This window comes from Pelobates fuscus, chromosome 6 (assembly GCF_036172605.1).
Source record: "Pelobates fuscus isolate aPelFus1 chromosome 6, aPelFus1.pri, whole genome shotgun sequence".
Taxonomy (NCBI): Eukaryota; Metazoa; Chordata; class Amphibia; order Anura; family Pelobatidae; genus Pelobates; species Pelobates fuscus.
This window is the reverse complement of record NC_086322.1, coordinates 103657004-103940108: the sequence shown is the minus strand read 5'-3', so window position 1 is coordinate 103940108 and position 283105 is coordinate 103657004. Positions and strand designations below refer to the sequence as shown.

Below are 283105 nucleotides of genomic sequence, written 5' to 3'. Positions count from 1 at the left end.
ACAGGCGAAGCCCGTGACTCACACAGAGCTAGGCGACTCAGCCCCAGCCACGAAGGCCGACATTAAGGCCCTAGTAAGGGAGATACAAGCCATGTTCCAGGCTGACATGGCCCTGATAAGGGAGGAAACCTCCAAGCTCACAGGGAGGGTGAAGATGGCGGAAGACGATGTTAAAAGTATTGGGGTGGCCCAGGCTGCAACAGATGCGGCCCTAAGCTCACTACAACAGCAATGCAGCACCCTGACTACACAATTAGCCACTCTGGAAGACAAGGCAAAGGCACAGAATGTGAGGATCCGAGGGGTGCCTGACGCAGTCACTGACTCTGAATTACCCCACTACTGCCGGAGGCTGATAGCCACATTACTGCTACCTAAACAAGCTAAGCAAATAGGAGTGGATTCTTGTTTTCGGCTCCCTAAAGCGCCTAAAGCGCCCCTGGGGGCTCCCAGGGATGTTCTGATTAAACTTATCCGAGACTCTGATCGGGGGGCTCTCATGGGCGCCACGAAAAGCTCGCCCACTGTTCCCTTTGAAGGGGCTCAATTAACCTTCTTCAGAGACATTTCCAGGCATACCCTGACATGGAGAAGGTCTCTCAGACCAATTACACAACAACTTCGCGAACATACCATTACATATAGATGGGGACAGAACCGACTGATTGCTGAGAAAGCAGGCAAACTACACCTCTTGACACACAACTCAGAAGCACCGGCTTTCCTTCAGGCCCTCGGCCTACCAAAAGAGGCGGCCCCAACGGACAGGAGCCATTCTTGGACTGTCGCTAATATCAATCCATTTGTACCCAGAGGATCGAGATCGGGCACACCTGACTCACCCACCGGACGATACCATGGACTGCAGCCCCAGCTGCCGTGTATAACCCTACCAAACAATGTTTGATACTGTTTTTAATAAGTTTGTAATTTTATAATTTTGTTTTACCATTGTATTATTTTTCTGTGTGTTCCCACACATGTTATGTACTCGCAATCTCAGTTGCTACATGACCGCTACCAATAACTGGCTCTGTAAGCTGACTACCAGTTACCAAGCCCTGCTATTTACTCCCCCCCCTTGCCCCTTTCCCCGTCTACTTTAACGTGCTCCTTCCTGTAACAACGAGCTGATACCCGGGGGCACACCAATCAGCATGCCTAGCTGACATAACTACCTACTGATCACCACCATGTACATACTAGGTCTGCATACGACCTATGTCGACCTTCACCACTCACTATGCATCCTAAACGGTTTTCCTTAGATGCTCAGCTTATACCCTAAAAACCTTGCGGGCGCATAAGCATCCTACCAACAACCTCCAGGCCATAATTAATTATCTAGACAGCGCAGATATGAGGAATGTAAGCGAAAAATTACAAAAAATGGGTCTATAATATGCATGTGTTGCTGTTGTTGTTTCACGATGTGATATGTTATGGAAACCTTTATTGCACACGCTGTAACCTGTTGATCTTGATTACCCGCAAAAATAAATAATTAAAAAAATAAATAAATAAATAAAAACCAATAATCTAACACGAGAAAGTGTGTAATATGTAAAGTGTACCACTCATACTAAATATGCTGACAAATGCTGGTTACATTTCTGTTTGCACTAAATTAGCATCTCAATAAAAAAAGCATTTACAAAAAAAAATTGAACAAATTATCCCTTTTGTCAGGTTAATTGCTGTCAACTGCTTGCATCTAAGCAGGAAAAATACATTGCAATTAGTAATTAAGTAAACAAACTAAAAATAGCATAAACACTTTTCATTATTATTATTATTATTTTAAAAACAATTGCAATGTTCGTTTTAGTTTTACTCACCTCTAAGTCTCCAAATGTTTGGTCAGTAACTTTCAAAGGGAAAAGATACCCTGGTTAATGGCGTTTTAAGGAAATTTACTGAAAAGACCCATAATGATGAATATAAACCAGGCATCAAACATTTAATAATAGACCGCATTCTTCTCTAAACTTAAAAATTTCACAAACAAATTAGGGAATTTAGAATGGTCTTAATTAATCAGGAAATTGTGGACAATTGTCAGGTAAATTGTAAATTTTAAGGCAAAATAGTCAAAATGATAAATTTCACAACACTATTTACCCAACTTGATTATTTTGGCCTAAACTTTACAATTCCACTGCAATCTTAAAACAATGAGCCAGTTTAGTGAGTAACCCTGCTGAAGTATGCATTGTGCCTCCCAGTACTAGTGTAGTTTTTTTTTTTTTTTTAAAGTAGTATAATTTCAGGTCTTTCAAGCTGTCTGAGATCAATACATGGAAAATGTGGCCCACGCCCACTTGTAAGGGGAAAAAACATTCCAATTGTTTTTATCTCAGATGAAAGGGACACTCTGGGCACTATAACCACTTACTCGGAATGAAACAGTTATGGTGCGAGGAGTTCCCCGGGAAATACATTACCTCAAGGGGTTAAATCATTAACAAAATGTTTGACTTCAACGGGTTGAGTTAAGTGCGTGATTGCTCTGCCCATGCACATCCGCCATTGTTTTTAACACTATAGGGTCAGGAATACACGTTTGTGATCCTGACCCTATAGTGTTCCTTTAAGTAAAACTAAAGAGTTTGGAATATGGAGAAAAATACAGCATGAATATAAGGCTAAAACATATAAAATGCAAGTTGTGTTGATGTCCACAGTTTGCCTGCAGTGTCCTTTCTGGTGTTTCCCCCTACTCGGTATTAGATATGACTATGCAATAAATAATAGATACTACAGTAATACATTGAAGATACATGTGAAACCTTCTTAGTAATTGTAACGGATCCTTACAAGTCCATGATATCTGTGAAGCAAGCAAGGGAATTACAGTGTAAACCTCTATTCATTCCATTGTCTCCTGTTCGCATGATTACGTACGAATTCCGTGTGTAAAATATAGGTGGCCGCCATTTCGGGACTTTTACACGTGTTCGCGGCCATCTTGTGCACGACCAGCGGTGTTTGCCTGTAACCGCATGGAACTGAAAACGGATACACAAACAGGCGAACACCGCTGAGTCCTCCAGACCTCCGTAAATTCGTACTGGAACTACCGAACGTCCCACCATTCGGTAGTTATGCTTCACCATCTATGGGGATTGCAGCGACCACCGAGATTCATATGGATGACCAGGTTTTCGGGTCTTTTTACCGTACGAACGGAGACCGACCGCAAGGCCAAAACTCATGGAACTAATTTCGGCTAGTTGGTCTGTGCGGTCGGTCAAAACTTTGGAACGCTGTATCTTCCGAACTATACATCCGAATGGGATGATTTTTGGATATCTTGTTCCCCTGAAGGAGAGCTATCCAGCGCTACCGGATTTAAAGCTGTACCCCCTGTTTTGGGGGTACATCCAGAACTTGTGTAAAAATGTGGACATTTTAATTATGTTATGTAGTTATCTGAGGGGAGGAGACGTGGGGGTGTTACCATATGTATTATTGGTTGTTTTCATCCTCCCCCTGGGAGTGTCCTGTATGTATCTGTTCCTAATAAAAAGCAGGCTGGGTGATCCAGTCCTCAGTTCATCTTGACCCTTCAAAACGTAGCCTCGTCTCGTTCTTGGAAGGGGATTATTTGGGAAGATTACTCTGCTCCTGTTTACAGCTGAACCTGACTCTCTCTGGATATCGTGGATGGGATTATACCAGCTTTACTTCTCCACAGCAGCTTGCAGGGAAAAGGACGTCACCAGCGGCAGATACCCTCTCCATACCGGGGTAGCCGTTACAGTAATTAAGTAAGCAAACTAAAAATGGTCACAATAGGTAATGGTTGATAAAGCTTAATATTTCTGCTGAGCATATTATTTAATCAGAAACATGTTGAGGTAAGTATGTACCCATGTATGTGGATCAACCCTGAAGAGTCTCTCTAAATTCAGTGTTTGAGCGGGAGTTTGCAGTCATGACAACCATGTACGAGTGCAAAATCCCAAAAATGTTATTTAAAAAATGTTGAGCTCCACAATATATTTCATTATGATTTGGTGATTGCTGAGGATATTTAATGAAAAGAGGTAATTATATGCCTATGTATGTGTGCCTACCATGAAGAGCCTCTCTTTAAATTCAGTGTTTCAGTGTGTAAGAGTTTGTACTTATGGTCCCAGACACCCCTGTATGAATATAGTCCAGAGGTAGGCAACCTTTTATCAGCACTGTGCCAAAACAAGACCTGGAAATCCATTGGTGGGCTCATCCTACTTTTTTTTTTAAATTGTTTTATTACAATCTGTGTATGTTTCTCTATTCTGCTTGTGTTGTGTATGTGTGCTGCTGCTTTGTAGCTTTGTGGTTGTGCATACATAAGCTGTGTTATATAGATGTGTATGTGGGTAAGCAATTTGTAGTATTGTGTCTGGTACATAAATATTTAGGCTGTGTGGGGGGGAGTAGCTGTTTGTGGGATTGTGTATTTGGATGATACATGTGGGTATGTGGGCTGTCAGTTGTGTTGTGTTTGTTCGGACACCCCTATAAGGCAAGTTCCAGGAGAGATTCTCCGATATCCCCAGCCTATTTAAATCTGTTGTAGCCGTGCAAATGCACCTTGAGTGGCACACATGCCATAGATTGACCCCTAGTATAGACAAAAACATAATGAACTCCACACACTGTATAATTCACTATAATTTGGTGATTACACCAGGTCACAGAAAATAACTTGAATTTAATATTGGAGTCATCTGTTTCCTCTGTTCTCTTTGGTAGCTAGGAAATCCTGTGATAGCATACTGTGATATTGTCCACCTGTAAGGATTTCAAGGATTTAACATTCTTTTAACTTAGTTATTAAATTAAAGGCAATGTTCAAATATTTATGCGGCCTACAGACAAGCCCCAGATTACTTATTGCTGCCAAAATTGAAAATACAGAATGCAACCTATTTAAATAAATACATTAGTAAGGTTCTAGCTGTGACGGACCACCGTCACTAAGTACCATGCCCACTGCTTATTTGTGTGTTTTCCCCATGTATCTGTTATGTATTTAGTCTATTTTGCCTGTTCCCTGTTCTGGAGAGTTCATACAAACAGAACCTGTTCGTCTCCCGAACGGGGACCACCCTGAGTTCCTATTTGGAACGCTCATTAGAATGTTCTAAAACCGCAATGGAAATCATTAACAAATGCTCCCCTGGGTGGCCGCTGGTTTGTATAGCCGTACGCCAACCAGGGGAGGCATTCGTATCCCGAACGGGCCTGCCTGCACTGTCTCAGGTTCCTGTGTCGGGGTATTGCCCTACCTGCTCCTAACGGAGCTATAATCACTTCTTCCCCTACCCGGGAGTTGCAAGGCCAGGCTTGTAGCTGCCCGAGGGCACTCTACCCAGGGTTGCCTAAGTGCAGGTAGCCCCGAAGAGAGGAGCAAGCCCCAGTGGAATCCCTGGGGCTGTGAGTCAGCTTCACAGCCGCAGTGGTCCTGCAGGTCGCCTGGAGAAGGAACACCCATTCAAAGGAACACCAAGAGGAGAAGGAACACCCATTCAAATTGGGTTTGCGCTATTCTGCTGATGGGTCGGCAAGAGGGAGCAAAGACTTTGTACAATGGTTTCTCGGGCTCTGCATATCCGATAGCCCCGCTATTTGCAGGGCTCCCAGCTGGGACCAGGGCTATCTAGTGATGTATGTTTTATATGTGTGACCCCTTTCCTTCTCAGGTCGCGGAGCTCCTACGTTTTCCCCCCTGTATGTGAAATGTTTTAATGTGTGTAACTGTGTGTGCTGTTGGTATCTCCCAGGGCGGGAGATGGCTATCTGTAACCCAGTCCCCTCCTGCCAGGGACTAAGGGAAGTGTATTAAACTGAATAGAGACCCTCTGTGGTGATCTGTGCATAAAAGATTGTCAGAGTAGTACCTCGAGAACTAGGTTTTGTCCAGTTACTGGGAAGGGGGGGAAGGGTCAATTCCTGGGTCAGCTTGTTGCAGCTGGTGGAAAATGCAGCGAGGAAAGTCCTTGTAAGGACTGAGAGCTAGTTCCCCTATCGGTTCCCCTCAGTGCCGGCCTTAGGGCTTTAGGCGCCCTGTGCGAAAAATCTTCACCGCGCCCCTTCCTGGTCATAAAAAGTTTTTTAGAATAGTGCAAATTTGCAACTTTCCCAGGGAAAGCACTGGATTGGCTAAAGTTGGCAAAGAGGTGGGGCCAAACGCAGTTTTTGCCAATCTGTACCTCCTCATAGAGATGCATTGACTCAATGCATCTCTATTAGAAAATGTCAGCGTCTCCATGCAGAGCATGGAGACACTAAACGGCAGTGCTGCCTACTGTGCAGCACTGCCCCAGGAAGCACCTCCAGTGGCCACTTGGAGGTGTCCCTAGGGGGCAATGTAAATGGCAGTGTTTGCATGAAAATGCCTGAAGTAAATTATACTAACCAGAACAACTACATTAAAGCTGTAGTTGTTCTGCTGACTATAGTGTCCCATTAAAGGAACTGGCCGTTTATTGTTTCTAACAATTTAGTAGATGTACCCCCAAAGGAAAATATGTGCATGCAATTCTTTGTGCATGTTTTCTTTGTGGATGTGTGAAATCTGTTTGCAATAGCTGCAGATCTAGATTGATTTACCCTGCTTTGGGACACTTACCAAAGCAGGGCAATGTAGGTGCTGGTGCTAGTTTGTAAGTTCTTGTTCAAAACACCTTAGACTTGCAATATGTAGTTCTTCTGTAAAAGCAGACATGTGCATTGAGCATCTGCCCATTAAAAAAATAAATAAAAAAAATACACACACACTACATTAACCTGGACATTTACTGACAGTATACACATTGACTTGAGTCCTTCTCATACAAGAATATTGCACAAACTACCCCATATTAGGCTTCTCCCTCTTCCATAAACTTCACCTCTCTCCCTCTACCAAACCTCTTTTTTTTTCTCTCCCACACTCCTAGAAAGGTTTATCCTTCTAACCCCACGTGTCCATTTTTCTATCTTACTCCACCTCCTGTCCCTTTGGTTTTACCATGCTGTGCCTGCTGTCTGTCCCTGCCTTCACAGCAGACTTCTCCCTGCTTCCCACACTGCTTGTTCTGTGTGAGGAGGGGGCGGGGCTAAGGTGTCACACTGAGTACAGGGAGTGGAAGTGCTGCTCGGTCAGCATTGAATGAGTGAGTGTGGGTCCCTGCTGCCTGCCTGCTTACCATGCAGTAAGTACTGATTAGTTAAATTCTGTGGGCTGGCTGGGGAGATCTGATCTCCCCAGCCAGCCCATGAAAGCTGCAGACATTGAATTGTGTCGGCTGCCAGGGCGCCCCTGTTGCCATGGCGCCCTGTGCGACCGCACAGCTCGCACACCCCTAAGGCCGGCCCTGGACTTCCCCTATTCCAGCTAGGAAGTGGTCCCTGTAAAGGAGGTAACCGGTTGGGTTGCCAGAGTGGTCATTTACATTAGCTTTTAGATATTGTTAAATAACAAATTATTTTTACTAATTGCTTATTGATATAGCAAAGCAATTTGAAATTACTGCCGATCCCTGGATCAATGATACATAAAGATCATCGCAAAATAAGCTTGACCTCTGGACCAGCGGCTAGATGTGAGCACGTCTTATGGAACACTGCAAACTAATTAACCCGAAAGAAGGTTCATCGGTGGGCGTGGAGCTGTAACAAGGCTGGGCAATACAAGGGCAAATAAAAATATATTAGTGAAAAAACTCCCAGTATTTGTGGACAGTAACAATAGCAATAATATATCCAGCCCAATAGACCAAACCAAAAATAGTTTTATGTGCACTATACCAGACCTTAGGGTACACTTCAGGTTATGTAGAAGAATTTTCCTAATGGTCTGTCATTTGAAGTCATGACAGTAAAAGCACCTAAACCAATCCCCACATCGCGATGGATCACCAGCGATCAGGTAAGTACCTTTTTTGGGATCGGACGTACCTGGTATGTCTGCGGTCATTAACGACTGTTTTTTGTCGGACGTACCTGGTGCATCTGACGTCGGGAAGGGGTTAAAATTATTTTTCCAGAACTCTCTAAGGGTTAGCTCTGTTTTTCAGTTTACTTCAAAGCACCTATGGAACAGTGCTTTGGTTTAAAGCTTTTTGAAATGACTTGCTGGTCCATGGGCTGGATAAGAGAAGTTGTATTGGGGGGCAAAAACCTCACAGTAATATAATTGAACTCCTTTCATCAATTTGTCTTCCAATCCTGGAGGGTGAGCAGGAGAATTATCCATAAGAAGCATAGCCTTGACAGGTAAGTTTTTTCTTGTAGGTATTTTTTAACACTTGGCCCAGAACACACTCAATAAAAAATTGCCTGGTTACCCAAGCTTTGCTGTTAGCCCTCCACATCACCTGCAATTTGCTTTTCAGGACATGGATTTTCTTAAAAACCCTCGGGGTTCTCCGAGTGGTAGACTAGCAAAGGCTTTAATTTAAAACCCCCACTTGCATTCCCACAGAACAACAGGGTTAGCCTGTCCTTCATTGGCTTGTCTCCTGGCAATGATTTCTCCTCTTTTGTCATGTAGGTCCTATTTGGCATTTTCTTCCAAAACAGGCCTGTCTTATCACAGTTAAACACTTGTTGGGGAACAAATTCCTCAGCCTCTACATAGGCTTTAAATTCAACACCAATTTCTCAGCCCCGTCTTTGTTAGCACTGGAAGCTTCACCATGTCTCACCACACTGTGTATGCAACTTCTCTTTTTAAACTTTTCAAACCACCCTCTACTTGCCTCTACTTGACAGTTTTTGAGAGATTGAGTTTCAGAGGACATCCAGTCAGAGATGGAAGAAAAGCAAGCAGTGACACGTTGCAGGACGGCAGGGGAGAGGTCCGGGGAGGAGAGATATAGCTGGGTGTCATCAGCGTACAGGTGGTAGTGAAATCCAAAAGAGGTAATAAGTTTGCCAAGAGAGGCAGTATAAAGAGAAAATAGAAGGGGACCAAGGACGGAGCCTTGGGGGACTCCAACCTAGACAGGGCGAGGGGAGGAGGTATCATTAGAAAAGGACACACTGAATGAGCGTTGGGAGAGATAAGAGGAAAACCACGAGAGGACAGAGTCACAGAGACCAAGCGATTGAAGAGTTTGAAGAAGGAGAGCATGATCAACGGTGTCAAAGGCCGCTGAGAGGTCAAGAAGAATTAGTATGGAGTAGTGGCCTCTGGATTTAGCTGCGATTAGGTCGTTAGTAACTTTGATAAGGGCAGTCTCTGTAGAGTGGAGAGGGCGGAAGCCAGATTGAAGGGGGTCAAGGAGAGAGTTGGAATTGAGGAAATGAGACACACGGGTAAAGACAAGTCTTTCTAGAAGCTTTGAGGAAAAAGGGAGCAGGGATATGGGACGGTAGTTAGAGGGGGTGGACGGGTCGAGGGATGTTTTTTTTAGTATAGGTACTACAGTGGCATGTTTAAGGTCAGCAGGGACGATGCCAGAAGAGAGCGAGCAGTTGAAGATGTGTGTTAGAGAAGGCACGAGACAAGTGGAGAGAGATTGGATAAGGTGAGATCGGATAAGTCTCCGCAGACACTTCCTAAGTGTTGAATGTTAGCTGGGTGGTCGTCGTTCGTATGAACGAACACAAGGCGGCGGCTATCTTGGACGTACGAATGCCCAGCGGTGTTCGTCGACGATTTCATGGAACTGAAAACGGACACTATTTTCTCACGAACACCGCTGAAGCCGCCGACCTCCCTTCTTCTGTTCCTCCAGCATATGAACGCCGGCCCGTTCGATACTTTTCCTCACGAATGGAGTCACCTCAGATAGCTATCCCATGGATAGCAGTCAGCACTGTATTAAACTCAATTATCTCCAGGCACAGAAAACATACATTTTTACAAAACCTCAAAAATACCTTTAAACACACAAAATCTCCACAAAAGTTAGATCTCATGATAGCCCTGCTCTGGGTGACCAACATATCCAAAAATCACCCAGATCTGTTCAGGGGTTCAGGAATTTCCTGAAAGTCATAATTTGACCGATCGCACGCATGGTCCCATGCCCAAAAAAGTTCCAGAGAATCAGGGCTTGCGGTCGGTCTAGTTCGGTAGTTTAAAAAACAAACAAACTACCAAACATAGTCAATGTTCTTACCCTGGAACTTGTTCCCCTCATCCAGACAAACTATTCCACCAAACAGTGCCCTTCTAAGTTGTGTAGAACGGAACGCAGGCGATGATGGAAGTCCAGTGGTGTTCGGGAATTTCTGTGTCCGATTTTAGTTCCAGGAACTTGATGACCAAACACTGCTGCATGCGGTGGTCAATCATGCGAACAGCGGCCACCCAAACAGACAATTAGAACACTGTGGTTAGAATCATTACTAAGTGTTAATAGGGCTTAATAAGCTCCCGGGTGGTCTCTGGTTCGTGCGCCTGTTTGGTTCCCGAACAAAATATAAAATCCCACAAACCAAGTCTGTTCACATAGGTTTTTAAAGGGCCCACAGTCTTTTGGCAGGAGGCTGGCAAGCAGGCCCCTCCAAGAACCTGTGACAAAATAACTTACGTCACATATATATGTACCAATAGACCACCCAAGTGCAGCAATATACAATAAAAATAAAGGTTAATTACTTCCCTTATATTCTAGGCTGTAACAAAGGATTCCTCAAATCCTCACAAATAAATACAAAATACAAGATACACCTAGAAAAAAAACTTTCGTCACATGAATTCTTTTAAAAACTGAATGCAACTCTATTTGAAGACTGAATGCAACTCTATTTGAAGACTGAATTGAACTCTTTAAAGACTAAATTAATCTATTTGAAGATTGAATGCGACTCTATTTGAAGACTGAGTTGAACTCTATTTGGAGACTGAATGCGACTCTATTTGAAGACTGAGTTGAACTCTATTTGGAGACTGAATGCAACTCTATTTGAAACTCTACACTGAAATGGAGCTCTGCTGACTGAATGAGCTTTGCTGACTGAATTAAACTATTTGAAGACTGAATAGAGCTCTGCTGACTGGATGGTACTCTGCTATCTGAATGGAGCTTTTGCCTGCAGAATGGAGCGCTATTTGAAGAATGAATGGAGCTGTTTGCTGACTGAATTAAACTCTCTTTGAAGACTGAATGGAGCTGTTTGCTGACTGAATTGAACTCTATTTGAAGACTGAATTGAGATCTGCCGACGGAGTGGAGTTGTTTGCTGCAATAATGGAGATTTGCTGGCAGAATGGAGCTGTGCTGCGGACAGAATGGAACTCTGCTGACAGAATGGTATGGCGATGCGTCATACGAACGAGGTAGCAACGAGTTTAGCATCGAGATTACCATAGAGATGAATGCTGCGTGACCGCGTGATATGTTCGGGTACCGAGGACCGGTCGTGTACCAAGACATTTTTTACTACAAAATTTAGTTTGAATACCAAATTGTTCGTGAACAGGAACGTTCGCGTTCCAAGGTTACACTGTATTGCTTTAATTTATCATTGTAACAATGTAATCTTATTGCCAAATAAAACCTTTCTATTCTTTTTTTTTTTTTAGATTCATGAAAGTGCAAGCATGCAATACCATGAATGTCATTGCATAGTTGGGTAAGCAGCTCTAGTTATGCTTTTACAAAGTATTTTGTAAATAGAAAGATTGAGTGCCGTACAGAAAACACATGTAGACAGAAAAATAAATCAATAGGAGAAAAAAGAGGGAATCCCCAAATGGAAAAACAGCAATCCCGCAGTGGGATCCTTAGGGTACAGTATTTTTTTTTAGCTGTGGTGTACCCCTTTACAGGTCTGGATTCCTTTAGTAAAGGTATGAGAAACCAATCCCCTGATTTAAATCATTTGTTCTTGCTTGATTAGGCACCATCTTATGACTGTAGGGAGAACCAGCTGCTTATTATGCTACAGAAAAAAAATATATGAGGTATAGATAATCCATTCCTGCAAAAAGGTGCTGAATCTGTTTTTACATGTTTGATTTGGAATAACATATTTCTTTACTAGAAATCTAATTTCTCCTTTGGATTTAACCCCTTAAGGACAGCGGATGTTCTATGCCGTCCTTTTGAAGTGGTCCTAAACGCCGGCAGGCGGTATAGAACGTCCCCGCCATCCTTCGTACTTGCCGGGTCCCTTCCAATCCCACGCCGGCAGTCGCGATCCTGGGGTCTTCCCCCCCCCCGTCCCATAGTATTCTTTTCTTCCCCCTCCTCTGTCCCAGAGTGTTCTCCCCCACTTTCCTGTCCCATAGTGTTCTTTTTCTCTCCCCTCCCCTGTCCCATAGTGTTCTTTCCACCCCTCCCCTGTCCCATAGTGTTCTTTCCACCCCTCCCCTGTCCCATAGTGTTCTTTTCTCCCCCCTCCCATGTCCCATAGTGTTATTTTCTCCCACCTCCCTTGTCCCAGTGTTCTTTCCCCCCCGTTCCATAGTGTTCTTTCTCCCCCCTCTCCTGTCCCATAGTGTTCTTTCTCCCCCCTCTCCTGTCCCATAGTGTTATTTTCTCCGACTTCCCCTGTCCCATAGTGTTCTTTCCCCCATCCCCTGTCCCATAGTGTTCTTTCCCCATCCCCTGTCCCATAGTGTTCTTTCCCCCCTCTTCTGTCCCATAGTGTTCTTTTCCCTCTTCCTCTGTCCCATACTGTTCTTCTCCCCCGCTCCCCGTCCCATACTGTTCTTTCCACCTCCCCGTCCCATAGTGTTCTTTCCACCTCCCCGTCCCATAGTGTTCTCCCCCCCAGTCTCAAGTGCAGTATTCTTGACTTTTCATGTTATAATTACTATCTTTCATTGTGATATATAATCATCTGAATTGTTAATGCACGCATGTCTGTTAAACTATGCACTACAAAAATAAAAAATATTAAAAAATAATTACATTTTATTTATTTTTAAATTCATTTTCGCAAATTTGATCCATTTTCGGACGAAACAGGATAGGCCCATTTTCGGCTGAAATTTCAGTGCATCCCTACTTTTAATGCTCTTCTTCACCCTGTTGCTCCCCCTACTTCTACCACCTTGTCTGCCATAAACTTTGCATCTCACTTCACTGAGAAGATTTCTACAATTAGTCAAGAGATCTCTAATCTCTCTCCTTTCCCTACAAATACATCACCCAAGATAGTTGAGTACACCAGATTGACAGACTTTCTCAAATCCAACTCTCTGCTTGACCTCCTTCAGTCTGGATTCCGCACTCGTCACTTTGTGACCAAAGTATCCAACTATTTAATTGCTGCTAAATCTCGCGGCCATTACTCTATCCTGATCCTCCTTGTTCTCTCTTCTGCCTTTGATACTGTTGATCATCAACAGCTTCTTCTCATTTTCCATAATTTTGGTCTACAGGATACTGCTCTCTCCTGGTGCTCCAAATCCTGCCGCTTCCATCTAAAAAATATAGCGCGCATTCGTCCCTATTTAACGCTGGACGCGACTAAGGTGCTGGTCCATGCTGTTGTTCTCTCTCGCCTTGACTACTGCAATCCCCTTCTCAGTGGTCTTACATGTTCCCAGCTTGCACCATTGTATGATGCATGCGGCAGCAAGGCTCATTTTCCTGTCCGCTCGTACCTCCCACGACTCCCCTCTCTGTCAGTCCCTACATTGGCTTCCAGTAAGATATAGGGCTCAATTTAAGATTCTGGTGCTTTCTTACCAGTCCCTACATAGTGCTGCTCCAACCTACCTATCCTCCCTAATACACAAGTATGTCCCATCCAGCCCCTGGGCTCCGTACTCCCACATCTGATGCTCACCTCCAAGACTTCTCCAGGGCAGAACCTTTTCTGTGGAACTCCCTTTCCTTCTCCGTTAGACTTTCATCCGGTCTCCACTCCTTCAAAAAAATCATTGAAAACTCACTTCTTCACGAAAGCATATCAATTAAACTGTTAGCAGGTTTTCATCGCTTGTCCCCAATGACTCCTCTCCTGCAAATGTCAAAATTACCTACTAAGCCCTCAGTGTATACTTTTCTAACAACCTACTTCACACCTCTACTTCTACCTTTTGTGTCACTTTATCCCACTCCCTCTAGCATGTAAGCTCATTGAGTAGGACCCTCAACCCCTCTGTTCCTGTACGTCCACTTGTCTGGTTACAATTACGTACCTGTAAGTCCACCCACTGAACAGCGCTTTAAATTTATTTATTGATTATTTTTATTTTATTTATATATATATATATATATATATATATATATAAACGAAAAAATCAGAGCACTCAGAAAGGACTTCTTATTCAGTGTTTACTGTGATAAAATTTACATCAAATCAACAAATCGACGTTTCGACCCCTTAGGGTCTTTTTCAAGATCAAATAAAGTGTGTGAAAACAGCGTTTAAATAGCAAAACATTAATGAGCAACTCACCAATCTCGTGTGTGCGGCTACTCGAACCCGGAAGTGTTACACCCCATCATGTGACTCCTATGACGTGCGTGCGTGTGTGCGTCATGGTTGCTAAGAGATGGAGTATCAACTCCGTGAAAATGACTATGTGGTTGCTAAGCGATGGAATGCAAACTCAACGAGTGAACCGTGAGTATGCCGGAAAACCCGTGTGACAAAACGTAATGCAAGACAAATGACGAGATCCCTCCAGGGGATCATAACGTGTAAGATAAAAACAAATGAATATGAGAGCATATTCAAACGGAGAATTTCTAGTATGTCAAAAAGTATATCGGGTCTGGCCAGATGCCGTGAAGGCTAAACCACCTGTGACAAGTGATCTAAATATGTGTGTGAAAGAACGTAAATTTAAAAAACGATATACGGCCAAAGGCCACAATGACATACCCATAAAGCTAATCGTAATCGATGTCACAAACGTAAACCTTAGAATATTCAGAAAATATTATGGACATAAAGGAGATATACATCATACATTATAAACCAATCAGGTCAGAAATAATAGATAACTGAGAAACCAAGGTTATATATCAACAAATTCCGAAGGGCGAACTGTAGTTATCAAATAGCATTTATAAGAACATAGTGAATGAGATATATTCGTTTAGTCCCTTTGGGGTAACCGTGTCTAAACGGTGAATCCAATACGTTTCTCGTTGCAGTAGTAATTTTGATCTGTCTCCTCCTCTGGGGCTGGGTGGTACATGGTCAATGGCCATAAATTTTAGGGTAGGAAGTCTATGGTTCAATAGAAGGAAGTGTTTGGCAACGGGTTTGTCGGATTTTTGATCCCTAAAGGCAGTGGTAATAGTGGATCTATGGCCTCGGATCCTTTCACGAAGGGTCAAATCCGTCTTTCCAACGTAGGACAAACCACACGGACAGGTGATGAGGTATATAACATGGTCGGTCAAGCATGAGATGTAATGAATGATGGGAATTCGAGTGCCACTATGTGGATGAACAAATGAGCCACCTGTATTCATGTGGCTACACGTTACACATCCGCTGCAACGATAACAGCCTTTCTTGGTCGGTCCTGTAGATTTCTGATAGCATTTAATCGGGTCGCTTTTAACCAATAGGTCTCTCAGGTTTTTATTTCTCCTTAGACTGATGTTAGGTTTTTGAGAGAAAATTGGTGGTAAGTTTTTGTCGGAACCCAAGATGCCCCAATATTTGTGAATGGCTTTCTGGATATGTGGGGTACCAGTGTGTAGGGTGAGTGGTAGATACATCTTGGTTGGGATAGATGCATGACTTGCAGTCTCCATATGTTCCCTTGTCATGTGTCTTTTAGCTTTATCCAATGCTCTATCGAGAACTATACGACTGTACCCTCTAGTCAGAAATCTCGCGGTCATCTCTTGAAGTTGATGTGCCTGGTCATTTTCACGGAGTTGATACTCCATCTCTTAGCAACCATGACGCACACACGCACGCACGTCATAGGAGTCACATGATGGGGTGTAACACTTCCGGGTTCGAGTAGCCGCACACACGAGATTGGTGAGTTGCTCATTAATGTTTTGCTATTTAAACGCTGTTTTCACACACTTTATTTGATCTTGAAAAAGACCCTAAGGGGTCGAAACGTCGATTTGTTGATTTGATGTAAATTTTATCACAGTAAACACTGAATAAGAAGTCCTTTCTGAGTGCTCTGATTTTTTCGTTTATATATATTTTGGACGCCGGTAGCACCAAAGGCAAGAATCGTTCCAGTCACTTAAGGGTGAGTGCCCTATCCATATTTTTTCTATATTATTGTATGGTGCACGTCACACCATTTTGGGCACCCCCAAGTTTGATTCCTTATTACCTGTACAACTCGCTAAACAGTGCGTTTAGAAACACCCTCAAGACAGTTCATATGGAGGATTTCTTAACCAAAGCTGGGGTATTCGCTGACTCTGCAGAAACCCTCTCAATATCCGAGGATCAGGCTCAGGCTATTCTATGGTCTAAAACAGCCAAAGACCTTTCACATTCTACCACTATCAAGGATTTATACAATGACCTTATTAAGCTGAGAAGGAGGGAAGTCGACCTTGATTTACACGGTCTTTTTATATCTGATTACCACAGAGCAAAGAGGATCCCTCGTGGATTCAGGGTGAGAAACTCCCCAACCATTGGGAGACAAAATCCCGACTTTTGCCGTAAATGGATGAGCATTGCCAACAAATGCTCGTTGGATTGGATGGTGATAGTGGTAGAGGAAGTGGGGAAGGAACTCATAGGTGTGAAACAAACTATCCAAGAGGTTGAAAATACTAACGTAGAGCTTTTACATTCATCGGCTGCAACTGAACATATGCTCAAATTACAAGATGATATAAACAAATATAAAAATGATCTCATCCGTTTCAAGAGACAGAAACTGGACAAAGTTAATTATGACTACACGAGCCATCGAGTTTATGGATGGCTTAGTGGTAATCAAACACCGAATAGAGAACCTTTCCCCAGATACCGATATCGTATTAAAAAACCGACCTTTCAAACCATTGATATTAGCTCTGGAGAATCGGCATCTGATGCTGATAATCAAGAGGAAAGTACCACACAAGACAAACGTCCTTTTTTAGAGACTGGCATGCGACCCCACGAATCCCCAGGAACATCCAACACTCCGTACCAAGGAAGAAAAACAATTCAATCACCAGGAGGGGACAGAAGGGACACTCGAAGCACTGGATCAAAAGGAAAACCACCGCTGAGGAAGAGATGAAGCTTGTATTCAATTTATCATCGAAGAACCTAACAGAACACCATTTAGCAGTCCTTTCAAAGGGACTGACTTTTGTACCGGTTTCTAAACCAGCCTCACTACAAGTGGACATTGAACTTTACAAAATTCAACGTACTTTATCAAATTATGAAAGATGGAAGGAAAATCCGTTGATTCCAGAAACTACCACTACCACCACTACCACTCAACAACCCTTTAAAGTGAAATACAAGGGAGACATCAAGACTGCTAATACATCGATTAAGACCTTCATGCAATCAGTTAAGAAGGAATCTGAACAAGCATGTAAAAATCCCACAGATAACCGACAGAACCTAACTAGTTCCGAAAAGAAAGCCCTTCAAGATCTTACATCAGACCCGGACATCATCATCCGGCCGCGGATAAAGGGGGAGCCATTGTAGTGATGTCTTATTCCAAATATAGAGATGAGATACTTAATCAACTCTCAGATATAACTACATACCAAAAATTAACATACAACCCGGTCAAAAAGTTTCAGAACAGAATACAAACTACCATCAACACTGGAATACAGATGGGCTTTATTAATTTGAATTTGGCCAAATTTCTATCCGTTGAATACCCCAAACATCCGGTTCTATACACCTTACCCAAAATTCATAAAGACCCACTTAATCCACCAGGGAGACCGATAGTTTCGGCTCGAGACAGTCTACTTGAACCAATTGCCAAATACATAGATCATTATATTAAAACCTCAGTTACAGATCTTCCAACTTGTCTCCGAGACACTACCGATTTCTTGAACAATCTCAACAAAGTAACCGCTGTAGAAGAACAACATCTATTGGTTACATTAGATGTCAAAAATCTTTATACTATAATACCTCACAGTGAAGGCGTTCAAGCACTTCGACAAATTCTCTCCAACTCTTCTAAATACAATGGTCCTCCCATTGAATTCCTCATGGAGCTTTTACAGATAGCTCTCACCTGTAATTATTTCAAATTTGAAGATCACTTTTATTTACAACTGATGGGTACTTCAATGGGAGCAGCAATGGCACCATCATATGCCAATGCCTACATGTTCCTCTTCGAAACTCAACATATCTTGCAGAAATTTCATCAACAGATACTCGTATACCATCGATTTGTAGATGATATTTTCTTAATTTGGACAGGAACCATGGACAATTTAGAACAGATGATCAATGAGATCAATTCTTCAGAACTACCAGTGAAACTGACGCTCACCGTGCACACCCAGATCATCCAATTCTTGGATGTCTCGGTATACAAAGACATGAGGACTGGTAAATTGGGATATACTCTTTACCGCAAGGAGACCGCGAGGAACACGTTACTCCATTTCAACAGTTACCATCCAACAAAGTTGAAAGAGTCACTCCCAATATCCCAGTATATGCGAGTATTGAGATATAACAGCGATCTCACGAACCAGGCACATCAACTTCAAGAGATGACCGCGAGATTTCTGACTAGAGGGTACAGTCGTATAGTTCTCGATAGAGCATTGGATAAAGCTAAAAGACACATGACAAGGGAACATATGGAGACTGCAAGTCATGCATCTATCCCAACCAAGATGTATCTACCACTCACCCTACACACTGGTACCCCACATATCCAGAAAGCCATTCACAAATATTGGGGCATCTTGGGTTCCGACAAAAACTTACCACCAATTTTCTCTCAAAAACCTAACATCAGTCTAAGGAGAAATAAAAACCTGAGAGACCTATTGGTTAAAAGCGACCCGATTAAATGCTATCAGAAATCTACAGGACCGACCAAGAAAGGCTGTTATCGTTGCAGCGGATGTGTAACGTGTAGCCACATGAATACAGGTGGCTCATTTGTTCATCCACATAGTGGCACTCGAATTCCCATCATTCATTACATCTCATGCTTGACCGACCATGTTATATACCTCATCACCTGTCCGTGTGGTTTGTCCTACGTTGGAAAGACGGATTTGACCCTTCGTGAAAGGATCCGAGGCCATAGATCCACTATTACCACTGCCTTTAGGGATCAAAAATCCGACAAACCCGTTGCCAAACACTTCCTTCTATTGAACCATAGACTTCCTACCCTAAAATTTATGGCCATTGACCATGTACCACCCAGCCCCAGAGGAGGAGACAGATCAAAATTACTACTGCAACGAGAAACGTATTGGATTCACCGTTTAGACACGGTTACCCCAAAGGGACTAAACGAATATATCTCATTCACTATGTTCTTATAAATGCTATTTGATAACTACAGTTCGCCCTTCGGAATTTGTTGATATATAACCTTGGTTTCTCAGTTATCTATTATTTCTGACCTGATTGGTTTATAATGTATGATGTATATCTCCTTTATGTCCATAATATTTTCTGAATATTCTAAGGTTTACGTTTGTGACATCGATTACGATTAGCTTTATGGGTATGTCATTGTGGCCTTTGGCCGTATATCGTTTTTTAAATTTACGTTCTTTCACACACATATTTAGATCACTTGTCACAGGTGGTTTAGCCTTCACGGCATCTGGCCAGACCCGATATACTTTTTGACATACTAGAAATTCTCCGTTTGAATATGCTCTCATATTCATTTGTTTTTATCTTACACGTTATGATCCCCTGGAGGGATCTCGTCATTTGTCTTGCATTACGTTTTGTCACACGGGTTTTCCGGCATACTCACGGTTCACTCGTTGAGTTTGCATTCCATCGCTTAGCAACCACATAGTCATTTTCACGGAGTTGATACTCCATCTCTTAGCAACCATGACGCACACACGCACGCACGTCATAGGAGTCACATGATGGGGTGTAACACTTCCGGGTTCGAGTAGCCGCACACACGAGATTGGTGAGTTGCTCATTAATGTTTTGCTATTTAAACGCTGTTTTCACACACTTTATTTGATCTTGAAAAAGACCCTAAGGGGTCGAAACGTCGATTTGTTGATTTGATGTAAATTTTATCACAGTAAACACTGAATAAGAAGTCCTTTCTGAGTGCTCTGATTTTTTCGTTTATATATATTTTGGACGCCGGTAGCACCAAAGGCAAGAATCGTTCCAGTCACTTAAGGGTGAGTGCCCTATCCATATTTTTTCTATATATATATATATATATATATATAAAATTCTATTTGAAATTTAATACACTTAGAATGACATTATTTATATATATATATATATATATATATATATATATATATATATATATATATATATATATATATATGTAATTAGAATTTGAGGTAAAATAGAAATTTGAATGCACTCACTGTTTTTAGTCTTAAGAACCACAAAAATCTTTAGATAATATAGCCTCGGTGCTCCACAGTGGAACTATAATACATTCTTCAAATATTGGAAAGGAGTAGGCACTCGCAGAACTTTGTTATGAAAAAGTAAAACGTTTTTAATTGTACAGCATCAACGTTTTGGATCCACTCATGGTCCTTTCTCAAGACAAAATACAATCATCGCAATATCACTTATATACCAAATGCATGTGATTACTTAATAACCCAATCCCATCACCATGAAAGATGAAACCTGGAACCTGGAAGTGCCCGCAGGAAGTGAGTAACTGTCTCATCCCTCCCAAACTGGTGCACCCGTATATGAGACCCATGAACAACACAACTGTTGTAAAATAGTTCAAAATAGGTGTATGTGTGAAAAGTGAAAAAGACATACCTAGAAATGTGAATAATCCGTGAAATAAAGTGAAGTTGCCTTTATTCCATTATATAAATGGACAAAAGGCTACTATGAGATAGGGAGGCTAGACTTATTTAAAGGGAAGAAGATATTTTAGAGGGAATGAAAAATAACTCTTAATATAAAAATAGATAATAAAATGAAATGTCTCCATTGTTAAATGTAGCTTAGTATGGTTATCTACCCAATATATTTATTAGTAACTCCATCACACAGAGTGTCAATATCGAGTCATTGGCTATAGATAGTTATAAAGAGAAGAATAAATCACTGCTAGCTGACTAGGAAACGCATGTATTACTCATCTGTAAATCCTATATAACTAACATTATCATTGTAAATAAGATAATTCATATCTCTATAATTGGTCTCCAATGAGGACCAGTTTAGATAATGTAATACATTAAATTAAATAACTAAAAAAAATTGAAAATCATAAGTAACAATTAATAACCATCATGATAATTAACGTGTAGGCAAAAAAGATGAAAAGGAGATGTATTCATTGAGTCCATGTGCAGATATAGTGTTGAGAGTCTTTATCCAAAAGGTCTTGTGCTGTAAGAGCAGGCGAGCTCTATCGCTTCCTCTGGACAGTGGTGGTATTGTGTCAATACCAATAAACTTTAACGTGGTCAATGAATGTCCCACCTGCAAAAAATGCATTCCTTCCACTTCTTTTGCAGACTCTCTTTTCTTCGTGAATCTTTAAGTCATACCATTTAGACACCTTGGAAATTCTTTTTACAGTTCCTTAGTGGATCCTATGATTATGATGTCATCCCTGTAGTGAATATTATTTTAAATGACAGACAGACATCCCATGGAGGATATTAGGAAAATGAAAACAGTAATTCTGTGCAAATAAAAGCAAACTGGTTGTAAATCTGGTGCAACGGGAATTGAAAATAATGCATCTGTGAAACCGATCGCCATGTGCCATGTTCAAGCCTGTTTGGTGATTGTCTCTGATTATTGTGACATTACCAATTTACCATAGTACTACTCATAAATCAAGAGTTATTCAGACTTTTAATATGAAACACAGGAATTCCTGAGCAAGATAATCATTGTGACAATCTCTTTGTGTCCTCTAGGTAGTCAATACTGCTTCAAGTATACAAGCAGAGTATCCAGTTTCGACTTCCCGCTCCAGAATCTTTCACTCGACGATGACAATCGAGCTTGTGTTGGAACCACAAACAACCTTTGTGCATTAATTCGTTTTGTGACGTTATGGTCTTCTGTCAAACCTATTATCACTTCCACGCTAGTTAATATTCTAGAATAAGATTATTGATTATTTAATACAGTCTGTTAAATGTATGTTTCATGATGGTATTGAGTAATATGAAGATTGCAGTTTAAATAAAAATGACTACTTTGGATAAAGAGAAAAAACTTGGACAAATATTTTTGGTGCAACGTTCGAGACAGCCTGCCCCATTGATTATGGCAATTTGTATTATTTTAATGGCCAGAAAATAGTATGTTTAATTATTAAGTGTTCTTGCATGGCAAGACCACTTACTATTATCTCACATACATATTATAGCTAAATTTACCACCCTAACTCCTACTACAGTTTTTACACTACATACAGTAATATACTTTGTGGAACGTTTCGCCGAATGTCTCACAAAATATCGTCGTTTTTGTGGCAAAATTGGTCCCATAGGAATGAGTGGTGGAATGTTCGAAACTAGAGTGGGAACTGACAAAAGCTAGAGTGTGAGCTGAAAAATCAGGACATGATTTCTAAACTGCCACCACTCCCTCATTTTCAAGCCCACCTACACAAATCTTTTATCAAAACATTCAGCTATCCCTGCTGCCACTAAACATGTCCATGGCTAAGCCATCTGATAGTTTTCACAATATGACCATTTGTTTGCAACTCCCGCCGTCCATTGACATTCATTGAAACTCCACTCTAGCCACCTCAAATTTGAAGGGCAATTTCTAAACTGCGACTGTGCCTTCATTGCATCAAAATATAGGTCTGGGTCTTGTGATTCTCACAATATAAAGCTCTTCGCTGTAGGATTTATACGACCGTTTGAAGATGGCAACCGCCAATGAAGTGAGCAATTTGGAACAGTTTGTATTTAACCGCTCTTCTCTGTCCTTGCTGTAGAGTGAGTTGCCATAGGGACCCAGGTGTGTGAGCAGCCAGCAGAGTGTTCCGGAATACAGAGGCTGCTAGATGAAACACATTCTCTAAACTGCTGTCATTCGTACAGTTTTAATAACACAAAAGTGAGCACTATCACATTTAATAAATATATTTCCATGTTAGTCAATTCGTTATACCTGTAACAGAAAAACAGTAACATACAATATTACAAAAATACAGCTAATCAATGTTTCATAAAGTTACTCTGCCCAGTCCAACCTTTCCACAGTTACTCCAACCACTCCAACCACACAACAGTTACTCAAGCCACTCCACCCAGTTACTCCGCCCACTCCAGTTGCAGACTACAGGTGGAGGCAAGAACACTTCACACAATTTCCCCAGAAATTGTAGCTTTTCTAGTTACATTTGTAATTCCTTTAAAGATAAATTGTTTCTTCCCAGAGATAATATTATGTTAACCTATCCAAATAAGTTTTAAAAAAAAAAGTGTATTTGTGAAGTGTGAAATTTAGGATTAAATGTATAAATGTCCACATCTTTGTTCTGCAACTGGTCACCTCCATCTTTCAGTCAGTGTTTGTTATAAGGTCTGTCCTTTCAACTTTTCAACTTGGCAGTCAGTGTACAATTATACACAGCAGATGGGAATTGAAACAATCAGAAATATGAGTAAAGTTTCAGGTTCACTTCCATGTTTTTGCCAGTTTTGTGAGCATACACCATTTTATAATGTTTAAAACTGTTGCACCACCTTTTATATGTTGGTGACTTTTTCTATGTTTTCTAAGAAAGAAAATGTGCAGCTTTGCACCGCTTTTTATAGATCAGAAACAAGTTTGTTAAAAAACAAAAAAAAAAAAAAACACCACCACACCAAAAAATAGAATGGAAAAAATAAATGAAGGGCAAACTAAGGAAAAGCTCCAGAAAAAACTGCATAAAAAGCTAATGTAACACTTTTTATACATTAATAATAATAATGATAATAATAATAATAATAATAATAATAATAACATACATTTTTACATTTCTCCTCCTCATTTCCACTGTGTGCAATTGCTTTGCCTGTGCCGAATAGGATTGGGATGTCATTTGCCAAATATTTAATTAAAATTTAAAATAAAAATGTGCATCGCATGAAAAATAGTCACGCAGGTTATAGGTGATTTCCACAGTGTTGTAACTTCCTAAGACATGTTGGTTCCCCTTTAAACTGAAGAAAACCTATGTTGTGGTAAATGACAAACCTTTCCACCACAAGAGAGCCGGAGGGGCCAGAAGCTTGCTAATAATAGGGTTGTGTTTGCAGGAAAACTAGGCAGAACTTGTTCAACAAATCACACTTCAAAGGGTTTTACTAATGAAAGTTTAAATAAGTAATATTCATACGGCTCGGGCAGCAAGCACGCTTACAGTTAAAGGAACACTATAGTCACCTAAATTACTTTAGCTAAATAAAGCAGTTTTAGTGTATAGATCATTCCCCTGCAATTTCACTGCTCAATTCACTGTCATTTAGGAGTTAAATCACTTTGTTTCTGTTTATGCAGCCCTAGCCACACCTCCCCTGGCTTTGATTGACAGAGCCTGCATGGAAAAAAAAACTGGTTTAACTTTCAAACAGATGTAATTTACCTTAAATAATTGTATCTCAATCTCTAAATTGAACTTTAATCACATACAGGAGACTCTTGCAGGGTCTAGCAAGCTATTAACATAGCAGGGGATAAGAAAATATTAATGAAACAGAACTTGCAATAAAGAAAGCCTAAATAGGGCTCTCTTTACAGGAAGTGTTTATGGAAGGCTGTGCAAGTCACATGCAGGGAAGTGTGACTAGGTTTCATAAACAAAGGGATTTAACTCCTAAATGGCAGAGGATTGAGCAGTGAGGCTGCAGGGGCATGTTCTATACACCAAAACTGCTTCATTAAGCTAAAGTTGTTCAGGTGACTATAGTGTCCCTTTAAATTACTAAATGAAATGTTTCTTATTGAAAGGGAAACTGTAGCTACAAGGAAAACAATTTTAAATAGCATGCCCTGTGTTTTTAAGAATGGAATACCTTGAAGCAGACAGGAAACACCAAGTCAAAGGAAGTCCTCTGCCTGCTGCAGTACTATACATGCAAATACAACAGTACAGCGTAAAATGGGAGCACTGCAGGCTGGGAGAGAGAGTGCAAGAAAGATAAGTTTTATGGAGCAAATCTTGAGAAAAACAAAACTAATGGCCGGGGTGTGGAATTGAGGAAATTACCACATAGTTGCAGAGCCCTGTGCATGAAAAGAGAATTAACAACCTCCTACATATGCATTCTATTGCATTAGACATATAAAGCGTATTGATGGTGACACAGGAGATAGTAAAAAGTCAAGCCAAGTTAGGACAGTATTTGACTTTGGAGTGCAAGTCTTCTTTCAGATTGTAGAGCTTCTCCAGTGGACATGGTCCATAAAGCATGCGGTGTCTTCACAAGTTGCTGCGTAAATTTTTGGTAGTCACAGCACGGTTACTGGCTTTCCAGGGCTGGATTTGCTAAGAGGCAATGTAGATAGCTGCCCAATGCTGGATTAAGAGCCTAGTTGGCTCAGTGTTAATGATTATGATGGACCTAAATGGAGAACGAGACAGAAAACACTAAAACGGTCATAGCTCCCAAGTGTCTTGTATTTGGTGGAGGCGGTGCTAGAATGACATTTACTGAATGCATTTTACGCCTCACTGCACATGATAACAAGACGATTTTGCGCTGTTAGAGAGATATCAGCAGCAAAAACATTTGCACAGTGAACTGTCAGCTTTCCATTGCCTATTTTATAGCCAGTGCTTAAAAGTTTTGTTCAGACTGCATCCCTAAGTTCCCATTCACTATTCCCTCTGCACAACATTTTAGAGCAACATGTGTCTATATATATATATATATATATATATTATTATTTTTTTTTAAACTAGCATGTCTTAATGAAATATATATATGCTATTCTTAGAGATAAGACATTCTGAGTATAAAAGAATAAGCTTAAGCTACATCAGTGTGACATATCCAATCTGGGCTTTTCTGCTCCATTTCCCTTCACGCTTTGTTGCTGGGTACGCTGGGTTTCCTCCAGGCTGTCAGGAATGGGGCAGTGCCCCTGGTGTACGTACCCTCGGCCCCAGGCCTTAAAGGACCACTATAGTGCCAGGAAAACATACTTGTTTTCCTGGCACTATAGTGCCCTGAGGGAGCCCCCACCATCAGGGTCCCCCTCCCGCCGAGCTCTAGAGGGTGGAAGGGGTTAAACTTACCTCTTTCTCCAACGCCGGGCGGGGAGCTCTCCTGCTCCTCAGCTGGAGGCGCATGCGCGGCAAGAGCTACGCGCGCATTCAGCCAGTCTCATAGGAAAGCATTCACAATGCTTTCCTATGGACGCTGGCGTCTTCTCACTATGATTTTCACAGTGAGAAGCGCGGAAGCGCCTGTCAGTGGGACAGCCACTAGAGGCTGGATTAACCCTAATATAAACATAGCAGTTTCTCTGAAGTGGTCTGGGTGCCTATAGTGGTCCTTTAAGGATGGCCCTGAGTTCAAAGATCTTCCACTGACGAGTGGCAGGTTCTGGAGCCTGCTGGTTTGCCGATGCTCGAAAGACCACCTGGGCACATGGATGGCTGCTTGATGGTAGCTCCGGGTGGGCCCCAAGCTCAGGAGAGGGACAAATAGGAGATACGGAATCTGTTGGCGCTATATAAATGGCAATAATAATAATAATATCGCAGCATGTGACTTCTGAGCTGCTGGGGAAGTAAGCATGGCATATCGGTTGTAGATGCGGAGCCAGAAGGCCTGGCAGAGATCACAAAATATTTTTTCAAAGGCCTCCCTCCAAGCCTGGCCCTCCAGGTATGTCTGGTATCCCTGGGGCTCTGATGCGGTGGCCATTTTAGGTGCACCACGCGGCCTTCCCTCTAATCGGAGGCAGCTTCTGCAGATGAGCACGCAATCCCAGTTGGGACCAGGATAACCCCCGCTGGTCTGTGGGGGGTGACGGGGCTTTAAGTGGTTTGCTGCAAGTAGCGTTTTTTGAGCCAAGAGACCGGCCGCGTCTCCCAGGCACCGGGCCATCGGACTTGTTGGATCACAAGGTCGGACACAGTGTGCAGTTGATGTGGCCCCACCAACCATGCATAACAAGTGGCAGGTTGCTCATTGTCCATGAGTGGGTGAGGATCACAAATAGCACTGAGTAATGCAGTAATTGCTGTAATTTAGCTTGGTCCAGCAGGAGCTGTTACAAAATGCGTCCGGCTATCTTCAGTGCTGGGTCCTGCCCACCACATGTGAATATATTTTAGTAACAATGGCCTATTCCATGGAGCTGCAGCCTAATCAGCACCTATGTTAATCTGGCCCCTGTAGCTGTCTTCAGGCACCCGTTTACAAGGGATGCCTTGAGTGAGTAGAAATTAGCAATTTTTCCTTTTTCGATATATTTTCTTTTTTATTTTGCTATTTGGTGAATGCAATTTTATTTTTATTTGGAGAGTACTCCTGACTTTCTTGTGTCCTCCAAAGTATGGAGCATGCATGAAAAAAACTATTAATTTTTGGGGGAGGAAAGGGTGTCTGAAAATTCTGCAAGCACAGTTACATGAAATGTAAATCCAGCCCTGAGCATTCCTATATGCCCTTTTGAGAGGTAGGAGGAAAAGCAGCTATAATCTTATCTATCCAGGAAACAAGAATCATTCTACTCTTGACAACTTTTCTGTCTTATATTTAGTGTTCTTGTCATGTACTGTATCTGCAATTTTATATGCAATAATTATTTTTTTTTTTTTATAATTATCATTATTAAATATGTAAAAAAAGATCTAAAGATTAAGAAAAAAAATCGCAGCCAGGCTAACGTTAACCAAACCTACATACGTTGCACCTAACCCTTTTCTGAATTGATTTAACATTTATTGTACATTCCCAAACCCCAACCATTATTAAATATGTAAAAAATGATCGAAAGATTAAGAAAAAAATAGCAGCCATGCTAACGTTAACCAAACATTGCACCTAACCTTTTTCTGAATTGATTTAACATTTATTGTACATTCCCAAACCCCTTTGTTTTCATAAATATACTGTATTTTTCTCCTGAATTTCTGTGCACTGAAAATATATAATAAAAACTCTAAGTAAACATGTGTATAAACTTGGAATGTCTAATCAATTCATGCACATTGCTTTGTCATTTAAGTATCCATTACTCCTTTGGGCAATAACCACTTTAAAAGAGCCGTCAGCCTGTAAGATAGAAATTATGTTGACTGGTCTTAAACCTTGCTGATTAACAGTTTTGACAGTTGTCTGCTGTTGGGATCGCTGCAGGATGGCATTCAGCACTTGCCATTCAAACAAACCCTTCAGCAAGCCCATTGCTGTGCTGTTACTTGGCACCGAAAATGTAGATCAACTTTGAATGGTATTGTAACCTACGTGTTTTGACCCTAATGTAATGGGTCAGAGAAATGTAGATACATACCCAAGTTTTCCTCAGACTCATTATGTCACATATCAGGTTACATATCTCAGTTTCACTTTCCCGTAGCTTTAAAATTAGTACATTGGTTAAGAGACACATACATACAATAATCAGCCACAACATTAAAACCACCTGCCTAATATCATGTAGTTCCCCCTCATGCCACCAAAACAGCTCTGATGCTTTGAGGCAGTTAGGAAGCTTTTTAGTAGATGAAGTCCAAGACTTAGAAAAGGCTGTAAGCACAATCAAGAGCGCAGCACAAAGGCGTCAGACGAAGAATGGTCATGAAAGCCAAATGTCAGGACAGACGGCACAGGATCGTAGTCAGGAGTCAAGCAGTAGTCAAATACCAGAAAGCAAAAAGGACAGGCACTGAAGGTTTAAGCACAACAGGAGCACAGTATAACTGAGCAAAGAGTCTAGGGTTAGTGGAGTTTAAATAGGGAGAGAAGGTATGTCCACTTACTGTAGCTCTGCATTCATGTACACCCTCCATACTGGTCTCCGTCTGCTGTCCCTTTAAGAGGAATTTGCTTTGGCGCGCATGCGCCTTAGGATCCTCTTTGGTGCTTTGTCCCTCTGCCAAAAGTAAACAGAGAAGGCAGTACCCCATCTGCGTTGCAGTGTCTGGGATGGGCCAGCCAAGGCCCAAGGTAGAGATTGAGCTGCAATGCTGGACTGCGAGGCTGGGAAGCTGGGAAGTGGGGGGCCTGACAGAGACATGGATGCCACAAGACCTGTATGCTGTGGTATCTGGCACCAAGACATTAGCAGCAAGTTTTATAAGTTGCAAGCTGGGGATTGGATTTGTTGTTCCCGCACATCCCACAGATGCTCAATCGGATTGAGATCTGGGGAATTTGGAGGCCAAGGCAACACCTTGAACTCTTTGTCATGTTCCTCAAACCATTCCTGAACAATTTTTGCAATGTGTCCGGGTGCATTACCCTGCTAAAAAGAAGCCACTGCCACAATACCACAGCCATCAGCAGGTTTGTGTGGCAGTGGCAACAATCTCTAGGAAGTTGGTATCTTTCAATAGAACATCCACATGAAATGCCAGAACCCAATGTTTCCACCCAGAACATTGCACAGAGCATAACACTGCCTCCGCCAACCTGCCTTCTTCCCATACATAGTGCATCTTGAGGCCATGTCTTCCGCGGGTAAACAACGCAGATGCACCTGGATATCCACCTCATCTAAAAGAAAACGTGATTCATCAGATCAGAAAACGTTCTTCCATTGTTCCATGGTCCAGTGCTGACACTCACATCCCTATTGAAAGTTAGGACATGCAAACTGCAATTCACTGTGTGTTCTGACACGTTTTTATCATGGCCCGCATTAAGTTTTTCAGCAATTTGAGCTACAGTAGTTCTTCTGTGTGATCGCCCAGATGGACTATACTTCACTCCCCTCATGTATCAATGACCCTTGTGCGCCCATGACCCTGATGCCGGTGTCCTTCCTTGCATCACTTTTAGTAAATATTAACCATTGCATACTGGGAAAACCCCACTTGCCGTTTTGGAGATGCTCTGACCTAGTTTCTAGCCATCACTATTGGGCCATTGTCAAAGTCACTTAGATCTTTTTGCTTGACAATTGTTCCTGCTTAGAAACACATGAAAGTCAAGAACTGACTGTTCACTTCATGCATAATATATCCCACCCCTTGACAGCTGCCATTGTAATGATATCATCAATGTTATTCTTTTCACCTGTCAGTGGTTTGAATATTGTGGCTTATCAATGTGTGCAGTTTTGCCAAATGCTATTGCGTTGAAAAAAATTTGGGAAATAATGGTTGATTCCAGATCCATACAATTCAGACTTTAGTGAACAATCCTTATAAGCAAGCCGTAAGGTCAGTGGCGAAACAACAGGGTGCACCGAGTCCAACACGTTTCTTCCCACTTCAGGGACTTCCTCAGGGACCTTGCAGCAGTGTGGCAGGTATAAAATGAGATTGAACAATTTTGAAATCAGAGAAACACCTGAGAACAACAAGGAGTTTTGATACGCCCTGTTTTTACAGAAAAAGTGTGAGTGATCCATTTGGCACATATCACTATTATATATATATATACCAAACAGAGTTCACTATGTTACTTTTTATTTCCCTATAGTTGGATTGACCCATATTTTGGTTTCACAAATACCTATAAGCATGGTAATTGACCATTTTATTTATATACCTTTTCACCTCTACTGTCACATACACAGTATATCTGCATCGTGATATGTTTAAGTGCTAGCTATGCATCCCTTCCTTCGCATATGCGTTATGCTAAATTGTATTCAATTGAAAAATGCGAGTGTTAGGGTTAAACCCCTCAGTCAATGGCCGGTTTTCCAGTGTCTGCATCTAAGGAAACATACCTCCAGGTCTTAAGAGGTGATCTATTAAAGGGTGTCTGTTATCTCTTCTTAAAAATGGTGCAAAAGATGGGAAAATGTCACCCTGCAAACCAGTGAAAACAGCAGGTACATTCCATCCGTGACTCTTCCCCTTTTACATTTTTGAGCCAATTTTTAGAACAGAATACTTTGTTTTACAAGCATTGGGGGATATTTATCAGTGTCAATCTACAGAATGGGTCAATGAATCGTGTTTGTATTGGTAAATAGGTTATAAATAATAACTGTGTACCTCAAATGAACACAGAACTTCTTGACTTGTGCGGGTGTACAGCTGTGCCCTGGAATGCTCGGCTCCACGTGGTGTACCTGCTGTGGAGAATGGGGGGAATCACAATTACTGATGTAGTTAAAACCTGTAAGCTATGGATGAGATACATCACCCCGTAGCTTTTCTAATAAAGGTTGCTATTTGATCTTTGACATGAGAGAAAGTATATCACAGCAATAACACCTGCTTCTGTCAAGACAAACATTCTTCTGATGAAGACATATATGAAATCATAAAGGAACACTAAGTACTAAAAAAAAAAAGTTTTTTTTTTTTTTTATTAATTATTAGATTTATTCTTTAAATTACTGCCCCTCCCCCCCGCCCCCCCTTAAAAATAAATCAATTGCTATACAAACTATTTTAATTCCAGCACTGTGATGTTCTTCTGGCTGCAGCCCAGTCCTGCTCCAATTAAGACAACAATCCTGATGAGTGTGGTCCAATAAGATGCTTCACAGAGAAGCATTAAGCTTGCACAGCACAGGCACAGCAATTGTACCCAAACAATGCTTCTCTATGAGGGTCAGCGTTAACACCACTAATCACTTCATTAAGATAAACTAAATTTAATGCTTAGACTGTTCCTTTGAGAAAGGTCAAATGTATGTATAAAACTTCACAAACTATAAAACACCACATTAAGTTCAAATGGGCTGTCAAAACCTTCATTAAAGGAAAACTGTCATCATTATTTATTGTTAATAATAAGTGTAGAAAATAATTTTTCAACTGTTCACTTAATTCTGTGATGAAGATAGAATATATTCTAATATTATGTTTTGTAAGTTGTTTGTATTACTGTCTTTCTGTCTGATGTTTTCGGAGAGTTGTTCTCTATTGTTTGTACAAAAGACTGAGCAAGCTGATACATGTAGGTAAGGGTGTGGGGCACAATGCATCTTATCTGACTGTTTTCTGACTTACAGGTACGTGTTAGATCAACTTACATCAGAAAAACAAATCTAAAATTAAAAAAAAAAAACTGGAGAAAAAGTGCTCGATCTTTATATCCTTTGTATACAGGTTAATGTACATTAACCACAATATTTATCACCATAACAGTATTTGCCAAGCACAGAACATATTTAAGAATTATATCAGAAATTATGCTAAATCATATAGGCACTTGAAATTCCTTTTTAAAGGGACACTCTAAGCACCATAATTATTTCACCTTAATGTTGCACCTTGTACCCTAACCTGACAGTGTATAACAATGCCATTTCTTAGAAATAGCAATGTTTACATTTTGTTGAAAACATGCCACTAGTTGCTGGCTCCCAGAGCCACTTTCTCCATCATATTTTAGGAATTTTAAGGGGATTTACGTTTGGCTATACGTCATGCACCCTGTGAACAGGATGTCGTAATAAGTAACTCTTAGCTCTAAATTACAAAATAAAGTCATTGTAATACCATGCAACTCTATCAAAAAGTGACTGCTTTTGTAGTATGAGACCAGTAGATAGCTAAAATTCATTATTATTGTCATTAGCCCTTGAGATCCTGTTTAAACAGTGTAATTTGGTAATTCTGAGAAGAAGCTGTTCAACATTGCATCGTTCTCAAGCAGTGCTCTCTAGCTTCGTTCTCAAGCGGCAAAGTGGATATTACCTACTCAGCTAATATCTACCAAATATAGGGAACAGGGCCGTCTTTAAACCGGTCAAACGGGGCAGCTGCCCCGGGCCCAGTTACTCCTGGGGGGCTCAAAGCAGCTGCCCCATTTGCCCTCTATCCACAACAATCTTTTTTAGGATCACCGATCCTAAAATAAATTGTTGCGGGCAGCAGGCCTGCACACTAAGGGGGGCCACCGGTGAGCATTTATCAGCACCTCGCTTTCCGGCAGCATGGGAGGAAGTGACATCCTGTCACTTCCTCCACGATATCACTTCCTCCCAGCTAAAGCAAAGGTGCGCAGGAGGAAGCAGTGTGGAGGAGGCTAGGACGTAGGAAGCAAACCCCAACTCCCAGCCACCCCAGCCAGCACACTAGACCCCAGAGAAGCCTCCCTCCAGCAAAAAGGTAAGAATCTGGAGGGTGGATATCAAAGTGTAGAATGTACATGTGTGTCTGAGTGTGTGTGTCAGTATGTCTGTCAGTATCTGTGTGTGTGTGTGTGTGTGTGTCTGTGTGTCAGTATGTCTGTCAGTATCTGTGTGTGTGTATGTCTGTCTGTGTGTGTCAGTATGTCTGTTAGTGTATGTGTCTGTGTGTCAGTATGTCAGTCAGTTTGTCTTTCAGTGTATGTGTCTGAGTGTGTGTGTGTGTGTCAGTATGTCTGTCAGTGTATGTGAGTATGTGTATCTATATATGTCAGTATGTGTCCCTGTATCTGTATGTTGTCAGTGTGTGTAGGTGTATCTGTGTGTGTAGGTGTCATTGTTTATATCTGTGCATCTGTATATAGTCAGTGTGTGTATCTTTGTATCTGCATGTGTATCTACATGCGTGTCAGTTTTTGTATCTGTGTATCGGCATGTGTGTCAGGTTGTGTATATGTGTGGCTGTATCTGTGTCATTGTGTATCTATATGTAATCAGTGTGTATCTGCATGTGTGTATCTTTGTGTCTGTGTATCTTCATGAGTATCACGTTGTGTGTCTGTCTGCATGTATCTGTGTCAGGGTATGTGTCTGTATATCTGCATATGTATCAGTGGGTGTATCCAATTGTGTGTGTGGCAGTGTATGTGTATTCATCTCAGCATTCAAACACCAAAACTATGCAAATACACCCCTGTATTTAAACTTCAAAACTACATACAAACACACTCCTGCATTGAAATGTCAACACTACATACAAACACACCTCTGTGTTAAAATGAAATATAAATACACCTCTGCATTCTAAAACGAACACTACACATAAATGCATGCTTGCATTCAAACGCCAACACCACATACAAGCACATCCCTACATTCACACAAACAGACTCCATATAAAAACATGCTAACATTTAAACACACAGACACTGCTCAGTGCTAAATACAACCTTGCAAGCATGGGAAAATGGTAGAGCCCCAGTTGTCAAAGCATTGTTGTAGTTGCATGAGAGATGGGGGATCTACCTTTTGGCCACCCTTGCAATGGTGGGGCCAAAGAAAAAAATCTTGCACCAGGGCCCTCTATACTTTATATTTGAAGATTTAAATGTGTGGCTTATTGCTATTTCTATACTAGACTCTTATAGGATTCCACACCCAAATATTCTAGGGTGTCCCCTATAGGTGGAGACACTGCGTCAAATAGATATCCCTTCTGAGTCTGATTTACATCCCGTTACTCCCACTGTGTGGAGGCTTTGGTCTCATAAAATAAATCAGGTCCGGGGCGGAGCTTAACCATGAGCCCGCGCAGGCGCCATTCCACGTTGCTCCATTTGCAAAGCCGATAAAAAGCTTGTTTATTTTAGGTCTAAACCCCTCATCCACCCTACTCTTGGCTAAAACTCCACGCAGTAAGCACCGCAGAGGCGACCTATGCCATTCGTACACCCCGCTAAGGTGAAGCGTCAGCGTCGGGACAGTCAGAGCCTGGACTGGTCATAGCTGCTCAAAAGCTGTTTTATTTCACATCAAATATTTATATATGAAACAATTGTATTTGAATAAAATCTAAAAAAAGTGTAATAAATTAAGTAATTGTGTTATTTTCAAAGTTCTGAATGGCATTTTAATTGTGAATGTCATAATACTGTTAGCTTTTACTGCAATAAAATACACATATTGCTGTGATGTCCATGAGTGCAACGATGCCACCCATGTACAGGTTTCATGGTGTTTTGGAACATTACAGGGTCAAAAAAGAGTTTGCCCATTTCACAGTGTACACATTGATGGGTAAGTATTTGGTACGTAGGGAGAGCCAGATCATTAAGGTGTGCTATGCTGCCCTAATGTAATTAAAGCCCTCCTTTTATACGATGCCTTAGCACATCTTAATGTCGGGAAAGGTTTAATATGCAGGTATAAAAGTCCCCAGACAGTCCCCCAGGTTTTATCAGGTACACAGACCAGTGATGGCAAATCAGACATTGCTCAGCTGTCACAGTTATACATTTTGTAAAGATGACGTACTAAGGAAATAGCTCATGTCTTCAATGTATTGTTAGCAATATTTGCTATGATTCCTTCATCCCCCTAATTTAACATGAATAGAGGATTAAACAAAGGACAACAATCCTTGAAGTTTTGATGTGGTCTACTTTAAAGAGGAACTTTACTGAAGACCATGGAAGATCTCATTGATGTTTGACACAAAGGCAGGACCAACCCCCCCACCCCCAAAACTCCTATTTATTTATATTATAGTTTCTTTCCGTTTACATTTTCTTGTATTAAATAATGATCAATCATTAAAGTTCTGGAATTTCCATATATTGCTGAAACTTGTACAGAGAGACTTCTTTGTTGTTCGCTTTATTTTGCAAGCCTTACTGTATATTATATTATGCATTTGCCTTGAGACCTGCAAGTCTACCTATAACGGTCAATAAGACAGAGAACCTATGCCCCTTTGTTCGAGAATACCCCGTTCTTATGCAGATTTTTTTTTCACAATTAAACATTTTTTTTTATTATTTGTGTTTCACGTGTTTCAATTTGCGCCACCTGCTCGCCAGGGTACAGAATAAAGAAAAGAGGGGGTAACGCAGGAACATGTAAAAATAAAAAATAAAATACTTTTTACTGAATCAAACCAATAAAACTCTTATTCTTACCCCATAATTACATTTATTATGTAATGTTGATCAATGTTATTAAATTAATGAAGGAAAAACACTGGCGGCAGACATTTTTACCTTTTCCCCATAAATATTTCACTCCTTTTGGTATGTGTGCAAAGATTTTCTCTTAGCAGTATTGCAGTGATTTATAACACAGAGTTGCCAGGTCACCTAAGGTTACCCTGCATCTGGACAATTTGGAATGTTGTTCCCACAGATGATAGCGGAAGCTATGTAAGGTTTGGCTTTAAAGGTAAATGAAACATGAAAAACAAGCCTTTATACTTTATAGATGACCAGATCTTTTTCTGTTGCCATATGCCTCAGGCAAAACAAATTTGTAAGAAATGCTGGCAACAGTTCCCCTTCGCACGACATGAAGGAAGCTGCATGATTTCTTTTTACAAATTTAGGTGAAAATCTAATTATTAAAGTAGTAGGGAAAATAAGCAGTTAAAAGAGAATATTTTTATTCACCTGTCTGACTCTGCTGTCTTAAAAATTGTTATTTAAATTATCCCAGTCTTATTTATGAAGTCATTGGCCAACTCCCCACGACTCAATGTTTAGTGAAAAGACATCATAATGTGCTCCTATCTAAACACATAAAGCTTTTTAGCTTGTCCTCTTTTTTTTTATTTTACAAACATTGCAGATTTTGATAGAAGATGGCTTTTAAAAATGAACCTTATTACACCCCTGGCTGCTAGACAACCATTTCTGTTACCTCCTGGTTTGGTTAGCTTAGTGGAGCTAAGCTCAAGAGGCAGCAATTGCCCCGCACATTTGCCTTGCAAAGACTTCTCAGCTGCATTGGGAAGTCAATTATTGGACAGCCACATAAAGTCCCAATTGGGGAAGAAGTGGAGGGCTTGTAAAGGCTACAGTGAAGAGATCTGCAGCTCATTCATGCGGTTTTTAGATTTACTACAATGAAAAAACGCATTATTAAATATATGCATGTTGTCATTGGGGCATATCTACAAAAAGGTGATTTTGGTTTTGAGTATCTTTCCATTTAACAGATAAAAGGTTTAGTGAAAAATAGTTTCCATGTTAGCGGTGAAACCTCTCACCCTGGAACCAGAAAGTGGCTGAGATTTCGGTGGTATTTATGAGATACACACAGTGGGTTACAAAACTCATTAAAAAAAAAAAATAAAAGAGAAAACTCAGCAAGCTAATAGATTCTATTACTGCCCATAATAGGCTCATACATGTTTTTCAAGCTATCATGTTGTTTGTTTGTTTTTTAAGTAGCTGCAGTGCAGGCTCTGTGTGTGAAAACATGTGTGGCCAATGAGTTGTAAGACAAAATGACTAGTTTGGTATATGTGATAGTGGCTGATTCGGTGTGTTTCGTGAGTGTTGTTAATTAGTATTATGTGATCGTAACTATTTTTTTTTTTTGTACATATTTCTTTTATTATGGCATATGCGATACGGGGTACAGAATAGAAAGAGGAGGCATTGTGGGGTAACACGAGTTGACGATAACAAGATAGTGAACAATACACCTCTAAGAAAGACTGCCATATTTTTTGTTTTTTAGAAACGTCATATAAACAGATTAATACAGGCTTGGTTAATAAAATAAAAATAAAATAATAATAAAGGTACTTGTTGCTGAACAGTGCTAGATCAGCTACGCATGTAGTGCCATGACAGATGAAACAGTTGCGTTTTTTCCATTTAAAGATTTAAAGAGACAGGCTGAACCATAGATTGTTTAGTAAGGCCTAGAACACAACAGGCTAGCGATCATATGTTAGTAAGAGGTAGGTCATACAGGCTTAATACGATCATTAATGTACAGTAATCTAAGTGTTTTACACTGTACTGAGCATGCGACTTTCCTATCTTGAACATGAACTGGCTGACCAGGCAAAGGGGGTAGTCACATTAAGGGACGCTTCACTCATTTACAACTTATTCCAGCTGAAAACAATAAACGTGTTAGAGACAGTAACATCAGTACATGCTAGTTGAGAACTATTTCAAGATGTGTACACGGAATCTATAAACCACAGTGTCGCTATAGAGTGAACGCAAACTAATGTCGGCTGCATTTCCCTAGGTCGTTGTGCAGTCTAAGCTAACATGGCAGCTAGGAAGTCCCAGTAGTTCATTAAAATAGTTATACGGTTAAACTAAGGATCGTTGCATGTCCTATCTCAACATTTTAAACGTCCAACATAAAATAAAGTCTAAACGGAAAGGTCTGACATCAGTGAAGTATGCATGTTAGCAGTGGCAATCAGAGCATCGTCAGTCCCATTGTGTTCTAAGCTGGTAGTCGGGCACCGGGTATGCTTAAGTCCTCACTCGATGTCGTTGGCGTTCAGCCGACACCAGTGCTCTGGATCTCCTTGAAGCAGTTGTGGGGCGTTAGACGGCAGGGGCTGAAATCAGTGGCCCTCCGGTCCCGGGTTCTGGGGGTGCAGTCAATACCCATTGAGGGTTCTCTGGACGGCAATTTGATGCGGTGGCTTCCTGGGCGTGATGGGAGTCGTTGAGGTGGGTCATCAAGCTTGTATATGGCTGCTCTTGGAGTGGAGGATGTACTGTATGTGACATCTCTCGACGTGTGGTCGGTGCTGAGAGATCGTGAGGAAGGGAGGGCTTTTCCCCAGCCCCAGGCCTCTTGTGGGGTCGGCTTCTTCTTGCCACAGACTCGGGCGTCTATGTGAGCCGGGTCTTTCCCTTGGTGGGCGCCGTGGGTGGCCCTGATGTTTCGCCGCCAGCGGCGGCGGGCGGGCTTCCGACGTGGTGGCTGAAGCTGTGGAGGATGTCTCCGTGGGACCTCCGGCCCAGGTGGGGATTTAGTGGGTACAGTGGGTGTTGAGGGGCAAGCTTTACCCGGGGTCAGCCCACTCCTTCCCCTTCTCCTCACCGCCTTCATCTCCTCTCCATTTGGGGACCCGGTTAGGAGTCGTTCCAGTCGGGCCCAGAAGTTCTGGAATATCCGGTCCAGGTTGGTCGGCTGTGGCAGCATGAATGGAGGCTGGGATGCAGCCTCCGCCATCTTGCTGGGTCCGGCCTGTCCAGGGCCCCAGTCTGGGCAGTCAGCTGCAATCAGTGTCTCTTTACTCGCTGTGTTGGTGGGGACCGGGATAACCCCCTCCGGTCCATAGGGGGGGGAACGGGAGCCGGAACTGAGTTTGTCAATGCTTTGCGACGACGGGAGAGCGGCCGCCTCCCCCGTGTCCGCCTCGTGAGTAGGCCGCAACGGCTGGGTATTCGGGACTTTGGCGTACAGCCTCGGGAGAGGTGTCATTCTGCCGGTCTCGGTGCCCTGAGTCGATTATTGGCCAGTGTGGGTCAGGTCGCAGGTTCCGTATCGCGAATTTTAGGTCGTTTTGTGCGTGGCCGCTGGAGCTCCAGCAGCACACGTCTGCTCCCTTCTGCAGTCAGGCCCCGCCCCGTGATCGTAACTATTTAGGTGTGTTTATTAGGGTATACAGCAGGGGTCAACAACGTATGGCACATCACTCATGGCTGCAATTCAAATATGCTCTGGCCTATCGTGAATCCCACTGGGACTTCAGATATTTTCTAGTGCAAATCGAGCGGTGATTGCAGGTGGTGAAGGCCAATTCTCAATTTATGCATTGACAAACTTAGAGGAAGTGATCACAGAAAACTTCCTTTCAGCACTGTGAAGGTGGATCCGCACTGGAGTAGAGCAGCTATCACAGCTCCTGCTCTTAACCTGTACTATACTGGACCCCAGGGTAACCACCCACACAGCTAGACATACAGGGAGCTGAAGAAGAAGACTCCCCCTCACAGTGGCATAGCAAGGGGGGAGGGCAGTACTTTTTGGGGGGCAATGTCCCTGCTCCCTCCCATACTGACCCTCCTCCCACCCTCTGAGTAAGACCTGGCAGAGAGAGAGAGGGGAAGGCGGGCAGGAGGATGGGAAGTGAGGTCACTTCCTGTGCTCTCCTCCTGTTCTGCGGAGTGCTGGCAGAGTCAACAGGTATGTTTTTTCCTGCAAACTCACAGCACCCATGCCTGCACCCTCACCACTCTCCCCCTTCACAGACACCCTACTTTCCTGTTCAGATGCCTGCACTCCCCCTTTGCAGACCCCCTTCCTTCCAGCTCAGGTCCCCTCTCTTCCCCTTCACAGACCCCTCCCTCCCTGCTCAGGTCCTCTCACTCCCCCTGCTCAGGTCCCCGCTCTCCTCCTTCACAGACCCCTCACTCCCTGCTCAGATCCTCTCTCTCTCTCCCTTCACAGACCCCCTCCCTGCTCAGACCCCTCTCTCCCTCACCTGCTCAGACACCCTCTCCTCCCTCCCCTGCACAGGTCCCCTCCTTCTTCCCTGCACAGCCCCCTCCCTCCCTCCTTGCACTGTCACAGACCCCCTGCACCTTGCACAGACCCCCTCCCTCCCTGCACAGGCCCCTTCCCGACCTGCACAGGCCTCTCCCTGCACTCACAAATCCCTTCTCTCCTTGCACCAAAGTGCAAATAGAAAATATTTTCCCAAACAAAAGATTTTTTTTAATTCAATAAGTGCCAATATAATTGTCAGTTTCACCAATAACTATACATAGCCACTTTATTGGTGATACTGACAATTGTATTGCAACTTATTTAATTATTAAAATTGTGATGGAAAAGATTTTGTATTTGGGTCTACATAGGGGCAGCAAACTTGGGGATAGCCCCGGGAGGCGAAAACTCTATGTACGCCACTGCCCCCTCATATAAATAATATAAGCAGTATCTAACAGGCAAAACCCCAAGCAAACCCCTTCACACACACACACAATATGACATATCATTCACACACACACACAATTTCACAAACAGGCCCCATACACAACCCACAAACAGAGATATCATACACAATACCACAAACCACTTACGAAAGATACAAAGCAACTACAGCACCTAAAAATAACACGAGCAGAACATACACTCACCTCAATGCACAACAAAATTGGGCTGGCATACCAAGGGATTTCAACATCTTGTTTTGCCACAGTACTTCTAATAGGATGCCTACCTCTGGTATAGAGTATAGCTATAAAGCAGTATGTGTTTGTGCAATGAGTCCTATGCTATCGCTCTCTCTTTCACAGCCTCCCACACTATCCAGACATTTCTTAAAAGTTTAGACACATTTTGTCACACACTATATGCACATTTGTGATGAAGCTCCCAAACCGCTTCCTAGCTGCTTTCAGGGACCCTGGAATGCTTCATCCCATGTCACCGCTTGACTGGAGTCTGGAGTCTCTCAGGAACTCTTCTTCTTCCAGGCGGGTACCCTCTACCTTTGGCTCTTCTTCTCCTTCCCCACCAAGAGGTAGTCACACACCTGCCTATACTGTGATCAGCTACTGTCTTTTAAAAGGCACTCATGGCTCTCAGGCCTAGCTCTTGTTTTAACTTGTCCCAGGACACGGGGACCAAGCAGCCAGCCAACACGTTCAATGACTATTACTGGGAACCCTGAACAAATCAAGCAGGACATACAGTTCCAAAAGGAACTAATATACAATACTTTATTTTAAACTAGGACTAGCCTTTGGGGACAAGTCCTTAAACATGTGGTGACAAACATTTAAAATACAAATAAACAGAACATTTGGGAGCAAGCAATTATAATTAATACATGAACTATATAATACAAATAACATTTAAAAAAAACACTAAGAAGCAACAATATATACATTTAACCACTTATTTGGTTGCTCTCATTTGCATACCCACATTATGTAAATATTCACAGTCAGCAGAGGACACTGCAGAGTTATTAACTAACAATGCTTAGTCACAAGCCAGTTTTATGGGGTTTCTTTACATATGGAGATAAGGCTGGACCCACTGTGGTTAAAACCTAAGTACATAATTTCATGCAGGCTTATAGCAAACATTTCATGGGCTACAGCATTTTTACAAATGTTTTCCACAATGCCCATGTCCGTGTAATGCAAAGGACCACTATAGTGTCAGGAAAACAAACTAGTTTTCCTGACACTATATAATCCTTAGATTCCCCTCCACCCCTGGGCTGAAGGGGTTAAAACCCATTCAGCCACTTACCTTCATCCAGCACCAGGCTCCCTCGGCGCTGGTGACCTCTCCTCCCCCTCCGACGTCGGCTCCCGTGTGGAGCAGAATGCGCATGTGCGCATTAAAAAACACCCATAGGTAAGCATTTCTCAATGCTTTCCTATGGACGTTCTGCATGCTCAATGCGATCAGGAAGACAGCCACTAGAAGCTGGATTAACCCTGCAATGGAAATATAGCAGTTTCTTTGAAACTCCTGTGTCTACAGCTGCAGAGTTAAAACCTGGGAGACCTGGCACCCAGATCACTTCATTGAGCTGAAGTGGTCTGGGTGACTATAGTGGTCCTTTAACCCCTTAAGGACACATGACATGTGTGACATGTGATGATTCCCTTTTATTCCAGAAGTTTGGTCCTTAAGGGGTTAAACTAACATATATATATATCATTACACTGTTTTGGGAAATGTCCATGTTGTGAATTGGATTTATAACAGACATGTTTATTCATGGATTAATGTCTACAGCTGAATCTAATGTTACAAAATACATGTTCAGTTATTGGGATACAGGTGTCCGTTTCAATAAAAGGTTTCAGTTTGCATGTTGTATATTATTCCTAAAACAGTGAGACTTGTCAGGGTAATATATTTCCTCTTTCCTTCTTTCTAGAAAAGTAGGAACGGATTGTGTGCTTTACCTGCAGGGCAACATAACTCTTTCTAGGTCATGATTTAGCCAAATGTTCTGAAAGGAGAACACACCAAGTAGAATCTCTTCATTCAAAATTCTATGCTGGTTTTACTACCACTCTTAATACCAGTGACAGTTGCATAGATATTAGCTGTATCTATGGAGGGTCTTGCGGAATTCTCCATAGACCTCAATGCTTCTTAGACCTCTTGTGCATGTGCGAGAGTACAGTAGTGACAGAGGACCAGCCGGAAGAAGATGGCAGCATCCGCGAGGGACAGGCTTAGGTAAGTAAATCTCACCAAGATAGAGAAAAGTAGTAATGGTGTGGGAAAAAGCAGTGCCCAATTGGCTTCTACCAGCTAGATCTGCAGAGTTTGCAGGCATAACCCGACCAACAGACTCATATTTTTTTCACAAAGAGTTAAATATAAAAAGACCTGTCACCTCCGTCTCTTGCTTAGTTGGCGCAGTATCATCATTAACCTTTTGCCTTTCACATACAGAAGATGAAGGTGGATTTGCATTAATGACAATGGAAGCTGTTGCAACAAAAACATGTACACTTGCACTTGGTCAGTTAATGCGAATAGAAATATTGATGGTGGTGGTATTAAGTGACAGTAGCTAGCACTGCAACATTATACTAGACATATACAACATTGTCACACTAGGATGAATGAAGCAGGCTTATTCCATTTACAAAACACACTTCCCAAAAAAAGGATTTTCTTTCTACAAACAGTTAACAAGAAAACATTTTTAAAATTATATATTAAGAGCCACTGGCAGTAGCTGGATAAATATGGCAGCAAGCTAAACTTAGTGTCACACTAGAATGAATGACCCATTCCACTCCTACACAGGCACAGCAAGGGTAAAACACACAGTATCGCTTCTCGTCTCTCTCCATCAGTAGCTGCAATAAAAATGTCTGGTAGAATCCTTCTTGGAAGTATACATTATTTTACTGCTCCTCTTTCTTCCATTCTATTGGCCAGTTGTCATTTGATCTGTGACTACAATCAACATTTAGTGGCTGTCCCCCCGGCCATCAATCATCTGATTTTTCCCACCTCTTGATTGGCAGGGGAAAAAAAAACCACATGACTGAACAGGCATCATGTCCCTCATGGTAAACTAAGCGGCTTAGTTGTCTCTGCCAAGAACACAACAGCCTCTTCTCCATCCTCCCCCACCTCCACCCCACCTTTCTGTATTTTGTCGGATTAGCCCGAATTTGGCAGAATTACAGTTTAGCCCCAAATGATTATTTTACCATACAGCGCTACCAAAGTTTGACTTTATTATTAGCAACATGGCTCAGACTATCAACACTTGGGATGAAGACAGAAAAGACACATTAAACACTGCACTTTTATACATCACTGCTGCTTAAACTACTCCTCCACTATATTTATGGCCTATAACACTTCTCCTCTCATATTAATCCTCCCACAGAAATTCTCCAAGCTACTTAATATCTCAGGAATTTATTTCACATGACTAACCTACAATATCATCTATAAAGTTGCTAGCTAAACATACAACTAATCCCTGCACTCCGAGGACTATAATACCTGCAATCTATTCAGTGTGTTACTACTCGTTTTATTGGCTACATACCCAGTATGTCACTTGCACTCCACCTATCATTTTCTTTTTCAGATTGTATGCTTGCAGACCAGGTTTGGAAAAGGTATCCAATCATTTGGCTTCTGTCTGTTATATTAAGCACCATTTGCTCAATGTATCCAGATCTGCAAAATATGAAGGTACTATTTAAATAAGTCTAAATGATGATAAATGTGCATATCTCTGTGATTATTATTGCTTTGCATACACATGCAGCACCAGTAAGGTACCTCACTGATGATACCCCAATGTACAGCACTATGGAATGTGATGGCGCTATATAAATAATAAAATAATAATACCTTACAAGGTTGAAACGATCGTCTGGGGTTGCTGTATCTCTCGTGCAGAGGGAACTTGCTGGCATTTTGGATCTGGACTGCCCGTGCGGGTGGGACCAGTCTGATATGCTTCAGATATGTTCTCTCTGTAATGGCACAAGTTGAGCTAAAACCAGCTTGAGATCTGAGCGGGGCCCACTGAAGGACAGGCTAATTGAGCTGTTGTCCGTTCTCACCTCTCTTGCGCTTTATTTTGCTCACATGCAGCACCAGTGCACCACATCATCGAAGAGACAAGAGCACTCTATTGAATAATGCTCACACAGTTTGGTAATGACTGCTGAGACCCCGGATATGTAATCCCGACTCTCTGATTGACAAGGATTCTAGGTTCTTAGCTTTATCAACCTGTTGTGACAAATTCTACAGGAAGTGGAACCGAACTGAAAGAAAGCAGAGATGGCAAACTAGCACCATAACTAGTTCAATAAGCTAAAAATAATTATGCTGCCTAAAATGCCCCTTAAAGTCCTGACAAGCATGCACAGTTTCCCTAAATTATGAAAATGCTCTGGCCTTCTGTTAAGCGCTACATTTTTGACTCTCCAGCCATCGTTCTGTAGGGATAATATTTTTATATATATATACACACACACATACATACACACACACACATACAAATATACACACACACTCTCTCTCTCGAATTTAACCCCTTCAGGACCGCTGACGGTTCAGGACCGTCAGCGGTAAAACGTGCGTTTGGACCGCTGACGGTCCTGAACCGTCATAACGGTTTTGGGCTACTTACCTGATCGCCGTCGGTCCCACGGCGGCGATCAGCTCTCCTCCCGGTCCAGGGGGACTGCCTGTCTGCCCGGGCAGTCCCCCCTCGGCAGATCAGGACCCCACGGCCATGTGATCACTCGATCACATGACCGCAATAGGGGTCTTTGTATCTGCCTGCAGGGGGACTGTCTGTGCTGACAGGCAGTCTCCCTGCAAGTGAAAAATCAGAAATAAAGTTAAAAAAAAAAACAATCAGTGTAAAAAAAATTATAATATGTGTATATATATATATGATATATATACATGTATTATATCTATATATATAATATATGTATATGTATCATATATATAATGTCACACTAAGTGTATTTTTATATTTATATATACGTATATTAATATAAAAATACACTTATATTTAAATTACACACGAATATATACAATATATATAATAACTATATATATGGTATATATATATTATTATAAAATACAAATAATATGTTAATAAAAATAAATAACAAAAAATAAAAATAATTTTTAATAATTAAAAAAAAATTATATATATATATTCAATTTTATTCTAACAGTATTTTGATATTGATATATATATATTTATATCAAAATACACTTAGAATGTAATGATATATATATCTATGTATAAATAAATAAAAATAATACGAAATATACATATGTCCACATACAAAATTACATTAATAATTTCATAAATATACACGTAGACGTCAAATATATAAATATGTATATATATTAAAATTCTACGTGCATATTTATGTAATATTTTTACCTAATTAAGTAATTTTAATGATTGCAATTTGAGGGACCTGCCTGCCAACCCAGGCCAAAAGTCCAGATAATTTAATTTGCTAGCACTGTGCTTAACCCTGTAACTTTCTATGACACCCTAAATCCTGTACATGGGGGTACTGTTTTACTCGGGAGACTTCGCTGAACACAAATATTAGTGTTTCAAAACAGTAAAACATATCACAGCGATGATATTGTCAGTGAAAGTGAAGTTTTTTGCATTTTTCACACACAAACAGCTCTTTCACTGAGGATATTATTGCTGTGATATATTTTACTGTTCTGATACACTAATATTTGTGTTCAGCGAAGTCTCCTGAGTATAACAGTACCCCACATGTAGAGGTTTTATAGTGTTTGTGAAAGTTACAGGGTCAAATATAAGGCTTGATTTTTTTTATTGAAATTTGTCAGATTGGTTAGGTTGCCTTTGACAGCGTATGGTAGCCAAGGAATGAGAATTAGCCCCATGATGGCATACCATTTACAAAAGAAGACAACCCAAGGTATTGCAAATGGGGTATGTTCAGCCTTTTTTAGTAGCCACTTAGTCACAAACACCGGCCAAAGTTAGCGGTTTTTGCATTTTTAACACACAAACAAATATAAATGCTAACTTTGGCCAGTGTTTGTGACTAGGTGGCTACTAAAAAAGACTGGACATACCCCATTTTAAATACCCTGGGTTGTCTACTTTAAAAAATATGTACATGTTAGGTGTGTTTCGGGGATTTATGACAGATAACGGTGTAACAATGTCACTATTGATACATTTAAAATATATATATATTGAAACAGCAATTTCCTACTTGTATTTATAGGCCTATAACTTGCAAAAAAAAGCAATAAAGCATGTAAACACTGGGTGTTTTTAAACTCGGGACAAAATTTTGAATCTATTTAGCAGTTTTTTTCATTAGCTTTTGTAGATAAGTAAAAGATTTTTCAAGTAAAAGTCCAAAAACATGTTTTTTTTTTTTTTTTTCACCATATTTCATTATTTTTTTTAAATACAATATATGACATAATATAAATACTGGTATGTAAAGAAAGCCCTTCTTGTCTTGAAAAAAACAATATATAACTTGTATGGGAACCGTAAATGAGAGAGCGGAAAATTACAGCTAAACACAAACACCACAAAAGTGTTAAAACTGCTCTGGTCCTTAACGTACAAACATCGCAAAAACAGGCCGGTCCTGAAGGGGTTAAAAGCATACTATTAAAAAACGAAAACAGTTATGTATAGATATGTGCTTTGTTTAATAAAGCTGGTACATGATTCTTCAGCATATTTTAATAAAGACAGGCGTCTTTGATTAATGGGTTTCCTTATCTTTACTAGTAATGTCTGTCACCGGAGGCTACATTTAATCAAGATGTGATGCTATGTAATGGCGGCCTCTGAACTTTAAAATGACGGTCTTAAGAAAAAGTAACTTAAGAAGTGATTCGTCACAAATAATTAATTTAAACCTAAAAAGCTAATTAGCTAAAAAGAAAGACTTACATATTCAGATAGTGAGCTGGTTTATCTTAAAATGCAAAAAGAACAATGGGGAAACATATGCACCGGTTAAAGAGGTAGTAATGCATGGCTTTTTTTTTTTTTTTTTGTAAATATATTTTTATTGAAGAGTTTTTATTCAATAGAGAACAGAGAGAAAAGAATACAAAAATAAATGGAACCAAAATTACAAGATAGGTCCCAAAAACCTAAGTTAAAGAATAGCGAGACATGCAGGTCTCAAGCAAAGTGGGCAAACAAAAGAGCATTAATGACCCTATTCAAAATGTAGATCTCAAATGGAAAGTGAAGAGAATGAAATGTACAGATACGCAAAACAGTGACTAACATACATCAATAATCATACAAGATATTATTTTCGTCAAAGGTTAGCTCGTTTGAGCAGTGTCCTCATCAACCTATTGTTCCTGTAACATTTTGTATTTGTCTAATTTATGTTACATTTCCCCCTTAAATATTGTATAGTGCTGTGGAATAAGTTTGCGCTATAAAAATGCGAATAATAATAATCAATGATAGAGTATATTTTCCAGATATTTGCTCCATTGTACATAGTACTAAAAACTATTTTAGCAATCCTTCCTATGCACTCCTCCCCTCTTGCTGAAATCTCCATTTTAATATTTCAGAAGTGTAACAGTAAACAGAATAGCACTGAGAAAACTTTTCAGTATATATTTTTGACTGCAGTTTTGAGTAACATTATCACAATTTGTCGCGGCATATCATATAAGAGGAGCTGCACAATATTCTAAAATAACAGATAGGATATCATTACTACCAGACAGTATCCAATTACGATTTTGATGCTCTGCGGTACCGAAAGAAGAAAGTTATGACAGCAACAAAAAGGGAAAAAAGAATAGAATGCAGAAGGAGAAAGATCCCCAACGCCCTATGTGCCCACCATCACTCCACCCAGCTTCCCCCTCATCTTCAACTTTGTATCACCTATGAACATCTAAGCGTAATGCCAATATTTGCTAACTTTAGGACAAATAGCACTAGATAAATTAATATCGGCACTCTTGGCTCCAGTTTTCCCTAATCTAATTTAAATCTCACAGGAAAGATGACACAAGATATGTATTGTAACACCTTTTATGTGCTCCTATGGATGCAGCACAGGCCGTGGCATGTCAGACTGGGCAGAGATGCAGGTCCGAATGCATGATGTCCCATGTTGCAGCAGATATGGTAGCATCATGTAAAATCATTATCAGGTGCAGATGTGCTGACACATTTACTTAATCTATGGAATTCTGCGAGTATTATATATCTTTTCAAAACTTTTCAGTTTTTCATAAACTAACATTACTAAGACTGAGGATCTACGTAATGGTGACACAAGCTTTGAAAAATGATGGCAGTAAGTACATCAGGAAACTTGATGATACGGGTAAACCTACCTTGAACTCTGCCCATTGAAACTTCCTTGCATATTGATACTAATCTTTAGCTGCCTAACCTGGATCTATGACAATCTAACCTTTTATTTTCCTTATCTTTTACCTCAGACATTTCCTCTTACCACTAGGGGTTACAAGTACCTTGAGGCTACTACTGATGTATCCTTATTTCAAAGAATTAGTCCAGCTCTTCTGCCACTTTGCACTTATCAATGAAGTTCCAGGAAAAGTGTGCCCAGTTAATTGTGGATTTATATTACCGGTAAGTACTTTCTTTTGTCACATTTTGCTAACAAGAACACTGAGCTTCATTACAGTAACACCACCACTAGGAATTTATAAACCAGCTTAGGCCTCGGTCAGACTGTTATGTTATCTTCTTTCAACCATTGCGCATAGCATAAGGAGGTTTAAACTAAAGTAAAAGAATTATACCACAATATATAGGTAAAGTCTGTCAAAATATGAAGAATGTGAAAAAAAAAACTCCACTTTTGTTTTAGTGTTTGTGAGGTAACACTTTGAACAAAAAGGTGGAGGAATATAAAATAATTACTATAGAACACACAGGGTATGAAGTAGCGTCAAAACAAAATACAATATGATACAACCAGATAACAGGATAAAATGTGAAAAGAAAAAAAAATCTTGAATATGTTAAACCTGATATATATAGGAGAGAAAGAAAAAATATTTATGGTGTAATATAGTTAAAAACTAATAATAAGCAGTGAGAGGAGGTGAGAGAGCAGTCAGAAAATGGAAAATTATTCCAAGCTTGTCTTCTCCACAGGGGTGTGTCAGCTGGGATATGTCTTCAATGCGCAGCCATCTTGATAAGTATGGAATAAAGAAAACAGCAAAACAGTGCAATATGGTATGTTAAATTAAAAAAAAAAAAAAAAAAAAATAAGTTATTTAATGGGCCACATTAAAAGGGAAATCTCTACCAGAGAAGGATGTCCAACCTGTGTGTGTGCAGGCAGCAAAAAGATAAAAAAAAAATAATATATGAATCTAATTCGACAGTATAAAAAAAACACATTCTGAAACATTCCTTCAGAACGTTTTATATTGTCTATTTTTATATACACACACACACACGTTTATAATTTTTTACATACCATATTGCACCATTTTGCTGTTTTCTCTATTCCATACATATCAATGTGGATGAGAACCGAATATATATCTCAGTTAATACACCCCTGTAGGGGAGACAAGAATTGATGTTTTGGGGGGTAAGTACAGGATGCACGGCAATTCGGTTTCTCCAAGCAGCTGAGATGTAAATCTGAGCCTGTTTGCAACAAAAATTGTAAGCAATGATTACATATTTTTCAGTTACCGTGGCTGCTATGTTTTCTTGCTGCAATCATTTTACACGTTTGCAGTAATTAGCTTTTCACTCCTTTTCTCATTAAACTACTGTTAAGCATCATACCCCTTTTAAGTTATGGGGGAGTTGCTGCTGCAGGATTTACCAAGCTGAGAACAGTATCATGCAAAAAGAGTCATGTTACAACATTGTGACGCTGTGAAACATGACTTTATAGTGGTTTGGGAGTAGGTATGGACATGTTATCTTGTCTACCAAACTTGTACCTGTTCGTTCCTGCACTATACATTAAATACATTTCAAATAACTTTTTTAATATGAAAATAATTAAACCTAATAAAGTGACTTAGCGAGAACAGCTTTTGGGAGCCACAAGGCAAAAGTGGCACCTAAGTCTTAAAAATATGCCTTCCATTATTTTATTTTTTAAAATTCTTTATTTTTTCAGTGCATTTGATAACAGTAATGCAATTTGACCAAGCAGAGGTAAACAGAAATCAGTGTTAGCATTATGTCACAGGTGCTTGGTTTTTGCGAGCATCACACTCTTTTTTTTCTCGAAACAATCATAACATGACCACATGTCAGTGGTGCATGTTTGTGGGTATACATGTGAGGGTTGTAGTACTGAACATGCGGCTTGGATTACTGTGCTCAGTGCGACATAAGGTTGGGGGGGCCTGTGTGACCCGAGTGTGTCAGGAGGGTTTGATTCGGTCAAACCGGGTGCTTCATGACGCCAGTTATTGTGGGCGATGTGCCAGACTATTATAGATGTCGAAGCGTGTGCCGGGACCTAAGTTGTGAGCTAGCTACATATGGTATGCGCATAGAGTGGGTGCTCCTAACCAAGGGAGCTGCGGGGAGGGGTGGTGAGTGAGCTCGTGGCGTACCGTCCCTCTGGTGTGCTGTTGTATGTGTGGAAGGGCTGGTGTACCATCTCCCAGGGGAGCTATCTTCTGTTGGGTTTACTCAGTAATGTGCCGCTATATCTATGGGCATATGTATGTAGTGTTGACAAATAGGAGGAGAAGGCATAAAGCGAACTTATTGGAGAAAAAATAAAAAATAAAATAAAACTTTTGTTGACTCAATAGATCATAGGAAGAACTTGGTGAGAGAACAGTTCCAGGGGACGTTAAAGCCTCTGCCGGCTTTTGCGGTTCAGGTCCCGTGAAAGTTCGAGGTGGCTGCTCTTGGGGTAAATGGTCCGGATCCCAGGTTGTCGTGCCGGTCGCGGCTGGTTGAGCTGGTGTCTGCGGTGTGAGGCCCAGGGTTGTCAAGATAGCAGGGATTTCTTCTTGGGATCGTATTAAATGGGTGGTCCCGTTCCTGTTTACTTGTAAGGTGCCCAGGGGTCCCCATTTATAGGATATTCCGGCGGTACGTAGTTGAGATGTCAGGGGAGTCATGGTCCTGCGCCACTGCAGTGTAGCTTTAGATAAGTCTTGGTAAAACGAGAGGTGGGAGTTCTCAAATTGTACCGGAGCTTTTCCCCGCAGGATAGACATAATGCGGTTCCGGTCTGCGTATGATACGCATTTCACAATGACGTCCCGTGGCGTTGCATTGGTACTTTGTGGGCTCCTGGCAATTCGGTAGACCCCACCTAGAGTCAACTTCTTAGCGGTCCCCAGTGGCAGTATGGCTGTCAGTAGCCTCCGTATATAATGGGGAAATTCCTCAGCTGTTATCTCTGCGGGTATTCCGCGGATTTTAACGTGGGTACGGCGGTGGCGGTCCTCCAGTGCTGTCAGTTGCATGAACATAGAGTGCTGTGTTCCTTGGAGCTGGCGGACCGTGTCGCCAAGCGTAGTAATCACCGTTTGTACCTCAATTATAGTGCCTTCTGTGGCCTGTACCCTGGTGGCGACTGCTTGGATCTCCCTTTGTGCTAAGGCCCTGTCTGCTGCTATCATGCTGTGCAGGTCTGTTAATAAGGCCTTGAGGTCGTCCTTTGTGGCTGGTGCTGATCCCCCTGTGAGCGCCTGGGAGGGCTGTGTCATAGCCTTAGGTGTCTGATTGGGCCCTGTGCTCTGGGCCTCCAGTGAGTGCTGGGATGAGGCTGCGTCTGGGTGTTCCCCTGTCTGGCTTACTTTGCCCTGTTGGGGTTTTTGGAGCATAGCTCCGATGTCCCTACCTTCAGGCTTCTGTGATCGTCGGCCCATGGTACAATCTGGAGGTGGAGAAGGTGAGTTTCGGGTGTACCCGGGTGTGTTGTATGCCAGAGGGCCGCCCAGGAGTGTCTCCAGGGAGAAGCGTGGCGGCTGCAGGTAGGCCGCAGCCTTGCGTTTCGGCGTGGGTCGCCCTGTAGGATACCGGAACGGCATCAATCGGTGCAGCGTTTCACCCTGGGCGGGATGGTGAGGTGCCCGGTACCGGGTGATGTCAGGGTTTGACGGTATGTCCTGGTTTAGTTAGTGTGTGTCGGGAGCCGACAGATATGGCGTCCGTCTCGTCCCGCTAGCAAGCTCCGCCCCCCAAAAATATGCCTTCCATTACACATAATTTAATATATCCGCAAAAGATTGTGTTTGAAAACAAATTATGTGAAATTGAGTTATGTGTATTATATGTCTGACCCATGACCAATGAGGTGACATTTGCTAATGTTGTGGAGCACACACAACACCAATCACCTTCCCAATTACATTCAATGTTATAACTATGTTACTTATAACTGGTTAATTTTAAAATATGTTTAAAATCTGTTCTCCTTTTGCATTATTCGCATACACAGGGAACTAGGTAGAACTGAGTAGGACATTGCAAATTTTAAGGGACACTATAACACCCAGGGCACTTCATTTCAGTGAGCCTGCTGTGTGGCTGCACTGTTTCCTGAGAGGGTCAATACCTGCCTGGAAGGTGCCGGTGGTCCCAGGTAATGTAGGAGAAAAGGTCCCAAGTTCTGAGGACCAGTCACGGCCTGTTCCAATTACAATTGTCTCTTCTACAGGGGTCCACACCAACACTAAGACGTACTCTCCATCGAGAGACTGCACCTGATTCTACAGAAGAAGACTTCAAGCTGAAGCCCAGTGGTGTATTTAGCAAGTCTATCAGAAGTTAACGAGGGCATCACTAAAGGATCTGCTAGAAGCTAGGTGGTTGTGGTTCTGTCACATGGTGCAAAGAGTGTTTGAGCAACATCTCCACTCATTTATGAGTGAAATGAAATCTCAAGACGTCTAAAGCATGGATAATGCAGAAGTGGGTCTCTATAATATACATCCACTCTTGGGAAGCAATGAGAAGCTGCAGGGGTTGGGCAGTTTAGTGCAGTACTCACAGCCTGCCATTAAAGTGTCAGTTTGGATGAATAATGAAGATGTTCATTTTTGTAAAATGCAAGCTATAGGAGAAGGGCTGAGCTATAGGTTTTGGAAGATACATGCATTTTGTCAATCACTCTACATGATTTAACATATACTGGGGGGGAGAGGAAGGCAGCACCAATATAACCTTTGTTTCATAACCGCTACAATGAACTGATTGCAGAGGCTGTAGGCACCATACCTCCCAAAATTGCCGCTGGGAGAATCAGGACAGGACGCAGGTCTTGCATCACTGGCAATGCCCATATTGGGCAGAACTGCCCAGAATTTGGTGGGTCCAATCACTTGAGGGGTCATGTGAGCCTGGCGTCAAACGTGCCACGCTCCCAGCCAGCCCCCTGAATCAAGGACCATGCAGGGAACACTGCTAAAGTGCTCTCTAAATGGTCCTAGTGCCCACTGCACAGCATGAGCGCTTCTAAACATGAGCTCACACTGTGCTACTCAATTACTATTACCTAGAGGCCCTGGATGTGGGACACCAGGTAACAAAAGTGAGATGCATCTGCCAAAAGCCAGTTGGGAAGCATGAAGTACCCCTGGGTAAACCCTAAATTAGCTCCTTATTACTGTACAACCTTTTTCTTAATTTTGTATTGCTCTCTTAATGAGTCATGTACTAGCTGGAATATAATTGCATACATAAATGCAGCTATTTATTTCTGACTCTGTAAATTCCTCAAGGCGTGCATACTTTTTGAACATGTAAAAACATCCTGGTATGGGTGGAACACATAAAGTCATGACATTCGCCTGGCACCAGCCACCTGGAGAATGCATTCTCATCCACAACACAACTGTGAAAACGGGTTTACAGTATTTAGCCCTCTGAATGACAGACAGACAGACAACCAACAATTTGTAAAATCCCTTAGACAAATGTGAAACATGCAGAAATGAAACATGGAATCACCAAATGCAGTGCAAGAACAATTTTAAACATTTTAAACAATGTACTATTGTACGGAGGGTGATTTTCCCCCTCCAATTTCACTCAAAACTACAATAATCCATTTGACTTTTCTGCTATTTTTTAAAATTGACTTGCATTTGCACATTTGTACATAAAAAATTTGCTTTTCTGATTTTCATTTTACTGCGTTTTTTGTATTTCTGTAGAATATATCTAAATATGTAATCTAGACGATGATTAAATTGACTGATAATTCATTATTACAAAAATTCCTTTCCAGCCTAGTGCTATATATGAAGGATACATAGCTACATCATCAAGACTGGCAACAAGGCAGCAATATGTTGGAAATATTGTGGAAACGTGGTGAATCTAGAATTTGGAAAGAAGACTTGTAATATGGGATAGACATGTGCAATTTGTTTCGGTCCGAATGCAAATTCGGACGAATTTCAGGCAATTCGGGTACTTCCGAATGTCCGAATAGCTGAATTGCCGAAGTGTTGAAGTTCCGAAGTTGCCGAAGTGTCAAAGTGCCGAAGTTCCAAAGCACAGTATTACCTAAGTACTAATATACTTACCCAGTGGAAGAATGAAGAATGTTACACTGTATTCAAGTTTAAATAAAAAGTATACAAACATAGCCAGGATTCAGCTGTAAGCATTTCCAAGACTTACAACAATCAAGTAACACACATTCATATAAAATGTAAGTTACTTAGCCAGTCAATGGAATGACAGGAATGAATACGTAGATAACTCCCTAAAACATGTTCCCCCCCTCCCGAGCCCCCTAACGTGGGGCATCGGGCTATGTCTGGCCGGTGAGCCGTCCTAAGGAAGATGCTGTTGGACGGGGGAATCCTGGGGGTAGGAAGGGAGACTGATCACCTCCAAGTACACGGTAGAGACTTCTGCAGAGCCACCGGTATGTTCCGGCCCCTTTGATTGACCCGTCCACGTGTCTGTGACTGCTTCCCGGGAGGACATCAAAGACAGGTAATATCTTGCCCGGTGTCTCGTTACTCACTTGTTTACCTGCAATTTTAGTCTATCTGTTGCCTGGGTGTGTTTGAATTGTGTTTGAATTGTTTGCCTGTTTCCCCATTTTGAGATAAAGGGGGGGTGGACCTGCAGGGGATTTGCCTGGGGTTCTGTCTTGCTTGTTTTCCCCTTTTTGGGATAAAGGGGGGTGGACCTGAGGGGACTTGCCTGGGTCTTCAGTGTGTCTGTCTATCTGTTTGTATTTTACCCCTTTTGGGATAAAGGGGGGTTGACCCGTGGATGTGTTCCTGGGGGGTCTTCTGTTGCCTGTTTTACCTCTTTTAGGAACCACGGTGCTGTGGTTGTAAGGAAAAAGAGGGGTTGACCCGTGGATGTGTTCCTGGGGGGTCTTCTTTGCCTGTTTACTTCTTTTAGGAGCCTCGTGGCTGTGGCTGTAAGGAAAAAGAAGTTTGTGGAACTGTGGGATCTGTGTAGAATCATAGTTTCCTGTGATCCAAGTTTGTGTCACTTTGATAGCCTAGCTAGCTTCACTGTGCGCGTTCGGACTATCCAGCTCTAGTTGAGTTGGGGACGTCCTGACCCGGACCATCCAGCTCTAGTTGAGTTGGGGACGTCCTGACCCGGACCCTTCGGCTCTAGTTGAGCTGAAGGTCCACTGATTATTTAATCGTGGTAGGAGACTTAGCCTTGTGGCAGGGGACTTTGTTTCCTGGGGGAATTCAGGCAGGTATTGCTTGTTTTTCGCATCACGTGGTAGTGAGACTTATAAAGTGGGTTTTATAGGGGCACTACGGGAATGAGGATAGACGTGGCCACATTCTTGTGGACTGCAGAGTAGAGGGAGGCTGGAAAGGATTTCGGACCGGTGTTAGCTGTTATCCTTGGCCGCTGGTAGTGAGACTTATGAAAGTCGTTCTCCGAGCGGGGACACTACGAGGTTGAGAAAGGTGACTTTGGAGTAAGCACATGTAGAAGGAAAGGGATTACTGTTGATTTCATTTGAACTGTGATGCATGCACTGTATTTCAACTGTACTGTTGTTTGTTTAATGTGGAGTCATTTAAACTCCTGTGTCTGTCCCTAAGGATTTTTTTCCTTACTCTTTACCTTTTCTATACTTCCTATATTATTATTCTATCCTCTTCTATTTCTATTGTGAGAGAAGTGATTGGTCACACACTTCTCACCTCCAATTAGTGACTAGTCTACGTTTTGGAAAGACGCACTGGGGGGGGACCCACCCCTCTCGAGTGTCAGTCCACCATTGTAGACACTGTTTAAAACCTTTCCCCCCTATATCTGGGACGCCTGTATAGGAGGGGAATGGAACAGGGTTAGAAAAGCCCAATAAGGGCTGGCTAGCGCGTGTGATCTAGTTGAAGATAGAGATTGCTAAAGTGTGTAAAATTGCTGTGCCTTCATGTGGTAGATTACTGACAGAGAAGAAAGCAAGCTTACTGGTACAGAGTAGCAATGCTATTCAGCAGGAAGGTAGGGTTGAGGAAGAACTAGATCACAAAGGGTTAAGAATGTATGTATATTATAATAATTGTTTTTGTATTTTGTGTTAGCCATTACCCTGGTAGAGGGTGGGGGTTTTGTATTGAGTTTCACTGAAGAGTATTAAATGTTGTGTTTTTGTGTCTCTTTGCTTGCAATAATTGTAACGTAACTGTCCTTCCAGCGCTGACATGGTTAAAAAAACTTCATGCTGGCTCTCTCCTTGCCTTCTGTGAGACGCGAGGGGGGAGAGGGAGGGGTGACATTCCTGGTTTTTCAGTTCAGCGTTCAGTAAAATTATTCAGAAACTAATAAGATTTAGCAATGGAACAAAGTATTTTCTCCAAGACTGTTGTATAAGATAAGGAGTCAGGGATGTAGCTCAATGTTTATTACGAAGGCTAGGAAAGTGAATCTGATGCAGGAATAGAGAATTATTTGGACGAGTTAAAAATGTAAAGGCAAGTGTGATTTGTTGCATTGCTATGCAATGTGGATAGAGGGAATATGCAAAGTTGTTAAGCTAGATTGTGAAGAGGAAAAGTGATTAATGGCTGTAGGTATATTGTTTGCATTCCGTGAGTTTATTTATTTATTTTATTTATTTATTTATTTTCCGCCCGTGTATTGTGTCATGCTCATCCTATCTTAAAGACATGCTGTCTTCCTTAATTCCCATATATTATGAACAAAAAGGTTACGGTTACTAGGATTATCCTGCTATTAGTTTCCCTGTGTCAGGAAGGTGTCTGTGACAAGTATTGGTTAATATGTAGATAGAATATATATGTCTATCGTTTCATGTATAAGTAACAAGTGTGTTTTAGCTTTGTGTACAAAGATTGATAACATGCTGAAAGAAGGGTTATCTTAAAGAACATTTACTAAAAGAAAGTTCTAATAAACCAAGATTTCTTGAACAAATGAATAAGCCAAGTTTAAAGACTGACTAACATAATTTTTGTTGTAAGCCCAGATATTTTATTATTGCATATGCGTAGGAATTGAGACTTTGGGCATTATAGTATATTAATTCTAGATCTGTTACTAGCAGCAAGTGCTTAGCCTTATGCCTATCCCACGCATGCTTAAAACACTTCTACTGAGTTAACCTCTACCACTCCAGTTGGAAGGCTATTCCATGCATCCACTACCCTCTCAGTAATGTAATACTTCCTGATATTATTTTTAAACCTTGGTCCCTCTATTTTTGAGACTATGTCCTCTTGTTATGGTAGTTTTACTTCTTTTAAATATAGTCTCCACTTTTACTGTGTTGTTTCCCTTTATGTATTTAAAAATGCTTTTATCATATTTCCCCTGTCTCGTCTTTTCACCAAGCTATACCTGTCAAGATCCTTTAACCTTTCCTGGTGAATTTTACCCTGCAATCCATGAACCAGTTTAGTAGCCCTTCTTTGAACTCTCTCTAAGGTATCCATATCCTTCTGAAGAATATGGTCTCCAGTACTGTATCCAGTACTCTAAGTGAGGTCCCACCAGTGTTCTGTACAATGGCATGAGCATTTCCCTCTTCCTACTGCTAATACCTCTCCCTATGCAACCAAGCATTCTGCTAGCATTCCCTGCTGCTCTATTACATTGTACATTGTCATTAACAGCCAGAAACTGGAGTACAAGAAATGTGAATTAATGTATAGCCATTTATAAGCTTAACAAAATCTCCATTATCTTTTCCATTTATTTTGCAGAAGGCAATGTTATTTGTCTATTTTGTATGTTTTAAAAATACATTATCAGTAAAGAGTAGAATAAATTTTATCCCATTTACGAGACATAAAATTGTGATAATGTATATTTGTGATATAAGTAGAAATTACATTTTGAGATGTTAGATTATAAATTATTAAATTAAGAACGAGAGTCAGGGATAGCGTCTGTCTCCGCGGGCACAAGACCCCGTGTGGAGAAGTGGTGGGCAAGCCATCATGGGCCACCCATGGGAGTGAAACGTTCGAGGCTTGTGGAGACAAGATGAGCATGTTAGCCTTTTATTATTTTTCTCTAGGGAAAGCATAGGGCCAGTTAATAGTTGTTGTACATGGGCTATTTGCAGCCTCCATTGCATTTCTACCTAGTCTTGATTTCTGATGTATCCTCCATTGCTACATCACCTGTCTGCTCCCTTACCTGCCCACCCCCGCTTATTCCTCCCACCGATCCCTCCCCTTCATCTGCAGTCCCCCACTTTCCCCTACTGCCCCTCCCTCTACTCCACCTTCTCCTCCTCCTACTCCTCCTTCCTGCTCTTACTCCTCCCCCTCTTCCTACTCCTCCCTCTACTCCACTTTCTCCTCCTACCCCTTCCTCTACTCCACCTTCTCCTCTCTCCTCCTACTTCTCCTCTTCTCCTCCTCCTACTCCTCCCTCTACTCCACCTTCTCCTCTCTCCTCCTACTTCCCCTCTACTCCTCCTTCTTCTTCCTACTCCTCCCTCTACTCCACTTTCTCCTCCTACTCCTCCCTCTACTCCACCTTCTCCTCTCTCCTCCTACTTCCCCTCTACTCCTCCTCCTACTCCCCCCTCTACTCCACCTTCTCCTCTCTCCTCCTACTTCTCCTCTTCTCCTCCTCCTACTCCTCCCTCTACTCCACCTTCTCCTCTCTCCTCCTACTTCCCCTCTACTCCTCCTTCTTCTTCCTACTCCTCCCCCTACTCCACTTTCTCCTCCTACTCCTCCCTCTACTCCACCTTCTCCTCTCTCCTCCTACTTCCCCTCTACTCCTCCTCCTACTCCTCCCTCTACTCCACTTTCTCCTTCCACTCCACCTTCTCCTCTCTCCTCCTACTTCTCCTCTACTCCTCCTTCTCCTCCTCCTACTCCACCTTCTTCCCTCTCACTCTATCCGCTACTCATTCTTCCATCTCCCCACCACCATATCTGTATCCTTTATATGCTTCCTCCCTTCTTATTCCTTACCAATTTCCTCCACTCATAGACGACTCTGCCTCTACCTGACAACATTATATTTTGAAGAAAAGTTGCTCTGGCCACTCTTCCGCCACTTCCCAGGGGGGAATACCACACTAACGAAAAATTAAAATTATTCAGACATGAAAGAACTGTTTTGGGCACTCTCAAAGAAATAGTGCGGTCCTGACCCAGATTCCCATGGAAGTAAGACACCTGTAAGGGAGGTGGCTGTCCCTCATGTTTTTTCTACACCAAGTCCCCAGAAATCTCATGAAAGGAACCTGACTCATTAGAACAAAACATGAACATTCAATTTACAGATCTCTACAGAGGGGGGTCAGCAAGAGAACTGTGAATAGAAAGACAAATACCCCCCCAATCTCACACAGAAATAGGTGAGGAAACCTCTTCTACTGCTCCTCATGGTTGCTTTGAACAGATGAAAGAAGAAACAAGACACCTTTCAACAGAGCATGCAGTAGCTTTACCAGATCCTGACTCCACTCTGTTTGCGGATAAAGAGGAAAGGTACCATACTGGATTTGCTGTTGCTACAGAAGATCAGGTACGTCAAGCACCTTCACTTTCCTCACTCACATCTGCTCAAGACGCTGAATTGACAGCCTTCTCAGTGGCATACAAAATGCCTGAAGGAAGACATGCCAATATCTACACTGACTCAAGACATGCCCTGGGTGCAGCACATTATTTTGGATCAATCTGGAAGATAAGAAGCACCACTCAGCTGCCCAAAAGCTGCCAACCAAGCCACAAGTGCACCAAGGGAAGTGGACGGAAGGGTGTCCGCTAAAGAAACTTCTATACTCACCATGTAGATCCTACCCACAGATTTCAAGCTTCTGAAAGAATGACAAGCAGCTGCTGACCCTGAAGAAATACAAAGCTGGAAAAACAGAAAGGGGCAACCCTTGAAGACGGGCTGTACTCCAACGCTCTTAAGCTCTGTTTACCCAAAAACATGTACTGGGCAGTGAGCCCATGGAACTTTATACCTATCCAAGACCCTCATGAACTCTTTGATCTCTAAAATACCCCTAAGCACCTAGCTAACTCTCAATATCCCTTTCAAGAATCCAGGTGACAAAGAGCTACTGGGTCAAATATGCACTAGTTATCATAGACATTTTGTCAGGATGGCCAGAAGCCTAGCCGGTCATCAATGTGACATCCAAGACCATATACCCAGTAATGCATTGTGAAAGTTGCAGAGATCACTCAGTGGATTCATTGTTCCAGATTCAAGACTCTCTCTGCAACATGAGAAGTGACATTTGTTGATTTTGACACACTTTTGACTCTAAAGAAAAAAAAAAAAAAAAAAAATGACTTGTTAAATAAAAAGATACCAGCAAGTAGGTGTTTGATGGCCATAATAATGCCTGACCACCTGCCATCGATGGAAAGCCGAGGACCCCAAAAGGAGACCTCGTGAAGCTAAAAAGATCCAAACGCCAAGCTCCCTCAGGATTATTTGCCCATCCTGAGTTTGTGGTGATATTAATATTGACTAAATGATCCGAGTCCACCTACGCTGATGTAGCGTGGGACAGGTTTAATACTACAATGCATAAGCAAATGCGCCCTAGCCAAGGTTATTATGTCCATACACATAATACATGACAAGGTACTCTTGACACACCACATTCATGCTTCAGAACATAAAGAGGAGCACCCCTCTAAAGGGAAAGTTTGATTGATATATATATATATTGATGCCATAGGTGTGCCAAGGGGGGTACCAGATGATTTTGCAGTAAAAGGAAAGTTTGAGTCCATTTTCCCAACCGTCACTGCTAATAATAATAATAATATTTTGATTTGCATTTATTATATCTATTGCAACCAACAACGTTTACCTGTCACCATGACTACTTGTGCCTATATTCCAGATAACACAAGTCCATATGGTAATGTAAGCTTGTCTATTTATGATGTCCCTCTGAAGAACTAAGAAGACTTTAAGAACCGTTACTTCATAGGGTTTCTGTGCCTTGGGTTAACACGTCTTCCTGATACTAACTTAATAAAGTTTTTATCTCTTAGAATATTAACATTTCATAGGGGGGACTGATGTAGAATTATTAAAAATCTTTATTGAACTTGTATTGAATTATTGTACTAACTCCATTTTAACTGCATACTGTGAATCCTCCATTTTGTCCTCCTAACCTGACTTCTTCAATCCTCCATTTTGTCCTCATAACCTAACTTGTTCATTTTAAAACTACATTACATGACAGAATTTCCCAGCACATCTAATACAATAGACAAAGACTGTATTCTCTATAAAGACATGATTAACTCAGGAACTGCTGACTTTACTGACTTTCCCCTAACTTTCAACATAGTATAATTTGAAGGCCACGAGAACACAGTAGTAATGAAATGTTCTATTCATAAGAGACCTTGCACCTGGACATGAGGCCCGATATCACTGACTGTGTAAAATGACGCTCAAGCCCCCCTTTCCACCGAGTAAACCTCATGCTGGGAAAGATGGCGCCTGAGCCTTCTGTCCACACCCTTGTCCAGAACAATACCACCTCCCGGTGGGAGGACACCTAGCTGGTCACTCAAATCCCTGAGCCAATTAATAATATTGATGGGTGGACACTGATATAGTCACATAACGTTTAATCCAATTAATGATGTTTATTTGTTATTATCTGATATTCAATGATGATGTCATTTTGCTTTTAAAAAGATCTACACAACTGTTTTCCAACCAGATTGTATTAAATTTTCTGAAGTGCTTTTAACCTGAACTCCATGTGTCAGTGTGAGCTTACTTCTGCGTATACGCAATTTAATCATCTCAGATTTGGACAGGAACAGATAGACTTTGAACATTTTGGTTTACTTTCAAAAAGTACCATAACAGACCTAATGTCCTCCCCCCTGGCCCCTACCCCTGAGCAGTGGGTGGGGGCCCTAAATACCAATAAGGGCCTGTGATGGCCTAGTAATCCAGCAAAAATGGCGTTCACCATGCAGGCATGCCCACTGATGGCTTCAGAACCCAGAAGCGGCAGTTGGACAAGATTGGCAGGACAGAGTAGGGATCTAATATTAAGTTCCTTGGGTACATTTTTAGTTCTCACCTGGACTCCACCTACATGTAAGACATGATCACGTAACCCGAGCAGCCTATAAAACCCCAACACGCACCCCATCACTTATTTGGCTTTTGTACAATTTACGGTGAGTCATGGCGTTACTTGCTCCTGTCCCATCCTAGTGGTTTTCTTTCTGACTCTGCTTCTCCAAATTCTAGGACCTCATGACTTCGCTTTTGCCTCACCCCTTGCCAGATACATTTGTTCTAATAAGACTTCGGTGCTACTGTGAACCTATCAGAATCCTGTCACCACCACTATGGTTTGTAAGGGTATACTGTTCCCTACATGTGAGTTCCATCATACTGGCCATAACCCAGACCAATTACCAATTTCTTTGGAGACAGATTGAAGTATTATATGAAATCTATTTTAATATAAACTTAAAAAGAAATACTACATAACCTGCACCTGGACTCTCTTGATTTTACTTTATCCCTATACTTGATCATAATGGAATGGAACCTTTGCTGAAAAAGCAATATTGGATGATCTGGTGGGCAGAGCTAGAACACTTTATTGGGGAGTGAGGTGATGGCTTATGAGATTTCTGAGGACACAGATTACATCATGTGTATACGTATTACACCTTAAGCAATTAATTTACTAATTGTACATAAATGCATTAGCATAAAAGAAAACGTTGCTATTTTTTTTTTTTTTTGCATTTGCAGTTTTACTTCAACAGAATGATCAGAATATTGCAAACAGCAATTAAACAAAACAAAGTGGTTTTTTTTTTTTTTTTACTAAATAATGGTAATGTCAAATTATGAGATAACATTTTTCCCCCCCCAATTTATTGCATGTCCATTGAAGGCCTTAAACGAGCCTCACCTTTCTAACCTGACCTTACTGATACCTAGGGCTACTCTACACAGCATCAGACAAGCTGATTGATTGTTTTACCCACTAAAGTCTATGTTGTGCTTCCGTCACCAAATCTTTTGTGTACATTAGCAAGCTTTCATCTATTTTTGCTTCCAGCATTATTAACAGACTTGCAAACGGAACAATGGCTGTTTGGAACACTATATACCGCTGTTAGACTGGAAAATTTAGTATTTTTAAACAATCTAATGAATAAGGTTTTGAACACTTGTAGATTTCAGGAAGAAACTCTGTTAGCATGGCATTTTACTCTCCATCAAAAGCAAAAGTAGTAGGATCAGAAATTACTACAAAATTGTCAAAATATAATATCATTTTCTACCAAAAGGTAGAGAGAGAAAGGCTAGATAGGACCTCAGAGTGGCCGAACATTAAGGGTTACTTTAATCCTTTTTAAAATAAACAATTTTTTAAAATTCAGAATCTGGGTCTGATATACTGGATATGAGATAATCTAAACTTGTTGTCAATGATGTAGCCCAGTCAGGAACACTGTAAACAGAACTGGAGCAACTCAAGGTCAATAGCGTTGCAGAGCCATGAACAGAAATCAGGAACAGTAGCAAATGCACTTACAGGCTATGAGAAACCACAAAAGGGCAATGGTCCATAGATTACACACGTTTATATTGGCCCAGGCACTTGTGTCAGTTTTGCATGCATTTGGACACCAAGAAATAACCTTGTGAAAATTACACTGCATCTAAACTGATGCGTCCATGGTTTCTGAATTGACACAACAGTGTCAATATTGGAACAAGAGGGAGGGCCTTACAGCCGATCGAGACAGATGTACATGGCTGGAGCTTCTCAGAGAAAGCCTATAACCATAGCCTTTTAACCATCAAAATCATACTTTTTTTAATCAGAAACCCTGCTATACATCTTGAGGAACTCATGAATTTGGGCTTAACTTAATAATCGAAGAGTTTGCCAAGGTACGGTCTCCCAGTCACCTAGTAGCAAATACCTTGCAAAGGTTCTACAGAGTATCCCCTGGACGGTACAGAAGGAGACAGGGCCGGTGCTTGGATTTTTAGGTACATAGGCGAAGATGCATTTTTCCTCCCCCCCCCCCCCCAAAAAAACATCTTCACCTATGTGCCTCTTAACCAGCCCCTCTCCCCTCCCTGACCATTAATGGTCCCTTCCCTGTCCTTTAGTGTTCTTCTCCCCTACCCCCTCTTTTCCCTGTCTCTTGGTGTTTCTCTCCCATTCCCTCCCTGTCCCTTGGTGCACCCCACACCCCTTTAGTGGTCACACTCCCCTTCCTGGTGTGTCAGTGTGTACAGAGTGTAGCGGAGCGGAGCGCGGTACAGGAGCTTCAGTTTTCTGTACCCGGCCAAACTGACAGGGAGTGCTCTCTCTGTGAGCACCTCCTGTCAGTCTGGCCAGGTACAGGAAACAGAAGCTCCTGTACCGCGCTCCGCTACACTCTGTACACACTGACAGTCACACACTCAATGACAAACACACAGACGTCACTGACAGACACAGACTCATTGATCTGACACACACTCATTCATTGACACTGACAGACCCACACTGATTGATACTCATTGACAGACACACTGATAGTCACACACAGACTCAATGACAAACATACTCTCACTGATTTGACAGACACACACTCATACACTGACACACACACTCATCATACACTGACAGACACACTCATACACTCACATGCACACACACAGATGCACTCACACACACGCTGTCACTCACAGACGCACACACTCTGTCACTCACAGACACATACTGTCACTCAAAGACACACACTCTGTCACTCACAGACGCACACGCTGTCACTCACAGACGCACACGCTGTCACTCACAGACGCACACGCTGTCACTCACAGACGCACACGCTGTCACTCACAGACGCACACACTGTCACTCACAGACGCACACACTGTCACTCACAGACACACACACTGTCACTCACAGACACACACTCTGTCACTCACAGACACACACTCTGTCACTCACAGACACATACACTCACACACACAGACACATACACTCACACACACAGACACATACACTCACACACACACACACACAGACTCACACACACACAGACACACACACTCACACACAGACACATACACTCACACACATACACTCACACACACACAGGCACATACACTCACACACACACAGACACTCACACACACACTCACACACATACATTCACTAATTATTTTATAAATAAATATTTTCCACCCAGCCTCCCTACCTGGAGAGCTGGTGTGGATGATGAATCCTTCCCTGGGGTCCAGTGGGGCTGCTGGGCGGCGTGCGGCTGTGCTGAGATCAGACGCGGCGAGGGAGCTCTAACCTCTCTGCTCTGCTCCCTCGCGCGCTGCCTGTCTGCTGATACCGCGGGAGCCGTCATATTCCGGCTCCCGCGGTATCAGCAGACAGCGCGTGAGGGAGCAGAGCAGAGAGGTTAGAGCTCCCTCGCCGCGTCTGATCTCAGCACAGCCGCACACAGCACCGGGGGCCGAGATGGTGGCCCGGCAGGAGGGAGAGCTTCCCTCCTGCCGGTCACTGAAATCTTGCGCCCCCAGAGCCCGTGCGCCCTAAGGCGGCCGCCTGTGCCGCCTTATGGACGCGCCGGCCCTGGAAGGAGATGAGATGTGAACCGAAGTTTAAGCCAGCACATCTTCACCGCCTAACAGTTTTCAACCTAGCAGTCTCTTCCCTATGTGGCAATTCAGAGAGGCCCAAATCCCCATGCATAGCTCACACCATTTGAAGGTTCCCATTCTGCAACGCTGAGTCTATGTGACTGGAAGGTCTCAAACCTATGAACTGAATGCTGGACATTGTTGGATCTGTGAATAGATTGTGCTGTATTGTATCAAAGATTGGGGCTGGTAGAGTGATTACCCACGATTATCTGGACTCCTCGGTCAGCTGCGGCCATTTTTAGTGGCTCCAGAGTGACAGATGTGTTGTATACAGCCCAAAAATGAGCTCTGCTATAGCCCGATAAATAGGTATTTCAAGGGGAAGGGGCCTGGCAGCCAAGATGACCGGACGTGTGCTCTGAGAGCTCCGGCACCAAATAATGCAGAAACGCTCATTTTAAACGACCCAACAAAGCCTATAGCACACGAGGTCCAGAAAACGAAAAGGCACCGTATACAGAGCAGAATGATGCGAATTCCGAGCCGAAACGCCACGGGTATACCTGTACCGGCCACGCAGCCTGAACTGGAGCGGGACCTGAAGCCAGGGAGTGGCGGCCGACCTTCCGGCACGGTACCTGTTCACAAGCATGAGAAAATCAAGACCCTGCTACCCCCCCTCTGGACTGGTGGGGGATATCCCGGTCCACGCTGGGGACATCCACCCCAGCAACGCTGCCCAATAAAACGACAAAGTCTACAGCAAAATGGGACTCACGCGGTTCAAACAAGATGGCGGCACAAACGCGGCCAGCGACAAAGCACACACGGTATAAGCCTCCCAAGCACACAATAGAGTTCTTTAATAAACTCTGTACTTACCTCTGGACGAAGTTCCGCAACCAAGAACAGTCCTTCCAGCTAGCGAGGAGAGAAGCGGTGACCTGGATTAGACTGTCAATCAGAAGACAGATGGGCAGAAACTCCCCACGAACCTCCAGAGAGGGGTCCCGGGGGCAACGCCGGAAATCAGCATGGCGGGAACCAAAGCTATGCCCCCCGGGTGCCAACACATGCACCAACACACACCAGGGCGAGATCCACATGCAAGCCCGACCCACTCACCACCTGGCGGTCCCAGAAACCTCAGAAAGAAGCTCACTGGGGCCTCAAGCCTACCCGCAAACACAGCCCACCAGCCCAACATCCAGGGCCGGCATCGGCTGAACAAATCAAACTAAACCAGGGATTGGCCGCTACCCTGAAAACCAGAAAGCAGACAGGACATGACATGTGCACAGACGTTATTCGGCATGTGCAAAATTATAAATAAAACACAGACACCGCTTATTCTGTTGGAGTACAACGTCCACAGCTTTATTAATTATAAAATATTTAAATTAACAATTTAGGGTCATTGTCAACAGTAATAACTCTGTTTCTCTCGATCCCCAATACCCCTGACAATGACCCTACCAAAACAATACAAACATAACAATTGATACATAACGAATTATACCTGGCCTACCAAAGAGGCCCCCAACATTTGTTTACCTGCAGGAGTGTACCCAGACACCCCTACACCCCTAGGTTCGTCGCCACCGACGGGCTAGAACCTACCAAACACTTTAACTTCCGGCCTACTCCAGCCTAGACCTTGGCATAACACTTTCATAACCCACGAATAGCCAGTTTACCCAAGCCCTATTTCCCGCCGCTGTGACCAAACGGGAACTACCACAAAAACATAAAACAAAGGGAGGGTGGGAGGGACAATTCACAGGTAAGGGCAGCTCAGATTAGAATGGCCTCAACCTAAAATGGCCGCTATTTAAACTACCACTCTCCTCCCCACACTAGCTAGGCCCCACCCCCTGACCTCCAGTTCACCTGCCAACTTTCTGGCCCTGTCAAGGCCCACTGCCCCCCTGCGTTGCTCCGTGGGCTACATTAACCTCACCACAACGACTACAAATAGTATGCGTTTTTGTTTCCTATCCCTTGTTATTTCTTTTACACTACTGTTACTTACGAGGACACTCGCTCCCAGTGGACTCCTACACAGAATAAAGGGACTCTACAAAGATCTCTAAAATTTCCACTCAACTACTGTTTACTGTACCTAATGCTCTGAGCTAAACGTGTCTATCCCTACTTAAGCTGAGATCCAATAACTACATTAATAGCAGATAAGCATAGCTAAGTAATTCATACCTCACATGCCTAGCTAATGCCTAATATAGAAAGACGCAATGATGATCAGTATTAGCCCTTGGTATTGCGGCAAGTTATCGTGACTGTTTCTCCAGTTATTAGTCAACTTGTGTTTGTTTATGTTAAGTGTATCTTTTGGCCTATAAAGCCACTGACGCAGCCAAATTTTATCTCCCCGTGCCCTAAGCGTAATTAACGGGCAAATTGAGACCTTAACAGAATATACATAGAGTTAAGCTTGTTCAGATAAATATAAAAATGAGCCAAAAATCATGCCACTGTTTATCCTGCATGCAACTGTATAAACACGCTGTTGTGGCGTTCTGACAAAAATATGTACCAACCTGCACAATAAAAAAAAAATAAAGAATAAAAAATAATGAAAAATAGGTATTTCAAATGCCTAATGTTACAATGTGATGTAAGTACATGTCTGCTCACACTAGGGAGATCCAGATATCTGACATTTTTATTGGCCCAAGACTGACCATTGATCTGTATGGAGTGCTCAAAGTGAGCACTGAATACAGACCTTTAAATTCATTTAACCCCTTAAGGACAAATGACATGTGTGACATGTCATGATTCCCTTTTATTCCAGAAGTTTGGTCCTTGAGGGGTTAAATCACCATGGCTTTATAAAACAATTGTAAAAAAATAAATGTATGTGAAGTCAATATTTATCAAGGTTTTAGTATACTTATCAATAAAGTGCAAAGAAGGTACTGAACACACTAAATGTTTATTTAAAGATTTTCAGGAAGCCGAACATTTGCCATACATAATAAAGGTACTGCCAAACAATGCTAAACATGTATAACTAATTAGGCAATATGTATTTCTTAGTGACAGATTCTGTTCAAAGGCTTACCTGTGCAGGAGGCACTATTTTAATGTCAATATTGGTTTAGCACTATGCTTTTTAATTGTCTAGGAGAAATGCAGTTGGCGTGTACTGTACTAGTACAAAAAGAAAAGTCCTGCGCTCACTCCCATCACTCCTGGGATGGCAGCAATGACTACAGTACACATCAGCTAATACATATAGTAAAAACCAAAGAAAAAAAGTTATCTGCGCTCTCTCCTTAATCCCTATGTATATTTAAACAAATGGAGGTCATTTAGTTACTCCAATGGCCACTGGAGGGAATGCCCGCCTGCCAACGTCAAGGCAGACCCTAGACGGGTCCTATTCTGACCATTTACCTTGCTTCCTTGAGCTTCTGGCAAAAATACTATGCATTGTAACAAAAAAATTTTTTTAAAAAAATGGATGTACTCCCACTCCCTCCCCCTCCCTCTTCTTTTCTGTAACCCTCCCCCCTTTTCACCTTATTATATTTTACAAAACAATAAAAAGTTTGAATAATTTTTTTTTTTTTTAAAAGAGTGTGTGCCAATGAGTGTGTCTCTCAGTGAGTCTATGCCAGTATATGTGTATCAGTGAGTGTGTGTTTCTGTTAGAATGTTTATGTCTGTCAGTGAAAGTGTGTTTTGGTTAAACAGTGGGTGTGCCAATAAGAGCATATATGAGTTAGTGAGAGTGTGTGCTTAAAAGGGTGAAAATGTTTAATTTAAAAAATAGTTTTACTCAATTCACGGGATTTGTAGTAATATGCATATATGTGTATATATGTACAGTGCATCCCACTAATATTGGCATCCTTGATAAATATGTGCCAGGCTATGAAAAATTGTCTTTATTAGTTCCCCTTTTGTTAAAAAAAAATACACAAATGTACTCTGATCTCATGGATATCAAACAATAGCAAACACAACAAATTTATAAAATAAATATTTTTGGTAAATATATGTGTGGCACAATTATTGGCACCCTTATGAATTCTTATGAGAAAAATATATTCCGATTGATATTTTATTTTTTTTAGTACATCTAGGTGACTAGGAACAGGAAATTGTTCAACCATGACTTCTTGTTTTACATGGGACATGGGCTAAATTCCCTTAGTCATTCATCGCAATAGGAAAGACTAAGGAATATATCTGCGAGGGTGTTGAGCTTCACAAAATGGGGAGTAGCTAAAAGAAAATAGCAACATCATTGAAAATGCTCATTTCCCCCATCAGGGTAATAATTAAGACCTTCAAGTCAACTGGAAATGTCATGAATCAACCTGGAAGATGACATGTGCCTTTATTGTCTCAACACACTGTGAAAAGGATGATTTCAGAGGCCAAAAAATCTCCAAGGATCACAGCTGGAGAATTACATCTTTGGGTCAGTAAGTCTCCAAAACTACAATCCAACATCACCTACATCCCCACAAGTTATTTGGAAGGGTTTCAAGAAAAAAGCCTCTACTGTCATAAAAAAAAAAAAAAAAAAGAAAGCATTTTCAGTTTGCCAAACATTACTAGAGCTTCAAATGCGATTGGATTCTATGATCAGATTAAACCAAAATATTGCTTGTTGGTAATAAACACCAGACGTCGGTTTGGCGCACACGGAGAGGTAGCCATATGGAAAAGTACTTCACACCCACGGTTAAACATCATGGAGGCTCTTTAATGTTTCGGTGCTGTTTGTCTGCCAGAGGACCTGGACATTTTGTTGGAATACATGGCATCATGGCCTGTATCAACAGATATGAAATTAATACCAGACTGTCTCTGCCAGAAAGCTTATAATGGGCCGTGGTTGGATCTTCCAGCAGGTCAATGGTCCAAAACATATATCAACATCAACACAAAAAAAGGTTTACTGACCACAATGTCCTGGCACGGTAATCCCAGTCTCCTGAAGTGAACCCCCTATAGAAAACCTGTGGGTGAACTGAAGAGGAGAGTCCACCAGCCTTGACCTAGAAATCTGAAGGATCTCGAGAGATTTTGTATAGAGGAATGGTCTCAGATCCCTTGACATGGAGCATTTTTACAAAAGAGCAAAAGGTTAAACAATAAAGAAAAATTTTCACAGCCTTCTTTGCTCATATTTACCAAGGGTGTCAATATTAGTGGAGGACACTGTATGTGCATTCACACAGTATATATGCATGTGCATGTATCTAAAATAAGCGTATATTAACATCTTAGTGACCAGACCACTTTTCAATTTTCTTACCATTTAGAACAAGGGCTGTTTTTACATTTCTGCGGTGTTTGTGTTTAGCTGTAATTTTCCGATTACTCATTTACTGTACCCACACATATTATATACCGTTGTTCTCGCCATTAAATGGTCTTTCTAAAGATACCATAATCTTCATCCTATCATATAATTTACTATAAAATAAAATTATAAAATATGATTACTTTTTTTTTTTTTAAACTAACTTTTTCTAACTTTGACCCACAAAATCTGTTACACATCTACAACTGCCAAAAAAACACCGGTGCTAAATAGTTTCTAAATTTTGTTTAGAAATACCCAATATTAACATGTTCTTAGCTTTTTTTTTAAAGTTATAGGGCAATAAGTACAAGTAGCACTTTGCTATTGCCAAACAATTAAAAAAAAAACAAAAAAAACTTACAAAAGTTAAATTGTAACACTTATATCTGTCAGGAATCCCTGAATAACCGTTCACATGTATATATTTTTTTAAAAGAAGACAACCTAAGGTATTGAACTTGTGGTATTTTGACTCTTACCCATGTACAGGTTTTAGGGTGTCATGGAAAGTTACAGGGTTAAATACAGTGCTAGCAAATTGAATTCCCTGGACTTTCGGCCTGGGTTTTCAGGCAAGTCCCTCAAATTGCCATCAATTTCTCTGAAACTGCTATGTTTACAGCTGCAGGGTTAAAACCTGGGGGACCTTGCATCCAGACCACTTCATTGAGCTGAAGTTGTCTGGGTGACTATAGTGGTCCTTTAATTCATAAAGGTGTCAATTTATATTGAAATCTTCACTTTTTGTGAAATGAAAAAAGAGGACACACTCTTCATACACAAAACCTATAGGGTTACCTTTAAAGGAACACTATAGGATCAGAAATACAAACTTGTATTCCTGACCCGTAGTGTTAAAAACACTATTTTGGTGGCTGCCCTCTCCCTTAAATAAGTAGAAAATGTACCTTTTTTCCAGTGCCACTCTGATCTGCTGAATTGACGATATCAGCCAAACCAATGCAAAGGAAAGATGGGGCAGGGGGCGGAGTCAAATGCCACACTGGCCAATCATCATCTCCTCATTGAGATGCTTTGAATCAATGCATCTCTAGGAGGAAAGTTCAGTGTCTCCATGTAGAGGGTGGAGACACTGAATGCCAGTGCTGTTTAGTAGCCATCTGAAGAGTGCCCACTAGAGGTGTCCCTGGGCTGTAAAGTAAACACTGCATTTTCTCTGAAAAGACAGTGTTTACAGCAAAAAGCCTGCAGAGACTGACTACACTTACCAAACTAACTACATTAAGCTGCAGTTGTTTTGGTGACTATAGTGTCCCTTTAAATAGCTTGGTGTGGAGAGATAAGTACCTGGAGCCTTGGCCAGTATCCTCAGTATTCCAGTTAGCACTAACAGCAGACCTGCAGGGACAGTTGTAGAGGGTGTAAAACTCAGAGTTGTCCCATTTACTCCAGTGTCTTAGGGAGAAGCTGGACAGGAAGTGGATCCCCACTAGTAACCTCTCACATAGGAAGTACCTTGCAGGAGGAGTATGGGATTCATACTGTGTAACAGTGCCTGCAGTTTATCATCAATCTAACTGGTCTACAGAAGACATAGCAGGGTGAGTACTTTGCAAACAACCCTTCAAACTCCAGCACTCAAAGCCTAAATAACTAAATGTAACCACACTCTAACCCTAAACAGCTTTTATACCACAACTTTAACCCCTCTCAATTTGTTAATCTTCTTAATACTGAACACATGTAATCTGACTGACATACACTTGCTTCACCCTAAAAACTTATAATATTATCTGCAATGCTGTGTGCATTTAAACAGTTGTGTTGCATGCGCTCACTTACTATACTCTCATATTCAAACAAAATACATTAAAGGGAAACTCCAGTGCCAGGCACTGGAGGGTCCCTCTCCCTCCCACCCACCAATCCCAGTTACTGAAGGGGTGAAAACCCCTTCAGTCACTTACCTGAGGCAGCGGCGATGTCCCTCGCCGCTGTCTCCTCCTCCGCACCCCTCCTCCTCCTACTGCCTCCGTCGGCCGGCTGGCGAGACTGATCCCGCCCACCGGCCGAGGAGACCTAATGCGCATGCGCGGCAATTCCGCGCATGCGCATTAGGTCTCCCCATAGGAAAGCATTGAAAACGAATTTCAATGCTTTCCTATGGGGATTTGAGCGACGCTGGGGGTCCTCACACAGCGTGAGGACGTCCAGCGACGCTCTAGCACAGGTTTCCTGTGCTATGGACCAGGAAGAGACCTCTAGTGGCTGTCTAGTAGACAGCCACTAGAGGTGGAGTTAACCCTGCAAGGTAATTATTGCAGTTTATAAAAAACTGCAATAATTACACTTACAGGGTTAGGAGTAGTGGGAGTTGGCACCCAGACCACTCCAATGAGCAGAAGTGGTCTGGGTGCCTACAGTGTCCCTTTAAAAGCAGAGCAGAAATACACACCTATATATATTTATACATATGCAGTTGTCAAATATAAGTGTTTGTTTGTTTAGACTAGCAAACCCAGTTAATACATTCATCATCATTATTATTATTATCTTACTTTATCTGCTTTATTGGGGAACCGGGCACCCAGCAGCAGTGGGAACATGTGGCATATGTGGGGGTGGCACTGAAATTTAAGGCCACAGTATGGACATCTCTGCCCAGCGGCCTTTGAATACCTCTCTGTAATGGGCCCCTTTCAGATCATGAGTTTCTCCACAGCCGATTGTATAGTTAAACAAGTTGCATGGGGAGGAAGAGGAGGCACATAGAGAAGTTGGAAAACCTATCTCCTCAGACTCCCATCAGCCTCAGCCAGCCTGCTCCCACATTCTGCTGCGAACTTCCAGCCACCTAAAGAAATAGAAGGTTGGCTAAAAACATGTTAACTGCGACTTGTATATGTGTGCATATCTGTGTCAATGTCATGGGTGTGCGTATGTATGTGGCAAGATACACTTTCCAGCATTCAAACACCAACACTGCACATAAATACATCCAAACATTTAAACACTGTGATGGATCGCCTTGCACCCCGACCAGGTACCTCCGTCAATCGCTGCTTCCTAGTACTGACGAGTACCATAAGCACTTCGCTGGAGCAGCATAACCACCGCAGACCCCACAAACCACCGCAGCTTGGTTGGGGTCTCGCCATCTTCCACCCACTCTGGACCCAAGACCAGGATCCAGCTTCCAGTAGGTAGACCTCTCTTCGTCCAGAGAGCAGGAGCAAGAACAGCTCTTACAAGAGCTGAGTGATTATACTCTGGTGAGTATAGTGATTATAGCAATCCCAGGGGGTAGGTAGTTCTCCAATCCCCCAAACATGAGCCAAGACTTCATGAAGGGTAGAATAAGTCTGAAGCTTTATTGATGCCACACTGGCTTTTATACAATTTTCCCAACAAGGTTGACGCCCAGGTGGACCTTGTGGGGCACAGGGACACAATAGGTACAGCCAATAAAAACAGTGTAACAATGACCGACACTCCCACATACAGTAAACAATCCCTCCCCTCTGCCTGTGATACAATTAAGGTAGTTGATGCATTAACTTAGTTATCCCCAGGCAGAAAAAACACACATTTTTATAAAGTACCATAAGTATCCCAAAACATAACATATCCCCATCTTACATCCCCTGATAGCTCTGATCTTGGTGAACAACATATCCAAAAATTACCCAGATCAGATCAGGTGTTCAGACATTTTATGGAAGTCATATTTTTGCTCAGGCGAACCAAGGATTTCATGCCCAAAACAGTTCCATAGATTTGCGGCTAATGGTCGCTGAAGGACTGACCGGGAAACCGCAAGGTTTTCATGCTGAAAATAGTTCCAGGGCATTCGCGGCTAAGTCCCTCAGAAGTCTATTTATTGTTTTAGTCCATGCGAACAAGTTGGCCGCCACCACGTGTTCAAATGTCGAATGGCGGCAACTTTGACTGTTCGGGAGTTCAAAGAACCAATGTTTAAAGTCCCAAAAGGCACAATTAGGGTCTCTCAGGCAAAATAAATTAAAGGGGCCATAGTCAAATGGCAAAAGACTGGCAAAGTTGCTTTCGTCACACAACAAACTCCTACAAGTATTAAAGCAGCTCTGTCACACACTTATCAAAAATTAGTATTTCATAAAGATTGAATCTTTATTAAATATTCAGATTGACTGTGTCTCAGTAATTTTCCTCATTTCGATAAAGGGCAGAGCTACCTTTTGCCAAGCTTGTCATTTTTCCCAGCCATCACCAGTGACAGCTGTAGGGGGGAAAATATATTTTTATGGAGAATCCTGCAGGATCCTCCACAGACCTTAGTGCTGCACTCACACACGCATGATGTCAACTCTTGGCAGCCAAAGCGCCTGGAGGACCAGACTGAAGAGGATTGTGACAACTGTGGGGGACAGGTGAGGTAAGTAAATCTTACGAACACAGGGGCATTTTATTGATGGCATTTTGAATGCACAGAGATACCGTGCCGATATCCTGAGGCCCATTGTTGTGCCATTCATCCACGACCATCACCTCATATTGCAGCATGATAATGCACGTCCCCATGTTGCAAAGATCTGTACACAATTCCTGGAAGATTAAAACATCCCAGTTCTTGCATGGCTAGCAAACTCACCAGACATGTCACCCATTGAGCATGTTTGGGATGCTCTGGATCGGCCTATACGACAGCGTGTTCCAGGTCCTGCCAATATCCAGCAACTTCGCACAGCCATTGAAGAGGAGTGGACCAACATTCCACAGGCCACAATTAACAACCTGATCAACTCTATGCGAAGGAGATGTGTTGCACTGGGTGAGGCATTCTATTCAGCATTTTAATATGCCACACCTGTCCCCACATCTGCCACCATTAGTTGTTTTATGTCCTGAAAAGAGATTTAATATCTCCATTAGCTGAGGAGTTTAGTGAAGTCTTTATTTGGAGACCAGGCATATAAGCTGCCAGGGGCTGAGTCATGGCCTCCTAAGAGGAGGTGTATCTGCCATCAGATGTGGCCACCATTTTAATATCAGCATAGAAAATCTCCTATATTTTGGGTGCACAAAGAGAATAGGTGCTTGGAATAGGTGCTTCCTATAATATCCACAATCAGGTGATGGTGAATACAGTAATATCAGCACCCAAATCCGTGAAATATTCCTCTTATTCTTGGTTATGTGCAGAAGCTCCAATGAAAAAAATGAGTTAAAAAAAATTTACAGAGTGAAGTTAGTTTTAAAAAAAATATGCCAATGTTGCTTATACTGAGAAATGTTTCTTGTCATCAATCTACCAGGGACACATTTAGAAGCTTCCAAGTTAGAGGATTATGTGTTCTAGGGCTATTCCTGAGGAAAAAAAAAAACTATTTTTCTAACTCCATCAGTTGTTGTTCCCCAGCATATGGGAAGTTCTCTTGATTACATCTCCCTTAGATGTTACCCTGTTTTTTAAGCACTCTCAGCATGGGCAAAGTGTTGGATTTGGAGCAATGAGAGGGAGTATTCTGTCTGTTTCTATAGTGATTGTTATACCACATTTGCCATTTTCTCTTTTTTAGAATTAAGATTGTTGATATATTTTATTATTTAGACCATGAGGAACCACCTACAGAGGAACTTTGATTGGAGGACTGCGGCGATTGCCGCATATGCACTATGTGTCCGCATAACGATTGATTTGGACAGAAGTCATCAGACTTTATGACATCACTATAGATATATCAGGCTTCAATGACTAGCTTCTCACAGCACTGGATTACAAATAAGTTTATTTGCATTTTAAAGGGACTCTCCAGTGCCAGGAAAACAATTCATTTTCCTGGCACTGCAGGTCACCTCTCCCTCCCACCTCCCATCCCCGATTGCTGAAGGGGTGAAAACCCCTTCAGTCACTTACCAGAGGCAGCGACATGTCCCACGTCGCTGCTTCTTCCTCCACCGCCGCTCCTCCCCTCCTCCCCCTCCTCAGCCGCGCATGCGCATTAGACCTCTCCATAGGAAAGCATTGGAAATGCTTTTCAATGCTTTCCTATGGGGATTTTAGTGACGCTGGAGGTCCTCACATAGCGTGAGGACGTCCAGCGACGCTATAGCACAGATAATCTGTGCTATGATCCCGGAAGTGCCCTCTAGTGGCTGTCTAGTGTAAACACCCACTAGGGTAGGACTTAACCCTGCAAAGTAATTATTGCAGTTTATAAAAACTGCAATAATTACAGTTGCAGGGTTAAGGTTAGTGGGAGTTGGCACCCAGACCACTCCAATGGGCAGAAGTAGTCTGGGTGCCTGGAGTGTTCCTTTAGTTTAAAAAAATTGAGTCCGCTAAATCTAACTGGATTTAGGATATAATGCTTTTATAATAATATATTGATATAAAAAGAAAACTAAATGGCAAAACAATTTTTTTCCATTATATTTATTTGTTTTTATTTGTTCTTCATATAACTTTCGGGTATTTTTGGCATATATGATTCTTAATTTCTTATGTTGCTATTGTACAATGGAGGACAAAAAAGTTTTTGTTTTTTAAAAATGTTCCTACCTTATATATTGCTAAGTATTCATATTATCTGCATAATATTGATTAGATTCTATGCACATTTAAAAACTATTTAACCCTCCACCATTTCTAGCATGAACAAAATAATGAATTAGCATACATTAAAACTGTGTAAAGACATCTGCAATTTATGCACAAAATACCTGTTTTTTCATAGTTTTATGTATGTGCTACGTAAGCATTCCAAATTTTGAATAAATTCTATGGTCACGGTATTATTTTTTTAAATTGAAAGAACTTTATCATTTATAATGCCTTCTCCAGACATCAGTTAATTTTTACCATTATTTTTTTCCGGAGTGTATGCTCTCTAATAATCTGACTAATTGTGCCGGAGTGCATCACTATTGATCTATTTTGTATAAATTGTAATACATTATTTGTCCCATAAATTGTACACTTCTGTTTTATGTGTCGGCAACTTCATAATAATACTAATAATAATAATAAAAATGTAATGGTTATTTGGGCTGTTAAACAGCTCATTGTCCAATCCATTAATTTACTTTAATGACAGGTTAAGCGTTATGTAACCTACTAGTATATGTTTACAATGGGCCAATAACATACCATCAGCGTTGTTTGATGTAAGAGCTATAATGTACAATAATATGCTCTTGTAGTCACTCCCTATACTTTGTGCATCCTGTCCTGGCTTTTAATGTGAACTTGGAACGTTGCGTTGTGTCTTGGAACACGGAGAGGGTTACATTCAGCAGGGGGCTCCAGAGAGCATGTTTAGCTCCAGGATCTGACAGACTCGGGGAGGGAGGGGCAGTAGTAGTAAATCAAACATTTATTACCCACCTGTAAATTCCTGGGGAAGTCACTGGGGGCTGAGGCAGGAATGACACAGGCACCAGGCTAGTTCCTAATGTATTCTCCATGTGGACATGGAGAGCTAACAGCCCCAAAGAAAGTCTCTCTGAGGATTATTTACTCTATCTGTTGCTGGATCCTTCCCTGCTCAGAGCTTGCTGTAGTTACCAGACCTCCCACACTCTGCACATGTGAAATGGATCTGTAGACAGCAGTAGTCTCCAGCCACCCAGCAAACTTCCCCTCCCTCCAGCCTGGGCAGGTGATGGCACAGGGCATGGATAAACTCCTGCAGATTGCCCCCCATTCCCTGGCTGTGGTGCTCAGCAACTCGGGTGCCTCAGAGAGGCTGCTCCTCAGTGAGGACAAACTGCAGAGGCACCATGTCGGTTATGAGATCTTTGCAGACTTCAAAGCTGAGAATATGCAGCATTTCTGGAACAAGAAGGTCACAGATGCCATATCAGAGACCTTGTTTCTGGGCTGGATCGATGAACATGTCTTGCTGATCCAGGGCAAGGAGGAGCACCTAGGGGTTCTGAGGGAAGGCTGGGTCAGAAGGTCTCTGAGACCACCACCTGGATTTGACATCAAGTACTTGGGTAAGTCCCTTACTGGTACCAGCAATGCCAGCCTCTGTGCCCATTCAGCCTGCCATTTTCCTAACTGTCTGCTGGGGTGAAATCGTTTCATGCATTTATTTTTTTTATGCTTTCCTTTTTTGTTTTGTTGTTTATTTAAGAATGTGAGTGGTTTGAAACCCAGCAGCTCATTCTGCTCCAGAAGTATCACGTGATTGATGTGCAATGTTACTGTGTGCTGTGGTGTCATTAGCTGGATTGCCATCCACCCTGGCATATGCAGGGTTAATAAAAAGTGAATTAAAATTGCACTGGAATCTATACATAGTTGGATGTATAGAATTGCTATGGAAGCATGTTCAATGTTTTGAGTAAGTTTATCTATTGACCTCTTCTGTTTTGTTTGTGTTTACTTTTTTATAAGTTGCTTGACCAAGGCCGATATTACTTGTCATTATTTTACAAACAAAAAGAAAGGCAATGGAGTTAGGGAATGAATGGACTCTCATTCCCACTTAGTAGACATTCCGGTGACTCCATGCCCCTTGGTGTGTATTCACTGGGTGGGGGGTAGGTATGCTATATTATAATACACTGCTATCTAATGTGTGGAATTATGGAAAGATTTGTCCTATTCATTTAATAACTAATTATATATTTAACACCTTTTTAAATAGCTTCTCAAAGAAATTTGCAATTATGAAAGTGCAGAGAGTTGTTTGAAATATGATAGTATGTGCAATGCAAGGTTCTTGTTTCAAATTTCAAACAGAGGGACCTTCATTGTTCTTGGTTTTGGCAGTAGTATAGCTGTTATCTGTCAGTGAATAATAGGTTAATGACAGCAAGGTACTTGTTTTATAGAGACAGCATTGTTTGGTCTGTATTGAATTGTCACACTGCAAATTACGTGCTGAGTAAATGCTTCGTTTTGAGCTTGTACCAAAAGGCAATTAATTATTAGTAGCTATGAGATTTTATTTATTTAGTCATTCACGTTTTACTATTGTTGTATTTTTTTCTTTATTGTTGGTGACTCTATGTACAGTATAAAATAGTGCAATTACAGTTTATTGTCCCCAGTCATGACATGTACCTACTATGTGTTGGTAACAAAACGTAAAATTAAAGAATCAACTCAAATGTGAAAATTATTGATATATATATTTCATGAGTCCATATGAGTAAAATGTATTGGTAGAAATGATAGATGTGCATTATAAAATATATTGCTTTAATTGAGTGTAAGAGTCAGAACTCTGTAAAGGAAAAAAAAATCCTTTTAAAATGTGCAGAAACCAAAATGGAATGTATTACAGAATAATATGGCCATCCGTGAAAACAATAATTTGAAACAAACAGGATTATTTGTGAAACCAATTTGAAATTTACCAAAAAATTGCAAATTTAAAGGGACACTCCACTTCCTAAAATAACACCAGTTTAGTAGATATGCCCCAACTAAAACACACTTTTAATTGTGCATTTTTATTTTCATTGGGGCATGTCTAAATGGTCTGAAGCCGTAGTAAGATCTCTCCTTCTAACCAAGCCTAGACTTCCTGTTGCTGTCCAATCAATTGCTGCCTCTTGAATTTAGCTCCACTGTACTAACATAACTAGGAAGTAACAGGACCGGTTGTCTGACAGCCTGAGCATGTATCCAGCTGAATTTGTAAAATTGTGAATTTTCTATTGAAATCTACACTTTTTGTAAAATGAAAAGAAAGGCCAAACTCTTAACACAGCAAACTGAAGTGCTTTAGGGTTCCAGAATGTCCCTTAAGGTAAAAATAGCTGAAGTGGAGATTTGAAGAATTTTTCCAATTCCCATATTTTTGCCTAATATTTGCATTTCCCTGGTGAATTCTCAAACTTAACATTTGGTGAATAACCGTTTAAATATATGTATGTGAGGGCGGAGCCGAACTGCCAAGGAAAGCGGTCGCAGGGACCTTGAGCTCCGGACATAGCACAACGAAAAACGGATTAAACTCCACCAAAACTAACCACTGACCCCCATAAGACTGCAGAGGACACCCCAAGACAATATGGGCAAGAAAAATAAAAAGCCGGGGCCAGACAAGCCTACCTCCGGGCTGACGATCGGCGATATGTGGAGACAAGCACGAGGCACGACGGAGCCTACCATGGCGGCCCTCCACGGCGGCTGTTCCGATTTTTCGGATGATCTCTCCGGAGACGCCGATGACGACTACCTCACAGCCCCAGCCATGCCACAGAAGCCAAGGCCTCATAAGATGGGAACTGACGCTGAACTGGTAACCACAGGGGTTATGAAAGCTCTACTGGCGGATCTCCAAAAGAATATCTTGACAGATGTACATGCCCTCAGGGGAGAACTACAGGGCCTTACAGGCCGCATCAGCACACTGGAGGCATCCTCACAAAGCCACCAACAGGACCTAGTGTCCTTACAAAAGGCGGTACAGGACTTACAGGGGCAGAACCAGCTATATGAACGCCGCTTCGCGGCTCAAGAGGACGCCAGGAGAAGGCTAAACTTGAAAATTAGGGGGCTCCCAGACGAGATATTGGAATCCAAACTGCCGCACGTCATACAGCGCATAATTGTGGCTATATTGCCCCGCGAACAGTCTGAAGCCATCACCCCTGCAGACCTGTTTCGGATCCCTAAATCCCCCAGGGCACCGCCTTCAGCCACATGAGACACCATAATCACATTCCGTACTGGAAGAGACAAATCAATGATTCTCATGGCCCTCCGGGGCAAATCCCTACTGCAGTTCGAAAGCAGGGGACTGACCTTCTTTGCTGATCTTTCAAACGACACCCTAGCATGGCGCAGGTCGCTTAAACCACTCACCTCTCTACTCCAACAAAATGGAATCAGCTACAGATGGCGGAACCCCCGGACTCTCAGTGTACAGCACGGAAAGGACTCCCATCTGATCCACAATATCCAAGAAGCATCAGACCTCCTACGGACTCTGGACATCCCACAGGACTCGCTCACCCAGGAACGACTCCTTCACGCGACCACATCGGAGCATAATTGGGACCCGGCAAAAATCAACCCGTTTGTCCCCAGAGGCTCAACTCCTGTATCCTACGCTGCGGTCACCACCTAATACCCGCATCATACCAAGGACTATACAATCCTGAGAAGCTGCTGGAAAGAAACCCCATCAGATGTCCCTGTGACGCCTACAAGGCATCCCGATCTATCCCTGGACTTGGCATGTATAAACTTGACTTACCAGGTGGTGCCCCCCATGGGGCACAACGGGGACGTGACCCCTCCTGGCCTCACGAGACCCGTAGACAGACTCATCCATACATGAAGGGCTGTTTAGTGGTGTTACCACCCCCCTAACACCTACCAGCGGTGACGAGATATACCCCACTTAAGCACACTCATCACACAAACGACCGGTCATGGACGCACAACATTCGAGGAGCTGCCGGGGGACACAAATATTGACGCTACCGCACAACTGACCACACACACATGCCAGATCGCCCAACATATGCACCTCCACACACCTCTAGACACAAACCTGCCTTGCAGCACTGGGGTACTGACCAATAGAGACAGACCTTTGCTATCTATATTCGTTTTAGTACTCGTTTTAACCTAAGGTGGGGGTTAATTTACTGGGATTTGAGAAGTTACATGCCTCTTTGTGAGACCACTATATAACCTTCCTATTTTATCAGAAAGGAAGCATACTCTTTTCTGGTGATTTTCTACTTTTACCATGACAGACCTTACCTGACAGCAGGAGGGCCTGCAAACTAATTTTACCTAACCTCCCACACTGTATAGTACAGTACAGCACAATTAAGTTCTCTGTTCAATGTCTGAGAGCTGCGACTGACCTGCCTACACATATAACCGTAGGGAAACCCCACTTTATTCTCCAGTACTGTTTGATTTATGTATGTTTGTTTTTTTTGTGACGTCTGAACCTGCTTTTGTTTATACGTTTCAAGTTGAATTTACCAAACATGTGCAATTCAGTTATGTCCCCCATCACGGAACTGCCAAGATATGTACCCAGGTTCCACGCTTAGAATACTCACCCATCCACTGACACACCCTGCATAAGCATGTTCCACTACTTTAACATTATGCAGAAATAGCCGGTTAAGTCTTGCTAGCAAGATATGTTTTTCTTATATCAGCTAAAGCGCATAGAGACCCTAGCAGGTTCTCGATATCTGTTAGCAATGTTATGCCTAGCGGTTTCTTTTTTATTTGTAACTCATGCAAACAAGTTGTGCCTCAGATAATTCAGCTGATGACAAAAGCACCTAACCAAGTCAGTCTGTAAACCTGATTCAGGACCTCGTCTGCCTTACCTTATAACAGACGTGTTGGATTAACCATAGTTGAAATTTCTTTATATCATAAAATGTGCAATGTTCTGACATGCCAAACAACTGTCTTTAAATGTTGAATTACGAACCGGCAATAGCTGTTGTGGCATTGCTTGTCTCTTTGTATATTTCGTGCACGACAAAATAAAGAATTTAAAAAATATATATATATGTATGTGATTTGATTTATACTTAACAATAGGGATTCCTGGTGACCTACCCAGCTTGTACTTGTTTTTTCCTGTAGTTTCTCAACATTACAGACACAGGGTGCAGTTACATGACATCAGATCTCAGCACCATTATTCTCTAATAGATGAGTGCAGCTGTGGGGTCTCCTGCATCTTCCACTATTTAAGTATTCTTGCATAGCAAGACCACTTAATGTTATCTCACATATATATTATTATTATAATTATTAAGTGTTCTTGCCTAGCAAGACCACTTAATGTTATCTCACATATATATTATTATAGCCAAATTTGCCACCCTAACTCCTCCCACAGTTTTTACACTACATTGACAAAAATATACCAAAACGTGCAGATTGTTCCCGATCGGATTGCTATTACTTTGTGGAACGTTTCTCCGAATGGTTCTCGGAATATCGTCGTTCTTGTGGCGAAATTTGTCCCATAGGAATGAATGGCAAAGCTAGAGTGGGAGCTCGCAAAAGCTGAAAAATCAGGACATGATTTCTAAACTGCCACCACTCCCTCATTTTCAGGCCCACCTACACAAATCTTATATCAAAACGTTCAGCTATCCCTGCTGCCACTAAAAATGTCCACAGCTAAGCCATAGTCCTGATAGTTTTCCTAATATGACCATTTGTTTACAACTCACGCCATCCATTGACATTCATTGAGACTCCACTCTGCAAAGCTCACATATAAAGGGCAACTTCTAAACTGCGACTGTGCCTTCATTGTTAATATCTCACAGACATACTATACATCAAAATGTAGGCCTGGGTCTTGTGATTCTCACAATATAAAGCTCTTCGCTGTAGGATTTATAGTTTTTTAAAATACGACCGTTTGAAGATGGCAACCGCCAAAATACTCTGACCTGTGCCAGGCTGCAGCAGCAAGTGATGTCATAGACAAACCCTTTTGTACACCTGCTAATGTTTTTATAAATGTATGTTTTAATGTAACTGTGCAACAACGTTGCAATTAAATGTGCTATATAAATGATAACAGTTACTCCGCCCACTCCAGTTGTAGACTACTGATGGAGGCAAGAACACTTCACACAATTTCCCCAGAAATTGTAGCTTTTCTAGTTCTTATTATTCTTATTATAGCCAAATTTGCCACCCTAACTCCTCCCACAGTTTTTACACTACATAGACAAAAATTTACCAAAACGTGAAGATTGTTCCCGATCGGATTGCTATTACTTTGTGGAACGTTTCGCCGAATGGTTCACGGAATATCGTCGTTCTTGTGGCGAAATTTGTCCCATAGGAATGAATGGCAAAGCTAGAGTGGGAGCTGGCAAAAGCTGAAAAATCAGGACATGATTTCTAAACTGCCACCACTCCCTCATTTTCAGGACCACCTACACAAATCTTATATCAAAACGTTCAGCTATCCCTGCTGCCACTAAAAATGTCCACAGCTAAGACATAGTCCTTATAGTTTTCACAACATGACCATTTGTTTGCAACTCACGCAGTCCATTGACATTCATTGAAACTCCACTCTGCAAAGCTCACATTTGAAGGGCAATTTCTAAACTGCGACTGTGCCTTCATTGTTAATATCTCAGAGACATACTATACATCAAAATGTAGGTCTGTGTCTTGTGATTCTCACACTATAAAGCTCTTCACTGTAGGATTTATAGTTTTTAGAATACGACCGTTTGAAGATGGCAACCGCCAAAATACTTTGGCCTGTGCCAGTCTGGAGCAGCAAGTGATGTCTTAGACAGGGCCTTTTGTTCACCTGCTAATGTTTTTATAAATGTATGTTTTAATGTACCTGTGAAGCACCTTGGGCAACAACATTGCAATTAAATGTGCTATATAAATAAATAATAGTTACTCCGCCCACTCCAGTTGTAGACTACTGGTGGAGGCAAGAACACTTCACACAATTTCTCCAGAAATTGTAGCTTTCTAGTTTGAAATAAAATGCTAGTTAGAGCATGAGCTGCTGGGCTCAGTGCATGCCCTGTTATTTGTTTTTTACACCCCATGCAGAATAAGGCCACCATCAAATTTGTTTTCAAAAGAAGAGTTGCAGATGTTAGGGCTGGTAGTCTATGGAACCTAAATTCACAGAAAATCTGTGTACTTTTAACATTTCAATGTGACTGCTGGTAACCTGACTCTGTATGTAAATGCAGTACACACGCTAATTCGTAATAGGAAGTTCAACTTTTTACGTGTTAATTAGAGGTGGATAGACAATCGTAGAATATGAGGATTTGCAAAATGTATGTCTAATTTGCCAAGTTGGGATAAACAATTTCAAGTTCAGCCAAACACAAGATTATATCCAACTCTATTTCAGCCTAAATTTCAAAATTTTCCTATCCATTTATGACCACTTCCAGTTCATGGATATTGTAGATATTTCTGTAAATATAATACTTAATATCAAAATATGTATTTATATTTTGTATGCTATTACAGTTCATGTATTTGAAACATCAGTTTACAATATGTGTTTTATTTGTAAACTGGTGTTTTATTTCCTGTGTCCTGGGAAGTAAATCCTTTACTTTATAAATCATTTGTCTGTCTTCTAAAGGGAATGATTTATCCAACTATCCAGCACAAATGATTTGCTTAATCAGGGTAAACTTGCCCATTTGTTTCTGCATTTGTATCTGTCCGGATTAGGCAATAACACGTTAAATGTTGTGAATTTCAAATTTATAGCGTAATTTGAGTTTTTCTCCAACACTGCAATGGTTTGGACTATCACTAGAAAAAAAGTGTGTTTTCAAAATTAGTATCTTTTATTCTTTTTTTTTTTTTTTTCTTTTTCAAGTAAGGTTTAGGTGATAAATTTCTCTAATGTGCTTGTAATGTGTATGACATATTCTTTGTTTGTGAATCATTGTGTTGTGGTGATAACGTGTTTAGATTATATTTTATTAAATCTTGACTTGTATAGAAAAAACCCTCCCATTGTCTAATAAAGGACCCTCCCTATCTTTAAGAGTGACATAATCTATGTAACAGATCCTGACATGCTGGAGCAACTAACTAGCCTTTCATGTTAATTTTTCTTTTGGTAAAAGTGCTACACTTCAGCATTCCAAATGATTAATTTATTAGCAATCCTTAGTAGAATCTACAAAGTATGTCATGCATAACCCAGTGGTAAAATATCAGATTTGTAGTTTCCTAGGTCTCTACACCATGCATTCAACAATGGATATTTGGAAATGCTGGTGCTTTGACCAGCCCCTCCTACAATAAATCACTCCGCATGGACAGTTTAATAGGTTCTGTACAAGCTTTCTGTATTTATCATCTCTAAAAGCTGGCCGTGTTTTCGTATGATTTTACTCCCACTTAGAATCTGTACTTGATGGTTCCATTGTGCAGAATAAATTTAAAACAACATAGAAAAAATACAAATTTTTGCTATAGTGTGGAATATTGTATACTATTTCTCCCAGATATATGTGAGAATGAGAAAAATCTCAAAGTATACTTTATCGTAAAATATTTTATAAGCAACAAATGGGGGGGGGGGGGGAGAATATCACCAACTTACCTCTGCTAAGTGAAGTAGAGTGAATTATCCAACTCATTTTGCAAATCTGTGCAGTGTTCCTATAATTCCTTAGTTTTGAAATTGGTTCTCCGCATGGAGATTTGGTTAGGAAGCTTGATGAAAGATGAGATAGGAATTATAGGAAGTGTAATCTGATTTACTTGCACAAACTTGTTTCTCAGCTTCATGTGTGTAACACCCAACGTATCCTGCTATGTGGAAATGCTGATGCTATGAGCAGGGGGCCGGTGGGACGGTTCAAAGCCTGCGGAGTCACCAACCCCTTCCCCCTAAAGTATTGATTATTCCGAGGGGTACTTTTAACTTATTTACATTGGTTACCCATGTATAGATAATTGAACATCTCTACAACTACATGGAGCAGTTAAGGAGCCTTCAATGCACCTACCTTTCACCTTCATTCTCTTTGTCCTATCTCTTTGGTTGTCAAGGAGGAAATTTGTTATCACTTCCAGCCTAAGGGCTACAGGAATTACCTTCTTTATTTTGTTTCATTTATTTACTGTAATCAATTTTTCTGTTACCCTTTCCTGTGCACCTTTTTTCTTCAGTAGGTTTGAAAAAGAATTGAGGCGAGTAAGGAGTAACAAATAAGGATATGATATCTGAATGATGCCTGTATACAGATAGACATTTAGTAGCACCATCTAGAAGGGAAGGAATGAAGTGTGATGAGGCATCTACATGACACGAGTATCATCATCTTAAAGGCGGTACTGGACTCCAGAGTGACAAAGAATGACACGTTGGGCACTGTAACTAAAACTGCTCAATTAGGAGGAGATAGTGCTGCAAATAAAGAGCAGATGCTGGATGAGCATTGGGAGAAATAAGAAAAAAATGAAAAATACCATGATTGTGCGGGATTTGAAAAGGTGTGTGTGTGTGTGTGGTCCAGAAAGGTCAAGTAGAATGAGCAGGATTAGCTGGAATAACTGTGATTAAAGCATTGGTCATTTTTGTTAAAACAACTTAAGCAGAGTGCAAATCTTTTTATTGCAAAAGGTAAAAAAGAGAGTGAGAGTTGAGAAAATTAGTGAGGCAGGTGTGTACATGCCACTCAAGAAGCTTAGAGGCAATTTTTTTTTTTTTTGCTTGAGCTGTGACCTTTTCATATAGCAGCCCATGGTGTGGTATGTATACATTGTTGGGCAGGGTGATAGTGCTCCTTCGAAAGCATGATAGGTTACAATGAAGGAAATCTCAACATACAATGAGTAATTATCAAGATATAAGTATGTAGCTGTGTACAGGTTACATCGGGACAAGAAATGTGTATTACATTAAGAGTATTTTCAACAGAGAAATATCAGTCATAACTTGAAGGTACTTTTGAAGGCTGACATCCTTATAGGGCACACTGTGGGACTAGCATTGTGTATAATAGTAACCTTGAAATTATTTCTCTAGTTCATATTACATTCTCGAGCTGTTTGGGAGTTGTAGTCCAACAGCATATGGACAGACACCCTGCGATGACATCGCAGGATAACTGCATCGGAAATTAGATATATTATACCATAAGATCATTATTTGCAAGCTTTAAAGGAACACTATAGGCTCACAAACACAAATGTGTATTGTGTTTGATCCTATAGGTATAAAAACACTATTTAAACCACTCCTTACCCCCCCCCCCCTTCACCCACCTCCCCCTTAAATAACTAGAAAGCTCACATTTCCAGCGTTGTGTGGGTGCGCTGGTCTCGCCCCCACCTTGACTTCTTGGCTGACATCATCAGAATTGACTATCTAAGGCAATTTAATGCTTTCCAATAGGAAAGCATTGAATTGGCTGAGACTGTCAATTGTGGTGATCTCCGCCAAGGAGGTGGGCAGGAGTCGAAGCATCAATGCATCTCTATGAGAGACGCTGAACGTCAGTGCTGCAGAGAGCCCTTGGAAGCTCTCTGAGTGACTGCCACTGGTGGTATTCTTAGGCAGCAATGTAAACACTGCATTTTCTCTGACAAGATGGTGCTTGCATTAAAAATCCTGCAGGGGTGACTAGACTCACCAAAATAACTACATTAAGATGCAGTTGTTCTTGTGACTATAATATCCCTTTAATTGTGATATTATTATATATTGTGATATTAATAAGGTATTTTAATATAATTTTAGGATAGAAACCTTGCATTTTATATTGTATTTCTTTTTAAACAAATGTTACACTGCTACAGGAACACAGTGGATATATAAATATTTTACATATTTGTGTAATTTAGAGAAAGTGTTGTTATTTTGTATAGACATTCCGTCCATATTTATAGTGTCATTTCATGATGTGATTGTAAATTAAGTGCTTAGTCTATATTTACTCATTGATAACGCCTGTGGCTAGTTATGTAAATAAATATGGTTGTTCTGGTTTCTCCAGTCGTAGATGCAGGTTAAAAAGATTGATGGCATTACAGTCCAGTTGTAGAGCACTTACAGGCTGTAAATATGTAGTAAAGAAGTTGCAAAGCATTATTGAGAACTCTATAGTTGATATATCGTTGACTTAGAATTGTGGATGGATATTTAAGTATTGTGTCAAGGGCCGGACTGGCCCACCAGGATACCGGGAAATTTTCCGGTGGGCCGCAGGAACCTGGGGCCGGGCAGACAGCCCAAATCATTAGGCTAATGTCTTTTTAAGAATTTCCCCCTCGGACTGTTCCAGCCCGTGTCAGTCCAAGGGGAGTGAAGAGGGAGGAACTGGGGGCTGGTGCGGCCATAATCAGGCTGCTGGCGGCTAGTGAGTGAGCATGTGTGTGTGTGTGTATGTGTGCCTGCTAGTGAGTGAGCTTTTGTGTGTGTGTGTGTGTGTGTGTGTGTGTGCCTGCTAGTGAGTGAGCTTCTGTGTGTGTGCCTGCTAGTGAGTGAGCGTGTGTGTGTGTGTGCCTGCTAGTGAGTGAGCGTGTGTGTGTGTGCCTGCTAGTGAGTGAGCGTGTGTGTGTGGCTGCTAGTGAGTGAGCTTGTGTGTGTGGCTGCTAGTGAGCATGTGTGTGTGTGTGTGTGTGTGTGTGTGCCTGCTTGCATGTGTGGCTGCTAGTGAGTGAGCTTGTGTGTGTGTGTCAGTGGGCTTGTCCGTTGGAAGCATGTGTGTGTGTCAGTGAGCATGTGTGTGTGACAGTGAGCTTGCATGTCAGAGTTTGTCTGTACTAAATTTGTGTGTGTACCAATAAGCTTGTTTGTGTGTCAGTGAGATTGTGTTATTCTGAGGCAAACAGCATGCAGAGCTACAGCTTCAGACTTGAATACAAGTAAGATTTTGCTATATTTAGGGAGGCATGAGGAGCCCAGGGGGGTTAGATGGTGGTTTTAACACTATAGGGTCAGGAATACATGTTTGTCTTCCTGACCCTATAGTGTTCCTTTAATGTTTTCTATCCCTAATAGGTTTGTCATTGCTTTTCTTTAACAAAAACAAAACAAAAAAACAACTCCGTAGGGAATGGGTTACATCTATCTTTTTTAATTCAATGTTCCAATATATTTCTGCTTCCTATTTAACCTGAATATAGCCTTTCCCACCCTTCAGCCAGAAGAATCATAATGGATACCAGTATGGACCTGCATGTGTTGGTCAATAGTAGCAGACATGTAATAAACATGTGATCTAATTGCTTTTGTTGTAACTGCGTTCTTTTCCTGTTCAAAGAAGAAACCCGTTCATATTTAATGGGGAATGGCATAGTTAATTTTAAAAACTAAAATTGTAATGTGGTATACTTTGTTATCCTTTTGCAGTGAGATATACAATTTTTATTTATCTCCTGCACCACTACACTGTAGTACCTTTTAAGGAGAATGAGGTACCTTCTTTCAAATAACAAGTAAACCCCTATGAATCTGAACGGCTTTTGTTTGCATTGTGGTTGGAGGTATTTAATTCCTATTAATATTTCAGTGTGGAGTGGCAGTTCTGTGGGGTGTGGGGGAGCTCCCCCTAAGAAGCCATGGTTATTTATGTCTGTCAACAGGGGCTAATTGATCACATCTACTATGTCCCCAAATGTCTGATGTCATGTTCTGTGTATGATTGTGTATCTGCATTGTTAGATATATCTATATGTGGCTGTAGTAGGTATATGTGAATGAATCTGGCCATATTTGTCATATGCATGCTTATAAGTGGGCATATCTGGTTTGTGTGGACGAATGTGCCTTTTTTTTTTTTTTTTTTTTAGTCTACCTGTACCTCCATCAGTGAACCTCCTGAAGTCAGGTTTTGGATCTGCAGTGTGCCCCTGTTTGCCGGTGCAGTGTTATTGTGATTCCATTGATGAATATAACCAGATATGCCAAAACTGTGTCTAAACACATCCTTTTTATGGCACTGGTGCCTGCTACTTGTATTGCTCAGCCTTTTCAAAATCTATGTTTTGATATGTGTATAGTATAAACACCGAAGTCTAGAAGAATCATATCTGCTTTATATATACTGTGTGTGCGTGAACACCTTAATTTGGAATTTGTATTATTAAGTAATACATTTTTGTCTTTAGAAATCAAGCAGACTGATCTAGTTTACCGATTCTGTGTCAGGATTACAAGTTGATCCAGCACGCAGTACTGTGTCAAACCTAGGAAGAAGGATAAAGTATAACGGGACCTTAGAATGGCGGGACTTAATGTCTCCAAGAATAGTCAAAATACTTGCCGAGGTCAGGAACACAGAATGAGACACAACGATGAGGGACAGCAAAAGTCAAGGATACCAGAATTCTGGGAAGTCAAAAAGAAGCCAAAGTCAAATACCAGAAAATCAAGATCAGGAACGCACTCTCGGATTACCATCAAGATGAAACCACGACAGGGCAATGAGCAAAAGGAGAATTGGGTTTAAATACCCCATCTGTGGATCCGATTTGCTGTAACTTGCTTTGACCCCAAAAGCAATTACCAGTTTTCCATCTCCGTGCTTGCTGCTCAGCACAAACCCTCCTGTGGATTTGAGTGGTCATGACCCCAAAAGTAATTACCAGGTGTCCATGTGCATGATTTCTGCTCGGCACACCCTTTCCTGTCAGGACAGTAAATGCCATTAACCACATTTTAATGTGCGGATGAATACATGACATTCTGGATGTCCTGACTATGGCAGAATGAACCAGTAGAGAGGGAAAAAAACACTGTACTTAAAGCATTTCACAAAGAGTTGACAGTCTGAGTGTTTATTCTTAGATAGCCAGTGGATTGGCATCTTAGGACCTTTGTAACCGCAATATGGTTCCTTTCAGGATTGCCTAGATACATTATAACCTGTTTACATTCACTCTTAGCTTTTATCTCCCTTCCTTTTTAATAGTTATTTTATCTTTTAAAACTTTGTTCGGTATTTTTTTTAATTTTTTAAATTCTTTATTTTTGTAGTGCATAAGCTTTTAACAGTCGGTTGTGAGGTACCCCAAAGGCAGCTAAGTGAAATTCTATGCTGGGCGCACAGTGTGTAAACATGCTAGATCTTAACAATATTCTTTAACAGTAATTTAAGTAAAAAATAATAAAGGGTCTCATGGCCAAATCTTGCTTGGTTCAGTGAATAGCCTCGCTGTGCTATCTGGCCAAATGGGTATAATGCTGTGTAGAAGCTAACTAGGCATTAGGGTATGAGCCACTGGGGGTTAATTTAAGCTAGAGTAACTTGCGTTCATGTGCTGATATTAATAGGGGGATTTGCATAAGACAGGTTATTATAGGCTTAGGTCTATGGCAAGATGGGCCAAACTGCAAGTTATGCATGGGGGAGAAGCCACATGTAAATTAAATGTGCCTGAAACAACAAGGTATCAGCTAGTCAGATGTGTGACTAACCTGGGTGAACTTGGATGAGTAGCTGACTACATGTGTTTGTTTAGTGAGGCTTTTGCAGTAAAAGAACCAAAGTTAGGTAATAGTCCCCAGAAAGTCCCCACAGGGTAATAAACTAAACATGAGCAGATAGGGGTTTCAACTTGCGGTGCTCTCCCTGTGATCCCTGTTGGGTCCGAGAGTTCATTCAGCCGATGCCTTCCAAAGGGGCTCTGCAGTCCCGCAGCTCTGAGGTCTGCTGCTGGCGCAATGAGCGGGCAAATAGCGAGATTTGACAGTCCTCTGGTCGCAGGATCCGGGAACCTGGTGCAGCCACTGCAGGGCCTCTGGTGTCTTGATCTTAAATCCGACATGGTCTGTGTCGGGTCTAGGGCTGGAGGGTTGTGTGTTAGGCTCCTGATGGCGTGCCCTCCGCATTGCGGCCGTGTCGTTCCTCCACAGTGGGAAGAGAGGGGAGAGTGCATAGTAGCGATGTGGCTTATTACTCTGCTTCCAGCAGTTGCGGCCCGGGGGGTGAGTCTCTGTTATGGTTTCAAGCGACTCACCAGTGGGCGAGGATTGGGGCGCCGCTGCTTGCGCCACGATCTTTGTTTCGCTGCGTAGGGGCCCCTTCTGTGTGGCTCGTTTGTGGTGGTTTATCTGGGCCGTGTATAAGGGTGGCCTGGCGGTGGGTTAGATCTTAGCGTGGACTGCGTTGTTTGCTGGTGTTGGGCCCTTGGTGTCTCTAGAGGCCTCTTCTCCCGCTGCGGTCTCCCTTCCTATGGAATAGCCTGCCTACCGCCATCAGACTCTCCCCTAGTCTTGCATCTTTTAAGAAGTGCCTTAAAACCCATCTCTTTAGGAAAGCTTATGGCCTGAGCAGGGTCCTCTTCAACCTATTTTTCCCGTAATTGTAGTTAAATCCCCTCTCATAATATTGTAAAGCGCTATGGAATCTGTTGGCGCTATATAAATGGCAATAATAATAATTAGTGAAGCCAAAGTGTTAGCATTTGGGGAAAAAAATACCCGAACATGGAGGAAATGTGATAAATGTTATGAGTGTAATACCCTCAGAAGTGCAATCATAGCAGCATTGGAACACTGGAGACGAGGCCAGTAAGATCATAGCAGCATTGGAACGCTGGAGACGAGGCGAGCAAGATCATAGCAGCATTGGAACGCTGGAGACGAGGCGAGCAAGATCATAGCAGCATTGGAACGCTGGAGACGAGGCGAGCAAGATCATAGCAGCATTGGAACGCTGGAGACGAGGCGAGCAAGATCATAGCAGCATTGGAACGCTGGAGACGAGGCGAGTAAGATCATAGCAGCATTGGAACACGAGACGAGGCGAGTAAGATCATAGCAGCATTGGAACGCTGGAGACGAGGCGAGTAAGATCAAAGCAGCATTGGAACGATGGAGACGAGGCGAGCAAGATCATAGCAGCATTGGAACGCTGGAGACGAGGCGAGCAAGATCATAGCAGCATTGGAACGATGGAGACGAGGCGAGCAAGATCATAGCAGCATTGGAACGCTGGAGACGAGGCGAGCAAGATCATAGCAGCATTGGAACGCTGGAGACGAGGCGAGCAAGATCATAGCAGCATTGGAATGCTGGAGACGAGGCGAGTAAGATCAAAGCAGCATTGGAACGCTCGAGACGAGGCGAGTAAGATCAAAGCAGCATTGGAACGCTGGAGACGAGGCGAGTAAGATCAAAGCAGCATTGGAACGATGGAGACGAGGCGAGCAAGATCATAGCAGCATTGGAACGATGGAGACGAGGCGAGCAAGATCATAGCAGCATTGGAACGATGGAGACGAGGCGAGCAAGATCATAGCAGCATTGGAACGATGGAGACGAGGCGAGCAAGATCATAGCAGCATTGGAACGATGGAGACGAGGCGAGCAAGATCATAGCAGCATTGGAACGATGGAGACGAGGCGAGCAAGATCATAGCAGCATTGGAACGATGGAGACGAGGCGAGCAAGATCATAGCAGCTCCTACAGAAAATAGTTGAATGATATTGCACGCAGGAACATTGATTATAAGTTAGAAAAATGCCAAACTGGAGCACCATATAGAGGGGTCCTTAAACCCCAAAATACAACTGTGTATTCATGGATTATATAGGGTTCTCAAAATAAGCAGCACATGAGAGGTTTATTTAGGTCACCAAAGACAAAATGACATACAACATTTTAGTCAACAGGCCCTAATCGTGTGTGTGTATATAATAAAATCCGATTAAGGCTTGTTGGACGAAACTTTGTATGCGGTTTTGACCCTCGTGATCTAAATAAACCTATTCAGTAAAGCCTTAAGTTACTACAACTTATTACAGTTGCTATGCATCATCCCACACTGGACCTTTTGTGTTAATCAGAATTATTATTTTTTTTCAACTCTATCAATTCGTTCCTAATTTACAATTTGCAATAAAAGATGTATTCCTAGCACTAAAAGTAACCCCCTAACCCTGCAGCGTTGTAAAGGGTTGAACAATCCTTTATTCACTTATCCGACTCAATACAGAAGGACTCTGAGCTGTGTCGCTCTCCGCCTCCTCCGATGTCAGCCTCTGAGGGTCCTAACGTGTATATGCAGCGAGCAAAGCTCTCGTATCAGGCTTTCCCAACAGGAAAATTGCCACAATGCTTTCCTGTGGAGGGAGACAGGGGTTCTGACGCTGGATGTCCTGATGCAAAACATGAGGATGTCCAGCGTCGTTCCGTAAAAATTCCAGGAAGTGCCTCTAGTGGTTGTCTGGTAGACGGCCACTAGAGGTAGTCTTTGTACTGCAATGTGGACAGTAACATTGCACTCAGACCACTTCAATGAGATGAAGTGATCCAAGTGCCTAGTGTCCCTCTATATACCTTCATATATATCAATATTCACATCAAAGTGAAAACATTTGTTCTGTTGCCTTTTGCTTTCTTAAGCTGTGTGTATTCATAATCAATATATGTCAGGTATAGATCTTTTTATGACATTATTTTGCGACTAGTATAACTGCCTCTGCTTCCTCTGTTTTCACACTACATGGGAGAGGGCTTTGTTCTTGATATATTTAAACATGGAATTATTGGTTAAGGAGGTTTACCTAAACACTGGACTTCATCTGAAAGCACACTGGTAGACATTCAGAGGTCATGTGAAAGTTAATTCATAACTTTGTGGTGCCATTCTTCTGAGATGAGATTGCTGCTAAAACAAACACACTTCTTACTTAAAAGGCAGATTTAATTCATTAACCGTTTGAATGCCATTTATGAGTATAATGCATGTCATGCAATGCGTTGGACTCGACTCTGGCACTCTGATAGTTCATTCATTAAGTCAAGAGAAAATCACGAAAACAAAAGAAGGACTCCAATATCGATTACAAAATTAAATGTAGAATGTTCCTGACCCTTTTACATGCGTGCAGCTACCAGAGAGGTTCCATTCCTCAGAATCACATAGTTAAACTAACCAGGAAAAATAGTGTCTTCGTAAAAGAAAATGCGCTCACCAGTAAGTACAATAAAAATGTGTATTTTAATAGTTTGTAATGATGTATAGAACAAAGAGGCAGACCAACCCCTATTAAATTGCTTAGTCTGTTTTCTGACTTGTCCCCCTGTATGCAATATATGTCATCATGGGTTTGGATTAAAAACTCAAAGGGACACTCCGAGCACCATAGCTACAACAGGGTGCTGCAGAGCAGGAAAGTTAATGGAAGTTCAAAAGCATGCTGTAGTGGTTATACTACTTTAATTTGCAGCAGGTGTCCCCATTACACCAGTCACGTTTCACTAACTAATCTCTCTAAGTTCATTTTAATTTGTTAGAAGTGTCAGGGCACCTTCTTAACTTCAGGGCTTAAACTGTTCCATAATAGATTATCCCTGAAGCTGGGGCAGCCTGCTAAATGGCTGATCCTTCTTCATATTGCAGCATGGAGAGGAACAAAGTTGGGAGGAACCCAATATCTGGGTTAAACTATTGGCAGAGTACTTTCTATAATTCTTCTACAGTAGCTTTAAATTGCAAATGAAGATCAGTAAGTCCTACCGTGCCTATTTGTAAATATTAGGTGCAGCATGGGTAGAAGTAGAAAATTAAAGATCCTTCCTCAAATGCTTTAGATTCTTTATCAACTTTACAGTTCTTTTTGTCTTCTTAATACCTATGGGTATAGTACTGCCATCTTCTTTATGCATGTTCTAAGGAGAATATTGTGCATGCTTTAAACCTATAAATATACATTGACATGTCCAAAGAAAAAATAGCCTAAGCAGGGTGATTACCTAAATTGGGAATTCAAAGTGATTGTGACATTTTTGGATAAAAACAGTTGAGCTTTAATTTTTTTTCCAGGTTACCTATGTTTTTAACTCTGCTATTTTGACTTAAATTGAAATTCAATGTGAATTTCCGACCATTCAGTCTAATGGATAATCCTGTATGAGATGTATGAAGAAGATAAATTAACATTCTAAACTGCTGCGATGACATCGGTTGGTAAAAGATGTGTTTTGTTGTAGCGCCTAAAAGGGTGATGATAGCTTGATGTTTATACAGCTAGAAATAAATGGTGGTTTGGATGAGAAAGTAAAACTAAATGCAAATGATAAACATTGTTGACAGACCGTTTCCATTGAAGGACCAAGGTGTGAGGTACTAGGAAAATATAGTGCGTAAAAAAAAAACTTTAACCGCTAAATTTACTGTGGGATCTGTTGTAGAGATGTCAGTCAACAGGTAGTAACAAAAAAAAAACAGCAGACATAATGACAAATGACCTGCAAAAGGTTCAGCACAGAATGATAAACATATTAAATTGGGCTCAAATAGATTTAAGTCTCATTTTTACTTAACTCTCATTCTGGAAAAAATATTAAATATAGTTAAAGATTGGATACATAATAATTTTTTTTTTTGCTAATCAGAGAGGTTTTTTTTGTGTCTTCATATTAGCTTATGTAAACTGCGGAAAATATTCTACACCTCAGTTTGCCTGAAGTATTTACTTTAAGTAGTAGGGCTTTTTATATATTAATAGGCACCATTTCTGGGCATGTGCTTATGCCACTACCACTTTTCTGGGCATGTGTTTATGCCACTTGCACTGCCAAAACCTGGTGCTCTTGTCAACCAGGGAGTGTGATACAAAGCTCAGCCCCAAATTAAGAGACCTCAGCTAAAATGTACCTCCTTCTCAAAATGCTAAATAATTCCTCTCGTTACTTTAGTGTGAATTTTGTTTTTGGTTTTTATTTCATGAGAATATTTTTCAATTACAATTTGATTATGGATGACCATAATCGTGACGAAGCCGGAATTGGAGTCCTGTCGATTGCCACTCAAAACCCATACTGTAAACCAAACCCTAATCCGTTGTGAGAGCTTCAGATTTCACAGTATTTATACCTATTATAAATGACTAACTATAAGCTGCGCACCTTTTGTATGACAAGTTTTAATGTTGTCATAGTAACTGGAAAGATTGGCAGTAAAACAAATACATACTCAGATTTCTACATCAGTTGAGCATCAATCAATGCAAAGTCAACAGAAGTCAATTGCTGTCAACGTTCATTCCCTATTTAAGATTAAGGTTGGCTCTTACGATGCTTTTGTTGCAATAATAGTTTATCTCATAATAATAGTTTATCTTTGCAATAATACCAGATTTTAGATCTGATCAGTTCTATGTTATTTTACATTCAGTTTTGATTACATTTCATATTAATATGGTTCCCCCCCTTAGGTTTTCTGTTCATGTAGACCTTTCACTCACTGTGTCTAGTGAGGTGTCCGCTACACCTCCTTTTAAGAATGCAGAAGGCCAAAAGATTGTATGTATGGTTGTTGTGTTTCTCAAGCCCGGCAATTCAGTTCTGGACTACCTATATGGGTAAATGCAGTCTAGAATACATGATGAATAGATTTTTTTTTTGTGTGTGTGTATATATGTATGCATGTATGTATATATATATGTATGTATGTATGTATGTGTATATATAAAAATTTCAGTGTATTCATACATTACATTTTGGCATGTGTAAGAGAACATTTTTTTTGGATGGTTTTCAGTTTTCACTGTCTTATGACTTTGACAAATCAAAATCCATACAATTAAAATATATTTAAAATATCAGTTTTTGGGAACCAATTCCAAGCAATTCTATAAACTCCTAAAAGGATTAATCTATGCAATATTGTGTTTTTAAAATGTGATTTTCCAGGCACAAAAACAGCAGCCCCTTTGCTGCCCCTGAGATAATGCAAGTGTTTATGCATGGGCTGTGAGCACAGGCAGTGGTTATTTCTATAGCTTCAAGTCTTTAAAGGAATACTGTAGGTACTATAACATCTTCATGTTATTGAAGTTGATATAGAGCCTGCCCCCCTTCCCTCTCCCTCTCCCTCCAACCTTATTTCACTAATTAGAAGGCTTGGAAGCACGACTTCAAGTCATGCCTCCAAGACTTCTGGGTATAAGAATCTTACTTCCTGGGGCTCATATTGTACCATACTGTGACATCACACGTGCATGCACAGTGCCGTCACGATCTGCCTTTGGGAATCATTGGTTCTCTTTGGCAGAATCCTAGGACAATGTGCAGCGCTCGCCTCCAGGATGACCTCACTCGAGAAGGAGTATGCAGTAGATCCGAGAGAGAATCGTCACTGGAGAAAAGGTGAGTAATTTGTTATATTTAAGTTTATTTTACTTTTGTTTTTGTTTTTTTAATACTTGGGGGGAGAGATGGGGATGAGGGGGTGGCTAAACTAAACAGTCACATCAGGACTGCAGCATTAGGAATACAGATATGTTTTCCCAATGCTACAGTGTTCCTTTAATTGCAATCTAAATATGAAAAAAAATTACTGTAGAGATTGCACACCTTAGTTACTACAATAAGTTGTGGTGATTGTTATTGTGCTTGTAGGGGCGCTTCCACAGGTGAAGGTGATCTCAGGTCAGTAGTATTCATCAAATCCACCCAGGAGATCGTGTTGTTTTGTAGGAGGGTGGGTTATTTCATTCCCAGTCGGGATAGTAATGCAGTTGAAGAAGTGAAATAGTTGTGCATTGAAACAAAGCATAGCATTGCTCTTACCCAGCTCCTGAAGAGTTTACCATAGATTACAGCTGTCATGATTGCTCAGGGTCACTACACAGGTATGCTGGCTAAACACAGAGTGCATTGTATAACTGTCACCTTATTTCTTACAGAATCTAGAGGCTTTTCATTTTCTGGTTTTCTGTATTTTCAATCCAGGGGAAAGATGCCTTAAACCAAGATTCATTGGCAGGTGTTTCCTGAGAAAATATCTTTGTTTCTATAGTGTGTTTCTCAGTTTTTACCCCATTAAATAATGAAATTAATTACACTGGTTTTTCTAAGCTCATCTTTTCCGTCCATCATTCCACAACTTTTATTTTCCAGAACACCTCTTCACTAAAGCCTGGATCCCTTTTCTTACTTCACCTCTGCCATATCCTTAAATATTTTCCTATGGGTTGCTCCCAAAGACTGCAGTTCCTCTTTCCTATAATGCCCTCTATATTTCCATGAGACATCATATACGTCTACTTCTCACTAAAACAGTACAACCACCCACTTTCATTGTGTTTTCAGGGGTTTAATTTACTTAACTAGGATTATTTGGATTTTGGCAAGAGTATTCCATATTTTAGGCCATTTTAAAGCCCAATTGGAAGCATTCTCTATTTTTATAACACCGCTATTTCGGTTTAAATTTTCATTGTTTGTTAATTCTCTATATTATTATTATTTTTCATTTTATGAAAACTGTAAAGTGGAAAAGCTCATGAAGGAACTATATGATATATTGTTGTTGTTACACTTTGGAATGCTGTATTATTTAGATTCCGGTAGTATTTATTTTTTTAAAAAGTAACGTATTCTCAAATGCTTGTATTGTGATATAAATACTAATAAAAGTTTCCATGCTATAGTTGTTCATTATATATATATATATATATATATATATATATATATATATATATATATATACACATATACATATATCTGTGTGTGTATAGCGCTGCAGACCTTGTTGGCGCTTTATAAATAAACTCCTTTGCTTCCCCCTTTGTACAAGCAAAATCAACATTTCAGAGATTATACCCTATTAAAATATGCTGAACACGTATGTTAGTACTGTACAATTATTAAAAAGCATGTTCTCCAAATAATATTTAAAAACAACCCTGGGCAGTTAAAGTAACACTCCTGGCACATACCCTTTTCATTCCATTTGGGGAATGAGGAGTTACTGACTGCCAAAGACTGTCAATCAGTGGCACCCAGTGCAAGGTTTCATGATCGAAGCCTCAGACTTAAACAGAAGTAGCTGGACTGGTCTGATGGACATAAGCCTGAACACTTTGGGTTAAATCATTCTTTAACAGTTTAACCCCAGATGGTAAGCTGACGCTCAAGACATCCATGACACCATAATGATGATCATGTTGTGATGGTGCATGTAGTGTCCTTTTAATTAGAAATGCAGTTTCATACTGAAACATAATGTTTCAGGTCAATGGTGGCCATTATCAAGGGAATTTGAAAACTGAAATACACAATTAAGGCCAAAATAGCAGAATCTCGAACTGCAAGTATTACTATTTTTTTGGCCTAGATTTTGCAATTCAGCTTTCAATTTACTGATCTGCAAAAATAAAAACATTAAGTATTTGTAAACCCTTATGATGGTTTTATTTATAAACCTCTTATGACACGTTATTGTAATAAACATATCTTCAAAACTGCTCATCCATTAAAAAAAAACCAAAGTTTGTTGCAGTGCCTCGAACCATTACTAATCTGGAATGATGTTATTTTTCATTGCGGTGGTTTCAAATGAACGCAGCGTTCTTATCCACATCCCCTTAAAGTGTAAATGTGAATGCTATTGAGAAGAACTCCCCTTTGGATCTCACATTGCTATTTACAAAGAAATTCTTCAATAGTAGACGCCTGATTTCACACAGGAATGAAGGGGGGACTATAGAACTTGGAAAGCTACTCTTGACACAGCGTAGATAAACTTTGCAACTTCAAATCAATCTTCTTCTAAACATCCTTTTACATGGTCAAGTTTAGGTAAGTAATGATTGTTTTTGTTTAATGTTGGACGGTAACTACCACTGTAACTATTGAGGCAGAAACCCTTGAACTGCTGAAACTTCAATCCATACAAACTGTGGCATGGGTATCTAAGTCAGCTTTACAAATGACATATATTTACAGCAAAAGACACTTAACCCCTTGATTGTGAGTCTTTGCCTTTTTGTACATTCATTGCTTGAGTCTATTCTTTTGGATGTTGGAAAGAATGTGGTGTGTGCCGTCAGCTGGGCGAAGAAGGCGATTATAGTTTGGGGTATTATTAGTGTGCGGATCAAACAAGGAGGCCAGAAGGTTTAAACCTAGGAAGAGTTGGATCTTTTTGGACCAAAAAAGAACAAATTATTGTGGAACGTATTACACACCTAGATGTAGTTTTTATTTATTTCAACTTTTTCTGTTTATTTTTAAAATGATAGCAGAATATAATCGCAGAAACTTGGTATGTTCCTCATAAAAGGGGCAAGGGTCTATTTTTGTCACTAATCAGAGCAATTATGGAATGTTTGTTACATGATTGTTCACCTCGACTTTTCCTTTTTTTGCATTACGTGCAACCACACACGTGTGTGTGTGTGTGTGTGTGTGTGTGTGTGTGTGTGTGTACTTATAAGGTCCAAAAATGACTAAAATGTTCAGCCCATGGTTAGTTTGCAAAGTATGTTTATTGAGGTTTCCTGCAAAGATCCAAGATGCAGTCTGAAACATAACTGACTCTGCTCATTTATTTATACAGCTTAGATTTATTTATACAGCTTAGATTTATTTATACATTGCCTAGATTTGCTTACATCGGTGCTTCATCATGTTTGGCTCCCTACATAACTTTCTTTAAAGGGACACTATAGTCACCCAGACCACTTCAGCTCAATGAAATGGTCTGGGTGCCAGGTCCCCCAGGTTTTAACCCTTGAGATGTAAAAATAGCAATTTCAGAGAAACTGCTATGTTTACACTGCAGGGTTAATTCAACCTCTAGTCGCTGTCTTCCTGACAGCCGCTAGAGGCACTTCTGCAACGTTGAATGCGAAATTTGCATCCAGCGTGCAGAACGTCCATAGGAAAGCATTGAGAAATGCTTTCCTATGGACTGTTTGAATGCATGCACGGCACTTGCCTCGCATGTGCATTCCGCTCCACTCGTGAGCCGATGTCGGCGGGGGACGAGAAGTCACCAACGCCGAGGGAGCCCGGCGCTGGATTAAAGTAAGTAACTGAAGGGGTTCTAACCCCTTCAGCGCCAAGGGAGGGGGACCCTGAGGGAGGGGCGGTCCTATGGATGCTGTAGTGTCAGGAAAACAAGTTTTTTTTTTCTCCTAACACTATAGTGATCCTTTAATACTGACTTTTTAAAACTGTGGACGTTTATGTATTTTTTTTTTTTATTTTTTTTAGATTTGTCTTCAGTGCTGCGGAATATGTTGGCACTTTAGAAATACCAGTAATACATGAATACATAAAGGGACACTAGATAAAACAAAACTGTGTGTGTGTGTGCGTGCACGCGCACTCACATCTGCACAAGTTATAGGTATTTAAAAAGCTATCCAGGAGTTGCTTTGTCAAAACTAGTTATTACTCCACTAATCTTGTTAAGCAGATCCTCATAATATGCACTAGGTTGACACATGTCTTCTGTTCTTAGTCTGCTACACGCCCTTTACACACCTCATTTATCACCTTACCCCATTATATTGTAAGCTGTCAATGCCTACTGTATTTGTCTGTTTCTGTCTGTCGAGCTGTGGTTTGATATTATATATGTTACACATCAGATGTTGCTGAGGGATTTGACCATGACATGTGATAAAAAACAAGATTTAAAATAAAAGTGGTAGCCGGATTTGGGATAAGAAAATAGGTAGGAGGTAGTTTTATAAACCAAGGTCAATAAATTGGCATAAACAGGACACGGAAGCAACCAGTAAAGGTTAGGCAAATAGTTTGTGCTAATCGCTAGATAAACACATGCAAGAGGCAGACTGCATCACAGCACCTGCATATAGGTTTACATTTTAAATGCTGGCACCTCCAGCAAAACTATGGGAACCTGCACTATTTGGCTCATTGTAAATTCATTGTTTATGATTAATTTAACATTTATCAATGTGTGCCTGTGGAAGCAATCCTTAAACACAGTCTTCTGGTTTATGTCTTTTATTATGTTTAATTAACAAATTAAAGTCCTTTTATAAGGAATACTCCAGGCACCATAAAAACCTAATCTCAATGAAATTATTCTGGTTCCAGGATGTCCCATAAGTTGTTAAGCCGTTTACAAACCTGTTAATCTTAAAAGTTATGAAGATGGCGCCTGTCCTCTCGTCCCCTTTCCTTCCAGAGAGGGTCCAAATCTTAAATCAGGAAGCCACTCATTGAGATGAAGTTGTCCTGAATGTTCCTTTAACTGATTTCAGCTGTCACCTTACATTCATTTTTATTTGACTGACTTAGTGTATGGCTTTGTAAGACAATTTGTACTTTTTACAAAAAATAAGTCTACCCCTTTTATAAAGCATTTTTTTAAACATTGCATAGAAGCTACAATGTGTAATTCTTATTTTTGTATTGACTTGTTTGTGTTACTTTAGAAATAATCAAAGTATCAGTTGAAATAATTTTGTGTTTAGGAACAATATCAAATTCTCTTTCACGTACTCATTTCTTAAATCAGCATACAAGAATATAAAAAATATTATTATATGTTTAAAATGTAAAGGGACACTCCAAGCACCTGGACATTTTTCAAGCATGTTAATGACAATTTACCTTGCTTTATCAAGATTGTCTTGTCAGATTATAAAAAAATAATAATAATAATAATAATAATGAAAATACTGTAAATTCTGCGTGCAAATCTTCCAAAATTGTCCCACCTTTAGTTTAACTTTTTAGCAGGAAATGGACTGCTGAATGGTGCAGAATGTCCAGGAATGGTAATGGTGTGTGCAGGTACACTGGTAAAGCTTGCATTGCAGCCAGTGGAACTTCCCCCGGTGCTACTCAGAACACAACAAAGCTTTTATTAGGAAGTTATTGTGTACATGTGTGCTTGTTTGGTCGTAGAACTTGTTTGCATCACAACCATTTTTTTTTTCTTTTTGCACATTTTCTATGTCCGGTCAAGCGTTAAAAATTCAGACATGCCAAGTTTGAAATCATGAGAGGGTTATGGGGGTGACTTACGTACGATGTACTTACCCTAAAAGGATGACAGCCAGCCGGGTGGCTACCCATATACTGAATGCTGCTGAAGTGCTTGTTTAAATGTTCTGAATTAAATACACACTCAATGAATGTTGTTATCAGTCCCGCCCACATAGGGTGACCTAGTCCCACTGTCAAGATATTGGGGGGGGGGGGGGGGAGCGGGCTGTGTGCAGATAACGTAACATCATTAGATTGTTTGACTTGACACATCAGAGTACTGGGTGTCCCTTCCAGGCCTTTAAAATGTAGTGACAAAACCAGTATTAAATAAAACCACAACAGAAATGGGTTATGTGGTTTAGAAACACAATGTCTTAAAGTCTATTTAAAATGCTGAACGGTTGTCTATATTCCTAAGGGCTTGATCTCTGGTCAGTTTTTCCATGTTTCAGTTGGGCCAGCGCCGTTTGTAAAGGTTAAAGGGTCAGGAACACAAACGTATTCCTGACCCTATAGTGCTAAACCCACCATTTAGGTGGCTTGCCCTCCCTTAGCCCCCCTTTAAAAGTTTAAAACTCACCTTATTTCCAGCGCTGCCCCCTTTGTGACATCATCAAAATGGCCAATTTTTAGCCAATCCAATGCTTTCCCATAGGGAATCAATGCATCTCTGAGGAAAATTCAGCGTCTCCATGCAGAGCATGGGGATGCTGAACGGCGGGGCTACCTACTGTGCAGCCCTGAGCCGGGATGCACCTCCAGTGGCCATCTAAGGAGTGGCCACTTGGAGGTGTCCCTTGGGGGCAATGTAAACACTGCCTTTTCTCCGAAAATCTCTCAAAAAAAAAAATTATCCGAAAAGGCAGTGTTTACATGAAAATGCCTGAAGGGAGCTCTCTCTGGGATTTAAAGCACTCCAATGGCTAGATATCAGCTTACGGGCAGGGCTCTCTCTACCTCTTGTATTTGTCTGTGTATATTGTACGTTTCTCCACTAATTGTACAGCGCTGCGGAATCTGTGTGCGCTTTATAAATAGCAGTAATAATAATTATACTCACCAGCAAAAACTACATTAAGCTGTAGTTGTTCTGGTGACTATAGTGTCCCTTTAACATTTTTTTGTGACTTTTGAAGTCCTCTTAATGAAACGTTTTTCGTTATACCTGGAGGCCTTGTTAGTTTGTTCTGGGCCAGTGCAGTGAAAGTCAGAAACTGTTTAATCTGTTTTACCAGTTCTTTTATACTACTTCATTAGAACATAGCTGAACCAGTCTAACTGGATCCACACTGATAAAATCATAGATAGCAGCAAAAGGTAAAGGTTCCATGTTCTGGGATTTGGACCAAAACTATTTTTGAGAATTAAAGCAAGACATTTGATTTTGTAAGATTAAACACAGGGCTATTGTATGTCCTGCAAGTAGCAGTGACTGCTTCATTATACAGCTCAATGTATGTTCTGAGTCTACAACAAATAGATCCTTTTATTGCTGTCTTCATTGACAACACAAAGCAACCAACGGGCAGAGAATGAGATGTAAAGCAAACACACAAATCTGTTGATCCACTGAATTTGTACACATAGGGTTCTCACAGAAGGGTGAACTATATGGAGTAAAAAAATAATAATTTTCATGGAAAACAATTTGATCCACAAATTATTTTAGTTTCCCCCTTTTGCTCTGTATACTTCAAACTTTGTACCATTAGAGACCAAATGCTGTCAGCATATTTCTGTGAATGGAATGACCGTATTCCACAAAATACACATGCTTTTTTCCAAGTAGTTGGAATTTTGGGGAGTAAGATGTAGAACAAGGTTGTTTTTTTTTTTAACTAACTGCATTATTTTCAATGACAAAAATAAAATTCTTAAAGGGACACTATAGTCACCAGAATCCCTACAGCTTAGTGTAGTAGCTCTGGTGTCTATAGCCTGTCCCTGCAGTTTTTCCAATTTAAAAACTGCCTTTTCAGAGAAAAGGCAGTGTTTACATTGCTGCCTAGTAACACCTCTAGTGACAGTCACTCAGATTGCTACTAAAGGTCCTTCTCAGTCCAGTGCTGCACAGTATGCAGCACCTACACACACTGCATGTTGGCCCTGAATGTTCCCCTTAGATATGCAATTATTCAATGCATCTCTATGAAGAGATGCTGATTGCCACGCATGTGCATGGAGGTGAAGCCAGACAAAGCAGGACAGGTACAGCATGGGGAAAAAAGTTTGTAAAACGCCTTTCCCATGCAATCGGAGGGGAGCCTGTCACCTAAACATACACACAGACCGACAGAAACAAACTCAGTCACACACACTCAATGGAATACACATATTCAGAAACACACATACTCACTGACAGAGACACACACACACACACACACACACACATTCTCTCCCACACTCACAAATTATTAATTGATATTCTAATTTAAGTACACCCAGGCTCCCTAACTTTGGTAAAGCTGGAGAGGATCCTTTCCCTTGAGTCTAGTGTGGCTGCTGAAATCTTAACGTTCTTCTTACTTTGCACTGTTATGCGCCATTTAGTGATGTTGGGCCTGGAGGGATGTCATATTCCTGCACCTGACATCACAACAGGGGCAGAGTAGGAAAATTTCAGCTTCCTCACCACCCGGCGCTCTACTCTCGCTCAGCCCAGGTGCCAGGACAAAATTCTTAGTTACCACAGCGACCTGATCTCTGGGATTTGAAGAGACCTGCTGTAGTATCTTTGTAAATCTTTGGTTATCAGTCACTTTGTAACCTCAGATGCTCTCTCAATGATATACATGTACACGTCATCCAGTGTTGCAATGTCATTACTTCCTGGCGAAAATGTCAAATTGTGCAGCAATGCATGAATAGCTGTATGATTTATTTAATTAGTTATTTATTGTGGTACAATTATAAGAATGAATAGAGTGTGAACACGTGGTGACAGTGCAGAGCAACATTTAACTGGTATAAGATGGAAGACACGGAGATGCCATCTCATCTAACACCGACAAAAGGAACAGTGATACAGAGCTAGCAAATGGTCCCTAGATTCCTTCCACTAGCCAATGATGAGAGCCATAATACCAGGGGAGAATTGCTTGTGACATGGGGCCTCTGTCGATTTATTTTTACCCCAGGACTTTGTGATGGAGAATGCAGCAAAGGCAGACAGGCACAAAGAAGATGGGATAATTGAAAGACAGTGAGAGGCAGACACACATGAGGGCCAGTGAGTTAAAATAGTTGGGGGGAAAATAGTTGGACATAGAGGAGAGGGGAAACAGATAAACAAACCAGTTTGTTCACATTTGGAGTGTGTAAAAATTTCTGTGTTTGTAAGAGTTTCTGTGTGTGAGAGGTGTTTTTGTTTTCCTTGCCTTGTGTCTGTGAGTGTATGAAAGTATTTGTAGGCATGTGCTAGTCTTGAAAGTGTTTTTGAGTGTCTGCAATAATTTCTGGGTATATTTGTAAGAGGGTAAGTATTCCAGAATGTGCTGGAGATAGTGTATGTATGTGGAGCAAATGTAAGAATGTCAATGAAAGTATGTGTCTAAGGGTGTCTGTGTAAAAATTTGAGAATCTGTTCTAAGTGTTTGTTCTTTTATCATTATTTGGAAAAAAAAATATCTGTAATTTGTATCTGAAATTTATCAATTTTATTTACAATTTTCACCAGTTTTGATTGAGAAAACCATTCATGTTGACAGACTGCAGTGTGCTCATTTTGGCAATTCATCCAATTTTACATGGAACTTATAGTACATGGCTTTTTATCTTCATCATATTTTGTGCATAATAAAAATGCTATTTAAATAAACAACATTAGTCTTATAGCATGTTAATCTCATGTTTTGGTGTGTACACTACTAACTATGGAAGTCAATCATACCCTGCAATTGGTATTCCCTGACCGTTTGGGTATCGGCTAACCGATAGTCGGTCCATACCGGCGAGGTCTCACGCCCGCCATGTGGATGACTCCCAGAGCCTGTATCAGACCATGTATCTTAGACCAACCAGGGTGATTCATTACAAGCAGCTTACTCTTCAAGCCCAGCACGCTTACACCTCAAGCCTAGTGACCCCACACCAGCATAACCCTTTACTACACACACTAGGCATATTTACAGTTAAGCCTCTAAATGTTTAGCATAATCACTAGCGATAGCTCCACAACCAACATGCAGATATTTTTAGGCGACTGCCAATCTACCTCCTAAGCAACACCTTACATTATAGCATTAACCATATCTTATCCTGCTCTGTCTAATTGTGTAACTCATCTTTCCTGTTCAGCAACATAGAACATCACCTAGAGAAGCGACATTATTATATACAAAAGTGTGCTATACCCACTAATGCCTAACTACTGTCATGCTATGTTGAAAAATGCTTACCTTAGCTGTTGTGGCATTGTAAGCCAGATGTGAATTTTCTATGCACAAATAAAATAAAGAATTTAAAAAAAATAATAAATAAATAAACAACATTTTAATGAAAACCAATAAACTCTTCATCTTACAACTTCCAGACAAAGGCCTTAATGACATTATTCATGGCATAGTTGAGTCAGCTGGGTTTGCCCTGGCTGAGTCTGAGCACGTACGTTATGATACCTAGAGTGTTCCTTTAATTATTCAAAATGGTAACACACATTACCCACTTTAGTTACCAGAGACAATCTGTTTTTATACTTCATTAATGACAAAATGTACAACAATAGCTTTGCTATCATGATAAAACTAAAACATTTAAAAGGATCACTATAGTGTTAGGAAAACAAACTCGTTTTCCTGACACTGTCATCCTTAGGACCCCCCCACACCCTCAGGGTGTCCCTCCCTTGGCGCTGAAGGGGTTAAAACCCCTTGAGCCACTTACCTTAATCCAGCGCCGGGCTACCTCAGCGCTGGTGACTTCTCCTTCCCCGCCGACGCCAGCTCCCGGGTGGAGCCACATGCGCTGAAAGAGCCGAACGCGCGTTCAAACAGTCCATAGGAAAGCATTTCTCAATGGACGTTCTGCACGCTGGATGCGATTTTCAGTAAGGCAGCCACTAGAGCCTGGATTAACCCTGCAATGTAAACATAGCAGTTTCTCTGAAACTGCTTTGTTTACATATGAAAGGTTAAAACCTGGGGGACCTGGTATCCAGACCACTTCATTGAGCTGAAGCGCTCTGGGTGACTATAGTGTCCCTTTAATGTGATATAAACACATGACAGTTGCTTGTTAATTTGTAGCCTGTAGATAATTAACATTTCCATTTCCTTTGAGTAATGTACTCACAAGCTAACAAATAGCTCCCTCTTGTGAGATATTTCAAGTATGCAACACAAGAAAACTGCTTTGCCATAGCTCAAATGCTAAAGGAGAAAGTATTTGTGATTTCTAAGAAGAGATGCTGAAATCTCCTAGCATTAATTTTGGTAACGTACAATTTCTTTTTTTTTTTTTTTTTTTTTTAAAGTTTTTTTTAATTCTTTATTTTTGTTGTGCATGTAGTTACAAAAAAGGCATCATAGTACAATTGTATGGCATAGCATTTATAATGCACATTTTTAATAATTATAGCAAGAGAAAGATAAAGTGCTTTGCTTTAAAAACCCAAATAAAAGAACCAGGTTAATTAAATGCACTGAGTAGCTTAGAAATAACAGAATGGACCACCGGATAGGATTGTTATAAAATTGCTAAATGCGGTAAGGAAAACAAGCCAGTTGATTGGATAACTCAAGACAAGGTGCTACAGCTATTAAAGAAAATGAATGTAAATAAAGCTGCGGGGCTTGACGGTATTCACCCACGAGTACTTAAGGAGCCAAGTGGGGAAATAAGTGAACCTTTGTATTGAATTTTTCAAGATTTCTTTGTTTCAGGTATTGTACCGGAGAATTTGAGGAAGGCAGATGTCGTTCCTATATGGAAATAATAGTCATGTGAGCTTAACTTCTGTGACTGGGAAAATATTTGAAGGGCTATTAAGGGATAATATTCAGGAATTCATTGGGAAGAACTTTGTTATTAGCAATAATCAGCATGGTTTTGTGAAACATAGGTCATGTCAAACTAACCTAATTCCATTCTACGAAGAAGTAAGTAGAAGTATAGATCAGGGAGTTGCAGTGGATGGGATCTACTTGGATTTTGCCAAGGCATTTGATATGGTTTCTCACAATAGGTTAGTCTTCAAACTAAAAGAAATTGGTCTAGATGAATATTATTGTTCTTGGGTAGAACATTGGCTTAAGGATAGACAAGTTGTCATTAATGGTACAATTTCAGGCTGGACAAAAGTGGTAAGTGGTGTCCTTCAGGGTTCTGTTTTGGGACCGCTTCTATTTAACCTTATTTATAAATGATCTTGAAATAGGCATTAAAAGCCATGTATCAGTGTTTGCAGATGACACAAAACTTTGTAAAGTAATACAATGTGAACAATTATTGCTTTGCTGCAGAGGGATTAGGATAGATTGGGGGACTGGGCATTAAAATGGCAGTAGACATTTAACGTAGAGAAATGCAAAGTTATGCACTTTGGGTCCAAGAATGCACAAGCAACATACACCCTAAATGGTAGTTAATTAGGGATAACCACACACGAGAAGGATTTGGGTATTGTTATAGAAAACAAATTAGGCAGCAATATGCAATGTCAATCTGCAGTTGCAAAGGCCAGTAAGGTTTTGTCATGTATAAATAGGGGCATAAATTCTCGGGAGGAAAATACAATTTTGCCTCTTTATAAATCGCTGGTAAGACCACACCTTGAATATGCTGTGCAATTTTGGGAACCTGTTCTAAAAAAGGATATCATGGCACTAGAAAAAGTGCAGAGACGAGCTATAAATGGAATGGGGCATTTTAGTTACAAAGAAAGGTTAAAAAACATTTAATCTCGGGGCGCAGCCTAATCCTCGGAGCTGCACAGACGTGAGTACAGCAAGCTCCTGCTAAATTGGCGAAATCCGAGGCAAAATCGGCGGCTATAGAGCCCATAGACTCACCGGGGTGCACTACCCACACTAGGAGTGCACCACTGAACAGAATGATTCCCAAAAGACGCCCGTCGGAACCGGGCAACAGGAACCCCAAGTGTGGCCTACTAGAGAAGGAGCTGGGGGGAGGTGGCCGATCTCCCCGCAACCGGACCCAACAAGCGACACTGAGGGCCTCCTATCCCCCCCTCTGGACCGGTGGGGATTATCCATGTGCCTAACGGAAGCCCAGCTCCCACCGTACCTCAACTGCACATCGTGCACAGCAGCAACGAAGCGGAGCCCAGACCACACAAGATGGCGGAGGCCCCTTCACAGACCGCGCTAGCCCCCAGCCAAATAGATGAGACACACTTTGACTCCAGGCTGGAGGCAATATTTCAAGCCTTTTGGGACAAGCTGCAGGCATGCTCAACCATCAACCAGCCTACACAGGGGCCGAAGAGAGGCACAAAGGGCAGAAAACCTACTCTAGCAGCTCAAAGAGTAAATATGGCACCACTACAGAGGCCTGCACAACGGGCGGCACTCAAGCCTGCACAGAAGCGCTGTGGCGAAACCAGCTTCGCCACTGTGAACTGGAGAGGCCTGGTTGCTAGCCTCCTGCCCGCTGACTATGGCCCCTGGACATGTTGCACTTTAAAAACTATATTTGGGCATGTAATAATTTATATTGCTGCTACTGGCCCTTTAAAATCAGCGATGGACATTTTGGGACTACTGTCCCTTTAAGACTGTGAAGCATATTCTATTGTACTGCCTGTATATTGTATATGTATTCATGTGTTAAGTTTAACCTGGGTGATATGTATGCAGCATTCATCTGATTGTTCGGTAGAATCACTCCATTCATTATATTGAGTGAAACTACCGAACAACCAGACCACCCAGGAATAAGTGTGCCTCCAATTACCGTTTGCAACAATGTTGCAAACAGGTAATTGGCAATCCATGTAATGTATTCTTTGTCCTCTGGGTGGCCGCCATTCGGGAAACAAACACGTGGCGGCGGCCATCTTAAACTACCGAACAGCGGTGTGTTGCCGTCGAGTGTCTGGAACTGAAATCGGACACTTGACTAGGCAAACACCGCTGAGACCTCCATACTCCCAGAAATTCGTATAGAAACTACCGAATGACCCGCCGTTCGGTAGAAAGAAACATACGAACTAGGGGATTCATGCGAATCCCCCTTAGTCTCTATAACCCAAGTTGTCTGTTTCATTCACTTGTTTGTGACCGACCGCAGGGCCAAAATGCATGGAACTGTTTTCGGATACTTTACCCATGCGGTCGGTCAAATCTTTGGAACCTCATATCTCCCGAACCATTCATCCGAATGACCTGATTCTTGAATATGTTGTCCCCCTGAATAAGGGCTATCAGGGGATACCTGTTTTGGAGGTGTAGCATATGTATTTGGGGTACATCCAGGATTTTGGGAAAAAGGTGTACGGTATAATTATGTTAAGTGCTAATCTAAGGGGAGGAAATGTGTGGGAGGTACATCCATGTGATTGGTTAAATTCATCCTCCCCCTGGGAGTGTCCTGTATGTACTTGGTTGTAATAAAAGCCAGACTGGGTGTCCCAGTCCAGAGTTCTTGCTTAACCCTCAAAGCGATGTGTCGTCTCGGTCTTTGGGGGAATGGGATTGTATGCTGACTGCCAAGAGTGTAAGCCGATGTCTGCTTTTCTTGTTCAGTTGTTCCAGTGTTCGTGTGGTTCCAGTCGGGAGAATGGTGTTTGCAGTAGCTGCCTGTGCATCTGGAAAGGGGATTATCGCCTAAACTGGGTTTTATCCTCTTGTAAGTGAAACGGTCCGTTACAAGCGCAATCCTGAGAAGCAGCTGAAGAGAGAACAGAGAGAGGGACTGCAGAGCACATCCCAACACAGGAGACACCGTCATATATCACGCAGCTGCCTACTTGGACCCCGGTCAGACTGTCACCCACGGGGAAGCATCACAGACGTCCATCCCAGGGCTACAATAAAGGCCTCCAGATTGGGCATCGGCTAGAAACATGTGGACTGGCATGCCAGGCTTCTTACATTCCTTGCCCACGTACATGCCATGAGAACTATACATTTGATCAACTGTAGGTTTGCTTACTAGCTAACTTCTCATTTCATGCACTGCTCTATGTTAAACTCCTGAATCTACTACCTAATCTAAGACCACTAGGCAGAGGCACTCTTGAATATTTTGATAAAGTATACAATCCTGTTGACACCTATTAGTCTTCTTAACTCAGTTAAGCATGTTTATTTTCTATTACTCTCCTTCACCTACAGAGGCAACGTATCTTATGTCAGAGCACACACTTTAAGCAAGCCCCACTGAAGCATTAATCTCCTTGTTTATTGCAGCACTGTCATACAATTGCCTATCAAGTGAAGTCTATACTGTAGTTGTAGTATCAGGCTTGCATATACTTCCACTCATACGCCTCCTACCTAGATAAGTACCATAATCTGCTAGTACGTATAAAAAATATGCATGATTCCTACGTTGTTCCTAATGTAATGCATGACCATACGCTTGAGGATTGCTGTTGGGGCACCCCGAGCATGTCTGTATTGATGCTATGCACAAAAAAAAAATCTCTTAAGTTTGGAAAAACGGCACCTCAGAGGGGATTTGATAACATTATACAAATATATTCGGAGCCAGTACAAACCATAATCTGGAAATCTATCCATTAACAGGGCTATACATAGGACACAAGGTCACACATTTAGGCTGGAAGAAAGGAGATTTCATCTAAGGCAAAGAAAAGGTTTTTTTACAGTAAGAGCAATAAGGATGTGAAATTATCTGCCTGAAGAGGTGGTTTTGTCAGTCTATATAGATGTTTAAACTGCAATTGGATAAATACTTTCAAAAACATAACATACAGGGATACAATTTCTAATTAGTGGGGTAATAGCTGCTTGATCCAAGGAGACATCTGACTGCTATTTTGGGGTCAAGAAGGAATTTTTTCCTAGTCTGTTGGAAAATTGGAAATGCTTCAGACTGGGTTTTTTGCCTTCATTTGGATCAACAGCAAAAACATATATGTGAGGAAGGCTGGACTTGATGGATACAAGTCTCTTTTCAACTATGTAACTAGTTTAGGCTTTAGCAGCGTAACTGGCGTATAGGAGATGTTGCATAATAGGTGTATATTATGTAAGAATAAACAAGTTGGAGCATCATGTCTACGATGCAGACAGCACAATGCTATGGATCAAGCTAAAACATTCTAGACATGCATGCAACATGGTGGTGAGCGAAGAGTATAATGTTTACAGGTTAATATACAGGCTGGATGACTGCTGACCAGCAAATATCCCACCCCACAGGTGAATGACAACCATAAAGCTCAGTAGTAAATATCCCACTGTGTATGCTGCCAGGAAGTAAAAAAACATGCAAGTATCAGACAGAGTATCGAGTCCCACAAGACGGCATGGCTTAGAGTAATTCCCCGAAGAGTCCCCATGGTAGTTAGAGTAAGAGAAAGGTTCAGAACACAAAATAATCCACAGAAGTAAAGGAAACACAATTGCAAGTGATAACACCTTGCAACGGAAAAGATGAGAAGCCAGGAGCCCTTTACAACTCGGTCCGTCTGAGCCTATGCCCTTGATGGGCAGAGCACCGTCCTGCAATAGGGGAAAGCACGTCAGGATCTTAGGCTCAGATGTAAACTGGCAGGTCAAAGTAGATGTCAGGATTGGGGTTCCCCACGGATTTTCCTGCCTCTGTGCGTCCTTGTTCTGGAGCGATACTGCATGGTATCGCCCGCCGTCTTTAGTGTAAGTGTGAGGAAGAGGTGAGTCTGCTCACTGCCTCTCTGACACTCTGTTAATATCTCCTCCATGTTGGGACAGACGCGTTGTGCCATCTGCCCTCTAGGTTTGGGAATTTCAGTAGTCCAGCAGTGTGTAGGAGATCGGGCACATCTCCAGCATGGTGTGCACTAGGCCGCATTTTCCATGGTGGGGCTAACAAACCCTCTGTGCAACGCCAACCTCCTCCCCGATTTTCAGAAAGGTAAGGCATCGTGAACTTCTCTCATTCTGTCCCAGATCGAGTATTTGAGTGCAGTTGAAAGCTGTAATTGTTGGGCTTGTGTGCATCTAGCCTCCATGACAGTCAGGCCCCGCCCCCCAACTTCTCATTTTTTTAAAAATCAATTTGTTGTTTATACAGAGTGTTTGTGCATTTTCTGTATATTTTATCCACCTTATAATGCATGTAGAGGTAATGCAAAATAAATCAATGTACAGCTGCTCTACGGGAACTCTCATGAAAAGCTATTAGAACCTCTAAACATATCATGGGACTTGTACATGTATCATGCTGTTGCTGTAATGAATTAGATCAAACAGGATGCTGAAAGACATGTCAGCGACCTCCTTGTACCATGATCTAAGCATTGATTATAGGTCCTCATGGTACATGCAGACGCAGTGTCCATTTAATGGAACATTGATCATATCACATCATTTAGAACTTATTTACTCACACAATAGGAAGAAAATACATATTAATTTAGAAAATAACTTTTTCCGAACGTCTACTAGAAAAGTATTAGAAGGAGAGAAGGGAGTGATCATGAGATTTTATCTGCAGAAGTTCCTGTGAGGGTAAAATCTAACTTCTTTCACCCAGCTGATGTTACAGAATATGTGCCGAATATAATGTATAGAAATGGTGCTGCAACAAAACTTGTAATATTCTTTTAACTTGGGTCTCCAAATTGTTGAAAACACTAATCAGTAAAATGGATCACTAATTATAAGTACGTAACCAATTGTTATTTTGAGAAAGTGCGTTGTAAAGCACCAAATGCAATATACCTTAATGCTAAGATAACGTTATTCTTATTAAAAATATAATCACCAGCCGGTTAGGGCCTTGTGATTGCCACTAACCCAATCACCACTTTATAGGCTGAAAGGGATTAGGGTGTCTGCAAGCCTTCTAGCAAACCGATTACAGGTGCCAAGTACAGAATACACCCCTTTCCTGAGCATATGTTCTCAAACCACTGACCACACTTGGTCCTCGCTGTTATTAAGGCACCCACTTATTCACCTTCCTTGAATATAGTTAATTATGAAGAAGTGGGTGGATTTTCTTTAAAGGACAACTGTCACCATAATTAAAAACTGTGCAGAGTGAGCTAATTTGGCGCACATGCCTAGCAGGAGGTCTCTGCTTTCCCATGGGCACTGAGTCGGTTCACTCAGCACATCCGAATTCCGATTTGGTTCGCCAGAGGGCGACCACCTCTAATCCTAATTGCTATTTTGTATTCTTTTCTGCTCTTTTCTTCTTTCCTACTTTTATTTTCTCCCCCTTTTCATTGAAAGTGGGACGGGAACTTGCAATGCTGGCATTGTGGGGGGAAATGTATGTTGATTAAGATGTATGACACAATTTCTCATGCTAATCATGAGATTAATCTTCCATAATGTCAAGGGGCTAAATGACCCATTTAAACACCATGCGTTATACAGGGAAATTAAAGAACTAAAAGGTGACATTCTATGCCTTCAGGAGACACACTTCAGGAAGGACGACCCATGTAGGTTTCAAATTAAACAGTTTCCACACCAGTACCATGCTACCTCAAACACTAAAGCTAGAGGGGTACCCATTTTGGTCAGGAACCAATTAATGTTTTCTCTTATCAAGACACAGGCCGACCCGGAGGGTAGATACATCTACATCAAGCATGTCAAACTCAAAGTGTGGCACAGGCCACATAAACAAGGTTTAAGTTTAGATGGGACATACTCACAGACAGACACACACACATACTCTCAGACAGACACACACACACATACTCACAGACACACACACACATACTCAGACAGACACACACATACTCACAGACAGACACACACACATACTCACAGACAGACACACACACATACTCACAGACAGACACACACACATACTCACAGACAGACACACACACATACTCACAGACAGACACACACACATACTCACAGACAGACACACACACATACTCACAGACAGACACACACACATACTCACAGACAGACACACACACTCACAGACAGACACACACACATACTCACAGACAGACACACACACATACTCACAGACAGACACACACACATACTCACAGACAGACACACACACATACTCACAGACACACTCACAGACACACACACATACTCACTGACAGCCACACACATATACTCACAGACACACACTGACAGACAGACACTCACTGACAGACACACTGACACACACATACTTGCTGACACACACTCGCTGACAGACACACACATACTTGCTGACACACACACACACTCACTGACACACACATACTTGCTGACCGACACACACACACACACATACTTGCTGACAGACTCACACATACTTGCTGACACACACATACTTTTCATTATTGCTTCTTACCTTATGGAGCCGATGTGGGGCATCTCCCTTGGGTCCTTCCTGCTCCCGCGCGCGGTTTAGTGATGCCGGGTGCAGGAATATGACATCATATTCCGGCGCCCCGGCTTCACTTCAGACAGCGCGAGGAGCTGGAGCAGTGAGGAGCTGGAACACTGAGCTCCCTTGCGGCCCTCCTCTCCGGTCGGGTAAAGGATGGTCCTTGTGGGCCACGAGTTTGACATGCTTGATCTACATGGTGGCTAACATCAATGATGTTGTAGTCACTATTGCCAATATATACTCACCGACCAACGACCACCAGAGAGAATTCTTAGGGAAAGTACTTGTGAAATAAGACCACATACAACAGGGTTTTTTAATATTGTGCAGCGACTTCAACTGCACTCTAGATCCCAAGTTTGATACCTCAAACCCTAAAACTCCTCTGAGGGACCAAGTTCTTTCTAATAAAGCAAAGCATACAAGTGCTCTTTTTAACTCTAGTAATCTTTATGATGCCTGGAGGGCGCTACACCCATCTGATAGGGCATACACATTCTTCTCCCTAGTCCAAATTGTTACACTAGAATTCCGGGGACCCCACTTGCTCCAGATAGAAGATTGCACAATTGGGGGCTTTGGGTGGTCTGATTATGCACCGGTGATCATCTCAAAGGCAGACTGCTTACATTTTAAGGGAAAACCTGCGTGGCGACTAAATGAGTCGCTCATACAAAAAGGATTTTGCAAAATCTTTGAATGAAAGCCTCACACAGTGTTTCATAGACGACACCCCAGAAATCTTCACCGACCCCCTATGGCAGGCACACAAAGCGGCGGCGAGAGGTCTCTGTATTAAGCAAGCATCCCACCTCAAAAAACAATCCCAAAACCAGATGCTGGAATGGACCCAGCGATGGCAGGAATTAAATAGTACGAAACAAATCAACCCAACTAAACAAACTAAACACAAAATCGTACAAATTCAAGCAAAAATCTCTAAAACGCAAAAGCTAAAATTAATTGCCTACCTATTCCATCTCACCATAATAGTGAGGAGGAGGACAAAAAAAAATCTATAACCTGTAAAAAAATAAAATGAAAAATATATACTTAAATTGTACTTAGAAGTCTTTTTTCTTATTAATGGGGCACTGTCTTCTTTCTTATTAATGGGGCACTGTCACCCCCATAAAGTAGATATTACAAGCAGAGAATTGTCACTTGAAATCTACACATTTTGCTAAATTTCAGGACAAAAGAATACATTTGTAGAATAAAGCAGCACTGACTGTCCCCCACTACCCCTCCCCCACTCCTGCTTGCAAACTGAGAATTTCATAAAGATAGAAATACCAACCCAGTCAAGAGATACATTGAGACTACTTTGCCTCTGAATTTTTTTTATCCTTGATACTTCTAGAGGGTGGTATCTCCACCTAATCTCTAGAAGTGTCAATGCAAAGAACTGGCTCGGTCTATGGAGGATCCCACAGTCCTGCGGGTTTCTCCATGGATCTCAATGCTGTAAACTTGCGCATGCCCTCAAGAGACAGGTTTAGGTAATTAAATCTCACCTTTCCCTGCCCTAGTGACCGTGCCACATTAAAATAAAAGGCCCTATTGCAAAACAATAAGTTGCAAAAATAAAAACCCAAGCCGGAAAAAAAAAAAATCAATCTTCACCCATGGAGGGCTCACCGCAGAATGAGCATTCCTAGTGGGAAAGCCCTTTTACAGGCTTTCCATATTATGGCAGCTATCGCAAAGCACAAAGTGCTATGACAGCCAAGTCTCACTTTTCTCTATAACTTTTATAGCACCATCATATTCCATGGTACTTTACATGTTTATAAATGGTGTGTGTAACAGCAAGCGATGGACAAGGAGAACTATGTGACTTCAAGAAAGATGTGACTAGGAAAGTTATGCATACGTTGTGTGGGAGATAGGGCCTAGATAAATCCACTTAATTCCATAAAGGGATGGTTTTTACCCCATTGGGGTGTTTCACAAGAATCATGAATTACCTTTCTGTTTGTATATTCTATATCTATTCCCTAATAGCCCATTTTGTTGAAATGTGAAACACATTTCTGGTAATTGGGGGCAAAACATACAGAATATTTTTGCATGCCATATCGGTGACCAATAAATGGCTTAAAATATTATATATTACAGGTTGTATCACTATTGCTTTTTGCTATTTATGTCAGTACAAAGCTCACATGCAGAAAGAAAAATGTCTCCTCTGCACATAGTGTGTGTCATCTGCAAAGAAAATGCTCATAGTTTGTTTTCAAGATCAGGCATGTTAAAAGCTTCCTCGTATCTTGCAAGACATAACAATGTAAGTCTGACAAACATTTGTTACAGCAACAGGCGAAAACCCAAATCTAGTCTGAAACAATTTAACCAATTCTAGATGAAATTTGCAAGTTTTAAAGGAACCTCCAATTGACTTTAGAATCCAAAATGGTACCTACTAACAAAACCTGTTTTAAAAAAAAAGGGAAATATAATTTAATGTAGAACTTGTTCTTAACCGATCACTTTTGGGATATATTATAATGTATGTATATTACATACATGCATTCATTATGATATATCCCGCTAGTGATCAGTTGTAGTATATATATATATATATATCTCTATCAGATAATCATAATCAGAATTGTTAATAAGTCCTGCGCTCAAACTCCCACTACAAGGCATCAGCAATGACCAGAGTACAGATCAACCCCAATACATACTATAAAAAAAATCAAAGAAGAGTTATTTGCACACTATCCCAAATCCTAATTGCATATTTAAATAACTGTAGGTTTTTAGTGTCACTCCAGTAGCCACTTAGGTGTAAGCTCACCTGCCACGTCAAGGCAAATCTCTTAGGTGAGTCCTACGCTAACTTGACGTGGCAGGTGAGCTTAGACTTAAATGGCCATTGGAGTGATAGTCATAACTTCCAGATATTTAAATGTGCATAGGGATTTGGGATAGTGCACAAGTAACTATTTTCTTTGGTTTTTAAAGAGTTAGTAATTGTCTTGACAGACATCTATTTTTTTCTTTTTTTTTTTAAACAGAAGCTCATTCAATCAATAACTTTGTATTCTCGGTTCTTCAAATATTTGCTTTGATAGACACAGCAAGCTAAAGTTTCCAATCTATTGTTTTGTTTTGAGTCGTTTGCAAAAATTTCTAATCCAGTAATGGAAAGCCTTTTGTTAATGATTTGAAAAAGGAAAAAAAAAGGTAAGAAAATACAGGTGAGGAAAGATTTCAGAATTAGTTTTGTTTTTGTCATGACTTCATTTTATGACATCACTTTGACCAGGGATCACGTTCTGGGGAAAAAAGGGAAAAAAGCATGGGAACTTACCCAAGATTTCCACCTCCCACACTCGAAAAATATATTTTATTCTCATATGCATGTACAGACATTCAGGGCCAAATAATCTGGGCCCTGATTTGCACTATTCTGTCTGGATTTTAGCCGTCCAGCAGTGTTTGGCCCGGCTGAAATCCTAAATTACAAGATCTGGACATTGTTAAATATCAAGAACAGATTTTAAAGTCTGAATGGGCCAGTATGCAGCAGAATGGTTTTGCCGCATTCGGTACGGGACCATTCAGGCTAAAGTTAATCACCCTGATAAGGTGACGGACTGGTGTATTTCAGGGACTGGTGTGGTTTGCGTGCCATAGGTTGCCAACCTCTGGCCTAACACGTTCCTGCTGGGGGAAAAAGTACAGGAACAACGTTTCCACCAGTTCCTCTAGGACTCGAGCTCTGACTTTGACTTAATAAATTGTCAGACATCCCTAAAAATGCTTTAGTATAAACTGCTTCAGGGATTTCTGGCTAGGGACATTGCTGAAAATACATGTCAGGTGCCTTTAGGCACAAAATTCTAAGGCGTCACTTGAATGCCAAACTAAGGCAGAAATCGGATTAGATTGAGCACTTTGGCAAATATTGGTATAAACTTTTGCTGATATTGCCGCTAGAGCGGGTAGCATTGTCGTGGGTTACCACAGCAACGCTCTGCGTTGCACAATCGGCTCTCGAGTTAGAGAGACCTGCTGGAAACAGAAGATAGAATGCGCTGGTTTCCAGCCGCCCCCTCTTCAACGTAAGTTGCACACGGGGCAGATGCCCTCCACCCTCCTTTCCCCCGTCTCACCCGTTAGTACAGCACTAGCAGAATATCAGTACCAGTTATCGGCTATCTGCCCAAAAGGCCACTGATAATACATATTGGCCCTTAAAAATGTATATTGATCGATCCCTATTATTAACTGGACATTGTAGGCCTAAAAACATCTAAAAGCATATATTCATATTTGACAACTGCATGTGTATAAATGTATGTACGCATAATTCTACTGGGCATGTATTGTTTGGATCTGTGAGTATATTGAGTGTATGTACTGTTTTCCAGACAGCCACTACAGTCGCTTCCTGGCTTCTAACCGAGTTTAACTCAATGAAACCATGCTGGAGGTCCTCACACTTTGCATGAAAACAAACCGCTTCTTCAAAATCTCCACAGGAAAGCATTGATTTAATGCTTTCTTATTGAGAAGCTCTAATACTCCATTGGTACTCTCCGTGCATGCGTATTAGGTCCTCCATCTGCGTGATGTTGCGGGAGGAGGTGACTGGGTGCATTGTGTGTATCGGTGTGTCTGTGTAGTCCACCCATTGTACATCGCTACGGAATGTGATGGCGCTATATAAATAATATAATAATAAATAATATGTGCATACATCTCCGCAATTGAATGACAAAGCTACACACAAATACAACCCTAAATTCAAACGTCAACACTACATACAAATACACCTCTGTATTAAAATACCAACAATATATTTACACACACCTACATTCAAAAACACTACACACAAACACAAACCTCCATTTAAACACACTCCTTCATTTACTCACACATACTCTATACAAAAAACGCTTACATTCAAACACACTGCTCAGTGTTATAAATACAACCCTGCACGGATGGGTAAATGGTAGATCCCCAGCTGACAGAGTATTGTAGGAGTTGTATGACATATGGGTATATATCTTTTGGCCACCCCTGCAATAGGCACACAAATATTCTTGCACCAGGACCATCTCTATGTTCCGCCACTGCAGGGAAAACATCCGGCTTATCCTTCAAGAGAAGCCAGATGTGGTGTAAGCATGCGGGAGACTCCGGTAATTTGTCAAATTGTTCTTAAACAGCTTGACTACTTGCATATGGAAGGCACCAGGAGTGGTCCGTAGCATCCCTTTAGTGTGGGTATTTTATTTTTTTCTTCATTTTCCTGTACATTACCACTAGAGGTCAGGCTTTGCTAAGATGTAACATTAGTATAAAAATGTCTGTATGTTGGATGTTCTCGCCTTATTATAGTTAAACATAAGATATGTTTGTAATAAACTGGGCAAATAGCATTTAAAAATATTTATTTTTCTATGTACTTATACATTCATTCAACATATAATATTTTACAGTAATGACTTTTTTGTATACAGGTTTGTATACAAAAAGAAATGTAAAAAAAATGCCAATGCACACTAAAATTGGATAAAGTAAATTGTATGTAGTAAATACTATACACAAAGTAAGTAACTGGAAGGAAAAAGATCAATACCTAATAATCACAGTTGAACTTTAACACTAAGGGAGGGAGTCACAGGCAGTCGAGCAAATCGGACAAAAAATTAGAAATCATAATAGTAAAAAAACAGATGAAACATACACAATCTTGTAGCTGGTGTACTCATGGACCCCAGATGTTTTTCGCTTACTTGCTATTAAGCAATGGATAAACTTAATTGATAACTTTGGTATGCTGTCGTATAATACAACTATATTATTGTACCAGTTACCTTAATTTATTATATTTCTATCAACTGAAACACTGATGGAGATCTACAGACAACTATCAACCAAATGCGTTACAAAATCTCCATATTGGTGTATAAGACCTAAGATTTATAAGAATATATGAATTACAAACATTCTTAATATCTCTACAATGTACAGTCAGACTTCCCCTTGTAACCAGTTTTAAAAAGACACTAGTTACATTAATTTTATAATTTTAAAGGTATTTAGTGTGTAACTTGCAGCAATGCCAATTATTTATATTAACATGATTTCTGTTGAATCAATTTTACTCTTAGGCCCTTGGTTTTGCTATTACCAGGGAATATCCCACATCGATGTCAGGTGGGGAGAATATCCCTATATAGCCTAGATAGGCTTGCAAAAGTCCGGCTTTTGCTATGTACATGCAGTCGTAAAATACGAAAAATGTTAACAGGGAATCTATTAGAAATTGAATTAAATTGAGGAACAAAATGTAGTCCTTGTCAAGCAATATTATACCCTATGTGACGGTAGTAATCTGTATCACCATCCAGTATTCCCTATTTCCCAATAGCAGAATAACAACAACAATCCACAGGGTAAAATAACTCTGGTATCGCCAAATAATCCACACATGAGCCAAAGCTTAATGCTGGAACAAGACTGATTTACTAGAAGCAACAGGCATTCAATTTATACAATACAAGCTCCTCCTCTGGGCCAGGCTAGATAATTGAGTTTCAGCAACATACTAAACTCAATTATCTACTGGCCAGAAACATTAACAATTTTCCACATTTTTCAAAATATATTTTCTACATGTCATAGAAATATATAAAACCACATCCCTGAGTAGCTGACGATAATAGGAGTAACATATCCAAATTGCCCGAAAATCCGTTTGGTAGTTTTCGTGTCGCATCGTGTGGAAGTTTGACCGGCTCGCCATGTGGTTGTATCAGAGTTAGAGTTCCATGAAATTGGTAGCAAGAGCCAATCTCCGTTTGTGCGGAATTACACGAAAACTACCACAGTTATACAGCATCTGGTTCCATATGAATGCTCCCCTCATTCGGTTGATTGAAACTCCCGAACGCCAGTTTGATACTGTAAGTGGAAATCGGTCAGACGGGACTTCTATAGACACCGGGTGTTCGTGTGTTTGTCATGCTGAAAATGGTTCCAGGCAATCCACGAGTAAGTCCCGCTGACCACGTTCGGGAGATCTAAGATGGCCGCCATCCTTTGTTCTCGCCACGTGTTGGTATGCCGAATGGCGGCCACCTAGAAGCACTCAATTACCTTGCAGTTTTCGTGGTTACTTGGTGTTCTAAGTTCTGATTGCTACCCAGGGTGGTCTCCGTTCGGTAGAACGAATAAATGTCCCGAACACAGAAATAACAACGAATACTTTACAGTCACTTAACTAGCAGGGAGAGGAAATAACCGAATGGGTACAGGTAAATACAAGGAAATCCTATATACCCTACATTGCTAAGATCTCTCCTTCATCTTCTGAATACACTTTGTGATTTGTATATGAATAAAGAGAAGGTTGAACATCTACAGATATGTGTCAGTATCCTATCCTGACAACCAGGAACATGTTTCATTTTCTTCTGTTATTAATTCATGCAATACCTGTTTATCGTCACTAGTGGCCTTCCTTACCACTAACCTTGCAAGTCACCTTATCATCCTCACCTGCCTGGACTAATGAAAGGGCTTCCTAAGGCTACACCCGGCTCACAACAGGGCCTTTACATTGAGAGAGAGAAGTTGTGCTCTGCTCCTGGCTCTTACTGAGATTTGTTATAACCTGATAAAGACCTGTTCCTAACTCAACTGAATCCTGACCTCCTTCTCCAACCTTACTTACCTGCAACCATCTTGATTCATCCAATTCTACCCTGCTTTGTTTCGAAACTGGACTTTGAATTCATATTGTTTTTCCTCCCATCCTGCCTGGATATTATGGACATTATTATTTGCAAGTGTCCACAAACACCCTGAATCTACAGTTATGTTTATAATCCAAAGAGGATGATCACCTCAATTACTTTGCTTCAACCTGTTATAATTTATCCCTTTCTATTCCTGTTTAGTTTTTACTAAGTGTATTCCTATTTCCTGTATTCCTGTTTTGGGGCATATTGCCGAAACGTATATTATTTCACCTTCTACTTACTCACCTGTAATTCTGTTTTTTCCCTTTATCTTTATTATTCCTTTTCTCTGTTTATCTTGTAATTCATATTGTTTCCTTTGCCTGAACCATGCCTAAAGAATCAAATAAACAACCTGAAATAAACCCAGGCATAAGTCTCCTGTCTGACCTGCGCAGAATCACGACAAAATGTTTGTGTTATTACTATAAATGTTTAGGAAGTTCTATTGGAAATGTTGTGATGATCAACAATTGCAGCACCATTTCTAGGTTGTAACCAAGCCAAAATCAACAGGATAGGCCTGGGGCTGGATGTGCAGCACTAGGAACAAGTTAATCCCGGTCCTGCATGCCATGAAAGAAACAGACTGTGTCTTTATATTGCTGAGGAGTATATTTTGATAAGAGAAGGAACGTACCCCATCTTAAATACCCTGAGGATGGCCATCATGTTGATGCAAATTTGTTTGTGTTCCAAATCGTCTAAGCAGTTGAGTACTGTTTTAAGATGTTATGGGGTTCAAAAACTAATGAATACATGACAAATCACGTTTCATTAATTATTTTTCTGGCCAGTGTTAAAAAGAAAAAGCGTACACACCTTGACTTTCTGGAAAGAGGGCTTAAAATAATCCTCAGGCGTTCTTCAGTACTGTATGAAAGTACATTAATTACTGCGCTTCAACGTTTAAAATTGTCATCAAAACATTTTACAGCTGCCTTCAAACAAGCAATTTCACGTGTTTGAGAATAATTGATTTCACGGCGTGTCCTCAGAAAACATTTACATGCATTAGTTTTACTTTTGAAATGCAAACTCTAGTTTAAGCACGCTAATGTTGTCAAGATCACCTAATACCAACCCACCCATGAGACAACCACAAAGTTAGGGTCATCGTTAACATATCATAATGAACTGTAGGATTCCTCAAAGATGTATGGGAATGTTTAAAATTATCACGCAAAGTTTACAAAATAAAGGAAATAATCTGATGCAAAATGTAACACACAATTATCAAAAGTCACTGTGTAAAATAGCCACGGACAGTCATTTGTAAATCTGCAGATCTATTCCATTAAGTTTTATAAAATCACTGATCATAAATAGATCCATTTCACCCTTAACTCTATGTAAGGAAGGGTACAGTTATTTAAGATATGGGAGTTCTCACAGTGAGTGAGCTTTGTACAATGTAGTTCAGTGTTTAGCATTAAAAATTCTAAATCTGGACTGCACTATCACTGACATAAAATTAAAGCGTTGGATATAGAACTATATTATGACATACACAGCGAGATCTAAGTTTGGAGAGACAGGAGGAAGCAGGCACCTACTCACCTACTTAAGCATGTACAAATTATGTTGTAGAACCCACAGAATACTTGTCCAGCCACAATAGGCGTGTAATGTTTTATTATCCATTGCCATACACTCACGAGAATATATGCTTTTGTGCAAAAATTAAATAAAATACAAATTTAAAGAAAAAAAAAGTTTTCCATAGAGTAGCCCTGTAAGGTATATGTCTTGACGTGCATGTGATTAGTAGGACTTACATTACAGGCTCCAGGTGCTATGTGCCGCTGACACCATTTTAATTCAGCGCTAAAACACAGCAATTCTTTTTCCTAGCTCCTTTGCTGACAAGTAATATAACAAAAATAAATTTCTGATGTGTAAAGAGAACATAATTACACATATTTTGATGTCTCCAGAGCCCCGGACTGCTCAATGGCATTAAGTTACCATGATATACACAATTGTATCAAAAATGTCAGTAATAAACACAGGAGTTTACTGTAAATCTTAGCATATTTACATTTAGATTTCATAAGGAAAAAGTAAATGTTTCTTCCCCTCCCCCCAAAAAAGCCTGATGTTTATAGGGTTTGAACCCCTGTGATGTTTCCCCATGTTCTCGTTAAATGTGTGTACTCCAAAATGCTTAAATGTGAGACTGCGTGCTCGGACGGATAGCGCTTGGTCATGTGCCTAAAAGGTTAAGGTGCGTCACCATATTGAAGGCAGCAATAAGTATTACAGACGTGCTGCTATTTATTTACAGAATGTGTGTGCAACTCTTCGGCATTATATCCCTGGCTTCAAAATATACCTGCTTAATGTAGTTTTCCTGGTGTCCATAGCCTATCCCTGCAGGCTTTCCTATGTAAACACTGTCGTTTCTGAGACCTGGAGTGGATCCTTTTCTTGCGGTCCAGTGGAGTTACTGTGATCCTCTTGCTCTGCTCCCTCTCACGTCGTTTAGTGATGCCAGAGCTGTAGTGACGTCATATCCCGGCTTCCGGCAGCACAGCAAGGCTCACAAGGGAACAGAACAGGAAGATTACTCCACACAGCCAGGGCCGGATTAAGAGCCCAGTGGGCCTGGTGCTGATAATTATGATGGGCCTAATTACAAAATCTTATTGACCAAAAACACTAAAACAGTCCTACCTCCTAAGCGTCATGTATCTGATGGAGATGATGCTGTAGGGAAACTCATAGGATGCAACTATGAGAAAACACATACCCTTTGCTAATCTCATGCTTTCATCTTTTAAGTAAACCCATACCCCCTAACAGCAGTGTCCAGTAAAGCAGAAAGTCTATGGATGCGGTAAAAGGGTGGGCTACTGACACAAATCACATAACCAGAACGGCCGAAAGGGCGAACATACACAAAAAGGGGGAATGTCTGTGTCCCTATGTCTCCCAGTCCCTTAGTGTTTGTGTCCTCATGTCTCCCAGTGTCCCCATGTCACTAGGGGACATTGAGAGACATTGGGACACTGGGAGACATGGGGACACAGATACTAGGGAACACTGGGAGACCTGGGAAATCTGAGACTCTTGGGGACACTGGGTGACAGACACGAGGGGACATGGGGAGACATGGGGCACTGAGACACTGTGATATATAGGGGACACTGGAGACTTGATAAAAACCTGGGTACAGGTCAAAATGTTGCGGTGTCCAATAAACCTGCTTAAAGCTATCACAGTGAGTGCCTGAGATTTTTTTCTTTTATACTAGGGGACACGGGCACAGAGACACTACGGGCACAGAGACACTACAGGCACAGAGACACTACGGGCACAGAGACACTACGGGCACAGAGACACTACGGGCACAGAGACACTACAGGCACAGAGAGACATGGGGCACTGAGAGACATGGGGCACTGAGACACTGATACATAGGGGACACTGATACATAGGGGACATTGGAGACTTGATAAAGACCTGGGTACAGGTCGAAACGTTGCGGTGTCCAATAAACCTGCCTAAATCTATCACAGTGAATGCCTGAGATTTTTTCTTTTATACTAGGGGACACTGAGACACTAGGAGACATGGGGACACAGAGACATTGGGAGACTAGGGGACTTTGGGAGTCTAGGGAACACTGAGACACTAGGGACACTGGCACACTACAGACACTGAGAGACACCAGGGACACATGGGGATACTGAGATACTAGGGACACTGGCTGGGAGACATGGGGACACTGCCATGTCTCCAATGTCTCAAAGTCACCCAGTGTCCCCATGTCTCCCTGTGTCTCCATGCCTCTGTGTCCCCATGTCGCCCAGTGTCCCCTAGTGTTTGTATCCCCATGTCTCCCAGTGTCCCTTAGAGTCTGTGTCCTCATGTCTCCCAGTGTCCTGATGTCACTAGTAGCAGAAAGTAGCAGAAAGGTAAAGGAGCAGAAGAAGCCTCAGAAGACAAAGAAGACTGTGTCAAATGAAGGAGAAGAAAATGAGATTGGAGCACTTCATTCTGGACACCACATCATAAGGCGTTGGTACCTGGGCCTGGCAGGGAAACTTTGGACCTTCTCATCTCCCCAGGTAAAAACAAACAATATCAGTGTTAATGTAACTTTTATTTACTGAGTGTCAGCAAACACAGAGGGCCGCTTGGTATGGGTGCCGCTGATTGGCTAGATGGGTCAGCTAGCACTCTAAGCCAATCAGTAGCTCCCCATTCATAAAAACGTAAAACATTGTTATGAATCGGGAACTAGCGATTGGCTTAGAGTGTCAGCTGAACACTCTAGTCAATCAGCGGCACCCATGCCCAACGTCAATCTGCACTTCCTGACACTCTGTTTCAGAAGTCGAATACCACTGAGCGACCTGGAGATCTGGAGCTGAAGGAAGCCGTTGGGGGTAAACCATTTGAGAGCGGTTTCACTCCTTCAAAGAAAGAGCACCCAGGGGCCTCCTTGCATCACAGCATTTTCATTTAGATAAAGCTGTTATGGTGACCAGAATGTTCCTGTAATTTGATGAAAGGAACACTATAGTGTCAGGAATACAAACATATATTCCTGACACCATAGTTGTTAAAACGCTCTTCATCCTTGCTTTATGTGAAAATGACTATGCTCCTTCCCTTTAATGACACTGTCAAAAAGGGGCCAAGCATGGATGTCATTACAATTATGTCCCCCCCCCCCGCGGACGTCCATGCTCAGGGTCCCCATGTTCCCCAGTGTCCCAATGTCTCAGCGTCCCCATGTCTCGGAGCTGCTGTCTGGACTCTCTGTGCAGAGCTGCTCCCCCGCGGATCAGTGAGTAGAGAGAGGCAGGGAGGGAGATGCCGTAACTTCTTTTCACTGCCTCTCTCCACAGAAACAGCGACCCCTACTGGCCGGCGCTGGTATTGCAGAATAATCTATGTTTATACTGAGACAGACATTTGTATTGCCGGTATTACTGCAATACCGGCACCGGCTAGGCAGCCTCAAATACCTGAGAAATACTTCTGAGAAATACCTGGCAACCCTAAGAAATACATGAGAAATACCTGGCAACCCTAAGAGTAGTGTGTAAAAAAAAAAATGTAAAAAAAAATTTTTATTTTATTTTTTTTAAACCAATGGGCCTATTCCATGGGCCTGGGCCTGGAGCTGCAGCTCCATCAGCCCCTATGTTAATCCGGCCCTGCACACAGCCGCCTGCTTTGGGAAGGGCACAAGGTGTATGGGATGACAAATACCCTGGTTGAGCCCTGTTGAAGACTATGCATCTTCATAAGCAATCCATTTCTTCTTCTCTGTTTTTTCTTAGTAAGATTTAATAAACTTTCCAAATTATTCAATGTGGTTACAAAAAAAATTCCTAATGATTTTTGTACAACAATTCCCTTAGACTTGAATGCTGATTTCTGAAAATATATTATTTGGAAGGCTTTTCTACCCGTATTGAGTAATGTGGAAAGCATATTAAATTGTTAATTTTAGTAAACGTGTAGTGCAAATTTGCACCAAACATTTAGAAACTGCTACACTTTTAGAAAGCAACAACAAAAATTCAAAAACATATAAAACACCTCTAACAACTTCCCACACTGCTCTTTCCCACCTTCCATGTGAAATAAGTTTGTTATTGACATTCATGCCACCTTTCCCATTGTCTTTTGTTAAGGAACAGGCTGTTTGGTTAATTAATTATTTTTTATAACTGTTTCCTAAGCTAAAGTAAGTGCCTACTGCAGCAAAAATATTAACTTTATCCAATGTTTAATTTAAGGTAGAATTGATGAAGGTCAGACATTTGTTATATTGCAGAGCGATGTGGGTTAATAAATAGCTGTAGGATTAAGATCCCACACATTTCATTAAGGTGTGAAATAGCTTCTGTGTGTTTAAAAGTTCTGTACTTGTAAAGAGAATCAGTGCTGGTTGTGATATGTTAATTAATATCTTGCAAAGCAATAAGATGTGTGAGATGCACGTACCTTTGCAGATAGAAAGAAAATGACATACCTTCTCAAAATAACCCAAATGTATCTCAATGCATTAAAAATACTTTCTAATCTACATAGTAATCATTGACCCTTTTGTCACTACTGAGCATGCATTAAACCTTGCTTTATCAACTTGACATATGGCCTCTAGAATGTATGCAGGGCCCTCTTGGTCTTACTTTAGGCACAATGTGTAGGTTAGGTTAGTTTTATTATGCCAAGTTTAAAGTAACACTATAGGCACCAACACTACTTCATAATATTGAAGTGGCCTAGGTGCAGTGTCTCACGCTCTGCTTGAAGACATCCAGCGTCGGTGAAATACCCATAGGAAAGTATTTAGGCAATGCTCGTTGCGCATGAACATTAGGTCCCCCATAAGATGACGTTGGAGGAGGCGGAGCATCAACCAAGCGCCAAGGTACATCGACATATATTCTTTGATGCACATTTAAGATTAAACATCTTGAAACCCTGTTAAAATATTGTGTGTTCCCCTGATCACAAATAGGGAGAAAAAAATATCAGTATCATAATTATCCCACCGGAAAGAAAAAATATTTAATCTTATTGGGTAGTGTATGAAAGAGAAGAGGTAAGGTTGGCTAGTAACAGCTAGTCGTGTCCCTAAGTCATAAGCCGTTAGCCTTAATATTCAATCCAGCAGGATGAGAAATCATCTGAGACATTCTGTTGGTTTCATGGTAATTTTGCCACTTTGCATTCCTAACACTATAGTTTTCATTTAAGCCTTCTGCTTAAGCCCTTATATAACAAAACCCCTTAAAGAGAGGACTAGACATACTAATATTAAATTCAGAATGTCCTTGAAACAGGTTTTTCTTATTCTAAATATCGGAGTTTTCATGAGAACGTCTACAGGGTCTGTGGTTTTAAGTAAATCTAAGGATTTAGACACTAGTCATCAATGGCCTCTGGGCATAGAGTACAGGTGGTAGGTAATCCTAAAGAATTTACGGTAGTTAGAATATTACCGTTTGTGTTCTTTTGTAAAGATAATGATGGGTATTTTGTCTTCCAGGGATGGAATACACCAGTGTGTAATACCAGCTTCAATAATAACAGCAAAGAAAACATGGTTGATTTGTAAGTGAAGATGATGGGACATCCTTGGTACATATTAATGAAGGCTAAGTGGGTTTAAATGCTTGATTTTCTGTTTAAACAACATGTTTAGTTTTCTACTGGTCAGTTCAGATACTCATTCAAAATTCCATTATATGTACTGGCAGCCCACTCCAATGCTTGAAGAGCAGATGTAACATGATTACTTTTTCGTTTGCTAACATGTCATTGTGACACCGTGTTTGCAGAAGTCTAAATGCTTAATGGATGGTAGCAACAATAACAGGATTTTATGACTTTTTTCCCATAGACGGCAAGGTTAATTTACAAAATGCTATAGTTCCCCCGTAACCCCTTTACAAAATGCTATAGTTCTCTCGTAACCCCTTTACAAAATGCTATAGGTCCCCCTTGACTTCCAAATCGAATAAGACTTGTGGACTACTTTAAATCCCTCTTCTCCCACTTTTCTTCCTCACACCACCCTGTAAATCCTAACCCATATACTCTGCCCACATTCTGTCTTTTTCGCTTTGTAAAATAAATCCAGAAATATTTATTCTTAACTTTACTACTTCTTACGGATATTTTGGGTTTCTCCAATTAAATGTTCAACCCGGCAAGATGGTATCTAGACCTCATCCAGAGCTCCATTCTGTCTCAACCCTGCACTGTACTCCATGTAAACATTTAAGCAAAGCCAAATACAAGATAAATAAAACGCAACAAAATGTGAAACCGTTTTTATTTTTGAGGCATTTGGTTTTGTATATAAAGACGTAAACTTTTAGTGGAGAGAAAATGAATGCTAGACGAAAAGGACATACACTGTTAGCACCATAACCACTAAATCTCAAATGATTATTGTTGGGTGGTTTAACAAACCATGAATCTCCTGAGACCTATTCCATCCTTGGTACTGCCATTCTCTGCTTCACCTCCTTCAGCTACTACTAGATGAAACTGGGCTAGGAGCATGCCAATTTTGTTCTTTGCCATACATACTAAACATGAATCTATGGAAGATCACTTGAAAACACAGGACCTTCCATAGATCTTGCCATGCAGGTGCCACCTACTTCTGATTGCCCAATGCAGCTGTAACAAGTGGACGCTCATCAGGGCACAGTTTCTTGCAATATTTTGCAACCATTTACTGCTTACAATGATGCAAAATCAATGCTGACTTTGTCTTATGTATATCTTATGACAGAGTTGAAATTTTAGTAAAATGTTGTTTTCGATTTTGGAATGTCACTCTACTCATTCTAGAATCACAACTATAAAATAGAACATGCTAAACATTATTATATATCAGTGATGGCGAACCTTTTTGAGCCCGAGTGCTCAAACCGCAATACATGCCAACTTTTTTTTCCTTAAAGTGCCAACACGGCAATTAAACCTGAATACTGAGGTTTAAGTTTAGAAAAAACAACTCGTACTGTTGTCCGAACTAATTAACAACTTTTGTTTTAAAGGAACACAACAACAGAGAGTTCAATGATACAAATGTTAAATAATGATATAAATAGATAAAATTAAGCTTATATTTATTAGTATCTCCAACAAATGCAATACATACACAAACAGACTGCTGAATACATACACACAGTCTGCTGAATACACACACACACACACAAGACTGCTGAATACAGAGACTGATGAATACACACACAATCTGCTGAATACACATACAGACAGTCTGCTGAGTACACACACACAGTCTGCTGAATACACATACAGACAGTCTGCTGAGTACACACACACAGTCTGCTGAGTACACACACACAGTCTGCTGAGTACACACACACAGTCTGCTGAGTACACACACACAGTCTGCTGAGTACACACACACAGTCTGCTGAGTACACACACACAGTCTGCTGAGTACACACACACAGTCTGCTGAGTACACACACACAGTCTGCTGAGTACACACACACAGTCTGCTGAGTACACACACACAGACTGCTGAGTACACACACACAGACTGCTGAATAAATACACACAGTCCGCTGAATACACACACAGACTGCTGAATACACACACACACACAAACTGCTGAATACACACAAACTGCTGAATACATACACACACAGACTGCTGAATACACGCACACACACAGACTGCTGAATACAACCACATACTGCATTGAGAGGTGTAGTGGGTGTGAGGTGCTGTGTGTGAGGGGTGCTGTGTCTGAGGGTTGCTGTGTGTGTGTGGTGTGTGGGGGGGGGTGTTGTGTGTATGAGGGGTGCTGTGTGTGTGTGGGTTGCTGTGTGTGTTTGTGTGAGGGGTGCTGTGTTTGTTTGTGTGAGGGGTGCTGTGTGTGTGAGGGGTGCTGTGTGTGTGTGTGTGGGGTGGTGTGTGTGTGTGAGGGGGGGTGTGTGTGTGTTTGTAAGGGGTGCTGTGTGTGTGTGTATAAGGGGTGCTGTGTGTGTGTGTGAGGGGTGCTGTATGTGTGGGGGTGCTGTATGTGTGGGGGTGGGGGTGCTGTATGTGTGGGGGTGGGGGTGCTGGGCGGGGGTGGGGCTGCTGGGCGGGGTAGGGGTGCTGGGCGGGGGTAGTTGTGCTGGGCGGGGGTAAGGGAGTTGTGTGTGTGTGTGTGTTGTGGGGGTGCTGTGTGGGGGGGGTAGGGCTGCTGTGTGTGGGATGCTGTGTGTGTGTGAGGGGTGCTTTATGTGTGTGTGTGTGTGTATGAGGGGTGCTGTGCTGTGTGGGGAGGTAGGGGTGCTTTGCTGTTTGGGGGTAGGGGTGCTGGGCGGGGTTAAGGGTGCTTTGCTGTGGGGGTAGGGGAGGGGAGGGATGCTGGGTGTGGGGAAGGGGAGGGGTGCTGGGGAGAGGAGGGGTGCTGTGTGGGGGGTAGGGGTACTGTGTGTGGGGGGTAGGGGTACTGTGTGTGGGGGGTAGGGGTACTGTGTGTGGGGGGTAGGGGTACTGTGTGTAGGGGTAGGGGTACTGTGTGTGGGGGTAGGGGAGGGGAGGGATGCTGGGTGTGGGGAAGGGGAGGGGTGCTGGGGAGAGGAGGGGTGCTGTGTGGGGGGTAGGGGTACTGTGTGTGGGGGGTAGGGGTACTGTGTGGGGGGGGTAGGGGTACTGTGTGTGGGGTGTAGGGGTACTGTGTGTGGGGTGTAGGGGTACTGTGTGTGGGGTGTAGGGGTACTGTGTGTGGGGGTAGGGGAGGGGAGGGATGCTGGGTGTGGGGAAGGGGAGGGGTGCTGGGGAGAGGAGGGGTGCTGTGTGGGGGTAGGGGTACTGTGTGTGGGGTGTAGGGGTACTGTGTGTGGGGTGTAGGGGTACTGTGTGTGGGGGGTAGGGGTACTGTGTGTGGGGGTAGGGGTACTGTGTGTGGGGGTAGGGGTACTGTGTGTGGGGGTAGGGGTACTGTGTGTGGGGGTAGGGGTACTGTGTGGGGGGCGTAGGTGTACTGTGTGTGGTGTGTGGGGGGTAAGGGTACTGTGTGGGGGGGTAGGAGTACTGTGTGTGGTGTGTGGGGGGTAAGGGTACTGTGTGGGGGGGTAGGAGTACTGTGTGTGTGGTGTGTGGGGGGTAGGGGTACTGTGTGGGGGGGGTAGGGGTACTGTGTGGGGGGGGTAGGGGTACTGTGTGGGGGGGTAGGGGTACTGTGTGGGGGGGTAGGGGTACTGTGTGGGGGGGGTAGAGGTACTGTGTGGGGGGGTAGGGGTACTGTGTGTGGGGGTTAAGGGTACTGTGTGGGGGTAGGAATACTGTGTGGGGGGTCGGGGTACTGTGTGTGGTGTGTGGGGGATAGGGGTACTGTGTGGGGGGGGTAGGAGTGTTGTGTGTGGGGGATAGGGGTACTGTGTGGGGGGGATAGGGGTACTGTGTGGGGGGGATAGGGGTACTGTGTGGGGGGGATAGGGGTACTGTGTGGGGGGGATAGGGGTACTGTGTGGGGGGGATAGGGGTACTGTGTGGGGGGATAGGGGTACTGTGTGGGGGGATAGGGGTACTGTGTGGGGGGGATAGGGGTACTGTGTGGGGGGGATAGGGGTACTGTGTGGGGGGGATAGGGGTACTGTGTGTGGTTTGTGGGGGATAGGGGTACTGTGTGTGGGGGGTAGGGGTACTGTGTGTGGTTTGTGGGGGGTAGGGGTACTGTGTGTGGGGGGTAGGGGTACTGTGTGGGGGGTAGGGGTACTGTGTGTGGTGTGTGGGGAGTAGGGGTACTGTGTGGGGGGTAGGGGTACTGTGTGTGGTGTGGGGGGTAGGGGTACTGTGTGTGGTGTGTGGGGGTAGGGGTACTGTGTGGGGGTAGGGGTACTGTGTGGGGGGTAGGGGTACAGTGTGGGGGAGTAGTGGTACTGTGTGTTGTGTGTGGGGGGTAGGGGTACTGTGTGGGGGGGTAGTGGTACTGTGTGGGGGGGTAGGGGTACTGTGTGTGGGGGGTAGGGGTACTGTGTGTGGGGGGTAGGGGTACTGTGTGTGGGGGGTAGGGGTACTGTGTGTGGGCGGTAGGGGTACTGTGTGGGGGGTAGGGGTACTGTGTGTGGTGTGTGGGGAGTAGGGGTACTGTGTGGGGGGTAGGGGTACTGTGTGGGGGTAGGGGTACTGTGTGTGGTGTGTGGGGGTACGGGTACTGGGTGGGGGGTAGGGGTACTGTGTGTTGTGTGGGGGGGTAGGGGTACCGTGTGGGGGGTAGGGGTACCGTGTGGGGGGTAGTGGTACTGTGTGGGGGGGGGGTAGTGGTACTGTGTGGGGGGGGGGTAGTGGTACTGTGTGGGGGGGGGGGGTAGTGGTACTGTGTGGGGGGGGGGGTAGTGGTACTGTGTGGGGGGGGGGTAGTGGTACTGTGTGGGGGGGGTAGTGGTACTGTGTGTGGGGGGGGTAGTGGTACTGTGTGGGGGGGGGTAGTGGTACCGTGTGGGGGGGTAGGGGTACCGTGTGGGCGGGTAGGGGTACTGCTGGGGGGGGAAACGTGTTTAAAAAAAAAAAAGTATTAAAACAGTATCTTCTCCCTCCCCTTCCTTGTTACCTTTAATGAAGGAGGGGGGGAGACACACAGTCATCCCTGGTGGTCCGGTGGTGGTAAGCACTGCTTCCGGGTCGGGAGACAGGGGGAGGGATCTGTGAAGCAGCTCCCCTGTGCTCCCGCGCGATGCTGTGTGTAGCGTTGCCATGGTAACAGGTGCCTACTCTGCATTGATGGCGAACTTATGGCCGCGTGCCGACAAAGAAGGCACGGCGTGCCATAGGTTCGCCATCACTGTTATATATGTTGTTCTTAGTATGCAGAGAGTATAAAAATACACCATTGGAAGAAAGTTGAAGAACTATACATTTCCACACCCACAAGCTATTATCATTTCCCACTCAGTATGTTGAAGTGTTACAGTTTAATTTCTTTCACCCTGAATAATTTGCAACATGTTCTCAGCTCTAAAGCAGTCCTTTTAATATATGACCTCAGCGAAGATGTAAAATGTTACATAAACTAGATAAGCTTCATAGAGGTGCTGTAGCAATGCAATAAATACTCATCGGTAATGTGTTGTACTGGTTATAATTCCCCTGGATTTCAACCCAAAACTACAACCCTTGGCTGTGATCATTGGCTTGCCATTGGTTAAATGTAGTGAAACTTCTTTGATCGGGGTAATGGAGAATCATGTAACACCATGAAGATATGTTTAAACTGAGGGTGGGTCACAGATATATTTATGAAATTGAAGAATAATAATTTCATCATCAGTGCAGATTAGATGCTGGCCAGATTGAGTCTTCTTATAAAGTATTTTTTTTATATATTATTTGAAATTCCCAATATATGGCTTTGCAAAATATGTATCAATAGTATTGAAGGGCAGGGGGGAGATAAGTGATATTATAGTGCTGACGTCAAACATGCCTCTTCTCTCCTGACAAAACTCCTTGCAATCTATTATGTACACCATGAACATAAGCCCATAACCTCAGAGTCATTAAGAAATCACTGCCAGATACAAAGTGTCCCATGACATTGATTATTATATATATCTTCTGGCAGATATGAACATGAATAATTACAGGAAACGCAATAATATCTACTAGACCTATGCCTTTGGGTGTGCTGGTATTTTGGGTTAACATGCTACAAGACACTTGGGAGAATTCCGGTGCTTTTAGCATGAAACTGAACTTTTAAAACTGTTTTTTAGACTTGTGCAGGGGGGAAATATGTAGTTTGGCCTAATGAATTTGTCCATGCAATTGCTTAGGAAAAACGGTTCAGACGAACCAAAATAGTAAAAAAAATTGTCAAGTTGGTGTACTGCTATATATATATATATATATTAAAAAGAAAAATTATATACATATACATAATTTTTTTTTTTTTTTTTTTGCAGTACACTGTTATGTGCATTCCCTGCCAATTGGTTCATAGGACAAGCAAAAATACGTCACAAATAAAGAGGGGGGGGAGCAGAAATATATATATATTTTTTTTATATTGATATACCGTATTATGTATTTATTAAAGGAATACTATATGGTCAGGAACACAAGCATGTATTCCTGACTCTGTAGTGTTAAAAACATCATCTAGGTGGCTTGCCCTCCCTTAACCTCCTTAAAAGATAATAAAACGTAACTGGTTTATTATTTCAGCCAACCCAATGCTTTCCCTGCATTGGATTTGCTGTGCAGCATTGCCCCGGGAAGCATCTCCAGTAGCCACTAGAGGAGTGGCCACTATAGGTGTACCTAGGGGGCAATGTAAACACTGCATTTTCTCTGAAAAGACCGTTTTTACATAAAAATACCTGAATGATTATACTCACCAGAAAAACTACAATAAGCTGTGGTTGTTCTGCTGACTATAGAGTAATTTTCAATATATAATCTGTAAATAGAAATGTATTTATTTTTTGAAAAAAAAATCTGTACCTCTTTTTTTTTTTCTGTCATTTGATCTGTGAGCAATACATAACAGTAAACTGTATATTATGGGGTAATAATGTTATTGATAGAATCTTAAAGGACCACTATAGGCACCCAGACCACTTCAGCTCAATGAAGTGGTCTGGGTGCCAGGTCCATCTAGGATTAACCCTGCCTGCTGTAAACATAGCAGTTTCAGAGAAACTGCTATGTTTACATATGGGTTAATCCAGCCTCTAGTGGCTGTCTCATTGACAGCCGCTAGAGGTGCTTCTTACTGTGATTTTCACAGTGAGAAGATGCCAGTGTCCATAGGAAAGCATTGAGAATGCTGTCCTATGGACTGGCTGAATGCGCGCGTGGTTCTTGGCCGATAACATCAGAAGAGGGAGGAGAGTCCCCAGCGCCGAGGGAGCCTGGCGCTGGAGAAAGGTAAGTGTTTAACCCCCTTCCTCCCCCTTCAGCCCAGCGAGAGTGGGACCCTGAGGGTGGGGGCACCCTCAGGGCACTATAGTGCCAGGAAAAACAAGTTTGTTTTCCTGGCACTATAGTGGTCCTTTAATAACTTATAAGACCCTTGTTTGGACACTGGCAGAAGTTACCCAACTGTGCGAGCCTGAACATGTTTCAGATGAAAGTGGTTTTATTCTTCACCAATACTTTCATTACTGCCTTGAGCGAAGCAGTATTATTTTGTTTGTTATAAACGATATATTTTGCATATTTTATACCCCAGATTTTTTTAGATTTTTTTTTTTTTTTTATAGTCACAGAAAGTTTGGACATTGCTAATCTCCATCCTGGTCATATCTAGTATGTATTTATTAGTGTAACAGCACATCTGGCATTTGCTTGGCAATTAAAGTATCCGGAAGTAGAACAAGAATTGCAACTAATACCAGCCTGAATCTCATTAAATTGTTCGACATCCATGATCTGATTCTTTAAAGGTTTTTAGTCCTGCACCCTCACTCCCCTGCAGGTTTAAAGGGTTGTAAAAGAAAGCTTTGCTGATGATGCAGACGTCTTCTGAAGACTCTCAAATTTTGATCACTTACCAGTGCAGTAATGCCAAGACTTTAATCAATATCAGATTAAGTCTATTTTGCCTCCTGTCCATTCCACACTGAGGAATGATATTGTGTCTGGTAATTTAGGAAATGCCTCTGAGTTTTAGCAGTATTTTAGGATTTACTACCCCTGTTGTGAAGCCAGAGCTTCACAACATATCCGACCCATTGAGACTTATTTGCCTGTAGTCATGCAGACATGCACTGGTGATATTTAACAAAAAAAAAGTATTTTGCTTTTGGTACTGAATGAATGTATCCAATATATTCAGCAATTCAGAATACGGTATACAAAAATAGTTTCAATAACATTTTAAAACACAGCTTAAAGGAACAGACCAAGCACCAAAAACACTAAAGCATGCTGCAAAAAGTATCCTCACCTTTAAATGTTCTGCTTTTGCGGCACATACCCAGGCTTATCAGCGTCTAGAATTGAATGTCACTAAATGAGGAAGTGGCTCAGACATCATATTCACATAATTTTCACAGAAAACTGAGCAGGGCTGGACTGGGAATGAAAAGCAGCGCTAGAAAAAAATTCTATACCTTAAAACTGAAAACTATCACTCAAACGTGAAAGAAAGCACTCATAGGGCTTCAAAATAGACAAAAGAGCGGATTTATTGTAAGCTGAAGTGCATTTGCATACAATCAATGTTTCAGTCCATTTTCTTGATATATTAAGAAAAGTTTGGTCATTTGGACTGACATTGTGCATGCATGCTATTGCACAGCAGTAAAATATGTTATCCTTGTTTTTTTATTTTGTAATAAGAGTGTAGTCAACGCTAATTCAATTCCCATAGGAAAGCATTGGGGGGGCTATTGCGCATATGTGGCACAATGCTGTGTTTCACTGCACCAATCCCCATCAATGCATCTCTATGTGTTCCTATAGCACCCTCCGAACCCTCCATGTGTTCCTATAGCACCCTCCGAACCCTCCATGTGTCCCTATGCCAGCACCCAGCCCTCCATGAGTCCCTACACCTCCTCCCAGCTCTCCCTGTGTCCCATTTGTTCCCCCCTCCCCCTTCCCCAAGCTCTCCCTGTACCTTGCTGTAGCGTGGCCGAGCAGGCAGACTGTGGTGGAGGACAGGAAGCAGTTTTGTGCTCTCTGTGAGCACTTCCTGTCAGATCAGGTAGGGGAACAGAAGCTCCTCTACCGCGGTCTGCCTGCTCGGCCACGCTACATTCTGTGACCGGCATCCCCTCCTGCCAGTCACCCTGTAATTGGAACGGCCCGCTAGTATGCCGGCCCACTGGGAAATTTTCCAGTATCCCGGTGGGCCAGTCCGGCCCTGAAGCTGAGCATATCCCATAGACTCCAGAAAAGCAGGGGGTTATGGCACTTAGCAGCAATACCATTATCCAATTAAAATGAATAAGCCTGTTACCTAAAATGCGCAGGTTCACTGCAAAGGGCACAGGCAGTTAATTATAATGCATTCTGTTTTGATCCCAAAACACGCTACTGAAAGCATGTTAGAAATTTCAAAGTTTAACCATGAACAATAGAGTTGGAATCACTTGTGGTGAAGTCATTGCAACTACTCATGGCAATACTGCACTGATGCTATCCATACCATTTATTTATATACTAAACAGGGCTTTGCCAATGCAACCTGAAATTAATCCCTGTAATGTATTCAGTGAGCTAAGATTTCTCCTCCTACCCGATTGCTAGACATTTGGCTATGACATTTGAAGTACAAAAGTTGCTGTAGATTTTGGGTACAGAAAGTCTTTTAGTTCTATTTTCTGTACAAAGATCCAGATGGACTGCATGTAGCCCTGCCAGAGAAGATTAAACTACAAAGATTGTAACTACAAAGTGGAACATGAACAGGGATTCATGAGATTCATTTTGCTTTGCATTAGTTTGCAAAACATAGTTGTCAAATTTATCAAGTACCCCCCAAATTAGAAAGACCATGTATGAAAAGGATGTATGTCTACATGGTTCGGATTGTGAATGTAAAATGCCTTCAAGCTGAAAGGTTGCTATAGCTCATTGTTCCTGAATGCTTTCTGTGCGTTGTTACTTTTGGATCACTGAGGACCCCAACATGATAACACAGCTTTGAATTAGTTTGCATGTTGAATTCCCCTGTGTATCTGCTGGGATCAATTGGAATTGTATAGACCTCTGCCATGAGCAGCTGAATTAGGTCATGCTCTACATTAGCTAAAGTATTACTCCGAGTAACATGATGACTTCAGTGATTTGAAGTAGTTGTGGTGCCTGGAGTTCATATGTACAATATTTCACTGTGGAAAAACTGCGCATACAGAGATGAAACTCCTCTGCTAAAAGCCGTGTAACTCTACCTCTGGCAGCGTCATAGCGTCTCAGCCTTCTGGTGTCAGACCACCAATAGCCACCTGGACATACTAAAATGGGGGGGGGGGGGGACAGTGCCAGGGGTATAACCACTAAAGTGGGTTGTAGTGGTTATGATTCCTAGTGTGTTTCTTTAAAAAGCAAGCAATACAGCGTATTCTAAATTTATTTAAAATGTATTTTCTGTTGTTTAACCACCACACCAAAAGAAATAGGATGACTAGGGTTTACAGACAAAAATCTTTAAGACTTTTATAAACTCAACCATATATAATAACGTTTTCTAAATGCAATGTATATGCTAGATATGTAACAAACATATTAACATTACATAAAAGTATAATATAAGCTCTCAATGGAGTGCTAAATACAATTTTCCAAATCTGAGTGTATCAAGCCACAAGACTGTATGTGTACAGTGCTAAGGAACTGAAGAGTAGTTGTGTATGAGAAAGCAGCAATCGCATCCCATTAGAGTAATAGTTTTGATAAGCAGCATACATTGAGCACAGGGGAATTATATATGTACCTATTGGATTTGACCATATAATGAACGTGTTTGTAAAAAAAAAAAAATCAACTTGACTGTTTATGCCAGTGATGGCTAACCTTGACACCATAAATTGTTTCTGGACTACATTTCCCATGATCCTCAGCTAGCTTTTAAAGTCTAAAAGCTAGCTTAGCATCATGGGAAATGTAGTCCAGAAACAATTTGTGGTATCAAGGTTAGCCATCACTGGCTTATGCACTACCATAGCTAGATCCGTACAGTATGTCACAAGTACAGCAAACAGCATTCCCTTTTATAACCTGTTAAATAAATTTGACTCTTTTTATACTGTGGATGTTCAATTTATGAATCTAAAAGGTTTTTGATCAGTGTAAAACGTTTAGAAAAACTTAATTTGGAACTCAACTGCAGATGCAAGAATACATTTGATACTGTCACTTTAAGAAAGTTTGATTTATTGAAATAAGGTATTTTCAATTTAACAATCTTCTGCAGCAATATAAACTGAAAATACTATCCCATCCCTGTAGTATATTGAGGATTTGAAGAAATCGTAGTGAAGTCTGTTCCGCGTTTGGGAGTGGAGAAGTCAGCGTAGTCAGGATCAGGTAAGAGAGGTTCGGTATACGGGTGATCAATAGAAGGAGCTCAGTCAGTGATTGGCAATAAATTGATGTAGCCATGTGAATGCGACCGCGGCTTCCTTTCGACAGGGAAGCGTGTGACGTCAGACGCATGGGCGATGTAGGATCGGCGAGAAGTTATACGGGTAAATGACAATCGGAGAGAAAATAATATGGGGGAATCCTGACAATCAGTAGCAGATCAGTAACAAAGTTTCTAGAATACTGAAACGTAGGGCTGGCTATCAAATGTTTTTTATTTTGCTATGTGAATATTGAATAATCATGTGGCTTATTCCTTTTAAAAGTGAAATTTTCTATAAGAAAAAAAGAAAATGCATTGCAAAAGTAGCCAAGTATGGTTCATTGCGGTCATTGCATTCTCTTTAAAAGAAAGTAATAGGAAAGTTACAATATGACTGCTTTTTTTTTTACTGATTTTATTCTGCACAATACAGTATAGTGCCTTCCTTTCAATACACAGAACAGTGCATTGAAAGGGGAAAAAGCAAACTGGAAAATGTAGGCTAAAATAGCCAAATTGTTGTTGCAACAGATTTGGAGACTATTTCCTTATCGGCTATTGTTGCCTAATCAATTTAGTTTTTAGTCTGTTCAATCCACTATTTTATGAGAAATAGATTGTGATGTTTTCACACATCTAAAGGGGCAGTTTAGCATTGGTGTTGGAATTGGAGAGCACATGTCCCCCCATAAACTCAGAGGGATCAGAAATGTAAGATCCCAATCAGTCAAGTTAAAAAACTCATTGAAGTAGTCTAGGTGCACTGTCAGTGGTGTATTTACCGCGAGGCTGACAAGGCATTTACCTTGGGCAGCACTTTCAGGGGGGCGGCAAAAAAAGACGCCCCAATCGCCGAGACTGGCATGCGCTGATGTTGCGGGCGGAACATGCGCAAGACAGTGATGCCGGAGCCGGAATATTACGTCACTCCGGCCCAGGGGGCCTAAATAGTGATTTTAACACTTTAGGGTCAGGAGTACATGTTCCTGACCCTATAATTACATTCTAGACAATATTAAAGGGGTCCCTTTTGCAATGGGGAAGGTAATTCCACCTCAGTAATGACTTATTATTGTCAATTACATGGAAATAATCAATATGATGGGTACCACTGCCAGACGCTGCCAGAGTTAGAGTTACACGTCTTTTAGCAAAGGAGTTGATCTCCGTATGCGCAGTTTTTCCACAGTGAAATATTGTACATATGAACTCCAGGCGCCACAACTACTTCAAATCACTGAAGTCATCATGTTACTTGGAGTAATACTTTAGCTAATGTAGAGCATGACCTAATTCAGCTGCTCATGGCAGAGGTGTATACTGGGTCCCTAATGAACAAACATGAAATTGGCACATAATTGACACAAAAACAAAAAACCCTTGTGTGTGGTAAGTGCAATACAATAAAACTTTATACTTTTTTGACTTGACTATTGTGGACATATTTTCTCTCTACATGTGAGCATCTGATACCTACTGTAAGAAAAATCCTTACGTCCCTTTTTCTACATACCCCAGCGGGGTGATGAGCGCATAATCTGCTTCCGTCTCTGAGTGCAATACTTACCACACACACCTGTCTGTAATTTGTTTGGTTTTAGAGTTTCTACCTCCTACATTGTACCAGTGCTGTATCTCATCATTTGGAGCCGGTTTTGCAAAGTTCGGACATTGTTAAATGTGATCTATATTTGGATATGCATTCTGAATCCATAATACATGTTGTAACGGAGCTCCCTGTACCCCGGCTGGGTACCTCCACCAAGGACCACTTCCTAGCTGGAACAGGGGACAAAACCGCACCACTTCTGCCCTCCAGTTGCCACGACTTGAATGGGGTCCTGGAACCTCTCCATCCTGGAGCAGGCTAGAGGACTTTCTCTATTCACTCGCAGGGACTGGACGACACACAGTCCTGGGAGCTGGAGTCCTTACAAGGACTTTCCCCGCTGAATCCTCCGTGCTGGAAGAAGCTGGATCAGTGATTAGCCTTTTTCCCTCCCAGTAACCAGACGACACATGATTCTGGGAGTACAAGCTGGAATGCTTTAATCTGGCCAGATGGCCTGCTTTTATACATTTCAGAGTCACAGCAAACCCGCCCAGAACACTCCCACTACCACACCCACAAAATATCCCCAAAGTGCAGTGTCACCATGACTCAGCAATAAAATATGAAAAACACCACAAAATACATATTTCCCACATAGGAACCTGCACAGTCTATATATCCCCGGATAGCCTGGATATAAGCGCCCAACATATCCGAAAAGCGCACAGATCCCACGAACACAGCCGAAGCGCCACCGGGGTAAAGAGTTGAACGGCCGCACACATGATCCTATGCCCAAAACAGTTCCAGGGCGTTTGGTGCTTTTGCTAATGCACTGAAATGTGCACATGCATTCACACAGAAATATGGACTTAAATATACAAATTTTCTCTCCCCCATTCTTAAAAATTATGCTTGAGCATGTTGCTTCTGCAAGCATACTAACCATTCTCATACAGGGGCATTCTATTCATCATACCTACTACAGCGTGCTGTGTGGTTGAGGTGGCAGAAGTTGTCACCAGTAAATTGTGCAACTGTTTACAAATGGTTTGACAATTGCTGTGTTAGGCGTCTGTGGTCCTGATCTGATAAAGTGGACATTTATACTTATTGTCATACCAACTCATACAAGTTTAAACAGTATTCAATGGCTAAGGGGGGCGCTGTGGACTTTTAGCCAATTAATACTGTTTACATTTGTATGAGTTGGTATGACAATAAGGAAAAATAAACGTCTGCTTTATCAAACAAACTCAGACTGGAAAGATCGCGGGCACCTAAATGGTTTAACGGATTACCAGCTGATGGCTCCTGGCACCATTAGAGTACACTGTAGTAGTTGTGCTGCTCATGTCCAGTTTAGAAATGGAAGGTATATTAGAGAAAACCTGACCTTCAAGCTAGCTTCCATCTACTTTACAGAGTTTCTTATGTACATTCCCATGCATGCATGCGCAAAAATACAAAATGGGCCTGTATGGTAGATCCCATGACACAGGCTTTTGTGATGGCTGGCTGGCTGTTTAGCAGGTTGCAACAAAGCTAAGTGGTAATTTTAAAATGCTGCAGTCTTGTTTCCCCTATCTCAGTGCTGTTTTGTGTGTGTGATTATTTGTGGGGGGGCTGTCTTGTTTTTTTGTTTGTTTGTTTTTTGTTTGTTTTTTTCAAAGAAAGAATGCATAAACAAATGAATATATTTTGATAATGCAATCCATTTAAAAAAGAAACAAAAGTTGTTTTTTGTTTGTTTTTCTGACAGAAAAAAATAAATGTGGCTAAATAGGTGATGTTTTAAATTGTGCTAGGCATGCGCTGTCAGCTTTACGGAGTCTGTCTCTGCAGTGGTGGCCATTCTTCATTGAGTACAGCCAATTGGTAATGAGTAACAAACATAGACACATAACACAACATTTTTTTGTGAAAGGGAATGGGAGCCCCCCTCCTGTCAGTTTTATGGCACTTGGAAAGCACTGCAGTGTTTTGCAGCTGTCAAAGGACATGTCTCAGGTTGGCTGTCTCGTGTTTAGCAAGATGCACACTGAATAACACAGATGGAAAAGAAAGTTGTGGTTTCTCCCTATCCCCTTTCAAATTAGAAAAAAAACATTTTTCTTTCCTTCTTGCAGAGGGCTGGACTATCCTAAAAATACACAGCTTTGTATGTAAATAGACAAGAGCTGATTATAGGCTGGGATTTCAGCCAAGGTTTGAGAGAGCCACAGGGTGTTTTACATTAAAATGTGAGGCCTGACAGGATCAGTGTGTCTGTCTTAACCCTGTAGTGGAATGGGATTGATCTTTTAAACAGTAGAGGAGCTGACTGCACAATTCCGTCCAGCCCTGCACTGTTTTGTCATTGCAGGCAGCCACCAGTGGCCAACCGAAAAAGAAGGGTTTTGATAACATATTGTGTAAATATACAGCTTCCAGTCTGACTTTCCAGGGTGAAAGGGTTAAGACAGCTTCTTGATTAGCATGAGACTGGGTTGGCTGTTTCGCTTCCTGCCCTTCAATAGCTTTTCACTGCATTCAAAGGCAGAGAGCCATTCAGCAGAGGAGCTCTAGCTATCCAGCAGGATTTGCAGTGTTTGGGAATACCTTAAAGCAAAACTGTACCTCATTGTGTTTTGCAGACCTCCTAGGCTTGGAAGAGTGTCTCGGCGAAAGAAAAAAAATAAATAGGAATATCAGAAGGTGCCAGGAGAAAAGGCTGCAATTGTACTAGGCGAGGAGAGAGACTTGTTTTCAGCATAATATACATTGTATACCTGCTTATCTTTCCCAGAAACTGGTGCATGATCTTGTCTAGGATGCTATGGGGTCGTTTACACCCAACGTGTGAGTAGCATCTGCTCGGCTGTGAAGAATGAATATTGTCCCCTGATTACTGCAATGCTGATTTAGATTGCCTCATTGATTCGCTCTATGGAGCTTGATAGGTGAGGAAAGAGGAGGAAAAAAAAATTCTACCTTCGTCATAGTCGCCTCATTTTAATTCCACAACCATTGGGATATTGACACAGTATTTTTTTTTCTTCTTTCCCTTTTTTGGAGGATCTTGGGTGCAAGGCTTTAGATTGAAACCAAATTCTCTGGGTGTTTTTTAACCAGTATTTGCTTGGTTCTTTTGTGTTGTGCCTCACAGTTGGCTAAGCAGCCCTATGCTGAATCGAGCTATTGTTTGGGATCTCAAAGCTTTCACGCTACAAATCTCTGCTCATTCCCCCTCCCCTTCTTTGGCTGAGAAGCCACATAATGTGCCTTTCCTCCACATGAATCTGGAAGCTATAAGCTGGATTGATTGCAAATGAAGTGTAATGCATTGTGGGACGTTTGTAAAATTGGATCATTCGAGGGAGAAAACGAACGGACCCGCAGCTTGCTTCCTAAAAGAGGTAGCGGCAAAATGTTTTCAGCCCCTGCTCAAGCTGTGCGCTTAATGTTTTGATGAAAAAAAAGGAACAGCGGTGAGGCCTGTCTCATGCAGCAGGACGCTTAGGCTTCAGGTACCTTCAGGATGAAGAAGACCCGGAGTACAACCTTACGCCGGGCCTGGCCTAGTGCTGATTTCTCTGACCGGGCCTCAGACCGCATGAGGTCCCGTAGTGAAAAGGACTATCGCCTGCACAAACACTTTCCACCAGCTTTTATTTCCCAGTCATCACGGGGCTATATGACATCAGGTTTGTAAAATGTCTTCTATAAATTGTCTGCCTCTCGTCGGGTTCACGCTGGTGATAGGGATGTACGATGATTGGCTTATTTATTTATTTTTGATGGGATTTACATAAATAATATAACAAGAGGGACAAATCATTGTAAATTTTGTTGTTTGTACAATAAATGTGTGCTGTCCATTTATATACAGTCTTAGCGTAATTTCACATTCATATCTGTTCACAGGGAACAGTCTGCATGCATATACGTGGATATAGGTTTGCATATGAATATGTAATGTATATGTTTTTGACGATTCTTCCTACATCCACCATTTTGTACATCACTGACATTCTTGGTTAGGCCTCTCAATATGGTGTTATTTGGCAAATAATGTATGCAGCACATCTAGATCTCTAGCTGAAGGAGAAAGCCTGGACGCATTTGCCAGTTCATTCTCTTAATCATCTAAATATATATTTTGTTTTCTTTACCACATATTTGCAGCTGCCCTTCCAGCATATAAATAGCATGCTAAAGGCAGAATGTTACACATATTTCACGAAGACCTAGTGTTACCTGCTAACCTTGCACATACCTGCTATTCAGATTGAGGTCGAAAAAGAAAACACAAACAAACAAAAAGATCTTTATTGAATAATGCTGGCAGATTTGAATGTTTACTGCAGAAATGGTGCAGTAATGATTTTATAAAAAATACGGAATATAGTTCATTGGTAAAAATAATTAACACTTATTTTCTACCAACTGCTTTATGTATACGTTTTTGTTTCTAGCTGATTTGTGTCGTAGTGCATGCCATTATTCTCTCAATTTGTATGTTACAAGGGAGAAAAAACAAATGCATGATAACAGGCATGCTCAAGCAGTCAAAATCTATTTAAAGACTGCTGCGTAATCGCAGTGGTAAGCAGCTCTGGGCTGCAAAAAAAATGGTCTGGGTTTCTGCAGCCCATACATCGACTTGATCACCATGTATCCTAAGCTAGTCCTCTAAGAAAAGCTTGTCGAGGCCTGGAAGAAATCCATCCAGACAAATGCAATATTTATTTGTTTTACACAATTGTTACATCTCAGAATTTCATCATGCCATGTACAAAAGCATACTTGCACTGACATATCAGGGCACAGAAGAAAAAAAAAAACTATTCCAGTTATTTAGAGGAGGAATATCTTGCCTAGGTATATATTTTAGGATTCCTGTGGGCACTTATATAAGGCATATGCTTAAATGTGAATGTTTCTTGAAACCATGAGAGAATCCCAGGCCTTTATATTACTAGTCAGTCTACTCCCAGAAGCTTCAGCTGCACACAGACTCCATCTTTCACCAGGGTAAGATTCCATTTTATGTGCATATCATTATTTTGAGTTAGCTCACCTTATCTTTTAAATTATGAAGAATATGATTCATTCCCACCTTAAAAATCATAGAGAAAAAAAACACCAACTAGCTTCCTATGTTTGCATACTGTATAATGAAATCTGAAACACTGAAGGATGACCACTTGACCTCCTGGCACTAACCAAGTCATAATATATTTTGTATTGTTTATTTATATTTATTTTTATGTTCGTTTTACTTGCTCGGTTTGTACATCACAGAATTCCGTGGCTAGAGAGTTTGTGTGTCCGTACAAAATAAATTCTATAAATATGGCTGCCTGGGCTCAAATTGAAGACACAACTTGATCTCCTAGTGACGTTGTGGCTTTCTCATGGCCACTTGAGTGAGCCTGACTCAGCTATATTAAGCAGATTTGCATCATTTTTGTCCCGTCTATAAGATTGAAAATATGCAGTGAATCAGTCCAAAAATCAAGACTGACCTTTGACTCGACTAATACACTTTTTTTTTTTATTTGTTTTTTTAATAAGATATACTTTGATTTTAATTTCCAATCCACTTTTAGAGCAAAGAGAGGTGGCATATGTTACTTGTTTCACTCAGTCTTAAATGATTACAGAGCATTCCAATTCACTGATGTCACCTATATTATGTCACGTGTGGCTTTTAAAAATGTATTTATTTATTTATTTTAAAAAAAAAAAAACACTAAACACATAATCTGGTTGTCTATTGTGTATGTATAATATGTTAATCTGCAATGTGTGTTCCTGTGAATCGGCTTTACCTTTGTGAAGGGCTCTCATCTGACAGTTTGATGCTGTAACATGATGCTGAAATTTGAGAATGTGTTGTGTTTTTTACAATCAGCCATGCAGTGATCTGGAAAGAGGGAAAGGGAGGTGACAGGAATGAGAACTCCAACAGTTGTTCTCTGCCTTGAAATATTTTCTAGCTAGAAATGTCCATTTGCTCCAAATGAGCACAGTGGTATATACTGATAATCACGGTGGTATATACTGATGATTATCGCAGTATAGGTTTTTAGCCACCCAATGCTCGTTATTACCAGGGATCGGAAACCTGAAGCCTGCAGTTGACGGTGCTTTATATGTTCTGCCATGTTGCTTTTGTATTTTGTACATCCCTAGTGCAAACACAACCGCAATGTTAACCAGTAGGAAATATTTTTCCTGCAATACTTGCTTCCTATAGGTGTTGAAATGTGATGGTGTTGTGGGTGGGACATACCAGCCAGTAAATTAAAATCGTGCCAGTCTCCATTGATGTATTTTTTTTATTTTTTATATATTTATATAGTGTCTTCAGTTGTATGTTGAGGAAAAAATAAGGGGCAGAATCCTGAGAAAAGTTTGTGCCGTCACGTTTTTGTGCTCCTGCAATTATTATGAAGTACATAATAACCACATATTTCTTGCAAGACATATTAACACGTTTACAGAATTCAGGCTATAGATTCTATAAATTCTGTAGAGTTTAGATCATATTAACTCATAAAAAAATATAAACTAGACCATTCTTTTAGAGGCATTATACAGGTTTCTTAATATAATAGGCCCAAAAAAATAAATCTTTACCCATCCCAAGACCTTTAGGTACAACACGTTTTTAAATCGTACCTGTTTTGCAAAAATGGCATGGCATAACTCTAAGGGCACTAACATTTTGTCTAAAATGTTCTAGTCCACTTACTAGAACATGCATACATTATGTTTTATTTTATATTTTTAAATAAATGTGTAATACCATGCCAAAGGCATAACAATGTGGCTATCAATACCATATGCATACTACTATGGCTTTGGATACAATTTGCACACCAATACGGCTTCCGTGGCATATGCATACCAATATGGCTACCGTGGACTTCTACTCTATAGATTTTGCAGGAGGCAGTGTATTAGAGGTAGATGGTGTTCATGAGACCGGCCTAACTCCAATCTAAATTATCTTAGCCAACCCAATACTTCCTTATAGTGAGGCATTAGGAGGCTGGTGCGCATGCGTGGCAAATTTCCTTACCGCGCCAATCAGGATCGCCTTATAAAGCATTGAGTCATTGTATCTCTATAGGAAGCATGTGTCATTTCCATGCACTGCATGGAGAGGCTGAACATAGGTCCTGCCAAGATTCAGGACTGCAATCAAGCAAAACCTTCTAGTGGGTGTCCACATGACCTCTGAAAATGTAGTATTTATAATGCTTAGCTCGTAGGGACAAGCTCTATGCATTAGCATCACTACATTAAACTGGTTCTGTTGACTATAGTGTTCCTTAATTACGGAGATTATGAATAAATTAACAGATGCAAATGTACAGGGTCAAGCTAGTAGATGAGATTACCAAGCTATTCGTCTCCTACAATTTTCAGTGGGATCTTTATGCATTCCCATAAAGACCTGCCAGCAGTTCCACCTGTTTCAGTTATGAATACAACTGCTTGGGGTGTTACTAGAAGATGCAGTACAATATCTATTGGCTCCCGGGTTAGCTAAATAAATGTAATTCATCCTCTTGTATACTACAGTACAGGTTTTTCATAGGAATACATCTGCGCAAATGCAAAGAAATAATGATCAGAGAGCATAGCTTCCTCATGGTGCCCACATAACGAGTGGCCAGGAGAGCTGCTTTTCCATATTTTGGGTTAAGTACGTGGATGATTCCTTAAAGAAAGAAATTAGAAAAAACAGTACTTTTTAATTTTTCAAAAATGTAATTTATTTTATTTTAATGTTTTGTTTAATTTATTTTATTTTAAATTGCACTGAAGCAATGCAAAATTTTTACTTGGTGTCCCCGTCCCCACCAGAATATTTATAGCTACGGTAGCACTCTGCCAATTCCTGTATGTTTACCTCTTTCAAAAATTCCCCTCCGTGTGTTTTTGGAAATCTCTAATAATCAATGCCCTCCAATATAAAGGTATATGTTTGCAGGTAGCAACATGACTGCCATTAGAAATCTTGGGGCCCCTCGTGGCACATAGTACCAGATATGCACACAGATACAAGCCCATGCACACACAGACAACGTGACAGACCCACATTCTCCACTAAATTGCTACAGATTCACTTTCCCAACAGAGAAATGCATTCACAGACACACACATGCACACTACTAGTTATACATTGCCACACTCACAGATACACATTGCCCCATACTTAGATGTACACTGCCTCTGACTCAGTGCACTCTGCCTTACACAAATGCACACACTGGCACATACATATACAGAAATGAATAAAATATAAACCTATTTTTAGCCACCTCCTGTTACTAATACCTTTGGGTGTAGGAAGATGGCTTTTAGTGGGGGCTGGTTTCTACAGGTCATTGTCTCCCTTCTCCTCCTTGTGGCTTTGTGTGCGCCATGAGGAAGGGACATGTAATCACATCTTCCCGTTCCCACCACAATTGTGGGAAGGAGCAGCTAGGGCCAAGTTGTCAGTTCAGTGGCCTGGGCTGGTGTGCTCTTAGAAAATAGAAATATCTCCCCAACCAGACCACATAGTGTTAAATGATCCGAAATGGCACCTGAACAGAGTATGGGCTTTAAAGGACCACTATAGGCACCCAGACCACTTCAGCTGGGTGCCAGGTCCCTCTAGTGTTAACCCTGCAGCTGAAAACATAACCGTTTCAGAGAAACTGCTATGTTTCACTGAGGGTTAATCCAGCCTCTAGTGGCTGTCTCACTGACAGCCGCTACAGGCGCTTCCGCGATTCTCACTGTGAAAATCACAGTGAGACGATGCTGGACGTCTATAGGAAAGCATTGAGTAATGCTTTCATATGGGCTGTTTGAATTGTCGCGCATGCGCATTCGGATCTGACGTCGGCAGGGGGTGGAGAGTTCCCCAGCACAGAGGGAGCCTGGTGCTGGAGAAAGGTTTTAACCCCTTCAGGCCAGTGGGTGGGGGCGACCTAATGACCCAAGCAAAACAAGTTTATTATCCTGGCACTATAGTGCTCCTTTAACCCCTTAAGGACACATGACATGTGTGACATGTCATGATTCCCTTTTATTACAGAAGTTTGGTCCTTAAGGGGTTAAAGGGGCACTATAGCATTGGAAATACAAAACTGTGTTCCTAATGCTATAGTGACCCTCTGTCTCCACACTTTGCACCCCTGTGTTGCAAGGGTTAAAAACCCTTTTAACACATACCTTTTTTGCATCACTGAGGTCTCCTCATCCAGCGTTGTCATGCCAATGGGGTTACCTAAAGCGCACCGCACATTGGAAAGCATTGAGATTGTAACAAAATATAACATTTTACTATATTTATGAAGCAAGGAGGGCCATGGAGGGCTAGATGGTGGTTTTAACACTATAGGGTCAGAAATACATGTGTGTGTTCCTGACCCTATAGTGTTCCTTTAACTCTGCTATATAAACATTGCAATTTCTTTTAAACTGCAATGTTTTACATTACATTTTACACAGGCACTGCATCCAGACCACTTCAATTACATTAAGTGATCTGGGTGCCTTTAGTGTCCCTTTAATGCCCTTATATCAGCTCTATTTGTTTCTCTATAATTCTTTCATTTGTGTGTGCTATTTATCCTTTACAATAAGGCAGGTTTTATGTGCACTAGAGCAGTGTTTCCCAACCCAGTCCTCAAGGCACACCTACCAGTCCAGGATTTAAGGATTACCCAGTTTTGTCTAAGGTGTTTTTAGAAAAAAAAGAAAAAACACCTTAGACACAACTGGGTCACCCCTAAATCCTGGACTGGTAGGTGTGCCTTGAGGACTGGGTTGGGAAACACTGCACTAGAGAATAATTTCTCACAAACATTTTGTTAAAGGAACACTATAGTAACCAGAACAACTACAGCTTATTACATTTGTCATGGTGAGTAGAATCATACCCTTCAGGCTTTTTGATGTAAACACTGTGTTTTCAGAGAAAATGCAGTGTTTACATTACAGCTTAGAGATAACTGCACTGGCCACTCCTCAGATGGCTGTTAGAGATCCTTCCTATCTCAGTCTTGCCTAGTGTGCATCACAACATATCAGCGTATCCACCCTCTGCATGCAGACACTGAACCTTCCTCATAGAGATTCATTATTCAATTCAGCTCTATGAGGAGATGCTGATTGGCCAGGGCTGTGTTTGACTTGTGCTGGCTCTGCCCATGATCTGCCTCCTTCACTGTCTCAGCCAATCCTATGGGGAAGCATTTTAATTGGCTCAGAACAACACTTATGATGATGTCCGCAGACAGCTTGCTATTCTGAGGCTGACGGCGGCAGAGCCAGCAGCTTCAGGCTTGAATACAAGTAAGATTTTACTATATTTAGAAAGGCAAGAGAGTGCCAGGAGGGGCTAGATGGTGTTTTCACACTATAGAGTCAGAAATATATGTTTGTGTTCCTGAGCTTATAGTGCTCCTTTAACAGAAATCTCACACTTTATTGTAAAGGCTATTTTATAGTTATTGTATTTATACAAGGTTTATGGTTTTGATTGATGGTTTGGTCATGGTTGAAAAACTAAGGTAAATCAGGTTTATTCACCAAAGTCAGAAATGTCAGGAATTTTAAGGTGCGTTTCAAATAAGGCCGATGTAGCTAAACTGGAAGCATAAGCTGGATTGGTTTTCCGGTCATGATATTTGGGCCTTTTATTAAATTCACTTTGAATACCCAACAATGTTCACTTTAGTAAATAACTCTGTATGTGTAGCTGTGTGGGTCTATCTACATGTTTGTACTTACATACAATACGGCGCCGGACGAAGCTCCCTGATCTTCTGCGCCCTTCCGATGTCATAGGCTGGTGTGGGGAGGAGAGGATTTGATGAAATATGCAATTTCCATGGGGGTTGACAGTGCTGCTTTACATTCTACAAACGTATACTTTTGTCCTAACATTTTGCAAATGTGTATATTTCAAATGGTAATTCTCTCCTTGCATTATTTACCTTGTAACTCCTAAAAATAGATTGAAATAGACATATGATGCATTTCTAAGGTCTGTTTTATTTTACATTTTTTTGCAGTATTTTTGTTTAAAAAATGATGTATTAAATGTATAGTTTACTAAATCAGTGAAATTAGAGGAGCAAACATGTAGCAAAACTACCATGTTGTTGTTATTATTAGTATTATTATTATTATTGCCATTTATATAGCGCCAACAGATTCTGTAGCGCTTTCAAATATTATGAGAGGGGGGATTTAACTATAAATGGGACAATTACAAGAAAACTTACAGGAACAATAGGTTGAAGACGACCCTGCTCAAACGAGGTTACAGTCTATAGGAGGTGGTGTATAAAACACATTAGGACAGGAAATATCAATCAAATAAGGTGGGAGTGAAGCAGAGCTGGAGGATATAGTAAAGTGTTGCCTTATAGGAGAGAGCAAGAGACAGGTGTGTGAGATAGAGGTTACTCTGGGAGGCCATAAGCTTTCATAAAGAGATGGGTTTTAAGGCACGTCTCAAAAGATGCAAGACTAGGGGAAAGTCTGATGGCAGTAGGCAGGCTATTCCATAGGAAAGGAGCCGCCCGCGAGAAGTCCTGCAAGCGTGAGTTGGCCGTACAGGTGCGAGCAGTGGTCAGGATTGGAGGGAATGAGGAGGGGCATACCTATGGATCTAAGATCCATATAAGATATAAGAGGTGCTAGAATTGTTCAATGCTTTATAGGTATGGGTTAGCACAGGGCTCGACAAATCCCAGGCGTCAGATCGCCACGGCGACTAGAAATTTCGCCCTGGCGTCTGTGATTTGCCAGCTCTCTAGTTAATGTGGGCGGTAGCTTTGACGGCAACCGTCATGGTGAATATTGGAGGCGCCCGCCCGCGGGTACATGGATGCGGCCACCCGCCTGCGGGAGAATTATGGTCGGCGCGCGAGGGAGCAGTACTCTGTTTGCAGCTCCTCTCTGCTCCCTCGTGCTGTCTAATGATGTCGGGAGCTGGAATATGACGTCATTCCGGCCCCGGCATCATTACAGAGCGCAAGGGAGACGAGAGGAGCTACAGGCAGAGTACTGCTCCTTTGCACACAGGAAGAGTGCAGCCCCACTGGACGCCAGGAAAGACCCTCACAGCTCTCCCAAAAGTAGGGAGGCTTAGTGGGTTTGAATTAAAACTAAAATGTGTGTTTGTGAGAGAGCCTGTCAGTGTGTGTGTGTGTGTGTGTGTGTGTTTGTGAGAGAGCCTGTCAGAGTGTGTGTGTGCTGGCAGAGTGAGCGTGTGAGAGAGCCTGTCAGTGTGTGTGCCTGTCAAAGTGTGTGTGTGCCTGTCAGAGTTGGCGTGTGAGAGAGCCTGTCAGTGTGTGTGCCTGTCAAAGTGTGTGTGTGCCTGTCAGAGTTGGCGTGTGAGTGTGTGCCTGTCAGAGTGAGTGTGTGAGAGAGCCTGTCACTGTGTGTGTGCTGGCAGAGTAAGCGTGTGAGTGTGTGTGTGTGTGTGTGTGTGCTGTCAGAGTGAGCATGTGAGAGAGCCGGTCAGTGTCTGTATGTGTGTGTGAGAGAGAGCCTGTCAAAAGAGTGTGTGTGAGCGCCTGTCAGAGTTTGTGTGTGAGAGAACCTGTTGTCAGCGTAAGAGTTTGTGTGTGAGAACCTGTCAAAGTGTGTGCAAGCCTGTTTTCAGCATGTGTGTATGTGAGCCTGTCAGCGTGTGTGTGTGAGAGAGAGAGCCTGTTAGTGTGTGCGTGCGCGTTTAGGTACCTGTCCCCTCCGATCGCATGAGGAAGGTGTTTTTGCTCACCTTTCTTCCCATTTTCCCACGCCGTGCCAGTTTCGCCATGGCTGAGATGATCAATCTTTATGATCTCAGCTAAGGTAATGCTTTCCCTTAGGAAAACATTGGGAGGATTTTGTGCATGCGCAGCAAATGTACCAATCTGCATCTCCTTATAGAGATGCATTACATTAATCAATCTCTATGAGGAACATTCAGCACCTCCATGCAGAGCTTGGAGACACTGAACGTGGGTGCTGCACGTGGTGCAGCAGTGATCCAGGACTCTCGAGTGACTGTCACTAGAGTTGTTACTAAGCAGCAATGTAAACTCTGCCTTTTCGCGGAAAATGCAGTGTTTACACTGAAACACCTGCAGGGACAGGCTATAGACACCAGAACAACTACATCAAACTGTAGTGGTTCTGGTGACTATAGTGTCCCTTTAAGATTTGCACTTTCTCGTTGAAAATGACTGGCTCCTAACATTTTTAGCTGGCTCCTAGATTTCAAACAAATTTTTCAAGCCCTGGGTTAGCACTTTGAATTGACTCCTATAGAATACAGGAAGCCAATGTAAGGACTAACAGAGGGGTGAGGTGTGAGAGAACCGACTTGAGAGAAAAAAAAAAATCAGTCTGGCGGCAGCATTCATTACAGACTGTAGCGGGGCGATACGGCTTTTGGAAAGACCAGGAGAGGGTTACAATAATCCATGCGGGAAATTACGAGAGCATGGACAAGCTCCTTGGTAGTATCTTTTGTAAGAAAGGGGCGGATGCGGGCTATGTTTTTAAGTTGGAATTTACAGGATTTGGCAACAAACTGGATGTGAGGCCAGAGTCAAGTAAAGACGCCAAGACATCGTGCTTGTAAGGATGGACTTATGTGGATTCCACTGCCACACATGCACAATAGTTCCCCAATGCTTTCTTATGGGAAAGCATTGGATTAGTTGAGATCTTTGAGGCGGAGGAAGGTGGGACCAGCCATGGCAAGACTGGCACAGCGTGGGAGAAAGGTTGAGTTTAATAACCTTTTTACCAAGATTGGAAGGAGGCAACTTCAGGACTAAATTGTCAGAAATAAGCTTGTATTCCTGACTCTATAGTGTTCTTTTAAGTGATATGCCAGAAGAGAAGCCATGGAGCAAGAATTGCTCCGCTTCGATTTAGCATTCTCAAATTTTGGGTAGGCCAGAACATCGGTTGGGATTCTTGTAAGGCCAGATATTCTTACTAGGATCCCCATATTAACAGTCATAACCTGCACTGGACATTGTGGTTTTTAATGTATGGTATTACATCAGCCATAGTTCAGTATTGCGTTTAAAAACATGATTTGGAGTAATGGGTAATGCGCAGATCACACACTGTCTGCCTGACTAATCGATCAAATCTAGTTCGCCTATTTGTACACTGGGAAAAATGTTACAACATACGGTAAGTGCATCTTGAGAAATCCATAAAAAAATGACTGTTTTGTGTTGCCAGCAGCATATTGATCAATGAAAGATATGGCATACGCTCCAGGCCTGTAAACTTCTGACTGCGCCCCTTGACTGGATTCAGCTATGCAGAAAAGCACAGGCCAAGAATAGCTCACCTAAACATTTGCACAATGAGTAGCTGCTTGCTACTTGCACTGTTACAGTGTTTGCTGCTGTTAATCCTAGTTCAGAAACGTGGGCTTTCAATATGTCAGAAGTATTAGATATCATATTCAGGACGGTTACTAACCAAATGGTTAGTGTTTACATAGTTCTGAGTAACTGATTCTACAGAATAGAGCTGATTAGGATCGGTTTCAAAGCCGATATTGAGACATATTTTAGGTAGAGCACATTATTATTATATTTTATAAAGTGCTAACGTGTTTCGCACTGCTATACAATCGCAGGGGACAAAGCTGGTGCAGTGTATAGAAACACCATTTTGATGTATATAGACCTACTTGCTTGTGAGTTAATAGACTTGCCAACCAAAAACCAGTGTTTCTGCACTTTTTGTAAAATGAAAAAACACTCTTCACACGTAAAGCACTACAGCAAGCTAAATTGGAGTGTTCCTTTAGAGCAGCACTGTCATCTTTATTTATTTTACTTTGATTATGCCCTTTGTATTTTAATGAACCCCCCTTCACCCCCATTGACATTTGTATTTTTTGTCTGATCTACCTTGTGATCTATCGCAATACCTAGGCACCTCTATGGTGTCCATGACGTCTGCAGTTTGCCCTTCTGTGGGATTCTTTTGACTTATAGTAACAGGAGAGATTTATTCCACCAAGCCTAGGCATTGAGATAGAGTTGTCTGGGTGCCTTTAGTGTCCTTGAATAGCTAATAGCTAAAAAGATAACACCCCCTTTGAGAAAAAAGTATCCCCTACATCTTCTTATGTATAACTAAAAAAATAAGGGGAATTAAAAAAAAAAAAAAAAAGAGAGAGAATTTAAAACCATGGAACAAGTCCAGAGAAATAGAGGAAACCAAAAATTCATTTAGAAGAAAAGCCTGCAATGACAGAGCCACTTTAAATTGACACTAGAGGCACTCTGATCACCTCATCTTAATGAAGTGGTCTGGCTTCCTTGTCCATGTGTGCTTAATCAAAAATGTTAAACATCACCGTTCTGCAGGAGCACCAATGTTTACATTGCAGGGATTATATGCTTTTAGTGCCTGACAGAAGAGGTGCTTCCTCCGCAATAGCCTAGTTAAACTTGGCTGTTTCCATCAGATGGTCTCAGAGACTGTCTGAATGGAGAATTGAGGCGTTTTGCTGCCTATGTGCACTAGTCTCCTAATGGATTGGCTTTACATTCGCATTAGAAATGTACGTTTGTATTCCTAGCACTTTAGTGTTTCCTTAGGCATGGCCCTCTTCACCTCATGGTTCTGTATTTTGTCAATTACTTACTGTTTTGTCTACAATATCTGACGCTATATAAATGTTAATAGTAACAATACTGATTTGGTTTCAAATCCCATTTTGGGTGGAAACTGCACTGGCACATCACTGGTTTGCTTAATAAACTAGGACACACACACCAACAGGGTTGGTGAATTTCAAATATAAGATCAAAATAGCCAGAATGGGCTCTCTAAATCAGCTAGGCTTTCAGTTCGGTTACTATGGACTTCAGTTTGAATTTCGCTTTGAATTAAGGTCCATGGTGTTAAATAGTGTGTACTGGCAAACCAGGAATAAATATTTTTAATCAAATTTATAATTTGGTGATCTGTTTGTATATAAGATCATTTGTAATGCGAAAGTTAGTACTTTAATCCTTTTGAGTACAAAAGCTTTACTTGACCCTCTTGCACTCAGTAATTAACAAAATGAAAGCCCCCTTTGTTGTCTTTAACAAACATCTTGGTTGGAGGTTGATGATTTTATGGCTTTTTTACTTTTCACTAGTGAGAGTTGATCTGTTTAACACATGGGGTCTTAATTTGAAGCAAACAACTTTCCCTCCCCCCAAACAGTATATTGTGGTTGATTATTATACATATGTAACGATCAAATAATTTAAAGGGTTACAGTTTTCTAAAAAAAAATCTGACTATTGCTCAGACCATCTGATATAAATAGTATTGTTTTACTCCACCATTTCGCAGAATATCCCTGGTGGCTGTCAGTATGTCACTAGAGACAGGTTAACTCTGCAAAGAAAATATTGCCATTTGTGTAAAATCCCAGTATTTACAGCTTCAGGGTTAAAGGAGGGGAGGGGGCACATAGCATCCAGACCACTTCATTAAGATGAAGTAATCTGGGTGCCTTTTAGTGTTCCTTTAAACACGGCTATTGAATCAGATAGTCTGACCGAGAGCATCTAATTGGTACAACATAGCCTTTTGCCTATGGGGAAACACTTGATTGGCTGAGATCGTCTACACTGATGATCTTGGAGACTGACTTGGAGAGTGCTGACAGGTAAGTAATGTTTATTCTTAACATTATAGAACACTCTGGACACCATCCTTACCTTTGTGGTAAAACTGTTCGTCAACTGTTTACCCCATAAAATCTGTTCTGCAGCACCATTCCTCTCTGTCACCATCAAAATCCACTTTTAGAAATAGTAATAAAGTGTTGAACTAGGTCTTGGACTGCCGCCAGCCCAAGACTTCATTTCACAGAATTTCTGAATGCGGATGTGGATGGAGTCAGGGTGAAACGGCGCAACAAAGCAGACTTTGTGATAAAACTACTCATGGTTAAAGGACCACTATAGGCAATCAGACCACTTCAGCTCAATGAAGTGGTCTGGGTGCCAGGTCCATCTAGGGTTAACTCTGTCTGCTGTAAACATAGCAGTTTCACAGAAACTGCTATGTTTACATATGGGTTAATCCAGCCTCTAGTGGCTGTCTCATTGACAGCCGCTAGAGGCGCTTCCGCACTTCTCACTGTGATTTTCACAGTGAGAAGACAGCTGCGTCCATAGGAAAGCATTGAGAAATGCTTTCCTATGGACTGACTAAATGCGTGCGTGGCTCTTGCCGCGCATGCACATTCAGCCGATGACGTCGGAAGGCGGAGGAGAGTCCCCAGCGCCGAGGGAGCCCGTCGCTGGAGAAAGGTAAGATATTTTAACCCCTTGCTCCAACTTCAGCCCGGCGGGAGGGTGCCATGAGGGTGGGGGGGGGACCGATTAACACTATAGTGCCAGGAAAACGAGTTTGTTTTCCTGGCACTATAGTGGTCCTTTAAACCAATTGGGGTTTAATCCCTAAAGGTAAGGCTAGCATTGAAGTTGTAGTTCAGCGATGCCCAAAAGGTACATCCCATTTTGTTTTCAAATTATAACTACATACTCTTCACACGCAAGCTGAAGTGCTTTAGGATTTGGGGGTCCCTTTAAAATTGTCATTCTCCTTTTCATCTATGACTGGCAGAGTGAATTTGTAGTTTCTGCCTGCTCTAGTCACTGGTCTCAGTAGCATAATATGATACCTGGCATGGTGTGATGTCACCCTTCTTATGTAGAATTGCTTTGAGTGTGCTATTAGGCTGGCAAAATGCTACCCCTATAGTTGCCACTTGGGTCCATGGGATCCATCGAGTTCCCTTATGTTCTGGCTCAAAATCTACCTATATATGATTCACACATGTTGACCGTTGAGCTGACTTATGATATAAATAGATAATATTGGTGTAACCTTCCAGCATAAGATCTGATATGATCTTTGATCAGAAGATTTCAGTCATATATTGTAACCACTTAATACATTGATGAGTGTCTGTGCTGTTATACAAGGGTGTTATTAAATCATCCTATTCCACAATGGCATGACCCATTCCGTGAATGACCTCAAGAATTCATAGAGCTTCTAGACCTAAGTAAGCGGTAAAATCTAGTTCTATTACAGATGATTTTTAATAATTGATTTTCTATTTTAAATGTAAAACCTGTCAAGTGATAAGTGTGCATTACTAGAGGCAGAAATTAATTACTCTGACTTCTCATCTCTTTCAACTAAGACACCAAATATTGGCCGTTTGCCATGGGTTCACAATGTGCACAATTCCAACACTGTGTGTGGTTTTAGTTATTTAATGCGTGTAAACTGAGTGCTTGCACCTAATGATAATCTTTCCAGTGTCCGTTATGGAATGCTTGTCAGTAATTAGATTTTATAACCATTTATTTCAATGCTATTTTTGAGTATTTGTCACGATTGTGCTCTCATCTTACCATGCAGAGAAAACACCCACTTATATACATCTTTCCACTGAAGGTCCTTTCCATCCATTTGTGTTGGCAGATATTCCCTTGGCAAATACAATGCAATGCAATAATCTGTTATTCTGTCAATTAATTTGTTCTTGGATAATATTCAGTTCCACAAAGTATAATTGCGTGCTCTGGCACTCTTAAATAATTGCATTCTCCTTTAAAATAAATATAATGTGTTTTCATCTCTAGAGTGTATTCATTTCATACTGGCATGTGCACCTCCTGGTGTTTAGTATTACTTGTCATTCTTCTGGCAGTTTCATTCCTTTATACCACAAGCACTTTTACTGACTTAATTCAGGTTTATTTTTCTCCCTTGAACTAACTATTTGTAACATTAGTAAGTATGCAGAGCTGCCATTAGAAATCTTGCCCCCACACAGGTACATAGTATTTGATTCACACAAACATACCCACAGATATGTATTTCCTGACACACATTTTCAGACACATATGCTTGCACGCGCACACACAAAGATGCATTGTTCAACACACACTCATTTTACTACAAAGTATATTTTTTCATGTGATGTTAATAACCCTCATTGGCCATAAACACTAGGAAAGCCACCTTAATGTGCCCAAAAGGTAGGCAAAGTAAAAGGTAATATCCCAAGAATAGGCATTGCACTCCTATACAATGTCCTTAGAGCTCCAGAACACAATGTGACATGATGTCATGTCATCTCAGTGCTGTTGTGCAAATGTACAAAGGGAGTCCTTGCAATGTCTCAATTTTGCAGCTATTCAATGCAGTCTGGTTAAAGGATATGTTTAATTCTCCCCTGCTGTGCTAATTCATTTTGCAGAGCATAGACGCCCACATTGCCTTCCTGCTTTCCTGGGCCACTCATAAGTGATTTTGTATGTAGAGGGTGGGCCTAAATTCAGAGTTGACAAGTAAATTACTTATTTGTTAGCTGTTCAATTTTTGTTGTTGCAGGTACATATTATTGGGAATTTAATCATGGATAATTTGACGCAAAAGCTCAAAAAAGATTTAAAGTTGTTTCCGTATAAAATACAGTTGGTGCAGGAACTGAAACCCATAGACCACCTTCAACGCTTAAATTATTTGATTCATATCCAAGAATTAGCCAGAGAAAACAATGGATTTAATCATTAACTCCTCAAGTCTGACGAAGCCCATTTTCATTTCAATGGCTTCATCAATAATCAAAACTGTAGGTTCTGCGGTGCAGAAAATCCACAGATAATTCATTGGCATCAATTGCACCCTTGCAAATGGTGCCGGGTGACCTCACAAGAAGTTATTGGGCAAATTTGAACGCGAGAGCCTCAAACATATAATGCATGTATGAGCAATGCAATTGAAAGAGCCCACTTTGCAAGACGGCAAGTGTGCTGCAGGTAGAAAATGTTTTTTGTTTTGTTTTTTTAAATAATCCTGACCAATACATAAAATCTTAACCTTCTTCTTAGCTTTGGTAAAGGAGTGGGGGGACACACACACATAGTCAGCTCTGGTGGTACGGTGGTGTTAAGCAAGTGTCTGGCTGCAGCTCTCCTGTCCTCCCACACAATGCTGTGTGGAGATTTGCCATGGAAACGCGTGGCAATGCTCCACACAGCCTGCTCGCGGGAGGAGCGATCTGCTTTCCAGATCCCTCCCCCTGCCTCCAGGTCTTTCTGATACGAAAGCAGAGTAGGTGCCTGCAGTTTTGGGCAGGCAGGTGCCTACTCTGCAATGCTGCCGATTGGCGCTAACCCATTCCCATCAGCCATGGCCAGTCCAAACCTACTGTCTCCTGCTGCAGCCCAGGCCCCAGGGAAACCACTCTCTTGCACCCAAACGATAGGAAACCGGAGAGGGGATAGAAATATTTATTTGTGTGTTTGTGTATGTCTGTATGTGATTTTTGCGCATATGGATATGTGTACGTGTCGTTGTGTGTATCTATTTGAGTATATCTTTGTAATATGACTGTGTGTATCTATTTGAATGTATCTATGTATTTGTATGTGTATGTATCTGTGTGACATTGTGTGTATGAGTGTATCTATGACAGTGTGTGTATCTGTCTTTGTGTGTATGTCTGTATGTGGATCTGTGTGTGCGTGTTTGTATCTGTGTCATTGGGAGAGATGGGGGTGGGGGGGGTCATTAGCAGAATCTTGCCGTGGGCTCCATATAATTTAACACTTGCAGTCATGGGTAGAACAAGTGCAAAAGTTTAGACTCCATACACCAGAATGAGCGGCTTCAGATTAGCCAAGCTAATTCTTGGAGTGGATGAAGTTAAAGGCTGATGATGCAGTATTTTGAGGCTTGTGCAAAATGAAAGAACATCCAAAGTGAGTACTGTATTGGTTATTTTCTTATATTATTTTCCATTGCTTGCTTTGCATATTTTTAAAACTAATTATCTATATAATTTCCTGCCTGTTTTTGTGGGATGCTTACAGCTTCCCATATCTTTCAGGATTTATTGAGAACTCACAAGCTTTTGAAGACAATGACATCAATATTTATTTATTTTTAGCAAAGTGTGTAGATCAAGACAAAAACCAGTGGCTTTTCTTGTGATTTTGGGCTGCATTATTTTTCTACATCTGATCAAAATGTCTAAACAAGTAAAATGTATTTTATTTCTGCCTGCATGTGTCAAGCTTGACGTTTAAAAGACTTAAAGGGATGCTGTAAGTGACAGGAATACACAGCTGTATTCCTGGCACTAAAGCTCCCTCTGCCTCCCCCTGCACAGGTGAATAAAGGGTTAAAAACACTCAATTGCTTACCTTTGCCAGCGTTAATGACCCTCCTTGCTGGGTCGCGGCTCCGCCTCTTCCTCTGTCCTGTGCTGAGCGTGCGCTTACGTGGCAAATGCTGCATGCACATTAGACCTCCCCGGAGGAAAGCATTGAATCATTTTACTATGGGCAAAAAAATCTCATGTCCTCATGGGGTGCATTGGGACGTCCAGCGTCAGATACCAGACCAAAGCTCCATTTGGATGCAGGAAGCGCCTCAAGTGCTGTCTGGGAGACAGCCACTGGAGGCAGAGTTTCTCTGGAATTGCAATGTTTAACATTTTAGCGCTACGTGCTATAGGGACACTGCAGTCAGACCACTTTAATGAGCTGAAATGTTCTGGGTACCTATAGTGTCCCTTTAAGAGACGGAACAGTTGATAAGTTGTTCAGACTTCAGAATGTTGCCCTAACGCTTTGCATTATTTTCTCTCCTGCAGGCTGGGTCAAACTTGAGCATTTAACTTGTTTTGGATCAAATGGAAACATTCGTTTATTTTTTTTGTATTTTTTTTTTACATTCTTTATTTTGTTGTGCAGATTCAACATATGTGTCCACATTGCCACAACAGCTTGTGTAGGCACGCATTTCAACAAACATTAATATTGCAGTGGCATTGATAAGTTCAGCACGTTTTTAATAATAAGGATGTAGTCGTGTTGTCTAACAGTATGCCTGACATGTCCAAATCCTGAGGGGTCTGTGTGTGTGCCTTCTGTGGCTCGTATCTGGGCATGTGTAGTGCTTAGTAGGTCTGCATTATAATATGCGATAGTGGTGTACAATGATGTGTGTGGAGAAATCCCACAGGTCCCCATTAGTGTGTTCGTCTGTTCTGCCCCCCGTGTGCGAGGGTGAGCTCTACCTTGAGTGGGGTGCACCCAAAGCTGGTGCATGTTTCTCGCCTGGAATTCTCCCCCTATCCCCATGTGTATGTCGGTAGCTGTGTCTGCTGTCATCGGTTGAGGGGGCGAGTTAGGAGCAGGCACTGTTGGAAGTGCCTTTGGTCGTGGGTGTTAGCGTACCCCGGCGGGGTGTAATGATTGTCGGTGCGTGGTCGTCTCGGGTGTGTGGGGGTTAAGCTGGGGGGACCTGTACGGACTGTTAGGGTCTAATAAAAACAACTTAGGTTAGCCAAAAGTAATTGGGAGGAACTCGGAGGTCAACATTATAAAGTTCGTGTCGGAACAGAGCGGGATCATCTTAGGTTGGAGATCAATCACTGAGGAATGCGGGGTCAGCAGTCCCTGGGGTTGAAGCGGGAACCCTCCCCGCTTTTCTGGTCCTCAGGCTATCTTTCGGTGGTGCGATGGTCGGGTGGGCGCCCCTGGGATGAAGTCAGCGACAGCGGTTGGGTCCAATCGGGCTAGATCTGAGCTCTCTCTTCCAGGGGGTAACTTGAGGTCTGCTGTGTGCAGGTGTGCGTCCAGTTCTGAGTAGCTCCGGGCTCGGTATGTTCTACCCTGGTGCGTGAAGGTGAGCATGTTCGGCGTCCCCCATTTGTACTGGACGTTTTGATTCCTGAGCTGATGTAGAAGTGGTTGTAGGGTCTTGCGCCACTCCAAGGTGCTTTTAGTCAGATCCTGGAAGAGGGATATCGTGGCCCCTTCGAATGTCAGGGGGGTTTTCCCTCTCGTCGCTGCCAGCAGGTGGGCCTTATCTTGCAGGGTTTGAAAGCGGAGTATCAGGTCTGTATGTGCTGTGGTTGGCGCTGTTGCGGGCTTCGGAAGACGGAACATCCCGTCAAGGCGCACAGCTTTCGCCAGTTTGGGGGTTAATAGGTCGGCCAGCAGGCGCCTAATGAAGTGCGGCAGGTCTGTCTGGCCTATAGAATCTGGGATGCCACGAAGCTTTATGTTATAACGCCGTCTTTGGTCTTCTAGCATATTAATCCGATTGTTTGAAACTCTTTGCTGTTTTCGTTTGAAACTCTTTGCTGTTTGGAAACATTCGTTTATACTCAACTAGAGTGGCTAAATAAATACACTATAATAGATTTTTATGTTGTCTTGATGTTAGAAATAAATTTGTCTCCTTGGATTCGTTTTGGATTTTGTCAGTTAGAGCTCACATCACAAACCGCATTATTTACTAAACTCCAAATAGCCCAATACCGAATAGGGCACAACTACCTGGCTGCATACAGGGATGTTCGGAAAGCAAAATATAGACATTTTGTTTGCACTACAGTGTTCAGATTTAACATAAAAGCCTCTGAATGAGCCCAAATTATTTTTGGAGTTCAGACTGACTAAGTGCTACCAGATGTCTGAAACCCGGTCCGGGCCTGGATTTAAAAAATCTGAATGCTTTTCCTACTGGCAGTGCTAACAGCAAGAAGGCCAACAGTTTAAAATAAATAAATAAATAAATAAACTATGGCTCAATGGTTAACTATATGGTGGCTGGCCAGGATTTTCTAACTAGCTTATATATTAAATAGTTAAACAAAAAAAAGTCCATGGGTGTCACTATGAACCCCATATATTCGTATAAAGGAGGTGTAAAACCACCTGTGGCCACACTCTTTAGTATACAAAACCTCACCCAGTCATGCAGCGGGTGATAGTTTATCTACTGAAAAGTATGGCATCAGGTGGACGACCTTAAATGAAATAATGGAATGTCAGCAGAGCACTGTCCTCCCCCTGGCGATTAAATTAAAAATGAAAAACACAGCAGGGGCACATCCGAATGGCCATGAGTGGGAGCTACTTATTAAATAGGGGGGACCCAGTGTGTCTCCCAACCCATACACATAGTCGGCAGATTAATTTATTAGTTAAAAAGCTGGGGGGGCTTAATGTCCCGGATTAATGACTCTAATTAAATAAACAAAACGGGGGTGGACATGACATTGTCCACCTTCACAAACTGTCCATAAGTCAACACCTCTTGCCCTGTAGGGTTCCTCAAGCCACTAGCAACCCCCATTCAAATAAACATTCCATATTTAATAAATATTCACTACCATTAGGGAGAGGCAATAAAATTAATTATTGTTAAAATATATATATATATATATATATATATAATAATTATAATTACATCAGATGTTGTCTACCCTTTTTTGGAATTTTTTTCAATGAAGATTTAAGAACAAAGACGACATTTACCCGTCAGAATACTTTTTTATTTTTACAGAAATATTTGTTTTATTGGTGTCCCCTCGCTGTGATTAGGGTGAAGTTGATAAGAACAGAACTTTTATTCAAATGCACAATCAGCTTTGGGAACCCCTATCCACCCGAGTAGGGGCTTTAAAATGGCATGTTCCCCTCTTGTTTTTCAGGCTGTAGCTGGGATATTTACATGTCGCCTCTTGTAGATGGTGCAAAACGACAATGCCTGTGCTCCACTACTGATCACAGCCATTGCATCACCCCTACAAGCCATATTTGTGTGGGGATTATCATTCACAGGCACGTAAACAGCAAATCAAAATGAAAGAAACATCTATGTTGTAATTGTATAGCTAGAGGTACATAACTATGTATGTACTAAATGTAATGTTTGTAATTCACATCCTTTATAACACTGTAAACACACAGGACGGTGGCAGAAAAATTGTCAAGCTCTATCTGGATCTGGGTGTTATTGTTTAACCAGTTTCCAGAATAGTCATATAGTTTACAAAGGAATTAATGTGAAACTTGATTGACATATGGAATGAGTTCAGATGTTTATACAAATTACATAAGGCGGTGCTAGGTAAAACGTTGTTCCACAGCTATTGTAGAACCTAATCTTCCATGCTCTTAAAGGCTTCCTCTTCTATGTCTCTCTATATTTTAGCTTTACACACACATGCAGACACACACATACACACAGGCACACATACATACAGACAATACATACAAATACACACAAATACATATAAACACATACACGCATACAGACACACACACACATACATACAAACACACACATATACAGACACATATACAAAATGTTTTAGTCACCCTCCTGTTTCCTACCTTTTAGATGCAGGAGGGTGACGTCCCTGTGGTCCAGTCGTGGCTCAGGCTGATGGAAATCAGAGTTCCCACTCTGACTCCCTCCTCTCCTTCCTCCTCCCCCGCAGCTCTCGGTGATTGCTGGGAGGAAGTGTCCGGGGCTGTCACTTTCTCCCAGCTCTGATGTCATCACAGGGGGCCTGGTCACGCTGTTAAAGCGCCACAGCGCTGCCGGGCCCCCTAGATATTCATTGCCATCGAGTGGCCCTAACAGCATAGGTCACCCGATGGGCTCCTTCAATGCGGCACCGCCAGTTCTACCGAGCGGGCTGGGGCCACCTTACTCTGGCAGGGGTCTGCAGAGCGGCAGCTGCGACCATGGTAGTTCCGCCACTTTGTGTATGTATATATATGTGTGTGGGTATGTATATATATATATTCATTAAGATGATCAGTGTTGCAGAATCTCATATTAGAATATTAGACCGTTACTGCATTGGGGTAAAATCATTGTGTAATTGTGTGGCCTTCGGATTCTGTTCTAATTCGGAACTCTACCATACACATTAATATATTTCCAAATGTATATTTGAATTTTTATTTTTCTCATTCTCCCCCTAATTTTACTTTATAATTGTTAATGCATATTGCAACCTTGTGCCAAGCTGCAGTGTCGATTGCAGAGTGTGGGTGAGTAATCTTCTGGCAAAAGTTCTCCTTTTACTGATGACTTCAGTAGGTGACAACATGGTTTGCAGTCTGAGTCAGACTGCAGAGGATGAGGTAGCTCACACAAAGTAGCCTACTCTGCGGCATTGGAATCCATACGTAAAAAAAAAAATTGAAAGAATCAAGAAAAAGATTTCTGAACCTGATACTTTGACAGATTTCTGATGAAGAAACTTTAAATTAAGAGGGATTTTTACCATACCTGGATAGTCAGTAGAATTCCAAAGTGGTACTTTATAATTTAGATAATTGTGTTGCTCCCTCCAGTGAAATATAGTCAGGGTATTTCACTTAAGGGAAAATTCAACGTGAATTTAAAATTTAAGGTCAAAACAAACAAACTAGAACCATTTTCTTAAGTCCGTTATGTTTTCAGCTTGGCAGCCTTGGCCTTAAATGTGAAATTCACTTTAAATTTCCGTTAGCGAATAACCCTGAGTGTGTTGACGTTATTATTTCTAAGAGACTACATGGGGAGGATTAAAGGATCACTATAGGATCAGGAACACAAACATGTATTCCTGACCCTATAATGTTAAAACCACCATCTAGCCCCCCTGGCCCCTCATGCGTCCATAAATATAGCTAAATCTTACTGTATTCAAGCCTGAAGCTGTAGATCTGCATGCTGTTTGCCTCAGAAAAACAAGCAGTCTGCTGACATCATCAGAAGTGGTAGCCTGATCCAATCACAATGCTTCCCCATAGGATTGGCTGAGGCTGACAAAGAGGCAGATCAGGGGCAGAGCCAGCATGATTCAAACACAACCCTGGCCAATCAGCATCTCCTTATAGAGATGAATTGAATCAATGAATCTCTATGAGGAAAGTTCAGTGTCTGCATGAAGAGGGAGGAGATACTGAATGTTTGGATGCATTTTAGGCAGCCATGGCCCAGGAAGGATCTGTAACAGCCATCTAAGGAGTGGCCAGTGAAGTTATCACTAGGCTGTAATGTAAACACTGCATTTTCTCTGAAAATACAGTGTTTACAGCAAAAAGCCTGAAGGTAATGATTCTACTCACCTGAAACAAGCTCAGAATGCGCTTTTCATATGCCTGGCTCTGTGACATAGAGAAGTGTTAAATTGTAGCTCTACTCAGAATTAAATCTAAAAAATAAAGGCAACACTCACCCGATCAAGTTATCAGGTGATACCATATGCCATAGCACATTCCATTCCAGACTAACTTTAAAGCTTATAAAGTGTATAAAAGCACCCATTTTATAGCATAGGCATTTAGTTATAAAATATGATCATATATTGCATCAACTCTTCCACAGCACTTGTTTTTAAGCAGTTTTTTTTGGCAGTATCTATTTTTATAGTTTCTTCACTTTAACTAAATTTCTATAGGGTTAAGTTTCTTGTTAGACATCTACATTAAGAGCCTTGGTAGCAGGGGTCATAGAATAGTGAAACTGCTGGAAAATTTACTGTCAGCATTTTTTTTTTCTCACTACGGTGGATTGAATGTGGAATGTGGCCCCAGGTAATGGTAGAAATGAATCCAAAAATGCCTCATCCGTTCCTGTTGCACAATGCGTAGACAGAATTTGCATAGTTGTATTGTTTACCTGAATGGGACCTTGTCATTCACACATTTGTAGATGACAAGTCCACTTAGAATACACAAACCTGTACAAAATATTGGAAGCAAACCAACTGCTTTAAAAAAAAGCCATATGTGTTTTAACAGATGTCAGCCTTAATGTCTTTACAGTCACCTACATTGTGTTAGTTGATTTCAAGTGTGCAAGGGTCAACTTTTGTTGAGGAAGACTTGTCCCCAGCCCCTGGATGCAGATTTTAGGACTGAAATGTGACATTTGACAGAAAAATCTTAGTAATGTTATTCCTTAAGGGATTTGCTTATTGGCAATTTTTAAGGGGCAAAAACTTGCACAAACATGCATGTTTTGTTCCTCTTTTTATAACCCTTTACAATGGCCTCAATTTAATTCTTTTGATAAGATTTTTTTTTTTAACCTGCCTGGCGGTATTCCCGAGCGTGACTCGGGGTTAATTTTCGCTGCCAGAAGCGGTAACCCCGAGTCACGCTCGGGGTAGATAAGATTTACTTACCTCCGCCGCGATCCGCTTCGGGAGGACTGCCTCACAGCCCAGGCAGCCCTCCCACGGCAAATCAGGCCCCCGGGGGCCATGTGATCGCTCTCAAAGAGCGATCACATGGCCCTCTATAGCTGGCTGTGGATCTGCCAGCAGGGGGACTGTTTGAAATATCAGACAGTCCCCCTGCTGGTGGGAAGTATAAAAAAAATAAAAAAAGACAAGGATATTTGCCCCCCCCATATGTCCTAACCTCCCCTCCTCCTCCCTCAGTGGTCCTTACCTCCCCACCCCCATGTTCCTTCACTCCCCTCCCCTAGTGGTCCTGACTCACCCCTCCCCTAGTGGTCCTTACTTCCCCCTCCCCTCCCCTAGTGGTCCTTACTTCCCCCTCCCCTCCCCTAGTGGTCCTTACTTCCCCCCCTCCCCTCCCCTAGTGGTCCTTATCCCCCCCTCCCTCCCCTAGTGGTCCTTATCCCCCCCTTCCTCCCCTAGTGGTCCTTATCCCCCCCCTCCCTCCCATAGTGGTCCTTATCCCCCTCCCTCCCATAGTGGTCCTTATCCCCCCCCTCCCTTCCTCCCATAGTGGTCCTTATCCCCCCCTCCCTCCCATAGTGGTCCTTATCCCACCCCCCTCCCTCCGATTGTGGTCCTTATCCCCCCCTCCCTCCCATAGTGGTCCTTATCCCCCCCTTCCCTCCCATAGTGGTCCTTATCCCCCCCCCCCTCCCACAGTGGTCCTTATACCCCCCTTTTTTTTTTTTTTTTTTATTATTATTTTTTTTATTATTATTTCTTATTTTATTTATTTTTCGTCCCCCCTCCCTGCTTGATACATGGCAGGGAGGGGGGCTCTCCTTCCCTGGTGGTTCAGTGGGGGGGGAGAGGGGGGCTGGCAGAGCTGTACTTACCTGTTCTGCAGCTCCTGTCAGCTCTCTCCTCCTCTGCGCCGTCCGTGCAGCTCCTTCTACCAGCTCACACTGTAAGTCTCGCGAGAGCCGCGGCTCTCGCGAGACTTACACTGGGAGCTGACCGAGGTGCTGAACGGACGGCGCGGAGGAGGAGAGAGCTGACAGGAGCTGCAGAACAGGTAAGTACAGCTCTGCCAGCCCCCCTCTCCCCCGGTCTGTATTATGGCAATGCAAATTGCCATAATACAGACTCTGACTCGAGTATAAGCCGAGTTGGGGTTTTTCAGCCCAAAAAATGGGCTGAAAAACTCGGCTTATACTCGAGTATATACGGTACATTCTATATATATCTATATATATATATATATATATATATATATAAAATACAAATAAGCGCAAATATATATATATAGATAAATACATATAATTACATAAAAGATTACATTAGTATACACGTAGAATTTAAATACCTATAAATGCATATATATTAAAATTCTACATGTATATTTAAATAATCTTTTAACGTAATTTGATTGACATGCCTGACATGGGGGCGGAACTGGGCGGGTAATTCAAATGCAAAAAAATGGTACCGCTTTTGGTACAAAATTCCTGACATAATCATACCGCCAGGGAGGTTAAATAATCACAATCTGCTAGAAAATGGTGTAAATTATTTATGTCCGGGGAGCGGGGCCGGGCCGCCGAGCTGAGCGGTCGCAGGACAGCTCGGCTCCTGCAAACAGAGGCACATATCGCCTATAAATCGAGATTTGGGGGGGGATTTGCCTGCCAATAACTGCGACCCTCTAAGTATCCGGGCTACCTGAGCTGAGGAAAGGCTTGCTCTCTGAGTTTTAGTCCCTCGGAGGATGGGGCCCGCTGCATCAGGCGGGACCTATGCTGGCGGTGAGTGAAGCGGACGGCCGCCGCGACACTATCCTGCTCGACGGAGCCCGACACACGTGGACTACCTGCGTACCCGGTTCTGTTTCCCCCCCTCTGGACCGGGGGGGGGTGATCCCGGTCCAAGCTATGAAGCTAAACTTGGAAGCACTGACATGCAGACCCAAGACCCGGAGACCATGTGCGCAGGACCTACCATATAGAGCACAAGGCGGTCGGCAGCCACCACCTGGTCTGGCACAAAGGGTAATAAGCGACAACGGACCACTACCAAGCAACGGTCCCCACACCCGGAGACACCCCTGGCATATGGCGCTCGTCAATCACCACACACATGGATGTCACTGCCGAGAGGCCCGCTCACTCTTCATCTGAGCTGGGCGCTCACCGGGAGGAACCCCTCCACAGCCTGCCATACCCCAAGGGAGAAGCTTGAGATCCGGCGGAACCCATGGCCCACGATCCTGGTGATGGGATCAATGGCAAAAGGGCGCGAGCACCTATTAAGGCCTCAGGCCGAAGACAAGCGGCCCTCGGACGCAGAGGAGCCACGGCAATGAATATAGCGTTAAAACCCGCACCCACAGCGCCCGCTGGAGGAACCGGGGAACCGTGCAAACCAGGTCGGAAGGGAAGGTGCATGGAAAAGCGGACTGGCAATGCATAGTCATGGGTTGGCACATATGGGTAACCGACATCCGCCTCTGCCGTGCTTTATTAGGACAGACTAATGTTCACACAGCTCCTGTGATGGACTGATGCGACCTGATTCTGTGCAATTGTCGTGCCTGTGCATGCTATGCCTGGCGTGGACACTAACCAGCAGGGCTTCACCTGACGAGTACCTTCGTTAAGAGTACTGTGTTTTGTTTTATGATTTCTAGTTTGACCGCTAACAGCATACTTTCACCATCAGGCAGACATCGCTAGTGTTAGCCACACAGAGGTATACTCTGCTGAATCTTTATATAGTATCCTGAAGTAGCTAGCAGGAGGGCCAGACTATACTTACACCTTGCACACCAGTCACTGCCTTAAAATACACATAACAAGACACACAACGCCAGGTCAGCTCACACAGCTCAGCCGCTCTGAGGGTCTGACAATGATGGGCATACAGCAGGAACATAATTCGACCAGCCTGTTCACAGTTATACTTACTCCATAACGCTGAAGCGATGACCACTGCCTGACTTATCAACCATGTGCCTAACGCGGGCCTGTGACCCTTTATAGTCTTGCATTATCCTTTAGACCACTTAACTAGATAGGCAATACATTCGAGTAAACTCACAGAACTTGTACCAATTTGCCAATATCATATAAGCTGAGCTAACCAGACATAGCAATTAAAATATAAAATGAAGCCGACATTCCTGTGAATACGTATCGACGAGGAAAGCTATCGCGATTATATGCATATTTGCCGATATACTATTCATCCTTGCATTATCTCCTGTAACGGAAATTTCTAAGCCTGTATAACTAATACTGTCAAAAAGTATTAAACAAAACAGTTCAGCATGTTTAAGCTTTTATAACTTATAAAAATGAGGCACTGTTATCCAGGAAATGTTATTTACAGCTGTGATTTCCCTAACATATATCTAAAATTGCACATTTCCCTCTTCTTCTTTCTGTATCCCAACTCAATTGCCTCAATAAAAGAAAGATTGACAAAATACAAATAAATTATTTATGTCCAAAAATTCGCATAGACTTTAATAGAGAATTCTGTAGATAAATAATTTGAAAACTATTTACAGCAGATTGTGATAATTGTGGGAAAGCTTGTCCAAAAGTATGAAATGGTGGCCAATGTTGCCTACATCTGTATTAGATACTTACAGGATAAAGTTCTAGGAGGAAGGTTCTCTGTTTTGTCTTACTAACCATTCACAGAAAGTTTTATGGCCAATATATTATTCTTTGCTGAGCAAATGTTCCCATGCATTGCCAGGACTAAAAGTTTTAAAGAGACACTCAAAGAACCATACCTATACAGCTTAGGTGGTTAATAAATGATTTAGCCGTTAGTCCTTTCTCCCATTTACTCAAAACGTAATGCCCAAGTCTATTTTACAGAGTGACATTTGAATATCGCACAGGTGTCACACAGATCGCATTTTTGTCTGAAGTAAGCAGAAATTAGTGCTAGAAAACAAATTCTTCTTTTGTAAATATGGCTACCCCAGTGATTAGACATGCTACTCTTAGTTTATTAATTTTTACATTTTTTATTAGTCTGAGAGTATAGACATACAAAATCAAAGTCTTCTGATTCTATTTGAAATTAAGTCCATGTTCCAGTTATATGCATTTATCCATTGTACAGCGCTACGGAATTTGTTGGCGCTATATAAATAATAATAATAATAATATGCAGGGTAAGAATTTTTTTTTTTTTTTGTCATTCTTTATTTTAGCAGTGCAGAGATTAAGAGGCATTTGTGCCTAAACAATTCACATGAGCATATATACCAAATTAGCATAGTTAAAGGGACACTATAGTCACCTGAACAACTTCAGCTTAATGAGGTTGTTCAGGTGAGAACTATAGCTCCCTGCAGCCTCTCATGTAAACACTGTATTTTCTGAGAAAATACAGTGCTTACATTGAAAGCTAGGAACACCTCCAGTTGCAGTCACTCAGAATGCCACCAGAGGGACCTCCGATTTGATTGAGGCATAAAACTCCTCAATCCACTCAGATCTGCTGTCAGCAGAGCACAGGGCAGCACTGTGTCTCCTCCCTCTGCATGCAGACACTGAACTTTCCTCATAGAGATTCATTGATTCAATTCATCTCTATGAGGAGATGCTGATTGGCCAGGGCTGTGTTTAAATCATGCTGGCTCTGCCCCTGATCTGCCTCTTTGTCAGTCTCAGCCAATCCTATGGGGAAGCACTGTGATTGGATCAGGCTACAACTTCTGATGATGTCAGCAGACTGTTGTTTTTTTGTTTTTGTTTTGTTTTTTTAGGCAAACAGCATGCAGAATTACAGCTTTTGGCTTAAATACAGTAAGAGTTTTACTATATTTATGGAGGCATGAGGGGCCCAGGGGGGCTAGATGGTGGTGTTAACACTATAGGAATACATGTAGTTGCACTGGTGACTATAGTGTCCCTTTAACCCCTTAAGGACCAAACTTCTGGAATAGAAGGGAATCATGACATGTCACACATGTCCTGTGTCCTTAAGGGGTTAAAGGACCACTATAGTGCCAGGAAAACATACTCCCGCCGGGCTAAAGGGGGAGGAAGGGGGTTAAACACTCACCTTTCTCAAGCGCCGGGCTTCCTCGGCTCTGGGGACTCTCCTCCTCCTTCGGTCGTCATCGGCTGAATGCGCATGCGCGGCATAGGAATGCATTCTCAGTCTGGGTGCCTATAGTGGTCTTTTAAGTAAACATGAAGTGTCGATAATACTGCACAATTTATAATGGAAAAAAAAAATGGATCAGGTGAGATATAGTTCTATGAGTGTAAACAGAAATAAGGTGAGAAAAGCTGTTATGAACCATAGAACTGGAGATATGTTCAAGAGATAAGACAACTGTGTGCTCAGAGTGGGTAATTGCGTAGTAGCCAGAAAAGTGCACAAGAAGAGACAGCATAGCCATAAGGAGCATTTTGAGTGCAACTGCAAGGCAGCCCATCTGCAGGTAAGGCTCAAGCGACGCCTAGCCGATACCCATGGAAGGAGAATCCCGGCTTTCCCCGCCTTCAGTCGCCATGTTTAGGTCTCCCCACAGAGCACAAGCTCTCTGACCGTCCGGTTTAGACCTCCACACCTCCAGTCTTCAGCTGGCGCCTACATCAGAGATCTCCTGGTCTTGCGCCCTTGATTACTGTAGCACAGGGCACAAAGTTAGCAGACTTCAAGTCAAGGCAGAGGATCAGCCATCTGCCATCCCTCGAGTGCAGCTGCAGGCCGACAGGAAGTCAAGCATCAGTTGCAGGAGCGAGAGTGTCTGATAATCAGCAGCGTGTTCCTCAGGGTGAGTAACCCTTTTGGTCGAAAAAATAACAATATTGGTCGATTTTGGGCTCAATTATGTCAGGGTGGCGGTCCGGAAACCGGGACCCCTGAGTGCCTGATGAGAAGTTGGGAGTCTTCAGCATGGAAGTGGACTATCAGGGCTTGGTGCAGGGCAACCACACGCCCCCTGGTGTTGAGCACCAGCGTTTGTGCGGCCACATACCTGAACCCTGATGCAGCTTAGTGCAGATCCCAGGAACTAGGAGCTTGGAAATAAGCAGACCTCCCAGGAGCTGAATAGGGAGGCTCTGCAGCAAGAATGTATCCAGTACAGAAACAAGGTATGGCTAGGATAGTCACCAAACATGAAAAAGACAGAACTAGTAGAACCCAGAACCAGAGAAGGATAGGAAGCTAAACCCAGAACATGTGCACAATACATAAGGGAACATTAACTAAACAGGGGCAGTACAAGACAGGACTGTACATGGACTGGGAATACAAACTAAAACAAGACAAGATATGATAGGCAAAACAAGAGGAGAAATAACTAAGCACTATATATGAAAATCATGGTGATTTAGTCACATTATATGATCATACATTGCATAAGCCTGCCAACAACGCCAATGTACCCCATATCTGGCAGGTCCTACTCTGCCTAATGTATGCTAAAAGATCCATAAGAAACACATATATAGCACTTACCTGCAAGAAAGGGCGGAAGACTTGAGCAGCTGCCTGTAGGACACTGAAACAGAAAGGAATGATGGAAACCAAATGGGTGTGGCAACATAAAACAAACATTTAAAGGAAACCTGGACACTGGGAATTCCAGGGACGGATTACAGGAATGAACCCAGAAAAACCCAGCATAAAGAAAACCAGACATAGACTAGAAAACCAAAAAACCAAGAAAAACTAAACAAGAAATGTAAAAAGAGTACTGGATACCAGAAGCCAAAGCCAGACATCTCCGCAGAACATGGCATGATGTGACAAATTATTGAATTCCCCTGGGGAGCTCCAGTACCATGAGAATGGCTTGGTTGGCTGCCAGAGCCCGCTCCCTGCAGGGTAAGAAGTTAGGGATGCACAGTGTCAAATAGCTATGCATTTGTCATGAAGAACTTTTAATCTTATTTAACTTTAAACAAAATTCTATTTAAATATTCCTGTTTTTTTTTTTTTTTTAATTCTTTATTTTGGTTGTGCAAGAAATAACAATAGGAAAAAGCATACATTGCCACAACAGCGTATACATGCTTCACAATTGCATATTAATATACATACGCGACACTATAGGCATTGCACATTTTTATAGTAATAGAAAGTCGTTGTCAAAAAGGCATAACAATGGTGGTGATGCGATGATATGAGATCTAAGAGGTGCTACCACCTATGGGGTCACCCTCTCTATGGGGCATTATTAGGGGGCTCAAAAGTCCCTTTGGGTTACGATAAGTGAGAGGGGGGGGGGGTGTTTCAGTAGATTATGTGTCGTGCTGTAGACAGAGTATCTGCGAGTTGGGAACCAGTCTGGTCTGTGTTCCGAGCTGGATGAGCAGCTTTGCAGGGCGAAAGTGGGGGGACAAGCTTTCCCCGGTGTATATGGCTATGTGACGTTAGTGTTGTATGTGTGTACATGTGACAGAGCTTAGCAAGTAAACAATACATTAGTCAAGAGGGAGAGAAAATAAAAGAAAATAAAAGGCCATACGGTGGTAACAATACTAGGCAGGAAAAAAACGTTAGGGTGGTATCATTTGGCAAGTCCCGGTGTGTTAAGGGGTGGTAAAGCCCTTGCAGGCTGCTGTAGGGACGGCCTCGGGTTATGCAGTCAGGTTGCAGGTCCGGGATTTGGGGTGACCCGGGCAGCGCGGGGTACAAACTCCCGTATTCCAGCCGGGTCGATACGAGCCAGTCCAGACCCAGAAGTAGCTGTCGGGGAGGGAAGGCCAAGCCTGTTCAATTGTTCTCCAAGTTCCTGCAGGGTGCTCACCCTGTATGATTCCCCCTGTACCTGGAAAAGGAGAGTTCTCGGCCTGCCCCATCGGTAGGTGATGTCCTTTGCCCGCATAATCTGCAGGTGAGGTCGCAGGGAGCGGCGCCAGGCTAGTGTGTTCCTTGTGAGATCCGGGAAGATCTGCAGCGTGGCGTCTTCAAATTTTATCTGGTTCTTCCCCCTTACTGCTGCGAGGAGCAGGGCCCTGTCCTGCAGCGACTGGAAACGAACTATGAGGTCCGGGGTCGTAGAAGGTGGAGCATTTTTCGGTACCGGGATCCGGAACATACCGTCAAGTTTTACCGCTTTCGCTTGTTTTGGCGGCATATAGGCTGCGATGAACCTCCGAAGAAAGTGAGGTAAGTCGGAGACCCCCACAGATTCCGGCACACCTCGGAGCTTTAGGTTATACCGTCTCCTCATATCTTCAAGTGTGTCCAGTCTGCCCGTGGTAGCGGCGTGTAGCTGTTCAAGCTCTGTCACCCTCTTCTCCACTGCAGATAGTCTGGAGTCATGGGTGCTGTGCGCCGCCTCCAGTTGGGTGATTTTTGTCGTCGCGGAGTCCACCGCCTTTTGGAAGTGGGCCATGTCTCCTGCAATATTGGCGCGCAGCTCAGCCAGCATCGCCCTCAGCATAGTGGCAGTGACCGGTTCCCCGTTGTCCCGCTTCTTGTGCCCGGGGCCTGCGCTTAGATTAGCGGCTGCCCCTTCCTCCGTGTCATCGAAGCATTCCTCCGAGGAACAAGAGAAATCCCCTTCCAGGGTGGCCATCTTGTCCCATGCGGCCTGCTGTTTATTGCGGAACAGTTCACCGATATCTCGGCTTGGAAAGTCCTTATCCGCTTTCGGCTTCTTATTTTTTCGGCCCATGTCGGGTGCTGTACGGTAAGGAAGGTTTGTGGACCTTCAATATGCCCGTTTTCTCCCGCAAAACTTGCGTTTATCGTAGATTATTGCGGAGCTCGGAGAAAGCGTGTCTGCTCCGGTGCTCTGCCAGGCTCCGCCCCCTTAAATATTCCTGTTTTTTACTACTATATCATTGACGTAATCTTGTGTTTCAATTGAAATCAATAGAGTTTACCAAACTTTCTATAGCTTATAGGTAGAAACCTGAGATTCCATATTTTATGCAGCAGTGAGATCTATTATTTTTTTTTATTCTTCCAAGTAGGCAATTAAAATACTTGTATACAAATTTGGATGTAGGGCTTTGAATTTACTAATTTACTATGTAAATGTGAAATGCAGCCCATGCTATATTCATAAAAACGGCAAGTTTAGGACTGGAATAGCTGCTGGAGTAATGAAGTACAGCTGCAGGGAGCCTGTATAATCTTTTATGAATCAGCTTTGTTACCAGGTTCCACCTATGGCATTGCACCCCTCCAGCACTGACTTGTACTTGGTTAGGCAGGGCTGTGTGTAGTTGACTCATATAAGGAATGCGAGTGGTGGACAGATGTGACACAGGAACTACATAAATTGATATGGTAAGGGTTTTTACATAGGAAGGGGTGGGTATAAATGACTTGGGAAAAGGTGTACAAATGGGTAGAAGTGAGTCGTAAAAGGGATGAAAGAAACCAAGTGATATTGTTAGGGTTTTTTGGATATGACATTGGGAAGGTGGGTGTGACATAGCATGGGGAAGAATTGTTTGGTTGGATAGGACAAGGGAAGGGGAAAGAGTGATATGAAATCACCACATGACGTTGGCATTGACAGAGGGCTTGTGCCCAAAACGTTTCCATTTTTGTATATTGTCCTTCAAGTTTGGTAGCTCCAGGGTGTATGCACCTGTACAGTTGGCGCAGACCTCTTTTTTTCCGCCTATTATAGAAAAAGATGCAGAGGGGCTGGGGAAGGGGCAAAATAGACAGACAGGGGCTAATGTTTAAGTTGATAATTTTCTATGGCCTGCTAAAGATATAACTATCTAAGTGTCCCTTAGCAGAAAAAAGGTTCCCCATCCCTGTTTGAAACAGATACTCTAAGCACCAGCTTTAGATTAAATGAAAGCTTGTTTGAGTAGGGCCTTCTTTGCCTCTTCCCCTTTATATTTGTAAGACAGTGTGGATTATGTTGGCGTTATAATAATATAATAATAATAGTACTCCAGATGCTGTGGACGATATCTCCCATAATGCTCTTACAGCCATAATGCTGACAAAGCGTCATGGGAGGTGTAGTCCAAAACATCTGGAGTGCCATAGGTTGCCTACCCTTGCCATAAGCCATTCATACCAGTGCTTTAAAGGAACACTATAACATTAGGAATACAAACCTGTATTCTTAATGTTTAGTGCCCCTGTCCCTAGGTATATGCAGGTGCTCCCCATGTGCAATAATAATAAAATTAAGATTTTACTCCCCTCCACCTCCTGCAACATCATCAAGAAGGCATGGCCTGCTCCACAATGGTCCATACTATTCCTCGTCATAGACAAGCACTGGGGACCTGATGACCACGCCCTTCGAGTAATGTGCACACATCTAAGCTTCTCCATAGGAAAGCATTATATTCAATGCTCTCATATTGGTTTCAGCATCACTTGACAAAGTTTGACAGCCACTAGCGATAGATTAAAACCTTTTTTAAATTGCTGGGTTAAAAGGACACTGCCACTGTTTACAGATAAAGTGGTCTGGGTGACTTTAAAGTGGCATTGTCACCATCTGGAGACTTTGCAGAATTCACGAAGACTCCCAACGGTGACTTTTTGGTCCATTGGCTTGTGAGGTCACAGATACCTGAACCTGTCTGTCGTGCGCGTGGCCATCTTCCTCCGGCCGACCCTCTTGAAGTATCAGGAGCCAACGTCACTGCTATGCACATGCGTGAGAATACAGCATTTAGGTCACTGGAGAATCCCACAAGACCACGGGATCCTCCATAGGCACAATCCTCCCTTCAGCTGTCACTGGTGATAGCTGGGAGGATTGACAGTTCTAGATGGTGGTAGTTTAGTACTAGTTAAGTTATCACACTGGATATACAATTAGAAATCCAGCAGGCGTTGTTTTGTTGATTTGATAATTCACTTCTGATTTTCCTACCTCTTGATATATTTGCCCTTGACAGATGGTCTAAATCAACTACTCAAGCACGAGCTGAAGTATATGATGGCATTAATGTGCTTCCAATTGTTAGTTTAATGGCAACTGTACAAAGGATACATTCATATAATTCTTGAATGTAGAAATGCTAATCACTCTAGCTGATTGATGGCTTAAAGAGACAATGCAGCCTAATTTAAAGCTGTACTCCATATATTATTAATAACACTTATACCTTTCTCTATAGCGGAATGTGTCCAAGTGACAACACTTGGGGCAGATGTCGCTACAGATACTATTGGTTTCTAGGCAGTATGGGTGGTGTACATAACACTGACTTCTATAGAGGATCCAGCATAACCACAGGAGCATCCAATGATATTGTCCCAGCATTTTGCCAAGCGGAGGAAAAAATATATATTTCTCGTAAAAAAACTATGTATTTTACGATAAATAAATTGAAAAAGAAGAAAATATTAGGAATAAGAAAGAGAAAAGGAGCATATTGAAGTAAAGCAAGTATAGGGTGGCAGAGCTGCTTTCATTACAATGAACTAACTTCATGTAAAAGTAAAAAAAAAAAAACCTGTGATCTTGAAATAGAAATAAGATGCTGGATAGAGATGTCCCGAACTGTTCGCCGGCGAACATAGCCCCTATTCATCATCATTGAGTAAACTTTGACCCTGTACCTCACAGTCAGCAGACACATTCCAGCCAATCAGCAGCAGACCCTCCCTCCTCCCGGACGAATAGGGGGCAGACCGAACAAGCTGTTTGCCGGCGAACAGTTTCCGGCAAACTGTTCAGGACATCTCTAATGCTGGATGCTAAACAATTGAACATGAGAGTTTCTGCCATGGGGAACTTTGTCAATGAAATACAGAGAATTTGTCTACGATGAGACTAAAGAAAAACTATATGTGAACACATGAGACAGATACAAGTGTATCTCTTTTAATTCTAGAACCTCTTCTGTCTCAAATTTGTTACCAGAGTATCAAATTGCATCACTTAAAATAATTAGGGTTGTAAAAGGGTTGTAAAAGAGGTATTTGACAACAAACAATCTAACAAAGAAGCACTTTCAGGATCAAGGGGAAAACAAATCTCATTGTATTCATTCATATAAACTGGACATACTATCATGCCCCGGTGATAAACAAAATATAATACTTAACAATATATCAGTATTAACAACCCAGTAAGTAGTAAGGTCACCGTTTATTTTCAGAACTGTTGTTGCTATGTTCTTACTCAATTGTGTATAATGGTGTGTTGCACCATTGTCTTTCTAGAACAGTGATGGCGAACCTGTTTGAGCCCGAGTGCCCAAACCGCAATACATGCCAACTTTTTTTCCCTTAAAGTGCCAACACGGCAATTGCGTGTGTGTGTGTGGGGGGTGCGTGTGTGTGTGGGGGGTGCGTGTGTGTGTGGGGGGGTGCGTGTGTGTGTGGGGGGGTGCGTGTGTGTGTGGGGGGGTGCGTGTGTGGGGGGGGTGCGTGTGTGTGGGGGGGGTGCGTGTGTGTGGGGGGGGTGCGTGTGTGTGGGGGGGTGCTGTGTGTGTGTGGGGGGGTGCTGTGTGTGTGTGGGGGGGTGCTGTGTGTGTGTGTGTGAGGGGTGCTGTGTGTGTGTGAGGGGTGCTGTGTGTGTGGGGGGGTGCTGTGTGTGTGTGTGTGTGTATGAGGGGTGCTGTGTAAGTGTGTGGGGGGGGTGCTGTGTAAGTGTGTGGGGGGGGTGCTGTGTAAGTGTGGGGGGGGTGCTGTGTAAGTGTGGGGGGGTGCTCTGTGTGTGGGGGGGTGCTCTGTGTGTGGGGGGGGTGCTCTGTGTGTGTGGGGGGTGCTCTGTGTGTGTGAGAGGGGTGCTCTGTGTGTGTGAGAGGGGTGCTCTGTGTGTGTGAGAGGGGTGCTCTGTGTGTGTGAGAGGGGTGCTGTGTGGGGGGTAGGGGTGCTGTGTGGGGGGTAGGGGTGCTTGGCGGGGGTAAGGGTGCTGTGGGGAGGTAGGTGTGCTGTGGGGGGTAGGGGTACTGCTGGGGGGTAGGGGTACTGTGTGGGGTGGTAGGGGTACTTCTGGGGGGTAGGGGTACTTCTGGGGGGGTAGGAGTACTGCTGGGGGGATAGGGGTGCTGAGGGATAGGGGTACTGTTGTGGGGGTGGTAGGGGTACTGCTGTGGGGGGGAAGGGGTACTGCTGGGGGTGGTAGGGGTACTGCTGGGGGGATAGGGGTGCTTGGGGGGGTGTCAGTATCCCCCCTCCCTCCTCCTAACCCCCTCCTTCTTACCTTTAATGGGGTGGTAGGGGCACTGCTGGGGGGGTTGGGGTGCTGAGGGGTAGGGGTACTGTTGTGGGGGTGGTAGGGGTACTGTTGTGGGGGGGAAGGGGTACTGCTGGGGGTGGTAGGGGTACGGCTGGGGGGTAGGGGTACTTCTTGGGGTAGGGGGTACTGCTGGGGGGGGTAGGGGTAGGGGTACTGCTGGGGGGAAGGGGTGGTAGGGGTACTGCTGGGGGTAGGGTACTGCTGGGGGGGTGGGGTACTGTGTGTGGGGGGGTAGGGGTACTGTGTGGGGGTAGGGGTACTGCTGGGGGGATAGGGGTGCTGGGGGTAGGGGTACTGTTGTGGGGGTGGTAGGGGTACTGCTGTGGGGGGGAAGGGGTATTGCTGGGGTGGTAGGGGTACTGCTGGGGGGATAGGGATGCTTGGGGGGGGGGTAGGGGTACTGCTGGGGGGTGTCAGTATCCCCCCTCCCTCCCTCCTCCTAACCCCCCTCCCTCCCTCCCTCCTCACCCCCCTCCCTCCCTCCCTCCTCACCCCCCTCCCTCCCTCCCTCCTCACCCCCCTCCCTCCCTCCCTCCTCACCCCCCTCCCTCCCTCCCCACCCCCCTCCCTCCCTCCCTCCCCCCCCCCTCCCTCCCTCCCCCCCCTCCCTCCCTCCCTCCCTCCCACCCCCCTCCCTCCCTCCCACCCCCCTCCCTCCCTCCTCCCCCCTCCCTCCCTCCTCACCCCCTCCCTCCTCACCCTCCTCACCCCCCTCCCTCCCTCCTCACCCCCCACCCCCCTCCCTCCCTCCTCACCCCCCACCCCCCTCCCTCCCTCCTCACCCCCCTCCCTCCCTCCTCACCCTCCCCCTCCCTCCCTCCTCACCACCCTCCCTCCTCACCCCCCTCCCTCCTCACCCCCTCCCTCCTCACCCCCTCCCTCCTCACCCCCCTCCCTCCTCACCCCCCTCCCTCCTCACCCCCCTCCTTCCTCACCCCCCTCCCTCCTCACCCCCCTCCTTCCTCACCCCCTCCCTCCTCACCCCCCTCCTTCCCTCCTCACCCCCCTCCTTCCCTCCTCCTAACCCCCTCCTTCTTACCTTTAATGGGGGTGGTAGGGGCACTGCTGGGGGGATAGGGGCACTGCTGGGGGGATAGGGGTACTGCTGGGGGGTAGGGGTACTGCTGGGGGGTAGGGGTACTGCTGGGGGGATAGGGGTGCTGGGGGGTAGGGGTACTGCTGGGGGGAAGGGGTGGTAGGGGTACTGCTGGGGGGATAGGGGTGCTTGGGGGGGTAGGGGTACTGCTGGGGGGTGTCAGTATCCCCCCCAACCCCCTCACCCCCCCTAACCCCCTCACCCCCCTAACCCCCTCACCCCCCCTAACCCCCTCACCCCCCTAACCCCCTCACCCCCCTAACCCCCTCACCCCCCTAACCCCCTCACCCCCCTAACCCCCTCACCCCTCACCCCCTCCTTCTTACCTTTAATGGGGGTGGTAGGGGCACTGCTGGGGGGATAAGGGTGCTAGGGGGTAGGGGTACTGTTGTGGGGGTGGTAGGGGTACTGCTGTGGGGGGGGGGGAGGGGTACTGCTGGGGTGGTAGGGGTACTGCTGGGGGCACAGCCATCCCTGGTGGTCTGGTGGTGGAAAGCACTGCAGGCTGAGGGATCTGTGAATCAGCTCCCCTGTCGTCCCGCGCGATGCTGTGTGGAGCGTTGCCATGGTAACGCTCGGCAACTCTCCACACACCATCGCGCGGGAGGACAGGGAAGCTGCATCACAGATCCCTCCCCCTGCCTCCCGACCCGGAAGCAGAGTAGGCGCCTGCCGTTTAGGGCAGGCAGGTGCCTACTCTGCATTAATGGCGGATCTATGGCCGCGTGCCAACAGAAAGGGCCCGGCGTGCCACGCGTGCCATAGGTTCGCCATCACTGTTCTAGAATATGCCAACATTACATGTACATCGTTTTTGTATTATAGGGTACACTTGGTCTAGTTCAATGCAGCATATTCCTTGGTCACTATATGACTGTGCATAGTAATCATCACCCCTAATGAATTGCATTCCATTGTGAATTCCCTATACTGTTTATCAGTCAGGTTATTGAAAGGATGTGTGTTTAATCCCGATATAGAAAATAGAGGAATTTGTTTCGCCATATAATCTAGGCCAGAGGTCCGCAACCTATGGCACATGTGCCACGCACGGCACTCAAGGCTGCCAGAGACAAACAGCCTATGGCCTATCAGGGACTTCTCTGGAACTTCAGATATCTGCTAGTGCAAACTGAGCAGTGATTGCAGATGATGAAAGACCATCCTCAATGTACGCATTGCAGCACTTAGATCACTTCCTCCCAGTACCTGCGAAGGGTATCTGCACTGGATAGCTAAAACCTTTTCACCTGTACCTGGACAGCCTGATCCCCACTGGACCCCAGGAAAGCCACCCACATGGTTACATATACACAGACTTGCATAAGAACTGCCTCCTCTCATACAAATGAAACAACCCACACACAAACACACTCACAGTCCCCATAAAAAAACACCACTGACAATCCACATACACGCATACAACCCCACATGCAATACCACAAGAGCCCTCACACACACACACCACCAAACACACAATGTGAAATATCATCCACCCACACAATTCCACAAGCAGCCTCCATTCACAACCCACATTCGTGCCCAATACCACAAGCTATTCATGAACATATACAATATAACAGCTCACATACACACAAATACCACTTTACAAAGCAACTGCAGTACCCTTAAATAACACAATTACAATACAGCACCATACACACCTTAATTGAAAAACAAAATAATTCCAGCTTGGCAATGTTAAGCCACATGTTTTTTACAGACTGGGTCATATAGGGTGTTCAGTTATGTTTAATTTTGTGCCTTTATGTTTGTGACATTTAACTATCAAGAGACGTTCCCGTGTAAACTATGCATACCTGCCAATAATGCCTGCCCATCTTCTGGGGCAGAGCTGGCCAGACTGCACAGAGGGGTGAGTCTGTCTATGGAAGGTTTGGGTGCACCTGTGAAAGCTGCACATATACCTGTTAAAGGTGTGGGACACAGTTTATAAAATTGTTGGGACTGCCCCTAAAGTTGTGTGGCCAGACTGACTGACAGCCTCTACCCACAAAGCAGAACATGCACAGAGCACAGCTGAAGCCCTCTCCATTCCAATAAATCCTCTTCGGCTGCCTCTGCTCCTAGCAGTTGAAGCCATTAGGAGTTGAAGACATTATTGGTGTATTTTTTTGCAAAAGTACATAACTTGGGTCTAGGGAAGATCATGCTGCAAGTAACTTGACCTTAAAATGAGATCCCACAACACCACTGGATGTTATATAATCCCACTGTCTATTGTAGGTTTGGCATTATAAATGATAGTAATAATTAGAGGCCAAATATTATCTAACCTTGATTTTAGGTAAAGAATGGGGCATTCCCTTATAAATCCACCACCTTCCACATTAACCATGTTATTATAAATGCTTCTTTTTTTTATTTTTTTATTTTTAAATTACCGTAGGTAATATTGTGTTCAACTTCTTGAACTAAATAAAGTAAACCAATTTGCTATGATATATTCGTGATTTTGACATTTTCTCCCCAGTTTTGAATGACTTAGTACTTTGCATGAACTACAGTTTTGGATTAAAAAGGAAAGGAATGGAACATTTGTGAGAGTTTTCCAAATGCTTCAATTTTTAGCCAATAATTTTGCTCAATGAGCGGCTTTTTTAATGAATGAGATCCCTGTTCACAGCCTGTCACAGTCTGTCAGTTACTGTAGCTGACTGTTTTTTTTTTTGTTTTTTTTTCGGTTGTTGTTTTTTGCCAGTCCCCAGCAGCTCAGGGCTTTCCCTCCCCAAACCATACTGTTTTGTCTTCCACAGTTCCTAACAATAGTGGCTGGGCTCACCCTGTGTCATCATACATAGCAGTACACATTGTGCTCTGTCTTCCTATCTCCTTGCTTGCAGAACACATTTGGTGACAGAAAATTTTAATTCTGAATGACCATTTCTATACACAGATTCTCTGAATTTAAAGGGACAGTCACCCCAAATCCCCCCTCCCCAGGAATCTATGAATGGAATTGACCCAGTTAGTGATTAAGCTGAGTTAGTGTACTCTCATTGCTTTTCAGGTTTTTTTTCTAGGTTCAAAAAGGGAGCAAAACTCCCTTTTGTACCTATAGCTGAGACTGGTTAGCATAAAATGGTGAATTATATGGTATTAAACATTGAAATACCTTCCCTTCTCCGTAAGACTTTCACCCAGTCTCCACTCATTCAAAAAATCATTGAAAACTCACTTCTTCAAAAAAGCATATCAATTAAACTGTTAGCAGGTTTTTAGCAACCCCCTCCAGCCCACATGACTCCTCTCCTGCAACTGTCAAAAATACTTCTCTAACAACCTACTTCATACCCCTACTTTTACCCTTTGTGTCACTATACCCCACTCCCTCTAGAATGTAAGCTCACTGAGTAGGGCCCTTCATCTCTCTGTTCCTGTACTGTACGTCCAGTTGTCTGGTTACAATTACATGTCTGTTAGTCCACCCATTGTACAGCGCTATGGAATCTGATGGTGCTATATAAACAATAAAATAATAATAAATATGCAGAGGATATTCTTTGGACTATGGCATGCCTCTCCACAATTCACTACAGGGCATACATACCTCCCAACTCTTTTTTACGGGCAGAGAGGGATACTATTATTTAGTGGTGTGACTGTGAGTGTGTTCAGGAGTGGGGCTGTTGTGAGAGATTTCAGGTGACTAAAATAAATTTATGTAACAAAATGTAATTTAGCACAAGAACATTGTATCTTCGTTACACAAGTATGCATACAATATATTGGGTGTATCCAACTAGGCAGAATAAAACATATTGCAACTCTGTGGAACCCAGATAGAGTCATCATTAATGCCAATGGGTCACTCACACTTTGATTGAATAAAAAAAGGCATTCAGCAATCATTTTGTACCGGTCTTTTGAATAAGAAGCAGTCTGAGTGGGATGAAACACGTTGGATAGATTTCACCTGTATTTGATGCTGACTGTTATTTACTTCTGTGTAAGTAATAAATATTTTTATACTATACTTTAATCTGCAATCACCTTATTCTGGATGCACTTTATTTTTCATGCTGCTGAGACCTGCAATATCAACTACCAAGAGAAAGACACAACTTTAGATCTCCAATGATTGCTGAATGCCCTTTTTATTCAATCAGAGTGTGAGTGACCCATTGGCATTAATAATTACTCGATCTGGGTTCCACCGAGTGGCACTATGTTTTATTCTTATTCCCCCTAGTTGGATCCACCCAATATATTGTATGCATACTTGTTGAAGATTTGAGGAGATCTTCGGGTTATATCCATTATTAGAAGGGAAGTCAAATATATATATATATATATATATATATATATATACTTTTATGTGCACCTTCAACTCAGTTCAACACTATACCATTTGAATTGGTGCTACTTCATAGCAAATATTGCATTGTATTGAATAATTTATTGTTTGTGATATAGTGAAAGATTTTGCACTTTTTTTTCTTATTTACACAGACTGATTTCTAAATACATGTAAGACTTTACTGTATTTATGCTGTGGTGTTCTGTTATTCACTCACACCCCCAACAATACTGAGAACAGCAGGATTTAGGCCCAAAATAGCACAGTCCCTACTAAATAGGTATGCTGTATGCAGGGCCGGATTAACATAGGGGCTGATGGAGCTGCAGCTCCAGGCCCAGGCCCATGGAATAGGCCCATTGAAAAAAAAAAATGGAAAAAAAAAAAAAAAAAATCAATTTTTTTTTTTTTTTTTTTTACACACACACTACTCTTAGGTTTGCCACCTGACTGGTATTTTACTGGCACAGACGGTATTTGAGACTGCCTGGCCGTGCCGGTATTGCAGTAATACTGGCAATACAAATGCAGGTATTTTTCTCAGAATAAGTGGAGATTACTCTGCAATACCAGCACCGGCCAGTAGGGGTCACTGTGTGTGGAGAGAGGCAGGGATAGGAAGGTACAGCATATCCCCATAGACATATAATACCTAGACGCCGCATTGACCTCGGGGGGCCATGAAATGCGGGCGCCATTTTGGGCCGGTCACCCGGTGTGGTATTATATGTCTATATATTAGGACTTCTGTCCCTAATTTTTTTTTAATTTACTTTGCCTTAGTGACAAATCTCACTTTAGTAAATAGTGATGTGATTGTTTGTTCTCCTATTCTCTTTATGCTATCTCCATGCGGACTTCAAAGTGCAAAAGACAGAGCTGACAATAATAAAGAGTTGTAAATATCTACATTTTATTTTGCACAGTTCCAAAATCCATATTAGTTAAAAATAGGTGAAAAGTAAATACATTACAAATCAGGCAAAGATCCAGTCCCAGTTTAAAACATGTATATTAAGATGATAGATTGTGGGGTTAGTTCACTAAACTTATAATTTTAGCAAACCTAAATCCGAATGCAACGCATAGTTTCAATCAGGAAATTCAAATAATTTCAATGTATTGAGTAAATTTAGTCGATAACGTAAATAACCACAGAGGTCTTAAAGCAGCAAATGTCAGTTAATTTTATTTAATATCCCAGGATTAAACATCATGCTACTGGATCTGTACACCCTCCAGGTGGATTTTAAGACTAACCATGTTTACTTTGAGGACCTTGCTCTGCAGATCATAGACATGTCTATGCTGCAGATCACACTGTGACCGATCCAAGTCAATGCGGCGTCTAGTATTTTATGTCTATGCATATCCCTGCCTCTCTGTACTACTCACTGATCCGTGGGGACCAGCAACACAGCACAGAGTCCAGACAGCAGCTCGACAGCTCAGATAAGTGAGGGATGGGGGGGAAAGGCAGCAGGGACACATGGGGACACTGAGACACTAGGGGACACATGTGGACACTGAGACACTAGGGGACACATGTGGACACTGAGACACTAGGGGACACATGTGGACACTGAGACACTAGGGAACACATGGGGACACTGAGACACATGGGGACACTGAGACACATGGGGACACAGACACTAGGACACATGGGGACACAGACACTGAGACACTTGGGGACACTGAGACACATGGGGATGCTGAGACACATGGGGACGCTGTTTCTCCCAGTGTCCCCCATCCAGTGTCGCTAGTGTCTCAGTATCCCCAAGTCTCCCAGTGTCTGTGTCCCATGTCTCTGTGTGCCTAGTGTCACCATGTCTATGTCCACAACTGTCCCCATGTCTCCCAGTGTCCCCAAGTGTCTGTCTCCCAGCCAGTGTCCAATAGTCTCCCAGTGTCCCATAGTCTCCCAGTGTCCCATAGTCTCCCAGTGCCTGTGTTCCCATGTCTCTGTGTCCCTAGTGTCTTAGTGTCCCCAAATGTTTCAATGTCCCCATGTCTCCCAGTGTCTGTGTCCCTAGTGTCTGTGTCCCCATTTCTCCCAGTTTCCCTAAATGTCTGTGTCCCCATGTCTCCCAGTGCCCCCATGTCTCCCAGTGTCCCCATGTCTCTCAGTGTCCTAGTGACATGGGGACACACTGAGACACTGGGAGAAATGGGGACACTGAGACACTGGGAGACTAGGGGACTGGGCGACATGGGGACACAGACACTGTGATACATAGGGGCACTGAGACACTGTGTGACTTGCGAGACGGAGACACTGGGAGCAATCTATCTATACAGCAGAATCAAACTGAGTAGTTTGTTGGTGATTTTACAGATGTCACTCTGATGTCACTCCTTGTGATTATACAAAGGATTAAGGCTAGTATTTTGTTCCAAGAAAGGTGGCAACCTTAACTACTCTTCACATACTCTTGCTTAAAGTAGCACTATAGGGTCAGGAACACAATCATGTATTTCTGACCCTATTATGTTAAAACCACCACCCTGCCCCCTTCTTGCCTCCCTAAGTATAGTAAAAATATAACTTGTATTCAAGTCTGCAGCTGCTGGCTCTGCCTCTGAACTGACTGTCTGCTGACATCATCAGAAGTGGTGGTCTGAGCAAATTACAATACTTCCCCATAGTATTGTCTGAGACTGTCAACTAGGCAGATCTGGGGCAGAGCCAGCACAAGTCGTAGCCCTGGCCAATCAGCATCTCCACATAAAGATAAATTGAATCAATGCATCTCTATGAGGAAAGTTCAGTGTCTGCATGCCGAGGGTGGAGACACTGAATAGCAGTGCTGCACACTAGGCAGTACTGCCCCAGGAAGCACCTCTAGCAGCCATCTAAAGAGTGGCCAGTGGAGTTATTTTCTCTGAAAAGACAGTGTTTACTGCGAAAGGCCTGAATGGAATGATTCTACTAACCAGAACAAATACAATAAGCTGTAGTTGTTCTGGTGACTATAGTGTCCCTTTAAGTTTGGAAGCTTAAGAGGGATGTATGGGAACAAAACTTGTGTGGACTGGCTGACAATAAAATTAGTTTAGGTAATGCAGACGTTGGTCTCTCTAACACTGTGGCATGTCCCCATTCATCTACACTCACTGCATACACCTTTTATCTGTCTCAGACTATATACCAGGAACTTCTGCCTGCTAGTAAGAAGGTAAGGAGACAAGTGGACCAGCGAGTGCTAGGGGACAGTCCTTAGAAAGCATTGAGTGAGCGCATCATTAGACGCATTTATGTCAAGCTCAGGGTGCTGCCTGCATAGTATGCCCTTAGTTGGACAGCCTGCATGATTGGCGGGCAGCCTGACATGCATTCATGCCAGGCTGTCCTTCAAATTCTTTGGACAGACATGCCCCCTTTTTGGGCATGTTCTCCCCTTTTGGCAGGTCTGGTCACGTGATTCGCACCGGTGGCCACCCTTTTATCCCGCCCATTGACTGCCTGCTTCACTGGACACTGCTGTTAAGGGTTATGGATTTAATTGAAAGATATAAATTAGAGAGATATTAGCATAGAGTATGTGTTTTCCTATAGCTGCATCCTATGAGTTTCCCTCCAGCACCATCTCCATCAGATACATGACGCTTGGGAGGTATGATTGTTTTAATGTTTTTGGTCGATAAGATTCCGTAATTAGGCCCATCATAATTGTCAGCACCAGGCCCAGTGTGCTCTTAATCCGGCCCTGGCTGTATGGTTCGATGAGTATAGGGGTGTTCTAGATCTGGGTCTAGAGAAATGGTTATTTAACTATTCCCAGTGCATGTGCATAGCTAGAACTGTCAGCTTTGGGCATAGTCACATAATTTAGGTTGAGACCCAGTGTCTAAGAAAGTTAGGCGTATGAAAACTCACAAGACAAAGTACTTTGTCTTCTGTTCTTAGTTAGAATAAAAATGAGACAGTGCCACTTTAAAACTCCTCTAAAAATTGACTTCATAGCCGCAAAATAGCCCTCTTTTGTATGCTTCTGTGTGTTTGTCAAAAGGTTCATTACCTTTTTCAGTAGTGATCTGACGTGTACTAACTCCATTGGCTTACAAAGTCATTGTCTCTATTTCAATACCCAGCAGTGAGTAACCCTATTGTGTTATTTCTGGGCTGCCAAACTCCCACTCTTAACACTTGTGTGTGAAAAAAAACAACGTTTCTACACCGTCCTTTATCATACTGAGGGGCGATGATAGATGGACATCTCTTTTGTCCAGAAAGTGCCATTCCATATATATTGTGCCTGTGAATTTGTATTTAATTTCACGTGAATTAATCTTAATTTGAATTTGAGCTTTATTGAGGTGAAGAAGACGTTACTAAATGGTATATCAGGTTGGAACATGATGTTTTCTAAGCTGTATAAAATACTTTAGATCGAATATTTATTTACATAATAACCACAAAAAGAGTTACTGCTCCCAAGAACAGACTAAAGACTCTTTAGTGCCTAGACCAGGGGTAGGAAACCTTCAGCACTCCAGAAGTTCTAAACTACATCTCTCACCTGATTCTTTGCCAGCATTATCACTGTAAGAGCATTGTGGGAGATGTAGTTTATAATATGTTGAGGTTGCCTACCTAGGATCAGTTAACCCTAGGGGGAGAGAGGAGCTACACCCAAAGACAGATTAGGGGATAGATGGGCACTATATCCATGGATAGACTATAGAGTGCGAAATTGCACAAACTCTGCAGATACTACAGACTATCACATATTAGATATAGGGATAATATAAAGGTGAGAAAACACGCGCCTGAACATGCTTAAATGGGGTGCTGCTGGGGACAAATAAGTACAGTAAAATTGAAAATCCAGCGCACTCCCTTATCTACTAAACAGCTACTTTGTTGCTGACTAATTTTGTAAGTTTTATTAAAACCACCAAATCTAGGCAAAAAATAATGGGGGTTTAGTTACATTATATGATCATACATTGCATAAGCCTGTCACAACGTCAATGTACCCCATCTTTGGCAGGTCCAAAGATAAAGGAACAAAGACAAAAGAGAGGGGAGGGTTTAAAAAAATATAGGAAGAGGTGCTGCTCATATGCATCTACATTTGCCAATGCATGAATACTTCACTTATTCACAAACCGATATGGTGGACCACAGGGACCAGGTACTGAGAATATTATGGAGAGGGACCATAGTAAATAATCCTACTCTGGGAAAATGGGTGCTTCGCTTGAGAAAATATTGAAAAGGAGAGTAATAAAATAGTGATATATAAAACAAATAAAGAAACACACCATAGCGAACGATCATCGCTTAGGTTAATATGCAAGGAGATGCTCTGCCAGGCTCTCTCCATTGTCCAGCACAAGAATTGCAGAATGTACATGCCCACCCCAGTCACTTGTATCCTAGTGTGAAATCTGGACTTTTCACTTGTCTGTACATGTGCTCGTATAGCATGTGCACCTGACACAATTGAGCAACGTGATCATTCAGCTGGTTCTCCAAGATCAAATGTTACTGAATTGCATGTGTTGCATTATTTTTTTCTTTCTTTACAGTTGCCAAATTGTAAAATAAATTATTTTCTGCAACATCACTCTCATCAATCTTAGTGTTATTTGTCATCCATGTAGATGGACCTGGCAACAATTCGACACCTCGTTACCTTTGTGAAGCATGACAAAGAAACTGAGGTGTTGAAACAGGTTCTTGTATAGGAAAGGGGTGGGGGACAGCTAACACCTCACAAAGATTAAGAAGAACATTGTAAACTTGGGAATATAAGTATATTTTCTTGTTCTTGCACCTGAATCAAGGAAATAAATGAAGTAAGTGCCGTGTGTATTCAGTTTGAGGTGGGTACATCCATAAATCTTGCTTTATTTTGACAAAATTTGTCATATTGCAAGTTTTAAAGGGGCCTTACGTAAAATTCATTATGGGGAGAATGCATTAACAATATAAAACCTCTTAATATCCCCCAAACTCCTTAGACATACAGAGACCAAGAAGTTTCTTCCATTCCTCAGCTAATCCTGGTCCTCCCGTTGTTCCTTCATATGGCATAATCTTATTCAAGGGGGTGTAGTTAGTTTATCATGCTATCTATTTAAACCTGTATAGCATGCACCCTGCCCAGCCAGGAGACCCTATTAATCTGTCAAACAGAGGCGGCTCTAGACTTTATGAGGCCTTAGGCAAAACTCAAACATGAGGCCCAACTAACAAAAAAGTGTCACATATACCCATTGATGCACAGTTTACATGTGTATGTGCCTGAGAGTGTGTCTGACAGAGAGTATCCTTGTGTGTGAATGTATGTTTGCGTTTTTGTCTGAGACCCTATGTGTATGGGGTAGCTGCTTGAAGTGTGTTGTGTGTATGGGGGGTGATGGTGAGAGGGAGAGGGGGGTGATGGTGAGGGGGGTGATGTTGAGGGTGAGGGGGGCCGATGTTGAGGGAGGGAGTTGGTGAAGGGGGTGGGGTGGGGTGATGGTGAGGGAAGGTGATGGTGAGGGGGCGTGAGAGAGAACCTACCTTTATTCCCTGGTGGTCCAGTGGGCATTACTTCTGCGGAGCTGCAAACCATGTAATCTCGCGAGTCCATCAGAGCATTGCCGTGGTAACCCGCGGCAACGCTCTGATTGGCACGTTTTCGCGAGACACATGGTCTGCAGCTCTGCTCAATGCTGACCTGCAGACCAGTGTCTGTGGTGGAAGAAGTGTTATGTGCTTGGAGGATCCCTATTCATATTTCATATCCTTCATACTCTGAAATGTTTGTGGGGCTAATTGGCTCACAGCTCTCCCGAGTCCCTACCTGTCATTACTGTGCAGGTTGCATGAAGTTGCATTTGATAACAAGGAAGCTTAGTTTTAGCATTTACCTGGAAAAGCTCTGGTATTGTCAAAGTATTCTAAAATGGTTTAAAAAAAAAACCCAAAACAAACACCTCAGGAATAGTGTTGTAACCACACCAGCAAGGTAAAAAAAAAAAAAGGTTATGTATATATCATACACACTCACTCACTAAACACTAATTAATAAGCTCACAAAATTAAATTTTGATTTAGTTATGGTCTACTAACATATGGTGCATAAGCCTTCCACAAGACCAATGTACCCCATTTTGGCAGGTCCTATACTAGCAACCAAATATGTATTCCCAACACTATAGTGTTCTCCTCCCTATTTGGATTAAGGTCCCATCTCCTAATCAGCCCATCAGCTGCCCACTCCTCTTCCTATGCCATCTCATAGGCGTTGCTTCTTCGTCTTTTTACCCAATCAAAAGCTTTTAATAGAGAAGCACTTGGGTTAGAAGTGCATGTATGGTGAGTGCCACACTCCTTCCATCAAAGGCTCTCTCTGAGAAGCATTCAGAGGAGGTGATGTGTGTGAATCGAGTGGGTTACAGGGAGACAGCCATTAGAACTGTGGTTAGCCTTGCTATGTAAACATTGCCGTATCTACAAATCAGCAATGTTTTACATTGCAGGCTTAGATTAGCAGAGGCATGTCACCCTGACCATTTAATTGAGACAAAGTGGTCTGGGTGCCTGTTGTGTCCCTTTAAATAGAGCCCTGGAATGAGGCACATGTTACAGGTAGGTGTGCAAAACTAAGAAGGCTGCACTCAACTGAACTTTTATACTTTTTAAGGGTACTGCTGGGACCAATTGATAAAATATCCAGAAACCAGCGCACTCACTCAACACCAGCTTCAAAGCTCACAAAATGTAATTGTTTTTAAAAACCCTTTTGTATGCAAATACATATATAATATATACACCATAAATAATTTCAAAATATATATTTTTAAATTATTTTTAGTGTTTGCTTCATATCTGAAACATTCCTCTATCCCAGGTGTCACCTTTGTCATGCATTATTTTAAAGAACTAAAAAGACTCTGTGTAATTAAATAGGTGATAATATTACTAGTCTCACTTCTGTACGGATGACTGTACTAGAGTCATCGGCATGAGCACATTTTCCTGCTCTATTTATATTCAAGGGTCATGTGTACGAACCAAACGTGGCTGCGGAGAGCTGGAAGGTTAGAAGACTCTTAATCCACAGTGTGGGCACATTTGAACTGGGGACGGTGGGGGTTGAGAGGATGGTAAGGCTGTAATGCTGTTTTTGTTGTGTTGCAGGGTAGGAGCTGTGAGCTTTAGCAACAGAATACATGTGGTCAGACCTTGTTACAAGTCTGCCTCTTCCCTGATTGGTTGCAGCTGAAGATTTCAGCTGATGCTGGCTATTAGACCATCCTAAGATCCAAACCTTTCTCAAAGCTTTCAAAGTTATACAGCAGTCTGAATTTTATTTATGCTAGAAAAAGCAGACGCTATGCTCAGTTTATATTTGTGTTTTTTTCCTCCTAAAGTAAATGTCATATACTAATATATCTATATATACACACACACACAAGAAAGTCGATACAAGAGTCTTTTTATAAAACTGTATGCGAAATTAACTTGCAAACTGTATACCAAAATTTTTTTTAAATCTCCAATTCTGTTCAAATGGAGATTTTCTTTTTTTTCTTCTAACTTGGCTATTTTATTCTAAATGCTGCAAGTCCTTTTTTTTTTTTTCCTTTTTTGCTTAGTGAATAAACCCAATCAGACGAAATATTTAGTAACGGCAAATAAATTGAAACTGGTAGTGATTCTATATTTGCGCGTTTTACAAGTTTATATGGTCAGATTCCTTTACGTCACTGGAAGCAGGCGTATGATTATTATGTAAAAGCTCTGTCAGAGCAATGTAAGGACAAATCGTTCTTGTTGCTGCATGTGGTTTGTCGTAAGGTAGGAAAAAAATACATGCCCTGTAAATATTAGCTTCTGTTGATGTTAAATGTTTATGTAGACATAAGCTGAGATTTACATGTATGCCGTTTAATTACCAAAGTTCTCTCTTTTAAGGCTCCTATGTACAGTATGTTGCACTGAAAGGGTTGCAGTGTTTTTTCTGAAAGAGGTGAATGTATTAAGAATGTCACAGTGGCTGATTATTCAGAGGGAAACTTGCATTCTATATGTGAAAGGTTCCAGAAAAGATTTCTGGTGCTTGTGTGTATCACATTACCTCATTCCAGTAGCAATTGTGTAATTTTAGGTTTTAATTTACTAAGCTCAAATAATTATGTAGGCTATTAGTTGTACCCGGGACAGTACAGTTAAACAGCACAGGGTTAACATTGCTTTATTATGAAACTGCGCATGCCATGACCAGGCATTAAGCATGCATTTGCTTTTTTTTTTTTTTTTTTTTTTGCATCAATCAGGAGACTGAATCGTTAATTACCTTAGTGGTGGGGAAGGAAGCAAAAAAACTCTAAAAAAAACAATGAAAAACCCATAGTACTGTGAGAAACCCTATGGGGAGCCGCTGGGACATGTTGCCATGCCAACAAGTTCAGGAGCCTGCCAGCCAGCTTGTCAATGGGCAATACTAAGAGGGAGCGTCCAAATGCAGCCTGTTAGCTGCAACACGATTGGTCACACCTCTGTTGTCTTTGTGTAGAGCAAAGGATGCTGGGTAAGACCCAAAGTGAATGCTCAGTTTGTCTCAAGGCTGCAGTGAGGTAATGCTTTTGAATCTTTTGGGATTACGAGCTTGAACCTCTTTAAAAAAAAAAAAAAACAGAGACAGGAAGAAAAAAAAAAAAGACTGCAGTGTATAGCATATTTTTGCCCATTTGCTGAGTTTCCTAACCGAGCACATTTTAGCAAGTTCTAAGTACAGGGCAGACATCATGTAGGTGATAGAATTCAGGAGAGAAAGAGGTGAGCACATTTTTTGAATTGTGTATGAGGTCCCATGTATAAACATGTTATATTTTGGTTGCTTTTACTACTGGTGAAATTTCCTTATGGACGAAGGACAAGCTCATCGAGTTTTACCCTTATTTGTTTTTCAAAGAGATGCAGACACACACATTGACAGCAATTGTACGAACAGGCTTATTTACGTTGCATTGTCTCACACCTTATTCAACAGAATACCCTTTGGCGTGATTATTTCCACTTTTCCTGCCCCGACAACTAAGATTTAAAACGTATGTGAACATAAATTCAGCATTTACTGAAAGAAAAAGAAAAAAAAAAAACCTTTTTGCTATTGGGAAAAACAGCAATCTTTATGTCATCGGAATGGTTAAGGTTTATGATAATAATAAGAATAAGATTCATAAAACTGTCGTCACATAGCATTCTTCCTGGAAAGTGTGGGGGGCTGGGGGGATCAGCATATTTGTGCTAAATGCAGGAACTCTGGATTCTACCCTTGTCTCATTGCTCAGAATAACCTCTTGCCTAGCCGAGAAATGGCGGCAGCCTGTGTTGTTATTCTGGCATTCGGCTGTCATGCTAGTGTTTCGTAAATCCAATTCCTTCTAGCTTGTTATTTCATATGTACCCATAAGTATTAATGCCTATGGATAGACTTAATGGCTGATTCAGTTGTGCTTTTCTTTCTTTTCTTCCTAGTGATTTGTAGCCCTGTTTTGCTATAGCGAAAGATCCACAAAAGCTGGACTGGATTAACTCCCTCGCGGACATGGGGTCTCTTGGTGGTAATACAATCCGATAGTACACAGTGGAAATGTAGCTTTTACTTGCTTCAGCGTATCTGCTATATAATTAACAAGCAACGATATTACTGCACTGTTTTGTTGTTTAAGTAGAATAGAAGCTTTGACGTAATGGCTTCCCACTTTTGACTGTTAGTGCTAGTTTCGTCTTACTAATAGTAAAAGTAGTTGCCTGTCTTTAAATCTTTCTAAATGATCACACACCTTCCCTTCGCCCACTGAGGCATTCCTGTAGAGCAGGGGTTTCTAGACCCCACCTTGATTGCCATTTTCAAACCCTGACTGCTTTGATTTCTATTATCTTATAATCTACCAACTACTGTTGTATTGCTCAGCAGTTTATTCATATAACCTTGGACAAATGAGTGGCACTCAGTATTGTGAACCCATGAATTTCATTTCCCTATAGCAAGAAGAAGGGCTGCTGCGAATTTTCCCCAAGATTGAGCAAAGTCACAATAGGCTACTTGGTGGTGGTGTAGGCGGGAGGACTTGGAGCCACAGTGCAGAATGCCACTCTTGTCTGTTTTTGTAGATAGTGTAGGATTTAATGGAAAATGTGTTTGTGTATGGCAGCCAGAGTTTTACTATGCAATATATTGTGTTGCGTTTTAACATCTCCCCTTGAAAGTAGTGTTATTGAGCATTGCATGATCCATCTTGGCTCTCTGCCTATTGAGAAAAGCAAATGCAATATTTTGGTTCTAGTTTTAAAAAAAGTAACATGGTTGTGGTGACATATGATTAACTGAAGGACATGTTTAATATATGATATAACCCATTGCTTGTGTTATTATGGCAGGTCATCTTGACTTTGCAGCGCTTAATGACTATCAACTCAGGGATCATGGGAATTGTTTATTACTGCTTCATAATACAATGCTCTGCTATAATTCATTGTGCACGGTATTTGTGGTGTTAGGCAATTACGCATTTTTAAGTATTACATACGACTGATGAAGCTGTAGTTGGATGTAAACCTTCCAACTAGACAGAAGTTATCAAATTAAATATACGAAAGTATAATTTATTTTTTTTAAAGCAAAACTGCCATGTTTGGGGGAACAAAAATAATTTTTCTGTTATGCAGATGTTAACCTTTCTCTATGATCTTAACGAAACGGTAAAACCTTATAAATAAAGCACCATAACCAATCTGTAAATCTTCATCATAGACAATGTCTCTTTTATCTGATAGTGAACTACACTGCCACTAAAAGCACTTCCTGCTGCAGGTCTTCACTTTTTGGTATCATCATGCACAGCGTGATGACACTGAACACAACCAGTGGTTTTCATGGAGAAACATTGAATTCAGTGCTGATCTATGAGAAGCTTTGCCCCTATTGCATCTATCTGTGAGAAGCATTGGATTTAACAGAACACAGGCAGAACGACTGCTGCAAGGAGGCTGTTCCGACAAGCTTACTGTTGCATTTTAAAAGAATTTGTTTATATCTTTTTCTGTAATTTAAAAAAATGGGACAGTAATGTAAGAAGAGTAAGGAACACACTAATGTAACAAAATGGCAAATAATACCTTAACGAAAGTCCTTTTACAATCTGATGCCTGTATAATTGCATTGTACGCTATATATACGTTCTCTGAAAGTACCTTCCAACCTCAGTGTATCCTATCATTGAATACTGTCATCGCAAAATTAAAGAATAATAAAAAAAAAGGGAAATATCATTAGAGTGTGCCTTGCTCTTATAAAACTTCTCTTATTATTACTGCCCCGTCCTCTCGTAAATAACCTTTTAAATGTACCTACAATCCAGGGCCAGGTCAGTTTCCAAGTAGTAGCCACTAAGCCTTCTGTGATATCATCATTCTTGATGAATTATGTCTAATGCAATGCTTCTCATAGAGTGGACATCTCATAAAGCATGCACGGTTGTCATAGCTCTCCACCCCTCTGATGCTTCTCATTGAATAAATATTGAATCCAGTGGTTCTCTATGAGATGCATTGGACGTGTTGGGCATCATCGTGCTAGTTGTGATTATGTTGAACAAGAAAATGGTAGACAATAACACGAAAGTGCTTCTAATAGCTATGAGTCTGACCGCTACTAAAGGTGTGGATTCTGACAAATTTAAAATTTTTAGTTTATCGGGAAACAGCTGAGTTTTACATTGTAGAAATAAAGAAAAACCAAAGACAGTGCTGGAATACCTGGGGCCGTTAGTGCATATGGGCACTAGGTACTCCATGTGCCACAGGTGGCTGAGGAATGGCAAAGTATGAGGTTGGTCTCTGCACTGGGGTGTACTGAGACCTATGCACTGCGGTGTGCATAGGGGACAGTGGCAAAACACAGTGTGTGTGTATCAGTATGTGTGTGTCAGGGAAATGGCTTCACTCAATACATGTGATTTCTAGTAATATGCATGTGTGTGTGTGTGTGTGTAAATATATATATGTGTGTGTGTGTGTGTATATATATATATACCGTATTTACTCATATCTAATGCACACCTTCTTTGGAAAATAAAGTTTCCAAAACTTAAATTTGAACATTAGATTTGTGGCAAAATTTGACATTTTCAGGCGAATTGCATTTTGGAAAATTGAATTCTGGCGAATAGCGAATTCACACAGCCGAACTAAAACTGGTGAATCAAAACTAGTGAATTCAAACTGGCGTATTCAAACAGTTGAATTTACACAGCCAAATTCCATTCCTATGAATTTACACAGGCTGATTTTGTTCCTCAAAGAGGGCTTAGGAAAGAATAGGCATGTAACACTGAAATCTAAATACCATCAGTGTTACTATGATATATAAATATAAAAATAAACTAAAGTACTAATGGCGCTAAAATCAGACCGAAGAAACTTATTAATAAAAGAAGCTGTATAAATACATTTTTTGTTTTCAATTTACTTTGGTATATGGCAATACACATTTTCATTGTAGCACTATGTTGTATAGTAGTATCTTCTTGTATAAATGCACATTACATACACCAGCAAAAACATTTTTCAGCTTCCAGGTTTCAAAGATTGAGGTGCACATTAGATTCGATGGCGCATTAGATTCAAGTAAATACGGTACCTATAAACCATTTATATGCAGTCACACATGTATTATCAATATATTAATCATTTATATGTGTATTATATTAAATGGTATATAAAAGTGGTGTATGTTAAAGCTCATTAAATTCCATATATTTATTGTTCAAGTAGAAATGCTACCAAATGTACAGATTGTAATATAAAGGTCTTTTAAAAAAACCTCAACATCACACAGGGTCTAATGCTATAGATAGGCCATTCTATCGCTCCCTGTCACCATGTTATTTCTTATGCTTGCTTTGGGATACACTGATGCCTAACAGCTGGCCTTGCAGCCATCATGTCAACTTCAACATGGAGGATAGCCAGGGCCGGCGCTACCTGTAAGGCGGACTAGGCAGCCGCCTAGGGCACCCCTTGGGAAGGGGCGCCGCCAGGAGCGCCGGCCCCCCTCATGCTGCAGCCACCCGAGTGCTCTGTAGAGAGCCTCAGGCGGCTGCAGCTTTTCCCGGGCTGGTGCGTCCATGAGGGTGCACCGCCCGGGCGCAGCATGAGGAGAGGGGCTGACAGGAGGGAAGCGCTCAGCGCTCCCTCCTGTCACTCCCTCACTGTAGTGGCCGAGCCCTGTATGGTCCGCGGGTACAGGGAGCATCTGTCTCCTGTGCCCGGTCGGACTAACAGGAAGTGCACACTGAGTGCGCACTTCCTTTTAGTCCTGCCGGGTACAGGAAACAAAAGCTCCCTGTACCCGCGGATCATACAGGGCTCGGCCACGCTACAACATAGGTAGGGGAGGAGGGGGGGGGGAATGGAAAGGGTGGGATAATAAATGGAAAGGGAGGGGGGGGGAATAAATAGAAATGTTGGGGGGGAATAAATAGAAAGGTTGGGGGGGAATAAATGGAAAGGTTGGGGGGAATAAATGGAAAGGGAGTGGGGGGAATAAATGGAAAGGGAGGGGGTAATAAATTGACAGGGGGGTAATAAATTGACAGGGGGGTAATAAAATGACGGGGAGGGGAAAAATTGAAGGGGGGGAATAAATTGACAGGGAGTAGGGTGGGAATAAATTGACAGGGAGGGTGGGGGGAATAAATTGAAAGCGAGGGGGGGATGAATGGACAGGGAGGGGGGGATAAATTGACAGGCAGGGTGGGGGGAATAAATTGACAGGGAGGGTGGGGGGGAATAAATTGACAGGGAGGGCGGGAGTAATAAATTGAAAGTTGGGGGAATAAATTGAAAGGGGGGGAAGAAATTGACAGGGAGGGGAATTGACGGGTTGGGAGGGGGAATGAGAGTGGGGAGGGGAGAAGAGAGTGACAATGGGGGAGACGAGAGTGACAAGGGAGGGGGAGAAGAGAGGGACAAGCAGGGGAGAAGAGAGTGACAAGGGAGGGGGGAGAAGAGAGGGACAACGGGGGGGGAGAAGAGAGGGACAAGGGAGGGAGAGGGGGAGAAGAGAGTGACAAGGGAGGGGGGAGAGATTGACATCCATCACACACAATGCACCCCTAACACACAAAGACAATGCACCCCTTGCACACAGAAAAACACACAATGCATTACACACACAGACACACACACACAAGCAATGCAACCCTTACACACAATGCATTCCTTACACACACTCAATGCACCCCTTACAGACGCACACACTGCATCCCGTACATACACAGAAACACACCTTGCAGCCCTTACACATACAAACACAGATTCACACAATGCATTCCTTACACACATATCAGGACATCCCCTACTCCACCTCCTGTGAACAAACTCATTGGTGGAACATGAAGGTGGACCCTGGGACCCAGACCTTGAGCTGTGTAAAGGGCGTTAAAAAATGGAGCTGCTTCCCGTTCTCCCAGAACATTGATTTTTGTGACCACAGTTACAAACAGCCTCCAGAGAGCCTGTTCTACACCAGACCAGTGGAGCCAGACTGCAGCTAGAGCCCATCATCATCCTCATCTGGTTGTAAGTAGGCAATCTAGTATATTATTCGTGGCACTAATCTCTAATTTACCTCACATTAAGTAAACACTATAGTCCCCAGAACCACTTCAGCTTAATGGAGTGGTTCTGGTGTCTATAGCCTGTTCCTGCAGGCCTTTTAATGTAAACACGGCGGCACTGCAGCACTGGCGTTAGTTAACATGGCAGATCATATGGGTAGGGCATTGTGATGTCATATGGGGGTGGAGGGCGGCAAACTTTTTGTTTTGCCTAGGGCGTCAAAAATCCTTGCACCGGCCCTGAGGATAGCCCTGTTTGGAAAGTTGTCCCAAAGCAGGGAAAATCACTGCAGACAGGGGTTGCAGCCAAGGATAGGTGTTACAGCATTGTATATACTCCAGGATGGAGGAACTTGCTTTTATTAAATATATTTTTTTTTTTTAAAGAAAGAGAAGATGCAATGCATACATTGAATTCTGTTTATTTACCTCTGGTCTTGTCAAGAGTCCATAGATACAACTTTCACGGGAGTCAATCAGACCACTGCTGCTTGGCTGGTGCCTGGTTAAAGCTCCTTCATCCAGCCCTACAAGTTGTCCGAGCAAGTCTGTTTCCATGCCTGAACCCAGATTGATGTGTGGTGTGAAGTAGCCATGTGGAGAACACACAACCCCCTCTGCTAACCCTTACATGTAGTCACATTCAGTCAGCCACACACACACTAACAATCACACTCCACAAATACATATCACACTTGGCCAAGCCCCATACACAATCACGTTTGGCCAACCACACAATCTCATTCAGCTTCTCCCCTGCATAACTCCACTTTCAGCCAGTACGAACATTCTACGCCGGTGTATTGCTAATGGAGGGGCAACGAGGGGGGGGTATTGTTTGATTTTTGCACTGGTCCCCTATGGTTCCTAGGCATGCTGATGCAGTGGTTCTGGTGCATACTATGTCCCATTTAATAGTTGAATTTGTGTTTATTGTGTTATAAAGAAAAAGTAAAATATATATTTTCTTCTTTTTTTCATTTTTATGACATTCAGCCAACATAACATAACAAACACATTTAACGTAATTCAAAGATCTAATAAAGTCTTTTTTTTCTTTGTTCTTCTATGTTTTACATGTCTGGTGGAGTGTTCATTTCACGGACAAAAGCATCGCCCAACACAATTTGTGCAATTGGTCTATAAATCCATCTAGGTCTTGAACTTAGCCTAGGAAAAGTTGCAGGATAGATCTTGACAAATACATTAACAAATAATAAAGTAAATGTAAGAATAATTGTCCTAATAATATTTTGAAATCTTTTTCTGATAGTAGAGTTTTACAGTCAGAGAACGAATTGTAATGGGAGTCTGCAATTCGGCTATCAGATATGTCAAGACATCAAGAACATCAAATTCCCCTGATTGCTACCTTAGTTCCACTTCTTACTTGAAGTCAGCTAAGCTTCACTCCCTGCCTCCTCGTAGCAGCCGGAGGAGACAGAAACGCTTGCTTAGGAGGTTCCATAAATACTCCTAAGCCAAGCCTTGCAATGCTCCTTAACTGAAAGCACAGAAACATAGAATGTGACGGCAGATAAGAGCCATTCGGCCTATCTAGTCTGCCCAATTTTCTAAATACTTTCATTAGTCCCTGGCCTTATCTTATAGTTAGGATAGCCTTATGCATATCCCACGCATGCTTAAACTCCTTTACTATGTTAACCTCTACCACATCAGCTGGAAGGCTATTCCATGCATCCACTACCCTCTCAGTAAAGTAATTCCTTCTGATATTATTTTTAATCCTTTGCCCCTTTAATTTAAGACAATGTCCTCTTGTTGTGGTAGTTTTTCTTCTTTTAAATATAGTCTCCTCCTTTACTGTGTTGATTCCCTTTATGTATTTAAATGTTTCTATCATATCCCCCCTGTCTCGTCTTTTCTCCAAGCTATACATGTTAAGTTCCTTTAACCTTTCCTTGTAAGTTTTATCCTGCAATCCATGAACCAGTTTAGTAGCCCTTCTCTGAACTCTCTAAAGTACCAATATCCTTCTGGAGATACGGTCTCCAGTACTGCGTACAATACTCCAAGTGAGGACTCACCAATGTTCTGTACAATGGCATGAGCATTTCCCTCTTTCTCCAGCTAATACCTCTCCCTATACAACCAAGCATTCTTGGGTTGTGGTGCCCTGGCCCCATCCCAATGTAAGTTGTCAAACATTTTAGAACAGGGCCCTGCACCTTGCATTTTAGAACAGGGTCCCGTATCCGCTGATCGCCAGAGAGCTTCTGACTTAGTAGAGGCAAGGTGCGGGGCCCTGTTCTAAAATGTTTGACAACTTACATTGGGATGGGGCCAGGGCACCACAACCGCTAGGTAATAACATGATTCATAATGCAGACTATTACACTTATGATTCTTAGGCTGCTTGATGATGATGGAAATTAGTCTTCCTTAAACCCTTTGAACTATACCCACTCCCTAACCTTAAAATCCTAATCCCGGGGGTGGGGCGGGCGGCCATGCCGACAGGCTGCAGGTCACTGGAGCTCCTGCGGAATCAAGCTAATTTTGGGGAAAATACCCACTTATGCTGCATGAGAGCTCTGGAGGTTCGGGGAACGGAGTCCTGGATTGTCCCGGTGTAGCTGGAGCACCTGTTACTGGGTGACTCTAGGTCCTGGAGAGACATTCTGGGGCTTGAGACCAGAGGCCTACCCAGGAGGAGAGCGGGGCGGACGGCCTCTGCCTCCCATTCCAATCTGGCTACTACGATAACATAGCTGGCGTCCTCCCGGTCTCGTTCACCCCCTCTGGGCTTGCGGGGGTTATCCCGGCCCCCAAAGTGCCAGAAGTTTGTCACCTGAGGGTAAGTGATGGGTATTTTAGTCCATCGTGGATTCAAGCCATCAGTAACTGCTCAAAACTTCGGCAGAAGGATTGGGAAATTAGCATTCTCAGCAGAACAGGTGAAAATATGTAAAAGCATATTATTTAAAAGCCATCATGAGTTATAGCCATGTTTCAAATTTCTCATGGGTTGCAATTTGCATCAAATGGGTTGTTTTTTTATGTTCGTTGTGGACTTCGAATACATATTCCTATATGAAAGTTTTTGATATTCTAATCCCCTGCCCTCTCAGAAAATGTATTTCCAGCTCATTGTGTTGACATGTCAAAATACTAATTGATGTGTTTGGAGGATCTCTTGATACATCATTTATCAAAAGTTGGCCATCAGGTTCTAATTAAATTAATTAAATTGCTGGTTTTCCAATTTCCCAAGCATATTTGCAATATCTGGGTGTTTTTTTTGACAGATCCAACCTCATACCATTAAATTTCATATTTTAGGCTTGCTGGCTAATCTCATCGCTATGGTGGTCATTTTGTTGTTTTCTGCTTCCTTGACATAGCAAATTGTTGTTGCTATGATTTAAGTGGAAATACAAACACCATAACAACCTTAGCTCATTGTATAGGTCAGGGGTAGGCAACCTTCAGCACTCCAGTTGTTGTTGTGTTACAGCGATAATACTGGCAACGCATCAGATGAAATGTAGTCCACAATATCTGCAGTGCCAAAGGTTGCCTACCTCTGGTATAGGTTATAGTACAGTGATGGCGAACCTTTTTGAGCCCGAGTGCCCAAACCGTAATACATGCCAATTTTTTTTCCCTCAAAGTGCCAAAACGGCAATTAAACCTGAATACTGAGGTTTAAGTTTAGAAAAAACTCATACAGTTGTCCGAACTAATTAACATGTTTGTGTGTGTGCTCGGCAGTCTGTCTGTATGTGTATTAAGCAGTCTGTCTGTATGTGTATTAAGCAGTCTGTCTGTATGTGTATTAAGCAGTCTGTCTGTATGTGTATTAAGCAGTCTGTCTGTATGTGTATTAAGCAGTCTGTCTGTATGTGTATTAAGCAGTCTGTCTGTATGTGTATTTAGCAGTCTGTCTGTATGTGTACTTAGCAGTCTGTCTGTCTGTGTACTTAGCAGTCTGTCTGTCTGTGTACTTAGCAGTCTGTCTGTATTTAGCAGACTGCTGAATACACACACAGACCGCTGAGTACACAGTCTGCTGAATACACACACAGACTGCTAAATACACACACACACACAGACTGCTGAGTACACACACACTGCTGAGCACACACACACACACACACAGACTGCTGAGTACACAAACACACACACACAGACTGCTGAGTACACACACAGCTGAGTACACACACACACACACACACACAGCTGAGTACACACACACAGACTGCTGAGTACACACACACACACAGACTGCTGAGTACACACACACACAGACTGCTGAGTACACACACACACAGACTGCTGAGTACACACACACACACAGACTGCTGAGTACACACACACACACACACACACACACAGACTGCTGAGTACACACACACACACACACAGACTGCTGAGTACACACACAGCTGAGTACACACACACACACACACACAGCTGAGTACACACACACACACAGCTGAGTACACACACACACACACAGCTGAGTACACACACACGCAGCTGAGTACACACACACAGACTGCTAAGTGTACACACACAAACAGACTGCTGAGTACACACACACACAGACTGCTGAGTACACACACACACAGACTGCTGAGTACACACACACACAGAATGCTAAATACACACACACACAGAATGCTAAATACACACAGACTGCTGAGTACACACACCCACACAGACTGCTGAGTACACACACACACACAGACTCCTAAATACACACACACAGACTGCTCAGTACATACACACAGACTGCTGAGTACATACACACAGACTGCTGAGTACACACACACAGGCTGCTGAGTACACACACACACGCAGGCTGCTGAGTACACACACACACACACACACACACAGACTGCTGAGTACACACCCACACACACACAGACTGCTGAGTACACACACACACACACACACACACAGACTGCTGAGTACACACCCACACACACACAGACTGCTGAGTACACACCCACACACACACAGACTGCTGAGTACACACCCACACACACACAGACTGCTGAGTACACACACACACAGACTGCTGAGTACACACACACACACACACACACACACAGACTGCTGAGTACACACACACACAGACTGCTACGTGTACACACTGCATTGAGGGGTACAGTGTATGTGTTTGTGTGTGGGGTGATGTGTTTGTGTGTAGGGTGGGGTGTGTGTGGGGGGGGGGGTGGTGTGTGTGTGGGGGGGGTGGTGGTGTGTGTGTGGGGGGGGGTGGGGTGTGTGTGTGGGGGGTGGTGTGTGTGTGTGTGTGTGTGTGTAAGTGGGGTGATGTGTGTGTGGGGTGGTGTGTGGGTGGGTGGGGTGTGTGTGTGTTTGTGTGTGTTGAGGTGTGTGTGTGTTTTGTGTGGGGTGATGTGTGTAGCGCAGGGGTGCTGTGTGTATGTCGTCCACCCTCCCCCCGACTGTTTTCTTTCCCCCATCCCTCCCTCAGTTTTTTTCACCCATCCCTCCCTCAATTTTATTTCCCCCATCCCACACACACTTTTCTCCCCCCATACCTCCCTCAGTTACCCCCCCCCCCATCTTTCCTCGGTTTTCTTCCCCCTCTCATCTCTCCCTTAGTTTTCTTCCCCCCTCCCATCTCTCCCTCGGTTTTCTTTCCCCCCCCATCTTTCCTCGGTTTTCTTCCCCCTCCCATCTCTCCCTCAGTTTTCTTCCCCCCTCCCATCCCCACTTGTCCTTGATCTCCTACCTTGTAGCGTGGCCGAGCGCACCGCGGAGCTCAGTTTCCTGTAACCGGCCGGACAGGAAGTGCTCTCTCTGTGAGCACTTAATTTCCGTCCGCCCGGGTACAGGAAGCATGTACCGCGGCGCGCTCGGCCACGCTACACAGAGTGCCTGGCAGGCGGGAGCGCTATGCGCTCACCTCCTGCCGGTCACTCCGGTTTTGCGCCCGCCGCTCCGTTGCACCCTAAGGCGGCCACTTGTGCCGCCTTATGGATGTGCCGGGGAGCGCACCCTCCCTCCGGCGACCTGTGGCCGCGTGCCCACAGAGGCGGCTCGGCGTGCCACCTGTGGCACGCGTGCCATAGGTTCGCCATCACTGTTATAGTACATGGATGTCTACTGTCACTGTATTCCTGCACAAAATATTGTACTTACTGCACCGATTGCATCTTAAAGCTTATACCCAAAAACTAAGGCCTCTTAAAGCCCACACCTGCACTGAGACATTTCATATGAGAAGCTTATGTTTTTCTTTTCTCTGTCTAAACATCTGAACAGTATCCATTTGCTAGGCAGGTGGGTGCACATTCTCACCCCCTTGTAAGCCAAAGTCATGCAGCCATAGTAAATGGAACCGCTGCCAGGTGTTGAACTACATGTCCCATTAACCCATCCTGAGCAAAGATACATAGAAGATTCTCCGCTCCCATTGATAGCATTGGGAGCATCAGAATTTTCTGAACTACTTCATGGTCAGATGAGAGATCATTGCAGAAGCTACAAACTCAAGGGATTTGAAATGAACATAGGAACGTCTAAGCTATGTTCTCTTGCTATATGCTGCCTCTTTTATAAGAATAGTAGTTGTAATAATCCTTACTGGGGTGAGGATGACTGGGCATGCCCAGTTTGCAGATCTTCCACTCTTGGTTGGTTGGTTTCGGATATTTTGAACCAAGTGAGGGAGTATATTAGCATTGATGTGGAACGGTTAAGTTTTATTATAATGGGGTTTGTTCCCCACCCCCACTTTGGATTGGCTGCTGGGGGAGGGCTGTAAGCATACATGTACAGGTATAGGGCAACAAAGCCGGCACAATATACAGATCCCGGTGTGTGTTATGTTGGTGTTTTAGATACACTGTACACTTCTTTAGTTCACTTTGAACACTTGGCATTTAGCTCAAATTTATATTTTGTTGTTGCTCTATCTGAAGTTTATGGGGGCAGTTTGAGTCTCCCCACTGTAGGCAGCACGCTGGCGTGTGTGTATATCTAGAGGCTACTGTTTAGATTAGTGACCAAGGTATTGCAGACACCTTATTTAGAATTATTAACCTTATATTTTAGGCATTGCTGTTTGGGTAAGTTGGCCTTGTATTTACAGTGACCAGCCACAACATTAAAACCACTGATAGGTGAAGTGACTAACCTTGATTATATTGTTACAATGTCACCTATCAAGGGGTGGAATAGAGTAGGAGCAATTGAACAGTCCGTTCTAGAGTTTAGTGTGTTGGAAGCAAATAAAAAATGGGCAAATGAAAAGATCTGAGTGATTTTGACATTGGCCACATAGTGTTGGCTTGATAACTGGGTCAGAGCATCTCCAAAATAGCAAGTTTTGTGGTGTTTTCCTGGTATGCAGGTGTTAGTACCTACTAAAATTGGTGCAAGGAAGTGCAAACTGTGAACTGGTGTCAGTCATCGGCACCCAAGGATCATTGATGCATGAGGGGAGTAAGCGTTAACCCATCTGGTCCCATCACACAGAAGAGCTACTGTAGCTCAGATTGCTAAATAACTTAATGCTGACCACGATAGAAAGGTGTCAGAACACACAGTGCATCACTGTTTGCTGCATAGCTGCAAATCGGTTAACATGCCCATGATGAATCCTGTCCACCACCAAATGGGGACGTAAGTGACAGAAATGGACAATGGAAGAAGGTTGCCTGGTCTGATGTATCATGTTTTCTTTTAGGCCAGGTGGATGGCGTCATTTACTTAGGGAAGATATGGCAGCAGGATGCATTAACCCCTTAAGGACCAAACTTCTGGAATAAAAGGGAATCATGACATGTCACACATGTCATGTGTCCTTAAGGGGTTAAGGGAAGAAGGCAGGCCGGCCGGCGAGGCAATATTATGCTTTGGCTAATGTTCTGCTGGGAAACCTTGGAGGTTGGCATTTATGTGGATGTTACATTGACACACACCACCTACCTAGAGACTGTTGCAGATAATGTACACCCTTTCATGGCAAAGGTGTTCTCTAATGGCAGTGGACTCTTTCAACAGGATAATGCACCCTGCCACACTGCAAGAATTGTTCCGAAATGATTTGAGGAACATGACAAAGATTTCATGTGTTGCCTGAGCCTCAAAATTCCTCAAAACCCAACCCGATTGAGCATCTGTGGGTTGTGCTGAAACAACAATCAGATCTATGGTGGCCCCAGGGAGACTTGGATCTGCTGCTAACCACAGGGCTCTTTCAGAGATCTTGTAGACCATGCTTCAGTGCATCAGAGCTACACAAGAGGGGCCTACACGATATTAGGAAGGTGGTTTTAATGTTGTGGCTTATCAGTGTATAGTAGAGGGTGTGCCTTGTATCTTGTGGACCTGTATGGTGTTACAGCTTGTTAAGCATAGGTACACCACAGCTTAGTAGATATTTCCTCCAGCTTCTCAATTCTCTTGCTGTGGTTTATGCTTCCTCTTACACTCTCACCCTCAATGTTTTCCCCCTTTTTGTTTTTCTCCATTTTCTTCCTCTTTGTTTGATTAGTTTTATTTTGCTCTAAGAACCAATTTCTTTGTACGGCAATATTTGCATTGCATGATTAAACACATCTCACCTCTAGGGGCTGTTACATTGACTGCCACTAGATGGTGCTTCCGCATCCATAAAGGAGCCTGACTCGGTTCTGTGACGTTCTATGTCAATGTTTCTCATAGAGAATGACTGAACTCAATGCTGGACAAGAATTTGGCTAGCATGATGATGCCAAAAGAGGTGTATGGGATGGTTGCACAAACTGGATTTCGGTGATGGAAAAAGGTAAGCAAAGGCATATTTAAAGGGACATTTTAGTCACAAGAACAACTACAGCTTAATGTAGTTGTTCTGCTGAGTATAACAGCTCCTTTCAGGCATTTTCATGTAAACACTGCCTTTTCAAAGAAAAGAAAAGGCAGTGTTTACATTGCCCCTAGGGACACCTCCAAGTGACCACTCCTTAGATGGCAACTGGAGGGGCTTCCTGGCTAAGGGCTGCAAGGTAAGCAGCCCTGCCGTTCAGCGTCCCCACGCTCTGCATGGAGAAGCTGGATTTTCCTCATAGAGATGCGTTGATTCAATGCATCTCTATGAGGAGGTCCTGATTGGCCAAAACGTCATTTGCCCGCACCCCCGTGTTGATTTTATCCAATCCAATGCTTTCCCAGGGAGAGTAAAAAATGGGTCGCAAGAGAATACTGAGAACGGGCAGCATCTGAAATAGCCTGCCCTTCGGTCGGTCCCCGCTCAGTTCTCAAGCTGTTTTTTGCTCATCTTGTGCCATTACAGAGAGAACTTCTCTGAAACATATCAGACTGGTCCCACCCATACGGGCAGTCCAGATCCGAAATGCCAGCAAGTTCCCTCTGCACGAGAGACACAGCAACCCCAGACGATCGTTTCAGCCTTGTTAGGCATCATCAGTGAGGCATAGCTGATATCTCCCTAGGCACCGTGAGCAAGGGGTCCACGTCTGGATTATCCCTTTAAACTTGTGGAGAGTAAAAAATGGGTTTTCAGCTATTTACTCTTGCGACCCGTTTTTTTTCTCTCCAGCAGTCTACAATAATGCTGCTAATATATTCAGTTAAAATATATAGATATATATAAAATATTTTCACACTATTGACATTAGACAGCAAGTTTTGGGCTGCCAAGTCTCATGTACCAGGGGTGTAACTAGCCACCAGTACAAACGTGCAAATATCTCAGAATGTGCAGCATTTTAAAAACAATCGCTGCATATATAGACTCATACCACCATGATAACCTCCAAAAGCAGAAGTGGTCATGATGGTTGGAAGTAACCTTTTAAATACTAAATGGCAGTGAATTGAGCAGTGATACTGCAAGGCCATGATCTTTGCACCAAAAAAAAACTCCACTTCATGAGGCCAAAAATGTTTTAGTGCTCTTTAAGAGGTCTGACGTTATGTGAAACCATGATAAGGTATCTTGTCTGGACAATGTCTCAAGAAATTGTAAGGAGCTGTTTAAAGCAATGTGATCCTGTAATTATATACGTTTGTGTGTATCTGGTGGACATGCACTGTTAATTGTCCTTCTGTTGACTATTGTGTGTATGTGTGTATGACTACCAGACTGGTTACTATGTCCTTGATGCCGTAGATGATTTTAGGTACAGTATTTTATTTAAAGCCTACATGTTTCTGCTTACTTGACACCACAATTCTAGGGGGGCATGTTTATTATAAGAGTACAGAACTTAATAACTTTTTCCGTATATTAGTTTGGTAAAAACTTCAACTTCCATCTCAGATTTAATGGAGATCTGAAATTTTGCTATTCAGAGAAACATTTGAAACTACACAGATAATCCTTCGCTAAATTAAGTGGTTTTGGTATATAGATCGTGCCCTGATAGTCTCACTACTCAATTATCTGCCATCTAGGAGGTAAATCACTTTATTTATATAACCCTATCCCTATCCTTAGCTCCTCTGGCTGTGACTCACACAGCCTCCCTACACACTTACTGCACAACTCACATTTTATTGTTTCCGTATTGCACGTGTTTAATTTAGAATTTCTTCTTTTTTGCTTGGTAAACGGCCTACTTGAGCTTACAGCTAACTTTGTGTATTGAAATCTCAATAAAAGGGACACTAAAAGCACCATAGTAACTACAGTTTTCCTCAGTGGTTATGGTACCAGTAGAGCCCTGATGCCCACCATTGTAAATAATCAAATATGAGCTGCTCAGGAGAGTAACAGAATGACCTTCTGTCTGTCGGCTAGTAGTAGTTGTACTGCTTTGGGCGAGCTCTAGGAAAACTGTAAGCACCCAGGCCACATCATCTCAATGAAGTGGTATTGGTGCAGTAGCCCTGCTGTTTTCGTCACACACTCTGCCCCCTCACACACACAGCATCCCTCACACACCGCATCCCCACACACAGAACCCCTCTCACACACACACACACACTGCACCCTTCACACACACGCACGCACGCACACACACACACACACACACACACTACACCCCTCTCTCACACACACACTGCAAGTAGCAACATCATCAATACCAGCTAACATCACACCAAAGAGAAGCAGTTCCAGCCATCACATTAGGAGTGAGTTAATTAAATGTTTGACCAAATACAGCAGGCTAATTTTTAAGTTGATAATTGTGTATGGCCAGCAAATTATGTTTTAAATATCCAAATGGCTCTTGTCAAATAAAAGGCTCCCACCCCTGCTTTAATAGATTGGAATATAAATACACTGTGCTGTAAAGTGGAAACTTTCTTTTCTTTTCTTTTCCTTTTTTTTTTTTTTTTAATGTGAATCACAGCCTGGAGAGCTGTGGCTAGGGCTGCATAAACTAAATGATTTAAAGGAACATTCCAGACACACAAAGCACTCCAGCTGGTGTGTGTCATATTTGTGGCAATTTATAAAAGTGCAGTTTTATAATTGGGGGCAGAAACACCTCTTTGGCTGTCACTCAGACAGCCAGGGAGGTTTTCTTCTGTTAGCTCCACAGAGCTAACGGACGCAGCAGGGACACTATGCTAGAGTGCACCTGCTTTGCATAGGAAAGCTGCAATCCTGTGTGCACACAATTGCAACTCCAGGGAGGAGAAGCCTCTGAGTTTTGTATTCCATGGAAAGAGGGAAGGGCCTGCAAAGACTATCTGTACATGCATGAAAGCAATTATCCGTAGAGACTGGTTTTGTATAATTTTGCACATGAAGGGATTCATGGTCATTTTCTTCCCATTTGTAAAATATATAATGTAGATGGCAATTGCTTTAGTTAGTTCTATTCTCAGAATTGTGTATCTTCTTTTTTTTATTATTTTTTTCATAGGGTAACCTGTGTGAATTTTACCTTCAGTTTTGTTGAGCATATAAGTGTTGCACACATAATCTTACCTTCCAGCATTGGGAAGTATGGCTCAATCACCCACTAGCCTTTAGAAAGTGGAAATTAAGCACTGGCAAGGGGAAATCCAGGTTTGACAATTGTGCCATGAACCCCCGCTACCTGTGAAGATGCTTAATGCTCTACAAAGGCATCAGCTTGTTAACAGTGGCTGCACTGCTGATGTCTGTGACCATCATGAATGGCATTAAAATTGCCGTTTAACGGGGGGCGGGGCCGGACTGCCGAGCCGGCTGGTCGCATGCGAGACCAGCTCCTGCAGCCTAACATTATCAAAAGGCATATTTCGGCGAAATTTGGCACAAAACCTGCCGGCAACGGTGGCCCTTGCTGGGCAGAGAGCCCTGGGGTCCAGGGTGAGGCTGGCCCTACAGGCTACAGTCCCCTGGAGGAAGAATCCTACCCGTCTTTCATAAGGCCTACTCCAGAGGCGAGCGGGACGGACGGCCGCTGCCCTGCCGCTTACTGCCCGGGGCTTAGAGTCGGACCCGTGGGGGTACCGGCCCCGTTTCCCCCCCCTATGGACCGGGGGGGTGATCCCGGTCTACAACCTCGAGAACCAAACTACCAAGCCTGCACCTTGAGTCTCCCGCCCGTACTACAGACCGCATGTCGGGCCCAAGATGGCCGCCAAGCTCCAAACTGCAAACATAAGAAAGCCTTGAAACGCAGACAAGCAGAAAACACTTTACCGCTGAATCTGTCCTCACATGCCGAGACCTCTGGAGGAGCATGGAATACAACTCCACTTACCCAGTTCTATCCACCACACATGGGAGAGAGGCTGAAGAGGCGGCTACTCAATCCACCAGGCACACAGCAAAACGACATGCTCGACGGCGAGCCAGCCGACGAACCCCCGAGAGGGGACTTGCACAGCGGTACGACGCCACATACCACACACCACGCAGAGGGAACCCCGACCGGGACTACCGTGCTCCCTTAATCCAGTCGGGATAACCCTTAAACAAGCGGCAACACGCTTCGGAAGACAACATACCCACCGGATCTCGCCATGCCGCCCAGGTACGAGCTTACAGAGACTTACCCAAATCCAGCATCCGTTGGGACCTGACTAAACATCTTTGGACATTCCACAGCCGATCCTAGCTCCTGGGGACAACCACCTGCTTCCCTGATACGCTTCTCCTTATGTCAGATCGTCTTATTGTGAAATTAATTGACTTGCTTTATTGGGCCACAGGGCAAATGTAGTTTTGTCAGAGCAGAGGGAGGAAGAGTCTCTAAGACACCCACGTTAGTACTTGCGTGCAGCTAATCGCCTATTGTGTTCTTACTATTGCGTGTTATTATTATTTGAGATAAAGCACCTAATCTACTATGCGTAGAATGCACTGATCCAAACAGATTAGCCAGATAGTATTCTACAACCTTTTAAATCGTATGGAAGCAACACTCAGATATAACCGTTTGTCAAATAGATTGCTAAAGTGGACACAAAATGGCCTAGATTAGCATGTTCAACAAAAAAATGTGTACTTGCGTCATGCTAACCCCAGTGCAGCAAATTGTAATTCCTAGCCAAGCTTGTCTCTATGCTCCTTTAGCATAAACTGATTGTACTAGCGGTGTAAACAGCTGGAGCACAAAATGCGTAATACTCTAAAGTTATATTAGAATATATAACCTACTCGCAAGTATGACCTCACATGTTATGCCACAAAGCGACACCTATTAGCTTGCTATATTAATGTGTTATGTATTAAACAAAACAAAGTGCATTGTTTATCTACCCCCCACTGTAACTAATGTCTTGAACCTGCATATGGAATGCCGTTGGGGTACCATATGTATGTCTGTAACCAATATACGCACTGCAAAAATAAAGAATTAAAAAAAAAAAAAAAAAAATTGCCGTTTAACTATCAATAAATGAATGGAATAAAAAAAGTGCAGTTTAAAATGTTGAGGAGACTGAAGAAATCTACCTGCCAGCCGCTAGCTCTAGCCTAACTCAGGTACCTTGCACAGAGTACTTCTAATGTAAGAACCTGTATGCCAGGCTAAGTAGCACCCACAATGCATAGATCACTTCTGAAGTAGTCCTGAATAGTTCTGAATAGTCCTTAGTGCAATGTGTGAGAGTACAGCGCTGATGTTGGCTCCTGCAAGCATAAGCCCCAGGAGCTGAAGAGGATCACATTGAAGAGGGTGGCGCTGCCTGCTAGGGACAGGTTCAGGTAAATAAAGCTCACCTTTTCCTATCCCCCATGGCCACTGGACCTGCAGTGGCAATGTCACAGTCAAGGGTCTTTGTAAATTATGCAAAAACCCCAGACAGTGACAGAGCCACTTTAAATGCCCATTTAAAAAGCTGTATACAACGCTCACTGTAAATGACCCCGTTTTTTATACCTGGGACTCATATGTGTGATCTGGGATTTAACCCTGCTCACACCAAGACTGCCAGACATTTTATGCTTCCTAACCATGTTAAAGCCCACTTTGTGGAGGATCATATGGAACGTCCTAACGGCGGGAAGGGGTTAATAAGGATTTGCTGTTAACCATTATGTTGCTCCTGGTGTCAATACGTGCTAATCAATATTATATATATTACAGGGGAAATGGAATTAAATTTAGGCCAGAATAGGGAAGTTGGAAAAATTCTCCAAACCCAGCTATTTTTACAAGTTGGTTATTTTGACCTTACATTTGTTTATCAGTGAAAGGGTTACTTGGGACAAAAGCAATGTTTTATTAAAACACTGGCTTTGGTTGGTGTGACCTTCGCTGTCATGGTCCTTACCTACGAGTACATACCAAGGCCAATTTCTCATCGTGGACAGAGAGAGGACTAACGTGGCACGAAAGGGGGGGGGCGCGTGCTGCCATTTTTAATATGTCACCAGCATGCCGTGGGTGCGGACAATAGATGCCTAATATGCAACTAATTATTATCTGCACATACTGACAATGGTTTCTTAATAACATTAAACTACCCAACCAATTAAACGACATCCCTTTCTGCAAGATGTACATGGACACAAATGTGCGTGCATGTGTTTGTATTTTTTATATATATATATATATATATATATATATATATATATATATATATATACACACACACACACACAAACATTCCATGTTTATAGGAAAATGACAATTTGGCTGCTGTATGTGTCTAGACATTTAGTATATACTTATTAGTTATGAATGTATGTGATTTATGCTCTGTGGTCGTGTCTTGTTAGTTTTGCTTGTATACTTGATGAGATCACTTTATTGTTCACTGCAGGGTAGCTGGGCTGTGTTCCAAAGCCAGACGTCCTAAATTGCAAAGACAAATAATCGTGCAGAGGCATAGAGAAGGTTCAGTAAAAGCACTGCAGCCTTCTGAATAATGATTCCCAATAAGCATGAGCATTTGGCTACAGAGAGCTCTGGGCCACACCTACTCTTGCAGGGTATGTTCAAATAAAGAAATGCTCTTGGAATTTGTGTGTGTATTAAAGTCTGTAATAAAGATTATGATTATGCTCTTGCATCCACCTTGGATAAACTTGTCTTTCGAAAATAAGAGAATGCCGTTTTCAGCCATGGAGACCGCCTCTCCATAAGACGTAAATCAGAGACTATGCAAAGAAGGGCCACTAAAATGGTGCATCACGAAAGGCTTTTAATGATTATAGCTCGTAGCAGAGGAGACCAGTAAATGAAGAAAGCCTTTTAAAAAGATACACCGGAACAAAAGATCATGCAGAGATGGTTGCAGGCTATTAATCAGTTTGAAGTACAAGTAGAGTTGTCATTTCACCGTTTTAATAAAGGACATTCATGACAGAGCCATACTACGGACCTATATTCTATCCATTGCAGCACTGCCATATGGTTTTTGGTCACAAGGCAACCCTAAATACTTTTGTTGAATGTTGTGATGAGTTTATAGGTTTAATATCCCTGAATGAACACAAGTGTTTGATAAGTGTAACTGCCCTGAAACACATTTGAGCTATTGCAGCAACCATTTGTCTGAACTCACTGATTGCATCCACTATCGAAAGAGAGGTTCTCAGATCATCCATTGGCCCTAAATAACCTTACAAATCTTCTGGATGCAATGATAATATCTTTCAAGTATGTATCTAAGGCTTGTTTGGTGAGGGTTGCATGAAGTTCTCATTTTTTTGACAGGTGCCATTGTAATGATATAATCAATTCTATTCAAGTCACCGGTCAGTGGTTTTAACCCCTTAAGAACAGCGGGCGTCCCAGCCGTCCTTCATAATTACCGGGTCCCTGCCGATCCCACGCCGACGGTCGCGATCCTGGGGTCTGCCTGGGAGCTCAGGCAAACCCCCTCTGCTCGATCCGCCCCCTCCCCCCTCGGCCATGTGATCACAGGATCTACTGAGTAAAATGATACGCCCAGTGAATGTCTTTGGCACTATTTTGTGAAGCTACCGTGCCATATAGGAGACCTGTCCATTTCCATATTTACAGTAGAATTTTAAGAGACTGATTTAATGGGCCTATGTTTTAATTTGGGGTATTATAGCAGTTTGACTGTTCAAAAGAAACCCACAAAGGGCTACCATTTGTAAAAGTAGACACCCCAGGGTATTTCAAAAGGCATATTTTAAACCTTAGCGTAGGATCATTTTGTTTGCAAGTTTGTACCAAGTCTAGTAGCAATTAGCATTTTTTCTGACTTTGACACACACTTGGAGATGTTACTGTATATTTTGCAATCCTTATGTGTGCTACGGCAGTATAATACCTAATATGTCGTCTTAGTACAGCAATACCCCCATGTGTACCTTTTTCAGGGATATTTGGATATTGAAGGGGCACATTGGAGACCAAGCCATATCTGTTTTTACCAAACTTTGAATTTTGATGCTGGGCCCATGTGCAATTTGCGAGCATCTTAGCAGGTTTTTAATTCAAACCACCCCACAAAGGCCACCTTTTTCAGGGATATGTGGATGTTGAAGGGGCATATTTGAGACACACCACTTTCATATTTTTCAATAGTGGATGCTTTGCCCAAGTCTCATTTTAGCAGCTCAGGATTGCAAATTACCTCTAAAAGGCCGCATCTATTTTTATAGATAAGCAGCTCATCAATTCAAATTATGAGCAAGTGCATACTATTTGCTGTAAAAGGGGGAATATTTTGCGTAAACTTATCAGGGGGTAGTACCCAGTCATCTGCGTCCCGGGCAAAGCTGTCACAGATTCCAAAACCAAAACACAGACAGACCACAAAGAGAACACAGAGAGAGAAACTTGTAATACCGGTCCTTAGAATGGCCGGGCTATACAAGCAGCGAATAGTCAACGTACAAGACGAGGTCAAAGGAGTAAAGCGAAACGGAACAAAGATAGGACGAGGTCAAGGATCAGAGAAGACAGGATAAACGGGTGACAAAGCCAAGATTCGGTGGTTTTGTCAGAGTCTATACAGATGTTTAAACTGCATTTGGATAAATACTTGCAAAAACATAACATACAGGGATTTAATTTCTAATTAGTGGGGTAATAGCTGCTTGATCCAAGGAGACATCTGACTGCTATTTTGAGGTCATGAAGGAATTTTTTCCTGGTTTGTTGCAAAATTGGAAGCGCTTCAGACTGGGTTTTTTGCCTTCTTTTGGATCAACAGCAAAAACATTTGTGAGGAAGGCTGAACTTGATGGACACAAGTCTCTTTTCAGCTATGTAACTATGTAACCAATCCGACAGATGACTAAAATCACACCCCAAAACCGTTCTACTTATTCGGCCTTGGTGTGGAAAATTTTAAAACAGTGGCCAATACATAGGCCGGGCTGAGAGGGGCAATCAGGGCAGTAGTAACTGGTCTTGGCTCTTACGCCCGTCTTCTAACACACTCTGCACCTGTTTTGAGGGTTGATGGTTGTCTTGTTACCCTGAGTAAAGTCCTGAATAGGGACTGAAACGTTGGTCTCTGATTTTAACTTGAACTAAATAAAGTATTGGAATTTTAAAAAACTACTTTTGGAGTCCAGGCTATGGCACCCGGCATTATTGAATACTACTAAGCGTGAGTGCGGGGGAAATAGTATTTTTTTATATATATATAACTGCGCGCCCACTTTTTAATACCATGCATCAGTTGATCGGACAGGTCAACTCCCCCCATATGCCGATTGTAATGCTGTATGCAGACTGGCACCCATTTAAATTCCTCTCTGCCACGCACTCCGACCCTGCGAGTGCTTTCACCATGGATGGTGGTTAGGCTCAAAACCTCCTTTTTATCGCGGTACTTGAGTGCCAGCAGTTCATTCTGGAAGAGAGCTGCTGTTTCCCCCCTTTTTATGTTTTTTTCCCACTAGAGCCTTTGGGAAACCTGTGCGACTCTTCCGAATAGGGCCACAGGCCACGGTCTCGAGCAGTATAGCATTTTTAGAAGTGGGATACTATTATAAAAATTATCAATATACAAGTGATATCCCTTGTTTAGTAATGGCGTTATTAAGTCCCAGACAATTTTCCCACTTGTCCCTACTATATCTGGGCAACCTGGGTAATTAAGGTGGCTATCCCTTCCTTTGTATACACAGAAGGTGTACACATAGCCACTGCCACTTTCACACAATTTATACAATTTGATCCCATATCAGGATATTTTGGATGGGATGTACTGTTTAACCCCTTAAGGACCAAACTTCTGGAATAAAAGGGAATCATGACATGTCATGTGTCCTTAAGGGGTTAAACCCCAGTCTTCCCTTAAACTTCATGAGGGATTCATCAATAGAAATGTGTTTTTTGGGGGTGTATATATAGTGGCAAAGTTTTTGTTAAAGTGGGCAATTAGAGGGCGTATTTTTTATAGAAGTTCATACTGCGGATTACCTTTTGGGGGGGCACTTCGTATTGTCACTAAAGTGCATAAATCGCAGTATGTCTTCATATCTGTCTGGGAAGAAATGGGGGTATTGCAAATGGGATTTTTAGACCAATATATCCTAACTGTGGGCTCTTTTTTTATCCCCATTAGCATTGTCAGTGCCCAGAATTGTTTCAATTCTGGCACACTGGTTGGGTTCCATCTCTCTTTCCTGGCGATAAGAGACTCTTGATAGCGTGCAAGATACTGCTCCACGTACAGATTAGTCTGGGTGACTATCTCCCCAAAAATCTCATCCCCCAAGAACAGCTGAATACAATCCAGCTCATTTTAGCCAGGCAGATCAGCCTGTATGCCAGGACTGGCAGTGAACTCTGGGATGTCTGGTGAAAAATTATTAGGGGGTACCCAGTCATCTGCACCATGTTCAGCATTAGGGGAATCTGCTATTTCTCCTGATGGTCCTGCAGTATCTGGCACATAGTCCCTGTCCCCTGCGTCACTCTCTGAGGCAGTGAGGCAGTAACAACGATCCGTCTCTCTCCACTTCAAAAACCCACAAGAGGTGGAGGGTGGCGGATCTGATATCCCAGCAGTATTGTGACCGCTGTGACTGGCTGTCACAGCGATCACGTGCGCTGGGACATCGAGATTTGCTGTTGCTGGTCTGCTCCTGACTCATAGGCACCCAGCAACAGCGTTAGCCCCGCAAACGCCGGCACCGCGGTGATCTGGGGTTAATTTTAACGCATGACAGACCGGGTCCGTCATCTGGCATTAAGGGGTTAATGTTGTGGCATTAAGGGGTTAATGTTGTGGCTTAGAAGTGTCAAAAAAATAAACAAGTATTATGAACGTGGATAATGTGGATAGTATTATGCACATTGCTTAAGTGTCAAAATGTAAAATAAATACCCAGCTATTTTTTTTATAATTTATATACCATATTTTTCACTTTATAATACGCACTTTCTTCCTCATCAAAAGTAAGGGGAAATGTCTGTGCATCTTATGCAGCAAATGTGTGCACCGCGGTACAGGAACTTCTGTACTTCTGTAAGGAGACTTACCATGGACCAAGGGGGGGGAGAGAGAGGGGCAGTAAGGGACAGGGGGAGGGGTGGTATGGAACACTATGGGACGGGGGGGGGGGGAGGGGGAAGAAAACTAGATTGGCCGAATGGTTCTTATCTGCTGTCACATTCTATGTTTCTATGTGTTCCTTTAAAAATGTTTGTTTTGTGTAACTTTCCTCTCAGCCCCTTATCTACCCCACTACTGGTCATAACCCCACACTACAGGTCCTACAGGTCCAGCATTTAAACCTCACTATTACCCTTAACCCTCACTAATCCCACCCCCTCTTTACTCCTTACTTTCTCCTCTAAAACTCCAATTACTGCTTCTTACGCCACACTTAAGCCCCACCGCCACCCCTTTCCCCCACTACTGCCCCTAACCTTTATTACAGCCCCTTATCCACACACTGCATCTTCTAACTCCCACTTCAGCTCCTAATCTCTCACTTCAACCGCTATGCCTCCACTACAGCCTCTATTCTTTCACTACTGTCCCCCACCCCCATAATAATGACCGAAATTCGCCAGAAAACAGATGAAATGGACGGATGAAACAAAAAATAATTCTGTGCCCCAAAGCACATCTCTGTTTCCAGATATGCATTAACCTGCACCGCAATGTTCAGCCAACGTAATAAAAACATTTCTGTAGTTTGGAAAATTGGTCAGGCTGTTTGAGCATAATGAAAGCTTTAGTTCATATGCAGTGCAAAATGTATCCGTAGTTGCGACAGACTGTGCCTCAAGCATGAAATTTGTTGCTTTGGAGCGCTGTGATAACTCAAACATATTGCACATTATTGTGACCTTTTATTGATGTGGAGCTCTGTGATACGCTCAAACATATTGCACATTATTGTGACCTTTTATTGATGTGGAGCTCTGTGATACGCTCAAACATATTGCACATTATTGTGACCTTTTATTGATGTGGAGCTCTGTGATACGCTCAAACATATTGCACATTATTGTGACCTTTTATTGATGTGGAGCTCTGTGATACGCTCAAACATATTGCACATTATTGTGACCTTTTATTGATGTGGAGCTCTGTGATACGCTCAAACATATTGCACATTATTGTGATCTTTTATTGCTGTGGAGATCTGTGATACACTCAAACATATTGCTCATGACTGTGAGGTTTTTATTGCTGTGAAGCTCTGTGATACTAGATATTGCACATTACTGTGAGGTTTGTGTTGCTGTGGAATTCTGTGATACTCTCATAGATATTGTATTATTGTGAGGTTGATATTGCTGTTGAGCAAACTATAGGTGATTTTCAATGGTAGATCCAATTTAAAATGCTACATAAAGCTGTGTAAGAAAATCAAATTACTGATGTATTTTATAATGTGGCTGATTATCACATATGAAATAGTATCCTGTTGTACGGTTAAAGATGGGATATCATGGGAGTAGGCCAGTTGATAAACTAGATGTTACTAGCAACGGGAACCAAAGTAACTTAAAAAAAAAAAAAAAAATACTCCCCTTCATCTCTAAAATACAGAAGCCCTTTATTTCTGGTCTTTTCACCTTTTTCTCATGTTATCTTTAGATTGTAAGCTTCTTTGGGCAGGGCTGTCTTTATCTAATGTTCCCATATGTTTTCTGTTCGAATTAAATGTTTTTCTATGGATACAGTAATGGGTTATATGTTGGCACTTGTAATCCCATGTCTAAAGGTTATGGAATATGCATGGGGTCGATTATAAAACACAGTAACCCATTAACCCCTTAAGGACCAAACTTCTGGAATAAAAGGGAATCATGATGTGTCACACACGTCATGTGTCCTTAAGGGGTTAAAGCTGTACACTATATGTTAGTGTAATTACATGATTTGAATATTATCTTGTCGACAAGCATATTTGTTAATCTTGTGAATGGTTGTCACAGCAATCAGATGCCTCTCCAGGGCTGAAGGCTTCCTCTGCATCTGTTACAAGCCAATGCAATGACGTAATATCTGTATTATAAGATTCTTACAGCAGACTCTGTAATTTGAATATATGACCTGCTTTCACACTGCAAATAAAAACTATTTCAACCCATGTCCATAATGACATCCCATACATCTGGTTACGTTATGCATATATTAATAAACGCAAGGGTATATTTGGCTAGAACACATATGGCTAGAACACAGTAAATTTACCATAGAAGTGTATAGTGTGTTTGTGTGTAAAGTAAAAAAGTACTGATTAAAATTCAATATGAAACAGAGACATGAAAAAAAATGGAAATGGTGCCAGGAGTGTTCTGCCATCCCCCCATTGTAAGTTGTCAAACTGTGGCCGCTCCCTGTCTCCACTACCAGACAGAGAGTTTTTGGCTGTGCACAGCTATGGGGTGTCAGTGTGATCCAATATGGCTATACAATGTGTGTATAGGCTACAGACACTGTGAAAAGTTTTTTGTGGCTTTTTAAATTTTATTTTTTATATTCTGGATGGTACAGATCATGTAAAAAAACTTTTAATATTTTTTGCAGGTGATGTGTCACCCATCAGCATGTCTCCAATCAGCCAGTCACAGTTTATTCCTCTTGGGGAAATCCTTTGCTTGGCCATCTCTGCAATGAATTCTGCAAGAAAACCAGTCACGCAAGAAGCACTAATGGAACACCTAACAACGTGCTTTCCAGGTAACCACAGACCCTTCAGCATCTGCACTGTTTTCCATTTCCTCAAATTTTACATTTTATTGCACTAAAAAGTATGTTGAAAATGAACTTAACTGGAAACCACTAAATGTGGTAGCTAGTTATCACAATAGGAGTGCAAAACATTCTTAATTCAACATTCTGGCTCAAATATATACTGTATTTAGACAAACAAGGACATGTGGTTGCTGTGTAGTTTATGTTTTTTTGTTTGAGGTGGCACATAGAGTAGATTAAAAACATATTCAATAGGATTCCAATGCTGGATAATGCACAAACAGGCCAGAAGAGGTGGGAGAAGGTGATCGGTTGATAGGTTGCAGGTGATAGGTTGCAGGCCACATGATATTTCGGGCCCGCAACTTTTGCCAAAATAAAGCATGTTTAGTGATGCCAGGTCAGATTGGGAAGATCCTCTGATCTCCCCTGCTAGGCAATGGCTGTGTATCCGGGCCCCTGGCTGACTCGGAACCTCGGTCCCTGACTGATGTGCCAGAGTGGTCAGTCCATACCTGATAGACACGCAATCAGAAATTTGCACACACTGCTACACATGCGTGCACTACACACACACATACATAAACACACTATGTGTATATGCAACGATTTTTCTAATTTTTTATTTTTTTGTTCTTTCTTTATTTACGGTCAATAATTTCGGTTACATTACAGTAGAGCAGACAAATGGTAAGAGATACGTAAAATAGACATAATATAACCAACGTACTGCATATAATATGGATAATTATGAAGCATTCTCATTATCCATATTATAGTAAGTTGTAAACTGCATCCAATACCCTCTGTAAGCTAAGAAAATGGTAAATAGTAGAAGGGATACTTAATGGTATGGTGCAGGATATGTCTCCCACGTAAAATATTCTGACCAAGAGGAGTTGTACCTCTATGTTGTTCGAGGGGCCTAAAGACCCCACTTAAGAAGTGGTGGAATAGTTAGCGTAACGTAATTGAGTTGTGGGGGGGTGGAGAAATCGTAGGGTCCTTTTGACCATTAAGGGTGCCTGTTAGGCAGTGTCAAGGCAATGTGGGATTTAAACACGTGCCATATACTCGCTTGCAAACAAAACTATAACAGTAATGAACAAAAAGGTATGATAACAGCAAAGCACGCAAGAGTGTACACAAAGGGCACAGTAGTGCGGACTCTGGCGCTATCAGTGCACCAGCACTGTTGAAGAGCTTCCCCTGCGCGCCGCTGGTATCAGTGGTACGACCCTCTCCGGGCCCAGGTTGCTGATGTCAGCTAGGGTGCGGTCACAGGGGTCTTTATGGATAGTCCAAGCTGTAGGAGAACACCAATCGTCTCCAACGCCTCCAAGACTTTCAGTGTTCACGGGTCCAGGGTGATTAGTAGGCAGCGAGACATACTCCATTTGTATGGCACTTTGTTTGTGTCTAGTGCCTGCGTTAGCGGTATAATGGATCTACGCCAGTCCATGATGGCCTTGGATAAGTCCGGATAAAAGGTGAGGGTATGCTCCTCATACTTGAGTGGAGTCTTGTGGCGGACGGCCGCCATGAAGGCCTTGCGTTCTTGTCCTTGTTGGAAGCGGAGAATTATGTCTCTCCCCATCTTCTGTGTACCCGTAGTGGGTCCCGGTATGCGGTACCATCCATCCAGGGTCATAGTTTTGGCCTGCTTGGGAGAGAAGAGCATAGATAGCAGTCTGCGGAAAAGGTGGGGGAATTAGGCCACCTCCATAGTACCAGGTAGGGCGCGGACTTTGATGTTCTTCCATCTCTGTTTGTATTCTAGTACCGCCATGCGATCGTCGGTTTGCACTTGTGAGTGTTGGACTTTGGCTAGGGACTGCTCCAGGGTAGCAATGCTGTTCTCATGAACTGCATTGTTGAGCTCACAATTGTGGAGACGAGCTGAGAACCCGTTTACCTTTTCCTGGAATTGCCCAATGTTGGCCTTGATGTTGCGGCGTAGTTCGTCCAACAGGCCCCACAGTGTCCTCTGTGACCGGAGGCTTGTTGGTTTGTTTCTGTGGTTAGTGCGGCTTCTTGTCTAGCCGTGCCTCAAAGGGTAACTCACCACACAGGGATTCCTCATTGGTAGTGCGGGACGGTGCATCTGAGAGCGGCGCCATGACAGGCCTCTGCGAAGAGTGCAGCCTCCACAATAAATCGCGATATTGGCTGCTGTAGGGGTGCGATCAGGTTTGCACTTCTTGCTCCGGCTCCCCATGACTGTAGTTAAGTGGCAGGTTCAGCTATTACTGATTACTGATCGATTTATCCTATTTTAAGCACTTTTTGGTGCAGATGCACTCTGAGCTTTAGGGATGTGCGACTTGTCAGTATGGCTGCTGGCTCCGCCCCTTCCCCAATTTTTAGCATATTTAAACAGTCAAGATTTTGTAAATAATATGATGGGAGTTAAAAGGCAGACAGGTGAGAATTGTGTAACTAGAAGCACTAGTGATGTAAATTTGGCTGTATATGTACTTGCAAAGTACAATAACCAATTGGCCTATATCTACATCTGATTGGCTGAACATGGATATGTGTTGATTGGTTATTGTGTTTCGCTAGTACAGAGCCCCAAGATTTAGTAAACTGATCCCATAATATAAATTGTTCTCATGATGTAAGGAGTGTATTGTAAACTTATATCATAGGCATGAATTAGAGGATTGTGTACATGATATAGCAGATCATGAGCACAATAAAAAAAAAAATTAAAAAATTTAAATCTGTTGCCATGGTGCTTAGAGTGACCCTTCAATACTTTACATTGATTTAATGGATGTGTGCCTAAGTAAAAATTATTATTTAATCTCCAGTGATGGCCGATGGCTGCGAGGTACAGAAGAAGTTAATTGTACCTACATGCAGGGCTTGATTAAGATAGGGGCTGATGGAGCTGCACTGGGGACACTGGGAGACCTTGGGACAATGAGACACTTGGGGACACTGGGAAACATGGGGACACTGAGACACTAGGGGACAATGTGAGATATGGGGACGCTGAGACATGTGGGGATGCTGTGAGACATAGGGACATTAGGATACACATTGGGACACGAAGACATTAGGAACACAGTGTCTCCATGTCTCCCAGTGTCCCCATGTCTCCCAGCCAGTGTCCCTAGTGTCTGTGTCCCCATGGCTCCCAGTGTCCCTAGTGTCTCAGTCTCCCAGTGTCTGTGTTCCCATGTCTTTCAGTGTCCCTAGTTTCTTAGTGTCCCCATTTCTCCCAGTATCCCCAAATGTCTGTCCCCATGTCTGTATCCACAAGTGCCCCCATGTCTCTGTGTCCCCAAGTTTCTCAGTGTCCCTGTGTCTCTCAGTGTCCCCATGTCTCACTGTGTCCCCATGTCTCTGTGTCCTCTAGTATCCTAGTGACACGAGACACACTGACATGGGGACACTGGGAGACTAGGGGACTGGGTGACATGGGGACACTGACACTGTGATACATAGGGACACTGATCCCATTCTTTGGACAGACCTGCCCCCTTTTTGGGCATGTTCGCCCCTTTTGGCAGTTCTGGTCACGTGATTCCCGTCAGTGGCCCACCCTTTTACCCCACCCATTGACTTTAATTCTAAAAATTATTAGGGTGGAATACCCCCAAACATCTACTTATATTACAGAAATCCAATTGAATGTTTCTCATGTACCAATTTACCGGCTCAGGGCACATGCGCAAGCTCTGTGCCGGCAGGGGGGTAGGGAGTGGGACAGAGGGAGGAAGGGAGGGCAGAGATTAAAAAAATAACTGAGGCGAATGGGAAGAGGTAGGAATTCATGCGGGATGAGAGGGAAGGAGGGAAGAGTAGATAGAATCTAATATGCAAAGATTTTTGTTTAATATTTTGAAATCAAAAATGTTATTTTGCTTTTTGCCCTCCCAATTAGTCTCATACAGGTAAAGTATGTGCTGCCACCTCTCCTTCAAGTGAAGTGTCAGCAACCCACAACTCCTAAAGTTCACGCAACATCTAGAGGACGTGTGGCTGCCATTTTTTTTTTTTTTTTTTATTCTTTATTTTGTCGGACAGGTGAGTACAAAAACATAAGCAAACGCTACAACAGCGTACATGTGCGTGTGTATAAATTGAGCAATAGCTCTGATAATACAAGTGTTTGATCATATGCGATCCTGAATACTTAGTAGTCGTCAAGCGCCATAACGTTGAACAGGAAAATGATTACAACAGTAACATCGGTGCATAAGAACGCATTTACAAAACAGGAGCAAACTCTAGATTGAATAGCTTAGTTGAAACGTGGTAACACTTCCTCACTAAATCATAGTATGCTGTTGTATCTCCGAACTAGCAAGGTTGGCAGGAAAAATAAGGCAGTAACATTGTAGTAACAACAGGATTAAGACGGACCTGATACCTAAGGTCTGAATACAGGAGCAGTATTATGAATTGATATTTAGGACCTAAACTGTGAAGCTCGATTCAAGGTCTCATGCACACGTCTATTGCCATTATTATGGTGTCAACACTGAGATTCGGTTTCCCAGTGCCTGATGCAGTACAGATCAGGGGACGGTTCCTAGAATCCAGACTTCAGCCCGAGGTCTCCCATAGAAGTGAACCCCAGGGGAAATTATGAGGTTGTAGTTAGCCTAATGGGTTGGGTTCGTTTGTGTGTCCCCTCGGTCGGGTATGGGTTATGTCTGTGTCTAGACACCCTGAAAAATTGTAAATCTATTGTATAGCTCCTGTCCGCTCAGTAGTGAGTTATGTCCTACCTTGATGAGAGGTTCTCCATGCGTCAGAACCTGTTCTGCCGCTGTCTTTCAGTCTTGTGTAAGTCGGAGGATCGTGTCAATGGAACTATCTACACGTCATGGTTAGATCTCGTGCGTCAGCATGTTCGAGCCCTGCCGGTTCCGACCTCCTCGGTCGCAAGCCACACCACCCACCATTTTATTTCTTAATGCCATCTTAAAAGTGATGGAGGAAGGGCTTTATAGCAACAAGATTATGTTTTAAAGGGATACTCTAAACACCATAACCACAATAGTTTATTTTAGTGGTTATAGTGCAAGGAGTGTTTTAATGTAGCTTGTCAGACATTTTGTGAAGAATATCATATAGTTAAAATGTTGCTGTTAGAGTGTAATACGATTCAGTATATTCGCCATAATATGTGTAATGTTAAATAGTGCCTGCAGCCTACACATTGGCGGATCCAGTGGGGGGGCAACGGGGCAATTGCCCCCCCCCCCGAGATTCCCCCCTGCCGGCTAGTGCAGGGCTGGCATTGCCCAAGCGCCAGCCCTGCAATGTGCCTGCGGATCGGGGAGAGGGATCAGTGATCTCCCTCCCCGGTCTGCAGGCACTGTGCTGACAGCCGGCAGGGGAGGGAGGGAGAGAGGACCCGGGAGCTGTTACCAGCAGCTCCTCCGGGTCCTCCTCTCGCGAGATTTGGAGCGTTGCCGCGGTTACCACGGCAACGCTCCAAATCTCGCGAGAGTGAACTCTAGCCCTGGAGCGCGGGCTAGAGTTCACTGGACCACCAGGGATTCCCCACTGGGACCACCAGGGATCCAGAAATGTCCCCCCTCCTCCTCAATAAAGGTAAGAAGGGAGGGGGGGCATAAATATATTTTATTAAATACATTTTTTTTTTTATTAAAAAAAGCGCCCCTTCCCTCCTCCCCTCCCCCCCATACACACTGCCCCACATACACACTATACACACACTACACACACTGCCCCCATACACACACTGACCCCATACACACACTGCCCCCATACACACACTACAAACACTACACACACTGCCCCACATACACACACTGACCCCATACAGACACTACACACACTGACCCCATACACACACTGACCCCATACACACACTGTCCCCATACACACACTGTCCCCATACACACACTGTCCCCATACACACACTGCCCCACAAACACTGCCCCATACACACTACACACACTTCCCCCTTACACACTGACCCCATACACACACTGCCCCACATACAAACACTACACACACTGACCCCATACACACACTGTCCACATACAAACACTGCCCCCATACACACACTGCCCCCACATACACTGCCCCCATACACACACTGCCCCACAAACACTGTCCTCATACAACACTGTCCCACAAACACTGTCCCCATACAACACTGTCCCCATGCACACACTGCCCCGCACACTGCACACCCATACACACACAGTGCCCTACACAAACTGCTGCCCCATACACACATTGCCCCAACCACACACACACGACCCCCCCATACACACAGTGCCCCCCATACACACACTGCCCCACACATACATACAGTGCCCCCATACACACACTGTCACCCTTACGCACTCACACTCACTTCACCGCTCACACACACACACTGCACCTTTCACACACACTTCACCCCTAACACACACCACTTCTCCTATGCCCTATATCCCAGCAGACCCCAGGTAAGTTGTCAAACTGTTCTTAAACGGTATGACTACTTACTCTGGGGTGGGATCCTGGCACTACTGGCACCATAACTACTACACTGAGCTGTAGTGGTTATTGTGCCCGGATTATTTTTTTAAAATAATCTACAAGTGCCCCTCCCGAGATCAGGCTCTGGATCCGTCACTGAGCCTACATACCATTGCCATGTGGATTTGAACACTTAGTGAGGAACTCCCTTATCATCTTAGCCACAACAGAGGGGACATGCTTAAAGTTGAGATCAGCCTTGAACCAAAATGATTTGGGTTCTGGACCCGAAAATTTAATTATACCATAAACACTGCAATAAGCTATATCGATTATGGTGTATAGAATGTCTTCCATGTGATTTGTGGATCACAAGTTCACTTTAAAATTGATTTACAGATCCTACATTCTTATTATTATTAGCATTTGTATAAATAACATTTGTAACACAAGGACAGAAGGATACATTGTGTCTCTGGCCTTGCAGATAGCATATTTAGCTAGTGTCCTTTATTCGAACTACATGGAAACTTATGACTGCTACATTGTTTGTGGTTATGTCCTACCACTGGCGTCTGGACTTAGAAATATTTTCATGTGTTCCTCTGGTTGGTAATAGACTGTACTCTTAGGCTGACACTTTATCCATGTGGATTTTGTGGTTATGCCAGATTCTACTTTCTGAGACATGTAGGTAGGAATTAATAATGAAAACTGGGAGAATGAATCCTCCAAGTGCAATTATTGTTTCTTTTAGAAACCTATATTTTCCAGCTCCTCTAAACATCAAGAGTATTTGATAGAACTCAAAATAGAACAGACACGACACATATCCTTAAAGGTAAATACTGCACATGGTGCCAATAATCTGGGGTGGCCAAAAACAGTCACCAGTAGAATATAAGAGGATGTGCACAGGTGTGTGAACTGCAATGTTATTGTGAATAAAGGAACATTTCGGCTCACAGCAGAGTATTGCAGAGTATTTCTCTGTGTGTCTGATCCTTTAATATTCTGCTCAGAGTATTTGGTGTCCAACGTTTATTTTTAATGGATGTTCCTTGGAATAACATTTATTACCCAGACCTTGGCACAAGGATTTAGTGGTTATTTGTTTAGTAAACCATAAGAGAGGCATCAGTTAGCCAGTGTATGAAGTGTGTTTATATAAGGTTTTACTGAAAGAAAAATAACTTAATAAAAGGAAGCTCTTTAACCATGATATTTATTAAAGAAACATTATAATTTATTTTCTAAGCTGCTTCTGCGTGTTGTAAAATGATCTTTGATCGCTAGATTTATCTGTATCAAAACAAAATTGTTTCATTACCTGCTTTTTGGGGGGGAAAGGGGGTAATGAGAGAGAAAAATGCTCAGACTGACCAAAATATCAGGTATGCAAGAGGGAGAAACAAAACACCCCCAAATTTAAAACATGAGATTGAGATAGAAGCATACAGTGAGTTTTACAAGAGACACGTGGTCAAGGAGAGTTGCAGGTACACAGTGTAAGCTAGATAACAGATAGATACGTTGCTACATTCATGGAGAAAGAAACCTTATAGAGGCAGCACAAAATAAATACAGTCAGTTTGACCATATTAAAAAGACATAATCAGAGGTAAACTAGAAATTGGGAAGAATTGACAAGGTCATTGCAATTTGTAGGACAAAAAAAGCAGAATAATAAAAAAATAAAAAAATCTAATTATATTCCACCTTGGAATTTTACACAGTCCTTGTTTGGAGATTTAACTGCATTCTTTCATTTTTTAAAAAAAAGCAAATATGTCATGTTTTAAGGCACCTTACATTGTATAGTTTTATGTTTTCAGTAAATCTTCCACTTGAGAACAAATATGTATGTTAGAATTAAATGTTAATGAACCTTAAAGTGGCTCTGTCATCCCAATCTTTCCTCTCTAGTGGTATTGATTTGGAATCTGTTCTTTTTATTTTATGATCTATTTCTCTTTAAAACATAAAACAAAGTGGGAACTACTTTTTCTTATATATTTTTCCTACGCCTGACAAATCTTGACAAATGAGGTAGTTTAAGGCAAGCGCCACTTCCTTTGTCAATTAACAAGGCAGTAAAGCTTGTCTTAATCTCCACCCTCTGTCATGATTGCCAAATGCAGGAAAATACATAAGGCAAAGTAGTCCCTTCTTTGCCTTGTGTTTTAAAGAAAAATAGATCAGAAATGAAAAAAAATATTCTGAAAGAAGAGAAGAAGGCAAAACAATAGGAGAAAGGTAAGTTTGAGGTGATAGAGCCACTTTAAATATACCGACTTAAAAATGGTATATACCGTATTACCATGGCCAAGCTATTCACTTGGTCTGGCGTCGGAGACTAACTTCACAGGAAGGACATACCGGAATCCAAGGACGATAGAATTGCAGTGGGATATTTGGTTTCTTAGTTTGCAGTTAGACTTATTGACCTCAGACTAGAAATTGTTTATTAGACACATCATAAACTGAAAGCGATAGGCACTGTTTTGTAACCCTGAATGCTTTTACTCATTGCAGTAAATCTAAGACCATGTACGTTCATCACTGTGTATACTTTGGTCTGTGAAGCAGCTGCTCCTGAAGTCCGTACTTAAGCTGTCCCTAAGGGGCATACGATATTATAGACCTTGGTTAACCAAACAGAAGGGCTAGTAAACCTTGGGAAGGAAGGGAAACAGAAATAACAAACCATTCTAGACAAATATATTACCTTGCCATTCCTTCATTCCTGAGGCTCTGAAATATAGCCAGCAGTAAAATGTGAAATCCCTCTGCTGCCCTAGAACTGACATTACCCACACACACCCAGTGTTAGACTTATATTACATTTAATTATGGATTGGAATCACAACCTGGATTTTTGTGGACTTTGCAGAGTAGGTAAACCAGTGAAATAGAATAGTTTGCTTTGGACGCTACCCTTGAAAATTCTCTTTTCCATGTGTAGATGCCAGCAACTTATTACTGAGAATGGAAAGATATATCCTATGTAAAGTTTTATATATATATATATATATATATATATATATATATATAAAATGAAAACCATACAATAATGGGCAAGAGAAAGTGTTTTGTTGTGTTCTTTTTTTTTTTTTTCTTATTCCTATGACTTTAAAAAAACAATACAATACAACACAATTGTGCACAATAATTTTTTTTTTTAAAAAAAGCTAAGAGTTCCAAATTTGCACACAGACAAATTTGCACACAGACAGCAACATAATACAGAGAGAGGAATAACGCATATATAAAAAATACTGTTTTACATTTTATAAGGCTACTTAAAATCGCCTATCTCAACAAACAAATATGGGGATTCAGTTCCAACATGTGGCCTAGTTGCTACAGCAGGCATATCCCACATGTGGCGGTGGTCCAATGCTCCGACCAAGTACCTTTACCCAGTTCACTTCCTAGCCGCTTGCCTGGAACGCTTCAGCCCCTGTCGCCAAAGCTTGACTAGTGTCTCTCTGGAGCTCTTTCCTTCCAGGCAGGTATCGACAGGATTTGGCAATAGACTAAACATGAGGCGTGAAGTAGAGATTGGAGTCAAAGAGAACACCTACACAGCGAGCCTGCGTGATGGAGCAGATGGTAGCACCGTTGACTTGGAGGGAGTAGCAACACTTGAGGGAGGAAAGACTAGAATTTCAGTTTTGGTCAGGTTGAGTTTAAGGAAGTGGGCAGCCATCCAGTCAAGAGGGACAGGGTGAGATCAGGAGAGGACAGGTAGATTTGCGTGTCATCCACATAGAAATGATATTGGAAGCCAAATGAGCTAATGAGTTTACCAAGGGAGGAAGTATAGATAGAGAACGGTAGGGGACCAAGGACTGAACCGTGGGGGACACCAACATAGGGGAGTTGGGGAGAAGAAGCAGAGCCAGAGAAATAAACACTGAAAGAGCGCTGAGAGAGCTAGGAGGAGCACCAGAAGAGAGCAATATCTTGTAGACCGATATTGCGGCGATGAGAAGAAGCTGTTGATGATCATGTTGGGATCTCATGGGATCACCTACAGATCTCTCTGTTGTACTGGCAAGCAAGATAGCGGTATCAGCAAGTGAGAGAATCCAGTAAGAGATCCCCCATTTGCCATTTTGGCTGCCACACACCAGTGGGCATGTTTGTTTTGGTGGACTTTGTAAAATATGCAAAGATGACATGAGAGATGAGCATTTTTTTTTTTTCCTGTCTGTAGAATGTGTTATGTGAGGTTGGCTTTTCTTGCAGTTTTTTTTAAACCTTTTCCGTTTTTATCAGTTCTCTCTCAAAGAACATTTCATAGAATTTCACACCACACATGTGCTTACAAGATGACTACTCTATTCTCCAACTCAGCATCTTAGAATACTTAGTCCCTAGGACACCCATATGTTCCAGTCATATTTTCTGTAGATTATACGGACAGTAGAATTTTCAAATAATATGCAATTGTAGCCATTTATCGGGCTACATTTTTGTGGTCAGGTTACAAAATATCGTGGAGTTTTTCTGGCCTCCCATTGGTACTGATATTTATGTAGATGTACGTAATGTATCACCTACTTAATCCAGATTTGCATACTGTTTTTACAAGCTATAATGTGTCACTTTGAGCTTCACTGGTTAAAAAGTATCAGTGCTTTGTTTTTCATGTGTCACTAGTGTTGTTGTCATGTCACAAGTGCTGCATTTTGAACAGTAGATGGAGCTATTTGTTAATTAGAATTTATATTTCTGCAGACATTTGCACCACAGCTAACAGTTCAAGATTTGCTAATTGTTAAAACTGAATTGACCTTCTGATATTTCCCAACTCAGCTTTATTTAAATTTTTTTTTTTTTTTTTTATTCTTTATTTTATTGTGCATAGCAAGAAACATACAATGGAGCAGGTAAAGCCACAACAGCAGTATCTGCCTTATCTGTCAACATATAGGAACAATTGCGTGGCAAGTTAGAACATAGCACATTTTGTAATTTTATATAACGAAGTTTCATCGAGGTGTAGATCAACTTGTCAGTTATGAGTGGCTATGCATTAGGTACACAGCGTGGTTTTCTAACTGACTATGGCATATAGTTGAGGGTTACAAGCTTTTTAGAGTAAGTGTCAACCAGGCACGGTGCGCCATCGGCATCTTAATGCAAGAAATCAGCACAGAAGTGGCATTCACATTGAACATTAGCTTAAACATTAACAATGTCCTAATCATTAGCTTTAACTTTAGTTCTATCAGAGAGTGTGTGCAGTGGATTATCTTTAAGCGAAACAGGCTTACATTTAAATCAATTGCATGGAAAGTTAAGTTAACTATATGGCATGGCGGTTCGGAGAGGGTCATTTTGTGGTACCTATGCCATTATTATCTGGTGTGTGTAGCTTTGTGTGATGCATTTCAATCTAGTGTAGTAAGATATATCAGGTAACGAGTATACAGAACCCAGCAAAATATGGTACATTTAGTGAGGCATATGCTTTGCCATTGTCGAGAGACAGTCTGATTAATTCCTCACCCCCTTCTTATAGCCAGTCCAGAGTACCCATGAATGTCCAGGAAGAGAAGGGTCAGATAGGTATGGATATGCGGTGTTCTGACAATCCATATTTGTGAGTGAGAGCCTTTCAGTGTCTGGTAGGGGTTACTGGGTCTCTGTCTGCAGCTTCTTCTGCTATCAGCCGACGCCGGTTCTGCTGGGCTTTGTGTGGGTCTCCTGGGTCAGTGTTCTCCCGCTCTTGCGCCGCGGAGGGGCTCCCCACCTGTGACTTCCGCCGGTTCCGAGTCTCCCTGCTTCCAGATAGGCGTTACGGCCGACACCGTAAATATGCAGGTGCGGGGTTGCGCTTTGCTGGGTGGGGGTTGCTGGGGCTGCCGAGGTGCTGGTGAGTCGCGTGGGATGGCGTGTCTCTCCCTGAGGCGTGGGAACGCACCCGCTGGGGCCCCGGGTACCTGGCTTTGTTGTTCTCCGGCATCGGCGCTGTCCGAGAGCCTTTCTGGGTGCGCGAGGGGCATTCCCGTTTAGGCATCTCCGGGTTGCTGGGCGGATCCAGGCTTCTACCTCTCTCATCGCCCTTCGGAATGTCCACTTCTGGGTATGTAGCTTGGCCCAGAGGCCGGTGCGCATCTGGTCATGGAACTCCCATGTATGCCGTGGAGGCTGAATTTGCATGCGGGTTGAAGATGGCTGAGTGTGAGCCGCCATCTTGTCTGGGCCTAGGCTGGCCCGTCTCGCTTTGGGTGCCACAGCTCGGTCATGCTTGGTTGCAGGGGTATTCGCCCCCGTCGAGGCCCGGGATATCCCCCGCCGGTCCAGAGGGGGGGGCAGCAGGGCTATGCTGCGTTTAAGCTTTTGCGTCGGTCCCTCGGGCCTTGGTTTCCGCTCAACTACAGGCCGCATAGTCGGCCCGGGCCATTCCGCTTCGCTTCGGTGCCGGACTGGTATCATTCTTATCCGCTTGATTTTGTGAGATGGATTCTGGTCACCGTGTGCTGCCAGCGTTGACGGGCCGGTCGGTTGTCGCTTGTTTGCGCTCCATGTTGCTGGAGCCCTAAGCTTATGCGTCCGGCCATCTTGGCTGTCAGGCCCTGCCCCCTAATTTTATTTTTAATACTCTGCTGTTTATAAACAGCATGGGGTAGGTTGTTTTTTTTATTTTTATTTTTTCCTTTGTTTTTGTTTTGCTTAATTTTCCAGCCAAATAATTCAGAATTTCTGGGTTCTTTGTGGACTCAAATAGATGTATAAATGTTTATTGAGACATAGAACAGTACTCACTAATAAAATCTCTTTAGTAAAATTACCTTGGCAGCCTGTAGAGAGTAAGAAGCATCATGGCTAAAGGATACACCACCACCGCCTTGCTTAAGTCATAGCTAATATTAAGGATAATTAATTAGTTGCTGGCTCAATACTTCCTCTGTATTCCATGTAATGTACCTTTGGGTTTATAAGAGGGTAATTAGCTGTGCCTTGGATACGTTTACTTAGTTTGCCCTATGTAGTTCCCCCTATCCACTTCTTTAGTTTTGTTTCATATCTCGGTGTATATGAATTTTAACTATTTATTTATCTTATACCCATGTTTCTTTTCCTCGCTATGTTTCTCTTGTGACTGTTCAACTTGTAATTAGATTTTTCTAATAAATACTTTTAACAATGATGCTTACAGCTTCTATAGACTAGTTAACGGATGCAATTTTATTTGAGTGATAGTCTGAATATAAGTTAACCTAAACATGTATTTACTTAAAAATCTTCCCTACAACTATAACGTGAGCATAAGCTTAATGGAAAAAATTACAAACACCAAGAGTCAATGAGTAATCCCTAAAATGTTTATTTGCAACACATATAAAGCGCTACAGAATCTGTTGGCATTTATTATTATGTTATTATTTATATAGCGCCAACAAATTCCGTATTGCTTTACAGTGGGTGGACGAACACACATGATGATAATAATAATAATATATGAATGTTTTGTATCCGGTTCATGGATTCCCAGTCTCCAAAAAATAAATTTTAATGAAAAAAAATCTCAGGCACTCACTGTGATATCTTCAAGGCAGTTTTATTGGATCTGCAACGTTTCAACCAAGCTTGATAAAGACCTGGTTACAGGTCGAAACGTTGCAAATCCAATAAAACTGCCTTGAAGATATCATAGTGAGTGCCTGAGATTTTTATTTATTTATATAGATTATATGGGATTTGCTGACCCATGCTCAGTGCACCGTGTTAAATTATATGATCGAGTGCAACCCTCCTTTTTTCTTATAACAAAAATAAATTTGACTTCTGCATAAAGTCTGTTGGCTCCTACGTTCAACAAAAATTAGAGCAGCCTGGTCCTTACTTCCTCGTTTGATTTGGGGTGAAACCGTGAGAATGTGATGTTATTGGAAGATTATTTACTTGGCTGAGAACTTAGCCCAAATCTCAACTGGTAAAATGATCCCATAATAGCTACAGCAACTTCTTTTTCTAGGTCAGAAACCATATTTGTAACAGGCAGTGTAAGCTGATATATAAATGCCTAAAATTCTGATAAAAAAAATACATTTTATATATATATATATATATATTATTTATTTATTTAAACCCAACATAAAGCTTTTGGTAGATACAGCTCCAACCAATTATATTGTACCTGCTGGCATATTTTACTGTGTAAAAATTATACCTTAGCTCTGTCCTTTTTCTCAAGAGTGTACTGAATTATTAATGAAGGATGTCCTCACTGGTACAGTGCAGCTCGTCGCATTAGGACTTGGAATAGTGCTCACAGAGCTGGAGGTTACATTATGTTTACAATTCTTAAAATGGACCTGACATCAACACGTATGGGGGCAAAAAGATCAGCGTCATGAAAGCAAACGCTCATTGGAAAGAGTAAATTGCACACTGAATGCGGTGCTAGTGAAATTGCTTGCGGATGAGTAGATTACGAGATACACTTACCTGCAGTTTGATACTGCACCTGTTGAATGAGGTGTGAGTATACCTGTGCTGTACATATAATAATGAACTTAGTTTATTACCTTCCCACAATGTTATGCCTGCTGCCAAGTACATTTCATTACAGAAATCAACTGCAAAGTCTGTGGATGTGTACACAGCAGCTACATTTGCATCTTTATAGTTTTGTTGTTTGTTTTTGGAGATTTTTTTCTGCCGTGTTTTTTTGTTTTTTTTTTATTTAAAAGGGGGTTCTTGAATTAAAAGGGAGCCTGGGACACTCTAACATTAAAAATTAAATCTGTTCCAGGGTCTATATGCTACTTGCTAACTCTAAGATTTGCAGCAGATGTGCAGTGACCTTTTTGCACTTTTTGAGATGTTTTTCTTTCATTCGAATTATCCGCATAACTAACATAGGACACTTCCTTTAAATGTATGGACATGCGCAGTCCAGTAAAACGGTGATATGCAAAATGCTTTTACTGGAATTATTTTCTGTCCAAGGAGCTTCAAGGAAGATGGTTCATTAATCGTGTTTAACTTTTTGATGACCAATTATGCAATGTGGTCTTATGCCAGCATGGAATTTCTCATTTGTCACTGACTCCACATTGTCTTGTTGCTACAGTGTGAGTAGGACACACCTTCTGGAATAGTTTATGGACTCGCACTGGTCGTTAAAGTGTTAATCTGGATTCTGGAGTCATCCTTGATGTTTTTGTTGAAATAGAATGTTGAATAAAGCCATCACAATACTGGTTGTAATGGATGACTAACTCATTTCTTGTTAGCCAATAGAAACCATTCACACGATGCATTATGTCCTTTTAATCTTTGCTGTTTCCATATATGTTTCTTTTATCTTAATCATAGCTGGACATGCACCAGGGAGGAAATGCCTCTTCCATTAACAAGGTTCACCTTGGGCCAGCATTCCTTGTGAGCAACAAACAAGACATAATCTTCTGTCTGGAAGCTCAGTGTTAGGGCGAAGCAGACTCTCTTGAGATGCAGAAAAGGAGATGCATGTCTGATGATTCAGTGTCCAGACAGCTTCTGCTTTTGAATTATTAAAGAACTACATAATCTTAAGTAACAGTGTTGCTTCTGTCATGCAGTATTTTTAAGACTAAAACCTCTACCGCCAGGGTTTTCGTTACAGTCCATATGTATTTTTAGAAAGCGGGGGGAAATGGCTGCCAGGGAAGAAATTGCTGTATGTGCTGTACAAAATAATATTTCTTCTTGAAAAAAACATCCTGAATATTAACTGTGCAACATCACAAATGTAAGATTCATAAAGTCATTTTCTCCTTAGGTCACTTACACACATAGATCGCTTACTGCACTGCCGATTTGCGGTCTACATTAGAATAAAATGCTGCACATCCAACGATGCAGCAATGAACTCCCATGTCATCATTTTTCCAAAAATAGGATCCTTTCAAAGGATGCCCACTACATGAATACACATTGGCACTATTTATGTTGCTGATTTGAGCATATATGGGGCAAAATATAAAGGTTTGTACTGGGGCTTCCAGCATTCTTGACTGTTTCCTTATGATTATTATTTTATTATTTATATAGCGCCATTAGATTCCATTGCGCTGTACAATGGGTGGACTAAGAGACATGTAATTGTAACCAGACAACTGGACGTACAGGAACAGAGAGGTGGAGGGCCCTGCTCAATGAGCTTACATTCTAGAGGGAGTGGGGTATAGTGACACTAAGGGTAAAAGTAGGGGTAATGATGATGATAGTGATTTTTTTTTTAAAGATATTAAAATGTATGTCTCCTCATTATAACTTAAGTGGCCTTCTTTTACAAAGCACACATTTGAGGCTTTTATTTATTTTCTTTTTCTATGCTTATAATAGGGTCATCCATAGGCATAATGGCAAACTGTTAAAACTGACTAATTTCCAAACGCAATATCTGAGAGTAATGGAGTCATCTTGATTAACTGTTACTGCATATCTTGGCATTACATAAAGCTGAATTGTTCAGGGAAATTCCACGGTGCCTCAGGTGCAGTATGAACATCATGTATGGTTGGCATGAGCGTTTAGGAGTGCAAATGTATATTCATGTGAAAGAAAATGGCTTTTTGTAGCATCCATCTCTATACTAGGATTTTGTGCTAATGTCTGGTGAGCATGCTACCATTGACAACCCTGCTCGTTATCAAGGAGTGATTAATGTGTGGCATAAGTGTGCAGGATAGAAAACTGGTGTTTTTGACTGTTCTTGGAGATGTTCCACAGATTAATAATGGCATATTCAGTGACTGATGTAATTTGCAGTATGAAACCTTGACTCCATGATTAACCTGTTTATATTTATGATATGCATAGCAATTTACAATGGCCTTAGATGTTAATAGAGACCCAGATTAGGATACAGGTGTTTATGAAGAGTAGTAAACATGTGAACACGATAATGAAGGCCACCACCTCTTCCAAGTTTGCATGACGGTGTCTTCTCCCACCAGTTTGTGACACTACCACTTGGTCTAGCCACCACACAGTGAGTCTTTACCAAAGTTGGTTTGGCATGCCTTTCAATAAACCTCTCCAGGAGCATATTGTTTTTGAAGCTATAGACTTACGTCTATCTAAATATTGGAAGTCATCATCATAAAGTGGGCTTATGAAGCACAGGTGATGTGTTGGCTATGATTAACAATTTTTCTCTCTTTCTCTGTCATTTTCATTCCTTCTCTTTTTTTTTTTTTTTTTTCCTCCAAATGAAATATTATCCTTTTTACCACACTAAGTATACAGCATCATGTGTCCTCTATAGAACACTAGTTCTTATTATTGCCCTATACTTACGTACTGCAAAAGGAATTTCTTCTTGAATTTAGATCTATGATGCTCTAATCATTTTTTCTGTGATTTTTCACTCTATGAATTTTTTTTTATTTTTTTTTACCAATAAACGTTTTCTTGACATTTTTACAGAAATACAGTTAACGGAAGTACATATGAATGGAGCATGACATCACATACCCATATTACAACATATGCTTGCAGTATAACGAGAAATACACAGAACAACATGTCCACTTGGTTAATAATGTATGTTACTAAACCGTGCAATGTACATATTGGTATAGTTGTAGTAAAAAGCGCCATCCAATTTAGATGGTGCAGTCTGTGAACCTCTTCATAGCTCCTACAGCAATCAATATGCCTTCTAAGAGACACAAATTATGGGAGAAAGCGAAAAAGCCAAAGCAGAAAGCAGTGACATGGAAGAAGGCTGAGATGCTTTGGGAATACCTACTTTAGGCTCCCATCTAGTAAAGCCGAACTAGCAAATTGTCTCCACTACAATACTGACCCCATGTTACGCGGTTCTCTACATAATTCCTCCCATAATCCCCATTTTTTTTTTCTCATATGCCGTCATAGTTTCTGTTGCTGAGTGTGCAATATTCTCCCACTTATTGTGAAGTAGAATGTTAAGGACCACCGTTAAGGAGGGACTCCATGGAATACTTGAAATAGTTTTAGTGACTCTTTAAAACATAGATACATGTTGTTTGTGGGATTGGTTTGGTTTTTAAATGATTTCAGTCTCTACTGTACATAGAGCAATCACTCTAAAGGCATCCAGCATTCAAACAGTTGGCTGTACTTTGTAGTAGTGTTTTGCCATAAACCTGTATACTTTCTAATTGTATTTCTCTTGCCCCAACTCACAGTGCCTCACCACAAGCCACAAGTTAGTAGTCTCTTGCATTATTTATGAAAAGGCATTCTTAATGGAACAAATAGCATAATTAAATGAGGATTTAGGGATTTGCATCCTACCATTAACATAGTGGTACAATTCAGTGGATAAATAAACATTTGTACACTGTGTACTCTCTAGGAAGCAAGAAGACCAGCCATGAAATCTAATTGAAGTAACACATAATCTTATTTCAGTTGTGAAGTTAAATGAAATATTTAAAAATGGTCAGCTGTTGGTGATATCAAGTTTCGACTTGAATGTTTAGGCAGGAAGCAGACATCTTCCTGTTAGTGTTGGGTTCTATTTATAAGGGTATTGATCATACACAAGGATATGTTTCCCTTATAAACTCCACATTTGGTACCTTATTATGATTAATATTTTTATTTAGTTTTCCTCTTTGTTTCTTAACCCCTTAAGGACGGAGGACGGTTCAGGACCGTCATCGGCATTTTTGCGTTGCCGACCGATGACGGTCCTAAACCGTCCTAACTTTAAGATGTACTTACCCGATCGCCGTCGTTCCCCCGGCGGCGATCGGCGTTGGTCCCGGTGTGGGGAGACTGCCTGCAGCCCAGACAGTCAGCCCATGGCGGATTAGGACCCCTGTGGCCATGTGATCGCTTAACAGGGCGACCACATGGTCACAATAGGTGTCCATGTGTCTGCCTGCAGGGGGACTGTCTGTGCTGACAGACAGTCTCCCTGCAACTGTAAAATCATAAAAAAAAAATAAAGTTAATGTTAATAAAAAAAATAATGATTATATATGTGTGTGTATATATATATATATATATATATATATATATATATATATATATATATATGATTTATAGACATCTATTATACCTATATAATGTCTATATATCATATATATAATGTCATGCTAAGTGTATTTTTATATTAATATGTACATAGATATATATAAAAATACACTTATAATAAAATTACACACGTGTATATATATAATATATATAATAACTATATATATTGTATATATATATTATTATAAAATACAAATAATAAGTAATTTAAATTAAATTAAACATGTAAAAATAATAATAAAAATAAAAAAATTATATATCTATAAGAAATTTTATTCTAACTGTATTTTGATATTAATATATATATATTTATAGCAAAATACACTTAGAATGAAATTGTATATATATCTATGTATATATAAATAAATAAAAAGAATACGAACTATTCATATGGCCATATATAGAAAATTACATAAATAATTATATAAATATACACGTAGACTTCAAATATATAAATATGCATATATATTTAAATTCTACATGCGTATTTATGTAATATTTTTAAATAATTAAGTTATTTTATTGATTGCAATTTAAGGGACCTGCCTGCCAACCCAGGCCAAAAGTCCAGAGAATTTAATTTGCTATCACTATATTTTACCCTGTAACGTTCTACGACACACTAAAACCTGTACATGGGGGGTCCTGTTTTACTCGGGAGACTTCGCTGAACACAAATATTAGTGATTCAAAACAGTAAAACATATCACAGCGATGATATTGTCAGTGAAAGTGACTTTTTTTGCATTTTTCACACACAAACAGCACTTTTACTGATGATATAATTGTTGTGATACATTTTCCAGTTTTGAAACACTAATATTTGTGTTCAGCAAAGTCTCCTGAGTATAACAGTACCCCCCATGTACAGAATTTATAGCGTTTTTGAAAGTTACAGGGTCAAATATATGGGTCAAATATTTTTACATTGAAAATGGCCAGGTTGGTTACGTTGCCTTTGAGAGCGTATCGTAGCCCAGGAATGGGAATTACCCCCTTGATGGCATACCATTTGCAAAAGAAGACAAGGTATTGCAAATGGGGTATGTCCAGTCTTTTTTAGTAACCACTTAGTCACAAACACTGGCCAAAATTAGCGTTCAATTTAGTTTTTTACTTTTTTCACACACAAACAAATATGAACGCTAACTTTGGCCAGTGTTTGCGACTAAGTGGCTACTAAAAAAGACTGGACATACCCCATATTGAATACCCTTGGTTGTCTTCTTTTAAAAAAAAATATGTACATGTGGGGTGTTATTCAGCGATTTATGACAGATAATAGTGTTACAATGTCACTATTGATACATTTTAAAAATGTATGTTTTGAAACCGCAATATCATACTTGTACTTATAGCCCTATAACATGCAAAAAAAATAGCAAAAAGCATGTAAACACTGGGTATTTTTAAACTCAGGACAAAATTTTGAATCTATTTAGCAGTTTTTTTCATTTGCTTTTGTAGATGAGTAAAAGATTTTTCACATAAAAGTCAAAAAACTACAATTTTTCATCATATTTTTTCATTTTTTTAAAATTTAATTACATGAGATTATATAAATAATGGTATGTAAAGAAAGCCAATTTTGTCCTGAAAAAAACAATATATAATTTGTATGGGAACAGTAAATGAAAGAGCGGAAAATTACAGCTAAACACAAACACCACAAAAGTGTAAAAAGAAGCCTGGTCGCAAATGTACAACATCGCAAAAACAGTCCGGTCCTTAAGGGGTTAAAGTTGCTTTGTCAAACCCACATTGACACATTCATGAAATACTCACATTGACTGTGTTGGAATTTCACTGAGATTCTAACTCTGTTAAAAAATATACTGAGACAAAAAAGAGAATACTTTGCCTTAGTATATTTCCTACACTTGACAAAAGACACAGCTATTGATGTCAAGTTTTGTCATTTACCCTAGCTGTCACTCGCATGTGAAAGAGTACAACACTGACCTATGCTCCTGGTAGATGTGCCAGGAGCTGAAGAGGGCCGGAAGAAAGACCATGGTGGACACAGCAAGGGGCAGGCTTAGATAAGTAAACATTGCCTCCCCCTGCACCCCTGCAGCCACCTGACACCCAGCAGAGCACTCACTCATAAATCTTTTTACAAAGACCCCAGACTGACAGAGTTGCTTTAACATGTTTTTCTTAGACCGTTCTTCTATGTAGTCTGGTTTTAGCTTTCACTAATAAATATTTAATTCACTTGTTGCCAGTCACTGTTGTGTACCTAAGGCGCCCATCTGAAAAATATTACTAAGGAACGTTGGTTAACTCCTTAAGGAATAAAACTTCTGGAATAAAAGGGAATCATGACATGTCACACATGTCATGTGTCCTTAAGGGGTTAAATGCAGGGCTTGACAGCTACATATACTCTTTTAATTAGCCACACTCTCACTCATCTCACGTTATTAGCCACTATCGCACACATATACCCAATTACCACACTCACAATCTTACTCCATCAACCCCTTAAATGACATAGCAAAATAGCAATTCACTCCCACAAAGATAACTAGCCACTTACTCTGTCACACATACATACATACACACTGATTCTTATCTAAATAATGGTCTTTCTTTTTCCCCTGTTGCTCACTTATTTTGTTGCTGAGGAGGCAGCTGGGGAGAGGAGATGCAGCATCTATATGCCTGGTGTCTGAGCACAATAGTTGACTGCAGCAGCAGAGGCGACTTCTGGGTTCCCCATGCTCATACTTACTCAGTGCGCTAAGTAGATATAATATGACATCATATCCTCCTAGCCCCTCTGAGTCAGGACATTGAGCAGAAGTACACTGGAGCTCTGTAGCTGTCACAGCCACCACAACTTCTCCCTTGCTGCCTCGGAGGCCAGTTTTCTGTGCCAGGTCCTATGTCTGTGTTGCCGTAGTGACTTATCACTATGTTAATTTTGCACCCTGTCCAAAAAGTGAAGTCTGCATTAACAAGTGAAAATATTTAATTATTAATTTCCTTTAAATTTAACTGTAAATTTGCATATATATATATATATATATATATATGCTAAGGTACACCTTTATTGTATGCACATATGTTCTATACAATCAATATGCTCTATTCTAGTTTGATAGTGCCTACAATTTAACGTGTTCTGTTTCCTATTGTAAGTGATAGTATATTATTATAAATCACTAGAAATAAGACACAGAAAGGGCTTCTTTAATTCAAGTGCATTAACATCTAAATCTGTGACGTCTCATATGCAGGTAGGACACTAACACAGGCTTATATTGTCCTGGACACTCCATTTGTCACATTTAATCCCACAGACCATTTTATTCTGCTTAATTTATGTAATTTCATGTATGGTCAAACTCAAAAATAGATATTTTGGATCCAAACCCATAGGTTAAGAAAGGCATTTGTAAGTTATTTGTTTCCAAAAACATTTGTAATCAATTGTATTGATTGTAGCCTGAGCGCAAGAGAGATATTTACAAAATTCTGAAGTTACAGTTTAAAATGGACCCTACATACCAGCTCCAAATAGGGTTCAGCTAAGTTACATTATGTTTTTATACTCTTCACCTTTTCACTTTCCCCCAAAATGTGTTTTATTTTTTTCTTTCCATTTTAATATACTGTCCTTTGGAAAAGACTATAGTTAGGGTAAAAGTTTTATAGTGATTAGCTCTTAAAATCGCTTGTATAAATAGATACCATGTTTTCTGATATCTCACTAATTTGTATATTTTCTTACTATTTTTATTCAGGTGTTCCAACCCCAAGCCCTGAAATCCTCCGACACACACTCAACATGCTTGTGCGAGAGAGGAAAATCTACCCTACACCTGATGGATACTTTATAGTCACTCCACAAACTTATTTCATAACTCCATCTCTTATAAGAACTAACAGTAAATGGTACCACTTGGATGAGAGGATACCTGACCGGTCTCAGTGTACCTCTCCACAACCAGGAACTATTACACCATCCCCTTCAGGATGTGTCAGGGACAGAACTCTCTCCAAAAACCACTGCGACTCTTGTCATTGCTGCAGAGAAGATATGCATAGCATTCATGCATCCACCCTACAAAGGAAATCTGCTAAAGACTGCAAAGACTCTTATTGCCCCCCTTCCATGTGCCAGATTCCCCCTACTGAGAAAAGCAAAAGTACCATAAATTATTCTTATAAAACAGAAACCCTCACAAAACCTAAAGATGGGGAAAAGCCATCTAAAAAATTTGGCCTGAAATTGTTTAGGCTAAGTTTTAAAAAGGATAAGGCAAAACAGTTGGCCAATTTCTCAGCTCAGTTTCCTCCTGAAGAATGGCCCCTAAGAGATGAGGACACTCCGACCACTATCCCCAGGGAAGTTGAAATGGAGATTATTAGACGGATTAACCCAGACTTGACAGTGGAAAATGTCGTAAGGCACACGGCACTAATGAAAAAACTTGAAGAAGAAAAATCTCAGAGGAGCAAAGCTGGGTCATCAGCTCATCATAGTGGGAGAAGCAGAAGGAGTAGGACTCACAGAAAAACTCATGGAAAATCTCGGTCGCACAGCAAGAATAGGGCTTCCAAAGGTGACCCTTCTGAGGGATCCCACTTGGACTTACTTGGTGAAAGAGAGTATGAATTCTATAATCCTCGGAATCGGTCACCAAGGGAGGGCTGTTTCATAATGGAGCGCAAAGGAGGAGAGAATTTTGTTGTGCTCAGCAATCCAAACATGATTGAGTCACATTTTCCTGTTACACCAGAATGGGATGTGTCTGGTGAACTGGCCAAAAGGAGAACTGAGATGCCTTTTCCTGAACCCTCTAGGGGGAGTTCCCATTCCAAGGTCCATCGTAGCCACAGCCATACACAGGACAGAAGGTCAAGGAATGAAAGATCAAATAAAGCCAAGGAAAGATCACGGTCTATGGACAACACAAAGGGGCCGCTAAGTGGTGCTTCTTTAGGTACACCAGATGACCTGGGTGAAGGCTGTAGTCTTGATGACAAGACTCCAAGCCAGTCTTTTATTGATGACAGCACCTTAAGACCATCACATTCTCTGAGTCATCAAAGAACTCTTTCTTACAAAGACCCATGCATACCTGAATTAGCTAGTGGTGGTGCAGATACTCCTAAATCATGTAGTCTAATAGAACAAGGTAAACTTCCAGAGACTTTATCCTCATACAGTGAACTCAATTCTTGCTCCAAAAAAAATGCAGATGACTATTTTCAGTGCAACACATCTAGCGAAACAATTCTCACTGCTCCATCCCCACTAGGAAAAAATAAAGAGGATATTGATATACCAAGTCTTTCAGAAGGCTTGAAAAGACTCTCTCCCTCTGAGAAGCCACAGCAACACATAGCCAGAGAACAAGGAGAATACAAAGAAGAGTCACCGAAAGGCACAATTAGTGGTCTGTCGGTTGCTGCTTCTGGTCAAACCCCTGAGGTGATTGCAAATGGACGATTGGTTCCCCATCACAATGCAGAATCGAGCAGCTTAGACAAGAGGAAAGAAATATTCAGCAAGGATACTCTATTCAAACCTTTGCACAATAGCCTATCTGTGAACAGTTTTCATAAATCTAGTGTGAATCTGCTGAAATCGCACCAAAAGACTTCTCCAGAAACACTGCCAGCAAGCATTGAGAACTTTGAGCAACCAATTACCACCTCAGTTACCCAAAACCTTGCCGTCTCACCACGACCACAGGAGCCAACAGGAACCCAAGAAGCTTCTTTTGATTACTATAATGTCTCAGAAGATGATGAGTCAGAGGAAGGGACACCGAAGACGGCAGAGGAGGAAAAGAACAGAGAGGACATGGGTACGATGCAATGGCTGCTGCAGCGGGAGAAGGAAAGGGATTTACAGAGGAAGTTTGAGAAAAACCTCACACTTTTGAATCCAAAGGAAACTGAGAGCAGCAACAGCCAGAGAGCGACTCACTCAGCTCGACTTGATAGCATGGATAGTAGCAGCATTACAGTAGACAGTGGATTTAACTCCCCACGGTAAGCGGCAGTAGAATACTTTTTGGTAACCTGCACACCTTCAGATGCTGTTAGACTATCACTCCCAGCAATGTCAATTTTACTTTTGCTGTGGTTAATAAATAGTCCCAATACCACCAGTTGCCTAAACCTGATATACCGTTTTTACCTTCCCTCATATTTAGAGAAGCAATAACAGATTGTATTAAATATAAGCATATATTAAGTGGTGTTTGAATTTTGATTTGACCATTAGTAACCTATGTTTACTATAACAGCTAATGATGCAAGATATCTTCTTTTGTTGTTATTCCCTGGCAAAAGATGCAAAAATGTCACATGGGGCTTCTTGTGTTTAGCCCTGCCCCATCTCCTTGGCTGACATCATCTGAATTGACTATGTCCACCAATCCTATTGTGATTGGCTGAGATCATAAATTCTGATGATGTCTGCCAAGGAGGCGGGTGGGGGGGTGGCCAGACGCAAAAAGCTTCCTGCGGTGCTGGAGAAAGGTGGGTAAATCACCTTTCTAACAAGAGGTAAGGGGGGAAGATCACCTAAATGTGTCAGGAATACATGTTTGTGTTCCTAACACTATAGTGCCCCTTTAACTCCTGAGTGGACTCATAGTTGCCTCCTCTTATATTATCTGTGGTTCCCTAATGTTAGAAAAATAAAACATCACATTGATCAGGCCTCAGGCAACGGTCTATAATAAATCGATTACTTTAGCAACAATTCCTTCCTCCGTGCAATGGAGATCCCTTTAACAATGCAAAGAGATTAATCAAAGTGTTTTGTAGAATTAATTTTCTTCTCGATGTATGAGGCATTGTGATCATTTTTAAACTGAAGAATGGGTTGTCAATCAAATGCCATGTATTTTATTTATGTACTTGTCCAAAACAAAAAAAACAACAACACATAAGAACCACTGTTTAAAACCTTAATTTTGATTCAAAGTCAGACTTTGGCATAATTAGCATTAAGGCACTGTTAACTAATAAATGTATAGGAGTCCGAAATGATTAAAGGGACACTCCAGGCACCCAGACTGCTTCTGCCCATTGGAGTGGCCTGAGTGCCAACTCCCACCACCCTTAAACCCTGCAAGTGTAATTATTGCAGTTTTTATAAACTGCAATAATTACCTTGCAGGGTTCAGTCCACCTCTAGTGGCTGTCTATCAGACAGCCACTAGAGGGACTTCTGTGTTCTTAGAACACGAAAAGTTTTTTAAACGACGCTGGACGTCCTCACGTCTAATGCGCGCGGCCATTGCCGCGCATGCGCATTAAGTGTCCCCTGCCGGCAGGGGATGACCGTGGGTGGAGCCTGGCCCAGCGCCGAGGGACATCATGGGATTCGGGGGTGGGAGGGAGAGGGGTCCTGCAGTGCCAGGAAAACGGATATAAAAATTGTGTGTTTTAAAGGAACTCTATAGGCACCATAAGAACCTCTCAAAATGAAGTAGTTTTGGTGACCAGAGATCCCTTGCACTCTCAAATGTTTTAAAGGGACTATCCAGTGCCCCTCTCCCTTCCACCCCCCATCTCATGTTGCTGAAGGGGTGACTTACCTGAATCCAGCGCCGATGTCCCATTATTCAGTGCTTTCCTATGGGGATTCCAGCAACACTAGAGGTCCTCGTGCATAGCATGAGGACATCCAGCATCGTTTAAAACACTTTTTGTGTTCTAAGAACATGGAAGTTCCTCTAGTGGCTGTCTGATAGACAGACACTAGAGGAGGACTTAACCCTGCAAGGTAATTATTGTAGTTTATAAAAAACTGCAATAATTACACTTTCAGGCTTAAGGGTTGTGGGAGTTGACACCCAGACCACTCCAATGGGCAGAAGTGGTCTGGGTGCCTGGAGTGTCCCTTTAACTCAGAAGATTTCTCGTTTTCCTTCCTGTACCGAGCAGGATCAGTTTCTTCAATTCGACCGAACAGGTGACTTGGAGAATTTCTCCAGTTTGACTATTTTGACCTTAAATTTTAAATTCACTTTGAATTCTCACTTAAGATATGGTTATTCACTAAAGTGAGAATTCAAAGTGAATTTCAAATTCATGGTAGAAATAGCCAAACTGGAATAATTCTCTTAGTCCGCTATGCTTCATTTTGGCTACTTTGGCCTTAAATTTGAAATTCACTTTAAATTCAATTTGAATTCTCACTTTAGTGAATCATCCTGATGGTAGTTATTAAAATTGAATGTAGATACTCTTATCAACAAGAACCAAGATGTAAGAAAGAGTTCAGCTGTGGAGAACTTTCTGGGAAAGGATTTAAAATGTTATCCTCGATAACATGGGAAACACATTAAAGATGCACTGTAGTGTCAGGAAGGCAAACTAACTATTTAGGTACTGGCCCCCCTTAAAAGCTGTTTAAACATACTTTTTTTCCTACGCTAAGGTTGGCTCTGCCTGCATGGCTGAGATAATCTATCGCACATGAGCAGCACACACCGCTCTAGGCCAATCAGCCTCTCTATGAAGAGCGGTCACTGCTGAGCCTGCAAGGACAGGCTGTAGACACCAGGACCACTAAATTAAGCTGTATTCGTTCTGGTGACCATAGTGTCCCTTAAGGTTTAACAGAGTGGAGTAGTCAAAGAGGAAGGATAGGTGAAAAAGATCAATAAATCTTGGCCTTTGACGAATGAATGAATAGAAAAAATCAGATGAACAAACTAACACTGAGTATCAATGTTAGTTTGTTGGTTCAGTTTATTACAAGGAGGGAGCTACCGGCTTGCAGCTCCCTCCTTGTAATATGTAATTATAGAAGCGGCAGAGAGCAGAGCTCCCCACCACTTCATAAGCCCCCCAGGTCCCCCCCTCACTCTATGGGGGTCAATATGACCCCCATAATAGCACAAGGGAGATTAAAATCTCCCCAATGCCCCTACTCGCTATACCGCGAGTAGGGGCATGTCCACTAAACAGTGAGCAGCCTGTGGCTGCTCACTGTAAAAAAAAATGGTAATAAGGGGGGGGGGGGGACCTACTGTCCTCCCCCCTGGCCCCCACCCCTGCGCGGTGGGTGGGGGCCCTAATAAAACAATAAGGGGGGGGGACCTACTGTCCTCCCCCCCTGGCCCCCACCCCTGAGCGGTGGGTGGGGGCCCTAATAAAATAATAAGGGGGGGGACCTACTGTCCACCCCCCCTGGCCCCCACCCCTGAGCGGTGGGTGGGGGCCCTAATAAAACAATAAGGGGGGGACCTATTGTCCTCCCCCACGGCCCCCACCCCTGCGCGATGGGTGGGGGCCCTAATAAAACAATATGGGGGGGCCTACTGTCCTCCCCCCCTGGCCCTCACCCCTGAGCGGTGGGTGGGGGCCTTAATAAAACAATATGGGGGGGGCCTACTGTCCTCCCCCCCTGGCCCCCACCCCTGCGCGGTGGGTGGGGGCCCTAATAAAACAATAAGGGGGGGGGACCTACTGTCCTCCCCCCCCTGGCCCCCACCCCTGAGCGGTGGGTGGGGGCCCTAATAAAACAATATGGGGGGGACCTACTGTCCTCCCCCTCTGGCCCCCACCCCTGCGCGGTGCGTGGGGGCCCTAATAAAACAATAAGGGGGGGACCTACTGTCCTCCCCCCCCTGGCCCCCACCCCTGAGCGGTGGCCCTAATAAAACAATAAGGGGGAGGGACCTATTGTCCTCCCCTACGGCCCCCACCCCTGCGCGGTGGGTGGGGGCCCTAATAAAACAATAAGGGGGGGGAACCTACTGTCCTCCCCCCCTGGCCCCCACCCCTGCGCGGTGGGTGGGGGCCCTAAATGAACCCCCCCCATCAAGGTGACTAGGGGTCCCAAGCCCCTAGTCACCCCCCCACCCAAAACATTCTATCCCCTACCTACCCCCCTCACCCTAAAAATAGTGAGGGGGGAATACAATAACTAACCTGTAAAAAAAAAAAAAAAATTAAACGTCTTCTTTTTTCTAAATTCTTCTTTCTTCAGCCCACCAAAAGGCCAAACAAAAATCCATCCTTATAAAGCCTTGCCCCGCCCTGCCATTAGAAACATAGAAACATAGAATGTGACGGCAGATAAGAACCATTCGGCCCATCTAGTCTGCCCAGTTTTCTAAATACTTTCATTAGTCCCTGGCCTTATCTTATAGTTAGGATAGCCTTATGCCTATCCCACGCATGCTTAAACTCCTTTACTGTGTTAACCTCTACCACTTCAGCTGGAAGGCTATTCCATGCATCCACTACCCTCTCAGTAAAGTAATACTTCCTGATATTATTTTTAAACCTTTGTCCCTCTAATTTAAGACTATGTCCTCTTGTTGTGGTAGTTTTTCTTCTTTTAAATATAGTCTCCTCCTTTACTGTGTTGATTCCCTTTATGTATTTAAATGTTTCTATCATATCCCCCCTGTCTCGTCTTTCCTCCATGCTATACATGTTAAGATCCTTTAACCTTTCCTGGTAAGTTTTATCCTGCAATCCATGAACCAGTTTAGTAGCCCTTCTTTGAACTCTCTCTAAGGTATCAATATCCTTCTGAAGATAGGGTCTCCAGTACTGTGTACAGTACTCCAAGTGAGGTCTCACCAGTGTTCTGTACAATGGCATGAGCACTTCCCTCTTTCTACTGCTAATACCTCTCCCTATACAACCAAGCATTCTGCTAGCATTTCCTGCTGCTCTATTACATTGTCTGCCTACCTTTAAGTCATCAGAAATAATCACCCCTAAATCCCTTTCCTCAGATGTTGAGGTTAGGACTCTATCAAATATTCTGTACTCTGCCCTTGGGTTTTTACGTCCAAGATGCATTATCTTGCACTTATCCACATTAAATGTCAGTTGCCACAACTCTGACCATTTTTCTAGTCTACCTAAATCATTTTCCATTTGGCTTATCCCTCCTGGAACATCAACCCTGTTACATATCTTAGTATCATCCGCAAAAAGACACACCTTACCATCAAGACCTTCTGCAATATCACTAATAAAAATATTAAAGAGAATGGGTCCAAGTACAGATCCCTGAGGTACCCCACTGGTGACAAGCCCAAGCTTCGAATATACTCCATTGACTACAACCCTCTGTTGCCTGTCACTCAGCCACTGCCTTACCCATTCAACAATATTGGAATCCAAACTCAAAGATTGTAGTTTGTTGATAAGCCTTCTATGTGCAACAGTGTCAAAAGCCTTACTGAAATCGAGGTAAGCAATGTCTACTGCACCACCCTGATCTATAATTTTAGTTACCCAATCAAAAAAATCAATAAGATTAGTTTGGCATGATCTCCCTGAAGTAAACCCATGTTGTCTCTGATCTTGAAATCCATGTGTTTTTAGATGTTCAACAATCCTATCCTTTAACATGGTTTCCATCACTTTCCCCACTACTGAAGTTAGGCTTACTGGCCTATAGTTGCCCGACTCCTCCCTATTACCTTTCTTGTGAATGGGCACAACATTCGCTAACTTCCAATCTTCTGGGACTACTCCTGTTATCAATGATTGGTTAAATAAATCTGTTAATGGTTTTGCTAGTACACCACTAAGCTCTTTTAATAGCTTTGGGTGTATTCCATCAGGTCCCATTGACTTATTTGTCTTTACTTTTGACAGTTGAAATAGAACCTCTTCCTCTGTAAGGCTTAGAACACACTGATTGGTTGGTTTAAGCCAATCAGAGTGCTCGGTGTCATTTTACACAGCGTGGGAAAATTCAAAAGAACTTTCCCACGCTGTGTAAAATGACAGATCACTGTGATTGGATGGTTTGAAATCCATCCAATCACAGTGCTCTGTGTCATTTTACAAGCGTGGGAAAGTTCTTTGGAATTTTAGGGCCCCCACCCACCGCGCAGGGGTGGGGGCCGGGGGGGAGGACAATAGGTCCCCCCCCCTTATTGTTTTATTAGGGCCCCCACCCACCGCTCAGGGGTGGGGGCCGGGGGGGAGGACAGTAGGTTCCCCCCCCCTTATTGTTTTATTAGGGCCCCCACCCACCACGCAGAGGTGGGGGCCAGGGGGGGAGGACAGTAGGTCCCCCCCCACCTTATTGTTTTATTAGGGCCCCCACCCACCGCGCAGGGGTGGGGGCCAGGGGGGAGGACAGTAGGTCCCCGTCCCCCCCCATCTTTAACCCCCGCGCAGGGGGTTTTATTAGGTGTGTTTATTAGGGGTGTTTATTAGGTTTTTTGTTTTTTTACAGTGAGCAGCCACAGGCTGCTCACTGCTTACTAGACATGCCCCTACTCGCGGTATAGCGAGTAGGGGCATGTTATTTACTAATACTAAGTAATCTTTACTTAGTATTAGTAAAGTTGGCTGAAAGACCAATTTAGGTCTTCCAGCCTTTTAGTAGATAGCTCCCTGATACCGTGGGATTTATGGAGTTATCTACTAAGCGGCTGCAAGATGCAGCCGCGGCAATGAATAGGATCGAAGTTTCATTCATTAGAATGAAATTCCGATACGATCAAAGTACCGAATTGCATCCTAACACCAATGGAGAAACAGTGCTCATTCTGTTAGGATGCAATTCGGCAGTTTTGCCGGCGTTCTGTCTAAGTGACAGGACGTTCGGCAATACTGACAGGAAGCATTGTGGGAACAGGGAGGAAAGCTAGGGATCATGGGAAAATTGCTCTGACCAGCGGAAATGAAACACACTTTGCTCCTCCGCTGGTCAGAGCTGGTCAAGCGGAGAAATCCTCCATAAGACAAAGAGTCCCTACTTTGTCTTATGATTTTAAAGAAAACTAAAGAAGACAGGAAGAAAAGAAGAACAGATCCTGAGAGAGGAGGAGAAGAGGAAGAGATTGAGGAAAGGTAACTTCGGCATGACAGTGCCGCTTTAAAGGTAGTAAAAGCACCAAAACAATTCTAGCTGAATGGAGTGGTTTTGGTGTATAAAGCATGACCCTGCTTTCAAACTGCTTAATTATCTGCCATTTGGGAGTTAAATCATTTGGTTTATACAGCCCTAGTCACACCTCCCCTGACCTACAAATATTAGGTGACTTCTGCCTCTTGAAAAATCTCACAAAACTAAAGTAATGAATCATATTTGATTGCTCCATATTAATAGATGTTATGATAAGAACTATGAATATTTGTATGTTCAGTTTAGTTTTTGCATATATTCTCTTACTTATCACTTACTTTAACCCCTTAAGGACACATGACATGTGTGACATGTCATGATTCCCTTTTATTCCAGAAGTTTGGTCCTTAAGGGGTTAAACTTGTACAAACCTTCAGAAAATATACGTGATGGCTGCACATTAAAAAGGAAAACTAGAAGCCCCAATTGCACTGTTTAAGGAATCATCTGAGTATTGTGGGAGTAGCCTGGAAATTATTTTCTGTACCCATTTATACAGACGATATTCTACTTACACTATCGATTCCAATTTCTTCCATTGACCATTGAAACTCAGTCCTAAGCTCCTATGAACTTAAAGACTATAACATTAATATGGAAAGGTCTGCTGCTATTCCTCTGTGCCTTGTCTGAACCTCATGGTTGTGGACACGGCACTGGTGGAGTCAACCTACCAGTTCTTTTATTTGGGGATATAGGTAACAGCAGACCAATTAAACTTTTTTTTTTTTTTTTCTTAGTCAATCTTTCTTTTATTGAGGTATGCAGGATGGGGTACAGAAAGTAAAAGAGGGAATGTACGAGTAATATACAGCATAGGGATAATACAACGTCAATTTCGAAAAATTACATTTCCTGGACAATAATACCTCTGTTTTTGTATTTTTTGTGTCTGGTGAGTAGCTCAAGTTATATCTATTCGTTAATATGCAGGTGTGACTTGTCACTTCAACTAGTCAAGATGTGAGTGTGTGTTCTGTGTTACAAGAAGTGTACAGAATGTGTCGCCGCTTAGACAATCGTAAAAGGAGATGCCTAGATAAACAGGCTACACTAATAGCGGGAGAGTACTCAAACTGTTTTGGTCGCTAGTGTCACGCAACAAATGGAGCAGGCTAAAAGCCGAGCATAATACTGGCATACGAATTTAGTTAATACAGGTAGTGCTTCAAACAGTGCTAAAGTCAGGCCTAGTGTCGAACGGCTAGGACATAGGCTACGTACATCACTTGTCTTAGCAGGTAGTCTAGTTAAGTAACATTTCACGCAACAAATGGAGCAGGCTAAATTCTGAACATAACATTGGCATACAAAATTTAGCTAAAACAAGTTGTGCTTCAAACATTGCTATAATCATGCCTAGTGTCTAACGGTCAGGGCATATGTTACGTACATCACCTGTCCTAGCTGATAGTCTGGGTAAATAACATTTTCTAGTGGACCTTTCAGCGGTGTGGACAGTGAGAGTCTATTAGCGTTATACAAGAAAAGGCCAGTACATATTGCTTAGGTACTACATTGCTCACAATTTGTCAAATGATAATTTGCACGGTGGGGTCCGGTCTTGCCTTCGCAGTGAGGACTGCAGGAGTAACGTACATGCAGTCCATTGAGCTTAGCCTATGCCGGCTCTGAGTGCTGGATGGATGGGCCAAACATCGTGGTCGGATCGTTGCCTCTGTGAGTCGTCCTTTCCAACAGATCTTGGAAGGAAGCTTAGTCCTTGTCTGCTGCCGGTGAGGGGCTGTAGTCGTCGAGTGTGGGAGGTGCGCGAGGGCGGCCGGGTCTCCCCGTGGCCCCAGGCTCCGTGTGGGGTCTGCATCTTTGCTCCACGAACTCGGGTGCTACAAGAGGCCCAGTTCTTCCCTGTGAGGGCGATTCGGAGAGCCCTGGTGTTTCGTCGCCGCCAGCGGCGGTTAGGCTTCCGGCGATGTGGCAGATGCTGTGGAGTTATCCTCCTGGTGACCCCCGGCCCGGGTGGGCAGTCAGTGCTCAACTTTAGCGTTAAAGGGTCTGTAGTGCCCTTAGTAGGCCCAGTCCGCCTCCGTTTCCCCGGTCCACATGCTATGCCTCCGTATTGCACGCGGGGTGTTGCAAAGAGTCTGTCCAGCTTTTCTATGAATTGTTGGAAGATTAGATCCAGGCTTGTGGCTTGTACGGGTGTAGGTTCTGTAGGGCAAGAGGCTTCTGCGGTAGCGCTAGGCCCAGGGCCCAAGCCCGTGTGGGCAGATACCATCCGTTTAGCCATGTGTGTCGCTTCGGTGGGGACCGGGATAACCCCCGCCGGTCCATAGGGGGCGGAACGGGGTGTCCAGCTTTGCTTTGCCGTGTTTGTCTGCAGTGGGAGAGCGGGCGTCTCTCCCACCACCACCATGCTTGTAGGCCGCAAACCTGCGTGGGTCGGGTCCGGAACACCGGGCCACTTGCGTGGTATCACCATGTCGGGCCCGATGTCCTCTATCGCTTGGGAGCACCGGGTCATCGGTTTGCTGCCTCCGGTTAACGAGAATCGGCTGAAGGTTAGTTGAAACCCGGGAGCTACAGCGACATGCGTCTGCTCCCTTCAGCGGTCAGGCCCCGCCCCCCCAATTAAACTTTTTGATAAGAATTACAGATCTTTAAAGACCTAGATAATTGAGCAGACAAGACAGCCGTGTGGATTGGCTGAATTAATACCATATTAATTGAGATAAAAATTTTCCCCAGGATCCTTTCATTTTTTGTTTTCCCTTTGTCGGTGGTGGTTACTAGAAGGATCTGGCCAAGTTTCAGGTTGCATCTTAATATGGCAGAACAAGCATCACAAAGTTGATTTGTACTTTTTAATGTATTATTTATCGGCCAATTATATCCATATTCTTTTGAAGCAGGGTTTAAATAGTTTTGCTAACAGTCACTAAATTTTCACAGAATTAAAGGGACACTATAGTCACCAAAACAACTTTAGCTTAATGAAGCGGTTTTGGTGTATAGATCATGCCCCTGCAGTTTCACTGCTCAATTATCTGCCATTTAGGAGTTAAATCACTTTGTTTATGATTTGCACAGCTTTCCTAAACACTTCCTGTCATCTAAAGTATATACTTTCTTTATTGCGAGTTCTGTTTAATTAAGATTGTCTTATCCCCTGCTATGTTAATAGCTTTCTAGACCCGGCAAGAGCCTCCTATATGTGATTAAAGTTCAATTTACAGGTCAAGAGATAAACAATTTAAGGTAAGTTACATCTGATTGAAAGTGAAACCATTTTTTGTTTCATGGAGGCTGTGTCAATCAGATCCAGGAAAGGTTTGGCCAGGGCTGCATAAACAGAAACAAAGTGATTTAACTCCTAAATGGCAGTGAATTGAGCAGTGAAACATGAGAAGCATGATCTATACCATGGGTCGTCAACCTGGTCCCTACCGCCCACTAGTGGGCGTTTCGGGATTCCAGGTGGGCGGTAGGGATTTTCAATTTTTTTTTATAGATTGGGTGAGCGGGTGGGCGGGTGCGAGCCGGCGGTACCCCTGCGACCGGGTACCGCCATCACCACTTGCGGCCCCGGCCCGGGCAGCAAACCGCCGGGGCCGCATATAGAGGGGTCCATCGGGTGGCCCATGCTGTCAGGGCCACCCGATGGATGTGGATTGTGAGGGAGCCCGGTCAACGCTGGGCGCTTTAACAGCGCGACCGGCCCCCTGTGATGACATCATCTCTGCTGGGAGGAAGTGATTCCCCAGTCACTCCTCCCAGCATACTGAGAGCCGCGCGGGAGGAAGGAGGAGGAGGGAGTCAGAGTGGGAACTCTGACTCCCATCCACCTGAGCCACCACTGGACCCCAGGGAAAGTCACCCTCCTGCACCTTAAAGGTAGGAAACAGGAGGGTGACTTAAATATAATGTGTGTGTGTTTGTGTATGTGTCTTTGTATGTATGTCTTGTGTGTGTCTGTATGTGTGTCTTATGTATGTGTCTTGTGTGTGTCTGTATACATGTGTCTTGTTTTTGTATGTATGTCTTGTATGTGTATGTGTCTTTGTATGTATGTCTTGTGTGTGTCTGTGTTTGTGTGTATGTCTTGTGTGTGTCTGTCTGTATGTGTGTCTTTGTATGTGTCGTGTGTGTCTGTCTGTCTGTATATATATATATATGTATGTATGTGTGTCTTGTCTTTGTATGTATATGTTTCTTGTGTCTGTGTGTGTGTCTTTGTATGTATGTCTTGTGTGTGTCTGTCTGTAGGTGTCTGTATGTATGTGTGTCTTTGTATGTGTCGTGTGTGTGTGTCTGTCTGTATATATGTGTGTATGTATGTGTGTCTTGTCTTTGTATGTATGTTTCTTGTGTATGTGTCTTTGTATGCATGTCTTGTGTGCCTGTCTGTATGTTTGTGTCTGTGTCTGCATGTGTGCCTGTCTGTCTGTATGTGTGTCTTTTGTGTCTGTATGTATGTATGTATGTATGTGTGCCAGCAGGGACGCCATCAGAAATTTTGGGGCCCCTAACACAGCTCAAGGTCTGGGCCCCCCTTCAAGCCCGCCCACAGGGCCCGCCTCCAAATCCTGCCCACAGGAATACATACATACACACTAACAGATACAAATACTGAAACAGACATACACACTGGCATACACACAGTGCACATACACTGGCATACACACACTGGCACACATACACTGGCATACACACACTGGCACACATACACTGGCATACACACACTGGCACACATACACTGGCATACACATACACTGACATACACTGGCATACACATCTACACTGACATACACTGGCATACACATACACTGGCATATACACATACACTGGCATACACACACAGGCATACATACACTGGCATACACATACACTGACATACACATACACTGGCATACACATACACTGGCATACACATACACTGACATACACATACACTGGCATACACATACACTGACATACACATACACTGGCATACACATACACTGGCATACATACATACACTGACATACACATACACTGGCATACACACATACACTGGCATACACACACACACACTGACATACACATACACTGGCATACATACACACACACTGGCATACACACATACACCTCATTTTCAGCCACCCTCCTCTCTTCCTTACCATTTCGTCGCAGGAGGGTGGCTGGGGATGATGTGAGTCGGCTGCCTCTCCTCGCGGCCTTTCTCTCCTCCTTCCCGCGCGGAGTAAACTGGGAGGAAGTGACCGGACGTCAGCACTTGCTTCTGGCTGCATTGTTTTTCTTTTTTAAAGGGGCCCGGTCGCGCTATTACAGCGCTGACCGGGCCCCTGAAGATAATAGGGCCCATTGGGTGGCCCTAAATGCTTGGGCCACCTGATGGGCCCCATAAGCGTGTGGGCCCCGGTGCAGATGCACCGGCGGCAGTTCCGCTGATACACGTGGGGGCCGGGCCCGTGACAATTGTCACGGTTGTCATGCCCTGATGGCGGCCCTGTGTGCCAGTCTGTTATAGTGGGATACCTAGCTCAGCCTTCCTACTGGGCATTGCTATAAGGAAGGTTAAAAAAGGGGGGGAAAAAGGTGGGGAGGGGAATTGAGGAGGGAGAAGAGGGGAGATGACGCACAGATGAGAAATCCTATTATGCGCAAACAGAGAAGTCGTCTGAATATCACCGAAAGAGGAGACCTTTGTTTGTTCCTTACGAAAATCGAACCAGATATCAAATATTTAGTCTTGCAGCATCAACCTCAAGGATCTCATTAATCACTAGTAAAGGTAATTTCAATTTACTTTATTGTTTTCTCATTAAACTTTATAAAGTTAAAAACATTATAAACATGCATTAATTGGAAATAAAAAGATAAATGAACGTACATTTATTTTTTTTTTAAAATACCTTCCTTTCGAAAAAAATATTCTGCACTTGCGCGAAAACTGATGGGCGGTAAGGAAAATATTTCAACCAAAAAGATGCATTAGTGGGCGGTAGGTAGAAAAAGGTTGACTACCACTGATCTATACACTAAAACTGCTTCATTAAGCTAAAGTTGTTTAGGTGACTATAGTGTTCCTTTAACATTAGCCAGTCCAGGCTGGCTGATGATGCCTCTATGACGCTGCATGGGGACTTACCTCAAAGGGGTTCAACTTGGTATGTGCTGTGTTTCACAGCTAAACATTGCACATACAGACTCCAGCCACCATGAACCACTTTCAATCACTGAAGTATTCACGATACCTGGAGTAACCCTTTCAATAAAGTTTTTTGTTGAATTTTTTTTTTTATTTTTTTTTTAAAGAAACACAAAATAGTATATAATAATTTTCTAAATGTTTATCTTCTGGTTCACCTATCCAAATTACTGGCTAAACATCATGAGTGTGTACTGGCTATGTTTGTTAAAGCTCACCACCAAAATACCGGTTTTAAGCTATAACAGGGTAACAAAAATTCTCAACTGTCTGCATTACTTCATATTAAAAAATCTACACTATAGGTATAAGATTGCCGTTTAGGTCTCTGGCTGCCCCGTGTCCCTCGTTAAAAAGGTGGTTTACTCACCTTTTTCCAGGACTGTGCCGGTCTCTACGCAGCTGGTTCCATCCCTTGGAAAGCATTGGGAGGCTATCGTGCATGCGCAGCATTGCGCCAATCAGCATCTCCACATACAGATACATTAAACCAACGCATCTCTATGAGGAGGGGGTAGTGCCTTCATGCAGAACGTGGAGACGTGGAATGTCAGTGCTGCACACTACAGTTTGAGTGACTGCCACTAGAGGTGTTCCTAGGTAGTAATGTAAAAACTGCCTTCTATCTGAAAAGGCAGTGTTTACTGCCTGTCCCTGCAGGCCTTTTAATGTAGACACCAGAACAACTACATTAAGCTACTATTGTTCTGATGACTGTAGTGTCCCTTTAAATAACCATATTCTATACGAGGCAGGTGCTGGTAAAAAGCTTTGAATGATTTGAACTGTATTAAAAATGTTTTAGCATTGTGGGTGTGTCCCCCATGAAGCACGCAGAAAGATTCTAATATTTACACACCTTGAATTTGTGTCCTACATATAACAGTGAGTTTGATATTGTATCTTTATATTTCAGCACCCGTGAAAGCCTGGCTTCCAATACTTCAAGTATTGTTGAAAGTAACAGACGTCAGAATCCTGCTCTCAGTCCTGCTCATGGTGGTGCTGGACCTGCGTTTAACTTCCGAACATCTGCTGCAGAAACTACGACAACTGATGCTGATAAATTGCAGAAACCTGCTAACTGTTTGCAAGCCTCTGTAACTAGTGTTTGATAGCCGTTCAGCCTCAAATCTTGTCCTGTCTCATCCTCTACAGCAAAGTTTACTACACTGGGACCGATGTTTACATCTCTATACAAGCAAGCCTCACACCCACAGTTTTTGTGTATTTCTTAAACTGTGCTGCTAATTAGCCCAGGGGGGCACCAATGAGAACAAAATTACTAATTATTTTTTTGTTTTGTTTAGTTTTATCTTCTTTATTATTTTTTGTTTAATTTGTTTTATCATAATTGCTTTCCACAAATGTACCGCTCTATAGTACATGGTTTAAGCATAGAAATAATTTGTACAATATTCATCATGTAAGTGTATCAGAGCACATATATACAAAAGTCTAGACACTGTAATCTGTGATATCAACACCATGCAGTACAAAGCAAAGTTTCATTTAAAGCAGCGGTGCTTGGTAATGAATACAAGACTTGTAACTGCCAATCTGCAGAGTTTTTACATTAATGGTAATCCACCAATAAATATTTTATTTTGTACTTTGCCCCCCCTCCCATTCCCTCCCCCCCTTAACGTCAGATGCTATTGTTTACATTCACTTGTAGTAATTTTAAAATCTCTGTGTGCCGGAGAAATTTTCTTATATCTCCACCATGCAAAATTTAGACTCTAAGGTTCAATCTGGTATGGTATTTGAAAATACAGCACAAGCTGTCTTTTAACTTATTGACTGTGATCCACTAATATCACAGCATATCACACTGCAATAATGTCTGCTAGATCCCTGCTAGATCTGGGTTTTTCTGCAGTCTAGACCTTAAACATCTGTATGATATGTGATATCATTAACGTACTGTATGTGTTTGAGGCTTCACATGCAGTACACAAGGTGGCAAACATATCATTCTTCAGTCAGACTGTACCATTTCATAAGTACAGTATTAACACTAATGGCTATTGCAATATTATGGCCTGTAAACAAAACAAAAAACATTATATAAGATGTACCTAGCTCTGCTGCTTTAAAACCGCACATAATATGATGCCACCTGAAATACAGTGGTGAACTTAGTTGCAAATCAAATTTGTGAAAACCGTATATCAGCGTTTACAAGCAGTAGCCCTCTTCAAAGAGAGTGTAGTGCCAAACTTGACAGAGTACGGAAAATTTACTTTTTGTGTTTTAATTGTGTCAATTTTTTTATTTTAACTTTTTTTTTTTTTTTTTTATTATATTCTCTTAAGAGGTTTGGAAAACATGTTCTGGCACTTTTTAAAGCGAACCTAAAAATATTTTTCAGAAACAAATTTGTGGAAAAAAATAAAAATACTGTTCTAGATCAGTAATGCCTGATCCTGGCATTGTTGATGTTTTGTGAACTAGATTTATGAAGATGCTCAGTCGATCTGTAGGCCGGCTGTGCGACAGTTGCGAAATGTAGCTTACAAACCTATGTCATTGTAAGGTTCGGCATCACTGATCTAGATCTTTTTAGAACACCTATTTAACACACTTACTTCATATGTGTACAAAGGGAAGAAGGTGAGACTCCATAATGAGCGTGGAATATAAATTGGAAATAATTCCTTTCATTATAAGGCAAGTGTTTAAGTGTTATTCTTGCAGCTTTGAGTGACACCACAATGTTAAATAGAAATGTATGAAATATTTTTTTTAATTTGTTTAAATAGGTTATTTCCGAGGAAACGAAAGGCAAGTGTGGCCTGACAATATGATTTCTTTCAAATGGAAGGATGTAATTTTATTTTATGTAGCTTTGATTGTAATGCCTAAATTAGGCTATTCAAACTAAGAGGATTTGTGACGGTTATCATTAGAACAAAGTATTAAATATTGCAAACAACTCGGCTTTCGTTTCACGTCAAAGATTTTTATTATTTTTTTTCCTTTTCAAAAAATTGTAACGAAGTGGAACGCAATTCTTTTTATGAGCATTTTTAAATCATAGAGGTTTTTTTTTTTTTCAGTTTGTGGAAATTTTAAATTAAGAATGAATGTGACTTATTTAAAAAAAAAAAGTTCAAATCTGATTACAGAATGTGTCTGTACGAAACACGTAATGCTGTAAACAATCGTATTACAGTTAACATTTGCAATTTATATATCACAAGGACATTTACTAGGATGTCATTGTTATTTTTGTTTGTTTTTACCCCACGTTTACTGTAATTTTGAGAAAAATCACCTTGTGCAACCTCTTATTTTTTATTTTTTTATTTTTTTTTAAATAGGGTTAGCCAACAAGTAATTTACCAGCTGTTGTGAATATAGAATTTCTATAATGCTTTACTATCTATACATCTAAATGCTGGCAAAGCGTTATTCTGAATTGCAGTTCTACAACAGTTAGTTACCCCTGCTATAATTAATTTGAGTTGTGTTTATCATTTCCTTATTCGAACCAAATAAGGTTCTCAACATTTTGTGTTTCTCTGTAGCTAAACAGTTAATTGTATTTTGAGAATAGCAATCTTTGTGCTGATAGAGGCAGATTATTTTACTTTTAATACTGCCAGCAGCCCCAATATACTCCCTGAGTGGGCAATGTATGGTTGTGAGGATGCTAATTTCTTAAAACCATCACTTGGCAGCCCACAGCTAGAAATTTTGAGTTTTACAACTTGATGAAGATCCTAGGTTTTGCTACAATATTGTGTAGTTAGTGATAACCCCACTTATTTCAAAGTTTAATTTTCTAGTTTTTGTTTTTAAAATCTCCCCTTGTTAGGATTTAAACTTAAATTGACACATTTTTTAAAATTAAATAAATCGATCCAAAGTTAGTCAAATGTTCCTGTTATGGAATAAAGCACACTCATTCCTTATTAGAAAATGATTCACACATGTAACTACCGTATGTTAGCATTTTTATCCACTTGCTGTAATAATAAAGGGTCATTACAAATACATTCATTTACTTAAAATCCAAATTACAAATGTACTCCTCCCCCATGTTTTCAGATCATGGCAGACAATGATTATAGAAGGCTTTTTGAACATTAATAAATGTTAATTAGCCAAAAATAGTAATAAATCACATGGGCTATAAAAATAAATAAATCTAGACAAAATGGCAATAAATAGCATTTTATAATTTTCTATTATCTGATGTAACAAGTACTTTAATTTCATAGACAATTTGACTAAAGTCCATCAAAATACTATATGCAGTATTAGAAAGAAGAGAAAATACCTCTTTGTTTTTTTGTTTTTGTTTTTTTAAGACTGGCCAGCTTGAGGTGAGATTTAGCAGGTTACAATGTTATGAAATTCAAGTACTGTCTACGAATATTCCGTTTCTTTTGTTTGCAACACTTGTGGTGTCCAATTTGGGTAAATGCATTTTGTGCAGCCTCAAAACATCAAGACAAATCTATTGTCATTTTTGCACACGTGACTCTTTAATTGTTGCTACAATACATGTAATGTTTTATTGAGGAATTATTTTTTTTTTTTTTGTTGTAATTTTCTTTTTAATTATTTTTATTTTACATACAACTACCTCCACGACTTTAAACGGCAGCAATGTTAAAGTATATTGTACGAAAACAAACATTCTAACCATATGGAATACTCTTAAGTATGTCAACATTTTTTTTGTATGATGAATCATAGTTTTTCATTACCACAGTTTCTTTCAATAAGACATTTGGGTTTTTATAAAAAAAAAATGTATATTGTAAATGAAGGGCAAAAAAAACAGAACCTTATTAGTTTTATTACGGTTTGGGACATTTGCCAGCTCTTTGTGTTACAGCTGAAGTTTTCTTCCTGACGTCCCTTGGCCATTGCAAGTGTTCAGCGGCCAACGACTGCGTCGCGCATTGCCAGCGCAACTTTTCCTATAAAAATGAACAAAGCCAGATATTACTACTACAGATGAGTTGACACCGATATTACATTGTTACTTATAGATGAGACTAATGTGAAAGGAGTATTAATTTCTTCAAGTGAATGACTGAGTGTCACTATTGCATTAGGGGAATACAGTTAATACATGCAAGCAGGACTTCACTGTATGTTTAAAGACAATTTTGCAGCCAAGACTGCCTTGTATAAATGTGTTTGCACTGAAAAAAATAATAATAAAAAAAAAACTAATTCTTGGTCTCTGGTTGCTGTAAAGGTCATCCAGAAGGGATGTCTTGTTTATATTGTATAGTATTTCATATGAAATAATTACAGTTCATGAAATGTCTTCCCTGACGTTACTGATTTCTAACAGAACATTTGTATTTTGGTTTTTATTGTGTCAGTGAACCATATTGTAACGGATGTTAAACTGTCATGCTTAGCATAATAACTTAAAGGGAAAAAAAAAAACTTAACAGGGATTTTTTTTCTTTTGTAAGACTATATTCAAAAGTCCCATTCTATGTCAATATTGTGTCCATGTTGGTTCTGTTGTGTAAAATATCCATTATTTTTTATTATTTTTTTTGGATTGTGTTACTTTCTAAAATATTAAATAACATTTGGTTATATGTTTTAAGTAAACAGACTTTTTGTGCTGCAGAGGACCAATTTGGAGTCAAATTCCATTCCATGTCTTCCTCCCCTAGCACGGAACCACAAATTACAGAAATTGACATTTCTTGGCATACGGTTTGAAGTAGAGCGTAGAACGTTTATTAACGTTGAGCTACATGCTATATATAAATATTTATATTTTTTTTTGTGAAGAATCATAAAATCATAAGATTTTATTTTGTGTTTCTTACCAAAGAGGTTTGTGGTTTGTTAGTTTTTTTTTGTTTGTTTTTAGTATTGCATGAAAAAGCTATTTATCCAAAGTGTACTTAAAATTTGGGAGTTTATTGTTGAGCAAGTTTAAGGCACAAGGTAATGATTGTCTATTATGCTTTCCATGGTCTAACAGTTCAACACATTATGACGATAAATCTCCAACTACATAATATCACTGTGTTCTAAACCGCTCACCTTGAACCACAACAACGACCTGTTAATGGTGAAAAATCCTAAGTTGGACAATTTTTGGTTTTCTTATTTTTTGCCATTTGGCTACACTACAAGTCTTTGTGTAATCAAATTAACTAAAAAAGGAAAACAAAACATGTTCCGTGAAATAAGACAGATACCACAGAAGTGCATGTTCTCCAAACTTTCATTGAGTAGAAATCAAGTCCTATTTATATGTCAAGGAATTATGAGTCGCATTGACCTCCATGTTAGCTGGAATTATTTTTTAGTGAGATAAAGCTTACCACGATGGCTAAATATCTACAGCTGTCTTCATTCTTATGGTGTATGGAGATTATCAAGGTCATTCCATCATGAACCACATATTTCCATCTCATTGTGCCCTATATATTGGTGGATTACATATTCTACAATAGCTTGCTAGCTTGAGGCTGTCACACAATTATTTGAGTTACAGGCCTGCAGAAGCTGGTTTATACAGTTTACTAATTTTTTGGTACACAAAATCTGAAAAGGGTATTTTTATTTGCTTGTTTTTATTTGAAGGTTATAGCTTAAATCCCTGCTTGAATGCAGGTGATACTGATAACTGTTTAAAGAGGGTGAAATTACAATGAATGCACTTCAAAACATAATCAGAAGACTAAAGTCTATCAAGTTCAGTGTTAAAACCCATTATTTTGTGCTGTTGATCCAAAACAAGGGAAAACAAAACAATTGATAGACATTAGTCTTCTGATTATTTTTTTTTTGAAGGGCATTCATTGTAATTTCACCCTTTTTTGTGTGTGTGAAATACAGTGTGGCGGACCACTCGCTAGGGGACCTGAGTGTCGCCAGGAAGGCTCTTCTTTTCCCTCTGAAGTATCCCATTCAGTGCAGTAACTAATGATTGTAGCTCAGCAGAGTACAGTCGTTTATAGCAGTGTTATAGCCTTTTCCCATACATTAGCCGAGACTTTATGCTGGGAAAAGAACTGATTTTATTGACAAAACCATGGTCATTTATACACGGACCCACAGCATGGGGTTCCTATTTAACTCTAACTGTCCCTGCCTGGTGCCCCTTTTGTCTGGAAGATAATTGAGTTCCTCCTGGATACAGAGGGCACAACACAAAATACCCAGAAAAATATATTAAACATGTCAAAATCAGCAGGAGCTCCAACCTATCATATCGTCGGATAGCTCTGATTCGAGTGGCCAAGTTGGCAAAATAGTGCTCAGATCCGTGGAAAACAGACAAATCGACAAAGTTTTTGACCTGCCCCTACCAAAGTTCATACCAGTATCTCTTTCGCTGGTCAAACATCGTGAGCTTCTGCAACCTGAGGATGGGGCACTGCCCTTGGCTCTCAGGAGACGATTGTTCATTTATGTCTACTGTACCTCCCCTCCAATTAGCACTCTCCTGGCTGGTCAGGAAGTGGGAGAAAATCGAGGTGAGAGTTGGCAGGGAACTGTGAATAGGCGCTGCCGAACCGGAGTTCCATTGAATTGCACCTAACTCTCACTATGGTCCATGCAGCTCACACACCACAACCTTCACAATTCTAAAACGTCCAGGAAAACAGCGCTGCAGTGTAGCCACTAACAATAAAGCTCAGTCTAACAGTAACTCTGCCTTACCTGCCTCCTCGGGATCACAGTAGCTTAAGAGGCTACTCTGTGAGCTCTTGCAATGTGGGTTGAGGGGGTGAATGTGCTATGTATGGTCCTGCTTCCACGGGTCAGGTGACTAATTATGCAAACACACAGGCACACATTGGATCCTATATACAGCCTCTAAGAACGTGATGTTTTAGCTTAACGGCTGACTTCTGTATGGTTGCTTTATTTATGGTTTTCTTTTTCTGTCATACCATTGTCCTCTTTTTCACTCTTTGGGGACGCACTTTTTTTAAAAAATTTTTTTTTTTTTAGTTATTCTTCCCTTTTGTTTCTGCTCTGTTACACTACACCCTATTCTATTATTTACTTGATTCTACCTTAAAATTTATATATTAAAATATATATATATTTTTTCTAATTCTTTTTTTTCTTTTGCACTGGAAGCAGATATCTATGTGTTTACACCATAGGCCTTAGGTTGGGTAGCTTATATAGTGGCAAATGTTAGTTTGTCTTACATGGAGTAGTGTTAGTAAACTGCTACCCCTTGTGGTGTATATCACATTGCTATTGATATATTGCTAATTGTGTCCCGAGCAGTGGTAACTTGTAATTTTTTTGCTATTGTTCTGTCTGTTGAAAAAACGCCACTCTTTAACAGACTTCATTCATTTGTAGGGGAGTTGTTGACCATGCATTTGATCACAGAAGAGTGCATGCACAGTAAGTCTATGCGGCAGAGTTTGCCTCCTAGCTGCCATCAAGGAACCTGGAGCACTTGAGACCCAGTCGCCATAGCTTGACTGAGATCTCTCAGGAGTCCTTCCACCCTGAACCAAGCTACAGTGAATATAGCTCTGGTGTCCCTTTCCTATCCAGATCAACCTTTATTGAACCACAGCACATATGTATAGGAGTAATCCCAACATGGGGGCATCAAACAAAATATAAATACAAGTCACTCCCTGGTGTCTGGGACAGCACTGAGTTAATACACCATAACTGAATGGAGCATGTGCACAATAGCTGTTACACAATAGTTTTTACCCTGTTTCACATTTTAAACAATAATATATCCCCACATGCTAGACCTCAATCAAAAGCCTATGACTGGGCCCCATGAAAGGGGCGCTGAGCTGGGAGGCACGGACTGGAGGGATTGCTGTGGTGATTATCGTCTTTGCAGGGAGGAAATAGCTGGGAGTCCTGTGCCACTGGTAAGAATAGCAGTGTGGGGAAAACCCTGGCCCATAGTCTCTGGGCTGGAGGCTAGCCTTCATGCCTCTCTAAGAGTCCGTGGAACAGGAGTTCCTGCCAGTCTGTTAACTAACTTGAAGACTAGAGATTAACTCCGTTAATATCAACCAGTTTTGTGAAGCAAATTTTATTGGAGGTGTGGATTTAGAGACCTCTCGCTAAGCTAGGAGTTACAGTACTTTGCCAGCACTCCCTACCCAATGGTCACAGAGATTTTTTTCAATTTAAATCTGTATTTGTATTTTAATTCCGTAACATTTGATGAATTTGTAACAAGACAAACTGTTAGTGTGGTTTTTTTTTCCTGTATAACATTTAATAACAGACGCCATTTTTAAAAGTTGTTAAAATTCCAGGTTTATTCTTCAAATTTAAACAGCCATGAAAACTTACTGGATGAAGCTCGGCACCAACCTCCTCTGTACAACAAAACATGTTGTACCGCAGTGCACTTTATCAAAGATTACTCATTTAGTATTCAATGTCCTCTCCCACCAATTCCTACAATGGGAGTATGACAAGTGGACAGCATAGGACATTTTGGTTGCCCAGCTCGTTACTATTATTTTGGAGGTATTGGGGGTCATGGATGCAGCAGCATTTTCAAGGAACGCTCGGAAAACCTATTAAATTAGATGTATTCATTAACCTTTTAGACAAACGGGCCCTTCTTTTTTTTGTTTTAAAAGCCCTTAAACCTATTTTTATTCCAGCATTGAAACCGTCTTCTCGCAGCAGCCGATCCTCATGCAGTGAAAGTCATCAAGACTGATGACTTGGGTCCAATGAGAAATGCTCTTTATAGAGAGATATTATGGACATGTGGTGCATGAGCAGCAGCGGTTACAATCTACCAATCCAATACTTCTTATCGAGTCTAGTTATATTTACATGCTGACATCAGACATCAAATTCAACTATTGAATCTATTTTAGTCCAGAGCCCCAAGTGCCTGTCTGTCTGAGAGTCACTAGTAGGCATGGAAACTGCAAAATATGAACAGTATTGTTTCTGAAAAACAAGGTTACGTGTGCAGCATATTTAGCCCCATATCACTTCAGTAAAAGTATCCCTTTAATATGCAGCTATACGCTAGAGAGGCAAGAGGAAAATAAAGTATTTGAAAGGTTATTAAGGGATAATAATCAAGAATTCCTTGAGAAGAACATGGTTATCAGCAATAATCAGCATGGTTTTATGAAGCACAGGTCAGGTCAAACAAACTTGATTGCATTCTATGAAGAAGTAAGTAGAAGTATAGATCAGGGTGTTGCAGTGGATGTGATCTATTTGGATTTTGCCAAGGCATTTGATACAGTTCCACACAATAGATTAGTGTTCAAACTCAAGGAAATCGGTCTAGATGAAAATGCTTGTTCTTGGGTAGAACATTGGCTTAAACATAGAGTACAAAGAGTTGTCATTAATGGTAAAGCTGGACAGAGGTGGCAAGTGGTGTCCCTCAGGGTTCTGTTCTGGGACCCCTTCTATTTAACATGTTTATAAATGATCTTGAAAAAAGCATTTAAAGTCATGTTTCAGGGTTTGCAGATGACACAAAACTCTGTAAAGTAATACAATGCGAGCAAGATATTTCCTTGCTGCAGAGGGATTTAGATAGACTGGGAGACTGGGCACTCAAATGGCAGATGAAATTTAATGTTGAAAAATGCAAAGATATGCACTGCGGCGTAAAGAATGCACAAGCAATGTATACCCTTAATGGAAGCATATTAGGGATAACAACACACGAAAAGGACTTGGGAATTGTTATAGACAACAAACTATGCAACAATGTGCAGTGTCAATCAGCAGGGCATTCATTCTCGGGATGAGAATATCAATTTGCCTCTTTATAAATCACTGGTAAGACCATATATTGAATATGCTGTGCAATTTTGGGCACCTGTTCTAAAGAAGGGTATTACGGCACTAGAAAAAGTGCAGAGCTGGGCTACAAAATTAATAATAGGAATGGAACATATCAGCTATGAAGAAAGGTTAACAAATTTAAACCTCTTTAGTTTAGAAAAACGTCGCCTGAGAGAGGATATGATAACAATATACAAATATATTTGGGCCAATACAAACCATTATGGGGAAATCTATCCACAAATCAGACTTTACATGCATTTAGACTGGAAGAAAGAAGATTTTGTCTAAGGCAAAAAAAAGTGTTTTTTTTACTGTAAGAACAATAAGGGTGTGGAATTCTCTTGCTGAAGAAGTGGTTTTATCAGAGTCCATACAGATGTTCAAACAGAAACTAGATGCATACTTGCAAAAACAGAATATTCAAGGATATAATTTTTCAATGTAGGGTAATAGCTGCTTGATCCAAGGATTAATCAGACTGCCATTCTGGGGTCAAGAAGGTATTGTTTTTCTTGTTTGTTGCAAGTGCTTCAAACTTTTTTTTTTGCCTTCTTTTGGATCAACAGCAAAAAACAAATGTGAGGAAGGCTGAACTTAATGGACGCAAGTCTCTTTTCAGCTATGTAACTGAAATAAGTGTGAGCTACTTGTTGCCCACTACAAGACATCTAGTGTGAGTGAGTATGTACATGTGTAAGGGTGGAGATTGTCCATATATAGTGATCAGACACAACATTTAAACCATCTGCATAATATCGTGTAAGTTCCCCTTGTGCTCAGGGCCGGATTAACATAGGGGCTGATGGAGCTGCAGCTCCAGGCCCATGCCCATGGAATAGGCCCATTGGTTTAAAAAAAAAAAAAAAAAAAATGTTTTTTTTTACATTTTTTTTTTTTTTTTTTTTTTTTTTACACACTACTCTTAGGGTTGCCAGATATTTCTCATGTATTTCTTAGGGTTTCCAGGTATTTCTCAGAAGTATTTCTCAGGTATTTGAGGCTGCCTAGCTGGTGCCGGTATTGCAGTAATACCGGCAACACAAATGTCTGTCTCAGTATAAACATAGATTATTCTGCAATACCAGCGCCGGCCAGTAGGGGTCGCTGTTTGTGTGGAGAGAGGCAGTGATAAGAAGTTACGGCATCTCCCTCCCTGCCTCTCTCTACTCACTGATCCGCGGGGGAGCAGCTCTGCACAGAGTGTCCAGACAGCAGCTCCGAGACATGGGGACGCTGATACATTGGGACACTGGGGAACATGGGGACCCTGAGCATGGACGTCCGCAGGAATTTTTCCGTGGGGGGGGGGGGGGGCATAATTGTAATGACATCCATGCTTGGCCCCTTTTTGACAGTGTCATGAAAGGGAAG

The 283105-nt window shown here is 42.0% G+C and overlaps 1 protein-coding gene across 2 annotated transcripts; it reads left to right on the top strand.

The window, feature by feature from the left end:
* Positions 1 to 79633: 79633 nt before the first annotated feature.
* STOX2 (storkhead box 2) lies at positions 79634 to 272605 on the top strand. 2 transcript variants are annotated; one of them, XM_063458132.1, is made up of 4 exons: positions 79634 to 80123; positions 232251 to 232403; positions 255668 to 257927; positions 271872 to 272605. In XM_063458132.1, exons 1-4 carry the CDS (start codon positions 79787 to 79789, stop codon positions 272068 to 272070), a joined length of 2949 nt encoding a protein of 982 aa, XP_063314202.1. In that variant the 5' UTR covers positions 79634 to 79786; the 3' UTR covers positions 272071 to 272605. The 2 variants fall into 2 exon arrangements, with proteins under 2 accessions (XP_063314202.1, XP_063314203.1); XM_063458133.1 differs by lacking the exon at positions 79634 to 80123 and adding an exon at positions 150177 to 151347.
* The last annotated feature ends 10500 nt before the right edge of the window (positions 272606 to 283105 follow it).

Excerpts from the sequence above, each read along its gene's own strand:
- STOX2 (XM_063458132.1), top strand. The coding sequence starts at position 79,787 with ATGGCACAGGGCATGGATAAACTCCTGCAGATTGCCCCCCATTCCCTG. Across the intron at positions 232,404-255,667 it reads CCTAACAACGTGCTTTCCAG|GTGTTCCAACCCCAAGCCCT; the intron begins GTAACCACAGAC and ends ATTTTTATTCAG. Across the intron at positions 257,928-271,871 it reads AGTGGATTTAACTCCCCACG|CACCCGTGAAAGCCTGGCTT; the intron begins GTAAGCGGCAGT and ends TTTATATTTCAG.